The 288358-nt window shown below is 38.8% G+C and overlaps 6 protein-coding genes across 12 annotated transcripts in view; 4 read left to right on the top strand and 2 right to left on the bottom strand.

Annotated features, from left to right (window-relative positions):
* The window catches only part of ido1 (indoleamine 2,3-dioxygenase 1), a 22152-nt gene extending 17447 nt beyond the window's left edge, over positions 1–4705 (bottom strand). For both annotated transcript variants that reach the window (XM_079896220.1, XM_079896219.1), the window contains exons 1-4: positions 4500–4705; positions 3583–3678; positions 2643–2762; positions 2428–2546 (exon numbers count right to left, since the gene is read on the bottom strand). In XM_079896220.1, the coding sequence (XP_079752346.1) occupies positions 2428–2546; positions 2643–2762; positions 3583–3678; positions 4500–4592 (428 nt within the window). In that variant the 5' untranslated portion in view covers positions 4593–4705. The remainder of the gene's footprint in view (positions 1–2427; positions 2547–2642; positions 2763–3582; positions 3679–4499) is intronic.
* A 4157-nt stretch (positions 4706–8862) lies between these two features.
* On the top strand, positions 8863–54790 carry rhobtb2a (Rho related BTB domain containing 2a). Of its 3 annotated transcripts, none has more exons than XM_079896195.1 (10): positions 8866–9265; positions 29096–29297; positions 29486–29589; positions 29961–30146; positions 32390–33342; positions 34571–34689; positions 40130–40280; positions 43387–43475; positions 48822–48927; positions 54337–54790. In XM_079896195.1, exons 1-10 carry the CDS (start codon positions 9201–9203, stop codon positions 54543–54545), a joined length of 2184 nt encoding a protein of 727 aa, XP_079752321.1. In that variant the 5' UTR covers positions 8866–9200; the 3' UTR covers positions 54546–54790. The 3 variants fall into 3 exon arrangements, with proteins under 3 accessions (XP_079752323.1, XP_079752321.1, XP_079752322.1); XM_079896196.1 differs by lacking the exon at positions 8866–9265 and adding an exon at positions 10334–10396; XM_079896197.1 differs by lacking the exon at positions 54337–54790 and having other exon boundaries at positions 8863–9265; positions 43368–43475; positions 48822–48902.
* A 6645-nt stretch (positions 54791–61435) lies between these two features.
* Positions 61436–184464, top strand: pebp4 (phosphatidylethanolamine binding protein 4). 4 transcript variants are annotated; one of them, XM_079896235.1, is made up of 8 exons: positions 61436–61559; positions 61747–61864; positions 63564–63690; positions 112636–112734; positions 165696–165741; positions 167264–167380; positions 181599–181704; positions 184084–184157. In XM_079896235.1, exons 2-7 carry the CDS (start codon positions 61758–61760, stop codon positions 181658–181660), a joined length of 558 nt encoding a protein of 185 aa, XP_079752361.1. In that variant the 5' UTR covers positions 61436–61559; positions 61747–61757; the 3' UTR covers positions 181661–181704; positions 184084–184157. The 4 variants fall into 4 exon arrangements, with proteins under 4 accessions (XP_079752361.1, XP_079752360.1, XP_079752362.1 ...); XM_079896234.1 differs by lacking the exon at positions 181599–181704 and having other exon boundaries at positions 184084–184464; XM_079896236.1 differs by lacking the exon at positions 184084–184157 and having other exon boundaries at positions 181603–181698.
* A 12372-nt stretch (positions 184465–196836) lies between these two features.
* Positions 196837–202703, top strand: egr3 (early growth response 3). Its single transcript, XM_079896222.1, has 2 exons — positions 196837–197273; positions 200378–202703. Exons 1-2 carry the CDS (start codon positions 197120–197122, stop codon positions 201490–201492), a joined length of 1269 nt encoding a protein of 422 aa, XP_079752348.1. The 5' UTR covers positions 196837–197119; the 3' UTR covers positions 201493–202703.
* Positions 202704–206634: 3931 nt separating this feature from the next.
* bin3 (bridging integrator 3) lies at positions 206635–266084 on the top strand. Its single transcript, XM_079896231.1, has 9 exons — positions 206635–206788; positions 221834–221882; positions 224079–224119; positions 227838–227899; positions 230245–230381; positions 238826–238866; positions 253711–253852; positions 257207–257341; positions 264717–266084. The coding sequence occupies exons 1-9, from the start codon at positions 206781–206783 to the stop codon at positions 264861–264863; spliced, it is 762 nt and encodes a 253-aa protein (XP_079752357.1). The 5' UTR covers positions 206635–206780; the 3' UTR covers positions 264864–266084.
* A 723-nt stretch (positions 266085–266807) lies between these two features.
* acsl2 (acyl-CoA synthetase long chain family member 2) overlaps positions 266808–288358 on the bottom strand; it is a 33065-nt gene continuing 11514 nt past the window's right edge. The window contains exons 4-21 of the mRNA XM_079896199.1: positions 287944–288008; positions 287750–287851; positions 285503–285602; positions 285219–285397; positions 284469–284501; positions 281949–282000; positions 281032–281105; positions 280549–280626; positions 279044–279178; positions 278820–278954; positions 278600–278695; positions 276751–276823; positions 272100–272188; positions 271758–271874; positions 270793–270936; positions 270612–270713; positions 269776–269847; positions 266808–266963 (exon numbers count right to left, since the gene is read on the bottom strand). Of these exons, the coding sequence (XP_079752325.1) occupies positions 266823–266963; positions 269776–269847; positions 270612–270713; positions 270793–270936; positions 271758–271874; positions 272100–272188; positions 276751–276823; positions 278600–278695; positions 278820–278954; positions 279044–279178; positions 280549–280626; positions 281032–281105; positions 281949–282000; positions 284469–284501; positions 285219–285397; positions 285503–285602; positions 287750–287851; positions 287944–288008 (1787 nt within the window). The 3' untranslated portion in view covers positions 266808–266822. The remainder of the gene's footprint in view (positions 266964–269775; positions 269848–270611; positions 270714–270792; positions 270937–271757; positions 271875–272099; positions 272189–276750; positions 276824–278599; positions 278696–278819; positions 278955–279043; positions 279179–280548; positions 280627–281031; positions 281106–281948; positions 282001–284468; positions 284502–285218; positions 285398–285502; positions 285603–287749; positions 287852–287943; positions 288009–288358) is intronic.

The raw sequence follows: 288358 nt of genomic DNA, 5'->3' as shown, positions 1-288358 counted from the left end.
TTCTTGGACTACTTTTAATTCTATTTCCCTAGAATCATTAAAAGAAATAGTTTTAAAACTAAAAACCTCTTCAAGTCCCCTTGACATTATGCACCCCCGCTATCTGAAGTTATTAATTGATATTGTAGGACCTGGCCTTGTAACTTTACTTAATAAATGCTTGCAGTCAGGGCTTATCCCTGATAGCTTAAAAAGGGCCACAGTGACTCCAGTGCTAAAGAAACCCACACTTGATACATCTATATTAGCGAATTTTCGCCCCGTGTCTGTCCTTCCTTTTATTTCTAAGGTGATGGAAAAATTGTCTCTCTGCAACTTCAGTCTTCCTTATCCACTAATCGCATTTATGAGATCTTCCAATCAGGTTTCAAATCATTACATAGTACTGAAACGGCCCTTGTAAGAGTCTTAAATGACATCTTAATGATTACTGATTCGGGAGTTTCTGTCATTTTAATCATGCTGGACTTGTCTTCAGCTTTTGATACTGTCGATCACGGAATTCTCATCTCCCGACTGGAGCCTTATGTGGGTCTAGGCGGGGTAGTGTTAAACTGGTTTAAATCTTTCCTAACAAACAGAACTTTTTCTGTTAAAATTGGAAATTTTACTTCATCATTACGCAAGCTATCCTGTGGCGTACCACAGGGATCTGTTCTTGCACCTACTCTTTTTTCTTTACTTACTTCCCTTGGGATCCATTTTCAGGAAACATAATGTAGCCTTCCATTGTTACGCTGATGACATACAAATGTATCTGCCTTTGACCAGCGGTAATGAGAATGCTGTTAGTAATTTATCAGCATGTTTGAATGATGTAAAGGCATGGCTCTCAAAAAACTTTCTTTTTTTAAACTCAGATAAATCGGAAGCTATTGTTTTTGGCCTCTCCGAACATAGAAGACAATATTTACCTATCTTTTAAATCTCACTATTTCAGCAAAAGTTCGTAATTTAGGTGTGGTAATTGATAACAACTTACAATTTGATAGGCAAATTGCCTCGGTAGTGGGCTCTAGTTTCTTTCATCTTCGCTCTTTTTCCAAAATTAAATCTTTCCTATCTAATGCTTCTCTAGAAGTTGCTATTCACGCCTTTATAACATCCAGGCTAGATTACTGCAACTCTCTGTATTATGGGGTTTCTAAGAGTCAAATCTCGAGATTACAAGTTGTTCAGAATGCAGCAGCACGTTTTCTGAAGGGAGGTAAAAAATTTGATCATGTGACACCGCTTCTGAGATCCCTTCACTGGTTACCCGTTCAATATAGAATCGACTATAAAATTGTATTACTAGTCTACAAATCCTTAAATAATCTTGCACCAGCTTATTTATCGGATTTACTTCACCCATACAGTACACTTCAAATTGAGAACTGAGATCAGGAAACAAATCCCTCCTTCGTATTCCTAGAACCCGCTTGAAAAAGAGGGGAAATAGAGCTTTTGAAGTGGTGGGCCCCACTCTATGGAACAATCTTCCTATCCTACTTAAAATGGCTTCCACTCTATCTGAGTTTAAAACAGCGCTAAAAACTCATTTGTTTGGATTAGCTTTTAATGTGTAATCTACCTGAACTTATCTTTTAATGCACCATATTTTGATTGACGATAGTGATGTTGTTGGTTCAATGTGTATTGTGTTGTGATTATTGTACAGCACTTTGGTCAGCCAAAAGCCGGTAGTAAATGTGCTCTAGAAATAAACAAACTTGAACTTGAACTTAAAGCGAGTCTCTTACGCAGCACGTTTGAGCTTCTGCAATACCAATGCTGTTCCTATGGATTCGATTTACGATCTCTTTATGAACTTTCTGAAGCGTCAAAGTGGTAGTTGAGTGGACTGTCAATTGAGAGACAGAAATATCTCAGATTTCATCAAAAAGATCTTCATTTGTGTTCTGAAGATGAACGAAAGTCTTACGGGTTTGTAAATACATGAGGGTGAGAAACTATTGACAGAATTTAAATTTTTTGGTGAACTATCCTTTTAAGTAAATTCTATTAAAACCCCCAATGAGGGTTAGCCCCTGCTGGTAGATGTTTTAACTGCAGTTTCAGCTGCATCACTCGAGATAAGGTCAAAACAATTGTGTCAAGAACTGAGAGCCCTCAATGGCAGCTCTTAAATGGCAACTTACAAACATCTTAAATTGAGATGAATAGGAATTCTAACTATACTGAAAACCCTAATTAAATGATAATTATTTCCACCTAAACTTAAATAAAATGAAAGCGAAAAGTAGCGTGATGTGAAGGCCAAGTATGGCAACCCATACTCGGAATTTGTCCTCTGCATTTAACCCATCCAAGTTAGTGCACATACATTTTAGAAACAGTAGTGAACACACACATACACTGCAATCAAAATATTTGTTAAAACAGTGCAGGGTAACAGTATTTTTACATATGGATCAGTGAGTTTACCCATCTGGGTCTGTTTTCTTCCAGTTGGCAAGGACTGTGTCCGCGTGGATGAGAACTGGGGGCAGACCCAGTCTCCGAGACACCTCACAGAACGGCACCGACAGATTCTTCGGAAGCACCTGGAAGTTCATGACATAAATAGTCAATAGTCAGACAGTCAGACTGTGGTTCAGTCCTATTAGTGGTCTGAACTGCATATAAAATCATTGTTGTACTTTTACTGTTTCTCTCTCTCCCTCCTGCCATACGTAACCCATAGTCATCGTGCTCAAAGCCAGATGGGCCAAACGCAGCTCACGATAGCTCTGCAACAAATGAGTCTCCAAAAGAGGCATCTGAGATAGGATAACGCATAAAAAACAATCACAGAACAATCATTATTGGATTATTAGACCCTGCATCTATTCTCAACATCACCATTCGTTTTTTTTTCCCCTAACTTGATACCTAAATTACAAAAGTTTATAAGATTGGTTGCAAAATACCACACTGTTGTTGTTTAAATGAAGCATGGTGACAAGTGACTGTCACTGTCAGTGACACACGGCAGAAAAATATGGCAGAATTCTTGCTATTAGAGTGATTTATGTTTAAAAAATAATAGTTTGTTTTAAACGGAAGCTGAAAGGTGGCATTAGTAAGTACACATTAGTCTTACACAGTTTAACTTGTTACAGTTATAACCACAGAGCCTTACCTGCTTCATTAATGAAAATCTAATTTCTTGAAAAATTACTATAATTACTTATCTGGATGGTGCAGCAGTTCAGAAACAATTAGAAATATTTTTAGTTAAAATAACAAATAAATGATTGTAAATATAATAAATTAGCCTAAATTTTAATTGTGAACAATTAGGCCTATCATTTATAATAAAAAAAAGGATATCATATAGAGGGTTATTTTTATGTATCTGAAACAATTTGGGCCTGAAAGGGATAAACACTGAAATCCCCATAAAGCCAAGGAAGTTCCTCTAAAGAAAAGAAAATGAAAGACAGGCAGAAAGGAAAATGGAAGTCGATTATATACTTAATATATGGTCCCTGAAGCACAAAATAGTGAATTGAAAAGCAAAATGTTAAATTAATGAATTTTTTTCATTTTTGTAGTTAAGACACTTTCACTATTGTGTACTTATATGAAAGATCATACATCATGAATTCTGAGGCGCAAAGAATGAGAAGAGATTAGTTCTGTCACATTTCTGGCAATGTCCATCCAGGGCTTGTAGTACACTGGCAGGTCTGTCTGAAACACAGTGTAGATGTGTATAGGTTATGTCCATAACACAGCATGTAACATAATATATGTTCATGATTCATTTTCATTAAATTTACTGCAATGCAAATGTGTTTCGATATATAGAAATCCTACTTATATTTCGAGTATACTTCAAATCATGTTATTATGACTTATTATGACATATATCCATAAAATATACCATACATTTATGCTTTTTCTCAGCCAAAAAGAGTTAAATATGGCTGATTGCACAGTCCAAAGGTGTACCTTGAGGTGAATTTTATGTTTTACACCAATCATTGAAAGAGATACATAATCCCAGATTCTAAACATGTCAAAGTAAACGATTCAAAGATACAGCTAAAAAATGATCTGCACTTGAAATAAATTATTGAAGTCAGCTTACTAATTTGATCTACTTCTGTAAGAGCACTGTCTTTGAAATGTGCAAAGTTTTGTATTAACCTATTTACCATTAAAGCAAATAGATAAAGGTCATTCTGAAGGCAAACAGTGTGTCAAAGTCTGATGCTTTTATATGCAAGTAATCACTGTATCTTAATATGAATGCAAATTAATAGTTTGTTAAAAACATTCCCAATACTTGGACTATATCAAGTAATGAAACAAACTGTGACTTTGTACCTGAGAACAATCAATTGTTTCCTTGTCATAAATATACATATTTTTAGCCATTTCATTTCCCTAAATAGCACACAGCATAAAACACAACAATATAGTACATTCTTACTACAATGTTTCAATATCCCAAATAGAAGAAGAAAAAAAAGGATTAGTTACAGCTAATAAAAAGTGTAATGACCTACCAGAGGCTCAGGAAGAATAAACCCACAATCCTCAGAGATGTGAAACTTTCGCAAAGACAGTAGTGTCTCTGTGTTTTTCACTTCAGTGCCCATAATGTTTATTACAATACTAGTGATTGACTCTCTGTTTAGCAAGTGTCAGGCAAATGCCACTTACTGTGCTCTATAGCTCTCTCTCTCTCTCTCTCTCTCTCTCTCTCTTCTCTGTTCTACCGTTAACAATGAACTTTCCCCACTTCCCTTTTCAGAAATCAAATGATAATGCATCATAAAGTAAGCCATAACGTCATCATAACCTGTAATACAAGGGTAATTCTGTAATTGCATTGTGTCATTTCAAGCAAAAAAATAATAATAATTCAAATTCAGAAAGTTATAGGTTGAGAGTATGAGTTATTGAGTGTTATGAGTAGGTACACTTAAAGGGATAGTTCACCCAAAAATGAAAATTAGCCCATGATTTACTCATCCTGAAGCCATCCTAGGTGTACATGACATTCTTCCTTCAGACGAATATAATTGGAGTTATATTAAAAAATGTCCTGGCTCTTCCAAGCTTTATAATGCGAGTGAATGGATGGAGAAAATTTTGAGAGTGAAAGCCATTCACTCTCATTATAAAGATTGGAGGAGACGGCATTTTTTTTATATAACTCTGATTATATTCGTCTGAAAGAAGAATGTCATATATAGGATGTCTTCAGGGTGAGTAAATCATGGGTGGAAAAAATCATGGGCTAATCTTAATTTTTGGGTGAACTATCCCTTTAAGGAAGACAAGCACAGAGAATGTTTAACTGGCTGTATTTGCAGCAGTGACACAACAGGTGTTGTGAAATGATGATAATGCAAGTTTGGTAGGTTGACTGAGTGAAATAACAATGTTCTTTATTTTTGCAGGTGGTGATTGGAGGTTGTGACTGTAATGTCTGTTAATGATGGAGTGCACACACCTCAGTTGCTGACGGTAAGGGGTTTCCAGGTGAGTATGGGAGTGAAGGATGATGAAGACAGGGGACGATTAGGAAGGGCTCTTCAGAGGAGCAGCGGAGAGGATCACGAGGAGTGATAGAGATAAAGTCTGTAGTCCACAAGACCAGACAATGAATGTGACTGAGGTGTGTGCTTGGCATACTGATGAGTGGCAGGTGCTGGTGATTAGTTTTCTGGTGATTGGGATTGTAGTGATGGAGTGACGGTGGACCCTGGTGAATCAGTATCTCCGTTCACAGCGGGCAATCAGTCTCAATACACACGAGTCCACAAACCAGTCTCTCTCTGCAACTTCCCGTTTCCCGGTGGCTTTTATCAGTCCCTCCAGGCCAATTACTGTAACAAGACACCTGTGTTTGTGATTTTGCACTTGACCTACTTACTCACCTCTCCTCTCCCAACTCTTTCTCCCACTGCAGACCTCGCTGAACAACGCCCCCCTCGCCACAATTACTTTTTGATGTAGTGAGTGAAGTAACGCATTAAAGGTAACGTGCGTTACATAATCAGATTACTTTTTTGATGTATCGAGTAAAGCATTACAAGTAACATGCATTATGTAATCAGATTACTTTACTGATGTAACAAGTAATAGATTACAAGTAGTGCTGCACGATTAATAATATCGCAATCGCAATTGCGATGTCAAGCCTATGCGATTAGATGACGCAAAATGTTGCGATTTTATTAAATAAATAAATTTGGGCTGTCAACGTTAACACATGCAATTAATTTTTTAACAGTTTAACGTGTTAAAATATTTAACGCAATTAACGCAGCATCCGTTTATTTTTGTCATCCTTTGGCTAGTGTTACATTATATGATCCCGCTCTTATTCATGCAAATGCTTTTAAACCCTTATGTGCGACAAGACAAAAGATCGCGCTGCCTGTGAATGTCCTGACTGTGACACACTCACACACACAGAAAGACACGCGCCAGTATCGTGCGCACAGACAGCACGCCAGAATACAGTTCTCTTTTGTGCTTGGACTTACAATAACACACACAATTATGCCAAAATGTCCGTTTTGTCGAGTATCTTCATAACATAATGAGCAGTCTTATGATGAACGTGAAGAGTTGTGAGAGAATGAGTCACGTGTGAGATCAGCGTCTGTCAGCAACGGTTGGTCTTAAAGAGACAGCAGCCAATAAAGCTTTCTGTCAGTAAAGTTAATCAAAGAACAAAAGGAACAGAGAAAATTTCTCACTGCTCTTGACTAAAGAACTTTTGTAGCTTTAATAAGGATTAGTCTATATTTAATTTATAATTTATGCAGTGCAGACTGTTTGATAACTTTATTCATAACTTTATGGCCTAGGCCTGTTAGACAGTAAGGGCACAGGTAAATATGATATTTAGAGCAACTTGGCATTTCTGACTATCCGTCGGCTATCTTGGTTTAGAGAAAAAAAAACATATACAACGGCTTGCCACGGAGGACCTGGAGGAGGAGAAGACCCTGGCCAGACCAGCAGAGGAGGGACCATGGCGGAACTGGAAATCCACATGGATCCACAATCCTCTGTGGTCTGCTACTTGTTTAAAGCCCCCCCAACTTATACTTTTGATTATGTCGGCAGAGGAAGAGCCCACTGTGATATGGAGATCCATGGTGTGGTTCACTGGACCGCTGACCATGGCAGAGCTGATGGATTGGGACACTGAGGTGGAGCCAAAGGAGGTGGAGACCAAGGGGAGTCAAAGGCGATGTTGTAGGCACAGAAGACCAAGGCAGAGCTGAGGTGGAGCTGAGGTGGTCTTTGCAAGGCTGAGGGGAAACCTGTGGGAGTGAGAAAAACAGTGGAGCCAGAGGGATGGAGGACCTCGGTAGAGCCAAAGGCGTGGAGGGACCAAGCGCAACAAAAGGCCTGGAGCCAGGCCAAGACAGAGCCAAAGTCTATACTCATGGACGGACTGGGACTCAGACACGATGAACCATACCTCTGGCTGAGGGTCTGCCTGGGCACTGGCTCCTCCTCTTCACTCACTGTAAGAGGGATCCACATAATAGGAGCATCCACTCCACATACAAGGTCCCTCGAGGACCATCCCCTGGGAGGTGGGCTTTCATTTGCCCATTGAGTTCCACATAATAACTCAAGCATCAGGGTAGAGCACAATGTGAGCCAGGTCTAAAAACTCATGTGTGTGGTCTTTGAGTCATTACTCCAGTCTTCAATGTCACATGATCCTCCAGAAATCATTCCAATGTGCTAATTTGTTTTTCAAGAACAATTTCTTATTATTATCAATGTTGAAAACTGCTTCATATTGTTGTGGATAGGGGTGTAACAATATATTGTGTCCCAATATATAGCAATACAAAAATGCATCAATATGTATCGTGGATTGTGACAATATGTATTGTGTATAGTTCACCCAAAATAAAAATAACTGTGTGAGGAAAAAAATCAAGTTTATAGAGTTTTAGTGTCAGTACTACATTAAACTACGATATAATGTTGAATATAATGTATAATAATGCAATGGGGGAATATTTGTGGGCCCTGATAATGCCAAATGTCTTCTGTTGCCAGTAAAAAGTGGCCTACATTATTTTAAATATATCAAGTCAGAGTGAAAGCATGTTCGTCTAAAATAATTCTGTGTTTCCAGTTTCAGAATCATGAATATTTTTATTCTGGTGTCACCATTGTCCTGTGCATTATGTTATCACCAAGTCCAAGTCTATTCATTTACACCCACACTGTAATAAATGTAGCATTTTAATCAAAAGTAAAATTGAAATTGTTAACAAAAAAAATTGTTAACCTTTTACCATATGTCTGGAGTATTGCAATAATATCGAATAGTGAGTTCAGTATCGGGATATGTATCAAATCGTGACATGAGAGTATTGTTACACCCCAAGAAAACAGTGATATATTTTTTTCAGGATACTTGATGAATAGTGCTTATTTTTTATAAATAGTTTTTATCGAAGAACAGCATTTATTTGTAATAGATTTTATTTTTTGTAACATTATAGCTGTTTTTACTATTACTTTTGAGCAATTTAATGCATCCTTGTTGTATAAAAGTATTAATTTATTAATATTATAATTAAAAAAAAAAAAAATCAATCTGATCCCAAACTTGCGTTAGTGGGATGGAAAAATCAAATAAAAAAACATAGTCAAGAACACAGGGACTAAACACAGGTTAAGAAACTAAACTCAAAGAAACACAACACATATTTGTCTGCTATATAGTGATAGGGCCTATATATTTTGCTCAAAATCTCCACACATATCAAATCTGGATTGTTTAAAGGTAGTGCTTACTCTTAAACCCAGATTAGGCCCTTGGACTCTGATCTTAAAAAAATCAAGAGGAGACACAAACATTACCTCTTTATCCAGGGGTCAGATTGCTAAAGGATAGAGAGACTGAATTTAGCCCTTGCTAAAGCAGGTGAACAGGGTCGGTGTGTTTGTGTTACAGTGAATGTGCAGTACTGATGTGTTGTTGTGCCTGTGTTGTACAGTTCGTACGGTAACTGAGGAAACATAAGAGTCTGTCCAGCCCTGCTGCCAGCCACCGAGCCTGAGCTAAAAGTCTGCGTTTCATCTGATGGCGTTTGAGAAGGAGAAGCGTAGAGCAATTTCTCTCGAACGCGTTTTGATCGGCGGCAGCGATTTTAAGCCGTATATTCTAGATCCGAAAATGAAGTTTAGTTCCAGCTTTCCATCCTCATCCGATGCATTTGTTCTTCTGTCGCTTCCCCATATCGGCCGAGCCGATGCAACACTTCCCTGTGATGCGGTAAGAGCAGCCGCAGCATGTGTGTGTGTGTGTGTGTGTGTGTGTGTCAGTCTATTTAGCCTGTACGTGCTGGTGCATGAAGATATTAAGTCGCTGTTATTTATTAAAACGATACTTAAAGTATAATTTCTCAAAATGACATCTGCTGTATAGGCTACATAATAGCCTGTAGAAAGGGGCGGCGAATGAACAGACTATTCATTCAGAAAATGCGGCGGATAATATCGAATCGATGCATCTCGAAATCATTGTTGTGAGAACGTGTTATCAGAAATAATGCAATAAAGCAAACTGGATAGACATCATCCTTCAATATGGCCTATGATTCGAGTGTCCAAAAAAAAAAAAAAAAAAAGTCCATTTATTGTCAGTATTTGTCAAGTTCACTCACACGTAGCCTGCTCTTTAAAAGGAATTGAGCTATTAAGTAAAATACTATTTTAATTTGTAAAAATAAATATTATTATGACTTACATATTTTTTTATTTTATTTTTTTAAGTAGGCCTAGTTTATTTTAATAAGATTATATATTTATTGCCTTATACTAATAGTAAGAATAATAATAGGCCTATAATAAAAAGCTTAAATGAATGAATGAGTTTAACCTTACAATTTGCTTACTCAATCTTAAAGCATTAGGTTACACTGTCTTGAAAGGCGTAACGCTTCAGATGTAGCCTGGTCGAGTTATGAATGAGATGGATAGTTTTGATCGGGCTATTGGACGGCGTTGAGAGGCTCTTTCATTGGTGTATAGGTTGTGTTTATAGCAGTATTAGCAGATCATTGGTGTAGGTTGTGTTTATAGCAGATCATTGGTGTAGGTTGTGTTTATAGCAGATGTCTATAGCAGAAGGAGTCGCGTTACTCGCTCATGCGCTTTGCAAGCTACTTTACGGTTTTTTTTTTAATGCAATATTAGGCTATTGATCTGCTGTCGATGATGCATATAGTTTTTTAGATAGACGTTAGCTGTAAACTAGTCCTTGTTCATTAGATTATAATAAAATTGCATTAAGTAAGAGTGGCTCGTGGTACAGTAATAGAGGAGGAGTACTAGGCTTAATTCCGTTTCCCTGGAAACCAAAGACTGTGCTGCTATACCAGCACCTCCATTTTCAAGACACGAGGTAATAATGTATCTTATATAACTTCTTATTTGTTTTCAGTGGAATACTTCTACATGAATGTAGCATATAAGCTTTATTTCCGAGCGACGTAGAGCTGAGCATGTTTGTGCCTGCTTTAGGCTACATTATGTACGGTTATTGCGATGGTGTAATATGAAGAATAGTGGATTTTTATGCGCTTGTGATCTAATCAATATTTCAGCCATGATTATGTAGGCTATCATTGTAACTTGATAGCCTAACTGTTGACATCAGTTAACACTGAGTTATCGAATGATTAACTGTAATGACATGATAGACTATCCATATTGATATAATCTCCCAAGATGATCATTAACAGGTTATGTGTATTATTGGATCTGATTATTACTGGATCTGATTATTGGAGTACTTTCATGTTTAATTCAATGTGTGTTATGTTTTCTACACTTTTCAGTGTAGGCTACTGATAACCATACTGATTATATATAATAGAATCAGTACAATATAATATGCTGATCTTTGCACTAATCACTGTAAAATAACATATTGGTAGTTTAACTTAAAAAGTAAGGTTACGTGGTAGCCTTAAAATGTTGAGTTCATTGAAATTAAAATGTTGTGTTAATACAATGAAGGAGATTGGTTTAAAAAATAATGTTTATCTGAACCACATTCATTTTCTAAGTTGTTTTGACAAAAGATAAAAAGGTGTGATATATCATGAAAATCATTTTTTACAGTAGCAGTATTTTCAGTGTAATTAGTAGTTATATTTATACTTATAAATAGTGGCAGATACTATTTGCACCTCAGTGTTGTTGTACAGTAAATGGTATGCAATAAATGTATAATATATATTAAAATTATTAAATGGATGCCGCCTTATTGAGACAACAAAGCCCTCCCTAACCCTAACCAAACGTTAGACACTATATTTCCTCTTTGCAAATGTTTTTTTTTAATTTTTATTGAAAATAATACCTTTCCGATCTGATATGTGATGAGAAAAGCGAGTAGAGCGAGTTCGGCAAAAGGCGGATTGATTCAAACATTTGCGTCAAAACTTGGCCTGCACCTACACTATCCCTGCATCCCAATGTCCATACTATCCATCCTAAATATGTGAGATTAGAGTAAGTGTGCCCCAAAGCATAGTATGTTGAAAAGAGTATGTAAAAGTCCCTGAATGGTCTATTTCCGGTGGATTTTCGAAGTGTGAATCCTTGCTCACTATAACAGCTAACATTGCCCACAACCCATTGCTCTTTGGAGGAGGAACTACAAACACGAGTAAAAAGTAAAAAAAAACTACAAAACATGGCGGATATGCGCGACCGACGGTGATAGGTTTAGATAAAGGTTTGAGTGACTAATCAAAGTTTAACCTGATAAAAAAAATATTTATTTAATGTTATCCGTGTTATATTTCATCTGCAATAACAATAGGAATAGGATACGGTAGGAATTTAAATGAAATGTGGTGGAATTTAACTGTGACAAGATGATTGACAGGCCAGTTTACTGTGACAGGAAGCGAAAGAGAGCAACCATTAAAGATGCAATTGTATGACGTGATAGTATGTCCCAAAGCTTATCTACTCTTTTGCTACACACTCAAAAGTTTCTACTATTTCTTCACAAATAGAGTACATACTTTTAGGACGTAGTATAAGTAGGTGAATTAGGACGCAGCATATTGCTACTGTTGACAATCCATTGTCTTCCGTAATTTTGTCTGGCCCAATCAGACGTCAGTGGGCGGAGTTAGTGTAAATAGCCTCTGCCAACAAAGCCCGCCTTAGTGTAAATAGACACTCCGATAAAGATAGGCTATATTAAAACGTTTTCTATCTTTAATCTTAATCTAAATAACTTTTATTATTAATATTATGCAATGTGTCATTTATGCTTGTTGTTCAATCAGAATTAAACAGTGGAAGAAGGTGGTTTTAAATCCCCCAACACCTTCTCAAACTATCGTCTTTCATGTTTGACAGAAGAGAGAAAGGAAATCTCACTCCAGCTGCATTTTATCATTAGCATCTGTTCCTCTGTTTTTATGGTTACCCTGCTGGTAACCCCATCAGCTTTTTTAGAAGTTTTTTACCTCTAGTGACGTTATCTAGCCTCTGTAATGGTGAAGTTGGTAACGAAATTGGAAGTATTTCACTCACTGCACCTTAGAAATAGTCCACTCAAAAGTAAATCTCCTGTCATTATTTTCTCACCTTCATGTCATTCCAAATTGTATGACTTTCTTTAAAACAAAACGTAAATTTTTGAAAAATATAATGAAAACGAATGAGGTCTGGTGCTTTTTAATTAAATTACAGTTTATTTTGATGTTACACACCCTTAACCCCCAAACTCATGTCATGTGATGTTTTTTTGTAGAATTAATGGTTTTTAACACCTACAGGTATACTTATGTGTGTTGCTACAAGTGTTTAATTAATTTGCATGGGAGTTAGGGTTAGGGACTGAAATGAAGCCCAATCAAGGGACCAATAGCTGCCTTTCCACTGTCGGGCCAGTGCGAGCCAGGGCTAACAGCGCCCTAACCCTAACCCTAACTTTGAATATTATATGCTTTGTCTAAATTCTTCAAACAGTCTCAGGTATTTTCAATAATCATATGTGTATGTATATTATGTATGTATGTATACAATGGGTAAGCTTTTTAGCACTGTATAAATATACTCTGCCTCATACTGTCAACAGAATCGCAATCTGAAGTTATTTCACACACTTGCTGGTGTCTGAAAGTGAATTTTAAGCTAAAAAATTGTTTTAAATGTCTTTAATGTTGAGGTTAGCTGTTAGCCTGACATAGACCAACGCTACTTTTGCGTCATCGAAGGGTAACGCCCCTTTTTGGGGGAAGACAAACGGATTCCCCTGAGAACAGAACTCACTCGCTCTAGATCTGCAAAGTTTCTTGATAGCAAAAATGGCACAAACATACACACTCTCGTTGCCACCACACCTCTCTTTCATAAAATGCAGTATTCTACTTACAACAAAATGATTGAAGCCTCTACTTATTGCAATAAATAATGCAATCAATTTTCGTCAGACCATCACTTTTCAGCACGACACCGGCCGAGGACCGTGAGCGGTATTTAAAGAAGCTACTGAATACGGGGTTACAGAGGTGTCCCTTTGAAATGGTCGAAAACTGGATTAATGACCCCACGCAGTGGCCAAATATGGACTATTCAGACATCTACCACTATCTCGTGGAATCACCAAGTAAGTAGCCTATTTTTGTTGTCATTGACACACTCACAGTATGACAAACTAGATGATGAGGCCATGTCAAGAGGAGTCGGTGGTTTACTTGGATCATATTTCACTTGATTTAAGCTATTGACATAGTTTTGTTGTCGACTAGCTATACTAGTTAAAAAGACGAAGCTGCTAGCAGCTATGTGATTAACGTTAGCTCTCACTAGGCACGCTACCTTGGCTGTTAACTGATTTTACTGTTGAAATAGTGGCAGGCTAGGACTAAAGTGGACTTGGCTGGTTTCTGCTTGTGTCTAGAAAGTGCTAGGACTTTGAAAGTTGTAAAAAGGTTTACAGTGTACGGCAAAATATGTATGGGACCAATGTATGTATGGGGCATGTTTTTCATTGTCTCTTCCCCACTTAAGGTAAGGACTATTTATGTTTTTAGCCTCTGACATGATTGTTCTGATTACAGTGTTTGAGGGTTTCTAACTAGTATAGCTAGTCGACAACAAAACTATGTTAATAGCTTAAATCAAGTGAAATATGATCCAAGTAAACCACCGACTCCTCTTGACATGGCCTCATCGTCTAGTTTGTCATACTGTGAGTGTGTTAATGACAACAAAAATAGGCTACTTACTTGGTGATTCCACGAGATAGTGGTAGATGTCTGAATAGTCCATATTTGGCCACTGCGTGGGGTCATTAATCCAGTTTTCGACCATTTCAAAGGGACACCTCTATAACCCCGTATCCAGTAGCTTCTTTAAATACCGCTCACGGTCCTCGGCCGGCAAAGAGAGTGTGTATGTTTGTGTCATTTTTGCTATCAAGAAACTTTGCAGATCTAGAGCGAGTGAGTTCTGTTCTCAGGGGAATCCGTTTGTCTTCCCCCAAAAAGGGGCGTTACCCTTCGATGACGCAAAAGTAGTGTTGGTCTATGAAAACATTTTAAACGACGAGCATTGGTGTTGACTCTCAAACATCGCCTCTTTTCGTGACCACTCCTCAAGCACCTCTTGGCCCACGATCAAGCTCCTGGACGTGACAGTGGAAATGCAACTGACCCTGGCATGCGCTATGAATGCTCGCTTTTGGCCCGACAGTGGAAACACGGCTACTGTACCTCTACCAGGAGCTCTCAGTACCCATGCTTTAAGGTACTCTGAAGCCAAATTAGATGACATTGGCATCGGTACAGAAGAGGATTATGAAGACAGTGTAGGGTAGGGCTTCTCAACTCTGGCCCTCGAGTTCCACTTTCCTGCAGAGTTTAGCTCCAACCCTGATCAAACTCATCTGTCTGTAGCTTTCTATTCTTCCTAAAGATCTTGGCTTTGTCCGAAAGCCTAAAAATGCATTCTAAGGTAGGAAGGCATCAAGGTGTGTCCGAATCCAGTGTTAGCTTTACTTCTCCTGAGTTATATGACTCTTATGAACCAGTTATTTTTGGTGAATCAAAAGCCCCTCCCGGGAAATTGCCGTAGTGATGACGCACGTGCCATCGCCTTTCTACAACCTATGCTGCAGCATATGGGGAACGAGCCTCTCGGCAAACCCAGTGGCACTACTGGGGAGTATGGACTCGTCTTTGTGTAGAAATGATGAAGAGGAGTTATCAGCAGAACTGACATCTGACAGGAGTTATCACATCCTGACGTCACGTGTCTTTACGGGATGTATGTGAACGCACTCACAGATTCTGGAAAATCACTGGCAGTGTGAATGAACCAAAATCAAACGATCCCGGGACAAATCCTGGCACACATTATCCGTGTATTTTCCGGAATCTCTGTGTGAAAGGGGCTAAAACACACTGTTGCTCAATTCAGAAACAAATGGACTGTTTTTCCATTATTTATATAGTATTATTTTCCACAATACTTCTAATCGTTTATTTTGACCTGTGTTGTGTAGGATATTTGTAGCGCGTGGATTCTACGACTTCCGGCTCCACTTTTACATATTTGATCTCATTTATTTGATATATTTGACGATCCCGATCACTGAAAGCAAATAGCAGCTAGCAACTAATAGCAGAGTTAGATAAGGAACCAATTTAAGCCTATTGTTTTTTGCATCTTGTTGAATGGAAAAAATGCATTTAATTAAATTGTATGGTGTGACAGTATAGTTTTATAAAATTAGTGTACATAGAAATCTTTGAAATGTTTACATGTTTATTTCACTTTTATATATCCCCCCAAAAAACATATTTTTCAAGTTGCCAGGTATGATCAGATATATTGCTGTCTATTTAAAACAAAAATAAAGTTGTATTTAAGGTTGTAAGGTAATATACATTATAACATTTCTATAAAGATATGTATTACTATTGTGGTATGAATAATAAAACAAACAAAACTGCAAGCTACACTTATTGTCACGATTCCTGTCTTGTGTTACTCTGTCTTAAGGGCTTTTAAGTTCAAGTGTTCTCTTCACTTGGGCTAGAGCCCTGCATTTCAGCCCGAGCCCGACGGGCCCCGACTTTTTTACGCCCCTAGGGCCGGGCTTCGGGCCAATTTTCACGTCATAGTTAAAATGCGGGCCGGGCCTCGGGCCTTTTTTGGGTTATCCTGCTTTTTATATTTTTAGACATTAATTTAAAAAAAATATGAGAAGTTGATGTTGACGATAGAAAAACAAACATAGAAAGAAATTTCGTAACCTCATAACTTATGGCGTTATTTTCCTGTCAAATGTCGAGAGCGCATTATTGTAGCGTGAAAGTAGGCTACATTAATATAATGCGCGAGCGCGAATCTCTCTGCTCGCACACGGAATATAATGTGCCGAGCGCGAATCTCTCTGCTCGCGCGCGGGAACTGGACGTGCCCTGCACTTAAAACGTGTTTTAAATACTGGCCATTATAGCCATCAGCTAATCTTAAAATTACACTGACATATGACTGACATGACAGTCTGTCTCACGCACGCACACAGAAGGTTTCCCGTCAGCGCGACCCACTATTCACCTCATGTGCAAATAATGGAGAATATTAAGAGAAAAATTGCGTGCGTGAGAAAAATTCGTGATAGAAGAAAGGAGGACTGGGTTAAAACCTTCCACTGTGGATGCTTAGCTATTCTTTTTCTCCACGATGCTCTGTTAGAGACTGTTCTAACTTTTCGTTTGATTGGACTTTATTTTCGTTTAACTGTTGGAAACCTCTGATGTTTTTCGTTTGATTGGACTTTGTTTTCGTTTAACTGTTGGAAACCACTGGAAAAAAAGAATGGCCATGTTCTGTGGTGCATTTTTGAGGTAAGATAATCTGCAAGTTTGTTTTTAATTTATTTAATTTAATTTGTTTATAGGCTATTGCTCATTTCGTTTGCAAGCGCTGTTGCGAGCAGCCTGAGCCTGCCTCAGTATTTAAAAAAAAAAAAAAAAAATTGACTCACTGTGGTTTAATAAATAAACATTTATTAAACTAACTGTCTGTGTGATATGCTTGAAGTTTTTTTATATCTATTGATTTTATTGTAGACAAGTAAAGTATTATAGCATTGATTTGAGAGGCTCAATTGATCAAACATGTTTTACTCGCTGTCGGCTCGGTTTGCTTGGTCGTCATTTAAAAAAAAAATGCTCCAAACATTTGTCTAAATTAACCTAATAAAGAAATGAAAAGAAACATTAATTTACATAACTAACAAAGAAACATAACTAACAAAACTGAGCTATTTTAATGGCTGCAAATAGGGCAGGCTGCCGCTGTGTAATGAAAAGAAAAAAAAAAAAAGAAAAAAAAACCGGGCTCGGGTCGGACTCGGGCTGATAATTCTGATGAGCTGTCGGACACGGGTCGGGCTAGGGCTTGAGCGTCTCGGGCCAGGGCCGGGCTCGGGCCTAAATTTGAGGCCCGTGCAGGGCTCTAACTTGGGCCATTGGTGCTTGGACCCTGACGATTACACTTGCAGCAATATTTCACTATAGATGATATATACTAAAGATACTATATACCGTATTTTCTGGACTATAAGTCGCACTTTTTTTCATAGTTTGGCTGGTCCTGCGACTTATAGTCAGGTGCGACTTATATATCAAAATTAATTCAGACTGAGATGAACCAAGAGAAAACATTACCGTCTACAGCCGCGAGGGGGCGCTCTAGTTGGCGGAGTTGTTCAGAAGCGACACGGATGATGAAGAAAATGATGAGGAATGAGATCGCGGGAGCTTGGTGAACTTGTTTACTGGTAACTTGCTTGTTGGACTCGCTGGCTTATGTTAATTTAGCTTATTCAGCCTCCCAGATATTTGTTCTTTATGCTATTGTGTAGCTGAATAACGTGTGCAGTGCGTGTGCGGTGCATATGCTGTGCAGGAGCAGCACGCGCTAAAGTGCTTTCACATAAGCTGCGTTTGCAGTGCGTAACTGACCCGCGGCTGTAACCCCAAACACATTGTATTTCAAATCCAGAAGTTATCAGCAAATTTTATTTAAAAAAAAAGAAAAAGTTTTTTGTCAGCATTGCGATTCTCTTTATACGTATACTCTTTAATAGACGTATTCACGTTTAAACACAATTTAAACAAACTATTATTCAATGCATTACTTTTATATAATTATATATTAAGTTGCTCAAGCAAGTGGTAAAATATTTAACCATGCACTTATATTAAAATCGCATACATTTTAAATTAAAACTCAAAATTGACAAAAACAGCAGACTCATACCCTTTCTTTTGCATAATTTAAATCTTTATACAATAAATCTTGCATGTCACAAATAACTTGTTTTTCCACCTCCACGAATGAGACGAGTGTTGTTCATTATGTCGCCTTGTTGAAGTAAATTGTAGTTTTCCTTGATTTACCAACGCTTTAAGTAAAAAGATGACTGTGAAAAATAGTAGGCTAGTATTTAATTAAATGCATTTATGATGAAATTACTACATTTTCATGTCAATCTGGTCAATCTGTATTCATTTTGACCACAAACCGTGTGCTGTCACTTTAATTCAGCGCGTGCAGCACAGCAAAAATAGACTCGGTGCGGAAACGATCGCTGCACTGCTGTATACGCACCGCACCTGGAACGGATCGACGGACTGCAACCGCGTGCATTGTGAAAGCTCTGACCTGTTAACAAGGGTACGGAAAAATATACGCACTACAAACGGAGTATGTGTGAAACGGGCGTTAATGTGTTACGTTAACATACTGGACACCTATTCAGTCTGTTGTTCTGTGTGCTACTGTGTAGTTGAATAACTTGCCTTTCCTGATTAAATGTCTGTTCTTGGTCTTGGATTTTGTGAAATAAATTTCTAAATAAATGCGACTTATAGTCCAGTGCGACTTATATATGTTTTTTTTCACTTCATGAGGCATTTTTTGACTGATGCGACTTATACTCCGGAGCGACTTATAGTCCGAAAAATACGGTATAGATGATAGTATCATATGATTGAATGTTTGTTTGCTTTGGTGTTGCCACCTCTCACAGTCCTCATGCTACCCCCTTGCCACCCCATACATATAATTTTTGTAGATCCTTTTTGTAGATCCGCCCCTGGGTTGGAGCTAAACTCTGCAGGAAAGTGGAACTCGAGGGCCAGAGTTGAGAACCCCTGCCGTAGTTGTTCCTTTATTGATTTTATGTGTTGGCAGTGGCACTCTCTGATTGCTCAACATGATGAATCAGGTCTGTTTGGAACACAATGATTTCAGAGAGATCACTTTCAGAGGGCCGACTGGAGGAAGTCGAGATGTGTGAATGACTAAGAATTTGCTGATGACAGTCATGGGATTGGAATACTTTCATTTATACGTAAATGAAAGTATTCCAATCCCATGACTGTCAACTGCTGGGTTGTTTCAACCCAACTTTGGGTCAAATATGGACAAACCCAGCCGTTGGGTTAAATTTTGTAATTACATTTTTAACCCAACGTTTGGGTTTGTCCATATTTGACCCAAATTGGGTTAAAACAACCCAGCATTTTTTAGAGTGTACTATTTGCTATTTGTGATCATTTTTTAAGAAATGACATTTGTTAGATTTAATTACAGTATGCTGTAAGTCGTCTGAATATTTGAGTCAATCACATTTAAGAGTAAAAATCTATTTTATAATTTTACAATCGCTGGGACAAATATCTCAATACTAGGTTTACTTTTTCAAAACTCTTCACACAGTTATTCTGAACAACTTTGCACAGCAGTTAATTTCACATTCAAAATGCACTAAAATTACCAAAAAAAATTAAAACATAAATAAAGAACACTTAATAAATGTCTCAAATCAAATCATTCTTCCATAACACAAGCAAAGGTTGTCACCCAACAAACTTAATCACTCATAAAACCAATACCTAAAAAATACTAACAACAGGTAGCATTATACGTGTTTGCTTTTGAAAAAATTCTTTACAAAACAAGAATGACACACTCTACTGTTCATAATTCACTGGAGTATATGTTACATGATCCATGTTTACATTACACTACAAAATTAAGTTGGTCCAAGTGATTGTAAAAAAAACGAAGGGGCGGTTTACACGACACTGTTTTCAACTAAAAACAGAAAAGTTTTATGTATTTTTGCCATTCAATTACACGACTACGGCGTCTTGGGGGCCTGAAAATGCACATTTTTGAAAACGATTCTGTTATTGTCTCTGTGTAAACAACTACATAAACGTGAATTTGTGAAAACGGTGATGTGTTGCGCATGCGTATTATATGTTCAGTCTATAGCAAGTAGTGTTTCTTTACAAAGTGACATCGCCAACTACTGGCCTGGCAGAATAATACAGTGTTTTTATTGATTTTTGCAGATCTGTGTGAATGGGGCAGCCTGACTTCATCATACTCATATTCTAGTTAGAATGTGAGTCTGATACTGCTCCATAGAGATTTGATTATGGGGCGTGTCTCAACCGAACCAGGAAAAAAAAAAAACTCTGCATTCAATTGGATAGACCTACAACCAATCAGAGCAACGGAGTAAATGACGCATGTTCTTCATTCATATTTTCAACCAACAAAATGTCGCGGCTCTCTGTTCCTCTTTTAAAATGAATGCACTGTGGATATCTTCTATAACAGACGCGATGGCGGAATCTACACATGATGTTTCATAAACAAAGTTTACCTTGCGAGGAGCACGTACAAATAATCAATCCAATATCAACTTGTCATCAAACAATACCATGTCTAACGTTACCCTATATCAGTATGAGGAAGCATATTCACTCTGTCAACTTACCTAACACTCCCTGACAGTTTTTCAGCATCCCTCCACCACCCCGAGGGGGGGGGGGGGGGGGGGGTATGGCTACCGAGCCCACAGCCCTCTCCTCGGACAGCACGTCATATACGCATTTATTCTATCTGACTTATTTGTAAGTGTGAACTCGTGAAATCTCAATTCTCCAGCTGCAGTCGTCTTTGTTGTAAACTAATTCAAATCAAGCGCTCTTTGGTGACGTGGGTGATTACGTAACCGCAGATCATCTGTCCATCATCGATTAAAGGGACACTATGCAAGTCTGAGTGTTTTTTCTCTACGAGCTCCCCCTAGTGTCTGGTAGTATAATGCTTTCAAACACTCTGTCGTAAAAACGTACTCGGTTACCTAACGTAACCTCTGTTCTCTCTAGAGAGGGAACGAGTATTGCGTAAGAAGCTTACGCTACGGGTAAAGTCATCTTTTCTCGAGATATGAAGCCAAAAAATTATCCTTAATTTAATATCTTGTCAACGCAGTGCGGCAGCAAGCAGACCTAGAGCAAGCGAAGTCGCGTGCTCATTGGCTGCTCTGCGGCAACTGCAGCAGCCTATCGCTGAAACCTTAGCGTGACGTCACGCCCAATGAGCGCGCTGGGCGCGCTCACGCGTCACAGCCCATGTGAGGAGGCGTGGCTTTAGCTTATAAAAGAAGGTTCAGAGGCTGCTATTCTCTGGTTTTTGTCGCTGAAGCGAGTGAGCTCGTGGCGCGAGCACGGCGGTTTACGCAATACTCGTTCCCTCTCTAGAGAGAACAGAGGTTACGTTAGGTAACCGAGTACGTTCTCTTACGAGAGGTTCTCTCGTATTGCGTAAGAAGCTTACGCTACGGGAACTTCCCTTGTCAACGCCGTGCGCGCCCCGCATCCACTGAATGAGTCCCAGGGAGAAACCCGGGGAACACTATAACAGGGAACCGGGCGGCCAAGAATGGCTAGCGCAGTACATAAGCACACACATAAGGGCTCAGAGCGGCGTGGCCGGTCTGACTAACAACCCCAGAATTGAGCTCAACCAGGAGAGCTAAATCACACAGCAGTAGTCTGCACACAGAGTGGGCTGGCTACGCGGGACTTAGACAGATAAGAGTTTAGCCTGCAGGGCAGGAACTTCCAGATTGTAAAATCTCACAAATGTAGAGGGGGAGGCCCAGCCTGCCGCTGTACAAATGTCATGAATGGAAATTCCACTAGACCAAGCCCATGAAGAGGCCATGCCTCTGGTGGAGTGGGCTCTGATACCCAGCGGGCACTGCAGATTTTTAGACGCATAAGCGGCTGCAATCGCGTCCACTATCCACCTGGACAGGCTGTGTTTCGAGGCGGCGAGACCTTTGGTGCGCCCACCAAACGAAACGAAAAGCTGCTCCGAGCGCCTGACAGCGGCGGAGCGTGTAGTATAATTCCTAAGCGCTCTGACAGGGCAAAGGAGTTTACCATCGATCTCGCTGCCGGATGACGGCAAAGCGGAGAGAGAAATGACCTGCGCTCTGAACGGTGTGCCCAGACTTTTGGGGACATAACCGTGTCTCGGTTTGAGGATGACTTTAGAGTCATTAGGTCCAAACTCGAGGCATGCAGCGTTAACTGACAGCGCGTGAAGGTCACCCACGCGTTTAACTGACGACAGTGCTATCAGAAAAACGGTTTTTAGCGTGAGATATTTCATATCCACTGTTTCCATGGGTTCAAAGGGATGCGCTTTCATGGCCTCTAAGACCAGGGACAGATCCCAAATAGGAACCGACGGGGGTCGCGGCGGGTTCAATCTCCTCGCTCCCCTGAGGAAGCGGATGATGAACTCGTTCCTCCCTAATGCGCGGCCCAGCGCCGAGTCGGCAAAAGCTGAGATGGCCGCAACATAAACTTTGAGCGTGGAGGGGGACCTGCCCGCGTCCAACAGCTCTTGGAGGAAGCCCAGCACCTGCGATACCCCACATGTTAGTGGATCCAGCCCTTTGGCGGTGCACCATTTACTAAACACAGACCATTTTGAAGCATAGAGCCGCCTCGTAGAGGGGGCTCTAGACTGTGTGATCGTGTTCACAACCCCTGTTGGCAAGTCAACGGGTAACCGTTGATGACCCACGCATGCAGAGACCAGCGCTCTGGATGGGGGTGCAAAATCGAGCCGTGGGCTTGAGAGAGAAGGTCTCTCCTCACCGGTAACGGCCAGGGGGCTGTGTCCGCCAGCCGTATTAGATCTGGGAACCATGTTTGATTCTCCCAATACGGGGCTATGAGGAGCACCGTGTGGCGCGCTTCCCTGAATCTCTCGATAACCTGCGGCAGCAGGGAGACCGGGGGAAAAGCGTAAAGCGGGCCGCTGGGCCAGTTCTGGGCCAGCGCGTCCTCGTTCTTTGAAAAGAACTTTGGGCATTGCGCGTTGTCTTGTGACGCAAAGAGGTCGACTTTCGCTCTGCCGAAACGGCGCCACAGTAACTGGACTGTTTGGGGATGCAAGGACCACTCTCCCGGGGGAACATTGTCCCTGGACAGTCTGTCTGGACCATCGTTCAGGCGACCCGGCACGTGCGCGGCTCTCAGTGAGCGCAGTGAGTGCTGAGCCCACACTAGGAGGCGTTCCGCCAGGGTGCAGAGCATTTTGGATCTGAGACCGCCCTGGCGGTTCACATAGGCTACCACTGACATGTTGTCTGTGCGGACCAGTACATGGTGGCCTTGCAGGTATGGGAGGAAGTGCTTGAGCGCATTCTCGACCGCCAGCATCTCTAGACAGTTTATATGAAGGCGACACTCCTGGTCTGACCAGCGGCCATAGACCGGTCTGCCCTCGAAAAGCGCTCCCCAACCTCCGTTGGACGCGTCTGTCGAGATAACTTTCCGGCGTGAGACAACTCCCATCGTCACCCCAGTGCGATACCATTCGGCTGCCAGCCAGGGTCGAAGGGCTGAGACACAGCCCTGACTCACTCTGACTCGTAAGCTGCCGGCCGTCCAGGCTCGGTGAGGCACTCGCGCTCTTAGCCAGCGTTGAAGCGGGCGCATGCGCAGTAAGCCCAGCTGAAGCACTGCAGCCGCTGAGGCCATGTGCCCCAAAACTCGCTGGAATGTTCTCAGCGGAGTCTGGTTGCCCGTCTGGAAAGATGCGGCTAGGTGTCGAATGCGGCGCGCGCGCTGCTCTGACAGTCTGGCCGTCATAGCCACCGAATCCAGTTCTATTCCGAGGAACGAGATAAACTGGCGGGGCAGTAATGAGCTCTTGGCCCAATTGACCGAGAGACCCAAATTTTCCAGATGGCCGAGAAGCGCTGTCCTGTGAGACAAAAGCTCTGACTCTGAATGCGCTAGAATTAGCCAGTCGTCCAGATAGTTCAGTACCCGTATCCCCTGAGTTCTCAGGGGAACGAGAGCCGCGTCCATGCACTTCGTGAATGTACGGGGTGCCAAAGATAGACCGAACGGCAGGACGGTGTACTGATATACCCGGCCGTCGAAGGCGAATCTCAAGAATGGCCTGTGACGGGGAATTATCTGGATCTGGAAGTATGCATCCTTCAGATCGAGAGAGATAAACCAGTCTCCCTGGCGAATTTGCGCGAGGATTTGTCTGGTTGTAATCATTTTGAACGGCCGTCTCATGAGGGCTCTGTTCAAGTGTCTCAGATCTAAAATGGGTCTCAGCGTCCCGTCCTTCTTGGGTACGAGGAAATAACGGCTGTAGAAGCCCGACTCGCTCAGAGAAGGATGCACTTGTTCTATAGCCCCCTTGTGCAACAGCTTTGCTATTTCTGCCCGAAGCAGATGAGCCACTTCTGTGTTCACACTCGTCTCGGTTCGCGCTAGAAAGCGAGGCGGACGGCGAGCGAATTGAAGCGAATAGCCGTGCTTTATGGTATTCAGCACCCATTCTGACACGCCCTGGATAGCTTGCCATGCGCTGGCACATCTCGCTAGGGGTCGAATGGTCTCTGGGTTCAGATCGCCGCGCTGTGCGGGATGGGGAACCTGTATCAGAGAAGATAGGGGGACGCGCGCATTGCGCGCGTCGCCGGTGCTCGAATACGGGGGCTCGCAGACAGCGGGGACTGGCTGTGCAGCATTCAATGGCTCGATCACTGTGGACGGGGCACATTTTGAAGCTGGGAGCCCGTGGCGCGAGAGCGGCATGGGGGTAAACGTGTCTGATTGTAAGTGCGCGCGCTCGTGAGCGGGCGCGGGGCTTACATACACAACACGGCCAGTGCTGGGGAGCTTTAGAAGATCTGCATCCCGGGATAACTGAGTGACAGAGCGTGCAGCGTGTAGGTGTGGGCACAGATTCGTGGGCACATTTTCTACACTTAGCACTCGAGCGGCGCTTGCCCGCTTTATGAGAGTGCGCTCTGTGAGCGTTACCGGGGAAACTGTGTTTGTGTGTAGTGGTGAGCACGTGGGTGTGGGCACATTTTCTACACTCATGACACCTTCGGCGTGAGCCGGAAAACCCGAAACCAAACTCTTTATGAGATATCTCTGGGTCGCCGTAAAAACGGCGTTTGTGTGCAGGCGAGCGAGTTGTGTTACTGGCTCGTTGGCTGCGATGTGAACCACTGCAGTAGCCTTTTTTAAGGGGACTGACAGGGCTGGGCGCTTTGATGGCAGTCCGGCCGCAGCGGGACTCAGCCATCTTTTCCTCCCTGCGGCTGCTAGGAGGACTTCGCGGGCTCAGGTTTCAGCGCTATCCTAGGCCGGGGTCCCCGGGGGGGAGGCGGTCTGCGACGGCTGACTGAGCGCTGTCTAGGGCGGCCGCCCTGGCGTCGCGAAGATGGAGGCTGAGCAGAGCGCTGTGTCGAGCTGCGTGCAGGAGGCTGATCCTGAGAGCGGCCTGCAGCGGAGCTCGAGCGGCGGGGCAGAAAGAGGTTCATAGCCTGTGAGGCTTTCTGCACCTCTGAGAAGCGATCCACAATCCCACTGACCGCTGGGCCGAACAGGCCGGTGGGGGAAAGCGGGGCGTTGAGGAAAACTGCGCGCTCCCTTTCGCTCATATCCGCCAGCGTCAACCAAAGGTGCCTTTCGGTGACGGTGAGCGAAGCCATGGACCTTCCGATGGCTTGTGCCGCTGACTTGGTGGCGCGAAGCGAGAGGTCCGTCGCGCTGCGCAGGTCAGTCAGAGTGTCCTGATCCGGGCCTCTCTCGTCCAGATCACGGAGGAGATCGGCTTGGAGGATCTGGAGCACAGCCATGGAGTGCAGGGCGGAAGCGGCCTGGCCGGCGGCAGCGAAAGCGCGGCCGACGAGGGCTGAGGTGGTCCTGCAGGCTTTTGACGGCAGGGCAGACTTTGAGCGCCATCTAGCGGATGGCGGGCAAAGGTGCGTTGCCACGGCTTCTTCGACCGGAGGGATCTGTGTATATCCCTTCTCGGCGGCCCCGTCCACTTGGGAGAGGGTCGCGGAGGCCGGTGAGCGGAGTCTCGCGGAGAATGGGGCGTTCCACGATTTAGCGAGCTCAGAGTGGAGCTCAGGCAGGAAGGGTGCTGACCTAGAGGCGGGCGCTTGGCGGCGGCTAGGCAGAAAACACCCGTCGAGCCTGTTAGGCGCGGGGGCCTTGGGTGGGGACCAGTCCAGTCCCATCTGGTCGACCGCTTTGGTGAGGAGGCGGAGGAGTTCCGCGTCGACACTGGCGCGGGACTTGCTAGACTCCTGTGTCGAGGAGGCGGAGCGGTGAGACCCCGACCATGCCTCGCTGTCCGAAGCCATGAGAGAACAGCTGTCTGATAAAGCGGCGTCGTCCGCTTCATCCCCTAGGGCGACGGCAGTGCGGGCGAAGGCCGGCCGCTGCGCGTCGGGAAGGGGAGAGGGAGATAGCGAGGCTCGAGGGAGGGGCTCCGGCGAGCACTCAGCAGCTGCCGCGGGTTCCGGTGGCCTCTGAGAGCGGCGCTTCTTCTTGCGCGGCCCGGTGGAGGCAGACGGTGAGACAGCGAGAGCGTCGAACGAGGCGAGTCGAGCCCGCAGGGTCGACATCGGCAGTTCTTCGCATAATTCACAGCCGCCCGCGGAGAGAGCGAGGGCTGCGTGGTCACGACCCAGGCAGAGAACGCAGATCACATGGCGGTCTCTTTCGCTGAGCGGAGCTTTGCAGGAAATGCAGTTAGGCATGATGCAATGTAAAAGGATATAATCGCCGGATAGCGAAGCAGGCAGGGATAGCTGAAGGCGGCGAAGACGACCGGCTTCCTCAGGTAATCCTCGGCTTGCAAGGCGCTTGTTTCAACGGCGGCTTCCTCAGAGTCCAGCGATGCGTAGTGCGTCGCTGAAGAGACAAAAATCAGAGAATAGCAGCCTCTGAACCTTCTTTTATAAGCTAAAGCCACGCCTCCTCACATGGGCTGTGACGCGTGAGCGCGCCCAGCGCGCTCATTGGGCGTGACGTCACGCTAAGGTTTCAGCGATAGGCTGCTGCAGTTGCCGCAGAGCAGCCAATGAGCACGCGACTTCGCTTGCTCTAGGTCTGCTTGCTGCCGCACTGCGTTGACAAGATATTAAATTAAGGATAATTTTTTGGCTTCATATCTCGAGAAAAGATGACTTTACCCGTAGCGTAAGCTTCTTACGCAATACGAGAGAACCTCTCGTAAGAGAACGAACTGTTGTCCCTCCCCCCTTGCCACGAGCAACCCAGCTGATCAGCTGTCAACCCAGCTGATCAGCTGTCAACCCAGCTGAGCAGAGGAACCGGCTATTTCAAAACCAGTTATGTCTACCGAGGCAAGTAAAGCAATACTTTCTTTCCAACTGATGGCGATTTTTTTATTTATTGTGTTGTCATGCATACTAGTATTTTTACCGGGAACGAACGATATGAACGAGGCGAACTACTGCTTTCGTGTTTGTTTGTTTGTTTTTGGGAGAATGGGCATGGGCATAAAAAATATATATATATCGGAGGCTAATATTTGTCTAAAGTTATATTAGCAAGGTCTATAAGTTCATCTGGTAGAATGATGGTTTACCTTTGCTTGTCTAAGAAAACATCAGAACGTTTTTTCTAGCTCGATCATGATATGTGCAACATTTTGCGCGTCTGATATTGCCTACTATCAGACGCGTTGACTTAGTGACATAAAATAAAAGTGTAAGTTACACAAATAAAACCGACAGAGGAACGGCCAAACAACTACAGAAATCAAACGTGTTTGCTATGACAATGCTAACATCAAATTTATAGTATCTAGCATACTAGTAAGCCCCTAACAGACAGCGATCATAATAAAAACCTTTACAGACAATAGCAAACATCCTGAGGTCGCAATTACTTGAAATTTAAATATTAAACACAGTTTATTCCAAAGATACTTAACTTACAAGTGCAACAGCAGGATCAGCATCCGTTTTGCAGGCTTCTGTTTCTCTCAGTTCTCACCATTCTGAAAAAGCCGGTCCGATATATTTACTCGAGTCTGACTTCTTGCTCGGTCAGTCTCCCGTTTCCTTTTTCGTTGGTCCTCCGACAAAGATTTCCTAGCTTTCTGCTTCTTTTTTACAGGCTCAGCCTCAGCCATAACTCAATCTATCGTTGCCCTTTGCTTATAGCTAGCCCGCCGGTGCTTGAATAGGGGCGTGTACGTGTGCAGTGCCGTCAAGCAATTCGTTACATCGCGAGACCTGATATCACGCGATACTTCCTGACACCGACCCGCGTCCCAAAGTTGCAAGTGAGTTTTTTCCGCTCTCGGGCACCAGGGGGGTGCGAAACCACCACCATTCAACCCGAAATAAGTAATATAACCATTCCACTGACTCCGAAGCTGTTCAGTTAAGGTTAAAAAGTTACCTAGAGCACCTTTAAAGCCCGCCCTGGCAATTTGATTGGCTCGGCCTTTTGGGAGCCGAGCATAATTACTCCTCAACAGATCGAGTCCAGACCATAGGTCCAGACCGAACTTCCCGACCAAAAAATGTTGTGGGCGGGGTTCGGGCTGGCACCCAGGCTATGAACGGGGATCATTTTGACAACATTGTCATCTGTACACGAAAATGTTTTGAGTACACTGTTGTTGTGTAAACATACCCTAAAATGTATACCAAGTTCTTAGAAATGTAATCTTTGTATTCCTGTTTTGGTTGGTTTTGGAAAAAATGCATGCCTTTTTCATGGAAAGTTAAAATTTATTTACTCTAGTAATTTCATGTGGTTTATCAAGTAAAACATAATAATATATTTTCCTTGCATCTACAATACACACGAGTGTATGTGTTTATGAGTATTATTTCAAAAAAGTTTTTTTTTGTATGTGAAAGGCACCATTTTATGGATTCTGACATGGACTATGAGAGACCAAATGTCGAGACTATCAAGTGTGTGGTGGTTGGGGACAACGCAGTTGGAAAGACCCGGCTAATCTGTGCCCGGGCCTGCAATGCGACTCTTACACAGTACCAGTTACTTGCCACTCATGTGCCCACCGTCTGGGCAATAGATCAGTACAGAGTCTGCCAGGAGGTGAGGAATGCCTAATGTCATATTCTCATTCATTCAAAGACAGGTATTTTGATGGAAAAACATGTGATGGATGCCACTATAATCTATAAATTCCCTGATAAATTATCTAATAATTTCTTTTTAAATGTACTGTACGCAGTTTCTCGGGTAAATCTCCATGCATGTGATAGATGTGTCTTCCCGGCCAGGTTCTAGAAAGGTCCAGGGATGTGGTGGATGATGTCAGCGTGTCCTTGCGTCTCTGGGACACTTTTGGTGACCATCACAAGGACCGCAGATTTGCGTATGGCAGGTGAACTTGGATCATTATCTCTCTACTTCATACTAAATGAAGTATACACTCATTTATAAATTATTAGGGATATTTTTATTGTTGTCATTATTTGGATGTTATACATATTTTGCAAGAATACTGGACAAACAGAATGTGGAATATAAAAAAGAAAATGATAAAAGCTGTTTTCAAGCTCTTTACAACAGTGTTTTACCACAAACATGTGAAATTGTCACATTCTACAGAACTGTATCAGATTAAACTTTGCTCTCACTGATAAGCTTATAGTATACTGTGCAGAGGTCAAAGGTGACCCGAAAAAGGTCACCCAGCTACCTAAACAATTTTAAGCTGTATAAGTTAATGAGTTGTCTCTGGTTTGCTAACAGGTCTGATGTGGTGGTGTTGTGTTTCTCCATTGCAAACCCAAACTCCCTCCACCATGTGAGGACAATGTGGTACCCTGAGATCAAGCATTTCTGTCCCAGAGCTCCTGTTATCCTAGTGGGCTGCCAGCTAGACCTGCGGTATGCTGACTTGGAGGCAGTGAACAGAGCTCGCCGCCCACTGGCCAGGTAACTATTGGTAACCGTCAATGCTGCACCTGCGCAGAGTTTAGCTCCAACACACCTGCCTGAAAGTTTCTTGTGATCCTGAAGACCTTGATTAGCTGGCTCAGGTGTGAAAATATCTATAGATATACAAAAACGGTTCACCCTTGCTACTTATGAATGGGAGAAACTGCAACACGCAATATGGCAGAATACGTCCCGACCTTCTAAATAAAAGAGCCTTCCCATAGAAACCTGAGACTTGCGCTTAGGACTGCACATTGGCTTGTGTAGTCCGAAAAATAGGCTTTTTTAGTGCTATTTGAGCATTAGAAACTACATTCAGGTACGATTTTTGTTGCTGATTTGAAATGTTGTTTAATTGTGAGTTCGGCAAGCAGTTTTTGAGATTTCAGGATTCACCCATTCCAATAGATAGGTCTTGGATGGCCAAAATAGTTGCCCAGAGGCGTTCAAATATGGCCGCCGGCGCCGAGTGAAAAGACTTTCCTTGAAAGGGACTTTGGGTGTGTTTAATTAGGGCTGGAGCAAACCCTGTAGGACTGTGGCCTTCCAGGAGAAGGACTGCACCCCCCCCCCCCCCCCCTAGCTGTAAACCTATGTCCCTATCAATTCTACTGACTACCATTTCTGTAAAAATATTTTAAATAAGTTGGTCACTACAAACAGTACAATTCTGTCATCGTATACTCTCTCATTTTGTTTTGAACTTCTGTTCTGAGTGATGCGTCTTGACTCTTTGCTGTATATTTAAATGAACTTGAAATTTTGAGAGCAGTGGTTAAGGGGAAGTTTTCAGTGAATAATGACTTAAATTGCAATCTGTTCCTAATGCAACACTATTGAATAACTTCATAATATTGTGTATGAGATGTATGGACTAATTTGAAGGTACTTTAATGGTGCTACCTTGTAATATTTGAAGCTCGGCTGCCAGGGGTGTCCAATACTGCTCCTGAAGGGGCCACTTTCCTGCAGTGTTCAGTTCCAACTCTGATTAAACACACCTGCACCAGCTAATCAAGATCTTCAGACTCACTGGCTGTGCCCGAAAGCTGAAAAATGCTGCCTCCGTGGGCAGGATACAAAGGTAGGAAGGCAACCAGGCATGTCCGAATCCAGTGATCGCGCCACGTCCTGTACCTTCACCTGTTTGATTTTTGAAGACAGCATTGATGTATCATTCACTGCGTTTGATATCCCACAATCATGTGTGTTCCATTCCGTGGCAGTTGAGCAAAAAATAAATATGACGTCTGAAAGTTGCAGTTGGTGGTCAGTTTCTGTGTAAATGTTATTTTTTCACCAACTTTTACCAATTTTGATGTCATTTCTAGCAAGAAATGTTGTATTGTAGTAATTATTTGCTTAGTTATCACTATTGCTCTCTCTATTTATCTCTATCTGCTGTAGATCATTAAAGTATTATGCTGCCTCAGAAGTCTGTCTGAAATCAGTTTCTTGAGATACCTTCATACGCCAATGCCGCTGCCTGCAAAGTCATTGCTTGATAGGGCAGTGAGAAAACAAGTCAGCTGCCTAAGCTGGCTACGTCTAAAAGCTTATAGGAGATGACGTATAGCCTCACTGCCCTATCTGGCAATGACTTTGCAGGCAGCGGCATTGACGCATGAAGGTACCTCAGAAACTGATTTTTAATGACCACAGAGAGTCAGGACCTCGGTTTAACGTCTCAGTCGAAGGACGGTGCTTGTTACAGTATAGTGTCCCCGTCACTATACTGGGCCGTTAGGACCCACACAGACCACTGGGTGAGCATCGCCTGCTGTCCTCACTAACACCTCTTCCAGCAGCAACCTGGTTTTCCCAGGTGGTCTCCCATCCAGGTACTGACCAGGCTCAACCCCTGCTTAGCTTTTGTGGGCAACCGGGGGATATGGCTGTATACAGGATGTGACATGATCATTGCATTCTGATGTGCCTAGTTGCCTTCTTACCTATGTATGCTGCATGCGGAGGCCGCATTTTTGAGCTTTTGGACAAAGCCACTAGAAACTTTCATGCAGGTATGTTGGAGCTAAAATCTGCTGGACGTTGACCCTCCTGGAGCATTTCTTGAACACCCCTGACCTATGCCCATTCACTTTCATTGTACAGTAAATAGTAAGTCTTTTGGTTTTCTCACAGGTTTGGAATGACATGAGAGTGGTAAATGGTGACAGAATTTTCATTTTGGAGAGTGCTAGTCCTTTAGTATGATGACACAATGCTATTTTTTGTTTCAGACCCATCAAATCCAATGAGATATTGGCGCCAGAGAAAGGCCGTGAGGTGGCTAAAGAACTAGGCGTCCCGTATTATGAGACCAGCATAGTTGCTCAGTTCGGGGTTAAGGACGTTTTCGACAACGCCATCCGTGCAGCCCTCATTTCCCGCCGCCATCTGCAGTTCTGGAAGTCTCATTTACGAAACGTTCAAAGGCCACTCCTCCAAGCTCCCTTCCTTCCCCCTAAACCTCCCCCACCCATTATCACCGTTCCCGCCCCTCCCAGTAACATAGAAGAGCACCCTAGCCGCCTGCTGGAGGACCCGCTGTGCGCTGACGTCATCTTAGTCCTCCAGGAACGGCAGAGGATCTTCGCCCATCGCATTTACCTTGCCACATCCTCGTCCAAGTTCTACGATCTCTTCTTGACCGAACCACGTGGTTCTGAGGGGACCGAACGGGAGCGAGAACGACCCAGAGGACCACCACTTTCTGGCCGCGATTTGCTGATGCGTGCAGCTAGTTTTGACGTTTGTGAAAGTAGCGACGACGGAGATAGAGCAAACTTGCGTTCTTGCACCAGTGATGGAACTCTAAAAGGCGACGGAGATCGCCGTGGTCGTCTGTTCCCTGCCTTGAGTCGTGCTTTCATTAGCATCCAAGAAGAATTGGTGGATGACCCCGTCACCTTCAACCCTAGAAAAATGACTGTTGTGCACATGGACCCTTCAATGCAACCCGGTCCCTTCCGATCCGTGTTGCGGTACCTGTACACAGGCAAACTAGATGAACGGGAGAAAGAGCTAATGCAGGTGGCTCACATTGCGGAGCTGCTGGAAGTGTTTGACCTGCGTATGATGGTGGCTAACATCCTGAACGATGAGGCCTTCATGAATCAGGAGATCACCAAGGCCTTTCACGTGAGACGCACAAATCGAGTGAAAGAATGTCTGGCCAAAGGGACCTTCTCTGGTGAGAGGCATGTGAACTGTATGTATGCTTGGCAGTTATTAGGGATGGGCCAGAAAAATTGTCTAGTCATCCAAAAAGCAAAGATTTTTTTAATAAGATGGACTAGGGTGCTTATTTAGCTTGTCGTTCTTTTTTTTATTCTTTTTTTTATTTTAATTTGAATTTTTTGCATGAAATTAAAAGTACATTTCAAGGCAGTTACACAATTACAAATGTAATTGCTCTAAAATTGCCACATGAATTCACCCATTTTTTTGAGAGATTTTTAGTAACACAATCAAATAGTTGATTCAGGGTTTCAAATTAAGTTATTAAACAGACATTTTGAACTGATTCACAAATAATACTTTAGGAAACCTAATGGTGCATTAAAATTATCGCATTTATTAAGTGCTTGATTTTTATATCACCAGCTAAATTATCACAATTATGTAATGAATATTCAATATATCACCCAGTCTTAAAAATCTGTAGGTGTTTGTGAGGATTGCGATTAACATTCTTATATTTGTCAGTTACACTAACTGTGCATAGTATTTAGACTAGTTTTGCTATTCCTTCTCCTGTTTCATGCAAATGTCCCTATTTGTCACCCCAACCTTCTTGTGTCATGTAGAATAAAACTGTCAGCTGTATATTAAAAAGCAAACTTGTGCGTTTTTGGTATCTGCACACATTGGGTGTACAGTGTCCATCCTAGCGGAAGGTCGAACAGCATTTTTTCATATAACCAAAGCAAATTTGTCAGATGGGCTCAAGCAGAATATCCCTTCAAGCTATTTTCCCCTCTACTTCAGCTTAATTTTTCACCCCCATAGAGAAAAACAAGACCCCATATTTTGTCAGCTGGCTTTCGGTTTCATAATCAGTGCTCTTCTGGTAGTGAGAACCGGTGTGGACATATTGTGTTTTTCAGCACTCTCAGGGTTTGGAGGACATCAAGCTGTCTTGTAATGCTGACCGAGCTTTTATCATAAACACTGAGAAACACTTCAATTTATTTATACTTGACTCTAGCACTATGATTGAGCTTTAGAGGAATGTAATATTGAGCCACTGTTACGTTATCAAGATGATATGGTCAAAAAGCCTATTGGTCGAATTTGAGATTGAACAGTTTTTTTTTTTTTCGACCAGAGAATGAAGCATGTTTATATGATATAGAAATGATATGCCATTATAATGGTGATTTGAAAAGCTACAGAAGGTCTTCTGTCCTGTGCTACAGATGTGGTGTTCAGATTGGATGATGGCACCATTATGGCCCATAAACCACTGCTCATCTCAAGCTGTGATTGGATGTCAGCCATGTTTGGTGGACCATTTGTGGAGAGTTGTACAAAAGAGGTAATGTGCATTAGCATATATCCAGTACCAGTGGTAAAACTGAACTACTGTTTGTGGTCTGTATTTTAATCATGTAAAACTTCATAATTTGTCTAACGTGACCCAGTGTAGTTTTTGATAGGAATCTGATGAACGGAAAGATCAGATGGATATACTTTTGAATAAACATTTTTTGATGGACAAACAGATTATTTCTCAACATTTGGATGGATCTACAGGTGCTGGTCATAAAATTAGAATATCATCAAAAAGCTGATTTATTTCAAGAATTCAACTTAACAGGTGAAACTAATATATTATATAGACTCATTACATGTAAAGTGAGATATTTCAAGCCTTTATTTGTTATAATTTTGATGATTATGGCTTACAGCTTATGAAACCTACGAAATCAAAATCCCAGAAAATTAGAATATTACATGAAATTACACAGTAATTACACAGTGATACCATGGTCATTAAACCAGGTTTTGGTTATTTTGGCAGTGTGGGCAGGTGCAAATCCTGCTGGAAAATGAAGTCAGCATCTCCATAAAGCTTGTCTGCTGAAGGAAGCATGAAGTGCTCTGGAAATGTCCTGGTAGACGGCTGCGTTGAGTGGACAGCACAGTGGACCAACACCAGCCGATGACATGGCTCCCCAAACCAACACAGACTGTGGAAACTTCACACTGGACTTCAAGCATCTTGGATTGTGTGCCTCTCCATTCTTCCTCTAGACTCTGGGACCTTGGTTTCCAAATGAGATGCAAAATTTGCTCTCATCCAAAAAGAGGACTTTGGTCCACTGTGCTTTATTAAATCCAGAGTCAACGCAGCCGTCGACCAGGACATTTTCAGAGCACTTCATGCTTCCTTCATTTCCCAGCAGGATTTGCACCTGCCCACACTGCCAAAAGAACCAAAACCTGGTTCAATGACCATGGTATCACTGTGTAATTACTGTGTGATTTCATGTAATATTCTAATTTTCTGGGATTTTGATTTCGTGGGTTTCATAAGCTGTAAGCCATAATCATCAAAATTATAACAAATAAAGGCTTGAAATATCTCACTTTGCATGTAATGAGTCTATATAATATATTAGTTTCACCTGTTAAGTTGAATTCTTGAAATAAATCAACTTTTTGATGATATTCTAATTTTATGACCAGCACCTGTAGTTTTAACCCTATGAAGCCTACTGAATCATATTTGATACAAAAATCTCCAAGGCCTCTAAGTGATCAACATTATCAGAATATTGCTGAAAAATCTGTTGTACACAGTTTACTACATTGTCATTGTCAGATTGGTTGACTTTTTTAGCAAGTAAGGCCTTTTAGTATAATAATAGTATAAAAAACTTCACGTGTCTTTTTGCTGTAAGATCTCTAATGATTTGTATAAAGTAAACTTAGGAATAACTTATATTGTTAGTAATATTTTAAGATGAATACTTACTGGACTGAATCAACTTAAGTTTACTTGATTATCCATACATTATTTTTTAGAAAAATCATGTTAAAATATATCAAATATGATACAAAATGGCTTTTGAGGAATGTTTATATGTTCCCTTTCAGTCAGTCACGTTCGATGTTACATCAGAACTGAACTGACGAATTGGGATCTCGCCTGAAAGCCCAATCACCTTAGAGTGTAAACTAAACAAGCCAATGGACATTGGCACAATTTATATTGTGCACTCCGCCCCGCAAGGCGGGTATGAATGAAAGCGCGATTGCATCGCACATTCAAGCTTTGCAATTTGCAAGATTCTGCTCTCCAATCACCATTCGAGTGTGCGTGTCACGGCAACCCAGCACATCATTCCTGCGGTCGAGACTCGAGTACCTCAAACGAGGTGGAGTCCCCTCTGGTATGCCCTGATCTAGTTCCTCCTCCCAGGGGAGGACTACTTCGGCGAATAGCCAAGGTGACCTGAGGATTACAGTGAGGGCTTCCCCGCCGAGTACATCTCCGCGGGCCCCACACTCTTCTAGTGCATCACAAGCTGTGAAGCTTCCGGATGGGATTGCTGGCCCTTCAAATGGGGGACCTAGCGTTTGGTCCCTCCTGTCGATATGAAGTCAGGGTTCAACAGCCCCTAGTTCATTGTACCCAAGAAAGGCAGTGGGTGACGGCCAATCTTGGATCTGCGAGTTTTGAATCGTGTCCTTCACAAGCTCCCGTTCAAAACACTAATGCAGAATCGCATTTTCAAATTCATCTGTCCCCGAGATTGGCTTGCAGCTATCGACCTGAAGTATGCGTATATTCATGTTTTGATTATCCCTCGACACAAACCATTCCTACGCTTTGTGTTCGAGGGTCAGCATATCAATACAAAGTCCTCCCCTTCGGGCTGTCCCTGCCCCCTCACATCTTCACGAAGGTCATGGAGGAGGCACTAGTCTCTCTGAGGGAGAACGGCGTTCGCATTCTCAACTGCCTCGACGACTGGCTCATACTGGCCCACTCACGAGAGCAGTTGTGCAAACAAAGGGACATGGTGCTCAGGCACCTCAGCCATCTGCTCAAGGGCAGGACTACGGCCCCACTAAAACTTTTTCAGAGGCTCCTGGGGTATATGGGATCCGCAGCCACAGTAACACTGATTGCATTGCTTCATATGAGGCCGCTTAAGCACTGGCTTCACGGCTGAGTTCTGAGATGGGCATTGCAATGTGGCACTCACCGGGTGACAATCAACCCGGCCTGTTGCCAAACCTTCAGCCTGTGGTCAGACCTTGTGTTTCTACGGGCAGGAGTTCCCCTAGAACAACTGTCCATGCATGCTGTTGTCTCCACGGATACCTCCACCACCAGCTGGGATGCAGTCTCAGGCGTTTGGATGAGACCCCAACTGCATTGGCACATAAACTGCCTTGAGTTGCTAGCAGTACAGCTTGCAATTTATTCCCTGACTGAGGAAACCTTCGGCACGGATGTGCTGGCACACAGCTGGTCCCGGGGCCTACACAATTATGTGTTTCCCCCAGTGAGCCTACTTGCACAGACACTGTGCAAAGTCAGGGAGGACGAAGGGCAGGCCCTACTGGCCCAAATGGACCTCTAAGGAAGGACCTGCTTTCTCAGAGACGGGGAAACCAATGGCACCTGCGTCCAGACCTCTGGAACCTCTTCGTGTGGTCTCTGGACCGGACGCGGAGGACTTCGGTGATCTATCCCAGGTGGTGGTAGACACCATCACTTCTGCGAGAGCAACCTCTATGAGGCACGCCTACGCCTTGAAGTGGAACGTGTTCGTCGAGTGGTGCTCTTCTCAATGAGAAGACCCCCGGAGATGCCCGATCGGAGCTGTGCTTTACTTCCAGCAGGAAGGGCTGGATCAAGTACAATGGAGCGAAGGCTGTCTTTCTCCACCCTGAAAGTTTATGTTGCCGCTATATACATCACGATAGTCAATGGTAGTAGATGGTAAATCTGTGGGAAGGCATGACCTGATCATCAGGTACCTAAGGGGCGCGAGAAGGTTAAATCCTCTCCTGGGTGCTAACAGCCTTACAGAGAGTGCCCTTAGAACCACTGCAGTCAGCAGAGCTGGCTTCTTTAAGAGGGTTGGGGACCTGCTGGCATTTTTGGTCAATGAATTGTGCCTGGGATTCAGATCAGTCCATTCTCGCATTATTCTGAGACCCTGGCCCGGATACGTGCCCAAGGTTCCCACCAATCCTTTCAGGGACCAGGTGGTGAACCTGCAAGTGCTTCCCCTGGAGGAGGCAGACCCAGCCCTTGCTTTGCTCTGTCCCATCCACACCGCGCCTGTACATGGACCTAACGCAGAGCTTCAGGTCCTCAGACCAGCTCTTTGTCTTTTATAGAGGCCAGCAGAAGGGAAAGGCTGTTTCTAAGCAGAGGTTGGCCCACTGGATAGTGGATGTCATCGTCTTGACGTACCAGACCCAAGATGAGCCGACCCCCTGTGCTAGCCTAAGTGACCATATGTTGTGATTCCTACAGCAATCCCATGTGTATTTTTCCACGGTACAGCTTCCCTGTCGGCGAGTCTGTCTTTCCCTTGGCAGAGCCCACCCTGCCGTCTCTGCCGGTAATGACACTAACTAGGCCGGAGCTACCCCAGAGACCTACCATATGTTGCCCTACCCTATCGGCCAATCCATATGTGTAATCTCCACATGATTCCTCCCTACTGGCAGGATGTGGCTTCCGTATCGTTCCTTTCCGCTTGGAAAAGGCATGCTTTCCCAGTGTTATTATCCAATAGTCTCACGGTATGAGTCAGAAGGAACAGCAGTGATTGACCTTCTCTGTGTAAAGCCCTGTCCTATCTTCTGCCCCAGTAGGTGCAGGGGGATCCAGGTGGCTGACACAAAGCACTGGAAAGGGCAGCAATAGCTTTGGTAGGGATCCCAATTCGTCAGTTCAGTTCTGACGTAACGTGACTGATTGAAAGGGAACATCTCGGTTACGTATTTAACCCTCATTCCCTGAAGGAGGTAACGGGGACGTTATGTCCCGTCGACACAATTGCGGTGGGCTGAACAGCAGGACACACTGTCTTAGCTCCTTAGTGGAAAACTTGAATGTGCGCTGCAAGTGTGCTTCCATTCACACCCTCTTTTTGGGGCGGGGTGCATGATGCAAATATTGCACGCCAATGTCCATTGGCTCGTTTAGTTTACACTCAAAGGTGATTGGTCTGACGATTGTCCTCCTTCGTAACCAAGCACAAACTACAGAGATTTAAAACTAAGCATTTAAGTATAAGACATATTATTAGGAGATATAGTGTTACAATTTATTTTATTTTATTTTATGTAAGTAGTTTGTTAGGAATAATTGACGACAGGCCATGAAAGGATTAGAAAAAGTAATGCACACCCGGGGTGGTAATGCAGTCACGACACGAAGCTGGTGTGCATCGTATTCCAAACATCATTTTAGAACTGTAATGCGGTAAAGAACTGGCCTGGAACTACTTTAGTTTTGTGTTTTACTTTAGTTGTGTCTACTTAAGAGAGTTAAAAAATCCAACAAAGAAAAATATACAGTAAAATATTATATATTGTATGGAAATATTTCAGATTTTCAGAATATCTAGAGCACTAATCAAATAAGAAGTTTTGTGACATTGATCATGTATCTCTTGTACAGACAAATGTTTTTGCTTCTACTGAAGCTAAAGATGCTCTTTGGATCATGCCGAAGGACTTGAAACTTGATGATTTCATGCAGCTTGATTGCTGCTGTCTATTAAGCAAAAGTAGGACAAAACAAATACTTAGACATTGAAAAGATGGAGTGCTCATGTGATACTCTCAGACTTTTGGACCCCACTGTATGTCAGAATGTTAGCAAACATAAATTATCTACAGAATGCTTATAGTTGGACTTTACTGATGAACACAGCTGAATCCTATCAACCCCCCCCCCACCCCACCCCCTCTTTGAGATTGTTGCTGTGTTTTGCCAGGTGCTGTTTCCTAACACTACACGGAGCTGCATGCGTGCTGTGCTGGAGTATCTCTATACGGGCCGCTTCTGCTCTCGCCCAGATCTGGATGCCATGGAACTCATTGTACTTGCGAACCGTCTCTGTCTGCCTCACCTGGTTGCGCTGACAGGTACATAAATAAAGCTACATACAAACTGTTTTTGGTGATACTGCACCATTTGTTAAAAGTATTTTTTAAATCTTTGTTAACAGTAGTTTTAAGGTGTCCTTGTTACAGATTAATTATATATTTAAGTGCTGAGTATTAGTAATGGTAACACTTTATTTCGATGGTCCACTTAGAAATTCTACTAACTATAAGTAATGTTGCAACTATATATCAACTAACTCTCATTAGACTATTAGTAGACTGTCTGCTTAATATCTGCTAACACTTTATTTTGATGCTCCGCAACAGACATTCTACTGACTATAAATAACTTTGCAACTACATGTCAACTTACTCTAGTAACCCTAACCTAACAGGCTACTAAAAGTCTGCTACAGTCTACCAATGGGCTACTTTATTGGAATTTAGTTCAAATATAGTTGCAAAGTTACTTATAAGCTGCGTTTCCACTGCATGAACTTTCCCCAGGAACTAGGAACTTTGGGATGGTACTCGGTGTGTTTCGACCGCAGGATCTAAATGAAGTTCCAGGTAAAAATGTCCCCCTCAGAAAGTCCCTGCTTGCGAGGTAGTACTTTTTCAAAGTTCAGGAACTTTCACGGGTGGGACTTGGTCGCTGAACTTGCAGCCAGCAGCCATATCACCCTGTAGCCCAAAACTGATTGCCCACTGAAGCTAAGCAGGGTTGAGCCTGATCAGTACCTGGATGGGAGACCTCCTGGGAAAACTAGGTTGCTGCTGGAAGAGGTGTTAGTGTGGCCAGCAGGGGATGCTCACCCTGTGGTTTGTGTGGGTCCTAACGCCCCAGTAAAGTGATGGGGACACTATACTGTCAAAGAGCACCATCCTTCGGATGAGACGCTAAACCGCGGTCCTGAATCTCTGTGGTCATTAAAAATCCCATTTGCCTCTGTCCATCATGGCCTCCTAATCATCCCCATAAATATACTGATTGGCTCTATTACTCTGTCTCCTCTCCACCAATAAGCTGGTGTGTGGTGGGCGTTCTGGCGCAATATGGCTGCTGTCCAGTGTTGTGCCTGAACGCGTTCATTGAACGATAGTTCATGAACTCGTTCATATTTTGGGTGAACGTGAACTGAACGTACTGTATTACTGCCTGGTGAACGTTACTGTGAACTCGTTCATTCTGGTGTCTGTGAACGGCACGCTCTCTCAGTTTAACTTCGTTCAATAGAGTGCCAGATTTCTATAGAGACTTCCAGACGAAAACCCGGCTAAAACACACCGTAAACCGGCCTTAATATGTAGCGGAAAAAAACACCCAATCTGGCAACACCAGCCACCAGTGTCCACTGACTCTCTTGTTCGATCTCATTCATCAAAATGAACAAATCTTTTTTTGAGTCATTTCGTTCTTTTAAGGGGCTTTAAATGTTATACTATTAACTGGCAAATTCCCAGAACACATCCACCTAAGCAATCTTGATCATATTCTGAATTAAGAAATCATTATAATGCAGTCAAAAATCGTTTACAGGGAACATAAATAATTACTTTACCTTCCGAGTCTTTCGTTCATTTGTCACGTGACAGACGCAATGAATGAGGATCGTTCATGAATGACTCATCACGTTACAAATCAAAACAAAAAGCAGCAAGGAGGTGTCGTATGATTATTTAAACGAGTTTTATGACAAGGTTGGTGAGGATGGGAAAAATCTGACGCATATCTTCAGTGTTAAAACTGATGAAATAATTGTCTGTGGTTCTATATGGGCTTTGGCAATCATTTTGAAAAATAATATCTCGCAGCAACATGGAAAAAAAGAACTATGAACTAGTTCATTTTTGAAACTGTGAACTTAGTTCAAAATTTTGAAGTATGAACTATGAACTGAACTAGTTCATTTTAAAATTTGTGAACTGAACTTTGAACTAGTACATGTAGAAAGTGAACTTTCCCAACACTGCTGCTGTCGCATCATCCAGATAGATGCTGCACATTGGTGGTAGTTGAGGAGATTCCCCCTTATTATGTAAAAGCACTTTGAGTACCTAGAAAAGCGCTATATAAATGTAACACATTATTATTATTATTATTATTATGAACAGAGCTAACTGGTTGAGTTCATGGTGCATTTTGATTGGTTGACCCCACGCAGCATTTCATTTCAACCACAATTTAAAAAAATCTGTTGCTGTGCGTGCAGTCCTACGTCACCCGACTAATTTTCCTAATCTTAATGGTACTTTAAACCGCGGTGTAAACGCAGAAAGCATCAGGTCTTGGGGAAAAAGTTCCTGGGTCAAATTGTTCTAGGTAATTTCGGTGGCTATAGTTAGCATAATAAGTAAGTGGACCATCGAAATAAAGTGTAACCATATTCATTAACAACATGTACAGCACTTACTAATGGGTTAAGGTTAGGATTAGGTATTGGTTTAGGATTAGTTGCATGTAATTATTATTCCTAATTTACCTGGTATATTACTATAGTAAGTACATGTAATGTGTAACAAGGATGCTGTTACCAATATTATACAACTTTTGATTTTAATAATGTGATAGTAAATGCTGAAATTAACATTAACTGTGAATGCTTTAAAGATGGCATATTATGGCTCCTTTCACAAGAAGTAATATAAATCTATGGTGTCCCCAGAATGTGTCTGTGTAATTTCAGCTCAAAATATCCCTGAGATGATTTATTATAGCTTGACCCTTTTTCGGTGTGAGCAAAAACGCACCATTTTTGTGTGTCCCTTTAAATGCAAATGAGCTGCTACTCCCCGCCCCCGTTCAGAACACGGCCAATCCTTTACACAAACTGGTTTGTCAGTTTTTTTTAATGTTTTCTGGGTTGGTAGATGCACCGAGGACCCGAGTATAGCACTTACACATGGAAAAAGTCAGATTTTCATGATACATGAAACTGTATGTCCCCTTTAATGCTCTAGGGTTATTTTTTCATTTTTAGTTAATGTTAACTAATGTAATTAATTAATGTTAGCAAATGGAACATTAACTATTGTTAACAAATGGTAGGGTGCCATTTATTAACTGAGCAAATAAAAAAATACAAACCAAAAAATAATTTTGACATATTCTGTTGTTTTTATGAGTGTTGTGTGTCTGTCATAGAGCTGTACACTGTGACAGTACTGACAGAGGCTGCTATGATGGGAGCTGATATAGATGGAGATGTCCTGCTCTACCTGGACATGGCCCAAGTAAGTGTACATCTGACTGAGAGAATGAAAATGGATCACTGTCAAGTGAAATTCTATCCTATTTGCTGATTGTAAAGTCTGGGGCCGGTTTCACAAAGCTATTTTAGACCGGTCTATAGTGTTAGACAAGTCTAAAATTTGCTCATCGACTAGTCTAATGCAAGTTAGACTGTTTCACAAAAATAAAGACTGACTTAATTTAGACCAAAAAAATTAGAAACCTTACCTCCAGGCTAACTTAGGTCTAAGACTCTGTTACCTTGGCAACCAGCAGTAACAATCAGTTACAAACAGCCAAAAGAAAAGGGGAAATGGCTCATAATTTAAACATTTCTTCTTGTTACTACATTCTCTGCTAAATTTCCAATGTAAAATGTCCTTGTAACTGTTATACTCCAACAAACACATATTTTCCACTGGGGGTAAACTGCACTGAGCGGTTGAATGCGCTTACTCGATCCGCCATGTTTTTTGTTTTGAAAAGTGTCTTATTTTACCCAGAATGCATTGCAGTGTAGTCCTACTTAAGATAGTCAGAGTCTGAAGTGCTTTGTGCAACGCTCTGATTTAGATGTCTATCTGAAGTCTGACTATCTACTATATCTAAGCCATAGTCAAAGTCTATCTTTGTGAAACCGGCCCCTGATAGAAGCTTTTTGTATTGTGTTTTTGAAATATATTTAAGAATTAATCTGGATATTTTAACTTGGCATTAAACCTATATTCTAAGAAACTGAACACTGCTACACCATTACACTAACACTGAGAGCACACAACTCTACACGGATTGCTATGATTCTGTGCAACTTGCATGTTAGGCTAAATAGTTAACTAGCTTGCTTGGCATAAGCTAAATGGAAACACACACACACATTCACACACAAAAAAACTGTAATTTGACCATCTGCTGCTGGTCGTCACGTTTTGTTTTTTTGATCTGTTTCTTCTGTTCTGCTCATTCTTGAGTTTCTTTGTTAATCTTCAAGTCTGTTAGTTCAGTTCTTCTTCGTTCTGTCCTTGTTTGTTTCTATGGTTACATATTGATTAGGTTCTTCAGTTCAGTTCTAGTTGGTTTCTCCCTTTGTCTGCTGTGCATACAAGCCCTCGGTTTGAGTTCATCTTTGTTCTGGTATTAGTCGTGTTTAGTTGTTGTGTAGTGCTTTTTTCTACGTATTCCTGTATTTTGGTTGGCGTATTAAAATAAACTTTCTTTGGATCTTGACTCCTGCTTCCTGCTTGTGTCTGAACTACACACCGTGGTAGAATACCAGAACCTTAACCGAGACTCAGTCATGAAAATGGTTGAGGAACATCTCCTCTCCCTCCGACAGAATGGATGCCCCCTGGAGCGGTTTGTGGAGGAAATTTTAGACTATTCCCATCTGGTGAGCTGGAACAATTCTACGCTCAAGGCCTACGTTTGGATGGGAGTGGATAATGAGTTATATCAGTTCCTGTCTCCTGGTCATTATAATTTACCCTTAGTCGATTTCATTAATTACGTCCTCTGGCTATATTGTTCTAATTTTGTGGTTGAAGTCAAAGAGGACAATACAAACCCTCGTCCAGTCCCATTCATAAAACATTTGGGTGCGCCAGCTCACCCTGAGCCTCCTACCAAACCCTTCACATCCTTTCACATCGGGACCATCTTATCTGCTCCAGAGTCTGCACCAGGCCTTGAGTCCACTCCAGAGTCCACTCCAAAGTCCGTTCCAGTGAGTGATATCTCTAGGTTCCTGAGAGTGGAATTCCAGAGTCCGTTCCAGTGAGTAATGTTCCGGAGTCTGCTCCAGAGAGTGAAATCCCCGAATCTGATTCAGAGAGTGAAATCCCAAAATCTGCTCCAGAGAGTGAAATCCCCGAATCCGCTCCCGAGAGTGAAACCCCCGAATCTGCTCCAGAGATTGAAACCTCCCAATCCGCTCAAGTGAGAGAAATTCATGAGTCTGCTCCAGTGAGAGAAATTCGTGAGTCTGCTCCAGTGAGAGAAATTCCCCAGTCTGCTTCAGTGAGTAATGTTCTGGAGTCTGCTCCAGAGTGAAATCCCCGAATCTGCTCCAGAGAGTGACATCCCTGAATCCGCTACAGAGAGTGGAACCCCCGAATCCGCTCCAGAGAGTGAAATCCCCAAATCCGCTCTAGAGAGTGAAACCCCCGAATCCGCTCCAGTGAGAGAAATTCCAGAGTCCGCTCCAGTGAGAGAAATTCCAGAGTCCGCTCCAGTGAGAGAAATTCCCGAGTCTGCTCCAGTGAGAGAAATTCCAGAGTCCGCTCCAGTAAGAAAATTTCCAGAGTCCACTCCAGTGAGAGAAATTCCACAGTCCGCTCCAGTGACTGAAATTCCAGAGCCTGCCCTTCCTGTCTGCCCTGGTGGGATCGAAGAGATGGTCCTTAACATTTATATTGCTGGTGTTATGTTTGTTTCGGCCTCACACATCCACTCACAGGCCGTCCCAGAGCTGCCTGCACCTCCCTGGCTTCCTGTATTGCCGGCACCACCTGGGAGGGGTACCACCTATCCCCTTCTCCAGCCCTTCGTCAGTCTCCCGGGCACCCTCCTAACTCTTTTTACGGCGCGAGGACGTGCCTTACAGGAGGGGGATGTACTGTCACCTTTTAAGTTTTGTTTTTTGATCTGTTTCTTCTGCTCTGTTCATGTTTGAGATTCTTTAATCGTTAATCTTCTAGTCTGTTAATTAGTTCAGTTCTCCTCCGTTTTCTCACTGTTTGTTTCTATGGTTACATATTGATTAAGTTCCTCAGTTCAGGTGTGTCTTGTTAGTTTCTCCCTTTGTCTGCTGTGTATATAAGCCCTCAGTTTGAGTAAGTCTTTGTTCCGGTATTAGTCGTGTTAAGTTGTTGTGTAGTGATTTCTCATATGTATCCCTGTATTTTGGTTGGCGTATTAAAATAGGTTTTCTTTGGATCTTGACTCCTGCTTCTTGCAAGTGTCTGAACTACAAAACGTGACACTGGGCAGCATTTTCAGGCCAGTAGCCACAGGCAGGAAGTGGGAGCAGAGCTTATAGTCTTAATAGACTTGTGCCACCTGTACGCATAATGTATTTTTATGTATTTTTATGTATTTGACATGTAGTTGCAAAGTCACTTACATTCAACAGAATGTTTAAAAGGGACCATCATTACAGAATAAATGTCTAACGTGTGAAAATAATATCTATTATGTAAAGTGTAGCAAAATAGCTCTAAAGAAATATTAATAATCAATCATAACTTGTTATAATTGATTATGAATATTTGGATCAGTTCATAATATTTACAATCAATCCACCTGGTCGTCCCGTGAACACTCAGTGTTAATTGTTTATTCATTCTAAGTGTCCGGGGGACATTAGTAAAGGATTTTGACATTAGTCTCAATCGATTTCTTCGGCGTTGAATGAAGAAAAGTTGGTGAACTTGAGTTTTTTGTTTGACTCTGTTCTGGTTGAAGGTTTTCTCTCTCTCCATGAGCACATGTCTGAGCACATGCAGAATGTGGCCTGCCAGCCCTGGGCCGGAGAGGCCACGCAGGCAACCAAGGAGTGAGGAAGTCGGAAGAGTTGATGGTTGCCCATTCAGTGATGGTAAAGTTGCAGTTTTCTTCTGAGTTGGATTGAAGAAAATACAATCTGACTCTGTTGGGGGAGTGAAGGCATAGCAGTCCCCCACAGACATCAACCCGAAGAAGCCGCAGTAGAGGCCAGAAGAAGAGAGAGTGGGTCACTGTGAATTTGTCTCTAATAAAGCCTGAGAAAAGCCCCACCTCTCTGGGTTTGCTTGACCAATGAGAAGGGTGGAATTTCCAAGCGGGAAAATTCCTCTGTTGTTGATGGATCTTTGTTTTAAGCGTGCTCATTTGCATGTGCAGCTGGATTGGTTGCTGATGAAGAAACTATGAAAGATTATTGTAATACTAATATGTTGCACAGTTATCGACATACAGTATCATGTACAATCATTTCGATCTGCAAAGTAACAATTTATAGAGACCGAACATGGTATAGGTGAGGTTACATTGACCGTTGGTTCTATCATAAAATACACAGTATCAAAAAAATTATAGAATTAAAAGACACTACACAAGACAGTAAACCATTCACACAATGTTCTGGGATGCATGCTCATTTATAGATCAGTTTGTCTATAAATTAATGCAGGAAAGTTTGTTTTAAGGTCTGTTTCTGTCTTCCCTATGGTCATTTTTAACAGCAATAAAACCATCTTATCTGATGGTAGTCATGGTTCTTGCCCTTGCTGGGGGGAAGGGACCATAGATCCCAGAGTGAGTTTTAAAGATAATTTGTTAAATATAACAAATTGTGTCTGATTTGTCTCAGTCGTTACAAAAGTGTTTCCCATTTTACTATGTGATATAATTTCCTTAATCCTTACTTTCCTTCCTGTTGTTACAAATAGCTGTTCAAGACTTAAATATACTGTATTTAATCATATGCAATTCAAAACAAACATTTAATACAAAGCCTTAAACAAGTGAAACATGCATTTCTCTATGTGAAAACCAAGAGATTTTAATAATTATTGCTAAAATAATTTTTAATTTAAAACAAAACAAAACTTATAAACAGCTTATAATTGAAAAAAAGAAAGAAAAAAAAATCCCACAAACTCTATACAACAAATAATCAACTTAAAACTTAGCACAAAAAGGGTTGACTTTTAAGAACATTTTATCATGGCATTCCTGCAGAAATACCTCCATGTTATCCCTGAAAACGAAATGAATAGGAGTCACATGAATAATATCTCTACTGTGATAAATGCAAAAGTAATTTATATTCATAAATAATAAATACAAAACCTACAGTGATTTCACCACAAAGGATATTTACACCTCCCAATCTGAAAAGTAATCAAACTGACCACAGAAAAAATATTGTATACAATTAAGTATGACAATAAATTCAAGCTTCGATAATAAAAAGCAAAAGATGTGCACAGTATTATTTTATAATTTTTTGCAGCTAAACACTTAATATATAAATTAGTTCACACCATGACAGAAATATTATAGACAACTACCGTTATACCCCATCATGCTTGTCATGCTTGATGCGGGTCTGCAGCTGGATAGAGTATATCTCGGCTTACTGGCTTTTATTGCATGGCTTTTTACCAAATCAATATATAAACATGCAATGTTGCTTAAAATTAGAATCAAGTATTCCAGAGAGATTGTATAAAAATGTGATATTTGATCATTTTTAATTGATTTTTAATTGATTTCATTTATAAAGAATCTATGTTTTAGGAGTGGTTTTCAAATTTCAAAATCTATGATTTTCTCTCTAGTGTTTTCATCTATGTGATTGTTCCCATTAGTTCCACTGTTCTCATCAGATGACTGATTGGTGTCTCCACCACATCTGCACCAACTACAACAGAGTCTGTCGCAAATTCCCTCGTGACATGAAGGCCAAATCTACAGGTAATTCAACTGCCTTCAAATCGTTATAACTGCCACATCTTTAAATATTACATTTATTCAAAATGAATATTGAGACATGACATTAAATAAGTAATGGAATAATGGATTTTTGTAAATAATGATTTACAAATGATTGTAAATAATAATAATACCTTATTTCAAGGTATAATGGAATATATTCTTAATATTGTAAAAAATTAATGAATACATGAATTTATACTGTATACACTAAGGGGTCAGTTTTAAAAAAAATTGGACAAAAATTGTTCTTTTATTAAAATAGGATGCATTAAATTGATCAAAATTGACAGTAAAGATTTTTACATTGTTAAATTGTTAGATTTCTGCCTGTATTGTAAATGCTGTTCTTTTGAACTTTCCATTCATCAGAGAATCCTGAAAAAATGTTTCACGGTTTCCAAAAAATATTAAAAAGCACAACTATCTGTCAGTCACGTCGACGTGGTGTTGATGACTTAGCCTATTTTCTTTTTTTCAGATCTGTTTTTCTCATGACAGTGTGAACAGCACAAACCACATGGAATCTATTCAATTTCATTTTGTGCCACTTCCAAATGTGGTACTAAATCAGATAGAGGTCAGACGTTTTGCAATGCGACCGCAGTCTGAACAGTCATAACAGAATTTATGCGACTTTTACATCACTCTAGAGCAACATTCGTCACAATTCTGCACTCATGGGAGTCACTTCAAAGTTTCAGTTCATCTTTATTCATTTCCTGAGGGCAATTTGATTGCAGCATACAAGCATAAGACAATCACCATACAAACAATACAAACGCATAAAATCTTCAGACAAAAGATTACCTAACATTTAAAAACTTAACAGCTGAGGGGATAAATTAATGTCTAAACTTTGTTTTACCAACAGGAGTTCTAAAACGAATACCAGAGGGGAGGAAGTGAAACTCATGGTGCAGGTTTAATTCCATAAACATGAAAATAAAAATAGGGAAGTTGAATAATTGGGAAGAAGCAGATGAGAATGGCACAGTTTTATCAAAGGCAGGTGTAGGGAAAAGCACAGAGTGTATTGTTGTACAGAGTGAGTCCCACCAACAATATACTCTGTGCTTTTCCTAACATCTGCCTTTTATACAATAACATCATCTGGTTATTCCCAATTATTTTACTTCCCTATTTTTTATTTTTCATGTTTATGGAATTAAACCAGGACAGCAATAAAAAAAGGATAAAAACAACTCAATATAGGATCTGTAAAACATACACTTCAATGTTTTATTCACATTAAAATACCTTAGTTTCCTCAAGCTTTAGTATTTGGAGAAAAAGAATGTTGCTAAAATGTTAATGTTGCCCAAATACTGCTCAACACTCTCAACACCCATACCATTGATAGTTGTTTGTTTATACTGAATACATTAGATACATCCTCGAGCCAAAGTCAATAATCATCTCTTGAGATTTAAGAACATTTATTTGTCCTTTATTTAACCAACTTTTCAACTTCAACTTTTATTTATTTATATAGCACATTTAATAGCAACGTTGTTGCCCAAAGTTAACTAAAAACAGTAAGACAGTATAAAGGCATATATGAAGGTAAGACCACACACTCTTAGACATACCCCCTCACATAACAGTATAGTGAGGTCAGTGTAGAAAGAATTAAAATAGTGAAAACGAAAAGAGAGTAAATGATATCTACAATGTACAATGCACTTAACTAAAAGCTAGGTTAAAAAAAAGTTTTTAATTGAGACTTAAAAAATTCTATTGTCTGAGCTAGCCGGATATGAGAGGGAAGACTGTTCCACAGCTTGGGAGCCACAACTGAGAAAGCTCGGTCACCCTTTGACTTCTTTTTGGAATAAGGGACTGTCAGCAGAAGTTGGTTCGTTGATCTTAATGTCCTGCCTGATTTGTACGATCCTAAAAGGTCAACAATGTAGTCTGTAACCAGGTAAAACTTTCTGCAATTAAAAATCTCTTTTACAGAAGTGATCTGGCCAAGATGAGCAGCACAACATTATAAAACAAAACAAAAACAAAAAAAAAGAAGAAGAAGAAACAGAAAATCAACATAACATTCAAACCTATCATCAAAACTATTTTTTTTTTTTTTTTTTAATTCCTTTAACAGCTCACTAAGCAAAGATCTAAAAATGTTCATTGACACTAGGGTCTGCAATTTCAGGTCATTTTGTAAAAAGTTCCAATCACTGGGTTAGTCATACCGAAAAGCTTGTTTTCCAAATTCAGTTCGGGCGAGTGGAACTGAGAGGGTATACATTTAGTGTTAAAAAAGCATCCTGAAACCAGGTAACAAAATCATCAACCACAGGACCATGCATTGAGTCCCACCTCATTCAATAAATTAATAATTACGGAGTCATCTGCAAATTTTATAATATGTCTATTTCCAAAATTACTCTTACAATCATTCGTATACAAAATAAATAATAAAGGAGAGAGGACACATCCTTGAGGTGACCCGGTAGATGACACCAACCATTCAGAAAGACTATCATTTAACACTCTGTGTTCTCAGCACAAGGAAATCTAAAATCCATCCCACAATACTAAAATCCAAACTAAATTCATAAAAATGTTCTGTTGTGAACAGGTAGTCAATGAAGGACAGTGCCTTTTTGAGAGCCTCCACTCATTCATATTTGTTCTTCGGAGCCAAGCGAAGTGTATATCTATACCTCATTCCATTCACCTCGTTTGAGCAGGATTACTGGTGTAACGGCACCAGTCTCTCTCCACGCCTCACGCAGATAGGTGCAGAGAGAGCTTCCCCTGGGCGTTTCAGGGATCTAAAAGAGCAAGCTTCCTCAAAAGAGCAAGCATAGACGGAGAGCATATTTTTAAAGATGTCTTTCCACCATTGTGTTTCTTGGTGCGGTCGATATCTCTCGTCCTCGGATGGCAACAATCTTTTTCTCACATGTTTGGGTCGCACCCACGCTGAGACAGCACTCGTGGATGGTTCATGTCTTCACCATGAGAACATGACCATGGCAATGCTGCGATCACGACACTCTTTTCTAGTAAAAGGATTCACCCCAGCTGCTCCTCGTCCCGGTCCTTCTGCAATGCACAAGGCTGTGCCGGGTAGCGCTCAGGGCAATCTGAGGGCAACAATTGGAGCAGGCTGCCACCTGGCAGAATTGTCCTATACTCCCATCCAGGGCCTGTAAATTTACATTGTCTCTAACGGAGAAGGCTTACAGTACCACTGGACAGGCTGTTTCAGCCTTGCATTCCATGGCCATCAGGCCAAGGCACTTAAAGATCTCTACGAGGGTAGTCCTGAGCTGAGATTGATGCAGGAACTGCGTTTGGCAACCGTTCTTTGCTCTGCAAGTTACAAAGGTCATAGCACGGGCTCTCGGCCAGACTATGTCCACTATGGTGGTCCAGGAGTGCCATCTCTGGCTGGACCTTGCTGAGATGCGGGATGCTGAAAAAAATTCGCTATCTCAACGCCCCCATCTCACAGGATGGCCCCTTCGGCGACACTGTCAAGGACTTTGCCTAGCAGTTCTCGGCAGTAAAGAAGCAGACGGAGACCATTAAACACATCTTGCCTCGGCCCGATTCCTCTGCCACCTTCAGGACGCTGCGGCCCTGTACCCCATCTGCTCTTTGCTGAGGGCATCCACCTGCAGCTGCCACCCCAGCTCCACTGCAGAACGAGCCTACAGCCCTGCCATAGCGTCGAGCTGCCTGCAGGAAGGCGACGCAGCCCATTTATCAGGTGAGCACCAAGAACCCGAAGAAGGATTTGAAGCATCCCTGAGACAGGCGACCCAGAGATGAGGGGAGCTGCTCTTTCCCAGGAGGTAGTGAATGCACCGCTCCTTCCCTCGGTGGCCAGGGCCAAGGTGTGCTATGCCCTTCAGGAGTGTCCTGCAAACCCTGGATGTATCTTACTTTTCAGCAGCCTGCGGCAGTCAACTTCGGCGGAGTTCAATTGCCAGGTACAGTACTCGTGATGCATGCCCCTTAGGGTCAGCCCGCGTACTGGAGCTAAGTGTTCCTTATGTAGTAATTCCCTGATGGTAATTCCATATGAGGTATCCTCCATGATATGGTTTCCCTGACGGTAAACCTGTGTCTTCCCTTCTAGTAGAAGTTCCTCCCTCTTCAGGTAGGACCTACCGCAGAGACTTCTTTCCATCTTTGGAACTTCCCAGTGGGTAAGTCCATGTGATGTTTTCTCCACATGTTAACATCTCTTCAGGCAGGATGGTGTCTTCGTAGTGTTCTTTTCGTAATGAAAAAGGAAAACTGCCCTAGAGTCTGCACAGCTGTGAATTTTCAAAAAAGAAATGAAAAGAAAAAATAGAAAAGGTCAAAAGACCGGCTGCGACCTATTCCCAGCTGAAGCTACCCATTCCCTCTCTGTTCCTGTGTGGTACGAAGGACTACACGCCTTACGTGGGGCGTTGGGTAGGTTACGATGTTGCGAGTGCGCTTCTTATGGCACACGGTGGCTTGCCGACATCTACACCGCCAAACATTGTAACAGGATTAAGCTGCTGTGCCGTTTTCCCCGGGGGACTCCTAGTGTCAGTCATTGGCACCACGTTGCAGTGACTCACAGATAGGGAATGGAGGTTACTGTTGTAAACTCCATTCCCTGATGGAGGAAACAAGACATGGTGTTCCTCCTGCCACAATGCTGAACTGCTCACTGAAATGGCCAGGACACTGTTTCGGCTCCTCAGCACAAACCTGAATGAGTAGATGTACATCGGGCTCCTTTTATTCCCGTATGGCCGGAGGAGTGGCGCAAATTCCCTGCGCCAATTTTCATTAGACTATTCCCAAATTATCAGAGGTGATTGGGGCTCGCAAGTATGACCCCTAGTGTCATTCATCGACACTGCGTCTCTTTCTCTCCACGGTTACAACAGAAACCGAAACGTTTTTAACATGATAGTAATCAGAAATATTTATTGAGCAGCAAATCAGCATATTAGAATGATTTCTAGGATCATGTGACACTGAAGAATTGAGTAATGATGCTGAAATTTCAGCTTTGCCAGCACAGGAATAAATTACATTTTAAAGTATATTAAAATAGAAAACAGTTACTTTAAATTGTAATAATATTTCACTATATTACTGTTTTTTACTGTCAAATAAATGCAGTCTTGGTAAGCATAAGAGCTTATTTTTAGATTTTTTCAATGTTTTTGAACGAAGTGTTCAAAAACATTGAAAAAATCTGACCAAAAATATTCAATGGTAGTTTATAGTTTACAATCATCTTGTTTTAGAGATGTCTGGTTACCTTTTTCTAAAAAGCAAAGCATTTTTTCTTTTTTTTTTTGCAGTGTCAGGCATCCCTTATCTCAGTATTATAATTTGTTCTGCATTAAGCAAGTGTGGCGGTCTCATTCTGTTTTGCAGAAAACCAGGAGCACTTTGAGAAACATCGCTGGCCTCCAGTGTGGTATCTAAAGGAAGAAGATCACTATCAGCGGGCTCGTAAGGAGCGTGAGAAAGAAGATTACTTGTACCAGAAGCGTCAGTGTAAACGCAGGTGGCTCTTTTGGCATCTTCCGTCTTCAACTTCTTCTAGTTCTCCGTCTTCTGCTGGTTCCTCTGCAGTCATCTGATTGGCTCTCAGGGTGCACAATCCACCTAACAGCCCTAAATGTGGGATATAAACACATAACAAGGAATGATAGCCTTTTTCAACTCTACAAGATTACCTGTTTTCTGTTGAGCAAAATGCCCAAGCCCTGCTTTTAGCTGCTGAAGAACAAGCAAAAATGATATAGGATGGAGAACGTACGGAAGTCAAAGCAACACACGGCTTTGACTAAAAGTATCTCTACTTTACTTGTTGGATTTTCATCAAATTATCTTTGATGTCCTCTTGTGGCATCATATCCTGCGGTGGTAGAATGCTGCTCAATTACCTGTGTAAAGACAATCTACACTCTTCATCTGTATAGAAAAATACATGGCAGGACTGTACATATTCATAACTTGAACTGTTAATAAGTGCTTTTCTGCTCCAAATGAGAAGAACACACAGGAACATTTTAGAGCAACCAGCAAACATGAAAAACATGAATTTCTCAGTGTTTTGGCAATCTACTTTCAAACCACTTCAGCAGACCGACGTTCTCAAGATTAAAATGGTGTCCACTGTTTAACATCTAAAGGTATTATTAATGTGGCATTTAAAGATTTATGGTTCGTGGAGGGCCACGTGGGACTAAAGTCCACAGACATTATTTATGGCATAATGTCAATTACCACTGAAAATAATTGTGGATAATTTAAGGCATTTACCAATGGCCTAAAGGATAGTTTAGGCCTAAAGGCCATTGTAGGCCTAAAAGGATAGTTCACCCAAAAATGAAAAATGTGTCATCATTTACTCTTTCTGTGAGTAAGTTGTTCCAAACCTTTCTTTCTTCTGCTGAGCACAAAAGATATTTTGAATAATTTTGGTAACCAAACAGTTGATGGGCCCTATAGTATTTTGTTTTCATACTATGGTAGTCAATGGCTACCCTTCAACTGTTTGGTTACCAATATTCTTCAAAATATCTTCTGTTGTGCTCAGTGTACAGTTTGTGTACAAGTTTGGAACAACTTGAGGGTAAGTAAATGATGACAGAATTTAATTTTTAAGTGATCTATACCTTTAAGGTTGCGATGAAACGGAAGTAGAGACAGATATTTTCTTTCCGTATTGTGATATACATCCGAGTGAAATTATTATGCAGAGCGGGGACTTGGTTCTATCCATCGTTTGTTGATTGGATGGAGGCAGATCTGAATGCGAACTTATGAATGCCACTGTAAGAAAGGAGCGGGTTTTAGTGCACTAAAAATTTGAAAGAAATTAATACTTTTATTCGGCAAGGATGCATTAAACTGATCAAAAGTGACAGTAAAATACATTTATAATGTTACAAAAGATTTCTATTTCAAATAAATGCTGTTAATTTGAACATTTTATTCATAAAAAGTATGGTATCCACAAAAATATTAAGCAGCACAACTGTTTTCATAATTGATAATAAATCATTTTTCTTAAGCAACAAATCAGCATATTAGAATGTTCATATTAGGATCATGTGACACTAAAGACTGGAGTAATGATGCTGAAAATTCAGCTTTGATCACAAGAATAAATTACATTTCAAAATATATTAATATGAAAACAGTTATTTTAAATTGTAACGATATTGCACAATTTCCACTGTATTTTTTGATCAAATAAGTGCAGCCTTGGTGAGCATAAGAGACTTCTTTCAAAAACATAAAAAAAAAACGAACAGATGGTTGTGTATTTTCTGTGGTTATAAACATTATGCCTGTTGATTAGGCTTAACATGCTTTGAACCCATTTTACCACTTTATGTGCTTTTACTCCGGCTCTTCAAGAATGTTCAAGCTGAATGTTACTGGTGCACAACAGACAAATGCTTTAAGACTATTTGTTTTTCCTGCACACTATGATGTATATTATTCTCTGTTTCCTCTTAATAATTGTAACCTCACATGTTATAAGCTGACAAAAGTGCAAATCGAAACAGGCATTCAAATGATTACGGGCTTACACAAAATCAGCATTTACTGACGTAATGTCATGTATTTGTGCTATCACAAGATGAAGTTCAGGTTTACATCAAGATTGCCTCCTGAAAGCTGCATTTTTGTCTCGATAACAATATTCTGGAAAACAGCAACAACCTGTAATATTATATATAACCAGACACTTCAAAACAGGATCCCAGGTGAACAGTCACGCTGGGTTTCTCTACAGGGAATCTAAAGAGTGCCTCAACACTAATATTCAAAGTGTGGGCACTAGCTGCTGTCTTTACCAAAGTAAGCTCACATTTGCTTCATAAGGTGGATGGTATCAATCCACACACAGAAACACAGTTTTAAATGTTTCCAAATAGCTTTTGGATGAGTTTCACGGGCAGGCCCGTGACCATCCCATGATGCATCACAGCATGTTACATTAAAGTAGTTGCAGAGTGTTTCCTACATCTGCTTTATTTCAGCATCCCATTCTAGGGGACACTTTAGGGTCTTTAAATATTAATAAAATTAGTAGTGACTTAGGAAAAAAAGGTATTTATACAACTATTCTAATACTATAATATACTAAGGAAAAAATGACAGAAAAGTTCCAATTGAATAATGCAATGCAAGGCAGTTTTACAATTCACATAACTATGGTGCATTACCTCCCGATAGGAGAGGAAATTCACAAGCATGGTTCATATAGACTTAAACCCTTTGCGATTTGAATGTTTCTGATCTAGCACATGCCATAGTTATAGAAGCGAAAAGCACCTTACATATAGAATGACTTATAATAAGGAAATGCAGTAGTTTTTATAGCACCAGATGACTTCTACAGTGAAAAAAGGGATAATTAATCACCCTACGGAGAGTAAAAGGCAATCTGCTATGCACTTTCTGCAGTTGTAAACAAATTAATATTAGAGAATGTTTTTCTGCTTTAATAAGAGCTGACCTGCACGTGCAAGGCTGTTGTAGCTGGCATCAAGGGAATGTTGAGGAATATTGTTTTAATTTAGACACCCAAAAATATGTATATGCTGTGCTTTGAATGTAGGTCTAGAATGATAATGATTGAGTTCCTTCCATTATAATACACATGATGAACTGTTAATTCCTCTGGTGGGGGCAAGCGGAGACTTTACAGCATCTTACTAAGTATTTGTAATAGCACTCAGGAACATTTGCTGACTCTTGTCATTAACATAGATCAAGTGTGAAGAGGTTTGATCTGAAAGTGATTCAAGGAATTTGAAAGTGATTTTGGAAATGGATGAATTTAAGGATGGACAATTTATACATGCATCAGTCTGAAGTCTACCAATCATCCTATAAAAGTCAAGTGAGTGTGGTGTACATTTCTACGATTCACAGACAATCACAACAGCCTGTTGTTAGCGTATGATACTGAGTTTATTTGATTTGAGTTATAACTATAGAGCCTATACAGTTATGTAACACTATTATATAAATCAAAGTGAGAGCGATGATTTGAATGTACTGAGATATGACACACTGAAAAAAATGATTCGTTGAAAATCAAAAAAAATGTTTTATCGTAAGTGGTTGCATTCAATTGATTTTATCTACATTTAAACAAATGCATTAAGTTTAACTTAATTTTAGTTCAGCTTAATGCATTTGTTTAAATGTAGATAAAATCAATTGAATGCAAGCACTTACGATAATTTTTTTTGATTAATTTCAACAAATAATTTTTTTTCAGTGCAGGTATCATGTGCTATAAGCTACATTTTCATCTTCCCAGAATTTATTGCTCAGAGTTTGCTCTTTCAGGCATTATGGAGTTATGACCATAGTTTTGATGGTCTAGGGGTATGATTCTCACTTTGGGTGCGAGAGGACGCGGGTTCATATCCCGGACGAGCCCCCATTGCTACATCTTCCCCTTCAGCCTAGGGGTAAATAGGGAATGACAAACAATAAATGTGTTGAGAAACCTTGAGGATCTTCAACTCTCCAGCCCTAGACGCATTTAAATATCAACTCAAATATCTCAGATGTTTCTCCCAGGATTTCTCAGCAGAAATGATATCAGATGAAAATACAGAAGAAAAATCAGAGAAGCCAGAACCTTAAAAGAGAACTCCGGTCAATTTTAACATTGAGCTCATTTTTTTGTACATTTGGAGTGCTGTCAATACAGAGAACAACGACAAAAATCGGTGTTGCCTACACCGAGTTATTCCATTTTTAAAATTTGCACCCTGTTGACTTCAATAGGGCAAGTAGTAAGCCTGCTTTTTAGCCTCTTAACATCCTTTAAGTGTCATTACAAGTGCACAGAAAATGTGAGTGATTCCTTCCGAGTGAACACGGGTGGATCTGACTGCAGTAGATGTTAGAGATATTAATAAAAACGAAGTTAATTCAGCCAGCGCTCATACCTTTGTTTACATCCTGTTTCGGTGGAACGCCATAGTAATCGGTTGTCGAGTTCACGCGCATAGGTTTAGTTACCAATTATCACGCGCGTGAACTCGACAATCGATTACTATGGCGTTCCACCGAAAACAGGATGTAAACAAAGGTATGAGCGCTGGCTGAATTAACTTCGTTTTTATTAATATCTCTAACATCTACTGCAGTCAGATCCACCCGTGTTCACTCGGAAGGAATCACTCACATTTTCTGTGCACTTGTAATGACACTTAAAGGATGTTAAGAGGCTAAAAAGCAGGCTTACTACTTGCCCTATTGAAGTCAACAGGGTGCAAATTTTAAAAATAGAATAACTCGGTGTAGGCAACACCGTTTTTTGTCGTTGTTCTCTGTATTGACAGCACTCCAAATGTACAAAAAAATGAGCTCAATGTTAAAATTGACCGGAGTTCTCCTTTAAGCAAAAGCCTGCATTCAATCTTACTAAGTCTAAGAGAATCAACTGAGATCCTTCTGTTGATTTTTCTTACTTATGGGTTTTTAACCATCCCAGATTCATTCAATTCAGATTGTAGACACTCTCTGCGAGCAACATAAGGTTGTAAGGACATCAGGTAAGAAGTAAGAAACTCTGAACATTGTGTTCTGTTGCTGCAGAGAAGATACCCCATATGCCTTAATGTAAAGTACACAAGGAGAGACGTATTTGAAATGTAATGCTATCCTTTATGTATTATATGTGTTGTACACCAAATAGGTGCATAATGTGTCAAATCTGTCACGTTGTTTGTTTGAAGATGGTTTATTCGTCTTCTTTACTAGCCCATTATTACCTTGTGATTTCTCTGTATTGTCTTGGTGTTATGTGATCGTGTTATCATACATGTGAACGTGTTATCAAACTGCTTCCATTTACAGACGAAGAATGATGAATACAATGATACAATGTGTGTGCTGAAATGAAAAATGATTGGTGTGGTTGACATTTTTAAAACTTGGCTAACTTGTCATGCTCCGTGCAACGTTTTAGTCCGCTATATGAACAGTAAAAAAAGACTGTTTTTCTTTTCTTTTCTTGGGGACAACTGTGCACTATGCAGCATAATATACTGTGTACTGTATAGTGCCCTTTAAATTAATCTTGCACTTCCAATCAGCGTTTGCCACTGATGCATGTATTTTTTATTTTAATCTTGGATAAGATACATGATCATGGGTTAAAGCAGAAAAAAAGGCTATACTGTGCTTAATTTAAGATGAAATCATTAAAAATAATTGCTTTAAATCCTATTTTAATGAGCTCTAGTGCCACCATTGCAAAGAAGCACAAACCAGAGTGTCAGCAGCACCAGATGTTGTTTTTGCTGCACAGTTACAACAATGTAGGGCCAGTGCAGCAAAGAAGCCACGAAAGCCTTGAAATCAAATGACTGAACGAAAAACTTGAATGTTATCAGTATTTGTATGGGAAACATGCATAATTTCCACTAGTTGGTATTGGGGAGGGGGGGGGGGGGGGGGAGTTTGTATTTTCAGGAAACCTGCAGCATGTGTTCATGAAATGTGTAAATAGTGTTTAATAAACACAATCTAGCAGTTTGCATTTTGTATTTATTTATTTGTTTGTTTTGTCCCCATGAGTTTGGATAAATTTTCACTACCTGGTAAATTAGTATGGAAATTCTTCCACTAAACCTATAAGGTCCATAAAATGAAAGTTAATTTATATAATGAAATACAGCCTACAATAAATGAATCATTAATTCATTTACGCCAACATGCTTCCTCATAGTCCACGTTCCTTGCAGGCACATATTGCTCAATCATCGGCTCATTATGAATCGGACGTTTTCAAAAGAGATGCTTGACTCGAGAACCATTCTGATCGATTCAGTCCGACACGTGAACAATGTCACTGAAAAAATTAAATGAAATAAAAAATGCTTTTCTTACTTAGTGTTTTTGTCTTGTTTCCAGTCCAAATATCTAACAATTCTTAAATCAAGAAGCATTTACTAGATAAGGCATTAGATATTAGGCCTATATTGTTTTCAGAAAAAAAAAAAAAAAAATCGAAATCTAAATTAGGTGGGTTTTTGCTTAAAACAATCAAAATGATCTGCCAGTCGGGTAAGAAAAAAAATTAAAAACTCACTTAATTTAGATTTTTCCCCTGAAAACAAGATATACTATCTTATGTCATTTAATTGTCTAGTAGTAAATGCATCTTGATTTAAGAATCTTTAGATATTTGGACTGGAAACAAGACAAAAACAAAAAGACAAAGACAAAAAGTAGGAAAAGCATTTTTTGCAGTGTTCGGCTTTCAGATTTTCACTAAACAGAATGGCAGATGTTGTTAGAGGAACAAACACCTGTTACCATGTGGCACTAATACCTACCTGTTGTCTAAAAAAATATATAAGTAAGCACTGCCACCCCAAAAACAAATAAAACAAAAAAAAATGACTGACGCATCTATAGACCAATAAGGTGTCAGCTAATAACAGTGGAAACCAATGGTAGTGAAGAGTGGGCGGTTCTAATGTGTTTCTCAATTTAACTTTGTAACGTAATATTACCATACTATTTTAGTCGACGACTAGACTTGTTTGAAGGTCTAGTTAAACCTCAGCTGCGAACATCTCAAAGTTTGTCGAGAATTACAGGTAAATGATACAGAAATGATGAACGTTATCAAAGAATTAATGTTTTTTTTTTGTCAAAAAACCAAAACATATGATATAGACTACGTATATTAGGCTATAGATTTCCTCTCACATAATGTATTAACATTGCACTTAAAGTATGTTTTACATGCATGAAATAAGTTATTAACTCTCACCCACGTTTCAGGCTCGGTGGAAATGCATTTATTTTGCACGTCGCTTGTTTTGTGCGTCCTCTCAGCGTGTCACATGACCACATCCACCTGTGACGAGCTCTTGACTTCAGAAGATGCTGAATTCTGCAAGTAAGACTTCACAATGCTGTCATTCTGTCCAGATATTCTCTGATCATTTTAATGTGTCCAATATTTGGTTTGCTTAGTCAGAAGTGAATGTCAGTTCCACTGTATAACAACTTGCTAGATTTTCTACTCTAAAACATTCCTTGTTTTCAGCAATATAAATAAATAAATGTTTGTCAAGTCTTTTTTATCAAGCTGTATTCTATCAGAATTATATTTCTCTTAATACCAAAATATAGTAGTGACTAAATCTGATAATAATTATAGTCTAATAATATTAATTAGGCTTACTACTTTGGAGACAAATTTGCCTTCAGAAGTTAGCTAAATCTGTCAAAACAATGCTAACTAGCGCTTTGGGCTTGAGAAAAGCACAATATAAACAAAATGCTTTATTATTAGTATTATTAGTAGGTATTAAGTAAATGTGTGTGTACATCGTTGCTCCAAGAGGACTGTTACTATAATAATTATTTTGTAAATTGTTATAGATAAAAGCATCTGGGTAAAGACAGTTGCTGTTTACTGAATATATATATATATATATATATATATATATATATATATATATATATATATATATATATATATATATATATATATATATATATATATATAACTAGGAATCATTATGTTTATATTTAACATTAATTATATTTAACATGGTCTCTATGGACATATGTACTGTGTATGCACTATTATATAGATAACAGATGGAAAAACATACATTTTGACCCATATGTACTGTAAACTATGGGTTTATACAAACTTCTTTTTGATATAGCAACTATTTGTACTAAGTAGAAATACAGATAATATTTGTACCTCAGTGTTTTTGTACATTACACGGTATGCAATAATAACAATAGAGTGTTATTAAATTATTAAATTGATGCTGCCTTGTTGAGACAATAAAGCCCTCCCTAACCCTAACCAATAAACACTTTATTATTAAACACACGTTAGACACTTTATTTCCACTTTTCGAAAATTTTCTTCGTTTTTGTTGAAATTAAATGCCTTTCCGATCTGATAAGTGAAGGGAAAAGGGAGTAGAGCGAGTTCAGCAAAGGGTGGATTCGAACTCGGGTCGATTTGCGTCAAAACTTTCTGCCACGCGCTGTAATTTTGTCTGGCCCAATCACACTTCAGTGGGCGGAGTTAGTGTAAATAGCCTCTGCCAACAAAGCAGATTATTTGCACTTAGTGTAAATAGACACTCGAAATATCCTGAATGTTTGATTCAAATACTGTGGAAAAAATAGCAAAAAGGAAAACGTATATGTATGTAAATTCCTTCTGATGTCTTTTATCCTGCTGGGATTGGTTCATTAAAATTCCAATAGGAATCCTTAACAAACGTCTTCCTTTAGGAGTTTTGGACTAGGGTTAATTTCCAAACCGCATTTCCTTAGATGAACTGATTTGAGAAGTCTGGCTTGTAGGCCGGTGTGGGATGTGTAGGACTCCCTCAGAGCTCTGAGTCATGGATGCTTAAGCAGCCGGTCCCACTCGAAACCCACACACCGAGCCTTACAAACCTAACAACTTACTCACTAGTTCAACTTTTACTGACATTATGGGCTATTCACAGCTTATGTTAGGGTTTTATGACCTATGGGAAACCATAAACTGTTCATTGAATAATGATGGAGTGTTATAGACAGGTTACATTATTCATTCCTGTATTTTTACTCTTTAGGGGAGAGTTAAAGCTGATTTACCCAGATCTGGTTATTGACAAGTGCTGGATCATCCCTCAGAGGATCAGGGAGAAGATCAGCAAGGAGTGGGGATCACCTCAAGTACAGCTGCCATGTGCTGATGAGGTAAGAGAAATTCACTCCATACCCTTATGCTTTTACTCACCCAGTCAGTTAGTGTTCATTGGTTTAGCCTTTAACCAGTGATTAGTAATGGCTAAAGTGCAAGTCCTCTGCCAGGCTAGAATGTGTGTAGTATTTTTGGATGTTACAACACTTTCTCCTATCCTGGTTTTAAGTTTGAATCTCTTCTGCTAATCAAATGGTTCTGCTCCACTCTATCTGCTATTTTAATATTTAGGGAGTTTCTTTTAAAATGCTTGTTGTGTCCTACATGTCCTACTGGTATGTTGTTGTTATGTTATGTCTCCAGAAGATGGCGCAAGTGTTCCATAACTGAGGCATATCTGTGCTGAAATGAATTCATGTTACTGAGACAAAACTGTTATCGAAAGCACATGGGCAAATTTACTGACCTCATGTGATCACTTTTGATGCCTTAAAGTTTGTCTTCAGGCATTTATGTTGTTCATATAAATGTTGTTTGTTTGAATGAAGGTTTTCAGAGATCTGTTTATTAATTAAAGTCCGTAAATGTATCAATGCTGCAGTGCTACACACACACACACACACACACAGACACACACACACACATATATATATATATACTAAAACATATATACATACACACATATATTATATAAACAAACTTTTCGTTCAGATCGATTTTATATATATATATATAAATAAAATTTACATTTTGAATGATCATTACTTTTAGTTTTTAAACAAACTCATAATCAGTTGTAGTGTATGTATTCAGGCTATATGAATACATTTTTAACAGCCCTCCTGATCGTATTACTTTAAAAAAAAAATTATATATATATATTTGCATCAGCATAATTAGATTGTAATTACTTAATATTAAGTAATATTTGCATTTGGATCTTTTGGTTTTTCCCAATATCCTTCTCCACAATTAAACTTTAGAATAGCTTTCCTATAAAATCAAGCAAGCTCATTTTTAATCAAACTACTCCAATATTAATAATTATAATAGTATTAATAATATGGATCTTTAGCTTTAGAAGTTTACATTTACAGCTATTTTATGCAAATACATTCTGTTAAACAATAATGAATAAACTTTATTTTAAAATGAATAAATATTATTTAATCAGAAATGTTTTAATGTTCCTCCTTTTACGATTTAAATATACTCAAGGGCGTCTTTTAAACGCCACTGTTTCAGATATAGTAAGAGACAAAGAGTACGATGAAAGAGCCGTTTGACAGCTGCTATGTCAGGCAAACTTTGTCTGCCTCACAGCGAATCGTTCTGGTAAACTTGAAATAGAATCAACTGTTGTGGAGAAAAGCAGTAAAGTACCACGGCGCATCTGTAAATTGGAAAGCCGCTTCAATTTTAGGAGCTAGTTTATAAATTCCATAGCTAAGCAGTCTGGCTGGAAGATGATCTATCGCCCTCACGTCTCCCAAACCCCAATTGATGTATGGTCGTATTATCTATTATGCTGTCCTACATGATTCTCTTTTATTGCTGGACTTGGTGTCAGACAGCAAAACGGATTACACATGAGATCAAATCAATACCAACTTTATTTACCGGCCTTTCAAACGTAATTCCCCCTTTTGTGGTTCGGTCTCTGATAAAAACATATGGTAGCTGGAGGTCTGTGCCGCGAATATGAGAGGGCTTCAGAGACAGTACGTGTCAGTCCTCGTTCGGCAGTCTCTCTCTCTCTCTCTCTCTCTCTCTCTCTCTCTCTCTCTCTCTCTCTCTCTCTCTCTCCCGCCCCCTTGACCCTGCCAATCGACACTTCATCACCACGGAAATGAGAGGCCAAGTGGCGACGCAGCGGTCACTGGTTGTCGCTTTACCCCCGCGGTGACACCCACCTCATTACCCTGCTGAAGGCATGCTGGGTAATTGAAACAGAGCGAAATGGGCAGCGGTCCAGCATGTCCGCCTCTCAATGGGCTTTCATTACCCAAAACAAAAGCAAAGGGTCACACTAAACAACAGATTTCCCTCCGTCAGTCCTCAAGTAATGACTCAACCCTCAGCTTGACTTGAACTTGATTTTCACCCGAACAACCATAATGCTTTTGTGCTATTGCAGTCGAAATGTCTTCAAAAGTCATAACGGCTTCATCAAAGTAAAGCGTTTGAGTGAACGCTTTAGCATTTGCATACGGTGCAGTCTGGAGGGATAACGGCCTTTGAAATCTCATCGTTTGTTGCTGAGATTGCACTATTGTTTACTTCACTTACTAAGAAATTTTTACATCTAGCTCTGTTGCTATCAGGAACGTTGTTGACAGTCACTTGAACACTGTCTAAAGTGCTCATAAATTCTAATTATTTTAATCTCAGGCCATTATGGAGATAATTGGATCTTTGTCTGGCACTTGCAGCGTCAAAAATAGTTTGTTTACGGTAATGGTTGATGAACTTGGACTGTTTTAGCACATCTTGTTTTTACGCTAAATTTGGCAACACATTTTATAATGATCTAGCATAGCTGTTACAAAAGCAGCCATAAATCTGATATTAAAATACCTTTAGGCTGCAAACAAATGAAATATTGCATTAATTGCATCAAAATGTTGACGCTTCAAGGAGTTCATAAAGAGATTGTCAAAGAAAAGAGAGGTAACGCATTATTAAGTGTCCTTGTTACACATGTTACATGTAGGTACTGTAGTAATAATAATAAATTATGCATCATTTCATGCAACTGACCCTAAACTACACCCTAACCCTGTAGTAAGTACATAAAGTCCTGGTTTCACAGACAGGGCTTAGATTAAGCCAGGATTAGGATTGAGTTCAATTAGGATATTTAAGTATATAAACATATTTTATAAACATGCCTTAGTAAAAAAACATTACTGGTGTGCATCTTGAGACAAAACAATGGCACTTGCAAGAGTGCAAGTTGCTTTCAGTTAAAACAACTCAATCATGCATTTTAGTCTGGGACTAACTTAAGCCTTGTCTGTGAAGCCGGGGGAAGTTAATTATTACTCAGTACTTAAATGTAGAATTACACTGTAACACGGACACCTTAATAAAGTATAAGCGAAAGTGATGATCACTTTGCATGTGAACTATCCCTTTAAACCTGACCTTATTGGGACTAGTTTAGCAGGCAATAACGCTAGAGCAAAAAAATGCAACAGATTTCCCCTTTAAAACGTGAAGTAATCTTCAATCGTCAATGTGCTTTCATTTCAATTCATTCTTTTAGCTGCCAGTATAGCCTGTTAAACTGTTAGAACTGTTACACGGCCCTATTTGAATGATTATTGTTATTAGATTTTTATCTCACACATGCACAAAGGAACGTTCAATTGTATTTCATAAATGGTCTTTTATAAATGGGATTTGTCATGTATGGAATATTCTTTGGTTTCTCTTGTGATGATACCACATGTTCTCAGTTTGGAGAACAGACCATTGGCAGCAGTCTATGTACCAACACTTGTGTTGTAACGCTTGTGCCATTTTCCAAGACCCACAAATATCCTCGATTCATGTACATCATCAAAATGATATCTTATCTTTCGTTCCTTTCCACAATTTATATGTATGATATGATTTGAGATCTTGGCTTTGTGTACTTTATAAGATCCTTTAACTTATTCTGCATGATCATGTTCTACAACTCTTAATCCTACCAATACCTAAACTTAACAACTACCTTACTAACTATTAATAAGCAGTAATTAGGAGTTTACTGAGGCAAAAGTCGTAGGTAATATTAAGTTGATAGTGAGAATTGGAGCCTTAACTAAAGTGTGACCAAATTTGCTATAGTGATAGTTAATTTATGGGATGGTTAGTACTATACTGTATATTTATACAGCTTTGACCTTGTTTGTAAAGAGATATCAAATCAGGTTCTGAAGAAAAGTTGCTTAACGCCTTAAGTTTCCAATTGATCTGTTTTCACTCAGCACTTGATGAAATCACAGCCAGTCAGAACAAATCTGATGTTTAACGTAAAGGTATGAAGAGCAGATTTTTGACCAAAAAGCCTCAGAAATAGAAACCGAATGATTATAAATTGTCCAGTTTCTCATCGCTGTATTGAAAAAAATAGTTAACAATTTATTTTGGGAAATAATCCCTGATGCTATTCCAATATCTATTAATTTAGACAGTATAATCATTTAATAAATGCTAACATTGGCCTATACAAATATGGTCACGGATATATCGCATATTCTTAGCTTAAAAGCATCTGCAAGGATACGTTTGGCACCTGCAACGTGCTCTTAAAGATATCTGGAGTGTAGATGTTTATTTGAAGATGTGCATAATCTTGTATTCTGGATGAACGTGCGATCTGGCACACGTTGTTTGCTGATCGAGAAGCATTTCGCGTCACATCGGCGTACAAGGATATTTCAGAACTTCTCAACTCCATCCATTTCCTCAAGGTCTGATCGGGTGGTATTCTAGGACGTGACCCCCCCCCCCCCCCCCCCCCCCCAAAAAAAAAAGAAATCACGTTAACTTTTTAGGCTGTCGCTCCCCGCAGCTGTCGAAAGTCTCTTTGGCATAGGAAAGCAGCGCCTGTGGTTCATATGGGGACTTCTACTGTTTTATTCGGTGCTTAAGAAAGATGAGCATGAGGTTTCTAAACCATTACAGTGATTAGAAAGCGCCTGGATGTGATCTCCTGAGCTAGCTTACTGCGCCGCTAATATCTCTTTTTCTCTCGCTCTCTCTGTGAGAGTGATTTTGTACGCTGTGCTTAAAACCGTGCGTGGGGGCGTCAAGAGAGGATTTCAATGTGAACCATCCCTCCCTACTTCCTGCTTTTTTTGGCTTATTTCGGCGAAGCTCTCTGTTCTTTTCTGTGAGCTGCCTGTAATGACGACAGGGGCGGCATCTTCATCGCTAAGCCTGGCAGTGCCCACGGCTGCTAGTCGTCTCAGTGCAGCGCTGCCCACTCACCCACGCTAGCCTTGGCACCAGCGCGCCGTAGCAGCGTGCTATCCGACATCCGAAGGTGGGGTTCCTTTCCGGAAGACCCTGAGTGTCTTTCCCAGGGAAAACCCACTCGTCCACCCATGCAGGATTCCTGAAAGGTCTTTCGCTGTTGGGCCTCTTGAAATATGGAGGAAGAGAGGGGGTTTTGAGTTTGCTTTTTATACTCGCGGTGGGCGAACCACTTTAATATGTCTGTCTTTAAGAGGAAGGGCTGGAGATAATTCATAGATATTCATAGAATCGCAGTAAGTGTAGTTTGTATTAATACGTTGTGTCTTAGTATGAATTACACTTAAAAAGGTTGTCATTAGAGCTGTTAATTCAATTTAAAAAAATTGAATTAATACAATAAATAATATTGATTTAATAATGGCATTTATTAATGATGGCTGTGAAAAGCACCCAAACATAATTTAAGAATTGTTTTTCTCACAGATGAATAGACAGTACAAAAACAGCTTTAGAGCTCTCTATAGTTTGTTTTATTTCCATGTAATTGAACATAAGTTTTGCACTGGCCTACAGCTCTAGTTATCATACACACTAAATAAGAAAATTATGATAATGATAAATGTTCAAAATGCACATTATAGAAATGTGTAATGGGCATACATTTAAATTTAATTTGATGCACTATGAACACTTTGCTTAATTTCATATAATGTTCCAAATCCTTAAAAAAAAAAAGCAGGCATACAAGATTTAAACCTTAAATGGAAAACCTAAGAAATTGTAAATTATATATTGAACACTAAAGTGTTACCATATAATTCTCACTATTAACTAGTTGCTTATTAGCATGCATATTACTAGGATATTGTCTGTTTATTAACTTAAAGCACATATTAATGCCTTATTCTGCATGATCATATTCTATCCCTTAATCCACCCAATATATTATGTGTGTCCGTGTGTAAAACAAATATATTAATTAAAATAATAAATAAATAATAAAAATACTTTTTAAATAAATAATATTTGTTTTAATGAACTAAGCACAATTGCAAATACATTTGACCACACAGAGCAGCTTTGCCATTTAGATTGACTTATTGTTCTATGATCATCATATTATTTTGGAGTGACGGGGTGAATAACAGATTTTTCATTTTAAAGTAAATTATCTGCTGGAGGTGCAACTCATTTGGACAGAAAACATTTAGAGCTGTGAAAGTTTGATTTCTGCCACAGTTTTTTACTCGAACATGGCGCTCCTGGGTGTGGCCAGTTCTCTGAAACTGAATTGCCATGGATTGAAATGGAGCCAGTTCTTAAATTCTAAATTTTGCCAAACCCTGCCACTAGATGAGATCGACTCCATGAAAGAAAGAAGGTCACGCTGTTGCCGGTTTAATAGTAAATCTGCCATAACCAGGTGGGCGTCTCGGGCATGTAGGATTACAGGCTCTCATTCAGGATAGACACCAGGTTTCTCTCTTTCTCCCCTGTGGATCTGTTTGTCATGATAACAAGCATATTGCTTTGACACTGGACCTCATTTATACAGTCATCATCAGGCGCTCTTACACAATGCCTATGAATCACACCGGGGATCTGGCACTGCTAACATCTGCTGCTACTCTTTACTAGAGGCGAAGGATTGATATGAATATTCAGTTGAACGGTGAGAGAGGCTGTAAGCCACATAATCCTCGTTTCCACACACTCAGATGATTTACATGTTGTATAAGGACTCTCAGACTGGAGTACATCATGAATGTAAAGATTCCATAGTGAGGTTCAGGAATCGGAGCCCGCGGGTAGAGTCAGCAATGAACCGCTGTGAGGCCCCAGGAGTCTGTGAACTTTGACCTCATAGACAAATGATCTCAATTTATTTTTCCTTATGGTCTTTTCCATATTTCTTGCTTAATTTTTACTCGATTTTGCTTATGGGGGGACCTTTTACGCAAAATTCCCTGTCACATGGACATAAATGTGTGTCGGCAGTGTGTGTACACAACCACCATATAATGGTAAAAATCCACCCACTCCTTTTTTTTTTTATATTCCACTTAAATCATAAACCGTGTCTTAAAATGAGCTGTTTGCGTTTTCTATGCATTGTGACGTCACAGTGTAACAGGCCCCGCCCACGACTGGTGACAGAATCTGGCCTATCAGCTTAGCTCCTCCCCTGAGTGAGCTGAACACAGTCCGCCATGTTTATCTCCTCGCTAGAGCAGCTAGCGGAAACACAAGAATGTTTATCACGTAGCTGAGACAATCTAAACGTTCTGTTGTTGACTGTCTCAATGAACACAGAACGTGTTTTTACGTTCCACTGTGGCGTTATTTTACCATTGCTTTTCCATGCAAACGCGCTAGACAGATGTGTTTGATCATTTCGCTTGCATCTTTTACAGCATCTCACACAGAAAACTAAAAGTGCAGTGCTCAAGTTAAAAGCAGTTTAACTATTAAAAAACTCGTCTTGCATTTTCCACTGCCCGCGTCTCGTTTTTAAATGCAAAGACGTTTCGTATGTGAATGACCCCAAATAGAAAAAAAAAAAAAAAAAAAAAAAAAACCCGCAAGGTCCGTCTTGTGCGTTTACATGGAAAATAATGAAAAAGCAGCGCAGTGGAATGCAAAATGCATTATTTGGAAACGGCCCCATACTGTTTCCTTTAGAATGAGCTGTAAAGGCACAGCCCTCTTCTGGAAATAGTGCCGGGAGCTGCAGCTCATTTGCCTTTAAAATGACTCATAAGAAAATGGCGTGTTTTTGCTTCCACTCAAAAAGGGGCATTATCTGTGGGGGGGGGGGGGGGGTGGGTTTAAGCTGAAACTTCACAGACACATTCTGAGGACGCCTTAGTGCTCGTTCACACAGAATGCGTTTTTTTTGTTTTAAAAAATATGAGACGCGGGCAGTGGAATGGGGGGGGGGGGATGCAAGGTCTCGAGGTGCATTTATTAAAAGTTGAACTGATTTTAACTTAAACGCCACGTTTTGAGAATGCCGTGTCATGCGTGAGACGCTTCAAAAGACGCAAGACGCGAGTGCAACGGTCATACATGTCCGTCTAGCATGTGTTTACATAGAGAAACAATGGAAAAGTAGCATTCATTGGAATGGAAAAACTCGTTCTGTGTGATCGGCCCTTAAGACTTATATTACATCTTGTAAAGAGGGGCATAGGTCCAGTTTAAAAGTCTGAGACCACTTTAAAATCTGTACTTTTATCTGTAATTGATTAATTAAAAACCTGGATAAAAGCTGAATTTAATATTCTGCACTATTTCTAGGTCACTTTAGCAATTTTGTGTCATTGATCATGTGACAGATGGTCAGATTTTCTTGTTTCCATTGAAGCACAAGATGCACTTTGGATCATTCTCAAATCATGCTGGAGAACAAGTTCATCAACTTGTGGAGTTCAAGCGACTGCTGCTGTCATTAAAGCAAGAGACAAATGGCAAGATATTCTGCAGTTCATTTTTCACTTAAATTGTAATTCTGCTGAGATAGAAAAGGTGATAATCAGTTTGAATGTTTTTCACAGATTATTTTTTTTTTTTTACACTTTTCAAATAAACTCATAAGGTTATGTCGCTTGCATGACTTTCTAGACTTTTTATTATTATTCAGTGTAATATTAGTCTCTTATAGTTAGCTGGTTACCTTCAGAAGTTTTAAAAATTAGTTATGAATATTGGTTATTAAACACTTAAATATAAAAATATCATTAACCTGAAATAAAATCAATGGAAGTCCTCACTAATATAGTGAAGCAAACATAGAGTTGCATATGCACTAACTATTTGAGGCCACACCTCCAGCTAAATTTTAAATACCAACTATTATCTCACTAGTTATTTATCTTTCAGTTTTTCCATCAGCTTTCAAATTGCTACCGCACTCTTCTAATTTAAACAATGCATCTTTATTAAGATTCTTCATAATGGCATGCCACTTCACCTTCATTTAAATTTCCGCTTTACATCAAACCTAGAGAAAAAAAAAAAAATGAGCCAAAGACAAACAGAGAAAAGTCAGACGAAAAGGTATGGGAGACACATTTGGAAAGATGGAATTACATCGACTTACACCATTAATCTCTCGTTTGTCACTTACAAATCTCATTAAAGTCGAGATTCTACTTTGTGCCTTTTCCCTACATTGACAGATATTTTAAAGTTCAAAGATGCAATAATCCATCAGGCTCGGGAATATGCCTTTGCCGCAGAGGATGCCAGGATAAACATACAGAAATTAAATTTCTATTTATACGAAGCCTGGAAACCGCCAAGCGTTTGCCGGTGAATTGATGCTGCACGGAGCATCGGAGGCCAGGCTCAAGCAGCTAAAGTAATTAGCCTAACACTTGCGTTAACTAGATGGTGGATCATATCTGGCAGAACCGTTGCTGAAATGGGGACAAAATGTCACTCGGCTGCAAGCTGTTTAGAGGGATCTGCCCAATCCCATTTGAGGAGTTCTGCGTGTAAAGGCAAGCCTGTCAGAAATATGTAATGCCACCTCTAATGTGAATTGTGAGCTGATACAGGCTGATGTTGCCGGGTGTCTGTTTGAGTGGGTGTCTCCTTCACTTAGGTGCAAAGACTGTGACATTCGGTTACAGTGCATTTGATGCCCTGCATGCTGTGCCGGTACAAAAGGTTTGAAGTAATGTTGCCTTTTCGGATTTGGGGCCTTCTCGTCACTTTCGTTTAGAGAGGACAGGAAATGATGCAGGGAAGATGGATCGGGAGATGACGTGAGCTGGATTTGCACTCGCATTAGCGTCGGACTGCGCGTGCTACCCGCTGGGCCGCGGCTTCGACACGTTACCTTGTTTAATGATCATCGGAGACCAAATTTAGAACTTTTCGAGCTGTTCATAAACTTCCTTTCCCTCGGTTCACTAAAGAGTTTAAGTTTTAAAAAAGTTTCGGATTTGCATTCATTTTACAGGAATTAAACGCATGCGTTTCTGAAGATTCGCCATAATTCTTCCCTGCCACCCCCTCCATGCTCATCTGTCCCAGCCCACTGATTCACCTGGTCCTGAAAGAGCCCTCGGGCCTTTACAAACTTTCACTGTCTTCCCGCCGTCATCTTTTCTCTTGGCAAAGATATTGTTTCCACAGATAAACACAAGAGAACAAGAGAGGCTTGGCAGATCCATAGTTCTGTGGGAACTGTGAGAAAAAAGGGACAGTATGTATTTAATGAGCCATGTGTAATCTTCTTTGCTGTGAGACTGCATTCATATCAAAGTCGCTTGAAAGTATCATTTGCAACTTCTGAAACTTGATTTAACAAACATTTGCCTTTATTTTACTATGTGTGCCCATTTTACTCAGTAAAACTAGAATGAAGAGAAGTGGGAAAAAAAGGGGGATGAAGCGGACCAAACTTGAAACTGCATTTTTGGCATGGACACCACAGCTCAATGTGTCTGTCACATGAATGCTAACCGTTAAGCTTTACTATTTGAATCAGGGAGTGTTCCCGTCAGTAATGAGACCAGAGTGTGGACCTTGTTTTTTAAAGTGTTTAGGAAATGTTAACTTTAAAATTAATGAATTTAATTCATTGAAATGAATGAAACTTAAAATCTAAGTATTATAAAATCTTATTTAATGCACCAAAAAAGTCTCAGTGGAGCTTGTTCCTTAGTTTCCACTTTCTTTCTTTCTTTCTTTCTTTCTTTCTTTCTTTCTTTCTTTCTTTCTTTCTTTCTTTCTTTCCTTTCCACTTCCTTAAAAAAAGCGAGGAAACCCATTGCCTGAAAATTATTAAGTAATAAACTTCATGCATAATTGAAAAAAAACAAGTTATGTGGAATTGTCAAGTTTATTACTTTTATTATAAGTTTCCTCACTTTTTTAAGTTGTCAGCTGATCACTTTTTACAGTATTCTTTCCTTTTCATTTCATTCCTTCCTTTTTGCTTACTTCATTCCTTCCTTCTTTTCCTCTTAATTTCTACTTTGTTCCTTCCTCCCATTTCACTTCCATTCCACTTAATTTATTCCCTCCTTTTAACTTCCTTTTTTCTTTCTTTCTTTCTTTCTTTCTTTCTTTCTTTCTTTCTTTCTTTCTTTCTTTCTTTCTTTTCTTTCTTTCCTTTCTTTCTTTCTTTCTTTCTTTCTTTCTTTCTTTCTTTCTTTCTTTCTTTCTTTCTTTCTTTCTTTCTTTCATTTCTGCTGCTTCCTTCCTTCCTTCCTTCCTTCCTTCCTTCCTTCCTTCCTTCCTTCCTTCCTTCCTTCCTTCCTTCCTTCCTTCCTTCCTTCCTTCCTTCCTTCAGTCTTATCATATTCTCTTTTTCGTTTCCTGCATATTTCTTTTGTTCTCTAGTTGTACCTACTGGGCATGTTGTTGTTGTTGTTGTTAAAAAGTTATGTGGAATTGTCAAGTTTATTACTTAATAATTTTAAGGCAGCGGGTTTCCTCACTTTTTTAAGTTGTCAACTGATCACTTTTTTACAGTATTCTTTCCTTTTCATTTCATTCCTTCCTTTTTGCTTACTTCATCCCTTCCTTCTTTTCCCCTTCCTTTCTACTTTGTTCCTTCCTCCCATTTCACTTCCATTCCACTTAGTTTATTCCCTCCTTTCTTTCTTTCTTTCTTTCTTTCTTTCTTTCTTTCTTTCTTTCTTTCTTTCTTTCTTTCTTTCTTTCTTTCTTTCCACTTAGTGCATTCCTTCCTTTTATCTTCCTTTCTACTTTCTTCCTTTCCACTTACTTCATTCATTTCTGCTGTTTCCTTCCTTCCTTCCTTCCTTCCTTCCTTCCTTCCTTCCTTCCTTCCTTCCTTCAGTCTTATCATTTTCTCTTTTTCTTTTCCTGCATATTTCTTTTGTTCTCTAGTTGTACCTACTGGGCATGTTGTTGTTGTTGATGTTGTTTTGTGGTCATTACGAGCTGAATCTGATTTTCATTGGCAGCAGCCCAGCTGGTTAGATATTGTCTTTTTGATCAGAGCAAATAAGCATAGTAGTAAGTGCATGACACATATCACACTTGAACATAACTCGCTTATGTTTCAGATTACCGTGATATCATCTCTTGTTCATTTTACCGGCTGGCTGGGACAGCAATAATTCTCAGTATCATGAGGAAAAGTGAAGGGAATGTGAATGAAACAAACATGGTCATATTCTTCAGATTTTGGCTCCCAGAAGCAAGCTGAAGAGATTCTCTTGATGGTTATATCTTTAATTGTGAAATTAACTGTGATTGATCTTGACTAGCTTTGTGCCTTGAAGAGAATGTGGTTGACGATAAGACTCAGCAGTCATCACGTCCCTGTCATGTCTCTGATCCTGCGCTTTGGAAGTAACGGAAATGTTATGCAAATCATTTCTTAATCCTTTTATGTTATTTTGTTCCATTTCTCTTTCATTTTTCACACTCGCATATTTTTGCTATGGCATCTGTACGTTTTAGGCAGTGTTTTACCGCCACAAAAAAATCGGCCAGTTGCTGCAGTCGGTTGTCATTTCGTGATGCGATTTCTTTCTTAAGAAATAAGTTTTGTTGATTGCATCACCAAGAAAGCTCATCTACAAAAACTTGATTTGCTAACTATAGCATGATGTAAAAACAGATACACTAGTATAGATAATGCTTTATTCTACAGGCTGCATGTGTACTTACTTTCACAGGAGGACCGAAAAAGTAGTTCAGAGCTCATCATCTTTAAGAGCACTTTGACAAAAGCTGAAGAAGACAACCAAGCCTAATTCAGGAGAGAGCGTGGAGATAGCAGATTGTGACCTATGTCTGCCGGTAGCTTTTTGTTGTCCTAAGGGTTGGTGTTTAAAAATAATAAGAAAGAAGTGGGACGGTCTTACATCCAAGAAGCTTAAAATGCAAAATCTCGAATAAGCCCAATTTTCCTCAGCCAATGGCGTCTCATTTCGGCAGGGTTTTTGTGTTGATCATCCCGAACTGACTCACGTATATCCACCCCTCCCCTCGCCAAATAAAAACACTAGAGGTTTATGTGGCTTTTCAAAAAAATGTATCTAGACATTTATCCACTTTAATCTTCTTAACATATTAAAGTCATTTGCATTACCCTGAAGTGACTGAGGTTTTTCACCGCTTCTCACCCCCACAATACACAAGGACTTGGAACACCATGTGGACATTTTGTCTGTGAAAAGAACACAAGTGGGCATAAGTCAACTTACTTCCATGTGCATTTGCCTGCATCCTGCTGGGTGAATTTCTTTTTTTTTTTATGTATTGTCTTCTAAAAACATTCTCCAACTGTTGCTCCATTTTTTTTTCTTTTGATCTCTCCTTCTCTTTTGCTAATGTTCATCATGCATCAGGAAAAAAACAAAGAAACATTAGCACTGGCCTTTAGCTTTGACCGTATTCACAAATCAACCCAGCCTCAAGCAGTTTTATAACATCCTTACTACACAATACAAATATTAAAAAAGAACAATTGCTATGAAACCAAAATAATTAACTGCAATGGGAGCTGCACAGTGATTAACTGATGTTTCATGTTTTATCACTTGGAATACTGTATTGACCAATCAGAAGTCAGGAATGGAACTGTCATTAATGCATGTTAATTATCCATTAATTAAAATCCTTGCAACCTACCATTTTAAGTATGTTTCTTGCATGTTGAAATTAATCATATTTAGACTCTGATTATATTTTGACAAACACATTTGTGGTCATTTTTTAAATTGTTGGATCCAGTGTCGTTTCACATGATAGAGATGGTGTTAACCTTTTCTATTCATTGAGGGAATCTTTAGTGACAGTAATAATATGTTCGTGAGGGATCAGCCCTTTCGTGCTGACAGCTAAAAGGCCAAAGTCAATCTCAGTAACCGTTCCAATGTCTGCTTTGCTCAAACTGTTGCTTCAACTTAGTAACTGTCGCTTAACTGACTACTATAATATGCTGAGATTGTTGCACTTGTGTGTGTGTTTGGAGGAATTGGCTTGGTTGCAGAATACCCATAATTCTCCAAAGATTAGCATATTTAGAGAATACAGTTCATGATGTGTGTGAATCACTGTTTAATTGTAATCTTAATGACTGCATCTTGGAACTTAATAAAAGATCCCTGACACTCTCGTTCTCTCACTCGCTCCGCTGTTGCATGAATCAGTGAGCTAAATTAGATCAGTTTTCTTTAATGATCTTACTTTTACTTTTTGTTTTTTAAGGATGGCAGACAGCATTTAGGCACACATGTTGTCTGATGCTCAGCACTATTCTTTAATAATAACAGCCTGATGTTTATGTCATTAAATAAAAGTGAAGAATGTAGAGGATTGTGTAGGAATCAGTTTCACTGTTTTACTGATTAGTTTGGTGTGTTAATGATGACGATTGAAAAAGTATAATAGGATATTTTTTAGACAATATAAAATGGAATTTGCAATGCATTTAGGTCATTCCTGCAATATATTTTGATGTCCCTGCATCATATATTATAATAATCTTAATATGCAAAAAAAAATAAAATAATAATAATTTGGTATTGTCATTATTGATGTGTCACCGGGTTCTCTGCAACTTCTAACTTGAAAAACTGGCAGTTTAATAGGAATTTATTGCAAGTGTTTCTCCATTTTTCCCCACTTTCTCTAATCAAAATGATTTATGCAAAACCTGTTTTCTTACAAATGATGTTTTAATTAATAATCCTTTTATTGCTTTTTGCCTGTGTCTGCATTATCACCCTTTTATATGAATACTTATTTATATTACTCAAGAATATTTCTATTTACAATAGAATCTTTCTATTAATCAAAGAATTCTAAAAAACATGTATAACAAAAATGTTAAGAACGACAACAGTTTTAAACTGTGATAATAAGAAATGTTACTTATTAGAATGATTTCTGATTTCTAAAATGTTTTTTTCTTAATTATTCCAAACTTTCCAAACTAGTGTGAATACATGTTTAATGTATATACTGTATATATATATATATTTCTTTTGAGTTCACTGCTGAATCAGGCTCAATAAAACCATTTATTTAAAATAATATATTATTAATTTTGATTTAAGTAATTAACACTGACCGGACTTTTGTAAAGATGAAGTCTTATCCTTGAAGCATAGATTAAGCAGCATTCATTTAGCTCTCTACCTAAAAGTGTTTAAAAAGCCCCTAAACCAAGAACATCTTCCTAGAATACTATAGTTTTGTGTTCGCTTTCCTCGCCTTCAGCGCAAGTCTATAAAATGGCTCTGTATTGTTAGAAATGGTGCACTATAACACAACTATGACATGAAAAAAATCGATTGCGACTGAACGTATACAAACTATCTTTGCTTTTCTCGATAACCCTCAGACACTCTCTCCCTGCCAAAAAAGGAGCTCTTAATTTGATTTCCAAGACTTTGTCTGTTTCGCGCAAATTCCCAAGTAGGAAAGAAGAAGGCAGAGGAAAGATTCACGAGCGTGCGAAAAGGAAAGAGAGAAAACGAGAGAGTAACTGGATGGTGTTAAGAAGGATGGTGTTCTATGTGTGCAGGAATGTGGATTTCTCTCTTCCGTAAAATCCTAATTGTGCCTGGAAGGGCTGGTAGTATGTAGGGTATCTCAGCTCAGCTTGGCTCAACAGGATTTGTTCTTCTCCGTGTGTATGTTGAGCGTTTTTCTTTCAGCGCGAGATGCGGATGTAACCCTTTCACAGTGCGAGAAGCCGAGCGCTTGTGTTTGCCGCTAGGCTGATTCCTGGCTCTCTGCTGTTTTGTGCCGAATGTATTCAAACTCTGCTTTTAAAAACACATTTTTACCCTGAGAAATGTGGCTGAGGTTATTGTCCCGTAACTTGCCTTGACAGAGAAGCAGATCCCAGATGCTTCAGAGAATGCAGAGAGTTTATGGACCTCAGGCATCTGTTGAGACCTTTCGAGAAGGATGAGAGAGAGCCGAGAAACATGAGATGAGGGAAAGCGGTAGCTCTGTTGATGGAGCGGCTTTCTGGCTGCACCTATGTGTTCAGACAGCTACATAATTGACTTCGGGCTTTTATTGAAAGTGTTTTAAGAATCTCAACATGAGACCCAAACAACAAATTCAAGGACTAAATGCAGAAAACGCATCTGTTTGGAGTCGTATACGTCAGGTTCACGTTGCCTATCGATCCTCTCAAAGACCTGCAAAGTAATGGCCCATTTTTGTCTATGTAAATCCCACTTAATCCGTTATCTGGCTGTGGTCGCAAAAAGCGACACGTATGTCATGTTTATTTCACTCAGGTGGTTTAATTGTGTCTAAAATGGGATTGTGGCTCTGAGCTGTTGTGCCATGATGGATGGGCTTATACATGCAGGATATTGTGTACAGACATACAGCATAAAACAAAACAAACGTCAACAAACAGCGTGTTTAAATACCAGCCGTTCTCCAGATCAGTGTGATAAATCCAGAAATGTTACATTAAGATGTTAACCTAATGCGCCACAGTGGGACCTTTAACTGGCAGGCCAAGCATGCTTTTGAGCCAGCGTCTTTTCCAGTCAGTTCAATATTAAGATTTGGATGTGTTTTGGATCACATGGACCAGTAATGTTTTACATGTATGCCCTTTTGAAAATAAACTGTGGAGCTCTTTGACTCTTAACTTCAACGTTATGCCATTTTACCAGTCTCGAGTCTTTGCATTCAAGTCCCAAGTCAAGTCCCGAGTCAAGACAGGCAAGTCCAAGTCAAGTTGCAAGTCCTTGAGTTTAAGCTTCAAGTCTTAAACAAGTTATTAGTGCTTTTTTGCACAAATTAGTGTCTCAGTGTTAATTACTATAATAAATGAAATGTATACTAATTTATCTCAGGAAGGCATGTTAAGATGTTAAGATGTTTATCTTAAACATGTCTGGCACTGGTACCACACCGGTCACCGTATTTAGCTGGATTCATCAATGAGGCATGCAAAATAGATAAAAACTGTAGTTGATGTCCATTGTCTACTAGCTAGCTTACATAAGTTAAATACTGAACCATCAACAACGTGTAATAGGTAACAATGTCAACTTACTGCTGTCTGTGGGTTTTCAGATGCCTCACAAAATTGGACGTTGTTGACAAAGCATCTGTAATTTTTGAACCACAGGTTCTACATATCGCAGTCCTCTTGTTGCTCGTTAGCCTATATGATATTCTTTATATCCAAATAAAATTACCTTGGGTATCATTTTGGCAGAATCATCCATGAATGCGCGATTTTCAAACTTAGTGGACGTTGATTGTTTGGTTGTCTGATTGGTTGAATGTGAAGAGTGGCAATGCAGATTTAAAAATAAAAGTAACTGTTCATTGGGAAAATTAATCGTGATTTGCTGCTCATTAAGTTTAAAATATTGAGTCTCTGGTTAAATTATTTTGTTAACGTGACCGTAATTGTAGAACATTCCTATTCCCATGGCGGCGTATCAAGCGTCACGTGACACTTTTCGAGGCTACGTGCCTGTCATATTTACAAAACGTAAATCCATCCATTTCTACCGAAAGACATGAAAGTGAGTGGCTGGTGAATTTTATTTTATTTTTATTTTATTTATTTATTATAAATGGTTCGCTAGTACTTCTGTATTTAAATGCCTGAAAAAAAAAAGTTTTTTTTTTTATTTGGTTGAAAACTTTCTGAACGTGTGATAAATGACAACTGACAAGCGTTTCTGAACGCACTCTATCAAGCGCTCTCTGGCTCAGTACCAAAAGTACGAAAGCAGCGCTAATCAGCGCTGTGATCATGCGTCAATGATACAGTGCTATACTACAATGATTACAACTCTGATCTGTGGTTTTATAAGGTAGGTCAAGTCACAGGGCTCAAGTCCGAGTCAAGTCGCGAGTCATTGTTGTCAAAGTCTAAGTCGAGTCGCAAGTCATCTTTGATAATGTCAAGTCGAGTCGCAAGTCATCAAATTTGGGACTCGAGTCCAAGTCAAGACCAAGTCATGCGACTCGAGTCCACAACCCTGCATTTTATTCTCAATAGTTTAACTGATAGATTGTGTAAAACAGGTGACAGGCTCATAGGAATTTAGGAAGACTATTTCTGCAGTATAAAAAAAGTTTACCTAACTTAAAAAAATAAGACAACCTATTACATTCAATCTGCTAAGGATAAGTCAACTGACAGCTTAAAGGTGCTGTATGTAAAGTCGTTGCTGAACATTGTCGATATTTGAAATCAACCCAAACAAACACACCCCTCTCTTCATTGCTCCGCCTTCCAAGCTCACCCTCCAATCCTAACCGCTCTGCTCCGAGTCGGTCTTGAACCACGGTCGCCGGCATGCAAGGCCGATGCACAAACAAGGACGCTAAACAGTAAACATTGCATTTTCTAGCACTCACCAGCCTGCACAACTCTCACTAGCTGGCCTCCGTTACACACACAATGCAAGAGTGGATGTCTATTTATCGTAGCAGAAGCGCATCAAAATAATGCTTTTCACAAAATAAAGCGAAGATGATGAACAAACGACAAGGAAGCACTAAAAAATGAACATACATACACAAGAGTAATTACAAGCAAGAGTTGGTTGTTAGTCTGCAGCAGCAGCACACACTCAAAGCCAGTGTTACTCACGTGTGGAGCGAATCAAAGCAACGTTTTCAGGCCTTCCCGCTTCACTCTCTCCAGCGCTGGCTTTTCTAATATTAACGCAGGTCCTAAAGCTCTTCCCTGATCATAACCCTTCATTTTCCAGTGATATTCTTATGAGCTTTTCGATTTTGTAATGTCTCTCAGCCATCTCTCTTTCTGCAGTCTTTCTTCAAATCTCCCTCTTGCCCGTTCTCTCTCCTCCACCGTCATAAGTCCCCTAATGCTGATTGGCTACATGTTTGTTGTTGTGTCTGGTTGTGTCGGTCCGACCAACTTTCAAACAGTGTTATAGAGCCATAAAGGGACATGTGATGCTGTCTATGGGCCTTTTTTGATTACTGAAAGTTTAAGTGCCTGTGATGCAGTGTTGACAGATATTGCTAAAAAAAAAAAAAAAAAAAAAAAAAGGTTCAAAATCTTGTGTTTTGGATATGAGATAAAGATAAAGATATCGGCTAACCCTAACCGGCACCTTCTCACTTTATTAACTGCCTAAAGTGTCAGATTTAGTAGGGGAAAAAGTCCAAAGATGCTTATAATAACTGTGGCAACAAGTTATTAAGTTATAACAAAAACAGGAAATTGTAAGGGTTTGGAAAACACTTGCATAAACTATAACCGTTTACTCCGGCTCTTAAATCTGATTAAATTAGTCTCTTTTGAAGCCATTGTAAAATAGTCAACACATACACACTGTGATCGCAAATCAGTTCAATTCTATATTAAAGCACAAATTGCTGCAAACTGTTAACAGCCTACAATTAGGTTAGTAAATGGTATTACATAGTGAATAAAATGTTTATTGTGATAAAATATTTAGAGTCAGCAGACTGGACATGAACTTATGATCCAAATTAGATCCCTTCTACTTAAATATCTTTAAGAGGAGTAAGTGGTATAAATAAGTGGTAAGAGGAGAGAGCGACAGTAAAGATAACAGAAAGGTCAAGACGGATGCGTTATCTGTCCAGCGGGCTTGAAACCATGGGTGTGGTCACATGTGTCAGCATTATTTGTGGCTTTTTATCAGCGTACAGCACTGAAAAGGACAAACCCTGTGACTAAAGAACCTGCACAAGCGCTGATAACACACACTATTGTGACATCATTACCGCCAGACCACATGATGATATTTATAACCTCTTACATACTACTCTTCCTTTCTCTCTCCTCCAATCATTCGTTTCTTTCTCCATGCCTTAGAAACCCCCCCCCCCCCCCCCCCTGCTTCTCCCTCTTAATTATTATGATTTTTCTTTTTCTCGCTTCCTTGCTTCCATTATTCCTTCTTTTTTGGATCTGTGCAATCTAAACCCGCAAATCTTGAGGTTAATTAAAGTAGTGTCCTTTCAGATTTTTGATTTTCACTCTATTCAAATATACTCCATCACATATATAGAGAGTTGATTATTTATTAAGAGAGTTAAAATAATTTGATTTGATTGCTCAAACGTTGCTCTTTTTTCATACTGTAGCTCATCTGGGATCAATTATATCGTAGAGTTGTAATCTACTTTAAAATGTGTTTTTATTTTGATTTCATATGGTTTTGAAAAACTTTTCAAGTTTCAGTTGATTGTATCTAAAAATGTCATGCGGTTTAACCATCAAATAAAAAGTAAGAACATTTTCTTACAAATATTCATATTATCACAGAAAAACTGGGATAAAAGTTATACTGTAGTTCAGATATAAACACTGATGTCTACGGTAGTGATCAAAGTAGAGTTAAGGCCCTGATATACTCACTACGAATTTCTTTTTTGTCCCACACTGATGAGAGCGATGTTTAGATGAATATGTAAATATGTGGTGCGTGCGTTCCTCTCAATAACAAAATAAACACAACAAAATGGAGAAAACAGCAATCATTTTAATAAAGCCTAAGGCCCTGTGTCCACCAAAGCGTTTTTTTTTTTCACGTGGCTGACATATTTTTCCAATTGTTTTCAATGGGAGCGCCGTGTTTTTTAAATGCCATGAGCGTAACGAGGCGCTGAGTGTTTTTTTTTTTCACGCTGAAGCGCTGAGCGCCCGGCGTTTTTTACAGGTCGCCGAGAGTTAAAGAATGTTCAACTTTGGGTAAAACGCAGCGCTCATCACTGTCACTTTTTACCCAACCGTCCAATCACAGTGGAGGAGGGGCGGGGCTAATACCACACTGACCAACCGCCACATTCTGCTTGTACAACGTCAACAGACGACAACAACAAGCATAATAACGGAACAAAATAATTCAAAACAAGAGCCAGAGAAATTACGTTACATTGTATCGACATTTTAACATAGAATCAACACAGAAACAAAATATGTGTGAAATTAGATAGTAACACTATTCCGTATTATAACAAGCAAAGCGTCTCAACTGAAAAAAAATGCTGTGCTGCCAAAACGCTCTCAAGTGCCCACAGCTAGGCGTTTTCAGCAGAGCCCCTAGAGTTTTCAGCTGGCTAAAAACGCTTTAGTGGACACACGGCCTAAGAAAAGCATCTGATCATAGCAACGTGGGTAGTATGTTTGCACAAGCTCTGCAATTCGGTACTCCAGTAAAGTCATGTCACTTTTATTTAAATAGCACTTTATATAATAAATTGCATTAAAATCAAGCAGCTTTACCATATTAAACTAGCCTGGCTAACGTCAGACCTCTTCTCATTGAGACGTGGTCTGGGAACCACATGTTCATTTTCTCGTATTTGAGGCGTGGTTTACGAATGCCCAGAGCTGTTTATTGGGCGCTACGAATGTCTATCAAATGCGCCTGTACGTAGCTCATAGCCAATCGTTTCAATTGACGTAGAGATGACGTATGTAGAGCATAGACCAGTGATCTCAAACTCAATTCCTGGAGGGCCACAGCTCTGCACAGTTTTGCTCCAACCCTAATCAAACACACCTGATCCAGCTAATCAAGGTCTTCAGGATTATTAGAAACTTCCTTGCAGGTGTGAGTTGGAGCTGGTTGGAGCTAAACTGTGCAGAGCTGTGGCCCTCCAGGAATTGAGTTTGAGACCACTGGTATAGACAGTAGATGTAGAGCGACAGAAATTCGTCGAGGAAGAAGACAAAATAAACTTGCGTTCTAAACTACTTAGAACACTATCTAAGGCTGCATCGAAAGGTAACTTCGCGTCTGATGCCATGTTGGATCCATAGATATAAACAAACTGCTACGGTGTGTCGCATAGACGTCGTCATCGTCTTGCTGCTCCCTCCCCGTTCTGTGATTGGTTCCCTTTTTGAGGGGAAAATCTGGTCCATGGTGTCCAGGCTGCCTAGCAGCGTGAATAAAATCGCCCTGCGTGCAAGGCAGCATGGGGAAACCCGGGCTAGTATTAAACATGAAAAATGTGCAGTGTAGCGCAGTGTCTCGTTTCATCAGAAATACAACTTCATTTTCTATTATAAAGCAGCTCTCCAGTGTGTTCTCACGGATGTCTGACCTGGATGGAATCAACAGAAGAAATGAACTAGAAAAGGTTTCCACTTGAAAGAAGGCGGAGCCTCCAAACACCTACCGATTATGTAATCGCCACGGACCAACTTTTCCGGAAAGTTCACTTTGGCAAGCTGTTTCAACTTACTCCAAACAAACTTCGTTTTGGCCTGATTTTGTTCGAAATGACGTAATCAGTTTGTTCTTTAATTTCGCTTGAAGTACATTGTGGCCATACGGGTGCTTTCACACATGGTTTGATTGCCTGGTCCGAACCTGAGTTCTGTTGCTCCCCGCTCCCCCTGCTCCCGCTGGATTGTGTTCACATTATATTATTTGGGTCCGAACCACGGTGTGTTTGCGTCATCAAAGCAGCAGCTGATTACCCCTATTTATTGGTAATGATGACGCAGGAAAAGACTAATAACTTTTATGTTTTGGTGTTTGAACCTTTGGTTTATTCAAAGCATCAACAATTTAACAACATTAACAATTGTATCGATTATATTGCCAAGTGTTACCATAGTTTTCTTTTCAGAATCTTGGGAGAATCCTGATCTGTTTGAAACAAAAGAATTTGTGATTCTCAATTTATCCATCATAATCATTATTTTAATGTTGCAGGTTTTTTTTTTTTATTAAAAAGTGCAAATATAATGAATTATTAATTCCTAAATTGAGAAGTTTTACGATCACATTCAGAACTAACCTTTCCTTGTCATTAAAATTCAATTTATCTCATATTGTAAGAGACTTATACCTTGACACTGTCATGAGGGTTTGCAACATGTTTTTTCTACATGTTGGTTGTATCAAGATTTAGCTGCACAGTTTAGTGGACAAAAGTTTTTTTTTGAACATGCAGTAATGCTGTTTTATAATTTTTTTCTATGAAATACATTTTAAAAGATAATTAATAGATTAACATGCTCATAAGGGGTAAAGTTAATGTATGAATGTATAAATAGCATTTTATGTGTATTTTTTAGTTAATTAATATTAAATCAATATCATATTATTAATAATAATGATATTAATATTTAAAAACATTGTCGTCACATCACTGAGCTGTAGACTTCTCAAAATTAAAATCTGAGAAGCAGGAGGTATCATTAAAAGTCTACATTTCCTCTCTGTTTAATTTCATTTCTTTATAGGAAAAGCAATTCAGACTCTAATGAGCTCTAATTTGAGATTTTTCTTTCTTATATGCGAAGCGCGTTTCGGTTACAGCATGTTTCCCAGGCGGGTACAATGTATGCATTCTATGTTCTGTGAACCTCCATCTGTTCCGTTTGAGTCTGGGCTGAGTTGGCTGTGAAGGATGGTGATGGTGATGGTGTTTCTGACGTCTTGACTAGGGCCCGAGTCTTAGCGAGTCGCGAGGGCTCCCTGACGCTAGCTCTCGCGGATCAGCGAGGTGCCGTTTGTCAGACGGGTGGGCTGGTGAGAGGAGCACACAGACGGCCCTCATCTGCTGTAGATACGTCAATGAGAGAATTGAAAGCTTGTAACCTTGCATGTGTTTAGACCCTCAAATGCTGCCATACTAGCACCTTGTGGCTAGAAGGTGACTGTAAGTTTGTGGGTGTAGTGTAGCAGTAAAAGGCTTACTTTGTTGTAAACACTTTCTAGATCTTCCACAACAGTTGAACCATACGTCCCACCTGCTCTTTTAGTGAGTTTGAATTAAAGGTGTCAATGTAAATGAAAAATCCAAAAAAATTGTCAGAACCTCTAGTAAATTGCATGTAATTTTGTTTAGTTGTCTGAACTCTATTTCAAAAATAAATGAAAATGGATTCTCAATTTAACCAGAATCCTGCAGCTCTAGCACAGTGTAAATGTAGATATTGGATATGGGTCACAAAATAGAAGATGCAAAATAGAAGATTGAAGATAAATAGAAGAAAAAATCAGATATAGTCAATAAATCGGAATGGGGCATCAAGGCCTGCAGTGTAAATGCGGCCAAAGTGTGTCCAATGTCTAAAACACACAGTATGTGTCCATCTTTCCTTACTAGATCTATATATTTTTGTTATGCAATGTTTATTGCATTTACATTCTTAGTTGAATTTTTTAAATGATTAGCTACTTTTTTTTAGTTCAAATTCAAATAAAGAAAAAACACTGCTTGTGTTTTTGTTGTGACAGTAACAATTGAGCCCTCTGAGCACATTTCCTGACACTTTGTTGTTTGCGAACGCATTAACGTTTATTATCACCAGGGTTGTGCAAAAATATCGATACAGCTAACTATCGGGATAGTTTTTTCACGATAGTGTATCGATATTCCAACTTCTACTATCGATACTTTTAAAAAAAAAAGTTTTAAATGGGTTTAAAATGACGATAACATTTAGCTAACAGTTGTACGTCATACATTCATACGACCAAGCATGGCGGAATATATGAGCGCCTATCATATCGTGACATGTATCGCGATATGTATTGAATCGTGAAGCCCTTGCCGATACCCAGCCCTAATTAACACAAACATTAACATAAGTTTTCTTCAGACTAGCATTATCTCTTTTGGCAGATGAGAGCGGTAAAAGACACAGGTCAGCTTAAGGGTTTCATGCTAAGTCTGCTTCAGCCAGATCATTTTCATCTGTCATGTTGCACTGGCAAACCAAATCAGAAATCTCAAGCTCGGCCCTTGCCAGTGGGAGAGCCATTTTGGTGGGTGTCCATGAATCGCGTCAATGTCATCATCCCACACAGAGGAGTGGAAAGAGGACATGACTATGAGTGGCAGTAAAATGTCCCTTTTATGACAGTCATTCTCACACACAGCCAACATTAGTAGCCATAATTAATCCTGATAGCAAAGAAATTCATGGAAGTGATGTTCGCTGGTGATACATGCAGTGCCTGTGAATGCTTGTGTTAGCGTTAGCAGCGCTGATGGGCTAACAGGAGAGGTGTCAGAATCAGTTTGAGAGATTTTCTGTGCGTTCTGAGGACAGTCCTGCAATCTGGTACTTAAGATTCAACCCATTTCAATGAGTTTTCTTCCTTCCCACATGAAAACAGAATGTATTAGTCCTCTACAAAGGTTGTGTGAAATATTTTTTATTATTGAGGCATCAAATTTTACTTGATCTTTTGAGATAAATGAGTTAATTTTGCTATGAATGGAGGTAAAATTTCAGAAGTCTTAGTTTCTTCCAAATCCGAAAAGATTTAATGAAACTAATATTATTATTATTATTATTTTATATTTCAGTTTAGTATGTTTTTTTAGTAACATTTCTAATTTTTGGTTAAAGGCACTGTATGTAAGTTTCGCCACTAGAGGTCACTGAGTAGTTAGTTTAATGACGCCGTGAAGGAGTGTGGAATCATGGGAGTTGTCGTCATCTTCACCTCCACAGACAATAGAAAGTAATCCAACGGGACACAGGCAGAAATCATGTTCATGGATGAGCTAATGTCTTAGAGTTTGATTAACGTTACTGTGGTATGAAGCGATACAGGGCCGAGAGCCTGGGACATTTTACGTTGCCGCAGTCGGATGCTGCCGCTCCTTTCGCTTTATTGTTTATGTTTATTTTACGATTAAAGTTACGTTTGCCGGTTCCGCCTCCTTTTTCCCTGAACTGGAACTTTGTCACAGTTACGTTTGATCAGTTGAATAAACTTTTTTTTTTTTTTCTAATTAAAAAAGTGCTAAATTACAACTCATACAGGTCACTTTATTTGACAAATTAAAATTGTGGGGTAATGCAGCGCTGTTTTACTTGGTCAAAACAATCATAGTAAAATACATTTGAGGATTGTTTTATGAGACTCATTGTTGCATTTGTTTCTATGGCAGTAAAAGTGGAAACTGAGGATAACGTGGACATGACGCCATTAACAGGCAGAGAGGAGGGGCATTACATTGGTTAAAATTGCTAATTTCTCTGGATTGATAACACTGAATATACAAAACACGGTGCTAGTGGTTTTTGGATATTTTAATGCAAAAAAATCTTACATATTGTGCCTTCAACTTTAATTTTTTTCATCTAATATTTATATTTTATTTTCAGTTTATGAAAAAAAAAATAATAATTTTTTTTAGTACTGGCCAGATACAAACCCACGTTACGTGCATGAGCACCTCAGCATATATGCACAAACCACTAGGCCACAGCTCCAACATCTTCATCTAGACCTCATCTAGACCATCGGTTCCCAATTAGCTAATTTTAGCTGACCAAAAAATGGACAAATTTGTAATTCGTCCTCCACAAAAACGACAGATTCCCACTGATTCGCCTACAGCTGCTGATAGTAATGACCCAGGTGAGGAAGCTCCCACCACGTCTGGTCGCGGTGCTAGCAGTGCTGGCAATACGGGAAACACGAAATGCAGGAAATACCAAGATAGTTACCTGGACTATGGTTTTATTTCATTTTCTCGTAGCAAAGAGTCCCTGCCCCAGCCACAGTGCATTTTCTGGGCCAAAGTCCTTGCTAACGAGTGCATGAGGCCGTCCAAACTAATAAGACATTTTCAGACAACTCATCCCCAATACCGCGACAAGCCCAGGGCATTTTTTTAACACAAAGCAAAAGAATTGACACTCTCACAAAATCAGATGAGGGAAGTCACAGCTACTGACAAGAAACTTAAAAATATCGTATACAGTTGCTGAAAAAATCGCCAAAGCAAAGAAAGGGCATACAATTGCAGAAACTTTGATTTTGCCATGCGCAACAGAGATTGTCAAGGAATTATTTGGAGAGGATAAATTAAAACAATCAAACAGTCAAACGTCGCAACGTAACAATGTCAGAAGACGTGAGGGATCAGCTTTCTGCGCGACTTCGTGGTAATAAATTCGCACTTCAAGTAGACGAGTCTACTGATGTGTCAAAAATGGCACAGCTCCTCGCATACGTTCGTTATGAATGGGAAAACGAAATAAAAGAAGATTTTTTGTTTTGTAAAGAGCTGCGTACCATGACGACGGCAAACGATATTTTTGAAACTGGATAATTTCATGAGATCAAATGAGATAAACTGGAGCGACTGTTTTGGTGTCTGTACTGATGGAGCTGCTGCGATGACTGGCAGACAGTCCGGGGTAGTTCAGCGTATCAAAGGTGTTGCACCCCTTGCGATTTCAACGAGAGGCGCGAGAGGCGAGAGGCGCTTGCTACAAAAGAAATGGAACCCAGTCTCCATGGAGTTTCAGATGTGGCCGTAAATTTCGTGAACTTTGTGAAAGCCAGAGCCACCAACTCCCGGTTATTCACTGCGCTCTGCGAAGAGGTAGGCGCTGATAACCATACCCTGCTGATGCACACACTGACGTGAGGTGGCTGTCCAGAGCGCGGGTGCTGATGCGTCTGTTCAGCCTGAGGGAGGAGTTACGTGATTTTCTTGCGGACAAGAGACCAGACCTTGCTGAGTTCTTGGGCGATGACAAATGGCTCGCTCAACTCAGCTACCTTTCAGACATATTCGGTGAAATGAACAAGCTTAACAGAGCAATGCAATGTGCAAACATAAACACTGTGGTGCAGCATGAGCGAGTTCAGGCTTTCAAAAGAAAACTACACGTGGAAAACCCGTGTCTCCTCCGGAATCAGTGACATGTTCGAGCACACCCATGCATTTATTGCAGACAGACATTTGAATTTTAAAGGGATACTTCACCGTTTTTTCATATTAAACTATGTTATTCCCTTAACTAAGACGAGTTGATACATACCTCTCTCGTCTCAGTGCGTGCCCTCAATCGCTCTGGCGCACTTTGATAGCACTTAGCTTAGCCCAGTTCATTCATTAGGATACAAACAGAGATGAAGCTAGAAGCAACCAAACACCTCCACGTTTTCCCTATTTAAATACAGTTACACGAGTAGTTACACGACCAAGTATGGTGACACAAAATACAAAGTGGCACTTTTCTAAGCAGGTAAAAAGGATAACTATAATGTATGGCGGAATAGCACTTGGGAGCACTTCGACTCGGCGCAGTAAAAAGTCACGTTGGTTCTAATGACAGAAGTGAGAGGGAGAGGATTTTTTAAGCGTGACTTTTTACTGTGGCGAGTCGAAGTGCTTCCAACTTCAAGTGCTATTCCGCCATACATTATAGTTATCCTTTTTACCCGCTTAGAAAAGCGCCACGTTTTATTATCACGTTTTATAAATAGGGCTAATTTATAGGCTACTTGGGAGTAAATAGATAATTACAAATGGCCTACTGATGTTTTTGTTATTGTATTTTCAATATAGGCTATTATTTTTGCATAAATATATCTGTTTATAGTAATAAACATACCGTTTGTTTGAAAACTAATTTTTTTGTCATCCTTGCTGCAAGCTTACAAGAGTGATAATATCATTAAATGTGAAGGGGGGCCCTGAAATATTTTCTTGGGAAAAAGGGAGTCTCAGACCACCGATCTAGACGGTGATTCCTATATTGCTTTCCTTGGTAAAGTGAATTTTCCAATTGTATGTTCTTCTTGATTAAGATGAGCAAGATGTTAATCTAATTACCTATAAAGAAAAGTAGATTAATGAGGAATGTTCACTGCTTGAGACTACTGTAGCGTTAGTTTAATTTACAACGTAATGCAGAGTGACAGCAATTATGCAAATATGTAGTGCAATTATACACAGATCTTATGGAAAACTAAGATGTGAGATTGAAATGCTTAATCACTTCCTTTAGCATTGAAGTATCAAATTAAGGAAGCAGAGACACGGCACATATGGAGTCTAACACATGTAGCATTGGACTTTTGCGTGGAAATACGTTTCTGCCTCCAAGCCAGAAGATGAGAGCTGACCAGATTGGAGAGGTGGGTTACAATGAACTGAAAAGAACCTCACTATTAATTATCTGACTAGAAGTTCTGCCCGTGTTGCACTTACAGTGTAAATGTGCGTGTTCTGTTTTAGACCGTATCCCTCCCATTAAGCACAAACAAAAAAGTGTTGCCTTGGAAACCGCATATAGCTGCCTGAAGTCAGACTAAAATTCCATTTCCAATATGTGTTTATATTTAGAATATTCCTCTCAAAGGGGGCTGTGTATCAGATGCCTCTTAGAGACCTCGCTTAATTGTCTTCAGGCGTTTTTCACTTTGAAATCGCACCGTTCTTTGTAAATGTACAACTTTCGGAGAGTGGCGGAGAAATGGGCAGCCTTTTGAATGCATCTTTTTACCAGTGATGTGTGTGAGCGAGTGTTTCTGATGGTTTTTGCTCGTATGTCAGTCTGAGTGTTCCATGTGTGTTTGGGTGTAAGCGTATGCGTGATTTGTGTCTATGAGTGTGTGTGTGTGTGTGTGTGTGAGAGAGAGAGAGAGAGTGTTTCTCTGCAGATACTTGGCACTGTCAGTATGCTGAATGTTTGGCAGTGTTCAGGATTAGCATGATTATCGAGTAGTCTCTGTTCTCTTACATATATTATCTGCCTGTGCCGATCGCTCATCTTACCCAACCAGCCGTGTCTCCATCTAGCAGAAAAAACAGTCCATCTGTGCCTTTTGCTTTTTTGTTACACACTTTATAATGCCAGATTTATTGCGACATGCTATTCATACAGTTTTATCTCAAGCAAACCACAGCTACTTTTACATTTGCTTTGATCATAAGACCTTAGAAATTTGTTTTGTTATGCATTTTAATACAATATATAGATTTATATTTCTATGTATATGTAGTATTATTGTTGTTAGTTATTTGTTGTTGTTGTTAGCATTATTATTATTATTATTATTACTATTATTACTATTATTATTGTATTTAGATGCAAGAAGCCACTAGAAAATTTTTAGTCAGAGTTCTACATTTTTTGTACATTTTTTTATTATTATTATTATTATATTTAGATGCAACAAGACATCAGAAAATGTGTCTGATTTTTGTCTTTTTACAATATATTTAATAATTTAAATTATTATTATAATAATAAAACGCCAGTGACCTGCAAGCATTGCTGAGATGTGACATTTTTGTCAGATTGAATTAATTGATGACAATTTTAGTTTTTGCTTCAAACTAATTTGCTGTATTTTCATTCAATTAACTCTGTCAGGAATCTAAAAAATCATTTTATTTCGATATCATTTTATCACTGCTATTTCTGTTTCTTGAAGAGTTTCAGAGATATTTCATGAGTATTAGAGAACTCATACCACTGAGTTAATGCTCCATTTGCATTTTTCTTGTACTTACAGTTATCTGCAGTCTTCTTTTTAAATAATTAATTCTGTAAATCTTGTAATTGCGCATGCAGTAACCCTCGAACTGTTAAAACAAATTAACTCTTTTCAAAGCCTAAAATTAACGTTTTGGGATACTAAACAACAGAATGCCTGGACCAAAAATCTCATCCGGACCAAAATCTAATTAAGGTTCTACTAGAGCATACTTAATTGAAGCAAGATTAAACGTGACTTATTAAAAGTTAAAAAAATATAAACTTTCTAAGCTATATCCCTGCATATTGCAAATATTCATAATGAGGTTTAATAGTTATAATTTATACTGTTAGGATGATTGTAAATTAAGTTTCTTTTAAGTAAGGTGCAGAAATAGACAAGATTTAAGATGGCTTGAAAGTTAATTTGTGATAAATTGTGATGCACACACAAGGGTTGGACAATGAAACTGAAACACCTGGTTTTAGACAACTATGATTTTATTAGTATGGTTTAGGGCCTCGTTTTGCGGCTTATGCAGCATCAGTTCGTCTTGGGAATGACAGACACAAGTCCTTCACAGTGGCCAGAGGGATTTTGGCCTGGTCACTATGTGATGCTGCTGGAGGAGAACGTTTTCTGACTTGCTTCTCCAAAATACCCTAAAGTGGCTCAACAATATTCAGACCTGGGGACTCTGCAGGCCATGGGAGACGTTCAACTTTTCTTTCATGTTCATCAAACCATTCTGTCACGAGTCTTGCTGTGTGTATTATCATGCTGATACACGACACCCCCTTCAGGGTACAATGTTTGAGCCATTAGGTGCTCATGGTCCTTCAGAATGGTTCGGTAGTCCATGGCAGTGAGGCGCTCATCAAGCACATTTGGGAATGCCATGATATTGCAGCCCAAAGCATCACTGATCCTCCGCCGTGCTTCATTCTGGACAGCAACAGTCCCAGTGTTGAGCTTCTTTGGGGCGTCTCTAACTCCCACGGATGAGGAAAAGACTGTGAAGGTGGACTCATCAGAGAACAATACATGTTTCATATTGTCGACAGCCCAAGATTTGCACTGTTGGCACCAATGAAACCAACATTTGGCATTGGCACGAGGGACCAAAGGTTTGGCTATAGCAGCCCGACCATCAATACTGATCCTGTGAATCTCCCGACTAACAGTTTTGGTGGAAACAACAGAGTCAATGTGCTAATTTAATTACTGAACATCCCTTTTAATGTACCCGGACATCCCTTTCAGACAGCTTCCTCTTGCTTTGACATCCAGTTGGATGTGGTTCATTTGGATGACATTACCCTGCATCCCATAGCTCTCGATACACCTCAAAGACTTGCTGTCCTGGTCACAGATGACCCAGCGAGACACGCCAACAACAATTTGCCTTCTTTTGAATTTTGATATGTCTGTCATGTGGATTGCAGTATTTTAAGTTGTCGTGTAAATTCTCAATATGAATACAACCTACTATAATCTGACTTATTCAATACTTCTTCATGGACAATTCAAACAACTTCCAGTTGTTAATATAATGAAATAAAATACTAAAGGGTATTTACTCAAGGTAATTTCCCTTCCTGAATACTTACAATACAATACTTTACTTCCCTGAAGTATGGTGACGGCGTCCCGTCAAGAAGCTTATATCACTTCCTCAATCACACACGAGCACACAGGTCTTTAGCATCTATACACTCTCACCGTCCTTCTCAGGTGTACGCTGGTCCGAAAACAAGATCATTAATACTAACTGAGAGTATTACAGCCTCACTCCGAGGGCGTCTCTGTACTCTTCCAACACTATCACTGTCTCTGCGGATTCTCTAGAATCTTTAGTACTTCTATTCCTCAGCTGCGCAGCTTATACCTGACACGACTTCCAAGTTGCTCTTTGCAGAGATAAAGTTGTATTCACTGCCGGGAGATCACTGGTCACAACAACCAAGTGAGTCTCACTGAACAGAAAGATACATGTACATTTAAATCTTACATTTGAGTAAAAATCAATGTCACTCAAGTCTTGTGATTTGTTCTGGTGATTAGTTTCCTAAGGTAATCACATGACTATTAAGTGTTAAGCACTATTTGGGTAAGTTTAAATGGTCTTTGACCCGAGCATCCTTAGTCTGCATTTTTCTGTACATTTTATGTTGAAATTTTATATTCCTTTTTGACCACTTCTGAGGCCATTACATAAAACATTTATATCACAATGTACAGCTGTGCTATTGCTCTGCCAATCATCCTTCACACTCTGCTCTTTCTGAAGGAATGTAAAATCAGTGAAGATTGGCCACACTCTAAAAAACACTGGGTTAAAAATTTGGGTTGTTTTCAACCCAAGGGCTGGGTAAATATAGGACAGAACATATTTTGGGTTAATTTTACCCAGCAAATTGGTTTGTTTATTCATAATGGGTTGATTTAACTCAGCATACTGGGTTGATTCATTCTTACTAGTATTTACTAGTAGTTAGTAGTACTTGCTCTTTTTTTTTCATACATGAATTAATGTTTACAGATTAACCTAAATCCTTGCCTTAATCCTCTGGTTAAAAAAAACAAAAAACTTTTTATATACTTTTATATACTATTTAAATACAAATTTTTTTTATCATATTTTACAGTATAGTTACTATAGTATACATTATATAGTTTTGAATGCACATTGCATACATTTAAGCTCGTTCAGCAAATATTAGAAGTAAAAATGTAACATTTAGAAGTAATTCAAGTGTAATCGGCCAGCTCTGTTGTCCCGTTCAGTGGGGAAACTTTTAACTTTAGACCGCCACCCTGCATTTCACTCGTAGCCGAAATGTGCTGCCTGTGACTGACTCCATAACCTGTCCATAAACAAACAGTGTACAGTTCTGAGAATATATTTTAACTTTCTAGGTATTTATGTTCTGTATCTTTTTTTAATCAAATCTAAAAAATTTATGCAAGGCTTCAGGCATTTCCATGACGTGACACTTGTTTAGGCGACTCACATCGCGCCCCTGTATGCTGCATACAATTAAATGATATACAGCACAATAACGAATTTATAGATACAAAAAATTTACACAAACCTGTATTTTACCGAAGACACGCACCAATTTGACGAAACTGCACTGCTCTTACTGCTCTGAGCGATAAATTACTCAACCCCTGGGTTGTTATATCTGACCGAGGATCTGGGTAACACATAAACTACCCAAACACTGAAAAAATAACCCAAAAAAATTTACCCTAAAGGCTCAACCCAGGATTTGGGTAGAAAAAGTAACCCAAGGTTTTTGGAGCATATATAGGTGTGAAACCTCCAACACTATATTGGCCAGTGTTTCAGTTTCATTGTCCAAACCCCTGTAGTAAAGGCTTTTCTAAACTTAAAAAAATCGATATTATGTTTATAAATATATTTGAAAAGTATTTAAATGTCTGAATATCATTCCAGTATATAAAAAATATCAAAGCAAATATCAAAGTTGCATATGCAAACAAATGCTTTTATAAGCTTTTCTCTGAGCCATTCTGCGATGACTTTTGATCAGCATGTGATTTCTAGTGGATGTACAGTATAAGTCAGTTCTCCTCAAGTTCACACAGTTCATCACAGTAACTACGAACATGATCCACTAACATGTTTTATTATTATTTGAAAGTGTGCTATCTTTCTTTGAAATGCCACTTGTTTTTTTTTTGTTTTTGTTTTTGTTTTTGTTAATATGCAATGACAGCCACACGATTTGTGACTTAAGTGTCCAAATAATTTGTAGGTGATCTGTGCTTTGCTAATTCATCATCTTGCATAATCATTTAAAGCTGCAAAGTGGTTTTAATAAAATAGTGAACAGCAGTCTTTTTTATCCACTGATTAAAACAAACAAACAAACAAAAAAAAAAGTCCACTTGACATGGTTCAGGTTTTCTTTTGTGGACCCAACCCCCTTGGTTTAGAAACACTGGTGTTGGATCACCAATAGTGTAAACAAGCTTGCGAGAATTTTGTATAGAGGCCACATTCGAGCTCCCGTGGCCTCTGCCAAGCACTGGGACTATGATCAGATCACATGGGCACATGGAGACAATCAACATAAAGGTGTTAATGTACTTTTTTAACAAAAGAACAATATTTCACATTGCTCTGTGATTTTTATCGCTCTTGAATCTGTTATTTCATTTTTCTTATCATAGTCCAGATGGTGTCTTCTCTACTGGATCCGTTTGAGAACTGTGTGTTAATAATAAATTGGCTTTGATTTTCTTGAAGTATCTCAGTTTTGTGTCCTTAACAATATCCACTATTCATCCCCCCAGAAAGTGTATGCATGTGTGTGAGGGTGTGTGGGCTACAGAATGGGATAAATTTAGTTGTCTTAGGGCTGGAGGGTGAGGTTAGCCCTTGGGAGAGGCAGATAATCTTAAATAAAGCAGTCAGAGTGAAGAAAAGACAAAGAGAGAGTTTGCATATAAGATACACATGAATTTCTTTGAGGCGCGATGTTAATATCACCATGTGTTTTGCAAAGAACATGCTACTTGCACCATAAGATGCCCATAATAAAGAGATTTATTAGCTCAATGTAAAAAGAGGATGTTCAAAATATTGATTGAATATTGAAAGTTAACATTATATAAGATAGGCGAAGACATAGGATATACACTCACCTAAAGGATTATTACGAACACCATACTAATACTGTGTTTGACCCCCTTTCGCCTTCAGAACTGCCTTAATTCTACGTGGCATTGATTCAACAAGGTGCTGAAAGCATTCTTTAGAAATGTTGGCCCATATTGATAGGATAGTATCTTGCAGTTGATGGAGATTTGTGGGATGCACATCCAGGGCACGAAGCTCCCGTTCCACCACATCCCAAAGATGCTCTATTGGGTTGAGATCTGGTGACTGTGGGGCCATTTTAGTACAGTGAACTCATTGTCATGCTCAATAAACCAATTTGAAATGATTCGAGCTTTGTGACATGGTGCATTATCCTGCTGGAAGTAGCCATCAGAGGATGGGTACATGGTGGTCATAAAGGGATGGACATGGTCAGAAACAATGCTCAGGTAGACCGTGGCATTTAAACGATGCCCAATTGGCACTAAGGGGCCTAAAGTGTGCCAAGAAAACATCCCCCACACCATTACACCACCACCACCAGCCTGCACAGTGGTAACAAGGCATGATGGATCCATGTTCTCATTCTGTTTACGCCAAATTCTGACTCTAACATCTGAATGTCTCAACAGATATCGAGACTCATCAGACCAGGCAACATTTTTCCAGTCTTCAACTGTCCAATTTGGGTGAGCTCGTGCAAATTGTAGCCTCTTTTTCCTATTTGTAGTGGAGATGAGTGGTACCCGGTGGGGTCTTCTGCTGTTGTAGCCCATCCGCCTCAAGGTTGTGCGTGTTGTGGCTTCACAAATGCTTTGCTGCATACCTCGGTTGTAACGAGTGGTTATTTCAGTCAAAGTTGCTCTTCTATCAGCTGGAATCAGTCGGCCCCTTCTCCTCTGACCTCTAGCATCAACAAGGCATTTTCGCCCACAGGACTGCCGCATACTGGATGTTTTTCCCTTTTCACACCATTCTTTGTAAACCCTAGAAATGGTTGTGCGTGAAAATCCCAGTAACTGAGCAGATTGTGAAATACTCAGAGCGGCCCGTCTGGCACCAACAACCATGCCACGCTCAAAATTGCTTAAATCACCTTTCTTTCCCATTCTGACATTCAGTTTGGAGTTCAGGAGATTGTCTTGACCAGGACCACACCCCTAAATGCATTGAAGCAACTGCCATGTGATTGGTTGATTAGATAATTGCATTAAAGGGTCATGAAACCCCCCTCTTTCAGCTCAAGTCTAGCACACAATCTTTTTGAAAAATGCAACTTAAATGGGCGTGGTGGCTGTGAGAAGAAGGGAGGGGAGTGGGTGTGGTGTGGCACGGCAGGGGAGAGGGGAGGGGGGGAAACTGTCATCGCCAGTGGCCCATGCATATCGACTGTCACTAAAATCAGTGGTAAAACGTGAGGAAATGCTAGATTTTTTTTTATAGCTGGCAAAGTTAATGAAATACACTGACACCTTATTTTTGTCCTTTCAAAAGTAACTGAATGCCCTGCTACATATTAGTCTACTACAGTAATCATAATTGTATTTAAAACATATAAATGTACATGTATAATTATGTCATTCTAAAATATATTTGTTTATATACACACTATAAATGCATATACAGTATTTGAAAGTAATACATTTTCCGCTTAACAAAAAAAAAACAAAAAAACGTTCCGTACATAGCCTCGATCTACGCGCCCCCTGAACCCACATAATAAAGATGGACAGTGACAGAAATTTGCACAAATTAAGCATACGTTCCATACAATTGAGGTATTATCGAAATATCTACATTTTAATAATGAGTGATTATTTAACAAAAGGCATGTAAAACGGTCAGGGTTACATTTTAGACACACACACACACACACACCTCTGAAGCGATATAAAAGTCCTCGGGACTGCATCACTCGCAAGACGAAACCTGCATTGGTGTACAAGGTCGAAGTCCACCATTCTCCAGTTGAATGGTTGCTACACACACATAGTTTAGATGTGTCCGTTGTTGATGGCCAACCAACTGGAACTTTTGCACCACGAAAACAAACGCGCGTCCCATTATTGTTTCTCTCATCTACTACGCGATGATATCACAGTGAGTTTGACATGTCTGCCACTGGAAAGTTCCACGTGGTGTCATGAATAATTAAGAGAAAGTGTCTTCTCATTGGATAAGAAAACTTAGTACATGAATAATTATGAGACACTGATGAGTCATCAACGTACTATAGTGCTCTGCCACGTCACTGCCTGTGACGTGAACACGATGAAGATTTTAAACCCAGAAGACGAAAATAGCGGAAAAAAACTCAAATTTAACCATTTTCCCCCTACTATTAAATCTAACAGATGCTAACATTGTTTTCAATGGTGTTCAACACACATGCCTCTGTTAAAATCTCAGAAAATTTGGTTTAGGGTTTCATGACCCTTTAATGAGAAATTGAACAGGTGTTCTTAATAATCCTTTAGGTGAGTGTATACTATCAGTCCAAAATTTGGAGTCTCTTCTGCTCACCAAGGTTGCATTTATTTGATCAAAAATACAGTAAAACAGTAATATTGTGAAATATTAATTTTAAATATATTGAATATATATTATAAAATGCAGTTTATTCCTGTGATCAAAGCTGAATTTTCAGCATCATTACTCCAGTCTTCCGTGTCACATGATCCTTCACAAATCATTCTAATATGCGGATTTGCTGCTTAAGAAACATTTCTGATTATTATCAATGTTGAAAACAGTTTTTGCTGCTTAAAATATTTGTGGAGACCGTGATACACTACTTTAAAAAGTTTGAGTTTAAAGAAATGAATACTTTAATTCAACAATGACACATTTTTATTCACATTGAATTGCTCAAAAGTGTCAGTAAAGCTTTACATTGTTATAAAATCTTTCTATTTCAACTAAATGCTGTTCTTCAAAGAATCCTGATTTTTTTATCACGATTTATTAAGCAGCAAAAACAGTTTTAAACATTGATAATAATTAAAAAAAAAACATTATTAATAATTGATTAATAATAATTAGTTACAACCGAGCACCAAATCATCATATTAGAATGATTTCTGAAGGATCATGTGACACAGAAGACTGGAGTAATGATGCTGAAAACTCAGCTTTGATCACAGGAATGAATCATTTAAAAAAAAAAAACATTCTAAAAGAAAACAGATTTCAAAATGTAATAAGATTTTATGATATTACATTTTTTTACTGTATTTTGATCAAATAAATGCAGCCTTGATGAGCATTAGAGACTTATTTAAAAAACATTAAAACATCTAAATTATTCCAAACGTTTGACCAGTTGTGCCCAAAATGAAAACTCATTTTTTTTAAATCAAGAATTGCATTGCAAACTTTTCTTTCTTTCTTTATCCTCATTCCTCACCTTTCCACTCTGACTTTATATTGTCCATTCTCTGCTTCCAGGCTAAAAACACTTTTGTTTCTGCATTACTAACCCTTCACTGTGGCATCTCTAATGTTGATTGCTCTGTGCGTCCAGTCCTGCCCCTGCGATGCCATATTAGTGTTAGTAAGAGACGAATAGCTGGAAGCCTATGTCTGTTAATAGCAGGAACCAAACACTTAGCAGCGCAGAGCTTTAACGAACCGCACGCATGTCACCCACAGCCATTCAGTAATAACTGTAATCACTTTTCCACGTGCTGCGTTTGCATCTCTAGAGCCTTTTTGCGCAAGATGATATGAAGTTCAGGTTACAGCGGTGGGTGGTGGCACAGTATGAGCTCTGGTTATGAGAGCCCATGACCATTCACTCTCTCCCACATACACACACTCAAGCATACATGCTGCGTACACTCTGCAACTGTCTTTGTTAATGTGTTTCTCGTAAGTGGACAGTATTTCTGACTGGTGTACAGGCGACCAGGTTATTTGTTTCGCAATGGGGAGATTTAGATTTTTGGGAGTGGACTGCATAGTAGTTACAGGCCAAAGTATGGATGAAAGGATGAAAACTTTCTAATGTGCATGTGTGAGCGCTTGTCTTCACACAGGATATCAAATGGATTATACTTTTAAAGGCTGTGTGTTCAGCTGTACACATGCTAAGCGTTTGCATCAAAACTTAAGTACACTTAAGGCTCAAGGCTTGTTATGAGAAGGTTGCTGGTTCTATCCCCACAAGAAGCAATCCATGAACATTTGCCTTTGAGCAAGACTTTAAAAAAAAAAAAAAAAATCTGTCAATATTTACTCACCATCATGTTGTTCAAAACCTGTAGATTTTTATTTTCTTTGTGGAAGAATTTGTTATCTTAGAATACTGATAATCTTTTCTGCCGTAGCTCTCAAATTTTAGTCTTAGCCTCAGACGTCACGCCCACGGACCGTTGGCTAAACGTCTGATGCATAAGACACACAAGTTTTGAAACACTTCAGGAGTTTCGAAGTCTTCATCTGATTGGTTAAATTCTACAGTATTTCCGGGAGACGTGTGTGATGTGTTTTTTTAACGGTCCATCTAGAAACACAGATGCCGTGACACCAAACCCCCTTATGGAAGAAGCAAGCCGGCATAGACTCTTTAAAATATCCAAATCGACTCTTTAAAATATCCAAGAGTTTTACACACCGGTCTGTTACTGTAGGGACATTGACGTCAGTCAGACGGCCTCTGGGCAATCCTTGGACAATGAAAGCTGCTATACAATCTGAAGGACAGACTATGCGAGACTAAAATGTAATTGTGTTTTGCACAGAATAAGTTCAAGTATGTGAATTTGTCAATAGCGTTTTGCATCATTGATGTAAAACCTGGCACAGTGTGTTTTGATGTGACATTTTTAAATAGTTACATTTACACTATTCATTTCCAAAGCGACTTACATTGCATTCCGGGTATCCATTTTATCAGTTCATGTTCGAACGCATGACCTTGGCATTGTCAATGCTATGCTCTACTGTTTGTGCAAATGAGATTTGACAGCTTCGGCAAATGCAAGATTGTCAGTAAATACTGATTCAGGGTGTGTTTCATGCATTTCAGGGTTTTTTTTATTATTTTTTTATCCTGCTTGTATGGGGAAAAGAAAATGTGTAAAGATTCTTAAAATCTTCTAATTCTAGTAATAAATTATTCTAATAGATTCTAGTTTTTATTCTTTAGCCACACAGTAGGCAAAGGAACCTAAGGGACAGACCAGCATTGACAATAAGGGACATCTTTCCTAACCCTAAATGTTCTCTTTTAAGATAGTGACCTATATATGTGTGTGGGAAATGAGCAGAGAACAAGTGTGTGTTTTTAAGTGTGTGTGTTTCCTGTCCCAGTTTAATCTCTGCATTTCCACTGTCCCTTTTTCCACCACAGACTGGATTCAATTACTGCCCCTGCTCTGACCTTAAACCCCTTTGACCCATGAGAACGGCCCCATCCCCTGCCTTGATAGCAGCCCATACCAGCCTTCCTCTCCAAACCTCCCCTCTACACTACTCTCCTCTTCTTTTGTCCTTTCTTGTTGTGCCCTTTTGCGTCTTTTTGTTTTTTTCCCCCATACTGTTCTTCCTTTTCTCCTTTTTCTGTCTGTCTTTCAGACTCAGTCTTCGTCCTCTTGTTCCTCATCTCCTACCACGTCTAAACTCTCACCTATCTACAAGTCACCCCAGGTGGTCTCCGTATTGATCCCTTATTTTCAACCCTGCGTGAACGTTAAGCCAAGACACAGTGGGTGTTGTGTCAGGCATCAGGGAGGAAAATCTTATTTTAAATGAACATAAAATAGATAAAAACCTTCAAGAGAAATATTGTGACATAAATGTAAGAGGCCTGAGTATGTCCAAGTCTAATTGGTTCAGGTGGCCCAGGTTGTTCACTAAACTACACTGAAGCATTTTCTACCTAGAAATTCCCAGAATGCACTGTAAAAAATTATTGATCACCATCTGTTAAGTACACACTCTAAAAAAAATCAAGGTTAAAAACAATACAATTTGGGTCATTTTGGCAACCAAGCACTGGATTTGTTATTGCCGGATAAACATGTTTAAAATGAAGCCATAATGGTTTGTAAATCACTCTAAAGGACACAGAATGACTACAGTAACACCACAGTAAACAGTAATCAAAGGGTGAAATTTATTAAAGGGATAGTTCACCCAAAAATTCGGTCATTAATGACTCACTCAAGACTTTCTTTCATTTTCGGAACACATATGAAGATCTATTTGATGAAATCTAAGAGCTTTCTGTCCCTCCGTTGACTGCGATGCAACTACCATTTTGACACTTCAGAAAGTTCATAAAAAGATTGTAAAACTAATCCATATGAATTGAGTGGTTTAGTCCAACATTTTCTGAAGAGACTCAAATCAACAGTTATACAGCTAATACAGTTCAAGTTGATGAAACAACTCAATGTCTAACCCCATTAAGTCATAAGTGTTCTAATGTTTAGTGCATCAAGGCCCTTGTGTTCACAATATACTGATTCATGCAATTGGGAACTACTTAGTGGAATGACACAGTATAGTATGACAGTATAGTATCTGCCTACCTAGACAGCTCTTTTGGAAATCATTGGCGCACTTGAATGATCGATTTTGAAATAAATATGCTGTTTAGATTTGCTAGGTTTTGAGATCATGGAATAATTTGCATGGATAAGCACTACTGCGTTTGTAAGTTAGTAATAAATTGTGAATTTCAGGGATAATTGTTCTCCCGTTTTGAGATCAGTATTCATCTGATACTCTTTTTAATGGGCCGATTTCCCCTGTATTTACTCATTGATCGGCTAACCTTGCACTAAGCTACAGTCGATGATCCTTAAGCCGTCTCTGTATCTTAATCACAACACAGATACCTGTTAATTACCCAACCAGTTCAAGTGTTTTCATTGCATAAAGAGGGATTTGGGATTGATTGCGTTGTGTAAGCTGCGGGTCCCGAGTGTGTGTTTGTGTGTGTGCGAGTTTATCATCGTCTGTGTGTCTATGGAGAGAGGGAAGGATAAAGCAGGATGGATATTTATAGGCTTTTGAATGGACAACACGGCTTGGTATCGGGTCAGGGATAAACCATGAACTTATAAACTCACATCGGGGCCTCGTTTTCTCTGTACTTCTTTTCTCTCTCCATTTTAGCTACTTTTTCTTTTTGTGTTTGTTTTCCCATTTCTTGGTTATCTACTAATTTCTTGCAGTTTCTTACGATAATAATAATCCTATTTCCATAATTTATTGGTTCAAATTGGTGCCCATGCGCAAAGATGGCAAATTCACATTATTAAACTATATTAAATTCTTGGTATGGTGTTTATTTTCATTTTCACAATTGTATAAGTGAGCGATTAATCATTGATTTGAGATTGTAACAGCACATTCACGTTTTACAGCCATGAATGAGGTCAAACAGGGTCAGACTACATGTCTCACCCTGGGAGACTTAATGTCAAGTTTGTTCAAGACAGACCTTTGTTGCACGTTCTATGTTCCATCATGTTCCATATCCTCTGTTTCTCACTATAACACATGTACACATCAAACGGCTCTCATCGTACTGCAGTCTTCAAAAGACCTCCAGGCAGGAATCAGAACCCCTGATGTGAGCTTTCATTGGTGTTCTGGTGTGATGCCAAAATCTGAAACCATAAATAGTCAGGATAGTCTATAGTACTGTAAAGATCACTTGATTGTTGGTAAATCTTTAAGGCCCGTTCACACTATGGACAATAACTATAAAGAGAACGATAAAGATATAGTTCTAAAAATCATTCTCCATATTAAAGAATTGCAGAGTTCACACCACAACTTTAATGATAAAGATATGAGGAACATTATCGTTGGGATCATTTTCAGAATGATTTTTTTCAAGCTGTCGAACGATAAAACACTGACAGCCAATCAGAATTCACTTGGATTTAAAGGGCTTGCGCATTTAAAATGGCAGACAACATTGTGGAGAAGTTAATCGCTGAGGTACAGAAAAATCCAACACTTTTTGACAAGTTAAACCCCCTTTAAGGATATGTTTAAAAAAAATGGATATATGGAAAGCAATCGGTCCTACCCTTGGAATAAATGGTGAGAAGCATTAACGATGAGATCATTATGCAGGCTAGCAAATAGTGTAACAAAATTACTTCAGGTATCCAGCGCTAGTTTCAACAACATTGTATTGCTTCCTTTTATTTGAAGTTGCAGTGAAAAACGCGTTGTATATATATATATATATATATACTAAAGGTGTTGACTAGGCGTTATTTTTATTCCACTATTGACTTTGTTAAATTCACTGTTAAATTAGATCGATTACACTAGACTAGCTAGATTCACTGTTTAGATGCACTCGACACGTTACATGCTGAGGACATCTTTTGGTAAAAGACGTGTAAATGCAACAAACTGATATTGATACATTCGAAAGTATGAAAAAAATTTGTCTTCAAAAGACGTCAACACTCTAATCAGTGTGACGGATTCTCCCTGTGACGGACGCTTTTGAAGACAAATTTTATTCATACTTTCGAATGACTCAATATCAGTTTGTTGCATTTACACGTCTTTTACCAGCTGTTCTTTTGATGTTTTTGTGTAACGCAAAGCAGCAGCAGGTCATCAATTTTCGCTACACAGGCGCGCGCAGGCTTAGAATAAAAAGACCATTATCGTTCGTTGGTGTGGACGCGAATATAGTTATCGTTCTTAGTGTGAAACAGGCCTTTAGTTTATGTGCTAGTTAGTCCACTAGTAGTTCAAACAAATGTTTACCTCATGATGTTTATTCAAATTGACATAACTGGACCTTGCAGTAAAATGACAGACTTTCCTCTGGTGACATATGCAGAATCATTTAGTCAGCTTAAACTCACCCCTTCAAGTTTGCGTTCATCTCTCTGCATTTTTGAGTGCATGCAACACTGACATCTCAAATCCACATTTAAAGAACATCCATAGAATCAAGTCCCCATCCTACATTTTCTCTTTTTCAATAATCTGTTATACTCAGATGCACTTCACAATACTATACAATACACCAGCCCCAGTGGGATAGTGGTGAAATGTGTCTTGAGGTCAAGTAATATTGAATTTTGTTGATTGTTTTGAAAAGCAATATACTGAATGTGTTAAAAATGTTCTTAATGTGCCTGTCCCTTGCAAAGAGGCTACAGCAATCCAAAATGTGTGAAATCTCAAGTGCATATTATTTTGCAACCAAAAATACCAATAATAACCAGAAGAAAAACCCCAAGACACAAGCCAAAGGCTGAAACACCAGGAACTTATTTTCATTGTTGGTAAACCGTTAAACCTTAATTATGTTATAAAAAAAAATTCTAGGGACACTGTCAATCCTTAAAATCTAAAGCATGTTAACAGCTAGACCATGGAATAATTTAAAATATTTGCATTATAGTTTAAGATACAGTGGAAATATAGAACATCTTCTTGTGAAAATATTGTTAAAAAATACTGAAATGAGTTTGACCCTTGGTCTTTAGGACCCTTTCTTCAGAAGGTTTATGCAAAATATGGCACTGTGGGGTTTGTTTTACCATGTTCAGGGTGCTTTCTAGGGCGTTTCCGGGTGGTTGCTTACAAGCCAAGTCAATCGAGCCCCAGGCTCTCTGCATTCTGGTCCCTACATATGACTTGAGTTAAAGCGTGATGTCTACCAACAATCAGAACTTGTTCATAAAATACAAATGAAAATGACTTAAATCAACAAATATTAAGATATGTTGTTTTTTACTACACCTAAAGCATACCCTATCCCAGCTGGTGGGGGGAAGACTGCATCTCTTCACACCTTCCCTCCCTGTCCTCTCTTTCCACTGCATTTGCTTCCTCCATCTGTCTAAATGCACATTAATTATACACATACACACATATATTCTCTACCCCAGCAACACACACCCACATAATGCATGTACTTTCTCCACATTTATCAGGGGAAACACTGAAAATAGGTCCTAATGTCAGTAGTGTACTGATGTTACAATAATATGATTGTTGAGACTGGAATAACGAACAAAAGTTTGGACCTGTTCATTGACATAAAAGTTTTGAAACTGCACACAAACACATATAATGTATAATATATTTAAATACTCTTCTCAAATTATTAAATTATTACATATTTTTGCATTTAAATACATCATTAGCTCTATTAGCAGCATCTGTGGCATGCTGTCAGTTACCATAGAATATAATTACAACTTGTCAGTCAGTTTGTAAAAAGCAATGAAAGGCACATTTATAGTAATACACTTGCAATGAAAATCTAGCAGGCAAGTGTACAGTACTGTAAATGAAAGATACTTATAAAATATGCAAGTATCACACTGTTTTAAAATAAACATTACATGTGTTGGCAAAATACTGTTGTGGAAGAATATTTTGCCAAACTTGTATGTCAACTCTTTATCCAACATTTCAAGTGATGCCATGACTGCCTAAATAAGTAAATATGGTTACTTTCACTTAATATCTGCACAAGGATACCAGGAATGGACATGGAAAGGATGTGACAGAACAATCTGTAAAGCATTGTTTACAGGAGCAGAGTTCTGCAAATTCCATATCCCGGACGAGCCCCCAACAATGTTACAATTAAGTTTTTCTGTAAGTTAAATTAATTTGTATAGCTCTTTTCAAAATACATGTTCCAAAGCAGCTTCACAGAAATTCATGAGGTGGATCCTAATTTGCGTACCAAAAAGAAAAAGTGCACTTTAACCCTAGCGTGACGTCGTCATACTCAGATTCTAGTCAGAATATGAGTCTGATACTGCTCCATTGGACTGTGATTATGGGGCGTGTTTCAACCGAACCAGGAGAGAAAATGCCTCTGCACTCAATTGGATAGACCTACAACCAATCAGAGCAACGGAGTAAGTGACATATGTTGAGCGACGCATAGACAAATGCCTTGATCGCGGTTCTCTATTCCTCTTTTAAAATGAATGCGCTGTCGATATCTTCTATAACAGACGCGATGACCGAATCTACACATCTCAATTCTCCAGCGGCAGCCATCTTTGTTGTAACCGAATTCAACCCAAGCGCTCTTTGGGGACGTGGATGATTACGTTACTGTTGATCATCTGTCCATCATCGTATAAAGCCCGCCCTGACAATTTGATTTGAGTTCACGCAGCATTTTATTTCAACCACCATTTTTAAAAGTATTTTGGGGTACGTGCAGTAAGAGTTGTTTTCTATTCGAATCAACATTGGAGTTGAAAAAATACGACCGATGGATGGACTACGAGGTTCAGGCTTTATTAAGATTATATGCAGAGGACGAAATCCAGCAGGAACTGGAAAGTCGTGCGCAGTCCTACATCACCGGACTAAGTTGCCAAATCTTCATGGTACTTCATGGAAACTCATACAGCAACAGGTCTGGAGGAAAAAAAGTTCCTGGGACAAATTGTTCCGGGTAATTTCGGTGGAAACGCGGCTTATATCTCTTTAAGGGAATGCATTTTGCCAATTAAGTCATGTTTTCCTGGATCACCACATTTTGTTGATCCTGGAACAACACTCCTGTTCGAAAATTTTGTCCCATCTCTACCCCTAAACCTAACCCTACCCATATCTAAATAAAATCAGAAGGAAATTATAAGTGAATAAACCTGATCTAGAAGACCCTAACCCTGTTTGTAAACCAAAACTTGACAAACTGTAAACTTGTCCCTCAAATCTGATTGGTTGATTCAATTGTTGTTTCAGGATCAACAAAGATGGTGATCCAGGAACATGTTGTATTGGTGAAATCATGTTCGCTGTTTGCAGAGAGAGTATACAGTATATCCAGTTTATATTTTGCAACAATATAAACAATCACTGAGATTTTCTTTATATGATGTAATATATCCAACTTTTTGTAACTTTATGTAAGCATTAAAATCTGGACATTAAAATCATGAGTTTATTTAAGTGCTGGATTAACAAGTACTAATCATTAATTCACCTCCAAAGGTATGTTTGTTTAATCTGCTCTTCATGGTCGATGAGAACTGAATCACGTTTTCGGCAACAGGTCTGTGGAGGGTGTTTAATCTGTCCACAGGGGGGTCAGATCAGCGAGATCCAGTCAGGGTTTAGCGTGACAGCCCGTGGAGGAGGCAGCATTGTTCTCGCTGTTTGAATATCGCCTGGAGCTGCTATCACTTAAACTTAAACATCATCCTATTATTAGGCTTATGGTTGTTTGAGCTTATTGCTTTGTGTCAGGTGAGCAAAGGATTTAGGCTCTAGAGACCTTAGAATATCAGGGATTTTTAATTCCATACTGCATTTGCTTAAACATAGGCTTGTCTGATTAGAAATGATTATAAATAGTCTTGAGGCTGCAGATGAAATGAGAAAACACTTTTCTTGGATTGGTAAATAAATAATAATATTTTTTAAAACAGTTTTTTTTTTTTTTTTTACATATGGCCTCTGTTTAATATAAAACTTATTTAATTTGATGTACAATAATTGATGTATGCTGTATAATTTAATAATAATACAAATTATGTTAACAAATTTAATGAACTTTTCATAACTGATGAACTTTGCAACATTGATACGGTTGTTGAACTGAATTGAAACAACCCTGAACTAAATTGAGCTAAATAATGACACTATTATTAATTGAACTAGTTTCATAATGAATGAATTTTACATTGACTATTTTTTTCTCTTCTATGGAAGTCAGTGGCGGTCCCATTAACTGTTTGGTTACCAATATTCTTCAAAATATCTGCTTTTGTGTTCAGCAGAAGAAAATAATTCATACAGGTTTGGAACAGTTTACTCACAGGGTGAGTAAATGTCAGAATTTCAATTTTTGGGTGAACTATCCTTTTGTTTTCCATTTTCTGGAAATACCATACTGGATTGTTTAATTTATACGGTGTTTTACTTTTGTCTGCATCTTTGTCTTGATGTTGTGGGGAGGGGCTATTGTTGCATGGCAACAATCGTGATTGACAGTACTGTTTTCTTGAGAGAGGCGTATAATAATAACGCTATCATATGGTCTGGCAGATTTTGGGCTCGGCACCAGGGATGACAAATGTGCTCACGCAATAATTCAATCTGCTCTCCCAGTTCTTCAACTTTAGGGGACTTGCGAAGATGAGTAGTTGGAGCAATTAAGTTGGTCAGTCATTGTTAATGTGTAGCACCCAAAATATGTGCCAGGTTGTTTATGGAGAAGTGTTTTTTTATGAGAGAGAGTGAAAGAGAGAAAGTAAAGAAAACTTTGCAGACAGATTGTGATTTGGTGAATGTGTGAGAATGGAAGGTTGCCTGAGAATATCAGTAACTAATTAAAGTTTTCTTCCATACGTCACTTGCTAAAGACGCTGGGTTCTCAGAGATAGTTAAAGATGTTTCTAAAGGAAATCGCTGAAGGAAAGTAAAGCTCAGATCCATGTTGAGGAGAACAAAAAGAAAAAAAAAAAAAAAGTATTAATTTTAATACATAGTTATAATTATATTACTATCAAGGATGTAACCAAATTTTAAGAATCAGTTTGTGAAAAAACGAATTGATCAGCTGTTAAAATGAATATTGTCTTTTTGTGGTAGTTATAGCCCTGAGTATTATGAGATATGATATGATAACAATAATATCATATCTCTCATGTATCATCTCATATATCTCATATATCATATTATGTATTATATCATGTAACATATTATGTATCATATCTCATCATATATTTCTCAAGTGTCATATCATATATTATTTCTCATATCCTATATTATATAATATATCTCATCTCATATATATTATTTCTCATATCATATATCTCATCTCGTATATATTATATCTCATATATATCTCATATACCATACTGCAAAAGAAAAACTCCTTTTGAACTTAACTATATGATTTACTGCTGTTCTTGATAACCACTATTCTACACTGTACTAGTTTCATGCCTTTTATACTCTTTTCAGTATTTATTTATTTTCCATCTACACATTTTTTATTTTTTACATAACATTACTTTTAACTTATTTTACATTTATTTATTTGATTTGTTTGATGATTAGCTGTGTGATAGTCACAAAATAAACTTCTTTCTTTCTTTCTTTCTTTCTTTCTTTCTTTCTTTCTTTCTTTCTTTCTTTCTTTCTTTCTTTCTTTCTTTCTTTCTTTCTTTCTTTCTTTCTTTCTTTCTTTCTTTCTTTCTTTCTTTTAGGAGAAGAAATACACTCTATTAATGGTGGACCCAGATGCTCCTAGTCGTAAGAAACCCTCTCGCGCTTACTGGAGACATTGGTTACTGGTTGACATTAAGGTACGTCACATCTCCCAAAAACCACTTTGAAATGCAGATGCTGTCTTACCCTAATTTCGCAGTTGCACAAACTTGAGTGTTATAACGTCTGTGCGTCCATGAATGTTCTTCTGTGATATAATGATTCTTCAAGCCATTTAATGTAAGTCAATATATATTAATCTGAATATTACCAAGAACAAAGCCTTAAAATAAAGGTTGCTTAAAGCAGAGCTTGGCACGGACAATCCTGGACATAATGTGCAAAGCAAAAGGTGTCAGAAACACTTTGGTGGGCAAACAATTCCTGGATCGCGTGGACCGTATCTGCACCTTCCATGTGCTTCACACTTGTGCTGCGTTTCCGATGAGTTACATAATTACTGAGTAAAAATATCATGTTAGTCATCAGCGCTCGGCTCCGACGGGCTCTAGAGGCAGATTCATCAGGCTGTGCATGGGGACGCCGTGTTTAAACAACCGGGGATGAGACACACTTTAATTGCTCAATATTAAGTCAATATTCTTTCATCCTTTCTTCATTTTACAGGCTTTTTCTTTTTTTTTTATAGGTACTTTCTTTCTCAGATTTTCTTGCTGTGGTCCTGTTGGTTCACAGGGCAGCATATTGATTCCAATAAAGTTTGTTACTAGAAACTAGAAAGAAAAAAAATAGAAAAATGACTGACGTGTCTTACATACACAAGGTTCCAAAAATTAAGTTTTGATGAATGATATTCCTGACTGTTTCTGTTTGGATATGTTTGTGGCAATCATGTGGGCGAATGGCTCTCCTGTGTAACGGGAATGATTGCACGTCAGTTCTGCTTCAGACAGACAGGAAAAGAGGCGTGTTAAAATAAAAAATACATTTCCTCTTTGTTTCTTTTTTTACACCTGGTTGTACTGGAAGAGTTCACCCTCATGTCGTTCCAAACCCGTAAGACTTTCGTTCATCTTCTGAACATGAACTGACGATCTTTTTTGAAACCTGAGAGATTTCTATTCCTCCATTGACAACTATGCGACTGACACTTTAATGCTTCAAAAAGTTCATAAAGATATCGTAAAACTAATCCATATGAATTGAGCGGTTTAGTCCAAATTTTTAAGTCTTACGGGTTTGGAAAGACATGTTGGTGAGTAAATAATGACAGAATTTTTATTTTTGAATAAACATTTAAAGCTCCTTCCATTCACATTTTAAGAAACAGCTCAAGTCTTTTTCTTCTTTGGAACACAAAAGGAGACATAAAGCAGAATGTCCATGCGTTCATGCTGCTGTTTCATTCACATGACGGGCTGTCAAGCTACAAAATGACAAAAAAAACAACAACAACTCTGTGATAGTTTCAACAGTTGAATGCTATTTCCAAGTCTTTTGAAGTCATATGATCATTTTATTTGATGAAAAAGCAGAAATTTAAATTATTTACTGATTGTTTTTTGTGTAGATTGTTCATGTTTCCACATATCCAAATATGAAACTAAATGATAATTCATACCAGGTTTGACGTCAGTGTCATTGGTTTTGTGCAGTGTTATTTTAATATTATTTAAATACTATTATTGACTATTTTTGAGTCACATAGCTTTATTTTTAAAGTTTTAATTTTAGTTTGTTTTTGTAATTGTTATGCTTTTTAATTTTTTATATTTCTGTTTAGCTTTAATACACTTTCTTCAACTTGGTACAACTTAACCAATTTAACTTCAAAGTTTAAAGTGTTCAACTAATATTTATATTTAATTTCAATTAACAGAAGCTATTGTAGTAATTTTAGTTAACAATAACAATGATTTTGTGTGCCAAATGCGATATGAAAATCACAAAAATCAGATGTATTTTAGCTCTAACAGCTATTATTTTATTCTTTTTTTTTTTGTCATTATTGAAGCTTGAATGAGCCCCATTCCTCATTCATGCTCATTGTATGGAAAAGAGCAGGTTGCACATTCTGCCTTTTGCTGCAAAGAAGAAAAAAGCCATACAAGATTAAAAAGACATAACGGTGTGCAAATGATGACAGAATTCTCATTTTTGGGTGAACCATCCTTTTAATTCTATCATTTCATTGTGGTTTCGTGACAGGACATCTATAAAATAGCACTAAGGACAATCCTGCGACTACAAAAAGCATCACCCTGTTTGCAGGCGTTTTACTCGTAAATCTCGATACAAATACATTTGCTAAAAGCAGCTCATGATCATAGTCCCTGAAAGCGAGGCCGTGTTCTCCGCTAGCTCAGCCCTGCCCTCCTCTCCTGCTATTCTCTCTCTCAGAGACGAGCCTCCTCCCCGTCTGGCCAGGCGACACATTGTGAATAAACAAATGTATTTCAGGTGCTCAGACAGACAACCTCTCAATATCCTGTCACTGTGTGGGCGGCGGCATGCCGCCTGTCTGCTCCCTGATTGGCTGTCTCGTTGTGCTGTGTGTGTGATGAGGAGCCGTGGTTGGTCAGAGGTTTAATGAGGCTGGTGGGAGGTGAGTAATTGCCGCGGTGACTTCCTCTAACCTCGCTGAAGTTATAATAACATCCCGTGTGAATGTGTGGAATTATCTGTCCTGGAATACTCCTGGGCTTCAGACTGAAGCAGGTGCCACACAAATGAACAATTCCCCTCTCATTCCAACACCTTATTTAGAAATATACCCTGTAATTCCTTTTTTTAGAAATTAAATTACAACCCTGATTTGGCTTGTTACTCCCCCATACAAGCAAACGTAATGTCTTTTGTGTATTGCATGCAAACACGATAGGAGAGCAAAAATTGTTTTTCATTTTCACTCTTCTATCCCAACTCATATCGGAGAACACATTTTATCTCAGTTTCAGTTCCCATGCTAACCTGGCTTTGACTCATGGGATGTCTAAACATCACAGCTCTCTTAGTTTTTATGAGAAACTAAAAATGAAGGCGCATTAAAAGCAAAAAAAATCATTCTCACCTAATGAACTTCAGCGTGTAATTTAACTATATATGTATAATAAAACTTTTTCTGTTTACATAAACATAGCACAGTTTTATTAGCTACTAAAAATGAGCTCAGTTAACAGTTTTGCTTATCAAGTACTGAAAAGCATCAAATTAAACTTTATTGCAACATGAGTAGACAATCACATTTCTTGGAATACGCTTCACATTCAGATCCTTAATTCAGCGCTTCCTGGTTTTAAGTGTCCACTTCCTGAATCCCAGATTAATCAGATGATTAAACCAAACATGGCGCGATAAGATTCCAGCGGCATGCATATTTACCAGACACAACAACATCAACTGTTAACACTCTATTTTATGTCATTATTACACATTACATACTTACTGTAGTATTAACAGTAAATTATGTGCATAATTACATGCAACTAACCCTAAACCAAACCATGTTGTTAATTACCGTAATACTCAATGTATAATAACACTGTCGCAAAGGAAACCCCATCAATCCAAATCCCAGCAAATACATTTCAAAGTTTTAAAAATGAATCAATTTGAACATTTTTCAACTGGGTCATCCACATCATAACGGACATGACTTGAATGATATCTCAAATTTTGCAGTCGCATTTATCGCTGCTCAGCAAAGTTTCACAGTCAAAATCCAGTCTTTTTACTAGGAGTTTTGTGTGAGGGCAAAACAGTTCCCCAGGCAGATTTTGCTTTTGTGTTCAAATTGGTAACGTGAATTCGCTGTACTGACTGACAGAAAGCTGCTTGGCTTTAAAGTGCATTTCATGAATTGCTACACTATTGACAATAGGCAATGGAGCTTTTTTGCCCACGAAATTTAGCCAAATGTTCTGCTAATGTCATCGCACCTTCATTTCCGCCTGTCGGACGATAAAATGGGCAAAAAAATCCTTTGCATTGAAAGAGCAATGCAATGTATTCAAAATCTCTCAGAAGATCTTATCAACCACATAGAAATGCCCTAACACTTTTGCATGGACAAGCATCATCTCATTCAAAATCTCGCTCATTCATCGATTCATTCACCTCCTCTGCCTAACATAAAATGATCTATGCATTCTCTTGAATGTAATGTCTTGTACAGTCCCGTGTTAATCAGTGATTTTGTCATCAACGCTCGTTCAAGTTTTGCCTCGACCTTTGTCTGTCTGAAGGAGGTATTTCTAACACTTTATTGGAACCATATTTAGTTTGTCATTTCCTCTGTTTGGCAGCATGTGTGCAGATGGACCCTTCCTCTCGTACCGCTGCCAACTCGCCACTCGCAGTCAGTCGAGATTTCTGGCACTCGTCGCAAACCAGAGAGCTCACTCCACACATTTGTGTCATTGTGCTGAACATATCTCCCTCAGTAACACATCATCTTATGCTCTTCGGCTCTTCAGCCAACAGTTACCATGCAACTGTTCTCCGCTCGGACACTTGAACTGTTCCTGGCTCAGTCCTGACCAGTCCTGCTTTTCTCCAACCAACCAGTCATGCCTCTCAAGATCCTGTTACCCGTTCTCTGGGACTTTCATGAGAGCTCTTGCCTGGCGTGATTAACTCAAGGCTTGGATTGTCACTTTGTGTACTAGATCATGATTATATTTCTTGTACTGTAGCTTTTGACTTTATCATGCATTTTGTTAATTTTGATCATTTTGGTCTTTAAGTCACGTCTCTCATTGTGCACAATTATTAGCTTGTTACAGAAAGCTTCTCTGATGCTATAGCTCTAGTATTGGTATGAATGATAGCTCGAATCATGCAGAGACATGACTATTACTTTTCTGAACAGTCAGACTTGCAAAAAGTCCTAACCAGATGCAACATAAAAAGTCTTCTCCGAGTTAACCAGAGGTTTTATCCTGACCAGCCGTGACAGCTGTATGCTTGTGAGTGCAAGAGAGCAGTGCACTTGCACAGAGCTCCGCCCACACACTCTTCTGATTGGCTGTGATTTGTGATTGATTTTGTCTCGTCTTGTGTGGACAGACAAATTGCTTGTCACTGGAACTTATCGCGTTGCAAACGGTTGGGACAAGGTGTTACGATTTTATCCTGGCAGACAATACAGTGGGCAAACACGTTATAAGAGGAACCTGAGTCATATCTAAACTGAAAAAAGTTAATTTTCTGCTAAACAACCAGCAGCTGTGGTTGCCAGAACATTTTTAGTTTTACAGATTGAAATATACTGGACCATATTACTGAAATCGCCTTTTTATCTTTATGATATACACTGACAACCACCTTAAACACAGGAGGTAGAGAGAAAGCCACATAGTTAATCATCACAGTTGAGGTAAATATCAATATAAAGAATGTGCAACACAAGGTGTAACATAAAACCCTAATTACATATCTGATTAGAAAAAAAAAAACAAAAAAAAAACAAGAAACAGTTATTTCAATGAAAAACCATCAAAAGTGAGCTGTCACAGATAATTCTGGAAATGTTTTTCACTGTAAATTATAAGATGCTCAAAAACTGTACATTTAAAGTATTTAATGTAAAATGATATGTAATATATCCCATTAGATTTGTTATAGTTTGTCACTGTATAGAGTAAGGGAAACTTACCGAATTAACAAGTCTTTACCTAGCAAGTCTTAATAGCATTTTTATAGTCTTCCACTGTCAAAATTTCTACAGTAGAGTTTTTTGGGTTTTTTTTGGTTAAGCAACCACTCAGCAAACAACACTAATATGGCTGAACTATGATAACCATAGTATCATTGTAAGAGTGAAAAGAACTTCCAGATCTACTATAGGCTATTTCCACAGTGGACGCCTGTTGATTTCACGTTTAAGGAAGCTGATGCAGATTGAATTGGTAATGAAGTTATTAATTCTGTTGGAGCAGATGGTGATGGAAGAGGGGAATGAGGATCTGAATTGCCCCTGTAGCTCAGCACTCAGCCCGCCTGACCCATTCTGTCTCTCAATTCCCTCCTGCTCATGGAATACTACCAAAAAACAATCCCCGAACAGCTTGTTCTGCCTCAAACGGACTTTTCCTCCAGATCACAACGCTCCTATGTCTTGCTCTGTCTGATTTCAGTATCTCTTTCTCTCGCTCTCTCTTCTCTGCACATAAATAAATGTTTTTGTTTGCTCTGCTGACAGAAACAAAAGGTAGAGTTATTAGCGATAGAGAGTAGTTTGCTTATGTAAATAAAGTGCTAGGTGAAAAATCCTTATTTACTTTTCACCCTAATAGTCCACCCCCACAGATTGCAGTATCGCATCACCCAAGAACTCCTGGTGAATCAAATAATTATTAACTGTAATCTTGCACAGGAGTTGAAAAATGCTTGAATTGATTTCATGGCTCAAGTTCTCTTCCATTGCATTTTATTAAAGGGCCCCTATTATGGATTTTTTTTAATTACCTTTCATGTAGTGTGTAACATAGTGAATTAAAACATACTGCAAAGTTTTAAATCTGAAAGTGCACCGTATATAAAGTTATTGTCTTTCAAAAGTAAGAGTCGACTCTGAGTCAATGAAATGAATCGTTTTTCAAACGAGTCATAAGCCGTTTCGTTGTGACGTCAAGACGGAACATTAGCATATTGCCCGCCCACTTATTGCGCACGCAGACACCAGGGAAAACTTGAACCTCAAACTTGCAGCTGATTCCTGTGGATACTGGACAGCATCATGTCGAGAAGACGCTGTGCTCTATAATGTGAAGGTAAAGCCAGTTTTTTTTCACTGCCCAATGGCGAGCATGTGAAGAATCAGTGGTTAAAATTCATCTTTACCACGATACCACAGCAGTATAATCCTAAACTTTTGCTGTGTTCCCTTTATTTTACAGTTCAATGCAGGATTCGTAAACCGCTTGCTCTTGAAAGATGGTGTTCAAAATACTTAGTTTTGAGTTTTATATTGTGTAGGTCTCCTGCTAACTAGCTAACTCACGTTATCACTGTCTTACTGAAATACTTCTGCTAATCAGTTTGTGGGACACCATTACCTAAAACTGTCTATTAATGCAGATCGTCTGTCGTTCTCACTACTTTGAGGAAAGATTAAGCATGGAGCAAGATTTGTTTTACCAACGTTTATGTTACATCAGTCATTCACTCTAGAGCTCAGCTAATGTATGCACTGTTATTGATAGATTCCACGTGTTCACCGCAATAAATTAGAAAAATACTCAGTAAATAAATAAGTACACGTAAAATAATCGGTTTGTTGATGGACATGCACTTGTTAATGCTGATGGTGATGAATTACAGTTGCAACATCTCATAATGTACCTCAAACTGAGTAGTGTATCACTGAGAAACGTCCTGCTCGAGTCGTCCTTGCGATGGAGGTTCGGGTTGAAGAATTCTTCCAATGTTTCATCATTGGACTCGCGCTCGTATTGATATGGTGAACTCGACGTCATTGTTCGTTACTGTGTTTAAAACAGTTTTTTTGACCTTTGATGCATGTGAACCTGTTGTAGGAGACTCCAAAACAACATTAGGAAACTTTAAAATAGCATAATAGGGACACTTTAATCAATCTTGATTCCCAGTAAAAATATTTAAACAAACAAGATAAATTTACTATTTACTACTTAAGACGGTAAGACGGAAATTTTTCAAATATTAACATGATGATCATTTTAATTACATATAAATATACAGCAAATATTATATATATATATATATATATATATTTATTTGCAGATGCCACTTGCTTTGTTTTTTTAGTTTTTTAAATCTAATGCAAAGGCATATGAATTGAGCTGTTTAGTCCAAATTGTCTGAAGAGACTCGAACACTTACTGTAATATGATGAACAGATTTAATTTAGGCTTTTATTCACATATAAACATTCAGCAACTCATACGGAAAACGGAAACTAAACGAAAGCTCAAGCATTTTCGTTTGATGTGCGAGAACCAATGAGATTTCAACAAAAAGTTCTGAAGATGAACGAAAGTCTTACGGGTTTGGAACATACATGAGGGTGAGAAATTAATCACATAATTTTCATTTTTGGGTGAACTAACCCTTTAAGTGTCCAGATATATACTTTTGGCGACCAGTGTATCTGTGTGGGCCTGACTGCATGACATTGCCAGTGTTTTTCCCCTCATAATGTCCAAACTGACCCTGACACACCCTCATATGCTCATCTCTCTCTCACACACACACCTCACATCCGACACAAGTGTATGTGAGTCTCAGTCACAATGGATCGTTTTGAGAATTCATGCTAATCGCTAATCGCTAACAGACAGATATTAAAGGGATGATGTGGGTTCAATACAAGTTTAGCTCAGTCAACAGCATTTGTGTTATTTACTGTATCCATTTTATCATAAGTATTTTTGACTTCGCTCTTATTTTTTATTTATTTATTATTTTTTTAGTAAAATTTGTGCTGAGGCAAGATGTAGCAGAACTGAAGCAGCAAACATTAAAACATACACTGTTTGTAGTCACAAGATGTAGGATTGTAGTAACACAAGTCACTTTCTAATCACACAGCTTTCTTTTGGTCAACGTGGTGAATTCACATGACCAACTTGAACCTGAAATCTGCATGGGGAAATCTTTCCTATTGTCTATAATCTAGATTTCTATTGAAATTACTGGATAGTGTCATGAAAATTCACTGAACAATGGTAAATGTGACAGCACCTTTAGCTAGTTTAAGCCCGTTCACACAGAGAACAATAACTATAAAACTTTATTAGCGTCCACACCAACTACACACCAACTCCTTGTTCTGAATGTGCCTTTAGGGCTATGCTAAGCTCATATGCTAACCTTTCTAACTGAAAATACTCTCCATAAATTGCTGTCCAATGCGTGTCATTTAGGCACTCCAGATACCCCTCTTAGAACTTGGCACATATTACCATAGTCTAATGACGGGTAATTGACTTATAGGGCCCTATTTTAATGATCTAAGTGCATTGGTCTAAAGTGTAGGGCACAAGTTCACTTAAGGCGTATCTGAATCCTCTTTTGCTAGTTTAACGATGGGAAAAATGGTCGGCGTGCCAGGCGCATGGTCTAAAAGGGTTGTCCCTATTCTCTTAATGAGTAATGGGTGTGTTTTGGGATTTACGTGCGTTAAACCAATCAGAGTCTCATCTCCCATTCCCTTTAAATGCCAGTTGCGCTCGCGCCATGGCGGATTCGCTATTTACATGACGGAAATTGATAGTGGAAAGAACGCAAACGGATCTGCTCGTGAGCAGGTTACTTGAGGTAAAAGTGTGCAAGCAGACCATCTAGTGGACAAGCCGGATTCCACCATATCTTTATGTACACAATAATAATCTTTTACATTGTAATCTTTTTATTTTAAATATTTGCCATGTTTGTGTGCTGCTGTACGTGCGTCCCTGTGTGTTTAATAAGCAGAGTGTACATGCGTTGTAGACCCGCCTATTGGCGCACATTAATAACGCGCTCTTTAAATAACAAAAAAATATATTGCGCCATTGACTTTAGACCAGGTTTTAGTTGGTCAATGGCACAGTCTATTTCTGTTGCCTCAAAATAGCAATGCACCAACAATGCGCCAGAACACACCTCGTTTTCAGACCAGCAGCCCATGGGCACACAAATGGGCGCAAATGCATTTGCTATATAAACAACGTGGCACAGGACGTGAAAATGATAAGTGCGTCGGACTGAAACTAGCAAAAAACACTTGCATCGCGCTTGGCGCTGCATTGCGCCGGGTGTAAGATAGGGCCCAGTTGCAAAGTTACTTATAGTTAGTAGTATAGCTGCATGATTCTGGATAAATTAAGAATTACAATATTTTTTTTAAATAGAGATCACGATTCTCCCACAATTCTGAATAGACAACTAAACAAAATAGCATGTAATTTATTAGAGACCAAAGGTTAATTGCTGCAGTCTAATTAAAAATAATGAATTAATTTGAATTAGTGTTATTATTATTATTATTTTTAAATGTTTTGAATGAATGATTCATTTACTAACTCATAATACTTGTTTCATTACTGGATGAATCAGTGTTTTTGAATGAATCTCTTGAATGAATTATTCAATTTCAAATCAAGGTACTTTTTAAGAGGCGATTTACTCTTTATCACGTACACATCAGTGTTTTAATCTTAACTACAAACTTTTATCACAGTACTTTTGTGATCATCTGAATTATTGTAATACAGTTCTGATACTGTGTGGTTAAAAAGACTGTTTGTGAAGCTGTGTCATACCTATACATGACAACTGCTCTCTCTGACTCAACGGCAGCGCAAATGCAGATTTGAATGTTCGCTGTGATCGAACTTGTCAAAGGTTTAATAGACAGAGATGAATCGTTGTCATTTAGGAATAGGAGATTGCGATCTTTTAAAGATTAATCGGGCAGCTGTAGTTAGTGGAATGCCTAAAGCAGACTATCGAAAAAAGTTACCACAATTTCTCTCATTATAGACCAAATTATGCATTAAAAGTTTAACATTTTGGCCTTTAAAAGCCTCTGTATATTTTTTTCATCTTATTTGAGGATGGATGTGTGTGTGTGTGTTTGTGTGTGTGTGTGTGTGTACGTGTGTACCTGGAATTCCTTACATTATGTGTGTGTGTGTGTGTGTGTGTGTGTGTGTGTGTGTGTGTGTGTGTGTGTGTGTGTGTGTGTGTGTACTTGTTTAACCTACATTGTGAGGACCACATTTCACCTCAAGGATAGTAAAACCTGAGATCACCTGCATTGTGGAGACCAGTCAGTGGTCATATCATACAAAATGATAATGGTCATAAACATACTAAATGATGCTTATTTGAAAATGTAAAAATGCAAAAAGGTCTCTGTGATGGGAACCTCAAAAATATTTAGGGGTAGGGTTAGTGTTAGGGGAGAGAATATACAGTGTGTACAGTATTAAAATCATTATGTCGGAGAGTCCCCACAAAGATACAGAAACCTAATGTGTGTGTGTGTGTGTGTGTGATGGAGGTATGGTATACTGGTGGGAAATACCTCAGCATCCAGCCACTTTAAAGCAGCATGACTCTCAGGAGAGAACACACTTGTACAGACAGAGAAACTATTGTAATGCTCTCAGAACAGCTGTGTGTGTTTGTGCTGCTCAGTTTTGCGCAGTCTTTCGAGTGCCTGTTGGGACGCTCGGCTCTGCCTGTACTGCATGTCCTTTGACTGCTGATTGGATTATATTTCTTTCCCTCAGAGGACTGTGCTTTTCTAGAAGTCAGTGTGTCAAGCGCATGTGTTTTCTTCTCTCCCTGTGTTTATGTGCGCATACACGCTTAGCTGAAGAAGCTGTTAAGCTCTGAAAGTGACTCCCGGCATCTTTAGGGTCAATAAGACAGCAAATCTGTAGGAGTTTGTTATGCCAAGGCAGAGCAGAAACTGTTTTATTATTGTTTATCAGAAAACAGTTTAAGGTCCCAGGAGCCGGCAGTGTATTATTGTCTTGAGAGATGCTTGTCCAATTGCATGTGTTTGTGTCAGATTTGACTTTCTATTTTTAGATTTTAAAGTCAACATGGAATGACATTCCTAAACCATCTTACTTCTGTAATTTGACGTATTGATACAATCTGTATAGCATTTCCAGCAAAAGTTTGATTTTAAATATATTTTTTCAAATGAAGATGTTTTCAACGACGCAAATATCATTAATTGTAATTCATAAACATCTTTTTAAATAGTTTTCGGAGTTAAACACCACGTTGTACAAAGCTTGTCTTGTCAGGATTCAGGATTCCCCTCTGTGATATCATTTCCTCTTTTCCCTTGTTGGTTGCACCACATGACTTTTTGGGGCACACCACAACTTTGATTTGACATATAATCAAGAGGCTTTTTTTCTCCATTATGATATCAGGACAGTTGTACTACTCAGACATCTTTTACTTTATGCCCACAAAATGAATTTTAATCAAGATAATTATTTTTATCGTAGACAATGTTTTGACGTATAATTCAGTGTACACTGTTCAACAGTTCGGGGGTCAGTGAAATTGTTCATGTTTTTGAAAGAAGAGTCTAATATTTGCTAAGGCAGTATTTATTTGATAAAAGTTTGTCAAAAAAATTTAATTTTATGACATATTCCTCCGGTTTCACGGACAAGGCTTAAGCCTATATTAATAAATGCATAAGACTAAAATGCATGTTTGAGCTGTTTTAACTGAAAGCAACTCGCACTGACATTTCTTAAAATATGTCAGTGCCATTGTTTTGTCTCAAGATGCACACCAGTAATTAACTAGGGCCTAATCCTGGCTTAATCTAAGTCCTGTCTGTGAAACCAGGCCATTATTACAATTTCATTTGTAATATATTTTAAAATGTCATTTATCCCTGTGATCAAAGCTGAATTTTCAGCATCATTACTCCAGTCTTCAGTGTCACATGATCCTTCAGAAATCATTCTAATATGATGATTTGCTGCTCAAGAAAAAAAAAATCTTAAAATTATTAGTTGAAAATGATGGAATGTGTGTTGTTTTTTAAGGATTCTTTGAATTTTGAACAGCGTTTATTAAAGATCTGCCTGCATTGACACCTTTATGACCTTTAGAACTGAACTGATCTGGACGATGACATCACTGTTTTCTCCAGAACGGCTATAAATGAACTAAACTTTTTTACAAAAAAAATGAACCATCACTGAATTTACTTAAGCTGGACTGTGACACTGTTTTCTTCTAGATCTGCTGTACAGCAGAAACAAACTTTGTTGCATTATTTTCCTGTTATCTCTGTAAAGCTGCTTTGAAACAATCTGCATTGTAAAAAGCGCTATATAAATAAAGGTGACTTGACTTGACTTAAACTAGCGATCTTTTGTAACATTATAAATGTCTTTTACCATAATTTTGATCAATTTAATGCATCTTTGCTGAAATTTAATTTGTCAATTTCTTTCAAAAACAGAAAATGTATGACCCCAAATGTTTGAATGGTAGTGTACAATATGTATGACCTGCATTTTATTAATGAAATATGAAAAAATATCAAGTGGGGGGGCTGTTTTTTGTGCTATCAATTTTTCTTTGTTGTGTGAATGTATTTTTGGGGAGCGGAAATAGGGGTCGGATTCCTGCATGTCCCCCGTAATGAAATTTTCCAGGTCACAGCAATGCCTAAAAGTTATGATTATTTAATGAATAAATTATAAATACTTTTTTTCACCGTGGAGTAACTGTTCCACTGTTCAGTAAGTTAAGTGAGTAAATGGGGTCAATCTACTTTTTGTCGCTCCATTTGACGTGGTATTGTGTCCAGGGAGCTTGGGTGTTCCTTATGATTTTCCCACAATCCAGCTCTGTTTGACAGACACTTCTCCTCAGGTAGTTCTCAATCATGACTATTTACTCTCTAAGGACCCGTTTCACACACACACACACACACACACACACACAAAAACATAACAACAACAACAACTGTTATTTAGAATTACTCCTCTATTGTACACTTCTTAGACAACTGTTCTTTTTCGCCTGCCGCACTTTTCTCTCTCTTTCCCATGTCTGTGAGCCTCACACCTTGCCGGGGAAACATCTGTGCGGGAAGCGTGCCGGCTGGGGGGGCATATGGGGCGCAGGTACCGGAGTGCATCTCATCCCCGTTAATGATGAGTGTCTCTGCCCTTTCTCTCAGCTCCCCGAGACACCGCTCGCCGCCACTGGTCCGCTCACTTCTCCGCGAACGCACAACCCGACAGATTTACCGACATATGCAGGGCTTGTTGTTTTCCAAGTAGTTCATTTGCAGACGTGTGCCGCTAACCTTACAAGCCACCTGTATCTTTCCGAGAGACGGTGGGCGCCGCGCAGGAGCGTGGCGAAGTCTGTTTTTCTTCCTTTTTTGTCTAATGTGATTTTAATTCCATATTTAGCGGATATGCAGATGTGTGAGGTCATGATGTGTTTTTCCAGAGCTGTGAAAATGAAATGCTCGTCAACATGTCGACATCCATCACTCTCTCTGCAATCTCTCGGTTGTGTGTTAATTAAGATTCGTCAGCCTCGGTGTGTCCCAGTGAGCTCCTGGTGAATTGCATCACATTTAGCCCCCGTCAGAGGTTCTTGAATGATTAATTTGACATCTTATTCAACAAATATTTATTTTCCTCTTCCTTTACAGATATACTATATAGGTTTCACTGTGTTTTACAGTCTATGGTTTTAGCATTACCTTTTTTTTTTTTTTTTTTAGGAGTAAATCATTAAACTGTAATGTTGCTCTAGATTTCAGAGATTGTCTTATTATTGGGAGATGAGAGGCTCTGTATCGCTTAGCATTGGAAAAAGCGTAACGGCTACCTGGGATCACATGATGCACCTCATCCTATCATATAATGGCAGTGTGACGTCAGTGGAAAGCCTTCAGAGTTACAGTTTACGTTACACAGTTTCTAGCGCATTCGTCTTGTGAATAATATTCTATATTTGGTGTTATATCGCTAGTAAACGTACAGCAGGACTGCAATGTTTGTGAAATGTGCTTTTCTGAGCGGTAAAAATAGCATGATTTGCTGTTAGCTGCAAATTACTGGTCATAAAACCACATTTAAGATTAGATTTCAATCTGTTCATTAAAAACAGCTTTATAGAGCATACATAGCCGTGATACTAGTCATCACTAAAATGTATTTGTAATTTAATTTTTTAAATCTGGAAGCCATAGAAAGGCCACATTTATTTATTAAAATCTTTATATTTTGTTTAGATTCATTCATTAAAAAGCGTTATCATTCTTAGGCATACACAGCAGTCATAAATTATTACATTTCAAGTCTAATTTATTTGTTGAAACCTCATCATTATTTTATTTATTTTTTCATTAAACAACAATATAATACAATATTTATAATTGAATTATTCATTTTCTCTTTATTCATTAAAATGCATTATATCAGCATTATAGTGCATGGCAGTCTTAGTCATTCAAGTCTGATTATAATTGGTAAAACCCGAAAGCCAAAGAAAGTGAACATCAATATTTTTTTTTATTTTTTTTTTATTTATACAAAATACAATATCACTCAATATTACACAATGCCTGTTATTAAATACTGCTACATATTTGCTGGTGGTGGTAAAGTCGTAAATGAGTCCTACCTGTCACGACATTGTCTACTCTGCCTACTCTTAAAAGGTAAAATCTACATATAGTTCCCTACAAAAGTATTGTTTAGTGTAAAACATGTATATTTCTAAATGTATAGTTCTAAATTTGAAAAATGAGCTCAAGACTCAGAAAACACAGGAGGAATATTTTCAAATCAAATTTCACAAGATAAACCTCACTTTTTTTCCTCATTGAAAATGTCCCGTTTAATAAATTTAGTCTACAGTAACTGTGATAAAAGCAACCACTAAAATAAAATAAAAGTAAATAATGAATAAATTATTAAATCTTTAATTCAGAGCTCAAATATTTTTTTTTATTTATATACTCTTTCTTACATAAATTACAATATACCACAAAGTATTAAATAAATAAATAAAAACTCAAGCTTTAATTCAGAGCTTAAACTATTTAATCATTTTCCTTTTCTACAAAAATTACGGTATAACACAACAATACAATAAATAAAAAAACAAAAAATCAATATTTAATTTAGAGCTCAAACATTTTAACCTTTTTCCTTTCTTGCATAAATTAATATAAAACACAATAAATAAATAAAACTCAAGCTTTAACGCAGAGCTCAAACTTTTTAACCTTTTTCCATTCTTAAATAAATTACAATATAACAAGAAAATAAATATAAATAAATAAAATGTAATCTTTAATTCAGAGCTCAAACTTTTTAACCTTTATTTTTCTTTCTTACATAAATTACACTCTATCGCAAATCTAGGAATTGCCATTTGTTATGAGTAATGAGAATAGTGCTGGATTGTTTTCGCTCAGATATGTCTATTTATGCTCTGTCCCTATTGGATAGGAGAGCAGAGCTGACAATAGGTCTTTAACATGTGAGGCCATCTGGAGCGGCTGGTGGAGGGGGGTCAGTCAGGAGAACGCTGCTGAATAGAGGTCAAGAACCCGCCACTCCTTCCATATGCACACCTACTCACTCGCACGCACTGGGGTCAAGTGTGCACAGGCCTTAACCAGCAATTAGAGACACCAGAACCATTCTCTGTCTGTCTGTCTGTCTGTCTGTCTGTCAGTGCTAGAGAAGCATTTCAAATATCTTACGTAACAAAATAGCATTTATTTTAAAGGTGGCAGCCTTTCAAGAAAAAGATGTTTCACAAAAACTCAAATGTTATTGTGCTGAACTACATCTGTGTGAACTTGAGGAGAATCTGACTTCAAAGGGTCCCTACCCAGTGTTCACTGCTGCCTACACACTGAGCAGGTGATGTCGGTAGAAGTTCACTTCACTTGAGGAAATGTATTGATTTGAAATGCTCTACAACATCATCATCATCATCATCATCATCATCACACATGCAACACTCACAGATCAATGATACCGCTGATTAATTAATTAATTAATTCGTTAATTTTACTAATAATAATTGTGTAAATGGTAATAAATACAATAACCACACTCATGTGAATTTATAGAATGTAAATATTATTATATATTTAAATCAATATAATTTGTCATAGCGGAGACCTTTACGTTTAGTGCTTAGTGACTGTTTAATATAAAAATGTGTGATTTAATTTAATTAATCTGTTTTCTCAACCATGGTCATGCTAATGGCACAATTGCATAGAAACCACACAACCACAACTTTATTTTTAGTTTGTCATTCCAATTCAGTTCAGTTTTTAGTCTATGATAGTTAAAGTTTTTTCCAGTTTCCATTTAGTCATAGTTCTTCCAGTATATGGTCTTTTTTAAAGACTTTTAACACTTTGTGAGGCCATTTCATATGTATGTTTCTATGTGCATAAATGAGAGGACACTTTAAATGCCTGTTTTGTGGTTGTGTATTTATTTGTGTGGAAGTGTAAGGCGTATGGGGAGGCTGTGATCTTGTCATTGTTAGCACACGTTGCTTGCCCTTGTTGTCATGTGGGCTGCTTTGGTTTCTATGATATCGCTTGCTGACTCTCTGTTTCTGTCTTATGTAACAATCCTCCTCTCCATCTTCCATCCACGCTCACCATTCACTCGCCTCGCTTACCCTTCCAACCTTCTGTTATTGCTATAACAACCACTTTCCTCTCAACCAAAAGCCTGTGTTGCGACTGTGTGGTAACCGAGGTGCCACACAGGAAAGGACGACTACCCTCGCTCTCCCCCTCATTAGTCAGACTTACGGAGATGTAGATGTAGCTTTAGCTGTGATCATCCTGCCTGATGTCTTTTCACTCATACTTACAGCATGTTTGCAAAAAAAAAAAAATGAGTATGCAAATATCTTTTAGGATGGGTACAGAAATCACCTTTCTGTGGGAGTTTTTAAATCGGTATTCTCTCCAAAACTGCTTTGGAACGATATTTATTGTAATATCGTTTAGTATTTGATGTCTTGTCTTTCACTCATACCTGATGTCTTTTCACTCATACTTACAGCATGTTTGCAAAAAAAAAAAAAAAAATGAGTATGCAAATATCTTTTAGGATGGGTACAGAAATCACCTTTCTGTGGGAGTTTTTAAATCTAAAACTGCTTTGTAATGATATTTATTGTAAAAATATTAAAGGTCCGTTATTACATTTTGAAAATAGCATTAAATCATGCATGTTTTTATACATTAAAATATATGCCTGCCTTTATGTTGTTGGAAGGAGGTCTGTCACCATATCATCATATTGAGGGTCCTTGGTGTGAGTTTTTCAGCCAGTAAAAACTGGACTGGAACATACACATAAATAATTAAATGGATTGACAAACTAACTGCCAATCATTGTCTGAGTACAAATATGCACAATTCCCTACTTCATATAGCATGCATATGCATTTACTCCTGACTATAACATGTAGTAGTATAATATGGTATACGATTTTTAGCATGGTAATGGATATGACAATGTTAATGTATTTGGTCTTAGAAGAATAGATCTACTACGCTGATAATGATTATTGCTATTGTTGTAGGTTATTGCTGCTGCAGAGCAAATACAAGTTTATTTTAATTTAGTTTATTTGCACGAATATAAAATATATACAATAAAAAACAAGAGCGACTAATCCATATACTGTGCAGTGAGAGGCAGAAAACCCAAAAAGGCTTATTTAAATTACAATAACAAATACATAAATGTATATGACAGCATTGAGTTAATTACAACAAATATCAGGAACTTGCTACTGCCAAATTATATGATATGCAGCTGTGAGCATGTAAGACATACTGCTTCCGTACATATATCATATAAAGTTACCTGTAGCAGATATATACAGGTGGAGCTAGGGCAGGTGGAGGGTTTCAGAGGAACTCTGAAAACACACTGCAAACTGCTATAGTGAATGCGAACCGGCTATTTATATGTTGAGCAGCAAGCCCATTGGCTGCATGTGTGATATGAACCAATCAGCTTGTTCCATGTAGTTAATAATGTAAATATCATCAGGTTGCAGTAAGGATCTATCAGCCAGCGCCATCTAGAGTTTCATGACAGAACTAGGAATTAAAGGGGACCTATTATGCCCTTTTAAAGGGATAGTTCGGCCAAAAATGATATTTAACCCATGATTTACTCACCCTCAAGCCGTTCGAGATGCATATGTCAATCATTTTTCAGACGAACACATTTTCAGTTATTTTAGAAAATGTCTTAGATCTTTCAGTGGTTATAATGTGAAGCTATGGGGTCCACCTCCTTCAAGTCCCAAAAATGTGCATGCATCCTTCACAAAAGTAATCCATCCGGCTCCAGGGGGATAAACGAAGGCCTTCTGAGGGTAATCCGTGCGGTTTTGTCGTAAAAATATACATATTTAAAACTTTATAAATGAAAATATCTTGCTTCCGGCAACGGTCGACTCGCGTTCACGGCAGATGGATGCTGGTGTATGACGTAGGACGTACCTACTTCATACACCAAGTCCAACCATTTTGGGACTTGAAGGAGGTGGACACCATAGCTTCACATTATAACCACTGAAAGATCTAAGACATTTTCTAAAATAACTGAAAATGTGTTCGTCTGAAAAAAGATTGACATATGCATCTCGAACGGCTTGAGGGTGAGTAAATCATGGGTTAAATATCATTTTTGGCCGAACTATCCCTTTAAGGGGACCTTTTGTAAGATGTAAAATAAGTCTCAGGTGTCCCCAGAATGTGTCTGTGATGATCCAGCTTAAAATACCCCACAGATAATTTATTGCACCATGCCTAAAATGCCCCTTTTTGGGCAGAGCAAAAGTATGTTTTTGTTTTGTGTGTGTATCTTTAAATGCAAATGAGCTGCTGCTCCCCGGGCCTCTCCAAAACAGGAGGAACAGTATGGGGCTGTTTCCACACTAAATTTCTAGCGTATCTAAATTTCTTTAGAATGTGGTTTCCTGCACGAGACGCTATAAATGATGTAATGTTACATTTGTAATGTTACAAAAGATTTATATTTTAAATAAATGTTGTTGCAATGTCCCCATTTAGATAGTGTACACGTGTGTGTGAATGTGTTCGTGTTTGGTCCAGGTAAACCCTATGTTCTGGGGATCAAATGTCCCTACAAAGATAGTAATACCAGTATTTTTTTTTATTGAGGAAAACAGCTTCTAAATCACACTAAATTGTTATTTTTAGGGTTAGGGTTCAGGGATGGAATATACAGACAGTATAAAAATCTGTCTATTGAAATGTCTATGGAAAGTCCCCATAAAACATGGAGTGTGTGTGCGTTATAAGTCACATTTTTTATTTATCATTTATTATGTTAGTTAACATTAGTAGTAGTAGTATGACTTAAGTTCCAAAATACTCTCAGTACACAAATATACTGTGTTTAATTGTAAAAAATCCAATATTTTTTTAAATGTGTTAGAAAAAAAATCATACAGGCCTACATGAAGAGCACACACTTATGAAAACATGTTGCAATGTTTATCAGGCTTATCAGTCTTTGTAAAAACACCTTTAGTGTTGTAGTTTAGTAGAGCTTTCAGTTATTAAGGTTGAGAGAATTTGTTTAGCATTTAGAGGTGTTTATATGATGCGATTGAACTTTCAAAATGGCTTTTTAAGTCATCCATAACAAGAGCCGATAGGAAGTGCCATTCTGTTTAAATGCCTAATGCTTATTATCTCCCCAGCGTTTGAGTGTCCTCTTCCCTTGATCACTGCATTATCCGCAGTGAACATCCTCTCCATGAGAACAGCGAGAGATAGGGAAAAACCTCTCAGCAATCCAGACAGCGCAGACAAGCCGACTGAAGCTCATCCACGCCAGGGCTGAAGCTTCACACATTAAGACACCTCGTCTTTGTAAGACGTGCCCTCTTTCTTTACACCCACAACCATTGAGCTCCAAATCCTGTTCTACCCTTGAGTAGATTTCCGAGACGTCGCTGCAGACAATGTAACCCCCTCACAAGCTGTCCTTTTTGTCTCTCTCTCTCTCTCTCTCTCTCTCTCTCTCTCTCTCTCTCTCTCTCTCATTCACACACACAAACTGTAGTAGGGGAAAGAAAATATAAGGGACAAAAACAGAGAAGTATATGGTCATTAGTGAGAGGTAGATGTTGAGAAAGATTTATATTGGGTGTAACAGCTTCATTGAAGGTCATGCGTGAATTAAAATGTTTGAGAAAGAGGGTTTTTTTTTGTTTTGCTTTTTTACCAGTTGCTTTTTAGAGCACTTAAAAGAGAGTTCAGTAAAGTATTAACATAAACTGTTTCACACCGTACAAGTAATATAGTGTAAATGCAACAGCAGGCTTGTGTTGTGCTTTCATACTGACAGCATTTCCACTTAGCATATTTTGAGAAATTGTTTCCTACTGAAACTTTAGAAAAAAAAAACAACTTCATTTAACTCTCTATTTGCAGTCTTAAAGACAAAGAACATTTAAAGAAAACTTAACTTAATTAACTCCTAAAAATAAAGATTCTTTTTTGGCATCTATTTAAAATCCATGAAATCTTTCCATTCCACAAAAGGTTCTTTATAGTGGGGAAAAAAATATTTTAAATGTTCTTCATACTAAAGGCCAAGTCACACCACACAAACAAACTCCAACAAACACTAACAAACAAGTTGGATTTAAAATTGTATGAAAAATAACTCATTTTTACACTGCCACAAAAGACACTGACAAACACTGATTGAACATGTTCAGCTGGGTGAAAACAAACCCCGACCAACGCCGACAGGGGTAACACCCTGATCCGACAAAACCCAACAAACGTGTTTGTTGGCGTCTATCTGTGTGTTGTGAATTGGCCTTAAGAAAAAAAAAAAAAGGTTAACGTAAAGGTAAAAAGGTAAGAACTGTTCACTGAAAGGTTCTAGGAGGGACCAAAAATGCCTCTTCTGTGGCAGGGTTCCTCAGATCTGGTCCTCGAGGGCCTCAAACCCTGATCAAACCCTTCTAGTTACTCTGAAGACATTGAATAGCTTGCTCATGTGTCTTTGATTTGGGTTGGAGTTAAACTGACAGTGGCCCTCCAGGGTCGGATTTGAGGAAACCTGTTCTATGGAAATGTTGTGAAAACCCCTTTTGTAACCTAAGCACTCCAGAGGGAGTTATTCTCTATATCAGTGCACACTATTTATGAACTCCCTGAAACGCCTCGATTGTAGTCTTTAGTTTTCTTCTGGGAACACGTCACAGTATTCCTAATTTAAATAATTCCCGCTCAAGGCATACACTAAAATAAAGGGGTGGGGCCTGGTTGAGTTAGTAGTGTGTTGAAACTCACGGTTATGTTAAGGGGAGTGACATAACACGCTCGAAGCGGTTGACCAATTAAAACACACCGATCCAGCCGACAAGTCAGAGCACATCGCGCTTTTTGGAAGGAGGGGCTTCATAGAGACAGGCTGGGAAGAGAGATGCTGCAACAATGTCAAGTATAGGTGAAAAAAACTTTTTTTTTTTACATTCAAGGCAAGCATGAATACCCATTATAGTAGACCCCGAAAACAAAATGAAGACTTTGTGAAAGGGCATAATATGACCTCTTTAAAAGTGCAGAGGGTTCAATGTGTCAGTGTTTCCTGCACCAAATCTTCAGCACCATGGAAAATAAATCATATTTTATTTGAATTGTGAATGTGAATTTGCCATCTATATTGAATGTGGTCCAATAAAAAGACTGTATACCGTGGATAATGGCAAAAAACATCTATCTATTGGGGTGTCCTTGTGGGTTGCATGCACAAATAAACACAAAGACCAGTGAAGTTTGATTCACAAACAAAAGACTCTTATAGACAGTTAAAGTTAAGGCAAAAAAGGCAGTTATTGGCAAAAAAAGTTTCCAGTTTGAATCAGTCTGAAACACTGCCCTCTGTTGCAAAATGGACATTGTAACTGAAATATACCCAATTTAATTAAAATTAATCCAGAATCTAATTGAAACTTGTGAATTGAAATCACAGTGAATGAGAAAATCTGATATCCAACCCTATTTCCTGTTATAAGTATGGATCAGGTGTGGTTTGAAGCTTGCCTACCTTGCAAAGGAAGTACACTTGAACTATGGCATGAAAGAAGAGATTCTTTTGTTTGCTGATTCAGATTTCTTTGTTTCAGAACTATACTTCTTTAAAATTCTGCCAACTTGTATGGTACTGTAAGTTTGCTTTTTCTACACAAATAAGAAACACTCAACACTTTTTGGGCAGATGAAACCTCAACTCAGATCTGAACTGCAAGCGGTTCATTTCAGAGTTCATTGCTCTTGTTTACGCTGACGGCAAGAAATATGAAAAGTCAGACAGTAAAAAATGTAAGCATTTTAAGTGAGTTGAGAGGGTAAGATGTGTTATGTTTCAAAGAAATCAGAGGAATTCTCATGTTTGGACAAAGCACATTGAATTCAGACATAACATGCCCTAATGGCTTACAGCATTCTTGAACCAAAATACTAAACACTCGCTTTTTATTGTGGATAAATTTGTAAATTTGTGAATGTAGCTACCATGCATCGTCTCATAGAGATTTGCAAACTCTTGCATTCACAAAAAAAAAAAAAAAAAAAAAGGTTTAAAAGCAATTTCCGGTTACACTTTATTCTAAGGTGTCATTACAGAGTTTACATGGCTTTTTTTTAAAAAAATGGCGTGCTCTCTTTCGTATGGCATGCATTCGACCAATCAACATACAGTTACGTCACTGGTAGTTCCTATTGTGCTAGGTTAGACCTTACTTTGAAGTAAGAGCTAGGGCTGGGCGATATATCGCATGACATTGTTAGGCGCATCTCGTCAGTAAAGCCGGTTCCTTGATTAGTAGTAAATCGCCATCACCTGCCTTCAGATGGAGCGGCATTCGCTACAAAGAGCAGGCTTTACTGACGAGATGCGCCTAACAATGTCATGCGATATATCGCCCAGCCCTAGTAAGAGCTAATTTAGGTTCCCCCAAAAGGTGATCCTACAGTATAACTAAAATTGTTTCCAGTTCCTGTTGTATGAACACGCCAAAAAGTGGGTACTTCCACCATCAGTTCTAGCAACTATAAAAAGGTTCCTTTGGTGTGAACGCCCCTAAAGAAATGCCAAGTAATACTTTGAAATAAACGTAAAATTTGGTAACACTTTATTTTAGTGCCCTTGTTACTCGTTACATGTAGTTATACATATCAGGAGTCTGAGGAGGCATTAAAAAGTCACTCGTTTTATAAAGTAAAACTGTCCAACAGTGACACCCACAGATGAAGTTGCAGCGGGAGGCTTTCCTCCCCTGAGCCCATTGAGTTTTAACAGACCCCCTTAAGCGTGCTCTGGGTTTAGTGGGGTAATTGAGGATGAATGGAGGAAAGTCACTTTAGGGGAGGCAATTTAGCGCATCCATCACGCTATGATTGGATATGATTGGTTTGTGCAATAAATCCCCCCTCTTGTTTTGGTCCGCGTTCTCGAATCGGCCTGAATGAAGACAATGATGGCGTTTATGGGAATTACTAATTAAAAAGTAAGTAAACAACTCAGCGACTTAGATATCACTTCTTTATGTCACGTCAAAATCAAACTTGAAATGGCCTGAAAACATGATGACTGTGGGGGTTTTAGTGAGCAACATCTACATTTTTCAGTTGGCCTACTTTAATTTCTGTAAATTGAATTTTAACAATTGTGCCAACAGTCTGTTAACATGGGCTCAATCAGAAATAATATGTTGAGACAATGGAAAAACAGAAGTTACTTTGTTATATGATGAGGATGAGACTTGTGTCAGTCGATGTAGATTTTGCTTTATCATTTATTTTGTGGTATCGAGTTTATAATGTTGCTTATGTCTATGTGGTGTTTTTAATATGCTTTAAGACAAACCATGTGCAAATTTATAAGTCAACACCATTGCTGAGTATTTTCTCTTTAAAACTGCAGTGAACAGTCTCCAAAACGCAGTTTGAAATCGCTGGTGTTTCTGACGTCACAAACTACCTTGTAACCAATCAGGTCAACGTGTGATCGTCAGCGAGTGGATCTCTGAACTGGTGTGAGTGAGTGGAGGCAGGGCTAATTTGCATATTCATAGAACCGCGTATACTAAATGAGGCAAGGGTGTCGAGTTACAGTCAAGCTATTTTAAGACATGGAGAATTTTTTTTCAAGGAAAAAACTTACAATATGTAATTTAAAGAAAATGATTGACTACAGGGGGACTTTAAAGTTACTGACACGAGTGATGAAAAAATAAGAATGGTGAATAAGAAAATCAAGACCTGAAGTGTTTGATTTAAGGCAATAAAACTGCAATCTTACGACACTGTGTTCAGCGGTCGAATGATGCACATCAAACAAATTGCATCTCAGAAGTCGATCAAACAGTATTTTAGACATATATGAAATGAAGAAAATAAAACAATTGGCTACCATCAGATAATTATATGGTAACCTGGAAAACACGATAATGAAACCAATGAATGCATGCTCGTGATATTTTATACTTCATACCTAAAGCAAAACTTTGGAGAATTATTTCAGTGCTCAATACTCACCATGACGTCTTGAAACTTGTGACAATGAATATCTGTATTCTCTTGGGAATGTTTGTTTCATCTTCAGCTGGTTTGCTCTCCTGCACATTCTCCACGGTTTTCCCCAGGCACATTTTGCGCATGTGTAAACAGTTTTTGGGATGTAGGACTTGTTCAGCCAACACAGGTTTTTCACTCCGATTTGATAGATTGACTGAGCAGAACAATTAAATGTTAGGTGAATATACATTTTTTTATTTTAAGTTATTTTAAGTTTTATTTTTTGTTTTATCTTAAGCTCTGATTAGTAGGCTACAATGCAACTTTTTGCATGGGGATAATTATTAGGAGATCAGGATTTAATGAGCCAATAGGCTAATTGTCAGTATCCACTATTTTTCAAAAAAAAAAAAAAAATTCAGCATATGTCAATATTTTTTTCATTTGTGTTAATCTCTAGGAACTTTAGAGGAAACACCTCAGACAAAGTTGGTACTTAAATTAAACCAAACCTCTCAAGCTATGAAAGAGCACAAGTTTGAATGATGCTATATAAAGTGTTTTCTACATAATTGCAGACCACTGACCATCACCACCACAGCTTAGAGACGTTATTCCCACTGTGTCGTTCTGAACTGCAACAATTAGTCAAGGCATTTATTTTCGCCTGTTGCATTGTTGTTGTTTTATCTCCGTCTGTCTCTCTCTCGCGCGCCTTCTCTCTCGTCCTCTATCTCGCCGCTTCGGTATAGATTTCTCACAGCTGATGAAATTAAAAAGACAGCACATTGTGTGTGGTGTTGCCCATGGCGACGAGTTTTGCCTGCGAGTTCACGATACGGGGTTCAGAGGGGAGTTCCTTTGGGGGGGATTAAATCGCTCCCCTCTTTCTCTTCCCCCTCCTCTTCTCTTTGCTTCCTTCCCTCCAGCCCCTGCCTCTCTCTCTCTCTCTCTCTCTCTCTCTCTCTCTCTCTCTCTCTCTCTCTCTCTCTCTCCTCTGCTCCCCTGCCTGTCCGACAGTCAAGAAACATAAACAGCTCGCAGCTCTAAATGATGAGGATGTTACTCGTTTAAAAAAACTGTTATTCGTTAGCTACAGACGCAGCAGCGCTCTCAGGTAAGAATAACAGAGGAAGTCAAAGGTTAAGAGAGGCGTTATGCAGCTCGGAACGGTAGCGCTGCACGTCCCTGGGAGATTCACTTCATGTAGAGAGAAAAAGACTGTTTTTACAGGCTTAACAGAAAGAAAGCAGCCATCGTGGTGTGATTGTTACATATTGGTGGATGGTTTATTGTTTGATTGTTGAAAATACGATTAATTTACACAAATCTTAAACAACTACAAAGTTATATTTTGGCGCATTTTTTGTGCTGCTGAAATGAATGATGCCTCAGTTTGTTTATAGATAGATGTTCTAGATCTTTTCTTAGTGATTAGATTTTATTTTTTTACATGAACTCATAACCTCATAGCCACAAGAACACCCTAACAACCACATAGTAACACGTTAAAACCACTCATTATACCTTAGGAACCACACAGCAACTACCCACAACACCACAGCATTATGTTTTGCATGGCCAAGCACTTTTAGAAAATGTAAAAAAAAAATTTTTTTTAGATTTATAGTTGACCTTTCTCCACATTTTCTCTGTACATTTGAAATTTTCACTAGGCCTACTGTACCTTTAAGATTTTCTCTACGAAAAAAAAAAACATTATTGTAAATAAAAATATCCTATTGCATTAATATAACAATTATTATTAATATATATATATATATATATATATATATATATATATATATATATATATATATATATATATATATATATATATACATACATACATTATTAAACTTTATATAATATAATTCTATAATATTGCATTAATATAATACACTACTGGTCAAAAATTGCAATAATTAAAACATTTTGGTTTTGACAGAAGTTTATTTTTCTTACCAAGGCCAAAGACAGTAAAAACATTAATATTGTGAAATAATAGTACAAATTAAAAGAACTGTTTTATATTTTAACAATTTTTCAACATATAAATTATTTCTGTGATCAATGAGTGGATCACTGAGCTGGTGTAAGTGAGTGGAGGCGGGGCTAATTTGCATATTCATGGAAACGTGTATACTAAATGAGGTCTCCAGTGTCATATTATACCTCATACATACATATATCAGAGGTCGCATGAACCGAAAATTTTGAAAGAAAAATCTGAAAGCCATCCGTGAAAAAGTAATTGCCCCTAAACCTAATAACTGGTTGTGCCTCCCTTGGTGGCAACAACTGCAATCAGGTGTTTGCTATAACTGGCAATGTGTCTTTCACATCGCTGTTGAGGAATTTTGACCCACTCTTCTTTGCAGAATTGTTTTAATTCAGCCTCGATTAATTCAGGAGGAGGGGGTGGGCATATTTTTTCACATAGGGCCAGGTAGGTTTGGACAGCTTTTTTCCCCTTAATAAGTGATATATATATATATATTTTTTTTTTTTAAATTGTATTTACTTGGGTTATCTTTGTGTAATATTCAAATTAGTTTGATGAGCTGAATCATCTAAGTGTGACAAATATGTTAATCAGGTAGGGGGCAAATAATTTTTCACAGCACTGTATATATATATATATATATATATATATATATATATATACATACACACACACACACAAAAAGCAATGAGTTTTTTGATTTGATAGTCTGTCAAACTTCTCACTTCCCTTCGAAGCCCTCGTGATGGAACTGTGTAGACCCCCTCAATATAATATTCAGGTAACTTTCTCATTCATTGCATAAAACATGTAATACAGTGCTGCACACACACTTCTGTATGTTTTCATTGTACTATTTCCATGAAAAAAAGGGGAATTAATGAAGAAACATTTTGCCCCTGTAATTACCGTCAAAACAATTATGTACTTAGTTTTCTTCCAACAAATGCATTCAGCGGCATTGTTTTCCGCAGTGAGCCGAGCGGCTGCAAGACTAAAAACCTTTCATTCCCGCAAAGGCCGTTTTCTGGTCACCGTCAATAAAAGCATAAAAGCATTCATTTCCCACGTTCGTCAAATTAACAGCATACTCCATCTCCCAGAGGGCTGTGGGGTTCGTTAACCTCTCCGTGAAGTGCTCCTGGTTCCCCAGCAGTTTCTATAACCTCTGAGCTGCTTCTATCTCAATTATAATGCAAGAATTAAACAGCCACTGCAGTGATTCACTGAGTAGTGCCTCTTTACAGAGAGAGACATTGCGTGTAAAACCCAGAGTCGATCCAATTTAGTCCCTAGATTGGTGTATTTTAAAAGATTGTGTGCTGTTATACAGTAGGAGTCTTGTTGAAGTGTGATTATCGTAATGTCATTTGAAGTTCTGCATGTACTGTATTGCACCTAACTGCTCTTGAAATCACATAGTAGTGTTAGAAATGCTAATTTTGCTGTAACTTTCTGCTACAGTTTACCTAAATCCTTAGAGTTAATTTAATATCTAATTAATGTATTTATTGTCTCTAATCCTAAATTTCATGAATAAAGAGAGGTTATGGCCATATTTCCAAGAAGTCATATGAACACAACCCCTAAAAGCTCCCACAAAGTTTGTTCTTAATGTCCTTTGAAGCTCCTCAAGACATCAAGTGACCTTGAGCTAATTAATGATTATTACATGCCTGTTGAGCTAATAGCTTTTAATAGTAATTTAATTGCTATTCATTTTTAATTGGCTGGACCTGACCACCAAATAGCCATTTTTTTTCTCTCTTTTCAACCTCATCCTCCCCCTCACAAAGAAGGCTCAAGCAATTGCATTTCCCGAACTTTGCTATGTCGGTATAGCACATATATTTTATGCTATATTTTAGGCAGTTATGGACAGAGGATCAAACTTTTAAAAATGTGTGTGATCATCTCCATAACTGCCTAAAAATATGGTCACCGTGATTTTGCCAAGACAGACATGTTCCTGGATCAACACATTTTTTTATCCTGGAACAACATTCCTGTCCAAAAAATTAATCCTAACTCTATACCTACCTCTAAACCTAACCCTACCCATAACTTATCCCTAAAATCAGAGGGAAATGATAGGTGAATAAGAATGGTGTACAACCCATGTTGTAAGCCTAAACTTGACATAAACTAATAACTTGTCCCTCAAATCTGATTGAAATGTTGTTTCAGGATCAACAAAGAATTGATCCAGGAACATGTTGTATTTGGTAAAAATCACGTTCAACATATTGGGTACACCAGTTCAACTGCTTGTTAACACTAATATCTAATCAGCCAATCACATTGCAGCAACTAGTAGACATGGTCAAGATGATCTGATGAAGTTCAAAATAAGCATCAGAATGGGAAAGAAAAGTGATTTAATTGATTTTGAACGTGCCAGATGAGCTGTTCAGAAGTATTTCAGAAACTGCTGATCTATTGGGATTTTCACGCACAGCCATAAGGGTTCTCAGAGAATGGTCTGAAAAAGAGAAAATATCCAGTGAGTGGCAGTTCTGTGGGTGAAAATGCTTTGTTGATGCCAGAGGTCAGAGGAGAATGGCCAGACTGGTTTCAGCTGATAGAAAGGCTACGGAAAACTCAAATAACCACTCGTTACAACTGAACCGACAGAATCTCTGAACGTTAAATACGTCCAACCTTGAAGCAGAAGAGCTCTAGCAGCAGAAGACACACCCCTGTGACACTCCTGTCAGCTGAGAACAGAAACTGAGGCTTCACACAGACTCAACGAAACTGGACAAGAGAAGATTGGAAAAACGTTGCCTGATCTGATGAGTCTGGATTTCTGCTGCAACATTCAGATGGTCTTGTCAGAATTTGGCGTACACAACATGAAAGCATGGATAATCCTGCCTTGTATCAGTGGTTCAGGCTGCTGGTGTAATTGTGTTGGGGATTTTTCTTGGCTTATTATGGGATCCTTTGTTCCAATTGAGCATCGCTTAAATGCCACAGTCTACCTGAGTATTGTTGCTAACCATGTCCATCACCTTGAATCTAAGCAATGAAGAATTAAGGCAGTGGTGAAAGCAAAAGGGGTTCAACCCGGTACGGTGTACCTAATAAAGTAGCCATAGAGTATATAATACAAGATATAACAGAAGTAGCGACAGATATTTTCTTCCGTAATTTGTGACATACATGTAAATGAATTTAATACCACATCGAAGCGGTATTGCACATTTTATTGGTGCAGAAATATTTATATTTCATACATATTATATTGAATTAATAGGAAATCACCTGATTTTAATGAGAAAACATAACCTAATGAGTGATATATTTTTTTATATCTGAAGTCTCCCTGTACGTTCTTGTAACGCAGACATCCTAAATATTGAAATGCTTATTTGTTTAAAAGTCAAGAATTTCCCCTGCTTATTAAAAAGTTACGTTCACCTTCATTACAATAGCGAATATCAGATTAGCTGATGGATGAGACACCTCAGAATTTGTATTACAAATGTCAAAATGATTCTTCTGAAATCTGAATACAGATTTATGCTTTGTAAAACCTTATTCGTCACGTACAGTTATTCACTGCAATTATGTAGTTATATAATATTGGTTTTATTCATACAGTAACTGTTAATGATTCAAGTGTTTTCACTAACAGCATGTTTTTTGCTGTTAGTACAGCAAAACGTTGGTTAAATGAATAATTAGTTCAACAATATATACAACTGACACTCAATTCATATGCAAACTCTCATGCTAGTAATAAAGAATTTGAGCTGACCTGTGACTTTTTAACGGTTTCCAAGAGTCTGAGGTGGATGTTGGTCAAGAAAAAAAACACCAGAAAATAATATACACGCTTCACAACTTATTCAGAGAAATAACACTAATGTAATGATATAGAGTACACAGAGAAGTATATAGACTCAAATGCGGGAGTTTATTCATTAAATGTGAAACACGTATTCAGAATTCACACGTCACGTGTTTCATCACATATAAATCAGAAACATGAATAAATTGGAAGCGCACAAAGTTCTGTATATCTAACAGAAAACACAAAGTGATAAACAGAAGAACTGAAACACGGCTTCCGAGAGGCTCAAAATGAAAACACAAAAACTCAACTCGCAATGAGCAGGAATACGCAGGTAAAAGTCTCTGTTAAGTCCTTGGAAATAGTTAAACTAACGGAATATCCACAAATACAGGAAACAAACGTCAAGGAAAGCAAGCGCTAAGGCGTTATCCAGGAAAAGCAGGTCTATAATCCAATAAGGTTGTCAGACAACGCTAACTGAACAGCCACTGCTTTTATAACGGGTTCTGAGTGTCACTGGAATTAGTTACCGGTGCATGCAATCAGTACTCAGGTGATTGCGAAGGGGGAAGAGAGAGCGCGTTTGAGTGCGGTGGTGAGAGAGCCCGGTGCATCCGTGACAGTACCCTCCCCTCCACGGACTGCTCCTGCGGGCCAACGATCCTGTCGTCGGGGTCTCCCTCTCGGACGAGGTGCTGGGCAATTGGGCTTACTCTCGTGAAAACGGGTAAGTGGTGATGGGTCAAGAATGTCATATCTTGTCTCCCAAGATCGTTCCTCCGGTCCATATCCCTCCCAGTCAATAAAGTATTCAAGTCTACCACCACAACGACGGGAATCCAAGATCTCATTCACAATGTATGCTGGCCCGTTCTTCAAGAGAAGCGGCAGTGGAGGACAATCTGTGGCACTTCCTCTGTGGAGGAACTAGATGGAGAAGGGTGGTGAGGTTTTAACAGTGATACATGGAAACTGGGATGAATTCTGTAACTTTGAGGCAACTGGAGCTAATAAGTGACGGGTTGAGAGCCAGACCTTTTGTCCTAGGTGGTACTGAGGTCGATCGGATCTTCTGGTGTCGGCCTTCTGACGCCGAACTACCCTGCTGAGCTGAATATGTGTTGTGGTCCAGACCCTCTCGCTCTCTTTGAACCAGTTGTCCACAGCCGGAACTTGTGATGGTTCCCCTGACCAGGGAAACAGGGGAGGCTGGTAGATGAGCATGAACTGAAACGATGTTAACCCCGTAGAAGCTTGTTTCAGGGAGTTTTGGGCATACTCGGCCCATGGAAGGAACCGGCTCCAGCTGTGTTGATTGGTGTGACAATATGTCCTCAGGAAGTGACTAATCTCCTGTATTTTCCTCTCCGACTGCCCGTTCGACTGAGGGTGGTATCCTGAAGAAAGACTGACAGTCAAACCAAGAAATTTCATAAAATTCCACCATACCTGGGAAATTAATTGTGGTCCCTGATCTAAGACTATGTCTTCAGGGATGCCATAATTTCGGAAGACATGGTGAAACAGTTTCTCTGCAGGGCTGTTGGTAGCTGTTTTAACGGAATCAGTTTACAGGCTTTTGAAAAGCGATCAACTACTACAAGGATGCAGGTATGGTTCTCTGATGCAGGTAAGTCTGTGAGGAAATCCACTCCGAGGTGGGACCATGGACGTTTGGGAACGGCAGTGGGAGGAGCTTGCCTGCTGGAAGATGATGAGGAGATTTAGCGATGGCACACTCGGGACATCCTTTCACAAAGTGTCACACTTCCTGAGACATACAAGGCCACCAGTATTTATTCTGGAGGAGCGAGATGGTCTGCTGAAAGCCGGTGCCAGTGCCAAGTGAAGAGTGTGCTGCTTCAAGGAGGGTGGCTCGAAGGGCGGATGGAACGAATTGTCTCTCCCCAGGACAATCAGGCGGAGCGGGTTCTGTGGTGACTGCTTGCGTTATCTGGGCATCGATGTCCCATTGGACATGAGCGTCGAACACAGGAGGTAGGATGGGTTCTGGTGTAAAGGATGACTGGTCAAGAGAAGATATCCGAGACAGAGCGTAGGCCTTGATATTCTTAGATCCTGGGCGGTAAGAGATGATGAATTGGAATTGTGTGAAGAACAGTGCCCAGCATGCCTGTCAAGGATTTAGTCTCTTTGAGGACTGCAGATATTCAAAATTTTTGTGATTAGTGATCACCTGAAATGGGTGCCTTGCTCCCTCAAGCCAATGTCGCCACTCCTCCAATGCCAGTTTAACCGCAAGCAGTTCTCAATTTCCAATGTCATAATTGCGCTCCACTTGCGATAGTTTCCGAGAAAAGAAGGCACATGGATGGAGTTTCTCTGGGGTCCCTTGCCACTGAGAAAGAACAGCTCCTACTCCTGTGATTGAGGCATCCACCTCAACAACAAAAGGAATTTCTGGATTTGGATGGACCAATATAGGTGCTGAAGTGAAAGCAGTCTTTAAACGCTCAATTGCTGCAGCCGCGTCAGCATTCCACTGAAGTGTCTTGGGACCCTTCTTTAAGAGCGAGGTAAGTGGTGAGGCAATAGAACTGTAATCTCTGATGAACCTCCGGTAGAAATTTGCGAATCCAAGAAAGCACTGAATTTCCTTTATTGTCTTTGGTGTGGGCCATGCCCGAACTGCGTCCACCTTCCCCTCGTCCATCTGAATGCCATGTTGATCAATATTATAGCTGAGAAACTGGATACTGGTCTGATGAAAGCTGCACTTCTCTGCTTTCATGTATAGCTTCTGCCTCCGCAGACGCTCTAACGCAAGGGCAACATGTTGGTGGTGTTCAGCCAGGTTCCGGGAGTAAATGAGAATATCATCGCTGTAAATCAGGACAAACTGGTGGAGGTACTCCTGGAACACCTCGTTCATAAAGCCCTGGAACACTGAGGGGGCATTGACCAGCCCATATGGCATCACAAGATAATCATAGTGCCCTGTGGGTGTGACAAAAGCGGTCTTCCATTCATCCCCCCTCCGTATCCGAACGATGTTGTAGGTGCTATGGCGGTCGAGCTTGGAGAATACAGTTGCCTCTCTCAGCATCTGTAGCGCAGCTGGAACGAGAGGAAGGGGATACTGGAACTTGTTAGTGACAGAATTCAAAGCTGGATAATCAATGCAGCATGGCTTCCGAGAGGCTCAGAATGAAAACACAAAAACTCAACTTGCAATGAGCAGGAAAGGAAAATGCAGGTTAAATGATAATTCCGGTATTTAACACTTTGAGTCTATTTTGTAGTTTGTTTTGGATGAACAAGAGTGGTGGGCAAAGACATTTTGACAATGGTTCCTGTCTCGACTTTTTGACTATTTTAGAATTGCCCATGACCGCTTTAGAATGGGAGTCTATGGGCATGCACGAACATGTCCTTAAAACAACCCTTAACGTTCGTTTTCAAAACTGTGTAACTCACCGAGTGGTTAGTGGTGTTCGTTGATGTTCCAAAACAAGTAGAGTAGCGAAATACAGTTTCTGTCGTGTTTTATTTGGCATTTTGTACAATCCCATTGATTTCTGTTGGAGGACTCATTGCTCGTTGATATTACTGCGCTACCGAGAATGGAAAAGACGCTTCAGACTCAAATATCAAGCGGAAGTTTATACGCGGTTGTGAAGTATCTGAAAAAATAGTTCCACTATAGAAAAATAAACGGATTGAAATCATACATTGCGCCGATATATTTGTTTTTAATCATCAACGAACACCACTAACCACTCGGTGAGTTGAACAGTTTTGAAAACGAATGTTAAGGGTTGTTTTAAGGACATGTTTGTGCATGGCCATAGACTCCCGTTCTAAAGCGGTCATGGGCAATTCTAAAATAGTCAAAAAGTCGAGACAGGAACCATTGTCAAAATTTCTTTGTCCACCACTTGTTCATCCAAAACAAACTACAAAATAGACTCAAAGTGTTAAATACCGGAATTATCCTTTAAGTCTCTGGTAAGTCCTTGGAAATAATTAAACTAACAGGATATCCACAAATACAGGAAACAAACGTCCAGGAAAGCAACCGCTAAGGCGTTATCCAGGAAAAGCAGGTCTATAATCCAATGCATTTGTCAAACAACGTTAAACTGAAAAGCCACTGCTTTTATAATGAGTTCTGAGTGTCACTGGAATTAGTTACAGGTGCATGTAATCAGTATTCAGGTGATTGCGAACGGGGAAGAGAGATCGGGACCACCGTTTGATCGGGACCATCGTTTGAGTACGGTGGTGAGAGAGCCCGTGACAGCTAAAGGTATGAAGCATTTATACTGTCGCTTTGAGCAAAATTGTGCATAGTAAACCTTGGATTTTAATACAATATGGTGCAATATAATAATATTTATTGTATATTCAAATACATTTCTGCTGATAATCCCAGATATATGTTCATGTTTAATATTTCATTCATAATCACATACATAAAGAAATCTATTTAGTGTTAGTTCAGTTCCCTGTGTCGGCATTGTGCAGTAGACACACCCATCTTAAAGATTTCTATTACTTATATATATCCTATCTGAAAAGTACAGAAACATTACAGATAACATCCGAAGTAACAATTGATGTACATATATCATAAAAACTAATCCTGTCCTACTGAGACGCCACAAAATGTTGAAAATCAAAATGTGTAAATAAAGCAAAAGTAAAACCTTTATGTTATTTACTACTTTGAGGCAGTCAAAAGTTCTACACACATTTGCAGTCAGGTGCAAAGACTGCAAGGCCCAATGTTGGCCGAAGTCTTAAGCATGAAACATGCATGGATAATTTGTTCAGATCATGACCAACAACATGCGTTTAGAAAAAAAATATTTTCATTTCATGCTAATTTCACAATAAGACCAAGAATGTGTATTTAAATTTTTTTTTTTTTTTTAAATGCTAATTTTTTTATTTCAAATTGACTAGTATAACTGGAAATGTTTAAGATCATGATGATTTGGCAGCGTATCCCAATTTCAATGCGGCCTCCACCAATCAGAGCTCATCTGCCTCACTCTCTTCCTGTTAGTCAGCAAATGCTTATTGGTGTCACTCTTCTCCACTCTCAGCTTTACTGTATCTCTCTTATCATCTGTGCAGGTATGACTCACACACACACACACACACACACACACACACACACAGGGTTTCCCCTGCTGCCTAGGGGATGAAATGCCAGCGTTCTTGTCTGCGAAGGACAGTGTGGGTTCAGTATGTGTGTTTGTTTGCTGATGAATCCGGGGGTGTACTGGAGTGGGCAGTCGCCGTGTTCCAGGATTCCCTCCAAATGAGTCAGGCAGGCAGTCGGCCCCCCGCTCGGCCCACTCTCTGAAGGGTTACCTAGGGAACTCGGACCGGGGGCTTCCCTCATCAGCACCACTCTGTTCCACAATCATCTCTCTCTCTCTCCTAGAGCAATAAAACAATTCACAGATAAGAGAGAAGGACAAGAACTACAAGACAGAGCGAGAAGGGGCGGCTTAGAAGATGATTACATAAGTGTGGATATATATTTCGCAATATAAGATAACTAGTAGAGCGCTAGAGATGATCACAGGCTGGTGAAGCTCCTAATGAGCATTTATTGAATTTTCACAGTTATAATCCTCCCCCACCTCATTGGCTTTCTTTACCGGTAACTCATTTTCTGTGTTCTCATTGCCCAGGATCCCGTAAAGAGTCCAAGCATATCCTGCCGCCTTCAGTTAGTCAATGTTTTGGCATTTAGATTAAACTTAATCCTGCTCAAATGGGTCATGGGTGATTGTTTCTTTAGCTTGTGGTGTGAAGTATCTTTTCAGTTAATAACGAGACTCATTCAAGCCTAGCTTACAAGAAATGTGTGTGGGTTTTAAGAAGTGTCAAGCGGTCCAGTGCTTGGTGTTTTCTCTTAAATAGCTCACGTCATGAAATGAACTGTTTGTATTACCAAACTCATCTTATTACCCACACTAATTGATTTTTTTTCTGGCCATTATTAACCCTCATGACTTGTGTGGTGAGTTAATTTAGCTGAGGAGTCAGTGGAGCAGAGAATCCCCTAAGTAGTCACCGTCCGAACACGACTGTCTAGGAGTCAGTCTGTTAGGATCCGCCTACTCGTCACTGGTCCACTTGTACAGCACATTGGCTTATGTGGTTTGTTTTGTGTTATTTTTCTCATTCTTATTTATTGAGTTTAAAGGTAGGGTAGGCAATTTCGGAGCAGCTAGCAATAGCAATCTAGCTTTGAAAGCATGCGATCCCACCCTCCCTTCAGAGCGTCTCCAAAGCCACGCCTCCTTCAAAACACATGAACGCATACAGCAGATTCAGCAAAGCATCTCGAGAGAGATGGCGTTAAACTACCTCATGTCTCAAAGCAAATAACATTACAATAATAATGAACGTAAACAACTTACAGAGCACACCACCTGACAGATGCAGATTCATTTCGGTTCTGATATTGTTGACATAGAAACGCTTAAATTTGAGTCTGAGGATGTGAGCAGCTCTGGGTAGAATGTCACGGATTGCCATCTCGTTATTACGGTTACGACGTGGCGAGAACACAGCATAAGCTTGTTGTTTTGGTTCAGGAGGAACTGTAAAAGGCGACTCTTGTTCTTTTGCGGTGCTCTGTGATCGTCTGTGATGATGTGTGATGTCTGCACGAACAGGTGCGTGGAGGTATGGAAATGCTGTACACATGTTGACATTTGGACCGAATGCAATGATTGGATGAACATTTTCTGGTCCTGAGACTTCCACAGAAGATATATGTATCAGGATGTGAAGAACAAAAAAAGTGTTTATGAAAAAAATTGCCCACCCTACCTTTAACTTCAACATGTTTTTAATATAAACTGTTACCTTTTTTCTTCATATTTTACTCTATACTTAACAATTGGAGCAGACTCAAATTATTATAATTTTTTTAATTAACAATAAATTTCATTTATCCATTTGTATTATTAATTTTATTTTCAGATAATATTTATTTATTTTAGTTTATTTGTACAAAAAATAATAAGTCGTCAAGCCATGGTGATTATGCAATGATCACTTTTCTGAGCCATATTCCCTTTTTTCAATCATCATATTCTATATCTTCTCTACTATTAGTATTAATAATATGTCTCTAAGGTCATATATCATATATATCTAAGGTCAATAAGACTTTGGACACTTTTAAATGTGTATGGAAGTTATAATTTATTGTAACGAAACAAATACTCTCACGGGCCACTTTATTAGGTATAACTTGCTAGTGCCGATTTGGACCCTCTTTTTTAATCCATACTTTCATGTTGTTTACGCCCAATTCTGACCCGACCATCTGAATGTTGCAGCAGAAATCAAAACTCATCAGTCCAGGCAATGTTTTTCCAATCTTCTACTGTCCAGTTTCGTTGAGCCTGTGTGAATTGTAGCCTCAGTTTCTGTTCTCAGCTGACAGGAGTCTCACCGGTGTGTGTCTTCTGCTGCTGTAGCTCTTCTGCTTCAAGGCTTGACGTGTTGTGCGTTCAGAGATTCTGTCGGTTCGGTTGTAACAAGTGTTTATTTGAGTCAATGTTGCCTTTCTATCAGCTGAATCAGTCTGGCTATTCTCCTCTGACCTCTGGCATCAACAAAGCATTTTCACCTACGGAACTGCCACTCACTGGATATTTTCTCTTTTCAGACCATTCTCTGTGAACCCTAAAGATGGTTGTGCGTGAAATTAATACCTATATTCAGCAAGGGCACGTTTAATTGATCAAAATTGACAGTAAAGACTTAAAAAAAAAAAAATCTATTTCAACTTAACTTTTGAACTTTGTATTCATCAAAGAATCCTGGAAAAATGTATAATGGTTTCCACAAAAATATGAGGCAGCACAACTGTTTCCAAAATTGATAATAATCAGAAATGTTTCTTGAGCAGCATATTAGAATGATTTCTGGAGGATCATGTGACACTAAAGACTGGAGTAATGACGCTGAAAATTCAGCTTTGATCACAGGAATACATTTCATTTGAAAATATATTACAATAGAAAACAGTTATTTTAAATTGTAATAATACTTCACAATATTACCGTTTTGACTTCATGATTGTGCTTGAGGTATGAATGTGATAGGACATAACTCTGATAGCACACCTGTGGGAGAACTGGGGGGAACTGACATCCACTAAAAATCATCAAACCAAAGTTGATTAAAAAAAATTACAGAAAAGTAAGAAAAGATCACACAGCATTTGATTCCAGATTTGCTTTGATATATTCTTCAGCAACAACATTCCAACATTTTAAGTGTTGACTTAAATATTTTAATACTTTTTGCGGCCAGTATATTGGACATGTGAAGAAAACGTCTAGGTTACATATGGTAACCCTCGTTCCCTGAAGGAGGGAACAGAGACGCCACATCGAGAATGATGAATAGGAATCTCGCTAGAGAGGCCAATCTATTTAGAGTGAAACTAAACGAGCCAATGCACATTGGTGTGCAATCATTTGCATCAGCTGTTCAGCCACGCAGCACGGGTATATAATGAGCAGAAGGTGCGATTGCACTTCAGTTTTTTGCTGAGGAGCCGAGCTGATAAGCTGGCTACCCCAGCGGGCCTCAGCAGATGTGGCGAAGGGACATGGCATCTCCGTTCCCTCCTTCAGGGAACGAGGGTTACCATATGTAATGTAGACGTTCCTCTTCAGTCGGTCAGTTGACGCCACGTCGAGACCGACGAATAGGAATCCCTACCAAAGGGCCACAGCTGCTGACCCCATCCAGCGCCCTGTGCAAGCCTCTTGCCCCTTCTTGCCTGGAAGGACAATAGGAGATGGCTTACACATAGTATATCTGTCACTGTTGTTCCGTGATAACCCATACATTGAGATTATTGAATAACACTGGAAAGCGTGTCCTTCTGTTAGGAAAGAGAACGCTGCAGATCCCACATTCTTCCCCGAAGGAGTTATGTGGAGACATACATATGGACTAACCTGAAGGTTGTACTGCATATGAATACTGGGTGACTTAGCCCAAGGGAAAGACACCGGCTTTAGAGAAATACACATATGGGATACCCGCAGGGTCACACATATGGGACCCAGCCTAGACCCTGTTCTCAAGGATTCAATGGATAAAGGCCTGGCGCCAGACGCTCCGCCACGTTCCTCTGTGAGGTGCGCTGTCTGTGCTACTGAATACAACTCCATACCGAGAAAAGAGATCCTCTGCATGGGGGAGAGTTTGCTCTTTTCCCAGTTGACCTGAAGACCCAACTGGCTGAGGTGCCTGAGCACGAGGTCCCTGTGTTCGCATAACTGATCTCGAGAGTGTGCTAGTATGAGCCAGTTGTCGAGATAGTTGAGAATGCGAACCTCCTGTTCTCTCATGGGAACAAGGGCCCCCTCCGTGACTTTCGTGAAGACACGGGGAGACAGGGACAGCCCGAAGGGCAGGACCTTGTACTGATATGCTCGACCCTCGAACGCAAAGCTCAGAAACGGCATGTGTCGAGGGAGAATCGAGACATGAAATTACACGTCCTTCAGGTCGATCGCTGCAAACCAATCTCGGGGACGAATGCATTCGAAAATGCGTCTCTGCGTGAGCGTTTTGAATGGTAGCTTGTGGAGACTCCGATTCAAAACACCGCCTTTCTTGGGTACAATGAAGTAGGGACTGTAGTGCCCTGACCTCATATCGGCTGGAGGGACCGACTCTATCGCGTCCTTCGCCAGTAGGTCTGTGATCTCCGCTCATGGGCATCGGCGGCTCTCACTGTAGTGGAGTGGATGGCCCGAAACTTGGGGGGACGCCGGGCGAACTGAATCACATAGCCAAACCTGATGGTCCGAATAAGCTAGCGAGACGGACTGGGGAGCACTAACTAGGCTCGCAGAGACCGTACAAGCAGGACCATAGGCGTACCCACAGTAGGGCAGTGAGGTTAACGCAGGGTGAGTGTGCTGTGTAACACTCATCTGGTTCCACAGGGCAGGAGGCGCAGGAGGAGGCTTGATTGCTTTCTCGAGCTGCACGCTGCTGCCTGCTGGCGATAGAAGAGGCGGATGAGAGTGGTGTGGATTTTCTCCCCCCACATGGAAGAAACTGCTCTTTTATTGAAAATTTTACTGGTCATGACGCCAGCGGCGGAACAAAAACAAAAAGAAACACAGGATTTACCACCCAGCCCTCTTCCGGGGGAGGTAGTGGTGCGGTCACCATCTCCCAAAGACCAGTCCCATCCATCTCTGGGTCGCCCGTCCTAGGGCTGCTTACACCTGGCTTTGCCGCCCCTCTTGGCGGGGGTCTGGACGCCACTTGGAAGGAGGCTGCTGCAGCAGCGCGGGAACGATGGCAGACGCAGGAGGATGCCCCCGGCGACGAGCAGACTGAGGGGTTGAAAGCAATGGGGTGGAGGCAGCAGCTGACCGCCGCTGCATGATGTGCTTAATCGCCTCAGTCTGCTTTTGTACAGCCAAGAACTGCTGGGCGAAGTTCTCGACCGCGTCACCGAAGAGGCCGGTCTGGGACACGGGGGAGTTAAGGAACCTGACTTTGTCGGTTTCCCTCATGTCAGCCAGACACAGTCAGAGATGGCGTTCCTGGACCACCATAGTGGACATCGCGCGAGGTCTGTTGTGGCACGAAGTTCCTGAAGAACTTGGGGATCATGACCACCCTCGTGCAGGTCCTTCAGTTCCTTGGCCTGATGGACTTGCAACAACGCCATAGCATGTATAGCAGAGGTGGCTTCCCCACAGGCCTTGTAAGCCTTGCCGGTTAACTCTGACGAGTACTTACAGGCCCGGGAAGGGAGACATGGCTCTCCGCGCCAAGTGGAGTTAGGGCACAGCTGCATTGCAACGGCGGTGAAAGGTGCCGTCCACGCCCCAGTGAGCTCCTCATGCACTTCCGGGAAAAAAGTCACCGGGATGGGCTGCTGAGAACTACTGCGCGCCACCCCGAGAAACCAATCTTCCAGCCTCGAGGGCTCGGGACACAGTGGAGGGTTACACGCGAGCCCGATCCTTTGGCGGCCCGGGAAAGCATGGCCATGGGTCCGACTCAGGCACCGCTGCCACACCCAAAGGGGGCAGTAGCGCCGAATCATCATCCGCAGAGATGTCTGACCCACCCCCGATGCAGCGATCGACATCTGTTCATTGTGGGGTGCGCCGAAGGAAACGACTGGTACACATTGTGGATGGTCCAGCATGTTCCATCGGCGGGTCTACTGGCTGCGCAGCGTGAGAGGGATGTTGGTTCCCCGAAGGAAGCACGCCCACCGTGATCCTCAGGTCACCCGTACCACTGCCTGAAGTAACCCTCGGAGGAGGGTTAGATCACAGCAGAGGCGCAGGGAACAAGAGTCTAATTGAAAATGTAGCTCCGAGATGGTCATCCTCCCACAATGGGTACATGACTCATCTACGAACGCTGCCTCCGCGTGTTCAATGCCCAGACATGCGATACGCTTGTGACCATCCCGCGATCCCAGGTTACGACCGCATCCAGAAAAACACAGGTAGAGCGACATCTTTAAAAAGACGCACTCCACCCGTGTAAGCTCTTTTAGGGGACCACTTCCGACGTGGCGTTGACTGACCGACTGAAGAGGAACCGTAAGTCTTGTTTAATGTTTGCAAAAAATAAATAAATCTGGATATAAAATTAGATTGAATTGCTCGCCTGTTCTTTTTTTGTTTGTTTTTTTCCACAGTGAATTCTTTGTCTGCATCTTAAAATATAACTGAATGAAATCTAAGAAATAAATGTGCTCTAATGGATTCAGGAGTTGTAATTTATTAGGCCAGTGAGGTGATAATGAGGTAATGGTGGTAATGAATATCGCTATGGTAACTGTTGCAGTCTGGGTCCAGGAGGTCACAGGGTCTGGTTGCGAGTGTATTAAGACACTGGGTGAGTTAATTTGTAGATATGGAGAGTTAGTGGAGCATAGGATCACAGTCAACTGTTTCACAGTGCTCACTTGGGCCTGAAACGGCACTCGTTTCAATTACTGCTGGGAAGATTGCTCTGGGTTCAGCCTTGGTTTAATACAACCGTTTGAAAATATAATGATTTAAAGCATGCAGACTTTTGGAAGGCGTCATATTGGAACGGTTTTGAACTGTTGCCTTGCCAAGATAACATCTTTTGACAAAAGCCAGATAATCCCCTAATAAACCCAACAAAAAGGAAATGTAAGCTATTTACCAGCACAACACTGTGATGCCTCTAACCTTTTTAAGAATAGAATTAAATACATGCCAAAAAGCATATTCTAACAGCATGTGCTGGGATTATGTAATTTAATCACATGGCCTACATCTAAGAGTGACTCTACAACAAAAACGAAATGTTAAATCCGGATGAATGGGAGAATGGCGGCTCTTTGGAAATAGATTAAATATTGAGACACGACGACAAGAAAACAAGAGTCAAAAGAAGAAAATGTCAGAGGGTTTGTAGGCACGAGTGAGGGAGTTTAGGAAGAGGATGGGCTGGATTTGGAGAGAACGAGAGAGAGAGAGGAGGGACCAGGCTCATGGTGAAGGTCCAGTATCAGAAATAGAGCTGTGAACACCATCTGCCACTCTCTCTCTCTCTCTCTCTCTCTCTCTCTCTCTCTCTCTCTCTCTCTCTCTCTCTCTCTCTCTCTCTCTCTCTCTCTCTCTCTCTGTCTCTCTCTCCCGTCTGTTACGCTGTTGCCCCAGCAGGACCTCTTCTCTCTCGTTGCTCAAGAACTGAACAGGAGACTCGCTGTTCTCGGGTGAATCTCAGAAAACCTGTCAAGAACATGTCCGGGTCATATTTCACCCAAAAATCAAAACGAAATAAGAAATTATGTTTTGCTTAATGAAAACAAGGCCTATTTTATGACCATGAAAATTAAGCATATTAAATGTCAATTATAGGGGGTTGGTGGGATCTAATCCCCAAACTAAATAACCAAAAGGTTTGGGGGACTATTCTAAACGTACATATTCAAAACCAGTGTTTTAGGAACCACATAAGTTAATAGTTAAATGTATGTCATGTTTTGAGGTTTTTTTTATCTGTTTCTCTGTTCATTTTTGAGTTTCTTTTTTAATCTTCTAGGATGATTAATTGTTCAGTTCTCCTCCGTTCTCTCCCTGTTTGTTTCTATGGTTTCTAATTGATTGTGTTAGTTCAGTTCAGATGTGTTTCATTAATTATCTAGTTAGTTTCTCCCTTTGTCTGACGTGTATAAGCCCTGAGTTTGAGTCTTTTTTCAGTATTAGTCGCGTGTAGTTGTTGTGTAGTGCTTTCCCCTGTGAATTCCTTTATTTTGGTTGGCATATTAAAATAAACTTTCTTTGGATCTTGATTCCTGCTTCATGCAAGTGTCCGAACTACACAGCATTACAGAATACCGGAACCATACACTGAAACGACAACCATGGGCATTCTCCTCACTCCTATTGACCCTGCGGATTTGCTTATCTCCCTGGCACAAGATGGCCGCCCTTTAGAGTAGTATGTAGAAGAATTCCTTGAGCTCGTCCATCTGGTGCCCTGGAAATATGGTACCCTGAAGTCCGTTTTCTGGGCTGGACTGGACAATCATCTATTTTGTAAGGTACCTGCAGCAGCTACCACTTGTTCCCTAGTCCAATATATTGAGTATGTACTGTGGCTGAGGGGTTCTTCCCTTACTGTTGGTGAGGTGGATGAAGACGCCCTCACCACTCAGCCACAGTCCACTCCAGTCCTCCTGTCAACAGTGGTCTTCGCTGAACCACCATCATCCCTCATGTCTGTCCTAGAGTCCGTTCCAGTGAGTAACATTCCTAAACCCGTTCCAGTTAGTAATGTTCCTGAGTCTGTTCCTGAGTATGAAATTCCCAAGTCCGTTCCAGAGAGAAAATTCTCAAGTTAGTTCCAGTGAGAGAAATTCCAGAGTCCGTTCCAGTGAGATAATTCCAGAGTCTGTTCCAGTGAGAGATATTCCAGAGTCTTTTCCAATGAGAGAAATTCCCAAGTCTGTTCCAGTGAGAGAAATTCCTGAGTCCATTCCAGTGAGAGAAATTCCTGAGTCTATTCCAGTGAGTGAAATTCCCCAGTCCGTTCCAGTGAGTGAAATTCCAGAGCCTGCCCATCCTGTCTGCCCTAGTGGGATCGAAGAGGTGGTCCTTGCCAATTATATTGCTGCTTTTATGTGTGTTTGGCCTGAACACACATCCACTTCAGCCCCTGAGCACATCGGCTCCAACCCCTGAGTTACTCCAGTGTCGGCTCCAGCCCCTGACCAGAGTCCAGTGATGGCCCAGGCCCTGACCAGATTTCAGTGAGGGCTCCAGCCCCTGACCAGAGTCCAGTGATGGCTACAGCCCCTGGCCAGAGTCCAGTGATGGCTACAGCCCCTGACCAGAGTCCAGTGATGGCTCCAGCCCTTGGCCAGAGTCCAGTGATGGCTACAGCCCCTGACCAGAGTCCAGTGAGGGCTCCAGCCCCTGACCAGAGTCAGTGATGGCTACAGCCCCTGACCAGAGTCCAGTGATTGCTCCAGCCCCTGACCAGAGTCAAGTGATGGCTACAGCCCCTGACCAGAGTCCAGTGAGGGCTCCATCCCCTGACTAGAGTCCAGTGATGGCCCAGTCCCTGACCAGAGTCCAGTGATGGCTACAGCCCCTGACCAGAGTCCAGTGAGGGCTTCAGCCCCAGACCAGAGTCCAGTGAGGGCTCCACCCCCAGACTAGAGTCCAGTGATTGCTCCAGCCCCTGACCAGAGTCAAGTGATGGCTACAGCCCCTGACCAGAGTCCAGTAAGGGCTCCATCCCCTGACTAGAGTCCAGTGATGGCCCAGTCCCTGACCAGAGTCCAGTGATGGCTACAGCCCCTGACCAGAGTCCAGTGAGGGCTACAGCACCTGACCAGAGTCCAGTGAGGGCTCCACCCCCAGACCAGAGTCCAGTGATGGCTACAGCCCCCTGACAAGAGTCTAGTGATGGCTACAGCACCTGACCAGAGTCAGTGATGCTACAGTACCTGATCAGAGTCTAGTGATGCTACAGCACCTGACCAGAGTCTAGTGATGGCTACAGCACCTGACCAGAGTCCAGTGACCATTAATATAGAGACCTGGCGGCTGTCTGCACTTCCCTGGCTCCCTGAACTGCCGGCGCCGCCCTGGAGGCCGCCTGTTCTCCTAAGCCGCCCCTCGTCAGCCTCCAGGGTGCCCACCTTCCCACTCTGGTGGATTTATTACGCCGCGGGGACGCTCCTTCTGGGAGGGGGATGTACTGTCACATTTTGAGTTCGTTTTTTTTTTTTTATCTTTTTCTCTGTTCTGTTCATGTTTGAGTTTCTTTGTTAATATTCTAGGCTGTTAATTAGTTCACTTCTCCTCAGTTCTCTCCCTGTTTGTTTCTATGGTTTCTAATTTATTGTTTTAGTTCAGTTCGGTTGTGTTCCTTAAAAGAGACAAATCAGGGAAAGTATTTATACAATTAGCAGACACTTTTATTCAAAGCCAAATGTACACCTAAACAGCTGCTATCTCCTGTGCAGCTGTCTGTCTGCTGGAGTCTAACACCTGTATTATTAAGTAATTAGTCAATTAGTCTAGCATTCATTAAGCTATATTTGTCAAGACATGGATAGTAAAATATGTGCAGAAATGGTTAGCTAGCTAGTTTCAACAGGTGTGCTTTTTGAGCTAAAACAGGCTGAGACTGAGAACACCAGCAGATTTTGGGTGACTGAAACTCAAGCCACATAAGACTGAAACACTTAGTATATTTCAAGACTGAAGATTTATTTTCTTTTTTTTGTGTGTGTGTGTTAACACTCTACCGCCATTGACATAATCTTCCATCAATCCATGTTTTTACTTTTATAAGGTAGGGGGCGCTATTACGCATCTTCTAAAAGAGTACAGAATCTAAACACAGGTAAAAAAAGAAGCAGAAATAAGCAATAGAAGCATTGTTTACACACATGACGTGATCATCAAACATTAAACAGCATAAAAACTGCCTAACGTGACCGAATGAAATATCGACCCATGAAGAGGTATAGGACTGTGAAGCTTTGGGGGTGTTGATGGACTTGATCTACTCCATCTATATTTGATCATCGTTCTGAATCCGATCTGAATGTAGTCTTTGACAAAAACGCAATTTTCTCAGCTTTTTGTTCAAAATGTTGCTTTTTTTGATGAAACTTACCCACATTCAAGTGTTGCTAAAAAGAATGAAAGAAGCTAGAATTAAATTATGTTGTTGTTGTTGTTGTTGTTGTTGTTTAAAAGCAGAGGCTCTGTTCTTTCTTTTGATATAGTAAAATAAATCAGATATTCATATATTCATACAACTCAATATTCCTAGGGCCATGAATTTTTGTGAAAATTATCAAAAATGCTGATGCTGGCTGACAACTTTAAAAAAAATGCTGGTGGGGAAAGAGTTAATATGCACTTTTCACAACTAATCAGCATTGATTAGAATATCATTCTCCTCCCTGACTGTAGCTACAACCTCAAAAGTCATTCTCACACAACCTCCAGCACACAGTTCACTGGAGAACAACACTTAATGGAGCCCATAAGTTCCTGGAAGAACTCTAAAGATTGTGAACTGTTCCTCCAGTAACCTGTCATGAGAAAATGATTTGAGGAACTTGGTGTGCAATAGGATAGTTGAGGCACCTTTTATAGTGTATGACATCCATCCCCTGATAAAGGATGAAGAGATATGCTGGGCAAGTTTACTTTTATTGGAAGTTTGTTACAGATCCAAGAAAAATGTCCATTTCGAGGCTCCAGCTTGCTGAGGCTGGAGTGTAATGAATCTCCAAACCCCCTTGAGATCTGCTGGTTGCCTTGAGTTTTAGAGCACCATCTTGTGAATTTGAATTTGAAGACCTGATAGATCTCAGTGCCAAAAATGTTGAATGGCTGTTGTGTTAGCTAACTCAAGCTTTGCCTTTAGTAATAATTAATAGCAATTCATATATTACTTAATCTATTAATGATATAGAGTCTTTATTAGTTGCTGATGCAGTTATCATTAATAAATGGTTTAGTTCTTTACGAGTCATTCATTAACACATGATTATCTGTGCATTAGTTAAGCACGAATTAATGCATATTAGTGGACCTGTATTGTAAAGAGTTACCAACAAGAACACCTTAAAGTGTAACCTTAAGTCATTTATTAATGAATTAATTAGTTATATAAGGATCATTATATAATAAATAATAAATGTATTGTGCATCAGGGATTTGTGTATCAATGAGCCAATCTTAACCTGAAAATTAGCCAATAAGCTGCACAAAGCTGCTTTCATTCTCACTGCAGTAAAACCAACAGTAGTTTTTATTCACATTATCTTTAAAAGGCATTGAAGGCATTTTTAACTTTAGATGTGAGATGGAGGGTGAAGAAAAGATGAGGCAGAGATCTGATCAGATGCAGAATCAATCCAGTTGTTTACATCATTTCAGTGCTTTTGCGAGATGTTGTCTCAACTCATTTTGAGAAAGAGTAAATATTTCCTTTGTTTAACTGGAAGTATAACTGAAGCCAGTGATATTGAAAGAACACGTTTGCCACTGAACTGCACCAGCAGGAACGAATAGAGGCCAACTGTGGAAATATCAGACTTTCAGAACATGTATTTAATGCCACTGACTGTTGCCCTCACAGTCTGAATAAAAACCCTCTTCTCAACCGGGTTTACAACCTGTGAACCACATGCTGCCCACAATGAAAGCAGAACAGAGGATCTGCCTAACCATACGGGAGTAAGACGGCTGCCCCATTGCCCTGCTGCTGGTTGAATATGTGTGTATAACCCTTTTTGTTCACAAACTGGTGATTCTCTTTTGTGTTGCTCCACTGTGGAGAATTTTAAGAGCCCTCAAAGATGGACACGTGACTCTGAAAAAACACTTACTGAGCGGAATGACTGAAGTAGATCTGCTGTTTACTGATTTGTTAAGTCATCGACTTTATTCATGATGAGAATGGCTGCCCAAAGCTATTATTTTGATTCAGAATAACTATTGTTCTGAGAATGCATTACGCTCATGTTTGTGTTGGGGTGTTGTCTTGTGTTCTCTGTGTCAACTGTTCTGTGCATGTATGGATCTTATTTGAAACGTTCTCATACTACCATCGGAGTCGCACTCTTGTTCTGATTAAATGAGTGTGTAAAGTGATCCCATTAATCAAATCTTGCTATACAGTATGTATCAAAGGAAAAAAAGTCATACTTCCCTCATCTGCATGTTACAAACCTGTATGACTTTGGAACACAAAAGAAGAGTTTTTGAAGAATATCCTGGCCACTGGTTTCCATCTAATGAAACTGAATGGAGAATTGAGCTGTCAAAGTCTGAAGTGAGGAAAAAAGAAAGAAATTGGTTCAAATTGTGCCCTTGTGATTTCAGTACACTAGAAATATAGTGCACTTGTCAAGTGGACCCCTTTTTTGATACATACTACATACTCAAGCATACATACTATTTGATACATATTACATATTCAAGCATACATACCACATACTATTTGATACATACTCAAGCATTCATGGTACATACTATTTGATACATACTACATACTCAAGTATGTATCAAATAGTTTTGTGCCCTTGTGATTTCTGAACACTAGAAATTTAGTGCACAAGTCAAGTGGACCCCTTTTTTGATACATACTACATACTCAAGCATACATACTATTTGATACATATTACATATTCAAGCATACATACCACATACTATTTGATACATACTCAAGCATTCATGGTACATACTATTTGATACATACTACATACTCAAGTATGTATCAAATAGTTTTGTGCCCTTGTGATTTCTGAACACTAGAAATTTAGTGCACGAGTCAAGTGGACCCCTTTTTTGATACATACTACATACTCAAGCATACATACTATTTGATACATATTACATATTTAAGCATACATACCACATACTATTTGATACATACTCAAGCATTCATGGTACATACTATTTGATACATACCACATACTCAAGTATGTATCAAATAGTTTTGTGCCCTTAGAACACTAGAAATTTAGTGCACGAGTCAAGTGGACCCCTTTTTTGATACATACTACATACTATTTGATATATATTATATACTCAAGCATACATACTACTGGATACATACTACAATCTCACGAATTCATACTACATACTATTTAATATCTGATACATACTACATACTTAAGCATTCATACTATACTATTTTATACATACTACATACTAAATCACAAAATCTATCATCATATCATAAACACAGAAACTATAGAAATTGTGACAGAATACAATTGAACAGTACAACGTACTTTGTATTTATTTTATATTATTTATTTATAACTTTATTTTTTATGGAATAACAAACAATTTCTCTGCCATATTTTTTATTTTAATGTTTTTGTTTTTTATTATGTTTTTGTAAACATCTGTTGTGCAGCAATTTGTTTGCCAAAAATTAATGGTTCTTAAAATTGTTACATTTTAAAAGATTAATTAAATTGTTTGTTTAATGCCTTTGTTCGATTACCACCACACTTTGAATAATACATTAAATCAAAAATCCAATAAAATTAAAACAGACAACAGAGTATTTCCGACAAAATTAAACATTTCATAGGGCCGTATTATTGTTAAAAAATAATAAACGTAGTGTTATGAATTTAATTGATTAGACATGCATTTTGATTATCAAAATTTAATTAAACAATTAGAATCGAATTCAAAAATAATGAAATGGGAAAAATAATACTGAATAAAAAAAAAAACAGATTTCATATAGCGCTACAAATTTGTTAAAATTCAGAGAAAACGTGATTTCATTTTATTTCATTTAACCATTAAAACAGAATGTAAAAAAAATAACAAATAAAAAAATATTCAAATTACCCTATACATTTTTTTTTTTTAAGCTTATTTGCCCGAGCCCCCTTCGACTTTTAATAAATGGAAAGAGCCACCAGGATATTCATCAAATATTCTCCTTTTCTGTTTCTCTTAAGAAAAAGGTTTCATACATGTTTTTTAATGGCATGTGGGTGATTAAATGACAGAACATTCACCCTCTCAAGTCCTCGGAGCATCCATGTTTGTCATACTTCGCTGAACAAAAGGGCCCATCTAAGCTGTCAACAGTTGATGAAATTTGACAGTAGAGCTGATCTGAATTCCTCTAACAATAAACCCCAATACATTCACTCAAATTGTAAGCATTTGCAGTTACGCCTACATCGCCTCTCACAAGGAACGCTGGTCCTCAGGTGTAAATGTCATGAAAAATAGGTGTGACTCTTTCCCAGAGATCCCTCCACTCCACTGCCTAGAGGCTAAAGGGGGTCAGACACATTCTGGCTGCACAAAATCTCCAATTTCAGTCTCAAACATCCCCAGGGATCTCTCTTAGGTTGTAATGCTCTAAAATGCAACAGGTTTTTAATGATGATCGGCATCCTAAAATGGCTCTACGCGCTAGTATGCTGCCATCTGTGCGCAATATGCCCATCAGTTCACTGATGTTGAATATTTCTTTGCTTGTTGCAAAGTGTGAATATCACTCTCCCCAAAATACATCAGCACAAAGGAGCGTTGATTTTCTGCAATGGGGCGAGTGCGAATATCTCAACCAGACCAAGTGGGAAACCAAAAAAGAGCGTTTCACCCTCCCAGCACTGTTGACGGCCTGTTGCCATGACGACGGGGCTCTAGAACACGCAACTCTTCGGAATGTCTAAATAAAGCCGTCTCTTACTTTAAATGTAATTGTTGCAAATGAAGCAAAGCGGCTTCGTGAAACTAATTGTCTTTGACTGTCTCCGCACCGTGTCTCATTTCCAGAAGTTCACTGTGCAACATGTGTAAGGTGACATACAATTCATATTTGTGTGCAGATGTAGTTAGACCATAGCTCTGTCATCTTTATGTTTTCATGTTTGGCACTTTTTTTATGTTTGCATGATTAATCAGTGCATTTTATTCCAATGGGAAAAGAAGTATTCAAAAATATATTAACTTGCTCTGCTTATGAAAAGACCAAATTGTTTTAGTTTTAATTTACCCCTCCCCTCGAGTCGATTATAGATATAACTTAGTCCATCCTACATTTCGTCTAATTTTTCACTTGTAAAATGTAAAATGGAATGCTTTTCACGGTGACATGAAATCTTAATGAGTTTTGAATAAATAAGTATAACTTTAGGAATACATTTTTACACGGTTTTGACTCTTGAAGCACTTCAATTTTGTTTTTCTTTTGGTTGTTTTTGTACAAATGCAGAAAATAATATTGAATATTCCTACATTAATTACCATGTGTTTAGTGCTATACCCTATTTATTGGATCCTTAACCCACCTAAAGGTGATCAGGACAGTACCTCTATGGTCCTGTAGGGGGTGATGGAGAGTAGTGTGTTTCAATGGCAGGGTCTGCTTGATTGACAATAGCAGAGTGCTGACACTCTGACAAACCATGAAAGGCATTTATAAGTGGGGACTTCCCATTATAAATAGGTTTTGAGCACAAACTTTTTTTTTTTTTTTTTTCCACTACCGTATGTTTCTTCATCTTTTTTAAGTGCTTTATCTCACAGGGCTACTGTACGAAGCAAAGCACTCAAAACTACTGTAATCCACAGCTTCAGCACAGAGGAATCAGATCTATCAGCTAAATATTCCAGTGGGCTATTTACAGTGAAACTGTGCAGCATTAAATCTGCTTAAGGATATGGGTTTAAAACAGCAAATATAGGAGTGCCCTTTGGGGGAGGGAGAAAAAAAAAACCTCAACTCATAGAAAGCTCAGCGTGAATCTCTGTTCCTAGGCAACGAAAACTTAATATACAATTAATAATATGGGAATTTGCTATTCTGAAATCCAGTCACTCACTTAATTTGCCTGGGAATTGGCTTTGTCTCAGGATATTAAATATGGCAGGTCCCGCGCGGGGCCGACATCGACACATCTAAGCCTGGTTAGGTCAGGGTCCTGGAGGCTCCGAGCTGCAGTTAAGCTGTGGTTCTGTGGCCCTCGGGTGATGAATGAAGGAGGAAATCGCAACACGTCCCCAGGCTCGCATTGTTTTAATTCAGAAGCATAGAACACGAGACAATGGCGCATGTACAACAGTGTCTTTGTGCTTTAAGCACCCTCTTTCTCTCATGTGTCTTTCTGCAGGGGGAAGCGTTCAAGACGGGAGATGTCAGAGGCATCGAACTATCCGGTGAGAGTCGTCTACAAAAAAATCAAATAAAAATTGTTTTGAATATTACAATTGCACATTTGGAGTTAAACTAGCCTCTAATCCTAAATATTAAACTTGGGACCTTTTAGTCTTGAGTAGCCAGACCTTTGAATAAATGGCAAAATGTCAAGTCCACATTGCAGCTTATTCTGGCCAAGAACCGCCCACTCAGAAAAGAAGAGATCCTCTGACTGACATGCAAAGTGACAAAACAGAGTTTTTGTTTTTACAAACCAGTGAGGGGTGGGTTTAGCAAAATTAAATCATTTAACAATGATAGACTGACTAAATAAACATTTAGTTATAATTAAAACAATAGCTATTTTTTTCTAAGGCCTTGTTTACACCTGGTATTAAGATGCGTTTTGGTCGATCGGATAACAAGAGGATGAGGGAAACACATTCCCGTTACACCTGGTGTTTTAATCCGTCTCTTCTGTCCACTTTCAAACACTTCTGTCCTGATTTCTTCGAGGGGAGGGTCTATGGGTGCGTAAATGTATGCGTTTTCAGAACTTTCGATCTAATGGACAAAATAAGCTTGCGCAATTTGCATAATAACGCGACTGGAGACAATGGAAAAACACACAGAGAGCATCAGCTTTCATTTCTGCTCTGCAGCCGTAAGATCACGCCGAACACTGTGAGTGTGTGTTAGAAATCAGGAATGATGAGAGAACATTGTGCTTGGTTGCTGAACAAAAGTATTGATTTCTTAAAAAAAAAAAAACCTTTTGGACAGAAAGAAATTCTGATCACTAAACACATTTTACATTATTTTTCCAGTGTTTCTGCGCAACCTTTACACCTGGTATTAAGATGCGTTTTGGTCGATCGGATCACAAGTGGACGAGCCTAAATGCAGGAGTAAACGGGTCTAAAATACCACTTCCAGAGGTAGTTGAAAACTCATTCGACCGGATTGCTTTCCTAGTGTAAACGCTCATGTGGTCAAATGTGTTCGAACAGCCACAAAAGACCTCCTACTCTCCGCCTACTGACCTAATGCGTAAACATGGGAAGAGCTCTAGCCAGACGGTATTTAAACTTTGACGTCTGCTGACCCAAGTTTAGTTTGAAGACAGAAAACTTACCAAGCACAATGTTCTCTCACCAATCCTGATTTCTAACACACACTCACAGGGTTCGGCTGGTCTTGAGCAGAAACTAAAGCTGCTGCTCTGTATGTTAATTAAGTTAATGTTAACTAAGAGACGGATTAAAACACCAGTTGTAATGGGAATGTGTCTCCCTCGTCTACTTGTGATCCGATCGACCAAAACACTTCTGAATACCAGGTGTAAACAAGGCCTTAGGCTGGACGTACCCTAGTATCCACTCTAGCATGCTAGTGTCGAGTTTTGCATGGACAAGCACCGCTCTCATGTTCTTCAGAAAACGTTAAAGTCTAGTTTTCTGTTCTGAGCTGTAACATAAACCATTTGAAAACAGATTCTAGCTGGAGCTCTAAAACAGATGTGTGCTTGTTTTTCCTCATTAGCATACACCCGCCCCACTCCACCTCAAGGCACTGGGCTCCACCGCTACCAGTTCCTTGTGTTTGAGCAGCCTGAAGACCAGACCTTGTCCCTCAGCTCACAGGAGAAGAGCTCACTGGGTAATCACACAGACGCTGGAATGGGTTTAGCTTCAACACACTGTGTGTATGGGTTTTAAAGTGATAGTTCACCCAGAAATGAGGAGTATGGGATCATTTACTCACCCTCAAGTCAATCCAAACCTTCCTTTATATAATGCATGACGTTTATGGGTGATTTTTATGGTGTTTCTGTGGAGCTTGACAGCCCTAGGTCACCTTATGATTTAATTTCATGGAAACTAGCAGCATGAACATTGCGATACATTTCTGCTTTTGTGCTCCACTGAAGAAAAAAGGGTCATACTTTATATTAGGTGTCTTTAACTACTGTGTACATAGAAATAAAAAGGTACAGTGTATTTATTGTGTTCATGTGTTGCAAAACACTTTGCAAAAACCACTGCTGTTGAGGTGGGATATGGGTAAGGTTAGGACCGGTTTGGTGGTATAGGTTTAAGGGTGGGTTAAGGGGTAAGTCAAGGGTCAACAGTGTGAAATTACAGATGTCAATACAGACATGTACAATGCATGTACACAATAAGTGCATTATAAGTGCATGTAAACTAAAGTGGGACTGAAAAAAGTTAATATGGGTTTAGATTTTTGGGTGAACTATCCTTTCAATACACATAAGTTTAAATACACATCTAAAGCATACACACAAACACTTGCATACTGTGCGGCCACCTATTTTTGATTTTCCTGAAAATATCGGTCTTGCCATTCAGCATAACTTGTAATTAAAATCTCGACATGAAATGACAAATACCACAGAGCAAGACATTGACATTTCCCTCTAATTTATATTTTATGTAATTGCTCTGTAATTTAACATTTATATCTGAATGATTGATCGCATAAAAGAGGTGAATTGAAAAGTGCCAATAACACTGAAGACTAAATACACACACACTAATATATTCCTACTTGTTACATTTCTGCACATGACATGCTATTATTATTATATTGCTTTTCAAAATAAAAAATGCAATTCACACAATTACAGAGACTATGAACTGCTCCCATTACCGACATGATCCAATTATTCTTCTCTTGTTATATGGCTTATGATGACCACGGCTGTCCTGATAGCAGCAAACATCTTGGTACAAAAACAGCAAATTGCATTAAGTCGCATTTGTCATATTACACCATTCGTCACATTCAGCACTTGTACCAGTCACTACTTGAACTAGTTCTCTTTATTACTAATTATGTTTTTCCATTGGTCTCTGTACCTATTGAAAGGTTCTGTTGGTTTCAGCTGCATATGTGGCTTCCTGTACAGATGGCCTTATGAATTATAGGAAGTGTTTGATCTTTGAGAGCCAAGACAAGACAGTTTCCAAAGCTTATCAGACTTAAGTGAGCCAATTTAATAGCGGAAATGGAAATGCATTTGGTGTGTCTGCTTTGGGAACTGTGTATCAGTGTGTATCCAGCATCATACACCTGCCCTTCCACCGCTATAGGGCAGAACTATTTATTGGTGCATAAGCTACTATAGACCATATGCGCCAGAGAAACAAGTCTTCCGAATTTTGTCTTTGAACTTCCTTTTTTGCGGTAGCTCTGTGGCATCACTGTCGAAGAGTAATTAGCTGGTGAAGTGGTTTTACTTATTTTTGAGTAAGCGAACGTTATCATGAGCATTGTATTGTTTGAAGCGGATACATAACAAATGGCATAACAAATGGCAATAGACCGGGAAGGTTTTAAAACGAGGGGATCATTCATAAATTCGTAAGATCTTTCCTTCACGCTGTGGAAATACAAACCGGAAGACAGGACACAACGAGCGCGGCGCTGAAAAAGGGTGGAGCTACAAAAGGTCTATAATCTCAGTCAAAACATAACGTAATAAGTCTACCTGTGGATCTCTGACGTCACGTAACCAGATGTACTGCACCAAGTTTCAAGTGTCATTTGTCTATCTACACTGAAAGTGAAATTGCTGCACGGCATTACAATCAACCAATCATAAGATTTGCATTAAATATATATTTAATGGATAATTATGTGGAGTCGATTTTTAAACCAATGAGATTTGACAATGGGCGGGACTACCCAGCACAAAAAAATATAAGTAGAAACTAAACTATTGACAAAAATTCTGTTGCTTATAAAATATAAAACTTGAAAATTATACTGAATTAACGTTTACTGAATTAAGTCCAAGTATCTAGACAAAAACATACTTGAGTGAAAGTAAAAAAAAGTTGTACTTAAGTATTAAAAAGAGTAAAAGTAACCTAGCAAAAATAAAAGCAGTCTTTGTTTCTATGCAAAGTGAATGAACTAAAGTGTTTGGTCGCACTTTATATTAGGTGGTCTTAATTACTATGTACTTAACCATGTGATACATACATGCAGACTCAGTAGTAAAATTTTACATTTTCCAGAACAACATGTATTTAAACAGTAAATTCATAGATATTTAATGTTAGTATGTGGAGGGATTTTGACTGATTCAGAAGGTTTTATTCATGTTTTCAGTAAAAAGTGCTATATTTTTCTTTAAAAATACAATTAAGTAAAAGAACAAATATTCAGTTGAATTTTGCCTTTGAGTAAAGTACAAAATTCACCAAAATAATACTTAAGTATAGTAATCAAATAAAATGAGTATTTTACACCCTTAATGACTTATCGATTGTTCTTATCGAGTCACTTATGGTTAAGATATGGTGTAATGGTTATAGGTTTTTTTTTTTTTTTTTGTCCAACTTTTACTTTCACTGCACAGAGAAAAGTCTGTTCCCCCGTGATTGGTTCTGTTAGAGGGAACAATTCGCTAATTAAGTTAAGGTGATTGTGAAGAAAACCAAAACAAAACAATGAAGACAAAGGCTTTTTTTCCCCTTCATTTTTCTTGGCTTGATTTATTGGAAGGAAAGTAGAAAGAACAGAAAATAATTTGTAAATTGAAATGGGCTTTGGAAATGTTGAGTTGAATTTGAACATGCTTTGCTCACATGAGCACCACAGCTACATGCTAACTGCCAGGCCATTTAGTTTGATGGCCGTTTGCCTTTATTAAACATAGTATCTCTAACGGGATCAGGACATGAGGCAGACTGGAACTCGTGCTAACATGACATTGATTTACATGGATTAAAAGCAGTGGCCTCTTTAAAATGTTGTTTTAATAAAATAAGAGTCAAATGAAGCATCACACTATTTGAAACTAAAACAGGAAAACAAATAATTAATGATTTTTGTCCAGCCCATGTTCTAATCCCGTCTGATTTGGCCAAAATATATATTGTTATCTTGATGCCTAATTTGATTTCCTAATCATTTTCTCATTAGTATTTTTCATTGGCTCTGATCAGGCCAAAATGATGTCATCAGCGGACCCCTCGAGTCATTTCCTGTATGTGTATTGTATTCTGATCAAATTGTTGCAACAGTCTCTTTATATCAGCCCTAAAAAGTGGAATTAGAAGATATTACAATCACTCTCCATGCATAATGCATACTAGCCATAATACTCCTCAGTTTTCCTGCTCAGCGGTCTTTGTTTTCATCTGCAATCTACCAGAGATAATTGATCCTTTTGTCTCATTGACTAGAAGGACATGATGTCAGATCTTTGCAGAAAATATGGGTCGTTCTAGTCCTGTGTGTGGTTGCTAGTGTGTTTTGGAAGGTTTTTTTTTTACTGGCTCAAGTCAAAAACGTAATTAAGTGAGAGATATTTTTGTATGTTTTCTGTCAATGTTTTATCATTTATCAGCTGGAAAATAATCGCTCTGAAAATGATTCCAGCGGTGTTGTGAAATCTGCTACTCTGTTAGATGTAGAACGATATATATTATAGCTATCATCCTTGGTGTGAACGGGCCTTAATTCTGATTGCTTAGAACAGAAATAGCACACCTCAACAAACAAACCGCACAATTTGAGGTATGTTCATGTTTCTAGCACAAATAATGCAGTACTAGTTTTGTGCCAACGTAACTGAAGTTATTATTAATAATATGCATGACCAATAGTAAACGAATATTCAGTTATGTTATTGATTTAAATGTTCTGTTATGTGGACTCTTATTTTGACATTCTGTTGTGTTTCCTTTAGTTCCTGTTTCCTGCTCTGTTTAGTTTTGGTTTTCTTTGGGTACTAATTATGCCCTTGTTTGTTTCTACGCATTAGGTGTGGTATGCGTTAGGTATCTCCAGCGTTCTCCTGTGTTTTGCTGTGTTTTGTTTACTGAAATAAAGACTATTTTTGACTCAGTTGGGTTATTTGACTTAGTAGAGAAAGTACACAGATACTTTTTTGTGATTTATAGGCATTTTATTTCATGTCATGTATTTATTAGTCTTGATTTCTCACAACTTGTGTGCTTTTTCTGGGTGAGTCAAAGTGAGCTGCGGCACTAATAGAGTCTGCACTTCGTGTAGTGCACAGAAGACCAACGGCCAAGGTCAAGAATTTCATTAAATAATACGTAAAATTTTGGTTTGTTTTTCACGAAATCCTTGGAATATATGACATGTGTTGCATGGGATCATTCTGTGATACTTTACCATCTTTTTTAAAAAAGCTTGATGCTTGATGCTATTCACTGCCATTATATGGACAAGCAAATTTTTTACAAAATTCTCCTTTTGTTGTCCATAAAAGGAATAAGGACATACTACATTAGAACAACACCAGGGTGAGTAAATTATGACTTAAAGGGTTAGTTAACCCATAATTTACTCACCCTCAAGCCATCCTAGGTGTATATGACTTTCTTCTATCAGCCACACAATCAGAGTTATATTAAAAAAAATATCCTGGCTCTTCCCAGTTTTATAATGGGAGTGAATGGTAACTTGGATTTTGAAGCCCAAAAAGTGTATCTATCCATCCATCATAAAAGTAATCCAGGGGTTAATAAAGGCCTTCTGAAGTGAAGTGATGTGTTTTTGTAAGAAAAATATCCATATTTAAAACTTTATAAACTATAATCCCTAACCCTTTAATTTTCATTTTAGGGTAAAGCATTTCTTTAATACAGAGCGTTTCTGCGCCCATGTAGCGGTCTCTCAACTACAAACGTGCGTTTCATTTGCGTGTGGCCTGTAACCGGTACCCATCTTTCATGTTCTGCTGACATTGATTGACTAATTGATCTAATTGGAGGGCTTGGAGCATTTGACTGTGGGTGTGGAGACATCTAATGATCATTTTCCACTTCCCCGACTCTTCTCTCGACACACAGCGCTCTAATGGTGATACTCCATTTCCCCTGATGCTGAGCTCAACTCAATTTCAGTCTCAGCTTTGATCTTCAAGCGTACAGGGAGAGGTGCCGTACAGACTTCAGGGCCGGGCTTGTGTGTGTGTGTGTGTGTGTGTGTGTGTGTGTGTGTGTGTGTGTGTGGGTGGGTAGAAAGAAAAATGTGGGTCACGGAAAGGACAGTGACAGCTGGTTGTTACACAATTGGCATTGGATGGCATGCGGGCGGCAGTGGGCATGAGAAAAGTGTGTTGGTGGGGAATCCCCACGCCTCCTCTGTGTCCCGTATTCTTCTCAATGGCCGTTTCGGTGCCAGGGGTTTCACAGGCCACGGGTCAAGCCAAGCGGAGGTGGCAAATGGGCACGTAGTGCCCGGCGTCCTCGAGCTGCCAGCTGGCACGACGGCGTCTGTTCACACGCTGGCCTTCAGACTCAAACACAGGGCGTACAACCCACTACTTTGTACTCTCCCTAAACACCCTCCCACCCACACTCACGCTGCCCACACACACACACACACGCTGCCGGTGGAGTTGTCTCAGAGAGAGGGATATTTTTACTGTCTCTCTCATCGTTGAGTGTGTGGGAGCCCTTCTTTCATTTAGATGCTTTACCTGTGTGACATGAGTTGTGAATTGAAAGATCATGAACTTGTGAACTTTTTATTAAAGTATGTGATGCTGTTTTAGAATGGCACACAGCTATTCATGGCATTATACATTTACTAACTGTACATAACAAAACAACTACAAAAAACGAATAGAAAAACAACCAAAAACAATTGATGTGCCATGATTGTAAACTGACATTGATACAAAATAATGTCATGTATATATTTTCATATCTATCATATTTCAACTTCCCTTGTTCAAAACTCAGAGTGCTGCTAAACTAAAAGTTATGACTGCTGCATATTTACACTTAAATCGATACTGGTCTGCGCTTCGCTACAACATAAAATCATCTGCTCCGTGCTGTCAAGTGGGTCACACAGCTTTGACACACAGATTGTGATAGTTACAGCTAAATAAAATCAGTGGTGTGCCAAAGAAGTAGGCTGATGGGTAATGTGGGTGCAGATGTGAGATAACCTACATCAATATTTCTGAAAAAAATCAGCTAATATTTCTCTGGCGAACCCATGTCTATAGAGAAGAAAGCCCTTTAGGCCCTTCCCAGTGCGATTTGTGTCAAAGCATTCCTTAAGGTCCTTGCACATTTTCATATGCGTCTTTTCGTATTCGCCATCCTAAAAAATTCGTCACGCACAGAAACCTTGCACACTGAGTCTGATGCATATTAAACAATCCGTTGCGGGAAAAAAATCACAAAACAATACAAAACGGAGTCTTCAAGCAGTGAGGATGATTTTGTTGTCCTCTCTCTCTTCTTAAAAAGAGAAAAAGAAAGAGGAAATATTGGGTCTGTCCAATCCTTAGATTGCATAGAGAGGAAGTAGAGTTCCACTTTATCAAGGAGCTGCGGGATTATCCCGAACGATTCAAAGTTTACTTCAGGATTACAGTGGCTCAGTTTGATGCTTTGTTAGCCACATATTAAAAAGAAGACCTCCAATTTCCATTAACCAATTGATCCTAATCAGTTCTGGATTTTGGCGTTTGCTTGTTGACTCTGAATTGTCAAAACACGTCTCAAAATGCTTGCTACGGATGCGAAAAACACAGAAAATTGAACCCGATCCGAATTTTTTATGACGAATGAAAGTTTTGGAGGCAGTGTGTACTACAGACACAACGTGAGATCGTATTTATTTTTTAATGTGCGAAAATGTCGGATTCAGTGTGCAAGGACCTTTGGTCCGGGTGTTGGATGAGAGAGATTATTTATAATAAACACTTTAAGAATCCGTCCAGCAGCGGAGGATTATTATGCTGTTGCACGAAACTGTGGAAGATCACATGTTGATCTTTGGTTGACCAATCAGCAGAAAGGTGCGTTTCATGCCCGCCCACGTGTGAAAATCGAATATTAAAGCCGTTTATCCATTTTCTACCCCTCAACCTAAAAATGTCAAATCAAGCCGAATTCTTTTTATGTAATTTTTTTGAATAAATGAGCTGTTTTCTAATTTTTCAAGCGCGAAACGCAAGTAACTTTGTGGGCGGATCTCGCAAATCTAAAATGGGTTGGTCTGAAGTAGCTTCATTACTCATAGGTGTGGTTTGGGCGTAACGTGAAATAAACCAATCAGAGCGTCATCTCACATTCCCTTTAAGAGCAGGCGCGCTTGTTCCATGGTGGAAAACCACCAGGAGCGGTTCACAGTCGAGGAGACCGACGTTTTCATCAGGGCCGTAAAACACAGAAAAGTGACACTGTATGGGGATGGAGAAACCCACCCAAATTAGCTTCGGTTAAACAGGCGTATAAAAATTTGGGTAAATGTGTAAGCTAGATTTATGCCTATTTTTTCACATCTTCATTGACACAACAATGATTTCCCTCGTGTGGTAATATTGTTCCTTGTAATTATGTATGGTTTGCAAAAATGGGAACTACTGCGTCTGTGTAGATGAGAGAAGCAAAGTGTATGCGCGTTCTGCACACGCTTCATAACATCATGCGCCCTTAAAATAGCATCTGAATAACGCACCACTGACTTTAGACTAGGTTTTTCCTGGTCAGTGGCGGAATTGTTTTCTGAAACTGCAAAATAGCACCAGGGAGCGTTTGCGCCAGAACACGCCTCCTCTTTATGTTGAACCGTCCCCGGGGATCGCAAGTTCATTCCCTAATTTACCGACGTGCGTCTGTGGAGGGAAAAGTCCGCTGTGCGTCGGGTGCAAAATAGGAACGATACATGCGTCGGTGTACAAAGTCAATTGCGCTGGGTGCAAGATAGGACCCTAAATGTGTTTATACTTTATGAACTCTGTATCTTTGCACTCCATCAGTGAGGTTATACTGCCAACCACAGCTACAGCTGAGCCGTCATCGCATAAGACAATGAGAGTGGAATGAAAGTCAAGAGCGGCAACAGTGCTGGTGTTTGAAGTGTGAGTACTTCAAAAGAATGAAATCAGTCCAGCATCTCAGAGTCAGCACTTCTCTGCTCGACACTGTTAGTTCAGAGATCATGGCCTACTCACACTGACTCATATTTGTTGAGAAAGGAGGACTGGGAGAGTGATAACATAGCTGTGGAAGGGGAAAAGTGAAAAGACATTCATATTTCACCATCTGTGTTAAAGTAACTTTGTGTCTTACTCATTAGTTGACACAAAATCATGCAGCGTGGGCGAGAATGTTACTATTAAAAGTAATGTGTTACATTCCGTTACTGCAGAACGCCTAATATGTACTGTACACTACCGTTTGGGGTTTCGGGATCAATATTATTTTATTCAACAAGCATGCATTAAATTGCTCAAACATGACAGTAAAGACATTTATAATATTAAAAATCAATTTCAAATAAATGCTGTTCTTTTGAACTTTCTAATCAAAGAATCCTGAAAATAGAAATGCATCATGGTTTTGGAACATTGCTAATAATAAAGAAATGTTTTTTGAGCATCAAATAATCATATTAGATTTCTGAAGGATCATGTGACACTGAAGACTGGAGTAATAATGCTGAAAATTCAGCTTTGATCACAGGAATAAATTACATTTTACTATATATTCACATAGAAAAGAGTTATTTTAAATTGTAATAATATTTCACAATATTACTGCTTTTACTGTATTTTTGATACAATAAATGCAGCCTTGGATTTAAAAAAATACTTATTGTCGCCAAACCTTTGAACAATATTGTATTACATTTACGTATTATATTAATATTATATTTTATAATTTCACTCAGCTTGTAGAATGAACATAATTTGGTTTGTTACCGTTACATACATTTTATTTAATCAGAATGCACAATTACTTTTAAATGGCATTCGGTGGATAAACAGGCCACATGAAGGAAGCCGAGGAATACTTTCTTCTCCGCTCCACCTCCAGTTAAGTGCAGATGGATGTGTTTGATGTGTGCGCACTACCTAGTGAACCATCAAGTTTTGATGTATAAAAGTGCAATTCTTTCCTAGAAATCCCCTGGAAATGAGGCATGTGACTGTAAAAGGTCTGGGCTAATTAAGTATCGTTTTCCTCCAAGACATTGTTCAGTTCTGCATGATGACACATGCACTTTCACCGAGACTCCTGCCATGCGCTCGAAGTCCACTTCAGCAGAAATGTGTGAGCTCAGCACTGGTTACTGGGATGTAATTGAAACCATTAGCAGCACTGCTGTGTAGTAATGGACCCACACAAGTCTTCCTCCCACTAACTGATTCAGTCATTAATCAAACACTCCTTGACCGGCTTCACCGTACAGTCCAATAGCACCTGCAACGGCACACTGGACCCCTGCTGTGGGTTTCCCGCTCTCGATTCGCATTCATTTGGTGAAAATAAAGCAAGATGTTGGAAAGTTGCATTAGCCCCTGCTGGTGGATGCTGTAACTGCACCGGAAAGCATCTTTCGCCTTGGACACGCCTTGGACAGGTGTCCTGATTTTGCAGAGTTAGATGCGTTCCCGGGTCAACATATTTTGTTAGTCCTGGAAAAACATTCCGAAAATGTAGGCCCTACCCCAAAACCTAACCATACCCATACGTTATCCCTAAAATCATAGGGAAATGATAGGTGAATAACACTGATGTTGAAGCACCTAACACTGGTTGTAAGCTTAAACCTGACATAAACTGTAAGCTTGTCCCTCAAATCTGATTGGTTAATTGGAATTAACATGCAGGAACATGTTGGTCTTGATGAAATCTGGTTCTTGGACAGCCATTCAAAAATGGCTCCTCCAGAGTCACAAATACCTATTTAAATGTATTATTAAACTGTTAGTGTTACAAAGGTTTTAGGTTCTAGAAGCCTTGACTAATATTATAATTGGTCTCATTAATAAAATGCTACAAGTTTATAGCCCCTTTCATTTGACAGCCTTTCTTCTATTGAGACTGATGAAAACTGAGAATGAGAGTCAGCAATGCTGGAGTGAATTCATTTTTAACAAATCTCTGTATACATTAGCATTAGCTCTGTATACATTAGCAAGAACTCCTGAATATTTTCTCACAAACACACACACACACAGAGACAGACAGACACCTCCTGCAAGCATGTCAGTATTACAGGCTTCAGGCAGGGTGATGCCCACATCACATATAGCAGAATATACCAGTCTTTACCAGTCACACACACACACACACACACACACACACACACACACACACAATATTAAGCAATAATGTTAAAGGAGTCTTGCTAAATTGTCACAGCTAAAGGACGTTTTAGATCCGACACTACCGTTCATATGTTTGGGGTCAGTATGATTTATTACTTTTTAAATTGATCAAAGGTGACAATAAATCCATCCATGGGAATAAATTACATTTTGAAATATGTTAATATTAATGTGACGTCTTTCAAAAATATATTACTATAAATTTTCAACACTATGTACCGTTCAATAAACTTTTGAACAGTAGTGTATTGAGTGTCTTGTTTCTTAAAAAAAAAAAAAAAAAAAAAAATATATATATATATATATATATATATATATATATATATATATATATATATATATATATATATATATATAAGATATAAGAATATTGTGAATATTGTGATATAGTCCCTGAACTCAACTTAAAATCTGGTCTCAAGGTTTCTGAGCAGTGATAACAGCAGAGTAAGTGATTTGCATTATCAGCTGATATTATATTGTTTATTTTAGCACTTCTGAAATCCTATTCAATCAGAATTCAGGACTAAATAATTTACATTATTGCACACTATTCAGCCACTAAATGTTAAAAAGCCTGGCCAATGTAAGAGCCGTGGCCTGGTGAGCAGTTCGGTTTACGTCACCAACTACAACATCTTTATTGATCCTGGAACCAACAACCAAGTTCACAGTTTATGTCAAGTTTAGGCTTTCAGTTAGGGTTAGGTGCTCCTACATCAGTGTTATTCACCTGTCATTTCATTTTGATTTGAGGGATAAATTATGGCTAGGGTTAGGGATAGGGACTATGTTTTCAGACAGGAATGTTGTTCCAGGATCAGCAAAATATATTGTCTTACTTCGACCTTCCATCAGCCCATTAGCTCTCTATTCATTTTCTCCATTGTTTGCCAATAAAAAGTGACTTTAATTTGTTACATTAATATATTAATTCTCACCAGTTCCATTGTCAAGCGCGTACTGCATGTACGCCTCACGAAAAGTGCTCTTTCAAGCAACAAAGCCATCTTACCGCATAAAGACTTGGTTTCCTGTATTGCACAAATCAAAAGACAGACAAGAAAGGGTGGAGTCGAGCAGAGGAAGAAAGTGCCGCATCACTCCCCACTTCCTATCTCCGTTTTCCATGAGTCGACAGACTGAGGAGTGGAAAGAGACCGAATTAACCCAAACACACAGAGACGCACTATTTTTAGAGGCGTTTGTAAATCACTCCGCCCCCTTGACTCCATGATGACATCGCATCGAGAGCTGTTACCAGTACCAGCGGAGGATCAAACTGATGGGCTATTTCCCTAGTTAACCACAGCTTACATCGGGGCTTCCCCGCCGGCCTATTTCTGAGTCCTGAATAAACTGTGAGCTGGATACACTGAAGGATGCCTGGGCTTTTATAAACAGATCAAGAAAACACTTGCCTCCTCGCTGGATTGAACTGATGTCACGTTGTCGTAATGCAGACATAGTTGAGTTGTGACTCATTGCTTTTGTGATTCAGTTCGGTTGCGGGAGATCCGTGCTCCTCATCAAGATGTCTGTATTAGTGCCGTTTGCCGGCACACTATTGCTCATACTTAGGGATAGTATAAACTCATCCCACATATTTTTGTCCTGCAGACATCAATGTTACATTAAAGCAGCTGTCTTGCTGTCGAGCTATTTCTATTCTAACCGATCAGACCATAAAACAGGTCTTTGGGTTAGTGGCACGTCACGTGCAGCATCGACTGACCTGAGAAACCTTCTCCTGGTTCCGTCCATGCCAGTCATACGTGAGTGAATCATTCTTTTGAGGCCGGTTCTATATTTTCAATGAATCTGCAAAGATGTCTGAATCGATTCGTATTTGTTCTTGCCGCTCTCTCACTGAATCTTCTGAAGCGGTTTCTCAGTCAGTGGAACAGACACCATTTCATTGCTTTGTGTCATGTTTTAAAGCATGTAAAGCGTGTCTAGAGACACCTTTATTCTTCTCTCATCGATGGTTTGGTGTGAAGAGTCTCAAATGTGTAATAGTTACATGAATGCAAAATGGTGGTTACACTTTAGTTTAGGGTCAAATTCTCACTATTAACTAGTTGCTTATTAGCATGCATATTACTAGGATATTGGCGGTTTATTAATACTCATAAAACACATATTAATGTCTTATTCTGCATGATCATATTCTACATCCCTTAATCCACCTAAACTTAAAAACTACCTGACTAACTATTAATAAACAGTAATTAGGAGTTTACTGAGGCTGAATATGTGTTCCCCAAACTAAAGTGTGTCCAAAAAATCTATTTTACCATAGAAAATACAGTAGTAACATTTTAGATTTTATGGATTGAATTTAAATTTACAATAAAAAGCGTATTTAATGAACTGATATTATGTTAATATACCAGCCTTTTTTGTATCTTTACAATACACTGACAACCACCAAAACACACAGGAAGTGAAGAGAAAGTGATAAAAGTTCATCACAAGTGGTTTTTCCACACGCTGAGGGAAATATTAATATCAGGTGCACAGTGTCATACACACAAATACAAAACACCAAAAGAATGCAATCTAGCAACATAAGATGTAACATAAAACCCTAATGTACATAACTGATAAGAACAATCTAATAAGAAACATAAGTGAAAAAACATCAAATTTGAAGCATCACACAGGTGACAGGGAGATCTGAGAATGTCAATTTCAAAAACTGTAAATTTAACAGTATTTTACTGTAGAATGACATGACATTTCCCATTCGATTTGTTACAGTTTTTCACTGTATAGAGTAAAGGGCACTTACCATTAACTAATTAACTGTTTGTTATTGTAGCATTTTACAGTAGTTTACTGTTAAAATTGTGATCATTTTATAGTGAAAATTTAAACTCCTCTCAGAGTTGAAATGTGAACATGAAAACAACATTTGTGCAAACCCTCAGATTAAAAAATCCTGCAGGTGCTCCTCACATGAGGTGTGTGTGTGTGTGATAGATGCCCTGACTGTAGTGGGGTCAGACAGGGATCATGATCTGCAGAGGCGGAACATTATCTCCTCATGTTCTCAGGTTCAGAGGCCTAAAAGGTCACATGGCCTCATAATGCTGGGTCACTTTACTCCATTTCTAACACTCAATTAGAGAGAACCTAACATCTTCACACACACCACACAACGAGTCATATGCACACTTGATTTTCACTCACACACACACACACACACACACACACACACCTCTATCTCACAATCAGCACTTTATATCACTTTCACCTAGTTATGCAAAAATCTTCACTGAACAAAATCTTAACTTTTGGATATCTCACCCAAAAAAATGTAATTCTCTCATTCCAAACGTATGACTTTTCTTTGTTGAGTAGAACACAAAAGAAGATATTTTGAAGAATGATTCAACTGTTTTTGTCCATATAATGAAAGTCAGTGGGGTCCAAAAAATATGACATGATTTGATATGATTTTCAATATATCTTCTTTTGTGTTCTGCAGAAACAGGACGGTTATACAGGTTTGGAACTACATGAAGGCGAAATATGAATAAAGTACACACTGTTGCGGAAATGATATACTTAAGCACAACTATTTTCTTTGGTTAAAGATGGTTTAATATGGTTAAAGTGTACTGTCAGGTATTTATGATAAACTCAAATATACTTTAATGTCATTTTTATTGAAACATGTGTCTGAAGGCTCACTAAAATGAAAACTTTAAATTTGCCATTGGTCAGCAAGGTGCAGGCAGATGATGAAGAAGCAGAAGATGATGATTCAAGACAACAGACACAACTAACACAGATGCTAACATGAACGAGACCGGACACACACTGAGTGAAGGTGACGAACTTAAACACACGTGCTGATGAACTTAATGACAAACTACCGTGATGAATGAAAGAACAAGGGAAACGTGACTGAAGAGAAACAAACTAAAAGTCCATGAAAGTGAAACTAACTGAACATAAACGTGACACCATTATTACAAAGTACACTTAAGTGGCCTATTTCATTCATATTAGACTTTTAACCCTGGGGTGCTGGTCATGTTTCAGTCATGTTTTACTGAAAATGATTTAAGGTATTTTTTTTTATTTTTTTTTACTTCATCAGAATGCCTGGTGTGAAACTCGGTAAAGGTTTTGGCACTTGCAGTGTGAACACACACACACATTTATGCGAAAAGGTAAAAACAATTGTCTAGGAAAAGAATAGTCGCACTTTTATTAGGAAATGAATGGGAGACTAATTTCATCTAGTGGAAGCGTTTGGTACTCCGCCCAAACATATTCTTACTGTTGTTTAGATTTATGGTAAATTTAGAGTAAATTTCATATAATATTTTAAAATAGTATTTTTGTGCATTTTTCATTTTTCATTTTTTAGTTTCACTTTTGTAACTTTTTTCAGCAACAATCTGTCTCTACAAAGAACCGAAACTGAAGTCTGTGCGCTAAAGCATTCAAGATTTAGGTCACTTTTTGAAATTAACTAGATTCGGTACAATCAAGTGCACTTCTTTTTCACAAGGGTAAATGGGGATCATTTTGGGTGAACTCTCCCTTTAAGTGTGTAGTATCCAATTTTGTGGGTCTCAAGTTTAATTCCTAGGGTACTTGCTGAAGTCTACATACCTTGAAATTGCTTTGGATTCAAGCATGTGGAAAAATGCATGTCGACTGGTACACCGGTTGTTCATAGACAGTGTCTGGTGAGCCATAAAGTGGCCACAACCAGCGGGGGAAGCGACTATGACATTTTCCTTTAAAATCACACTTGCATACTCTCACACCCACTTGCATTCAAACATACAAACAAGTGTACACACACTCACATTGATGTTTCCAGGATGTGGTGCTCTGCTGTGTGCATGGACGGGGTTTCCCTTCTCACCACGACTGCATTTCCGCCAGTGCACGCTGATAGAGGAAGAAATGTAGATATTAAACGGTATTGTGGCTGATCTGCTTTTGTTCTACAATTGACTTTTAATTGGCTGGAGGCTCAAAGTACATTATTTATTGAATAAATCTCATAGACTTCATCTAGTTTTACAAAGATATCACCCGTTGCAATTCGCTTGATATTAACCAAACAGCAATTAAAGATCCTCCAAATTCAGAACTTTACATTTGTCAGTCTTGGACGCAGTTTGTTGGCGCTTTATTCCAAATTGTGATTTCACATTTGCTTTTAGGAATGTGATTATTGCCGGATTTGGAGAAGTGATATTGTCATAGCAGCCGGAGTTACGTCTGGTATTTATCTGGTTGTCCTGCCAAAACGCTCTCTCTCATGTTGCCACCTCCAGCACTGTGACAGGCTGTGTGTTTTATTTCGAGATGAGACGCTCGCAGTGATTCACAGCCCACCAAGGCCCTGAGACACGTGCGCCATTACAAGATTCTCCATTAAACACGTTCATTTACCATTTGTAACAACTACATTGAAATGTTTAGCCCGAGTGGCTCAGTCGCTGAGAACCTGTGATAAGTGCAGACAGGAATCAACTGACATTGTGTGGAATTTGGATTATTGTGACAAAAGGTCAGGCATCAGTATAAAGGCCATTATAGTGCCAAACACTTTTCTCTATGATGGTTCTTTATTTATAAATATGTATTTATTTATTTATATATAGGAAATATGAAACAAATAAAAAGTAATAACAAAAAATAACAATAATAATGTCTTGATTGATTGATTTATGTACAGCAAAAAGGAAACTGATAAAAAACAATAGCAATAACAACAAAAAATGTATTGATTTATTTATGTGCAGCAAAAAAGAAACAAAAAACAATAATAATAATAATTGTATTGATTTATGTACAGTAAAGAAAATAATGACAATAATAATAATAATGTGTTATTGATTTATGTACAGCAATAAAGACTTAAAAACAGTAGTGATAATAATAGTACAATAAATGTTTTATTGATTTATGTACAGCAGCAATAATAACAAACATTTTATTTTTATTTTATTTACATAAACTAATTATGAAATACATTTTAGGAAACTTTTTTTTTTTTTTTTTTTTTTATCATGTGGCACATTTATGTGAAAGAAAGACATGAAATAATTTGCATCTTTCTATTCCTGTGTTCATTTTCTTATTGAAACAGGATGTTGGAGTGGGTCGTGTAGAAACGTTTGTCATGCAGACTTTACAGTCATGATCAAGAGCAATGAGAGGTTTCCCTGCTGTTTTCTAGGTAACTGGGATCCGCAGGCATTCGTTCAGAGGTTTGGTCTGGCTGGCCCAGTGGCTTCACTTCAGTTCCTCACCCAAAACCACAAGGACTAAAGAAACCCTCCAACCTGCAACTGAACTTTGACCTCTGGACTACACTCTATGCCTAGTTCTGATATTATATCCCATAATACCACATTGCACATCAGTGTTTAGGATAATATTTAACTGATAAAAGACAACACTGTGTTGTTTCCTCATGTTTGAATTGAAACTTGTAGAAATGTGTTTTGAAGTGATATCACAGAACTTTGAATAAAAGCCATATTTATATTTCAAGATTCTGAATGTGAGCAGCATGTCTATGAAATGTTGTGCATATTAATGGAAATGAAATCGACTATCCCACAAAGTGTGTTTTGAGAACGTCTCTCACTCTCTAGTTCGGTTCCAAAACCTAGTGTGCTGCCTCGCTGCCAGCCGACTGCTTAGGGAACCGCCTTCTAAGACATCGTAACAACGGAAGTTGTCTAAACTGGCTCCACATAGCAGAAAATATGCAGGCATTGTATCCTTAGGGGTGAAACAGCTTGTCACTGGGGCAATACCCTTAAAGGGATAGTTCACTTTGAAATTAAATTTTGGTATGTTTTAGCTTACCTCAAGGGCATCCAAGTTGTAGGTGTCTTTGTTTCCGCAGTAGTTTCAATTTTGATATTTTTAAGTCAAACCGTTCTTGTCTGTCAGTCATATAATGCAGGTCTGTGGTCACTGTCTCAAAGAGCATGCACAGAGAAGTCCAAATTAAACAATTCCCCATCGTAAGTACACATTGATGGCCTAAGACACGAAACAAGCGGTTTGTGTGAAAAAAAACGAACAGTATTTATATCGTTTTTACCTCTACACAACCACGTCCAAATGATCTGAGGGCGCGCGCGCTTCCTGGTGTGTGACGTGTTCTGGCTTAGTCTGCGCTAGCGCCGGAAAGTGTACAAGAGGTAAAAATGATATAAATACTGTTTGTTTTCTCACACAAACCGCTCGTTTCGTGTCTTAGGCCATCAGTGTGTACTTACGATGAGGAATTGTTTAATTTGGACTCTGTGCATGCTCTTTCAGATAGTGACCATAGACCTGCATTATACGACTGACAGACAAGAACGGTTTGACCTAAAAATATCAAAATTGAAACTACTGCGGAAACAAAGACACCTACATCTTGGATGCCCTTCAGGTAAGCTAAAACATACCAAAATTTAATTTCAAAGTGAACTATCCCTTTAAAGAGAAAACTGTGTACCTTATTTACACCTAAAAGTTGCATAGTAGAACATTAAAGCCATTGTGCTTTAAGCCAAAGTATGACATAGCCTTTCAAAGTCGACTCAAATTGCTAACGTGCAGGAAAACAAGTGCTTGACACATGCGCACTGGAAAGATTCATCCTTGTCCAGTGTCTGCATTATTTCTCTCCCAAAACTTATGAGTTATTAAAATGTATTTGTACTTGTTTAAATATTATACATAATCTGCATTGTTCTTCACTCATCCACAATCTTGGATGAGTTTTTCAGTACACTGATTCTGTCATTGGCTTCTCCTCAAAAGGACATGTGATGCCAGCTTAGAGTTTGGGTAAAACAAGGTAGAAATATGATGCCTTCAGGAAAAAAAAGGTACCTTTTAGGGGAATACAACAACTTGTCACTGGTACAGTACATTAGAAGGACAAATGTGCCTTATCTACCCTTTCAAAAGGAACATCTGTGTACTTTATTTACCCCTAAAAGCAGTGGCGAATCTGAGAGCACCCAACACCCATCCATCAAAGTTAGTGTTTTATTCACATTTAAACTTTGATCAGCGAACATAAACAGAAGCTCAACCGAACCTGTTTGATGCACGAGAACAAACCAATTGCTGAAGCTCAAACGTGATGCGTAACACGAGAATGAACCTCATTGGTTCTTGCAGAAGCTCAAACGTGATGCGTAAAACGAGAATGAACCTCATTGGTTCTTGCAGAAGCTCAAACGTGATGCGTAAAACGAGAATGAACATCATTGGTTCTTGCAGAAGCTCAAACGTGATGCGTAACACGAGAATGAACCTCATTGGTTCTTGCAGAAGCTCAAACGTGATGCGTAAAACGAGAATGAACATCATTGGTTCTTGCAGAAGCTCAAATGTGATGCGTAACACGAGAATGAACCTCATTGGTTCTTGCAGAAGCTCAAACGTGATGCGTAACACGAGAATGAACCTCATTGGTTCTTGCAGAAGCTCAAACGTGATGCGTAAAACGAGAATGAACATCATTGGTTCTTGCAGAAGCTCAAACGTGATGCGTAACATGAGAATGAACCTCATTGGTTCTTGCAGAAGCTCAAACGTGATGCGTAACACGAGAATGAACCTCATTGGTTCTCGCACGTTAAGCGAACTTCCTTGAGCTTCCATTTACCACATCTGATGTGTGAGTTGATGAATGTTTATATGTGAATAAAAGCTTAAATTAATGATGTTCATCATATAAAGCGATCGAGTCTCTTCAGAAAATTTTTACCAAACCGCTCAATTCTCTTTATGAACTTTTTGAAGTGTCAAAGTGGTAGTTGCATAGACTGCCAATGGAATACATATGAAAAACACTGTCACATTGTATGTCTTACATGCATATTGTTGAACTGTAACATCAACCCTTAAACATCACAAAGACAAGATAAAATCCAACCACGTGTCCTATACACACACACACATACCATCACAGCCTGCCTGTTTCTCCCTGAAACGGACAGTCTATTTCTCTGACTTTCTTACATAATCCACCCTCAGTTACAAACCGCCGTAGTTTAGCATTCCTGTTTTCTTGGCAGTGAGAGCAGGCCTGGACTCTTCCAGACAGCTCAACACCACACACACACCAACAGTAATGCTGTTTGAGCTCTGAGGTCAGACGTGCAGTGGAGGTTTAGGCACATGATGACTTCATGCCAATGTGAAGTATATGTGTACATAGAGGATCGAGAAAAGATGGACAGAAACAGAGGTGTGAAAGTGTCTTCAGTGCTGTCACACATTAGAAAGAGTGTGTGGAAAGAGTGAAACTGGAGGCAGGAAGTACGTCAGGGGCAATAGAGGAACTGAAGGGGGGTGGGGGGTGGGGGTGGGGGGGGTGACGGGGTGTTGAGCCACAGCTCAGCCGGAAGCCACAGTGGAACTACCACCAAAATACTCTCCGCATGTTACTTCAGGCCAGACTCAAGGGGCACAGGTTCACGACAAGCCTGTGTGTGTGTGTGTGTGTGTGTGCTGTGGTTGTACGTATGCACACGTTCACGGTTAAAGGACCTGACTTTTTATAAATGCACCTCTCAGTGTGTTTTCGGTGCAGCAGGTTTAGTCTCGCCTGAGTAACTTTTCGTTTATATTGGGCAAAGCATTTTCATAGAGCGCTATTTCTGAGCAGGCTTATGTAATAATTATAGACATGCAAAACAAAGGCAGACAATTTCACAAACAACTAGTTTAAATTTACACCAGACATATATTTTTATTATAACGGCATTTGCATATATATATATATATTGCAATAACGTGCAAAGATAACATCCTTTTCACTTTAGGCCACTACTATACATATATATATATACAGTATATGTACATACACATATATAGTAGTGGCCTAAAGTGAAAAGGATGTTATCTTTGCACGTTATTGAAACTTTTTATTAAATATTAATTCAATATTTTGTGTGCATGTCGTTAAGTTGTCCCTGGAGTGTACTAATGGATGGATGGATACTAATGTATTCATTCCATGTTTCAGTTGTATCTTTTGTCATGATGCCAAACTGTGTGGATGTTATTTTTGGCAAAGTGGTCATGGTAATCTTGAACTCATTATTCTCAGCCTATAATTTAATAAATCACTATGTGGCAGGTATTATATATTATTATTTGTTTTTTAGTGAAAATGGCCAGATGGTAGAAGGAGCCGTCCTCTGCAACCATGCAAGGAGGATATTGTTAAAATGGCTAAATCTGGTCAATCGGTTTTGGATATTGCTCATATGCAGGATGTAAATGTCTACAGAGTTATTTCAGAGCGCAGTGAGAGCACTACTGTGCAGAATGTAAAGTAAAAAATCACCCAAATGTTGGACCACCTCAAAACAGCTCATGAAGACCTGGATGAGAGATTCATATTGAACTGTAAGCTAACAGCGACATGTTGTGTACCAGTAAAGAAAAGAAAAGAAAAAAACTCCTTGCATTTCCCAAAGAACATAATTAGCATCATTTTGATTTTGAGTATGGAAGATTTGAGGGGTTTTTAGTTGTTGTTTTTTTTTTAGATTTGATTTAACAACCTATCATTGGATGGTGTCAGGTTTGTAGGAGACGACTGGAGTGTTTTAATACCGATTAAATACCTGTTTGAAGAGCAAATGTGTGTTTTACAACATGATAACAATCCCAAAAACTCTGTGAACGATCATGTTCAAGCTCAGCATTTTGAAGTCTTCAAGTGACTTCAAGTCCTCCAGTCCCCTGACCTTAAAGCCATTAAAAACAATTATAAACCTAAATTTAATACATTAAATTTCTGTTTGTTTTTCAGCAAACCCTAACACTCGTAATTTACGACACGTGTCGCACGGGATCATTCTGTGATACTTTAGCGTCTTTAACAAAAAAAAGCTTGATCTGATCGCTATTCTCTGCCATTATATGGATGAGCGCAAGAGGGACATTTATTTTTAAAATTTCCTTTTGTGGTCCATAAAAGAAAGAAGGAAATAGTAAAGGATGAGTGAGGTGAGTAAAGGATGACTTAATTTTCATTTTAGAGTGACCTATCCCTTTAAATGTTGTATTGTGCATCATTACAGTGCATTGTCGAGCTGTATTGTGTGAAGTCCCTAACAGCTTCAAGATGTCTATAGCATGTTATCCCTCTTCGCCTCACTCCTGGGTGTGTGAGGTTGGGTCACAAAAGCTCCTCTCTGGAAAAAAAAAAAAAAAAAAACTATTGGCTTCAGTCGAGCAGTTCTGTCTCAGAGGACAGTTTGATATCAATACACCAGATGTCTGGAAAAAAGGGCCCGGATTTAAGGAAGGTACTTTGATGTGGATATGATCAATGTAAGATAGTGGTTTAATTGACCAGGCAATAGTGTCTCATCTGACACACGCACCCACACACACACGCTGTGGCACACTCTCACATGCATTCGTACTTTCACAGACAGGCAGATCATTTATCTCACATACCCCGAATGCGAGCACCACAACACATGCACACACACACACACAGGGCTCCTGCAGGTCTTTGTGCCGGTTAAGCCAGTCTTTGGTGAGTCTCACATGTCCCCTGCATGAACTCAGCAGAGCATTGATCAGTTTGTCCTGTTTGCATTTGTTTATTTTCTCAGACTTCAGTGGTCTCTCCTCCACACACACACACACACACACACACACACACACACACACACAACAAAAACACACTCAATTCCTCAATCTTCTAAAGGATCGGTAGCAGTGAAAGGTCATAGATGCCGCACTAGTCAAATAAGCAAATATTTTCAGATTAATTAATATTTTTAAAGGTCAACAGGTAGTGAAAGTAGATCAGCCATGAGACATCTCTTATTGTAGAGGTTAAAGGTCAGATCATAAAGGTTAAAGGTTCTGGAAGTGATTCTTTTTTATTAATTTAGTATTTGAATACTACACATACAATGTCCCTACTTTTTGACAGGTATCATAGGTAGGGGTTAAATCGGAGGGACAGTTAGGGCACTTAAAATCAAAAAAATGAATATTTAATGGAATATTGCTGTATTTATTATTAATTATTATTATTTTACATGCCCTCGTATTCATTAAAAAAAATCGCTTCTCTTCTCTGATGATGTGTTTACTGGCGTGAGGGCGGGACAACCTGTCACTCACATGAGATCCACCAATAGCAAACCACAACCATCCAATCAATTCCCCATGAACAAAATCAAGTCCAGCCTTAAAAAATGTTCTTGTTCGAGAAGCCGTTTCACTCGGATATACGTCACAATAAGGAAACTACAATAATTCCCGTTTCATACCGACTTTAATTCTCAGAAAAGCACAATTACCAAGTAACCCTTTCATTAATAATATTGTGTAATTTATGTATTCTACAGTATACATATATTTGCAAAAAAAAAAAAAAAAAAATTAAAGTACATGAAGAATATGATTAATATGCTACATACAAATATCATTTGGCACCAGTGAATATATTTTAACGTTAAATAAACCAAGTTAAAATAAATCAAATATATATGTTAAAAATTCCATACTACAAACTGTCACACTCTCACGCCACATGGACTCTTGTTTTCAGTCAGTACTGTTCTTCCTTCATTAGTTTGTTGTCACTAATCAATCATCTCATTATCCTCTCAGTATTTAAGTTCAGTTCTGTTTCTGTGTCCTTGTCTGGTCTCGTCTATACTGTGGTTGTGTTGGATCGTGTAACTCTATGTTGGATTTAACTTGTGTGGATTATTAAAGATGGCCTATTTACTCTCATCTTCATCTTCATCTTCGTGTGTGTTTACACAACCTGATCGTGACACACACTATATAGAATAAATTTGATTAAAATATATATTTGGTTGCATATTGGTGCAGTTTTTCTGGGATGCAGAGCAAGTTGAGGAACATGTAATATGTTGAAATTAAAGGTGTGAGTGAGCGTTTACACTCGCTAAATCAGGAGTGTTTAATCCTGATCCAGGAGGGCCAACATCCTGTAGAGTTTAGCTCCAACCTGACCAAACACACATGCCTGGAAGTATTTAGGCTGAATCCGAAATCGCCCCCTAAACCATTCACTAATCCCTACGTTAGTCCACTAATACTGTTCACTTGAAGGAGTGAGCGAATTCGGACAGCTGTTAAGCGTATACATCGGTTGTACACTCGTTATTGCAGTGCAATATGGGATTGAAATGCACTCAGTAACGTCCACTATGGTTTCGTACACCACTACAAATAGCTGTCCCCTATTCGGGTTGCGGATTCAGCCCTAGTGATCCTGAAGAGCTTGATTGGCTAGCTCAGATTTGTTTGACTGGGGTTAGAGCTAAACTCCAGGATCAGGATTAAACAAAACCTGGACTGGAGCAGACTTGGGTGAATTGGATTGACAGACAACTTTTTTTCCCCCATCAAAGTGTTTTTGGATGGCAGGGTTTTGAAACTTGAGTTAAACTGGTAAAAAAGTTATTATATGCACCTATGTCCAGATAAAACATTTGCTAAATATACTGACGGCACATAGATAAGATGAGATGCTGTTTTAGACTAATCTGAACTGCAGACATTACCACAAAAAAAACATTCCCAACTGAACTCATTCTTTATTTACAAGGCTCAAATGGTTTTGAATGAATAGAAACTCCCTCTCCCCCCCCCCTCTCTCTCTCTCTCTCTCTCTCTCTCTCTCTCTCTCTGTGTGTGTATGTGTGTGCAATTTTCCAACATTCTGACATATTACTTGCACAAGAACACATACTCAATAAGCATCAGCATCACGCGTTTATCCATAATTAACAATTATTAAAGATAATGTTGATGTACATATAGTCTTTTTCCTCCACATTCATTGTTTTTTAAGTCTATCTTGTATTTTACACATGCTTGAACCATTGCTTTGAATGCTGTCCCATAAGCACTGTAAGCTAACAGTACTCAACCATCTGACAGTCCCTAAATAAGTGTTCCAGAATTTATATGAATAATCTTCCTATCAGCCCGTAGGAATAAGCCTCGGCTCTGGGACATAATAGCAGCGAGGAACAGCAACTGGAAATGCCCTTCGCTCAGCCTGGAAAGACACACAACTAATTTGATTATACACCCGTTGCTGCCTTGTGTTTTTCCGCCGCATATTGAAATTAGCGAGATGAAGATCTAGGATAAGCGAACGCTTCCCCGGAATCCCTACATGCAAAATGCACGAGGGTAGTCCTTTTCAGCCTGTAACCGTTCCATGGTCAGACTCATGTCAATCATTCATTGTACGGTGTGTTCGCTCACAATAGTTGTGGAAATAAAAACAAGAGGAGCTCGACAGGTGTTGAGCAGTTTTTCCAGTCTGGACTCCAAGGCTTCCCTTAGGAAAGTGCCCTGACAGACCAAGCTTTTCCTATGCAAAGGGAATTCCCTTGTCCGTTTTGCATCCCTGAAAGAACAGTTGGGATCAGGCGCTGAGGAGATAAGTGTGGGCAATGAATGATTTTCCACCAAAGCGGCCATAAGGATGTGACGGTTGGGAACATTTAGAAAGGTCAGAATTTATTTATAGTGTATTTATTAGGGGTTTTTTTTGTTGTTTTTTGTCGATTTGTCACCTGACTTTAGGGTCTTTCCAGATTCATTTCAGGAGGATGAACAAAATGTTTCTGTAAGTACAGAGTGATTTATGTTGCTTATCAGTTAAGATATTATATTTGGATATTGTTGAGGTACGGCAGCAATCGCTCCTTATCAGTTATAATGAACTAATATCGATCTAATAATGAAATCCCATCAAAAATAAAATTCTCTTTGGGAATTATTGTTAAAAAAGTTCAATTTGTGATTTCTACACCAAATGTTAAAGCATTTTTAAATACAAAATTCTAGTTATGCCAAGTTCTACAATATTTTAGCATGTAGAAATTGTGAGCAAAAATATATATATATAAAAAAAACCTTTCCTTAATATTTCTCCTGTGAATTAGCTAGATTATGTGTTAAAATAACCTTCAAATAATGCTGTAGACAATGGGGGGCCTCAACACGGTTGATAAACGGCTGTGTTATGGTTATGTTTCCAAGTTTTAGCCGTATGAAAATCATTGTTTGTTTTGTATATTTTTGTTCTGCACTGCTGAATGAACACTGCCAGTCTCCGCATTGGTGCTGGTACACGTCATGGGTCCAGTCAGTGGAAATAGACTGTTTACTTCCTCTATTTTAGTCTATAAAAAGTGATATTCAAATTACTAAGTCTCCATTCTCTTTTTCAGTACTTGCTGCCACCAGGCCACTTGAAGTATGTGTGTATTTCCTCATTTGGTATGAATGACAGAGTTCTCATTTACAAAATGAAACTTACATAAACAGATGCTGCAAAAATCAGATTGTTCTAACTTTATCTTTTCAAATGAAAACAGTAATATGGTGATAGACACAGTGCTCATGAATAGAGACTTAATTTTAGTAGCCCACAGAAAACATCTTTCAAGAATATCAATTCATAGCCATTTGATTTAATGTGACAACACCAGATTTTTAAGCGTGTCTTAGGCCCTGTTTACACCTGGTATTAGATGTGTTTTGGTTGATCGGATCAAGATCTTAAAAAGCCCATACATTTACCCATAGACCCTCCCCTCGAAGAAATCAGGACAGAAGCGTTTGAAAGTGGACAGAAGAGACGGATTATAACACCAGGTGTAACGGGAATGTGTCTCCCTCGTCTACTTGTGATCCGATCGACCGAAACACTTCTTAATTCCAAGGCCTAAGAGACGGCCTGTAGCATTGCCAACATTCTTGGCTCATTCTTAACACATTCCCATTCTGATTGGATCAGATCATATTCATATCTAGGATATAAAGTAGGAGTTGAAGGGAGATCCCCTTAGAATCCCCTAATGACAGATCCACAGCGTCATTTTAGCAGCTCACCTACACACACGTAGCATCTCACCAATTGAGTAGAGCTTAGCCTTTGGAGTCCCCCTCGAGTGTGTGTCAGTCTCTGTTTATTTACTGTGGCCCCCAGAACACACAGCATGATTCAGACCCCCCTCCCACACACTCCATTTCTACTTCATTAGGCCATATCTGTCAGCTAATACTACTACACTGTTTATGTATCCAAAGCCAAGATGGATAATTCCAGAGTTCAGAATGGAGTGTTGTTGATTTGGCAGCCGTGTGGTTGTTGGGGATTACTGGGGATGCGATGAGGTTAATTGAGGGAGTTGTTCATTGGATGAATGCGCCCAATGAATTGTCTTTATGTGGATATGTGCATATGCCTCGAAAAGTATATAGGCAATTAAAGGGATAGTCATCATTTACTCGCCCTCAAGTTGTTTCAAACCTGTGTGAGTTTCTTTCTTCTGCTGAACACAAAGGAAGGTATTTTGAAGAATGTCGGTAACCAGACAGTTGACCGACCCCATTGACTTCCATAGTATTTTTTCCCCATGGAAGTCAATGGGGTCCAACAACAGTCTGGTTACCGACATTCTTCAAAATATCTTCTTTTGTGTTCAACAGAAGAAACTCAAACTTTAGGGTGAGTAAATGATGACAGAACTATCCCTTTACGTCATGCTTAAAAAGGTATAAATGTCTTCCATAACAAAATATCAAATTGCATTTATTTGAAATAAAATTACACAAACAAACTTTGGTTTTAAATGGTAAAACTATGGATATACTGTTTGAAATGTATGTGTATAACTGCGATGTAACTGTACATAAGTTTGTATCAGGTCTGGCACCTGGAGTGGGGGGTATGAAGTTATTATTTTGAACATATTTTTGGTACATAATTTATCAGGGATCGAGGCCAACACACACACATGTCAACCGGGTCTCGGGTACAAATTGTTACCTCATCACTCTGTCTATTGCATCAGCATCTTCTGAGCATTTCAGCGCATGCATGGCAGCCTGGATTTCTACTCTCGGTGGGTAATAGGAGCGCTGTGCCTGTGACTGGCTTGGATGAGGAGCGAGGAATTTTAGTTGGACACGTGGGAAATCTCATGGGCCACCCTGGCTTCCTAATTGGATTACACACAGACAAGTATGTCATCTTATTTTGTTCTATGTATAGCAAAGTTGTTGTTTTTCAGTGATATTTGTAAATATTAATATTATTATACATTTTAATCATGACATGTCTATCAAACTGCTTGTTTAATTGAAAGTTTACTTATGTCAAATAATATTTGATTCGTTTATATGAAAAAAAATTCTGTTTCAGGGGTCGTATAAATCTTGTGTGAACCACCGGCTGTGAGATCTGTGTTTCCCCTTCACTGTTATTCTCCCTAAACAAAGTCAACAATTTGCAACAAGGGACAGTTTTGTATTACTTCTAAAAGTCGCAGATAAGATATATTCTCCCAGGTTTCTAATTTGGTGAAACACGACCCATGACGTTTTGCCCTCTGCGGTTCCTTTAATGGCTGCGGGTTCCGATCGCTTTTCCACTTTGCAGCTCTTAACCGGAAACTTGCGAACCATATACAGGCAGCGAGGGGCGTGGCCGGATCAAGCCCTTATTTGGAGTTTCCACTTCAGTGGCGAACTTGGCGCTCGAGGCCAAAGCCAAGCCTACAGATTTGCCGCGCGCCTGCAGTATTTACACGCGATTAACTCTCTGGCAGTTACAGTCTTTGTAGAACCCAGACTCAGTCACTGTTGCTTCTTTCTGGTCTTGAGCATCTGTTGCAGTCAGTTGCTTAAACCACTTTAGTTGACGTTTACAAATGATTCATTTAGGCTTTGATTTTTATTTAAGTCGCAACAGAAACTATTGAGCACAAGCAACAGTCTCCATTGATCACTCAATGATAATCTATTCTCACGGATTTATGACCTTTACATGGACAGTCTGACAGCCCACTCTGACCATATATATATATGCTATAGTAAACTGCATTAGAATAGCCTATCATTTGTAATAATAAAATAATAATTTGTAATCAAGACACAAGGCTATATTGTGCAATCTTACATGCTATGAGTTAAAAAAAAAAAAATCTTTCTTTTGACAGAGGCAAAGATGAGAAAAGAAAATCACATGCAAAATGACAAGTCATTGTGTATACTTCTAATGTCTTGCAATCTTAATCTGGAAGAGTTTATCCATCCATATTGCAAAAGTGGATATGTTGGTGTAACCTTTAAATAATATATTATTATAATTAAGCTATGTTATTTAAGACCCTTATACAGGATACTTTTAATAAAATGCTCTTACGGCATCTAAACACAGTTGAGTTGCTAAGTTATTAAAATGTAAAAAATTAAATTATCAATAAGTTATGACATGTGCTTTAACTCGTCAAGACATTTTCAACTTTTTTTCAGTTTAATGTCAATTAAGTTGAAATGACTTAAACAGTCAAGTTTATTGTAGCCTACTTAAAATTTAAAGCAGCAACTTTTTATTTACAGTGTTCGGCACTGATGCTGCTATGTGCTTTTGTGCAAATGGTGCGGCATCGTTGCAGACTTAAAACTTTTCTAGTCAAGACAGCAGCCTATATTTAATTTTTTTTTTTTAAATCATCGCCGTTTTATCATTTTATATTTAAATGATTCATCTCATAACATCATTTGTAAATGCATTTATTCGGCTTTTGCATGAAACCATGCGTAAATGCACTTTTCCGTGGTATAAATGCAGCTTCAGGTGCGTCCTCTGCAGTGTAGATTAAAAGTTTCCCGGTTTATGCAGTCACGCGCTCATCCATGCTCAAAATATGTCTTTAAACCAGTTTTACTCTTCGTCGGGTCCAATTGTCACCTAACCCGATGAAAATGTCCCTTCACTGCTCCACCGAACACTTATCTCCTGCTACCGACTGTAATGTTCCACTATGAGGAGCTTCCATGTGACGTGGAGCGGCCGTCTAGCTTTGTGTGTCCATATATGGTCACCTACGTCACGCGGTTGTTCCGTCCCCCTGTTGAACAAGAAAGCGTTGGAGTTCCCTGTGCTCGCAATAGAGTGAGCAGCTCTACACTTGTGCAATCACCACAACCAACAGCATCTCAACATCTACTGCTCCTGAGACAATAACACTTCACAGAAACCATTTACAAAACCTCGTGAAGAGACATCTGCGCGGTGCTCGTCGCGCGCTTGGATACAATTTCAAAGGGATTGAGATCTCTTTCTGACGCTTTTCGAGAGATTTCAGAAGACTGGAGATTGATCGGGACGGAACACCTGTGCGTGCTCATTAATGACAGACTGAAGAACTGCTATGACAGGTAAACTAGCGGACAAGATCCCTATTACCATGAGCAGTTTAATCAACACCATACCTGACAGTCTCTATCCAGAAGAAGACATTCCCACTTCTATGAACATTTTCACAAACCCGGACTCCATTTCGCACTACTCGCAGATGAATACAGGTAAGGGCAAAAAGTTTTGAATCACTTCTCCTCAGTGAGCTGTTCTTGGAGTGCGTAACCTGTTGTGTTGGCTGGTTCGAGTTCATCCAAGCGGCATCAGTTGTGTTGAAGCCCGCTGAACGCGCGCTGCGCGGCCCCGCAGCACCTGTTAACGCGCGCCTGGTATACGAGTTACAGTAGTTTGGTAGCAGAACTCCTGATACTGCAACAGTTGCTATTTGAGACTATATATTTTGAAGAAAAAAAGAAAAAAAAAATGTGTTCAGAATTAGGTTATACTCCTCTCATACAGATTTTCAAATGTTCGGATTGATCAGGCTTTATTTTTGTAGTGCATTTGACTACCGAAATAGCCTACTGAGCAATAATAATAAACGGCATGTGTATGTAGGTTAATTATTTTATGAGATGGCTATTACATATTGATATTGTTATTATAATCAAATGTAGGCTATTTATGCCATAACATTAGAATGAGCACTGTAGCCTAATTTATAGACAGCCATAGACGCGCATTTTCTCAATGGAATTCTGCGATACAATTTCGTTTAATTTGTCGCCAAATTGTATTCTATAAAGAAGGTGTGTGAAAGTAGCCTAGATAAAATGTTTCAGTCACGTGATATGAGTGTGGACAGGTAATATCAGGTAATAGGTAACATTTCTAGCCCACGCGTCACGGGACACGCGGAAACCCTTCGTTATTCACTGCCAATACATGCACAGTCGTGAAATGTATATTTCATATATTTTAATCATATCAAATAATGTCAAAAGCCGTGTCGTTTTTCACTGTGCGCTTTATTCCGTAAAAAAACTCTTAATGTCGGTTTGTCCCCGTAGTATTGCACCAGTCTTATAATCTATTCTGTTCTAAATATTATATTTAGTTATTCTATTATTTAAAGGTTTTTGATTAGTCAGTGCTTTATACAGTATTGACCCTGTTTCTGACCCTCCGCACGCGCAGGTGGGCGTTTAGAAGCGCGCTCTTGGTCTTAAAAAAGCTCGGGCCACAACACGTGAAATATAAAATCTCTAAATTAAAATATATTCAAGCACTGAAGGGTTTATTGCCTGAAATTCAAATGCACACTTGTTCTTTGTGTTCTTTTCACTTTATTCGCGCACCCTTTGAAATGTGTGTTCTTTTTAAAAATCATTTCTCCGCACAGTAAAAAAAAAAAAAAAAAAAAAAAGGTCTTTAGACATTTTTCTGGAACAGTATTTTTGACAAGAATCCAGTGAACAATACAAATATAAATTAAAGCGGGCTATTGATTAAGATTCAGAATATGAGGAATTCCTTCCAGTCAGCTCATCGAATTGTTAGAATTTTTCTATATAGCCGTATTGGTTTTCTTATTGTCGCTGATATTGCCTTTTGAACTATCAAAAATATTTAAGCTAAAAGCTTTAATAGTTACTGCAAAAAAATACAGGAAAAAAAATCTAAATACGTGGGAATTTTTAGCTCAGTTTTTTCTATCGGAGTAGCCTAACGCCATTAGCCTTCTTATACCTTAATAATTTGCTAAATTAAATCTTCTGGCGAGGAGCTGTGAAATATCGTAGTTATTATTGAGAGTGAAAGCATAAGATCATTCGTCTTCTGATGGAGTTTCATAGAGCTCTTGATGTGGTTTTCACTCTGCAGGTCAAAAGAGGCGATGCTTCCCACACTTGCGGGAGAGTATTGACCTCGTTTCGTTTATTAAAATATCAAAATGAATTCGAAACATGAATGTTCACTTCCGGCTGAAAACTAGTCCTCAACAAATGCGTGAGTTCTTGGGGGGGGGAAAAAACAAACAAAAAAAGATTATTTTGAGAATAATTTCTCAAACCATGTAGATCTTGCATTTCTTGAGTAGAGTTTATTTTTAAAATCACTAGTTCATCTCACTCAAAATGTAAAATGAAATATACAATTCAGAATATAGATCTATAAATAGAATATAGAAAATAAAAAGTTATGTGCTTACCCAGTATTGTGATGTAGCCTATAAATGATTCTTTTTTGTGTAGATTTTATATAGATTTTGAGACTCCATGACAACTTTTTGTAAGCACACTTCATTGATATCTCTGTTTATCACAATGTGTCAAGGTGACAAACCCTTCATGTTCTTACAAAGTGTCCCATCAAACGCCCCTGTAAAAGATCCCCAACAAGTGTGTGAAATGCATCCCCACACACAGTTTTTGCTGTTTTTTTTTTTTACTTATCGCTTCTCCCTTTCTCTCTGATTTTTGCCCGAATGACTCTTTTCCGTCAGACACAGCACAGCATCTCTTCACACATGTACCCTATGTGTGTTGAACAGATGCGAGGACCATCTGTAATTTCCATTCTGTTTGTTTCTACCGTAAGCCACAATTTGGTGTACACACTGCGATTGCTGTAAGTGCACGTACAAGACTAAACTTAGTGAGCCATCATAAAAAAATATTTCCTTTTCAGACATGCGTTGTGATCAGCACTGTATTGTGTTTAACACCATACTTTTGTCAGACATATTAGAAGTGATTGAAGTGACTACAATACATTTTAGAGCAGCCGTCAAGTGTCAAGAGACATCTCTCTGAAAAGGTGTGGGATAGAGAGAGAGAGAGAGAGAGAGAGAGAGAGAGAGTATAAGAGTAACAGTGATGTCAGTCGTGACATCTTGCTGTATACAGAGAAGCCAAGTAAGTTCCAGTCCTACAATTGATACGCAGCCATTTAGATTTCGTGATAGAAAGACAATAAGTTGGCGAGGGAGGTGAGAGATATTCACTGGAGTCTCGAATCGCTTTGCACTTCTGATTTTGTCAAAGATCAATATCCACGCCTTCATTTGGACTGATGTGCTTCACTTTCTTCTCTTTTTGTTTGGAACAGGCGATTAACAGAGGCATGCCAAGATGTTGTTTTTGAGACCAACTTAAGAATAAAGTTATAAAACGAGCAGGAGAAAGTTAAGTCAGTAGTTAGACTATTAGTATATATATATTCTCCTAGAGACTCCTAGAACTTTTCCACTAGTCACTTTCCCATGCATGAGTCCTTTGAGCGCTCTTTGGTGTGCAGTCTGAATTGACGTGTCCATTCTGACCCACAGATAATATCATGGACTTGGGGATGGGCGGCGAGAAGGGCAGCGGAGAAATTCAGTACGGCTCCGGGAGTTTCCAGTCTGGCCGAAGTGGACAAACCGTCACCTACCTGGGCAAGTTCGCGTTCGACACCCCTCCATCAGGCAGCATCGGAGGCTCGGGTTGGTGTCCAGACAACAACATCATCAGTCTGGTGAGTGCGGGAATCCTGGGGGTGTCACCGTCACCTGGGAACATCACCACCCAGACGTCTTCGTCGGGCGGCAGCATGGGCGGCCAGTCGTCAGACATGGATCAGGTTTACGCGCCACCCCTCCCTGCCTACTCCACCTGTGGAGAGATATACCCAGAACAGGTGTCGTTCCACCACAGCCCCGCCACGTCCTCGTCTTTACCCTACCCGAGCTCCGACTACCACACCACCTCCAAACCGGGCATGGACGGAAGTCTCTTTTCCATGATCCCAGACTACAACCTCTTCCATCACCAGGGAGACGTAGGGGTGATGGAGCATAAACCCTTCCAAACCATGGACCCTATACGAGTGAACCCACCTCCCATAACTCCCCTCGAGACCATTCGAGCCTTTAAGGATAAGCAACAGATCCATCCCAGCTTTCTCGGTGGGCAACAGCACATTTCCCAACACCACCAACCCTCTCAGACTCTTGCTCTCAAGCCAATCCGACCAAGAAAGTACCCCAACCGGCCGAGCAAAACGCCCGTCCACGAGCGCCCGCACGCCTGTCCGGCGGAGAACTGCGACCGGCGCTTTTCCAGATCCGACGAGTTGACGCGCCACCTGCGCATCCACACGGGACACAAACCCTTCCAGTGCCGCATCTGCATGCGATCCTTCAGTCGCAGCGACCATCTGACGACGCACATCCGCACGCACACCGGCGAGAAGCCCTTCTCCTGCGAGTTCTGCGGACGCAAGTTTGCACGGAGCGACGAGCGGAAGAGGCACGCCAAGGTGCACCTGAAACAGAAGGACAAGAAACCCACGGACAAGGGGAGTAGCGCTGGGGCCGGGGGGAGCCACACTTCTCCTCCCAGTTCCTGTGGGAGCGCGGGACCCAGCAGTGCCAATATCATGACCGTCACCACTTGTGCATGAGATGGACTCGCCAAGTAAGACTGCGAGGAGAAAAGAAAAGTGACGGTTTCTTTCTCCTCTTAAACACACTTGACTCTTGAACTCTCTCCCTCACACATTACCCATCCATTTGCTACGGTTTTCATTGATCACAGTGGCATGTTTCTGTAGCCACTATTGTTTTAGGTCAAACGAGTGGGGAATGAGTGGACTAGTGTTGCATGGATGGGAAGGAGAAGGCGGTGAAGATGATGGTTGAAGCAGTTAGGTCACTCGACAGAAAGAGCACTTCATAAGGGTTCGACTCTCAGCTCCGGGGACCAGAGCAATCTCTTGAGATGTTAGGCTTTTCAGTTCTTTTTTTTATTTTCAGTTAGTTTTCTTGTATATCGGTTTGTCAGTGAGTTGTCAGATAAAAGTGCACTTTCATTTGCTTAATGTTTTGCAGTCTTTTTTTTTTTTTTCTTTTTTTTTTCAATGATTGTTAATTATTTAATGTTTCTGCGTTATTGTTGTTGTTTTTCAACAGAATGTGCCAAATGTATTTAAATACAGCAGACAAATATTGTTTGTATTAATCTAATGACTTCATTTCAGATGTTGATTTGGGGAAAGCCTATATGAGCTCTGAAGGCTCAGGTGAACTTTAAAAGTCTGCTGCATTATATTAATATTTCGAAATCCCGTCTGTACGATAAAGGGATGCGAATGGCGTTTGTTATCAGCAATGGACTTTCAGTGCAATAAAAAAGAAAAACAACAACAACAACAATAACAAAACAGTCTGGCTCACTTCCACAAGTTTACTTTCTAGGGATGAAATTAAGACACAGCTGTGGCCTTTACCTGTTTCGCTTCGTTTAGTGCGCAAAGAGCCAAACCTGCAGTTCTAGTAGAACGATCCGATCCAAACATTTCGCCTTTCTGTTCTTGCTACCTGTATCCCTGCATGCATCTAACATCATGTTTTTGCCAGTACTGAAAAGATTGCATCAGTCATGATTGAAGACCCACAGCAATATGCATCCAATTCAAACCATGAAGACTGCCAATGGGAGCTACTTTATTTTTATGTGAAAATCGTCCTTTTGTTGTCCTTATTGTCATTGTTTTACCGGACAGTTGTGTTTCCTGCTTTCATCCTCCAATATTCTTCATCGGGTCCCTTTTTATGCACATTATATATTCAGCACGCATTTTAACACACATGTACAAAAAAAAAAAAAACGAAATCAGCCAAAATGATGGTAATGCTTGCCTGTGAGCATCACCACTGGGCAGGATTGATCTTAGGAGTCATTGTTTTGCATTTTTGCCGGCTGAGGCCTGCCTGCTATATGCATGCCATTCAAGATGTTTTTGGATGGGAACAGTTTCGACATTTATACTGCTCTCAGGGGCAGAACCGTAATGTGGTATCTCCACGGTTACTCATATCTGGATCATGCCTAGAGATTCTGAATATTAACGACGAGAACGAGAGGGGGTTTTGTACAGATAATTATACAAACATATTACTACATGTTTTCTACTTGGAATGTACAAAGCAATGTCTTTCAGTATTACAATGTTTGTCCGTGCTCGCGTGTGTGTGTGTGTGTGCGCGTGTGCGTGTGTGTACATGTGCGTGTGTGTACGTGTGTGTGTGTGCTAATGCATACACAAACACCCGCATACTTAGATTTTACATTGACTGAATGTTGAAACAAAAGATGTGTTTACATTTTTGTTTTCTTTCTTTCTTTCGTTTTTGAGATTGTTACTGTACATAGTGCAGAATGTTTTTTTAAGTGTGTGTGTGTGTGTGTGTGTGTGTGTGTGTGTGTGTGTGTGTGTGTGTGTGTGTTTGTGTGTGTGCAGGAAAAATCGAGTATTGACTGTGTCAAATGTGATGCATTCTTCAGCATTTCTTTAAAGTCTCAAATATTAACTGTTATTAATGCAACATTGCAAATGATGACTTGCGGACACACTGAATGATGTGTTTAATAAATGAATAAACAGTAAGATTATTTGGTGAAAAAAAGCAAAGCAAAATCTGTGTATCTCATTACCTTATAAGCAAACTATGCATACAAAACAAATCATTTAGCATATCATAAATATATAGCACTACCATTTAGTTTACTACAGTTATGTTTAACAAATTTAATTGAGTTTTCAATAAAAAATCCACACTTCACTTGGCTTACATTCCCACAAAAAAAATGAAAATCTTCCACGTCATACTCTTGGTAGGCTCTCGCCATCTTAGGCAAACAACTTCCGCAACGTATCGTCTGGCAGAATTATCTTTTTTTGGAATAATTATTAGAACAGTGGTATTTAAGGATTATTTTGGATTCTGAATAATTAAACATTATGTGACAGTCCTTAATTAAAAATGCAGCTCCTTATAGGCAATATAGAAAATGTTCATCAGGTTATAGCTCTTGCATCCGAGATAAAAAAAAAAATAAATGCAGTGTTTATCTGGGGTGCAAAACGGTAATGATACAAACCAAATATTGATCCATAAAACTCATCTACATACCGCTGAAATTTGCCGAAAGCTAAACAAGCATTCTGAATGTATACATTGTCTTGAATAATGCATCGAAATGGCAGAATGTCAGAGTCGTGTACACAAGTTAGTTTGTACCTCTTAACCTCTCTCAATGTAACTGAAGAATATTGCAGTGCTGATGGGTTAGATTTCTGATTGGAGAGTGTAAATGTTGAGTTATATCAGGTTCTGTAATATCGGGTTCTGTTCAAGGTCCCTCCTCAGCCTTTTTTAGAGAGATATCCTCATTTCTGAAGCACACATGCTATGAGAACTATTGTTTTTAAGAAATAATACATACAAAAACAGCTTCTGGCTTTTTTTTTTTTTTTTTCTGTGCCAAGACACATCAGAATGCAGGGCCAAACTGCAGCGGTAAAAATAGCGAAGCAGTTCTTACAGATCAGATACGATACCCGGTGGAGTTGTGTGCATGCATGTAGGTTTCTCCAGTTTGAGGAGAGCATTTTTCATTAGGAGCTGAAAACTTCTAGAGATTCATAGAGAAATTACGCAAGTAATTCTAATGTAAAACTCAATGTCCATCATAACTCTGATTTTATTATATGCTACTACAAGTAAAAGTCTTCCTCATAAAGTTCTGTGAAGCAACAAGCAATCGTGACCTCCGGAAAACTTGTGTGTGTGTGTGTGTGTGTGTGTATGTGTGTTTTGAGCATGCGTGCATGCTTCTGTATATCTGTGCTGAGTGCTTCCATGTCCATATTTTCCTTTGTTTTTTAATATGTGAGTCAATGTCATTAGAATGAATTGCAGTGTCACAACATCATTTGCATTTAATCTAGGACTTTGTGAACGTTCACTAAGGAGTCGATCTGTTTTTTGGGGTAAATAGATATCGTGACGAGTCTCACAACAACACCCCCCCTCCTCGTCATGGTCTCAGCATGACTGTTCACCGTCCGGCTTTGGATCAGAGCCAGGATGAACAGCCTTGTTTGTCCCAAACTTGCAGGCTTGGCTGCTCTGGAACAATATGCACAGAGGAGCGAACAGAGATGTAAATGTGGCCCTAGTCAGCTCTGAAGCAGGCCCTGTTTCACACACTGATTCACTGTTGTTTACCTGATTATTTTGCTCCCTGTAACCCTCTCATTATGGCCGGTCATTAAAGACATTCACCATGACGCTGTCCACTGCGCTGTACATGATCAGAGACATCTTCTCTACAAAAAACAAAAAGAAAAGAAAAAAAAACAGAAGGGAAAGAAGAAAGTCATCTTTATTGATGCTCATCCGTTCTCATAATTTTTGCGGTTTATAGTGTGCAAATAAATAATTTGTTGTGTGGCTGATATTTTGGTATCCGTATTCTTTTTTTTTCCTGGACTGTATCTCTTTCTGCATGTCTTGCATGTCTCTTTTCAGATGGAGGCACTTAGAGTTGTTCGTGGTCACTTTTATGAGTGTGAGAGACACAACCATGGGATTTAGCTCAGTAGAAGAAAGGATCTTTTGATACGTTTTTACCTCCTGTTACTTCCATTGCCTTATAATAAGGCCCAGTGGTAAAGTCTTTTAATTGTTCACGAAATTAATTGATGTTATCCTTTTGTGGAGAGGAAATGTTCACTTGGCTTCTGATTTTGTTGTAAATTAAATGTTTTCCAGTTGATGCGTACTTGAATACACACCTGAATAAAATACAACTGAATCCATTTTTGATTGTCTTTTTTGTGTTGCACATGTAAAAAACAATCTATGCAAACTGGAAACATTAAGAATAAATGACCACAATGGGTTGTCTGAATGCATAAATTGTACAAAATAATAATAAATAATAATAATATTTAATATATTTAATGCTATATATTATATATATATATATATATATATATATATATATATATATATATATATATATATATATAGCAATTCTATAGAACAATAACTATAACGTTTTCAGAAAGTGATTCCAACTATATTGTTCCTACGTGTTGTTGTAGTGTGGACTTATTCTCATAGAACTTATAGAACTATAATTACAGTTATCGTTACCATTATTGGTGTGACAGACCATTATCGTAGTTATGTGAACGGGCATTGAAATATTTCATAAATAGAACCCATTACACGAGATGGTCTTTAATTGCTCAACACAAATCTTATATTTCAATATTTCAACCTGAACTCCAACATTTCTCATCAGATTTAACCATTTTACGCACTCACGTAAGGTTCCCTGAGCTTCATTGTGTCACAATGTGTTTACTTCTACTTACTAGGCTACTAAATATTTTTAGGAGAAACATTTGAGACAAAGTTCATAGGCCAACTTTAACTAACATACCTGAGAACTCAAACTTCCCAGAGCTTTGAAAAGCAACTTCCGACTCCGAGTAATAACACTTTTACACTGATTTTAGAAAACCTTATGAATGTTTTCTCGATCAGTCGACAATCGTTCTAGGCTACGCTTTCTTTAAAGAATGCACGAAAATAACGCTGAAAATAAATCACTAAGCGAAATTAAGATTATACGTATCATTACAATAATTTGCTTATTTTACAATCATTATAAACGCATTCTAATCTCAGTATGTGTGAATGGCTCGCGCGATACCTGTTGCGCGTTTGTAGTTTGACCTCTTCGCTTTCCGTAGTTTAAATCCTCTCGACCTCTGACTTGCAGTAAACTTCTCTACTTCCTGCTCGCTGTCCGACTCTCAAAAGCCTGAAAAGGCGATGTTTTTAACAGAAAGGGATTACATTTCGATTGATTTGGACTGAATTTGAGCACAAGATGAGCTGGTATGTATCACAACGCTTATGTGGATTAATAAATACTAATAAATCGGTTGTTTACGAGCGACGTGAAGTGCCGCTGGTGTGTTTCAATACACAGTGAACTTCCTACCTAGGCTGCACTTCGAGCGTTCGAACATAACTAAAATGCTGTCTGGTTAGGCAGCGCGCGTGCTTTTGACACACAGCCGTTGACTGTGGCTAGCGAGCTAATTTAACCGTGTTTGTGGTTACGAATGAGTTTAAACAACCCATTTAAACTCCGAAAAGCGATGTTTGGTTGTTGATCATTCAGATTTGTTTGAAATGTTCAGTATTTCACGTTTTCATTTTATCTCTATTGTGGGCACATAGTGTCTTTCCCTAGTTACTGTAGCTAAGTTGGCTCACAAGTCCTCAGAGACACAATGTTTACAGTTTGGTTTATCAATGTTCCACTTCTTGTATAACGTTAGCAGCTAACGTTACTTTATGAGTATAAGTTATTTGATTCTTATTTTGAGCTCATTTAATTATAAAAGAGTATCAAATGTAGACACCCTGTGATATGTGTAACTTACGTCTAAATGTATGAATTATTTACAATGGGTTTTGCAGTCTGGAACAGGAGCATTTAATGTATTCTGTATTTAGAAAACCATAAGAACTCATGATAAACCATTATTCTTCACTGATCTGAAGAGCCTATAATGTAACATCACAAACTATAAATCCAAAGAACTATACACCACACATGAATCTAGATCCCAAGGATGTTCTTTGCTAAGGTGTCTTCAAAAGAACCACCGAAGAACCTATTTTTAAGTGTAGTTCCCTTCATCAGTCTCTGAGTCGGTGTTTCACTAGATTCCAGTAAACTAGAGACTTTTAAGCATTTGTTTTAGGTTGAACACAATGGACCACTGTCGACTTGTGTAGTTTTGCCTTGTCAGTTTGTTTTGCTTTCATCAAGATGTAAGAGAACTTAGGAAAGACATTGCCATTAGGCTAAACTACAAAGGTTTGCCGGATTTGTGTTTAGATAACATAATAATTTGCAGTGCTGCTCCAACAAATACACAGTGATTTTGTGATGATTATGTTTTTCAGTTCAGTGGCGCTTATATGTTCATCATGCCATTTGTAATGCTGTATTGTAATGGTTATGTCCACTACAGTGACACTTGACAGCTGGCATTTAAAATTTCATGTGCATCCTTTAATAAATGTCTGTTTCTGTAAATGCCTGTAAATGTAAGGAAAGTAGCAACAGATTTTGTTGTTGTTGTTGTTGCATATTGTGACGGACATCCGAGTCGAACGAATTTTCCAAAAGAAAAAAAAAAGGTTACACTTTATTTTAAGGTGTCACTGTCATTATATATTTAAGTACAGAGTAATGTTAATTAACCACATGTACTTACTATAGGGTTAGGGTATGATTAGTGTTTGATTGAGGGTTACTTGCATGTAATTATGACTTAATTTACTGTTATTACTATATTAAGTGCACGTAACACATGTAACGGCACTGTAAAATAAAGTGTTACCGAAAAAAAATGTACGGGACTTGGGTCTGTGCATCTGTTGTTGATTGGGTGAAGGCAGATCTGAATGTGAGCTTGAAGTCCATTGTGAGCTGAAGATTGAGTTCTGACATTTTGACAAAACAAAATGACATGCATGGTTGAATAGTTCAGAATAAAATCAAAAATAGAAAACAGGTTTGGTGATTTTCCGATTCATGCCGACTATAATATCATGTAATTGTCCGATAATAACTTGATCAGACTGCATGCAGCAAAGCTGACTTGGCTCTTTAAGGTCACAGTTCTCAGTCTGAACGATTGGCATGATGTGAATGAACTTGGGATGCTGAGATGAACAGGCATGTATTTGTTTTGGCTCATGGCTTTGTGACCACACTAGAGCGATCCAGTACAGGCAGAAATGAGTTTAGTCATAATTCATAAAGTCCACTCTGGCTGAAACGATTGAGCATTTTAACGTCACAGAACATCATAACGTCATTCTTTAAAGAGTCCAGTCCAAAGCAGAGACCAGATCGCTTTTCTGGCCTTTCCTTTTGACGTATTTAACATTCTGCCATTTGCATTGTCAGAGGTTGGACTTTGGAAACTGAATCGGCGTCACAGGGCTCTACTGAAAGGTCAGTGGCCAGCAGAGGATGCTTCCTTCCCAGTGTGCTTAGTGTTGGGGTGAGGGCCCTGGTGAAAGAATCCTTTATGAACCAGGCTGACCCACTTCATTCATTCAGGGCCTCTTGCTAGATAGAGTGACGTGGTCGTTCTGACACTGGGGTCGCCCTGAAAACAATTACCGCTCCCTAGTCGTCAACCAAGCCTCTGTACTCCTCGGAGATAAGATCCCGCCGTAAAACTGCAGTCCCAACAGATAGAGCTTCCATTAGCTGGCTTCTCCGCTCGGGCTGATGTGTAGCGTGAGTCAAGTTTGCCTGTTCTCCGCGTACTTTTTGCTGCAAGTCTGAACTAGGCTTTTGTTCGTGCTTCTGTCACTCGCACGTCTGGGATCGTGCTGATAGCGTAAAGCCTTCGATTCCAGAACAGGGCACCTTTCATGATTCTGTCAGTGTGAATGGAGAGGATTTTTGTTTAGGTCGACTTGAAAGTGTCATTTAGTATCTCTGCAGAATTACCAGAAGTCATGTAACGCTTTGTTTTAATTGTAAAGATCACATGAGTTGGCCAAAAGGCCTTGAGCATGAATTTGTAGGATTTGGGGCATAAGCTATAACAAAAACCATCCATCCATCCATCCATCCATCCATCCATCCATCCATCCATCCATCCATCCATCCATCCATCCATCCATCCATCCATCCATCCATCCATCCATCCATCCATCCATCCATCCATCCATCCATCCATCCATCCATCCATCCATCCATCCATCCATCCATCCTTCCTTCCTTCCTTCCTTCCTTCCTTCCTTCCTTCCTTCCTTCCTTCCTTCCTTCCTTCCTTCCTTCCTTCCTTCCTTCCTTCCTTCCTTCCTTCCTTCCTTCCTTCCTTCCTTCCTTCCTTCCTTCCTTCCTTCCTTCCTTCCTTCCTTCCTTCCTTCCTTCCTTCCTTCCTTCCTTCCTTCCTTCCTTCCTTCCCTCCCTCCCTCCCTCCCTCCCTCCCTCCCTCCCTCCCTCCCTCCCTCCTGGATCTTATGGTCTGGACCTAAAAAGACAATGATAGCTACACCTTTAGGTTCGTTGTTAAAAATGACTGTTAATGCTAAGCGACCCAGGACTAAATGTATCATTTTCCTTTTTTTGGTCCGGAGCAAGAGAACCTAACTACAAGTGTGAACTACGTCTCCAAACTCATTTATAGCAGACCTCTAAAGTTTTAGCTAGAAATGGGTCTTGCATTATAACCAGACATGATGCCACAAATTGCGTCACTCTTCCGCGTTAATCTCGAGTTTCCTGACCAGCCACAACTGTTTTTGCTCTGTCGGGTTGGGAAATCCCGCCCACAGTAAAATCTCACTGGTCCATAATTCTGCTCCACGTATTGAGCATCAAATATGTTCTGTTTGGCTGTCATTTCTTTCACCTCAGTAAAGACAGTGTTAGAGAGTTTGTCTTAACTGTATACTATAAACATGCATTAAGTTGCGCAGCACAAGTTTTAATTACAGTTTCTAAATTTTCTAAACTGAAACCAAAAATACTCTGAGAGTGGCCATCATGTGACCATTATTTCTTCAGACACCACCTGATGTCCACAGTTTCTACACTGAGTTTGTAATTAACGGATTAAAATGGACGGTTAATTACCACTCATTACCGTCTTGTTTTGATGTCCAAAAGACGCCATTGGTTGACATAACAAACTCAGTATTTAGCAGCAGCAGCAGCAGCATCCCTGTAATGATATCATGCACAAATTTGCAAACCAAAATGACGTGATGCCACACAGGATACTGTTGTGAACGATATCTCCATAAATAATATTTCATATTCTGTCTCAGTCACTATACCGCAGACAGGAAGTTCCTGTAATAAACCCCTGGTATTTTCCCATAATCCTTTAAATATCTCTGATATCAGATTTGCTTAAGAGAAAGTTACATGATAAAAGCATGTATTGAAAGACATATTTGACAACCTTTTAAATTAAATAAACATTTAAATGTTGATTGATTGCTTTTTACGAGGTTTGACAAGTAATGCACCTAAATCCATCAAAATTCACTTGCTTTACTCCTTCAGCAGTGATAATGATCCTAACGTGTGTTAATATTGCATCTTGTTTTAATTTTTTTTCCTTCCTTCATTTTATGCGACCTCTTTAAGAGCATGGGATCGGATTGTACGGTCTAACCGCTTACTTAAATAAGGCTGTATGTAAAAATGGCCTTGTATGCGAAGAACCTTCGCTGCAGATTCCCACAGTACAGAATCATCCCACTGAATTTCTTCCTTCCTGTCAGAACCTTGACATTCTGACTTCCAGCAGCCTGGTTAAACTATCCCACAGCTCGGGTGTTAATATGGTAATCTTTATTAGTAGATTCTGAAGGAATAGTTCATCACCAACTGAACAATCTGTCATCAGCTCATAAGACAGACTTCCATGAAACACAAAATTAGTTTTCTTAGATACACTTCTCTTTTTCCATTTAACGAAAGTAAACGGTGACAGATGCTGTCAAGCTCCAAAAAAAGTAAAAGAATGCACGGTAAAAACCCCATAAGACTGGCCCACATGACTCATGTGCTATATTCTAAATATTCGTAGAATGGTTTTCTGTGTTAAACAGGGCCGAAAGTCATTATTAACTAAAAATATTGTTGAAATAACCAGTGATCCTCTGACGCCTGAGCTGTGACGCTGGAAGGAGGCGTTGATGTGAAACTTGGCAAAGTAGCCTAATGAAGGAATTTTCCATGCAGTGTTTCAATAACATTGCAACATTATACGAATTAGCCTTTTCACACAAATTAGAAGTTAATATTTTTTTCATAAATGTGTGTATATGTAACACAGTTCGTTGTTATGGGAAGAAGGAGGCGGGAACCGGCGAACATTCAAGACATTCAGTACTCAAAAAACAAATACAAAATGAAAGTCCCTCACGGACGACTGCTGCCACATATAATAAAACATAAAACACAATGTAAAATCCAGGCCTGGTCTTCTCTCAGTCTTCACTGTCGTCGCTCCTCCTTTATGCTTCCGCTCCTCCGTGAGAGATACGAGACGGGTGCGTCGCATCAGCAATCATGCCACCGGCCTCGCACCGTTGTCTCACGGTCCTCAGCCTCGTCCTGCTTGCCACAATATACATATATATTTATTTATTTATTTTTAATGGGTGCCATGCATTAATTAGCAACATGCAAAATGTTTTGAATTCAAAAACACATTGGGTCTAATTCACTTATAATTATGTGGATTATTTATATTTATTGTGCTGGAGAAGTTCTCATGAAATTTTTTTGCTTAATTCACAGCATGTACATTCACGCCAAAATTTGTTATCTTCATTCTATATTATTGTTATTTTATTTTGAGAGTATTCTGTATGAGCGAGTGTCCAATGTTAGTAATTCACATTAAAACATGCCCAAACCATCTCCATATAAGAGGTTTCTGCATATTGAAATACATTTAAAGAGGACCTATTATGCAAAATTCAGTTTTTTCAAAATTCAACAAAATTATGTGTCCGCAGTGTGTGTACACACAACCACCCTATTGTGGTAAAAATCTGTCCACTCCGTTTGTTATTATCCCCATAAATATAAAAGCGTCTCCAAAGTGATGTCACAGTCACAGTGTGACAGGCCCCGCCCTCGACTGGCGATTGAATCTTCCTTATTAGCATAGCTCCGCCCCTCAGTGAGCTGTACACAGTCTGCCATGTTTATGTCCTTGCCACAGCATTTAACAGCAGCATTCAAATAAGAAATGTGTTCTTATTAAAGCTACTAAAGTTATTCAGTCAGTCAGTGATTGATTTTCTGTTTTTCTTTTGTTGTTTGATTCATATTAACAGCACATAAACAGCAGTGGGTTCTGTAGCCTATATTACGCTGCTTTTTCTTTAATACACAGATCTAATATACACATGCAATCTCTTTCCCTGCTGTTTACATTCACAGTCATAACTGGCTGTGTTTATGAGAACTTTGTGTGTTTTTGACATAACCTTGTGTGTATTTGACAGTTTAAGCGTAATAAGACGTGAAAGAGAAGTTTATTTTTTTTATACTCCCGGGATGTGCCGTCTGACAGCCAGCTTTCCTTCAGCTTAAAAACGCATGCAAATAATAACTTTCATGACGACGATGAACTGCGATCTCACACATGAGCGCGACTGCGATAGAGATGATAATCATAACCAAACAGATGTTTAGTTTTTGTCTCAGTATCCGAGGCACAGGCCCCGCCCCCTAGCAGCAGCTCATTTACATTTAAAGAGACATGAAAGAGAAAGAACTCAAAAATGGGCATTTACAACATGGTGTAATATCTGTGGGGTATTTTGAGCTGGATCTTCACAGACACATTCTGGGGACATTTGAGACTTTTATTAGGCTATATCTTGTAAAAAAAGGGGCATAAAAGGTCCCCTTTAAGATAAAATTTTACATATTGTAAGCCCACACAGATTGTGATTTGTGTGTATGTGTGGTATCAGTTCTCAGTGTGGTATCAGTGTGGTAACGCAGTTCCTACGTTTTTCAAGTTAGAAAACATTTTAGTATGAGAAAGTTATTGATAAATCATGATTTATTCATAAAGTTTGTACCAGTTTTATTTTAGTATCTGATATACTGTTTTTGTTAATATTTTGGATTAGATTTTTTTTGTGTGTTTTTGTCATTTTTGTTTTGTTTTTTAAATGTCTATTTAGTAGGCTATATATATCATTTTTTCTTAATAGTTTTTGGTTGTAGTTATTTTAATACATCAACTTATACTATTATTATTCTGTTATTATTTTATTAATTAGCTTTATTATTTTTACTGTATAATAACCCTGGTTTGTACGTAGTTCACAAATTTGTGCGTACGCACGGTTACTGAATGAGACCCAATGAGCGTCCATGAATGAAAATCCATTTTTTTTCAATGTTGAATGGATTCCGTCTGGCAAAACATCTAGAAGATCTAGTTGAGCAATTCTTACTGACGCGTGACTTGCTTACGAAGATGAACTCACCTTTCTGACGACAGAAGGAAATAGGCTACAGGTCACTTGATGTTGCAACTCACTACGTCATCACACAGATGAAACAATTGACTTCATTCTGGCTTCTTACTTTCTCTTCTTTTGCTTGCCGAGCTTGAGTGATGGCTGTTTATGTAATTTTGGCAGTAGTAAACTGTTTTTGGGGTGAGTCAGCGGTAGGACTTCAGGAAGTTCTGTGGGTGATGACTTGTAGTTTTCCATGATGATTTAGGCATAACAGCAGCATTACAAAAGGTGAACTTTATTTTCCTCGGAACAGGGCTGTATCTTATCTTATCTATCTTGTATATCTATATATCTATATTGTATATCTTGTATTTTATAAAAAAAAAAAAAAAAAAAAAAAAAAAAAAAAATTATATATATATTTAATATATAATATTTAATATATAATATATATATATATATATATATATATATATATATATATATATATATATATATATATATATATATATAATATATATAATATAATATATATATATATATATATATATACAGTGCCCTCCACAATTATTGAACCCCCTGGTAAATATGATCAAAATTGGCTGTAAAAAATAAATCTGCATCGATTATCCTTGTGATCTTTCATTCAAAAAATGTGCAAAATTCTAACCTTTCATTGAAGTAAAAGAATTGAAAGTGGGGGGAAATCACATTATGAAATAAATGTTTTTCTCCAAAACATGTTGGCCACAATTATTGAAACCCCTAGAATTTTTTACGAGTAAAATATCTCTGAAGTATATTCCCATTAATATTTACCTTTTTTAGTACACCAGGGTGACTAGGAACATGAAACTGTCCAGCTATGACTTCGTGTTTCACAGGAGTTTAAATATGAGGAAACACAAAGGCCAAATCCCCTTAATCATCCATCACAATGAGTAAAACCACAGAATACAGTTCTGATGCGTAGCAAAAGATTGTTGAGCATCACAAACTAGAAAGTGGCTGTAAGACAATAGCTAAAGAATTGAAAATCCCCATTTTGACCATCAGGGCAATAATTAAGAAGTTATAACCAACTAAAGATGTTATGAATCTGCCAGGAAAAGGACGTGTGTCTATACTGTCTTAATGCACGGCGAGTATGAAAGTTTGAGTGGCCAAAGACTCTCCAAGGATCACAGATGGAGAATTGCAGAGATTAGTTGAGTCTTGGGGTCAGAAAGCCTAAAAAAAAAATTATCAAACAACCCCTACATCCCCACATGTTGTTTGGGAGGGTTTAAAAAAAAAAACTCCTCGCTCATCCAAAAACAAATTCCAGCAAATTTAATTGTCAGACACGACTGGATCTTCAAACAACACAGGGTTCTGTGGTCAGATGAGACTAAAACAGAGCTTTTTGGCAGCAAACACACTAGATGGGTTTGGTGAACACAAGGATAAAAAGTACCCCATGTGTACAATTTAATATACCATTGGATCTTTAATGTTGTGGGCATATTTTTCTGCTGGAGGTCCTGGACTTCTTGTTCAGATACATGGCATTGTGGATTCTATCAAATATCAACAGATAAAAAATCAAAACCTGACGCCTTCTGCTAGAAATCTTATAATGGGCCGTGGTTGGATCTTCCATCAGGACAACGATCCAAAACAAACATCAAAATCAAAACAAAAATTTGTTGTGGAGCACAAAATGAAGCTTCTGCCATGACCGTCCCAGTCCCCTGACCTGATGAGTGGGCTGAACTGAAGAGGAGAAGCACCAACATGGATCTGGGAATCTGAAGGATCTGGAGAGATTCTGTGTGGAGGAATGGTCTCTGATCTCTTGTCAGTTATTCTCCAAACTCATCAGGCATTATAGGAGAAGACTCAGAGCTGGCATCTTGGCAAAAGGAGATTGCAAAAAGTATTTAATGAAAGGGTTTCAATAATTGTGGCCAACGTGTTTTGGAGAAAAACATTTATTTCATAATGTGATTTCCCCCCACTTTCAATTCTTTTACTTCAATGAAAGGTTAGAATTTTGCACATTTTTTGAATGAAAGATCACAAGGATAATCGATGCAGATTTATTTTTTACAGCCAATTTTGATCATATTTACCAGGGGGTTCAATAATTGTGGAGGGCACTGTATATATATATATATATATATATATATATATATTATTTTTTTATTTTTTTTTATAAAATAGTTTATTCAATTATTATTTCAATTCTTGGTGAAGAATTTATTTGGTGTATATATATATATTATTATTATTTTTATTTATTTATTTTTTTTTTTTAAGGCTAAATCTTTTATTTTAATTAATCTATGATCAGAGGGAACACACACACACACACACATATATACATATATATACATCCAACTGTGCCATGACTGTGCTATATCATTTCTCTTCTACACACACACACACACCTCTCTTTCCATCTCATTAGCTCACACACCTTAGCTTTGACGCAGCCGGCATCGCAGCGTTCCTGTCATCCCCAGCTGTCCATCAATCTTCTGCAGCCATACCTCTGTCACATCAATAATAGTTAGTGTATATGTGTGTGCGTGAGAGAGGCTCTGCTCTGGCAGCACTGGAAAACATGTTTTCTCTCTCTCTCTCTCTAGGTCTAACCCAGGTGTAATTACTAAACAACGCATGAGACAGAGAAGAGGGGGGGGGCGAACGGTTAATTGCTGCTTTTCACTTAAGGAAAGTTTTGCGAACAGGGGATGGGAATGTGATGCCATTGTGCCACGTCGTCAGTACGTTAACATGTTTGACAGGTTCAATGTAGCATCAATTTAAACCCACACAGTTAGGAATGCACACTATATGTGATCATAACGGCGTTGATCAATATTATATATATTTTTTAATCAACATAATGGTTTAGGGCTGAGTGATGTATTGAATACTCTTAGTATATTCAGATTGTTTTGCTGACAATGTAAAATGTTGTGGTTATTTTAATGCCTTTTATTTTTCAATTAATTAAAAAAAATCATGTCATTAGACTAACTTTTAAGTTAACTGATTGAAAACTGACACCATTCATTTGTGTCATCTCTCAGAAATCATCACAAAAATCCTTCTTGACTTTTCTCATGTTAAAATGTTTTCGTGATAATATATGTAGGTAAATATTGCTGTTTATTTGGTGAATATAAATGAAAATGTTAAAATATTCTACATTGTGCTCATTTAGTGAAAACCCTTGATTAATACTTTAATCATTATTGTAAAATAATAATTAACTTTTTGAGTTCAACAGTTTGAATCTAATTTACTTCTATGGCTAAAAAAAAGTTTAAATATTGACTATAGACAAAAGGCTAGAAATATATAAAAATATGTATTTACATTCACAACCGTACTGTTCAGAAGTTTGGGGTCGCTAAGAATATTTTTTAAAGAAGTGCTCACCAAGGCTTTATCTGATCAAATACAGTACAAATTCTGAAATATTACAATTCAAAATAACTATTCTATTTTAATATATTTTAAAATTGTAGTTAATCCCTGTGATGGCAAAGTTATTTTTTTCCCCACTTGATTCTTCAGAAAATATTCTAATATGCTGATTTTCTGCTCAAGAAACATTTCCTATTATTATTTTTTCTTATTTTTTTGTGGTAAACATAAATTAATATATAGTTAATGGATCTTTGTTGAAAGTACTCTTTGTTTTTGTAGTATTAAATATTATTAATTTTTCAAAAATAATCGTAATGTCCCCAAACTTTGGAATGGTCATCAAATACAATACGCACTTATCTTGAACATATCATTGTAACTGATCTGGTGAAAGAGTTTAAATGTGTAGTGTGAAAGCTGAACACACAGCATCAGGCGTGAGATGTTGTGTAGGTTGGCAGTGGCTGGTCACGGTAAAAGCTGAAACTGTTGAATCTTCACATCGGTTTGCTGCATTAACGCTCTTATTTCAGCAGAAACCTTATCCTCATGTCTTTGTGAAGTGGCATCAGTGCTGCAAGCTAAAGAGATTCTTACTCATTATTAGTCATAGTCAATTATATAGGTCAGGATGATATTTTAGCTATTGGACCTGGCCAGGTTTCATTACACTGTCATTGATTGTAAAGCTCTAAATGCCATTTTTGTCTATTTATTAGAACAGTAGTAACGATTACACCGTAAATATTACTGGAATAAGATAGGAATTGGGTCATGTTGCAATCCAGACTGGACTTGATTGTCCAAGTGAAAATTATGACATGTTTCATTGATTGATTCAGAATGACTCAACACATTTCATATTTGAAACAGGATTAGCTTTAGGCCTTTGATTTGAAATGAAAGAATTCCATTCGAACTTTTGAAGTGACCTGATTTTCAGAGATTGTTTGCCATTTTACTTTGGAAAAACTGTTGACAACTTGCTCCGTTTAAGCTTGACAACATAAAACAAATAGCTGGGAAAAAGTGAGAGAAAATGGCATAAAGTATCAAATTAAACAAGTTGATCTGAATGAGATTTTATCTGGAGACAAAACCAACCGCTGTGACCTAACCGAAGGACGACCTGTAGGCGTATCAGTATTATTATTATTATTATGTTATTTTTTTTGGCTGTTGTTGCATTTGTTGAATTGTAAGAAAACTAGAACGAAGTTAACATAGCTTCACACTTCACACAGGGCTGGGGTGTCAAGGTTAGGATCTGTTCAGGTCTGCTAAAGAGTGAAAATTGATTTTCAGACTTCCTGAAAAGTCAACACTGAACAACAGTACGTGATCACACTTTAAACTTTATATTTTAAAGAATATTTAAAGGCAGGGGAGGCGATTTGTTCCAGAAAGAGTTTTTGCTATGCTGGTTGAAAGTCTCTTCACATCCTGATAGCAATCACAAAGTTAAGTGGTCTAAATGTATTTATATGTACTGTATATATCATCTGTGGAAGCCGTAGGACCATAAATCGTTCATCCAATCATAGTTGACCTGGCTAACACACCCTGCTCACGCAGACGTCACACGTCATCAGTGTGTTTGCCACCAAAATTGTTTGCCACCACAATACTATGCAAAGTTGCTTCCAAATTACAGTAGTTATATATAATTACATATAGACCACTTAACTTAGTGATTGCTATCAGGATGTGAAGAGACTTTCATCCAGCATAACAAAAAATGTTTTTTTTTTCTCTTTCTTGCCTTTAACAATAAAAACACAGACCGCAGGAATATTAGGCCGCTGTTACTTTAAAGGGATAGTTCGGCCAAAAATGATATTAAACCCATGATTTACTCACCCTCAAGCCGTTCGAGATGCATATGTCAATCATTTTTCAGACGAACACATTTTCAGTTATTTTAGAAAATGTCTTAGATCTTTCAGTGGTTATAATGTGAAGCTATGGGGTCCACCTCCTTCAAGTCCCAAAATGTGCATGCATCCTTCACAAAAGTAATCCATCCGGCTCCAGGGGGATAAACGAATCCATCTCCCGTGAACGCGCGTCGACCGTTGCCGGAAGCCAGTTATTTTCATTTATAAAGTTTTAAATATGTATATTTTTACGGCAAAACCGCACGGATTACCCTCAGAAGGCCTTCGTTTATCCCCCTGGAGCCGGATGGATTACTTTTGTGAAGGATGCATGCACATTTTTGGGACTTGAAGGAGTGGACCCCATAACTTGACATTATAACCACTGAAAGATCTAAGACATTTTCTAAAATAACTGAAAATGTGTTCGTCTGAAAAATGATTGACATATGCATCTCGAACGGCTTGAGGGTGAGTAAATCATGGGTTTAATATCATTTTTGGCCGAACTATCCCTTTAAGAGATGATGCACGGATCCAGTACACTGATCCTGATACACGTGTTGTCTTTCTCGACTGTTTAGGTTCACTTAAGTCATAACCTACTATGTTTGCTAGGATACTCGCAATTTTGGTGTGAATTTGTCCGTTCAAGCGCAAGTCTTTGCAGTATTCGTGTGCTGACTCTGAGACGCGGCTTTCCACACACAGCCTAAATCTTCTCACTGCGCACGCACGGTTTCTTTCACGTCATCTTGCGCTTGAATGTTTAAATTGGCAATGCCAATGGCAACCCTATCAAAGCCGAAATGAATCTGCAGCAGTCAGGTGGTACAGGTCAGTGCTCTTTAAGTCGTTTATGTTCATTATTATTGCTTTGAGACATGAGGTAGTTTAACGCCGTCTCTCGTGTTTTCTGTACGCGTTCAGGTGTTTTGTAGGAGTCGTGACTTTGGAGACGCTCTGAAGGGATGGTGGGATATTATGCTTTCAAAGCTAGTTCACTATTGCTAGCCTCTCCTTTAATAAATTTAAATTATTTTTTAAATTAGTCTGAATGAATGATTCAATGACTCACTCATAAAGACTCCCCTTGTTTAATTACTGGATGAATCAGAATGAATTATTCATTGACATATTTTTAACAGTCACTTGTTGCCATCTACTGGTGTAATAATGTAATTGATACAATCTTTATTTGAAGCATCAAGTTCATTTCAAAAGGTGAATTCGATTTGAATGTTCTGCTGTGATCTTACTTGTCAAAGATTAAATAGACATAGCCGAATTGTCATTTAGGAATAAGATTGCATGAGTGTTTGAATTGAGATTGTGACCTTTTAATCATTAATCATGCAGCTCTACTGTACGCAAAATATTTTTATGAGATTCATGGTCAGAAAGCGTTCATGAAAATCTGATTTATTCCCCTAATGTGGACTAAATGTTAAAATCTGCATTACCACGGCAAAATCAATTTGTCTGGCCAGGTTGTTCTTGCAGAATTTAAATTGATGGACACCCCAAAATAATAGAGATGATATTTCTTGCAAATGCTTTGTTCTCCCTATAGTTGCAGAGAAAAACAAATATGAAGCCCAACCAGAGTAGTCTAAGATTGTTATGAGCTGATGCTTTTAAATGAGTCAAGAAATCTTGAACTCACATGTTTGAATCGGTGTAATGACTGACTGAATTGGTTGTGGTTCTCAACAAATCTTTAGCTTTCATCAGCCCAAAATCAAAAGAGAACTGTTATCATGTTTTGTGTTATTCTGAAGGCTTATGAAACTTAAATTAAATTTAAAGTTTCTGAAAGAAATTCAGAACATTTGGGCGTTATAAATAGTAGAGTCACAATGGAACTGACAAACAAACTCTCTTGCGATCCATGAAGAACTGTGAACTCATTATTAGGGTTCATGTTTGAAGGTGTCCTGTGGTTGCTAGTCATTTGCTGTCATGTGTGTGGCATATGTGTGTGTTTGCCAATGATTTCACCATGGATTCCACCATGTGTGTGTGTGTGTGTGCGTGTGTGTGCGTGTGTGTGCGTGTGTGTGCGTGTGTGTGTGTGCGTGTGTGTGCGTGTGTGTGTGTGTGTGTGTGTGTGTGTGTGTGTGTGTGTGTGTGTGTGTGTGTGTGAGACTGCATCCTGTGAACACCTGAGTCTGCACTGGCTCGGAGTGAATGTCCCGTCTGCAGTAGCAGAAATCAGGAAAGTGCATGTGTGTGAGATGTGCACATGTAGTAATAAGGCAGACCACAGGAAGACTTGTGGCAGCGGCGACAGCCACTTCTAATTATGCACATCCGCCTTTGATGGATTTATGTGGCCCATATGAGAAGATTTGATTTGCCTTTGGGGATTTCATAGTGAACCTAAACATTGTCTATGAAATACTATGACCTTATGACCTTATGGGTTTTGTTTTTAGTCAGCCTCCTTTGAAATGTAAAAATGAGTATAACTATGATGGAATTGAATATTATAAATGTTAAATAAAATTAAAAAATGAAATGTATTCTTTATTCTTAAGGTGAGTTTAACTGTAATCCACCTTATAATTATGCGTTTCTGTTTTCCTAGGATTCCATTCAAAATCGGACAACCAAGGAAACAGATTGTTTCAAAAACGGTAAGAAATCCACAGGATTGTCCTGTTCTTTTTCCCATGTTTGCTGTTTTCTGTGATCTCTGTGCCACAGAATGGAATTGCAAAAATAATGACTGTTTTCAAACACAATAATATTAGGCTAATATTTATTTTACACTATATTTACCTCCTAGAATTTGCTATTCATTTATATTAAAATTTTAAAACAATTCAAAAACAAAATGGAATAGTGTCTAAGGTTACTCTTTGTTTTGATGGTCCACTTTAGTCATTCAACTAACTAGAAGTAACTTTGCAGCTACATGTCAACTAACTCATCAAGTATTAGTAGACTGTTAGGGTTAGTAGAATAAATTGACACGTTTAGTCATTATAGTCTGTAGAATGTATTTTGGAGGACCTTTTTTAATATTTAACACAACAGCAGACATTTAGTAACTTGAATGTGCAGCGTTTCCGGTGTCAACTGCTTGCAGTAAATTATTAGCTCTACAAAAGAGCTTTTTAGATGTAAACTGGTATTCCTATCATATTATTTTAATTTATTGTTTTAATAATTAAAAATAGATTTGTAGCTCGAATAGTTTTACCGTTTACTGCACTGTGTTCTGCATTCACAGCTAAATAAGGTGGATATAATGCAACTGTGCTTTGATCTATTTATTTTTTTAACTTTCCTTATTCATTCCTTTTTCCTTTTAGGGCTGCACGATATATGGTTTTAGCCATATGGTTTCGTCTTTTTGTGCTTGAATGCCCATCTCGGATAGTATCCTCATAAACGCACTCGCTTATGGCTCACGTGAACATAAACAGTTGAGAAAGAAAGTGGATGTGTATCATTGGATCCGTGCATCAGCTCTTAAAGTGACAGCAGCCTAAAATTCCCACTGCTGTCTGTCCTTTATTTTAATAATACAACAAAACTTAACAAAGATTAAATACAGTGAAGACTATGCAATGTTATTTTACATTTGATTATTCAATTTCTGTATCTGAATACTGTCATTAATTACTTATGGTACCTGAAAAACATAAATCACTGTTTATTTTATTTGTATTTTGTTCTATTGTATTTATCTCTGCTTGTAATTTATCATTTTTATGCAGATTAACTCACTTCAAAATCACCCCAATCATTCTAGAATGACTAATTCTTTCCAGAATAGAGCTATTCAATTCATCTGGTGAAATTATTTTCATATCGCAATATAAATATCGCAGAAAAACAAAATATTGCAATGTCAGTTTTTCCCAATATCGTGCAGCCCTATGGGGTGTGATCTTTTGACTGGGGCCAGTATGCAAACACCCTGCAACACTGTAGCATCGCGTCGACCAGTTTTCTCAGGCACGTGCCACTCACATTTTCTTCCGCAAATGTAGAGGTCTAGTTTTCTAGTCCATTTGACTCCAGTGCTGTGGTTAGAGTTTGAGTCATTGTTTGAATAGATCAACTGTGAGTTCATAAGTGCTTCTCTGTTGTGGACACCGTACACTTGTGTGTCCTTAAGTGGGCGTCCTGATCTCTTCCTCATTTTTGAGAGGTCAATCAACATCTTTTTTTTTTTTTCTTTTTTTCTTATTTTCCCCTCATCACCTCATTCCCTAACTCGCCTCCTTTCCTGTTACACCACACTTCCATGGTCACCCATGAGTGGGCAGGCCACAGGCCGGACACGCGGCTCTAAACGGGGTACCGACTGCCTGCCTTCCCAAATATTGTTTATTTACAGACTTTGCCCACCGAACCACAGGACAGGAACCCCTACTGCTGCAATTATGGCATCATTAACCCCCTACACACAGCGGTAGGGTGGCATGGACACAAACTAATGTGGCAACAGAAGGGCACTGCAATAATTACAGGACCTCCTGAAACTGCTGATTTCCAAATGAAAGATTTAGCTTGTTCTGTTTTCTTAATCTTTTTTTATTTATTTGATCTCGTTGGCGTTCTTCAGACATCTCGCCTAATAGCTAAAAGGTCCCAAACTGATATCCAACTCACTTTTTTCTTCTTGCATACATCTATTGGCTTTATTCTCTTGTCTTACTTTAAGGTTCTGCAGCCATGCAGATCCTGTTTTTGTGATTACACACCCAAGAGAGCTTGTATAAAACTAGAGCACTAGTTTGCCCACACACTTCTTTAAAGAGATCTTTCTATCCATTCTTCTCGTTCCACTCTCATATCTCTCTACATGTTCTCCACAGGTTGAAAGGGACTTTGAGCGGGAATATGAGAAGCTCCAAAAGTAAGTTGACATGTCCGATGTTGTTTTTGTTTTTATTTTTATTCGATGTGTTCTGTTGCCCACAGAGCTTTGAATGTTTCAGAGTATCATTAGCTAGAGTGCAGCAAGCACTCATATATATGTTTTCCCAACAAGAACGAACAAAAAGCAGTACGCCGATTTTAAAAATAGATCGACATTGGATCTGAAACCTTTTGATTTGATCAAAACCATGGCGCCAGTCTAGGTTTTCCAAAGGATTGCTACATTGGTGACGAGACCCTGAAGCATTATTTGTTTCTCCCCAATCATGACAGAAGATAAGTGATTCTTGTATATGACACAATGAAAGTATGCTTACAGCGTTCTCAGTGCTCTAAATGAGAGGCTGACGAAAATGCCTCCAGCCTTAATCCATATGTATGTTCATGCATAGACCTGTATCTACAGTGACTTTCCTGGCCAGACTGTATAGACCATGTAATCCATAAATTCTGATTAATGTGAAGGGGTAAATCTCACAAAACCTCTCAATTTTTCCTCCCAAAATTAAAAAAGACAAATATTTTTAGTAAAGAAATTGAAGCTTATTTTAAGACAAAAAAAAACATAAGAAAAAAAGATGTACAAAGAAAAGTCTAAAGCATTTATTAAATAAACATTGTATTACAATTTTTTCATTATTTTTTAAATTAACATTAATATCCATAAAAAACGACAATAAAGAATTGAAGCTTTCTTTGAAAACTTGAAAATGTATGAAACATTATATATATAATCTGAATTTGAATGTCATATGAATCAAATAATGTCTATGTATCTATAATTAATTATATAAATTTGTGGGGATTCAATGAGATCTGGACATATTTTTGTGATATTCACCCCAGTATGGAGCAATTTAAGGAGCAAACTTTTTTTCACAGCTTTGTTTTGCATGCTTATCATATCCCTTTTCTTGTTGAATCAGGTTGGAGGTCGTCTGCAGAGATGTATGTGCTTACTAGCGCCTCACCTAACCATGTCGCCTTAGTTTCGTTTGTGTAGGTGGAGTCTCAGTCAGTACAAAGAGTTATAAACCATATATCACTTATACACAAGCACTTGTGGTGTGGGCACGGACATGTAGGGGCCTGAACTCTTGTCTGAGAGGGCCGCTCCTTTGGTTTGATTGCTATCAGAATACCTCGCATTACGCAACAAAACACACCCAGAGAACGTGATGCCTGTTGTCTTCATGAAACTCTTTTGTGGTCCTCTTTTTGGGGGGTGCACTTCCCAGAGCACTACATGCGTTTCGTCATCAGATTTAGTTTTAAAAATGAATATTCTTTCTGTCATCATGTACTAATAACCCTCATGTCTTTCCAAACCTGTATCACCTTTATTCTATGGCACACAAAAGGAGCAATTTCGTAGATTGTGCTGGTTGCTGTTTTCCATGCAATTACAATAAACGAAGACCAAAGATTACAGTTACGCCTCCTGCAGAGAAACAAGTGTGGATCTTTTCAAGTACATTTATTTTATGTTTGATGTATGAAATGTTTGTAAGGCTAAGTTATATTGCTTTCGAATCTCATGAAGTATACAGCTATTAGTGAAACATAAAATAAATTAGCCTATACAATCAAATACAGACCTATGGTAATTATAGCTAAAACCTTACCACAACCCTAAACCTTACCCTACCCATACAATACAATAAAATAAAATAAAATAAAAAACAAAAACTGTGAAACGGGCCTCTGAATTTCATAAAAGCCATATTATGTGTTCTTTGTGTTCATTCATTGATTCATATGGATTAATTTTACGGTGTGTTTATTCGCTTTTTGGAGCATTACAATTTTGGGTAGATGGACTTTCAATTGATGGGCAAAAAACTCAGGGTTCATTAAAAATATGTTCATTTGTCTTTCGAAAATGATCGAAAGTCTTATGGGTTTTGAACGACATGATGCTGAGTAAACAATGACAGAGTTTTTATTTTTAGGTTAAAAACCTAATGGTTTGAGCCGAATAATATCCTTTACTATAGTAAAATGAGGGGCTCACCTTCTTTATTAACTTGTCGCCGCACATTTTGGCATGAAAATTCACACTTTGTGCCAGTAGGACTTGCATGTAGTCGTTGCGTTATCTTTTCTTCTCCGTCTACCCCCCGTATTCATTCGTCAGAATGTGGGGGTTTGGTGCTAATGTGTTGGCTTGTAACCTGCGCTAACTCTAAATGCCATTCACATGTTAGAAGGAGGCGTGCTGCTAGCGTGTTCGCATGACAGCCGTCTGGAGCAGCTGGGCCAATGCTACTCTATTAGCACCTACCGTAATGGCCCCTTTATCTCGTCTTGTTAAGAGTCTTTCTTTTCATTTCTTGCCAGTTAACCATGATTCCCACCTCCTCCTCCTCTTTATCTCTTCAATTGTTTTTTTTTTTCTTCATTTTTTTCAGCATCCTGTTATAAAGGTGATATATTTTCCCACAATTTTTTTGTCCACCTTCATTTTCTTTGTAGAGCCAAAAAAAAAAAAAAAAAAAAAAAATTAGCAATTTCAGAAACGTTTCCCCCGTTCTCCGGTTTGCTTAATTGCTGTAATAAGTGCAGTGTGAGGTGCCTCAGGGGAGTCCCCCAGTCCGTGTCTAATTTTCCATCTAATTGATTATAATGAACAGCTCCCCCATCACCGCCGCAAACACACACTCATGCGAGCGCGAGTCGGATGCTATAGTGCGGTAATTGCAGTTGTTAACACCCCCAGCGGGTGTGAATGGATCAACACTGTGAAAGACCCTGTGAATGATCTCTTCTGCCTCTCAGGAAATGTTACTGTTGTACAGAAACATGAATGGATACTCACAGAGGAGCGGATTTAAAATAGATCCGGTTGTTTTATCTCTGATTTAAGTATGATATGAGCATTTACTACTGTATTACTGTATGTTTTCAGCAGATAGTGGTGATCATTTCTGCTGCAGATACATCTAAATGATTCCTAAAATACCTTTGTTTGTGCTTTTTGTCAAGGAGAGATGTGCTGCTTATGTGCTTTATAAAGCCCCTTAGGCTTATGTTGAAGTAGGGATGTGTACATCTTAAACTAGAATATCACTGCGACTTGACTGTTACACCTTAGTTTTGTACAGGCAAGCACTCGTAATAAATAAATATACTTTTGAATGGTTGTGTGTGTGTGTGTATGTATGTATGCATGCATGTATGTATGTATAATTGTGTGTGTGTGTACATATATGTACGTACGTATATAATGTGTTTGTATATATCTATGTATATGTATGTAAATATAAATATCTACACACACACACACGTTGTGTTTTCATGTTTTATGGGGACTTTCCATGAACATTAATGATTTGTATTCTGTACAAACTGTATATTCTCTTCCCTTACACTAAACCTACCCATCACAGAGAACTTTCTGCATTTTTACATTTTCAAAAAACATAATTTAGTATGATCTATGAGCTGTTTTCCTCATGGGGACCAAAAAATGTCCCCACAAGGACAAGCATTTTGGATTTTGCCATCTTTGTGGGGACATTTTGTCCCTATAATGTAGTGTTCACCAAGCACACACACGCGCGCACACACACACACGTACACACACTTTTGACCAATGTATTCTTGCTGAATTTTCTTAAAAATGGAAGAAAAAAACTTGAAAAAAAATATTCATGTTCTTAATTTTATTGAACCCCTCTCCTCCCTTTTTTTAGGTTGGAAGAACAGACAAAGAAACTGCATAAAGACATGAAGAAAAGCACAGAGGCTGATTTAGGTTTGTGATTGTGATGATTCCCTGTTTGCTAATGTTGACTTATCTAAATATAACTCCTCTCCACTCTGATATAATTGCTTTTACTGGTCATAAAGAAAGGAAATCTTACTATTGTGTTCAATTTTAAAGTCAATATAAGCTTGCACCAACTCTAGACTTGCACTGAACCGTCATCTATTTCACTTTTGTATTTTCTGCTCTGATATTGACAGATATTTGTAGAATTCAGTGAACATTAATTAAAAAATTGAAAAGATGTATTACAGAGCTGAGTATTACACTTTGGGTCGCTGATAGCATTATTAAAGGGATGTCTTGGATTCTGTAAACCCAGATTGAAATTGTATGGGTTTGACTGTGGAGACATATGGTAGTATTTTTATTTGTGCAGGTCTTAAACAGTCTTCAGTTTGATATTAAACACTCTGCAGATACCCTGTGTAAAAAGAAAACCCATATTTTTTTATGTAGATTAGCGTCTGGAGAAACTGGACATCATACACTTAACAACTGAGGATCACAAACTTCTAGACTTTCAAGTCATTTCAAACACAAGAAACTCAAATGAAATGTGCACATTGTTGCTAGGAGATTAATGACAAATTATATCAATATGTGTTCTATAATCAGCTCAAAATATCAGACATGATTAATATCCTCTGACTGGATGGAGTCATCGTCTAAAGCTAAATAATCAGACTCTGTTCCCATCACACACTATGAATTTCTGATAGTCAGAGCCAGCCTGTAGATTTTCGCTAACTAATGTCCAGACTGCAAATCGGGGCAAACGTTTTGCAGTGTATTCCAGCCTTTAATTCCATGTGTGTGTGTGAGGAGTAAACGGTGCTTTCCAGTATCACTGCATATTGTGTGAAAGTTACCAGGTTTACCGGTTTTATCATTTATGTTGTCATGACAATGAAACTTTACATAATCAAGGCCTTGTCTCATACAGACTTGTGTAATGTTTAAACCCGAGGCTATACTTTGGAAACAATTTGAGTGTTTCTGAATGAATCAGGCAGGTATAATGCCGCAAATGCCTGTTTTGAACCTCAAACATTCCTTGGAACGTGTCGACATGTTTAATAATGAACATATAAAGGTCAAGAGGTGAATGCCGATTTCCACAGATATCTAATAGAACTTAAAGTTTTCTGTTGATTTCCAACTCTGTGCAGGCCTAGCTATGACAAGGAACCGCATTTTGCTGAATGTCAATCAGATGGAAATAAAGCATGAGGATAATTTTCTCTCTTTTCATTTTTGTGCTATAAAGGAAACTCATTTGTCAGGTTACAGTGTGTGCCACATAATGTGTGCCACACAGCTCAGTTGCACTTGCTTCATCAGTCCTTCACCACATGGAGGCACATCAGCGGTGTATGTGCATGTTACGTATCAACAGACATGGACCTTTTGTCTATTAGTTAACATAAGTATATTGAAATGCTTCCCATGCGTATCGGCAGGTCAGAGATTTTTCAAATCTGTAAGATGCCAGGCAAAACAGAACAAAAAGAACAAAGATTTCCAGCGCCGCTCCACAACTTTGTTCCATGCAGGTTGGAAGGGGTCGTTAGAGAGTTGACAGATGATGAATATTCACTAAAGAGCTCTGATCGTGTAGTGATGCCTCAATAGTGCCAACGCCAATTACAGTCCGTCGCCTTCTTTGCCAGAGCTGCTTAAAATCAGAATGCTGATCAGATGAGCACGTCAGCGTCAATCCAGATCAGACGCACACGAGGCAGGAAGCCAGATAAAACATCCAGCCCTCAACACCCCACAGCCCAAACACAGGAAAGACTTGATTTACTTCAGATAATTGGGGCAAAGTCAAGAAAGAAGGGGAAAGTTTCTTCATTTCGGTCCCTGTATGATGAATATGGATGTCTTCCATTTTAAATTTGAGAACTATGATACACGTTCATTTTGTAAACATAAAAATAATCATTATAATAATAATAATAATTATATTATTATGATATATTAATATAATAATACTAATAGGCTATAGTATTTCTGCAACCCCACGACAATAATAGTATCATCATTATATTATATTATGTTATTCATGGTTTAGTGTGCAAATAAACAAGAGTCCCATTTTGCCATATGTTTGAATGTTTAAAACCACTTAGCACTCTTAAGTACTTGCCACCTTTGCAGATGGTGACTGCTGATCTTTTTAAACCAGTCATCATTATTCTGTTTGTAGATGACATTAAGTCCCGCCGATGGGGGGGGGGGGGAATGGACCGTCCAGACATTTTTTCTGCTGTTGTGGCCATTCCTTTTGTTTTTAGGATAAATGCTAACTGGTTTTGTTTGTTTTCCAGCAATGTCTAAAGCAGGAGTGAAGATCTCAGGGGACTTGTTGGGTAATCCGTTGTGTGAGCAGGATCAGGCTTTCCTTGAGTCCATGAACGCTCTGGATACAGCCATGAAGAGAATGGATGCGTTCAATCAGGAGAAGGTGAGATTTCGTTGAAAAAGAACTGTTTCCCGATCAAGATTTGTGTGTCCCCGATCCGAGTCATTTAATATTGAGTATCTGCCAATACCAAGTCCTGATCCGATACTTGTATTTTCCTAGTGCTTGGTGCACACTTCAAGTACATTAAAATTATTAAAATCAATCCAATGTATATAGGGGTAGAGGCTCAGATGAAAAAAGGGGGGGCATCTATCAGTACAGAGTAAATTCAACATAACAATTAGTAATTATATTTATAGGCCTGCATTATTTATAAGACAGTGGTAGATGCAAACATCTGCTACAATGGTAGAGCTTTTAAATAGACTGTGTGGTCAATTATGAATATGGGACTACTGATGTAAACTTGCATTTTATATGTACAATAAGCAGAGAAATTGAAAAAATATATGGATATGATTAGAAAGCATTTGAAGCTTGCGGTGCCAGAATGCCAGTCTGTCAGTCCGAAGCAAGACGCAACCCATAGCAACATGTTTTGGCAAAAACGGTTCAGACAGTCTGATTGGAGATAAAAATAAACCGTAAATAAATTACTTTTGAGTGATACAAAAGTACCCTAGACTGGGTAAACCCAGATCTGCCGGCGATTTGATTTCGCCCTGCAGATCAGGCTGGAAACCTGTACATTCTTCTATCCTGCTTGCGTTACAAATTTGCGGGGACCAATCACAAACTGGCTTATCCACCTGGTGCGCTATTGGCGGGTTTAATCCAATCCAATTCCTTTTAACCTCTCAGCGATGCTCAATGGCTTCTTTAGTTTAGCAAACAAATCGCTCGAGTGGGTGTAAATACCACTCAAGTTCATGTTTTTTTTTTGCACAACCTGCAAAAATCGCTGGATGCCATTGGTGCTTCTGCAAACCGCTGATCAATGCTCCAAACCAACACTTTTGTTCCTGCCTGGAGTTTTCGCTGCAAAAGTACGTCACCTGGATCGTTGGTCTGATTGGTTGAAGGACTATCCAATTGCGTACAGAGTCATTTGAACTATGCCCGTTGATCACGCCTCTTGTGCAGTAGAAAATACAGAGCAGACTCCCCAGACTAATGTTCAATCTTAAAAGATTGAGCTTGGTCTGGTGATAGCCAGACTAAAAGTACCCATCAAACATGCTTAACATAGAAGCTCGAGTGTGCGTGTGTGGCACGCTACAACAGACATCACTGGTTCTAACGAGTCACGCACATTTGAGCTTCTTCTTTTCCTTTTAATGGTGGTTTTGCAATCCAGGGTTGCCAGGTCTGTGCAACAAAAGTAGCCCAAAAATAGCCCAATGCGATTTTCTCCATCGGGTGGCTGAATTTGTTCATCTGGGGGGTGTTTTGGGAGGGGTAGGAATCGCTGGAAGCGCTGGAATCGTACATGCGGGGGTGGAAATCAACCCGCGGAAAAAAGATTACTAAAAAAACAACTTAAAAGTAGCCCAATTCTGCGGGAAAACCGCGGACTTGGCAACACTGTGGCCAAACCACTTGAAGGTGCATACCGTCACCTTCTACACGACACCTGTGTGACTGTTGACGGAAAATGAAGGATCGTGCTTAAGATAGCTGATACAATCAGTTAAAAAATGCTTAATCTGAATTATGAATCTTATGAAAAGAATTATGTTAAATTATAAATTATTAGTATATGTTGTCATTCCCATTTATCTCAGAATGTATTTTGAAATCTGCCATTTTGATGGCTAATAAGTGCTTGGTTCAGCTGACAGTTTACTTTTATTTTAGTCGCAGGTTTGTGGCGTTTTTCCATTGTTTTAGTTTTTTTGGGACAGGCTAGTGCTGATCTGGCTCTCAGCACAAAGTCTGACCATCCAATAATCACAGCTGTGAAATATCCTCAAATACCATTCAAGCCTCATTCTATATCAGACCTTTTGAACTATGATCCTGGAGGGCCGTTTTCCAGCAGAGTTTAACACCTTAATCAAACACCTTAATCGGATACATCCAATGACCGCTTTGGTGCGCTCATTATTATTTTTGTTCACATTGTGTTGGCCAATAGGTATTAGGCTTATACTGACACCTAGTTATGTGAATGCAGCATCACACACACATATTTTCGATACGATACGGTTGTCTCAGTATTTGCAGTCAGCTATGATGTTTATTTCATTAACGAAAGTGTCCAGTACCGATTAATATTCAACTGATCTCAAAATGCATGCTCCCATGAGGCGACCCGCTCCATGTAAAATATATGATAGGACTGTAATCTCATGTAAGTTAACTTTTTCCTTAAGTACTATTCATTCATTGAGGCTAAAACTTTTTAATGAGGAAAAAGTTACTTTTTACCATCTTTAAATATCATATGCTCCGCCCCCACTTCGACCAGAAGTATTTGGGCTTTGTAAGCTGCTTCTTATTAGGCAGTGATACTTATTTGCATAATAAGCAAGTGAATGTGAGACATGTTTATGTTTTAAGCGTATATTGCCGCCACTAGATCTGGCTCACTCACCTCTAGGCCCACACAGAATCTGTACGCTTTTTATCTTTCCATATTTCTGTACTAATTGTGGGGGGGGAAATCAGTGGAATTCTGCAGATTGGATTTCATTATGGTAAAATATGTTTGTGTGTACTGCACTTGTATTGGTAACTAAAGCATGATCAAATTAGACAAAACATTTAAAAAATGTCCACACACATCCCCAAAAGCTCACATTTACACTCACTCAACTAGGGATGTGCCCGAAGCCTAAATCCTAATTCGGAAATGCACGGGAAATTCATAACGCATTCTAAGGAGCCTTTAAAGGGACATAGTTAGGCTTGCTGCAGTAGTCGGTTACATTACAGTACTCTTTGTATAACCATAGTTTTCCGACAAATATTATGATTAAATGGTGTAGAACGTCGCATCTAAAATGTACAAGAAAATAATAAATAAATAAAAAACATAGCACTCTGAAGCGTCCTGTGAAATCCATGCTTGCAAAATCCGTACGTTAAATCCGTTCTGGACGATCCTCTTGTTTGTTAACATTCTTAATTCTGAAGCAGGCTTGAATTAGTTACACATCCTTAATATTTGCATCTGAGTAGAGCTCGCGGTTATGGTAAGGGGCGGGACATTTCCGGAACACACGCTGCCAATCACAGCACACTGGGCCAGCTAACCAATCACAGCACAGTGGGCCAGCTAACCAATCACACTGGGATTCTAGTACATCCCAAAAACAAAGTCAAGACCTCGTAAAAGAGCGTAATAGGACCCCTTTAAGAACATCCAGGGTTAAGCGTCAAGCGTCATGTTTAAGGGGACAGTGGTGATGACTCAAGCATTTTATGGGTTTAAACCTACAAACTTTGGTTATCCATCCAAATGATTACAGACTATTTGAAACCACCCTCAGAGATTGTTCTTAACTTGACCCAGAATTTACCGCAGCGCTCATGGCGTGAGAAGCTTAAAAACAGCAAGACTAGAACAATGAGTCACATTTACTGTTGTTTGCAAATTTTCACAGCGAAATAATCAATGTAATTTTGCATGAGGGTTAGGCCGAATGATTTCCCCAGCCAGATTTTGCAATGGGTTCAAGTTGTACACACGAATTTGCCACGTTGACTAATAGAAATCTGCTTTGTTAGAAAATGACTTTGGTGTGAGCTGTGCTTCATACATTGAACCTTGAACCTTTTTTGCCTACAAAATTTCACCAACATTTCGCTAATGTGACTGTATATATTTAAAATACCTGTGCAACCCCCCCCCCCCCCCCCCCCCTCAAATAACTAATTTTGTTTGTCTTCCCAATTGCCATCCATATGACCATATGAAGCAAAGTTGGTTAATGTTTATGTATAACTTCATCTCTGTTTTGTACATCTCAAAAATGAACCATAGACCAACTTCATTTCTGCCTTGCAACACCTTCTAACCCGTGTTTATTTTCTACTTTTGGCCGAGAAAAATAGTTGCGTTTCTGACTTTGGCAGAAGTACGTTCTGTCTTCCCTCCAGCAGATTGGGTATGAGTAAGTTTTTCTCACAGCAGACCCCACGCCCTTCCACACTCAGCGTGCACATGCATCTTCAAATGAGTCCCATCTCTGCGTTGCTATCTTCTGTTTCCTGCTGACACTGATCGTTGTCTTTCTCCCCTCTCATTTCCCCACATTGGAGTCAGTCCTTTCTTTTGAAAGTGGTTAAGAGCCCTTAAGCGATACGCTCAGCACTGACTGCATGTCAGAAGAGTAGCGCTCGTCTTCTCTGGTCTATCGCCTACAACCTCCGCCCTGGAAACTGGATCCATCACGTGACTCGTGCCAACACTCCCAATGCATTGAGCTCTATGGGGTGAAACGCCAAGCCTCGGCACTGCTCCCAGCGTGAAGAGGTATAACATGATGCTCAAAGCAAGCATTATAACATGATGCATGATTTCTACTTTGACACATTCTGCTTGACCATTCAAAGCTCAGCTATTTACTATTTTCAGACTTTTACTGTAGAACATTGGAGGCTAATTATGACTTTTAGGGGAAATACACTGGGTTTTTTTTTTGTATGCATCACACCTTTTATCTGTTCTAAGATCGGATATGTTACCCAATGCATTAGCATGTCTTGTCAATCATTCAGATGTCTTGGTGTTTTCTTTATGAGAATCTTGAGAGGGTTAGTATGCCTAAAAAGGAAAATGCTGTTGTCATTGACTTTTATCCTTCATGCAAATCCAAACCCACACAACTTTCTTCTGTGCCAAAAATTAAATAAATTCCTGGTTCATAGTGACCAATAATTGACAAAAAAAATGCAGCATCATCACCATAAATCACCATAAAAGTAGTCAATCTGATTTTTTTTCTCTGTTTTCCAAGTCCAGTCAAATTATATTGCAGCTTTGTGTGAGAAACAGACCGAAATTTAAGTTGTTATTCACTGATAATCTTTCTCCCAGTCAGCTGTTTATTCCACAACCAATGCAACCAGGTCATTATAATAAACTGGCTGATCGATACTCAAAAATTAGACTGGTTTGCTTTCTAGTTTTATTCACGGATTCAGCGTTCTCGTGTTAACAGCTCACTAGAAAGGAAGATTACCTGTGAATAATGACATCAATTTCAGACTCGGCTATCAAACAACTTCAGATTTGCAACACAAAGATTTTATGATTTTTTTTTTTTTTTTTTTTTGAGTACCTTTTGTGTTCCTCAAACCTTATTTTGTTTATCTATCTATCTACATGATCCCCCATTTACATAATACAAATCTATTCTTTTGTTGTCCTGATGAGATTTACAGTAATTTACTGCCGTCAGCTGATAATCAAAGCCAACTATAGTTGATCAGTCAAACACGTCGTGGATGCAGTGTGAGATACACCACGAGTGCCTCTAGCTGTAATGCAATCCGCAGCTCGGCAGATCTCAGAAATAGCAGATTGAAGCCTGATGCAAATATCCTTGCTCTCCGCTGACCCCTCTGTCAGATTCACCAAAGCCAAATGCTTTCTGCAGCGCTCTCCTCTTCGCCTGAGCACCGTTTTCTCATACTCTACTGTATGGGCACTTGGCAGGCGAACGGCGCTCTATCCGTGGGCGACTGGAGATGTTAGCACAGCTGATTTTTCAGCTCTGCATTTTGCAGTGTGCTGGTGTGAATTTCCCTCCTTAGGATGCTTGAATGGTTAATAAGACTTCATGAATCACATAGCAAACCTGCAAAAACTCCCCCTGTTCTTCAGATTGAGAGGTTTTGTCACGGTAGCCAAGCAAATCATATTTTTGTTATATAAAGATAACTAAGCTGTTGTCTTAGCTCTCAGTCGAGGGTAAGATGGATTGCCCCGGGGTGGATACAAATAGGCAGGAAAATGTTATGATAATAAGTGAAGCTTCATTTTAGGCCTTCACCGGGTATTTTTAAGTCATGTTTTAGCAGCTTTAAGGCTCTAGAGACTTTAATGTTTAATAACTAGCAGCCATGATGGTGAGGAGGAATATCGATTTTTCCAGGGTTTGTATGCATTGTATGTATTTTTGGGTGTTATGTATTGTGTGTGCGGTTGATCTCTGGCCCCTGATTCACACACACACACACTCTCACTGGAGTGTTTTCCTCAGGCTGTTCTCTCATCATATGGATATACTTCCCCATCATTCCCACCATCTGCTGTATCTCTCCGTTCCATTTCGATGTACTATCGCCTTTGTCAACTGAGAAATAAATCCACTTGAATGTAATGTTTTATCTATATTTGGTTGTTTCTTCATGTATGGGGCAACTCATGACAGAGGTCGATCTTTATTAAAACGAACTGATGTCAACGTTTATTTATTTAGGTTTTATTAATACGACGATTACAGTAAAAAGAGATGCTTTCATTTACTTTTCAAATGCCTGAAAATATATAAAATATATTTTTTAAACTATGATGTTGTTTAAATATTTATTGCATTAAAATAATTTATCGGATTTTACACCCATTCCACCGTACCAAGCAATTTTGGTCTTAATAAAGTTAGTACACTTTCCTACCTAGAATACAACAGTGTCAATGAAAAGCATATTTGAGGTGAAGTATTCACTGAGGATTTATTTATGATTGTTTTTTTGTTTGTTTTTTGTTCAGATTTACAGTAAAGTTTATGGTCTACAATAATACATTAAGAAGTAAATTGTATTGATTTATTTTAGGGTTAACCCTAACCCTTTAGGGTTAATGTACAACTATAGCTAATCCTAAGTTTACAATAATTTATTTTAAGACCAGAAAAATGTATTTATTTGTTTGTTTGTTTGGTTTAGGGTTGATTTACAACTAAGTGTACAACCTGAAATATTTATTAAGAATGTAAATTGGGTCAATTAATAATTATTTATTTATAGTTAGGGTTAGTTGTAATTGTACATTAACCCTAAACCTATCTATAAATAAATAATTATTAATTTACTATTTTCTTTCTTAATAAATGTATTCATTTACTTTCTTAATAAATGTTTCTGGTCTTATTAAATTACTGTAAACTTAGGTTAGGGGTTAATGTCCAACTATAACTTAACCCTAAGTTTACAATAATATGTTTAGACCAGAAATATTTATAAAGAAAGTAAATTGGGTCAATTAATAATTATTTATTTATAGTTAGGTTTAGTTGTAATTGTACATTAAACCTAAACCTATTTATAAATGAATAATTATTAATTTACTATTTTATTTCTTAATAAATGTATTAATTTACTTTCTTAATAAATGTTTCTGGTCTTATTAAATTACTGTAAACTTAGGTTAGGGGTTAATGTCCAACTATAACTTAACCCTAAGTTTACAATAATATGTTAAGACCAGAAATATTTATAAAGAAAGTAAATTGGGTCTATTTATTTATGTATTTATTAAGAAGGCATTTTTGTCTCGCCACCATTCTGAATTCTTATATTTTAGTTTTGTTTAATCTTTTTGTTTGTTCAGGCTATTTTTGACTTTGTGTATTAAAGTAGTCATTTGAAAGAAGGCTAGCTCGTCTTTAATGGATCGTTGTGTTCTGGGGTCGAGTTTTATTTGCTCTCAGTGACTGACTCTGCTCTCAATAGTGAGTGAGTTGTTGATTAGCTCCATAAGCTACAACCCTCTGATGGGCCTGTCAGCTTGTGCTCGGGTTTAACGTTCCCTGTTTGCTCTCCTCTTGCATTGTTTGCCAGGTTAGGTTAGCATTCTGTCAGCCAACCACATCCTATTGACATCTCAGATCTGCAATGTAAATGATGTTTTGCAAGTTTAAGATTTTAATTGTGTGGCAACTTTTAAGACTTTGTTGGTTTGGGGCTTGAGGCGGCAATGCGACGTTCGTTTACACCCATTTAACTCAAACACCCCCCTTCGCTCCTCTCCTCTTCCTCCCCCTCCTCTTCTCTTCTCCTCTCCAGCCCTGACACCACATGGAGGAACGAGGGGAATATATAAACTGTTATTGTTAAAAATGTTTGTTTGCAAAGAACTTTCATCTTGTACGGCGGCCCACCCTCTTCAGCGTTTTCAACTCCAGTCGGGGCTGTGCTTTCATGTGCCGTCCCTCGACGATTCCAGCCTTTTGTATTCACTGCTCGATTAATATGCACGTCTTTTTCGCTGCTTTCCTCAGGCCAGGAGCACAATAAAGAAACAACGTCACAAACTTTTCCTCCATACTTCTCTGAACGCCAAACGCGCTCCGCATTGATAGGGAAGGGGCGTCAGCTGTTGATCTTCTAAATGTGGGGGTCATGTCATATCCTGTTGCCAATTAGCTTCACTGAGAAGTTTTTTGGATGTCAGTTTTTTATTTATTTTGATTTTGTTGTGTTCGACCGTAATGATCAATGTAATTTATTTTGATGGTTGTCATTCAGCTATTAGCGATTCATCTTTTTCAGCTAATGTGTTTGTTTTTTGTTTTGTTTTTCTGTCTATGCAGGTCAATCAGATTCAGAAGACTGTCATCGACCCTTTGAAAAAGTGAGTGCTCTTTTTATCGAAAAATTCTCAAGCAGGTTCTGTTCTGAAAACTAGTACACTGGCTATTTAGACTGCAGATTAAAGCGATGCTCCTCCATTTTTTTTTTTATTCTCTCATCATTTACTCTTTTACCCTAATGCCATCCAAGATATATGAAACTTTCTTCTTCTGATTAACACAAACAGATTTTTAGAAAAATAATCCATCTCTGTGAGCCCATATAATGCAAGTGAATCGATGAGCTGAATGTTGAAACTCCAAAAATCACATACAGCCATCATGATGGTAATCCATAAGACTCCAGTGGACGAATCAATGTCTTCTGAAGCGGAGCCGTGTGTCAAAACAATACAAAACATCAACAACAATAACAAAAAAATCATATTTTACACTTATTTAACTATAAACCATTGCCGGATACACATTCACAAGAGGGTCGAGTGTACACTTGACATAAATAGTGGGCGACCTGTATAGTTTTTGTGGTGGCCGATGGCACGACTTTTATCAAACAAACAGCAAACCTTATCAACGATGGTGATAATTAAAAAAAAGCCAATATATTGGCCTTGGCGTCACTTCTCACATGAGCTTCAAGATGCGTTTGTCACGCTTCACAACGCACTTATTTTTGTATTATTTGTTTTTGTTTTTTAGAGCATGGCATCGTTAGCTTAGTGACATGATGAGAACATCAAACTAGGCTCTATTCTGAGTTACACTGAGTCTTAACCAGACGCGATGCAATAAGATTCCAGAAACAAGCAATTTGTCTGTCCACACTGGATGCGACATGCCTATGAGACCCGAAAATATCAATCAAAAATCATAACCAATCAGAAGAGTGTATGGGCGAATCTCTCTGCAAACGCACTACACTCGCTAGCGAATGGATAAGTACACAATCAAATTCAGAAATATTACATTATTAATAAATACAGAGTGACTGATACAATCTTTGTCATAGAATACCTTTGAGTTCACAGTTTGAACTTTCTGGTTTCCTTTCATTTATTTGAGATCTGAGGTAAATTTTCCATTGTTTTTTTTCAGTATGGTTATAAAGTGCACATAAAATGATATACAAACATTTTTCCAACATTAAAAAAGCCCATAATCAGTACCTGAGATTATTATTGTCATAGTTTGTTGTTGTTACAGCCGTGACAAACGGAAACTGTTTCTAAGGGTGTGTTCACATTTGGCAGGTTTGTTTCGATTAAAACGAACTCTGGTGTGATTTCTCTGTTAGTGTGATTCATTTTAATTTGTGTGAACGCTGTGATCCGAACCCTGGTGCGCACTAAACAAGCGGACCGAGAACCACCTTTTCAGGTGTGGTTCGATGCAACATGGACCAACTACATCTTAATGAACCAAAAACAGGACCTGATGTCACAAGATGCGACCCTAAAAAGGACAGAAAGCTCAAGAATATCTGGTGGTTCTTGTCACAGTTTTGATGTCGCCCAGTACAGGTAAATGCAGGCCTCTGTCTCATTTAGCCCAGCACACAGCATTGAGGTCACACAGCATAGTGTGGTCTGGACAAAAAGAACCAAGAGAACTGAATTGCAAGTGTGAACACACCCTAAAATAGAGAATCCCTTGTCACTCGTGGACAGAAACTCTGATTAACATGGAAAAGATCGCTTTTATCGCATGTTGCAGCATCACCTCGCGTCTGGTGGACATTGTGTTAAGTCTAATGAATAAAGTGTCAGGTGTGAAATTGCTGCCACGTGTGCTTTCGTTTGGGCAAGTGTGCTGCCTATGTAGGGAGTAGACAGTGAGGCAGCTCAGGATTTAGAGCAGAGCTGTTTTGTCTGTCATTGTTTCAATCTTTTTTTTATTCCATTGGAATGTCGAACATCAAATATTTTCCAAATGAGACATTATCTTCCACTGAACATCTGTCCTGGAATAGATTATGCCGTTTGAATCACAGTTGCATTGACTGTCCATATATGCGTGATCTTAAGTTAGTTATGAATGCTGGCTGGGATTATGTTATTGTCTTTAAACACCTGGAATCAATTTGCGTGTCCTCGGTGGAAAAAATCTGCGGTTGTTCTATTTCAGTCGGAACTGATATGTTTATTGCATAAAACAACTACAGCCAGGTTGACGCAATTAATAAATATGTCGAAGGTGTGTTAATGACTCTCGTTCAGGTCGCCAGACTTCCTCTCAGCTGCGCGCATTAAAAGAGCAGAGCGTTATACGAGACGTGGTCTGACGGCTGCAGGTCTGTCCTGAATGAAAGAGTGTGTCTGGAGAAAAGTTTATTTGGCTGTCCGCCCCTCCACTCCTCTCTCGCCCCCATGAGTGCTATTCCATGCCTCGTTCTCTCGTGGGAGGAGCCGGAACAGGAAGCAGGCCTTAACGAGAGACTAGGAAGAGGAGACACTCCTAACAAACGCCTCTGTGTGTGTGTGTGTGTGTGTGTGAGGATTCTTGGAGGAAGTTCTTGCTCTACTTTCGTTCCTAAAGGATGTGCGGATTTGTGTTCAATTATGTAAGAAATAATTATATTTGTTTTTTATTACTTAACCATTCACCGCAAAGAGGGTTTGGTCTCTATCCACTCTGGTGAAAGCCGTACAGCTGTCGTGTGTGTGTGTGTGTGTGTGTGTGTGTGTGTGTGTGTGTGTGTGTGTGTGTGTGTGTGTGTGTGTGTGTGTGTGTGTGTGTGTGTGTGTGTGTGTGTGTGTGTGTGTCAAAAACAGTGAGACGAGTCATAGGAAGATGGATAGAAAGTACATTCTGGTGGGGTGTGTGTTGTAAAGTGTACATGCAGTTGTGTGTGTGTGTGTGTTTGGTGGCAGGATGGAATGGTTCTCATTTCCGCTGGATGGTGGGTGTGTGGCGGACGTGTGTGTAGGCTCTTACCGTGGCCTCAAGCCCAGAAACACACACTCATGTACACACAAATACTATGAGCACAGAAGAGGCTTTAAACAGCAGAGCAGCATACACACTCTCACACATACACATGCAAACTTACAGCTGACCACTTCTAAATATGACTGCTTGGAAATGACAGTGGGCATAGTCTTCTTGAGTGAATCTCACAATTGTTGAAAAATATCTAGATCATATTTCTCCTCAAAACCAAAAGAATCACGTTTACTTTATAAAAATCAGTAAAGATTTCACAGCAGAAAGACACACAAAACTTGTCCCTTCAGGTCGTGGTTCACAATTACAAAAAAAAAGTATGAACTTTCAATCAGATGACAGAAGGCATGGTGTAGATTGTGTGCAACAGGTTTTTCAGCAAAGTTTTGATCATGTTGATACAGTAATGATAAATATGATACAGTAGGCCTAATAGGGTTACGATGCAGATCATGAAAATTATATTTTTCTGTAAAGAAAGAAATAGTTTTTTAGGACCATCAGTATGTTATTATTAATATTTTGTAGCATTGTGACGCTTTACATTTGATTTGATTGTTTTTATTTAAATAGGTTTAAGTTATTTAATTATGTAGTTCATCTTAGTGTTGTTGTCGTCAGTTATGTACATTGGGGTTTTGTTACATCTTGTGCTGTTAGGTTTAGTGTTGTGTGTGTGTTATAATGATGGTGTTTTGCATTTGTGTGTATGACACTGTGCACCTGCATATGTTAATATTTCTCTCAGCTTGTGGAAAAGCTACTTGTGATGAACTTGTATTCATCATGTGGCTTTCTCTTTCCCACCTGTGTGTTTTGGTGGTTGTCAGTGTGTCATAAAGGTAGAAAACAGAGATTTTACTTTCAAACTTAATATGCATCCATATCAAGTGTGCTAGAAATCTCATGTTTAGCTTTTAACAAACCGCATTCTTTTAGCCATCGCTACGTCTCGGTCTCGCCTCCAGTGGAATCCTTAAAACACACTGTCTTTGTTTCCTGCTGAGCCGTAACACATTTAATCAGATACCATGAAAGACGAGATTCCATTAGTGCATGAATAGATCAGCGTTTCTTGTTTCTTTCTCGTTGTTCTCCCAGTGTTCATGGGAGGAAAGTATTTATAATGTGATCCTTCTGAAAAGCTGTTGAAACTCTAATGGCTTCAGACAGATGTCGGATCTCTTAATGTGATAACTCATTTCTAAACCAGGTGAGTGCGTGCCTCTCGCTGCGAGTGTGTGTTTTGTCTGCGCTAACAGAAGTCAGCAGTAGTTTTGAATTGCGCGAGTAGCTCTCCATTATATCTGCTGGGCGATATGCATTAGGGGGAGGTTGTTTTGACTTGGTTCATTGAAGTCTTTGTTGACAAAAGACAAGATGGATTTGTTTCTTCTTCTGATATGTCTCATGGAGAGATATCTTGGTAATAGTGACGCTTGTCTTAAGCAAACACCACTAACTTTTGCTCATATATAAGGGTTTATTCAAATCAAAAACATTAAGTATCCTGCTTGGTTGCTTAACTTGTCCTGTAATGTCTGTGCTACAGCCATGGACGATACAGTTCCTCAAATCATACTTGCTGAGGAGAGACTTCTCGAAGTGATCAGACTTAAAAGGATTAAATCACCCCCAAATTTTAATTGTCATTTTTTTTTTTTCAGCAGATCAAAAAAAGATGGTATTTTGTTTCATCTGTTTTGTCCATACAATGAAAGTCAATGTGGTCCAAAACAACGCAGTATTGGAAACCATTGATTTTCATTGCGTAGACAACACAAAACGCACAACATGACAGGACACTCAAAAAAACACACAAAACAAAAACACAACACATTTTTGCAGACTTACAAATTAGGAGAACAATAGAAGCAATCAGACCAACAAGAGGGCAACAGTATACAAGTGCTGTAACAAGTCTCTGTCTAGCACAGTACACATAGCAAGGTTTTTTTAAACAGAAAAACTAAACGAATAGTATACAATAGAAAAGGTAAGTGTTAGTATTAATTGGTCAAGTGCTGACGAAAAAGATGTGTCTTTAGACATTTTTTGAAAATGGCTCGAATTGAGATAGGGAACAGTCCAACACAACACAACACAACAACACACAACACACAACACAAATTTGTTATGACATCCACTTCAAAAAATACAATGCTCATGATAACTTTCGTTAACTCTATACAAAGTTAATCCAAATCACCTGATAATTACTCTTCGACAGCGATGTTATAGAAATATCCAGAGCTACAGCAAAAACAGAAGTTCAAACACACAATTCTAAAGTTCGTTTCTCTGGCACATGAGGTCTATATGATGACAAAATATTCATTTTTGTCCGCTCTATCCCTTTATGTTTTTTACCTTCCAAATAAGAAAAATGGGTGGAACAATACAATAAACTTACATTTGAAGGAGGGACCCGAGCCATAGCTAGATACCAGAATGCCATAGAGACTCGTGGGTGGGCTCTTTTGACTCGGGCCAGTAAGTAACCACCCTAGCAAACACCCTAAACACCCTTGCATTGTTAAATGCCAGCAGAGAGATGAGCAGAGAGATGGGCAGAGAGCATACGGTCTGTTTACAGTCTCCTGTGATGCTTAAAAGAGACACAGGGCTGGTCAAAGATGTGGACCAGCTTCCAATTCTGATTTATAGAAATAGAAAATCTATAATAAAGGCATTCTCCGGCATGACACAGCAGCACCCAGCATTCAGATTACACCCTACAGCACAGTGAACTTGTTAAACTCCTGCGCAGACGTACTGTCCCGCTGACCGGAGCACTGTCATCCCGTCCAGACTCTGGTTTGGCTCTTGTGTGTGTGTGTGTGTGTGTGTGTGTGCGACTGTGACTTCGTCCAACTGTTATTTCTGCCATTCTCTGTCAAGCGGCCACCACACCCGCAGCCAGACTAGACGGGTGTTAAATTATACAGCCGACCGGCGAGGTGGAGCGCAAGTGTGTGTGCAGTCACGCGGATTTTCATTGAAACATCAAGAGAGCTTTTAGACAGGACGGGCGCGTGACCTTGTGTTTAGCTTGTGCCGAGTCAGACGGGGCCGTCCTCTAGCCAGTCTGAACCGTTAGTCTAGATTACAGCGAGTGTTTTTAGATTGCTTACTTCCAAGAACACCACCCGTAAACTGTCATTATAGACAGAGCAGGCCTGCTCTAAACCTGCGCTCAGGGGACAAAAGATGCTAATTCCACGTAACATGAGCAAGTTGTTATTTTACTAATATTGTGTGTGTAGACATGCTTAAATAGATGTTTATGTGTATTTGAAGGTTTTAAAATGGAAGGAATCATTCCCCCAAAATTGGAAATTTGTCAAGATTTTTGGTGATTACAGACTTAAAGGGTTAGCTGTCCCAAAAAATGAAAATTCTTCAATTAACTCTTTCCCCGCCAGCACTTGTTGCCAGCCACCGCCAGCGTTTTTGATAATTTGCACAAAGTTTTCATGGCCCCCAGAATATCTGGTTTTATTCTAGCTTCATGTATTCTTATTTTATCAACACTTGAATGTGGGTAAGTTTAATTAAAAAAGCAACATGTTAAACAAAAAGCTGAGAAAATTGCGTTTTTGTCAAAGACGTCATCCAGATGGGATTCAGATCGATGATCAAAACACAGATGGAGTAGATCGAGTTCATCAATACCCTTAAAGCTTCACAGTCCTAAAGCTCGTCCTGGGTCGACATTTCATTCAGTAACATTAAGCAGTTTTGATTTATATGCTGTTTAATGTTGATGATCACATTATTTTATATTTGCATATGATTACAAATGCTATCGCTTTTTTCTGCTTGTTCTTTGCCTGTGTTTTGATCAGGAGATTCCTCTTTCAGAAGATGCGTAATAGCTCTTGAACAAACCTCTTGCAGAAGCTCAAACATGCTTCGTAACATGAGAATGAACCTCATTGGTTCTTGCAGAAGCTCAAACGTGCTGCCAGGGTTTCCATTGTCCGGTAATTGCCAATTTTTTCAAAAAAAATGAAATGTCCGACAAAATTAAATCTCTCCGGTCAAATTGTCCGATTAAAATTGCCTAACACCGTGTCCTAACTAACTACATGAGACGCGACGCCGCGACACGCGATAAAAGGTATCTTGCATGTTAATCAGAGTTTTTGTCCTAACCAGACGCGACGGCGACATGCGACATTTCTAATTTAGAAACGGTTTCTATTTTCCTGCGACGTCGCGCTGGACCATCAAACACAAAGTGTGGCAAACTGGCAATGATAATCTCTGGTACTTTATGTGCTTTATTTAATGTTAAAAGCGTGAAATGTTTGAATATCATTTAGTGCTCCAGCTTTGTAGCTGTAAAAGCAACAATGGATAATTCACCTCAGATCTTGAAATTAAACAAATGGAAACAAACGTTAAAACTGTGAACAAACAGGTGTGTTATTTGACAAAGAATGTTTTAGTAACTCAGTAGCCTATGTATTTTTTAAATGGTGTAATATTTGTGAATGTTATTATGTAGCTACTTATCCATTTTCTTGCGAGTGCCGTCAAGTTTACTCTCTAGTCGGTAGTCGGTAAAGAAAAAAAAAAGTGATCTCTAAATTAGGCTATTATAAGCAGTGGACTAAACACTACTACAGTTAGCCATCTCATTCCAAGATCTTTTTGTGTGAAGTGAACAAATCCCTCACACTCAATTTTTCATAACTGTCACAAAGAACCAGCAAAAGTAATGATTATGAATATGTAAAATATTGCACTGAGACATTTTAATTGTCTATTAATAAACAAGTGTTTTCTGTGTCGGCTGCAAAGATGAAGTCTGACTCGCGATCTTCGCAGTAGTGAACGCGCCGGAGAGAGATACACATTTCATACGGATTACATCGTTTTATTTTGTTTTGAAGGGTTCTGTTTAAAAGTAGAGATTTCTGTAGATAATAGATGTAGATAATTCTGTAGATAATTTTTTTTAGGTGTGTGAGGCGAGTAGGCTACCTTATACGTTAAATTTCGGTTCATGGATGATAGCTTAACGTTAGCTCCAGTTCAGGCGCTGGCGCCTCCATGACGTGATTAGGCCTATTTATTGTCTGCTATATTTAATTTTTATTTATTAAATCGAGAAAATTTGATAATGAAACACTGATTAAAATTAAGATACAATTAATACAAAACGAAATTCGTTTTAAAGAAAGGCTTTGTGCTTTCTGTTTGAGGTCTCTGTGAAAGTTTTAAAGCAGTCTTTTAGTGCCGCTTTGAACGGTCGCGACGCGTCCGTAATGGAGAACTGTCACGTAAGATGGTAATATTATTATTATAAATAATAAATCGTGTAATAATCCCGCTCCCCTAATTAAGAGGCGATATTTGACCGGCATATCATCAAAATGTCCGGAAAACGAAACCTCTGCCGGTCACTTTGACCGGCACCATTTTTTTCTAGCGGAAACTCTGCGTGCTGCGTAACACGAGAATGAACCTCATTGGTTCTTGCAGAAGCTCAAACGTGATGCGTAACACGAGAATGAACCTCATTGGTTCTTTCAGAAGCTCAAACGTGATGCGTAACATGAGAATGAACCTCATTGGTTCTTGCAGAAGCTCAAACGTGCTGCGTAACACGAGAATGAACCTCATTGGTTCTTCCAGAAGCTCAAATGTGCTGCGTAACATGAGAATGAACCTCATTGGTTCTTGCAGAAGCTCAAATGTGCTGCGTAACATGAGAATGAACCTCATTGGTTCTTGCAGAAGCTCAAACGTGATGCGTAACACGGGAATGAACCTCATTGGTTCTTGCTTAAGCTCAAACGTGATGCGTAACACGAGAATGAACCTCATTGGTTCTTGCAGAAGCTCAAACGTGATGCGTAACACGAGAATTAACCTCATTGGTTCTTGCAGAAGCTCAAAAGTGATGCGTAACACGAGAATGAACCTCATTGGTTCTTGCAGAAGCTCAAAAGTGATGCGTAACACGAGAATGAACCTCATTGGTTCTCGCACGTCAAGGGAACATGCTTGAGCTTCTGTTTACCGCAACTGATGTTCAAAGCGATCAAGTCTCTTCAGAAAATTTGGAATATACTGCTCGATTCCTATGGATTAGTTTTACAATCTCTTTAGAGAAAGCTCTCAGATTTTGTTCATTTGTGTTCCAAAGATAAACGAGTCTTATGGGTTTGAAAACATACGAGGGTGAGAAATTAATGACAGAATTTTCATGGGTGAACTAATCCTTTAAATTTTAGTCATATAAATTATTCCTTAATAATTTTTTTTTTATTTTTTTTTTACCACACCTACCAATGACGTCAATTAAAGGTGCTCTAGGTAACTTTTTAACCTTAACTGAACAGCTTCGGAGTCAGTGGAATGGTTATATTACTTATTTCGGGTTGAATGGTGGTGGTTTCGCACCCCCCTGGTGCCCGAGAGCGGAAAAAACTCACTTGCAACTTTGGGACGCGGGTCGGTGTCAGGAAGTATCGCGTGATATCAGGTCTCGCGATGTAACGAATTGCTTGACGGCACTGCACACGTACACGCCCCTATTCAAGCACCGGCGGGCTAGCTATAAGCAAAGGGCAACGATAGATTGAGTTATGGCTGAGGCTGAGCCTGTAAAAAAGAAGCAGAAAGCTAGGAAATCTTTGTTGGAGGACCAACGAAAGAGGAAACGGGAGACTGACCGAGCAAGAAGTCAGACTCGAGTAAATATATCGGACCGGCTTTTTCAGAATGGTGAGAACTGAGAGAAACAGAAGCCTGCAAAACGGATGCTGATCCTGCTGTTGCACTTGTAAGTTAAGTATCTTTGGAATAAACTGTGTTTAATATTTAAATTTCAAGTAATTGCGACCTCAGGATGTTTGCTATTGTCTGTAAAGGTTTTTATTATGATCGCTGTCTGTTAGGGGCTTACTAGTACGCTAGATACTATAACTTTGATGTTAGCATTGTCATAGCAAACACGTTTGATTTCTGTAGTTGTTTGGCCGTTCCTCTGTCGGTTTTATTTGTGTAACTTACACTTTTATTTTATGTCACTAAGTCAACGCGTCTGATAGTAGGCAATATCAGACGCGCAAAATGTTGCACATATCATGATCGAGCTAGAAAAAACGTTCTGATGTTTTCTTAGACAAGCAAAGGTAAACCATCATTCTACCAGATGAACTTATAGACCTTGCTAATATAACTTTAGACAAATATTAGCCTCCGATATATATATATTTTTTTATGCTCATGCCCATTCTCCCAAAAACAAACAAACAAACAAACACGAAAGCAGTAGTTCGCCTCGTTCATACCGTTCGTTCCCGGTAAAAATACTAGTATGCATGACAACACAATAAATAAAAAAATCGCCATCAGTTGGAAAGAAAGTATTGCTTTACTTGCCTCGGTAGACATAACTGGTTTTGAAATAGCCGGTTCCTCTGCTCAGCTAGGTTGACAGATGATCAGCTGGGTTGCTCGTGGCAAGGGGGGAGGGACAACAGTTCGTTTTTACGACAGAGTGTTTGAAAGCATTATACTACCAGACACTAGGGGGAGCTCGTAGAGAAAAAACACTCAGACTTGCATAGTGTCCCTTTAAGGAAATTCTGCAATACTTGCAATACTGACATTATGTAAAGATGATCGATCCTCATGTAAAAATATTGATACCAAATGTTTTAACTTGTAATTTTCTTACTTGTGAAAATTAATGTGCAAAAAAAAAAAAACTTAGTGTTGAAAAAATTAGCTAACATTTCAAAGAGAGAGAGAGAGCTGATATTGACAGAGACAGAAACATCACTATATTGCTATATACACTATATGCAATTATATATAAAAGGAACAGCTAGTGTATTTAAAGCACAGCTAAATGTGGTTTATTTTAATGGGTTTATGTGAAGATTGATTTAAGTTTGCTTAAATTAAAAGTTAGAATATTATTGAGCCTATTAAAAATCATGGCTTTTAAGTATACTGTAATGTTAAATAATAACTCATTTCATACCCAGAAATTTAGAAAAAAATTAAATCCATTTAATAGAGAGATCAGTATTGGCATTGGTGATGCTGGCCTTCATTCATAATAATAACAAAAAATAACATTAAAAATATTTAAAATATACCGTCTTTGTTTATTATACATTTATTTGGAGATTTAGTGTGAAAATATACATTTATAAAATAAAATAGAAAGAATTATGAAAAGTTGTTTAATGGCAGGACTTTTATTCATCTTTAAATCTAATTTTTTTTTACACGTTTTTATTTATTTATTTATTTTATTTTTTTGGTGCTGTCTCACCACCAGTGGGTGTTTATATTTATATATATATACGAAAATGGTCATAATCACTATGAATCTATTTTAGATCGATTTTGCCATTTTAAGTTAGTATTATGTTTCATGATGTATAATCCAGTTGTCACACTTCACCTTCGTGTCAAGAAGAGAGATAGAAGAGAGTGATTGGGCCAAGGTGGTGTTTTATAAATAGAGAGTGAGCGTGGGTTGCGGGGCTGGGTCCTATGACGTTTCCACAGTGATATTGTGCCGCTCCCTTCTTTACTTCCTGTGGGAAACAATTTAGGGCTTGTCTTAACAGAGCTCTGCATGGTGAAGCCCGTTCTCTCTCTCTCTCTCTCTCTCTCTCTCTCTCTCTCTCTCTCTCTCTCTCTCTCTCTCTCTCTCTCTCTCTCTCTCTCTCTCTCTCTCTCCCCCTCTCTCTCTCTCTCTCCCTCTCTCTCTCTCTCTCTCTCTCTCTCTCTCTCTCTCTCTCTCTCTCTCTCTCTCTCTCTCTCTCTCTCTCTCTCTTCACTTTCACCGTCTGTAGCTCATCACTTCCTTTTACTAATTTGGCTGATTCTTCATCTGACCCTAAGGTAGAGATTTTGGCATCACCACTCGCAGATGTTGAATTTGTAAAGTTCCAGATCTTAATCCACTAAATCAGTGGATTATAAAAGTTTTGATACCAAGGACCACAAAATACCATGATCCCCTTACAAGGGAACCCCTTCCTAAAACAAAAGACGGCTTTATTTTTTCAAAGACCCATTTATATTGTGTGACAAAAAGACAAAATATTGTTTTCAAAATGAAATAACTGGCGTTTATACTGTCATTTAAAAAAAATAAAAATGTCTTTCTATTAGCTTAACTGTCTTTTTCTATGCACTAATAATGTATATAAGTAATTTGTATAATGCTCAAATAATACGCTTAAATATTGTTACTAAGCAGCATTACAATGAATATTGCAGAGAATAAAAACCCCAGTGAGCAGCTGAAGATGATAAACTATATTATGATGATACAATAAAACACTTTTCACACACTATATTCAGATTTGGTACATGTTTTTACTGTTAAAGCCTATTTCTGTCAATAGAATAAAGTAATCACCAGACTTTAGAAAGCAAAGTGAAAACATTATAATATTAAAAGGGTGTTTAATTTGACATCCTTATTTAATAACTTGTCAGTTTAACTAGTTCTGTATCAATTAATGAACGGCTTTTAGAAAACTACATTAAATAACTATTGATTTGCTTTCATAATATCTGTTCTTGTTTTTATGAATCATTAGTGCACGTCATACTAAAAAAGGTTTAAGCATGAATCATTTATTCAGCCTTCAGTTTTTCTGAAATCTCTATGTATAAAAAGCCCTTACATTATGTCCTGTATATTGTTTCATTAAACACAAATGCTGCTTTATTCCATCTATGCATTGTTTATTGTTATTTATTATTTAGAAAATTTCTTTTCAGATTTATTCAAGTAGGCTTCACACCAAGAGCGATAAATATTAAGATAACTATATTAGCATCCACACCACAATATCGTTCTGTTTATTTATTCTAAGCGAACGCTGCATTTTTGTCGTCTGCCGCTTCAAATGCTCGAGCTCTTTAAAGCAGGATGGGTTCTGATTGGCTGAAGGTGATTCCAACGGTGTAGTTTCTCTGTGCCGTGTGAACAGGCCTTCAGTAATTAATGAACATCCTCCGTAAAAGTCACCAATTCAATTTGCAATGTTTGCCATTTGAGTTTAATCAGAAGCCACTTTACTCATCGCATCTTCTCCCACTTATTGCCAGTAGCATCTTTCCTCCAGAAGACCTTACAGAGTTTCTTCACCTAAATCCCCCAAATAATGCACAGAAGAACATACATTTATAGCTCCTTGACCTTAAAACTGTCCTCCTCCTGCGAAGCTCGTAGCTTTTTCAGTAGTTACAAAGAACAAAACGGTGTGGGTCATGCGTTTGTACTGTTCCTCGGTGCTCCCAGGCGATGCAAAGTCGAAACGCAGTCAGGCCTCAAACCAAAGCGGCCGACTCTGTTGCTAAGTTACAGTTTAGAGTTTTCCTATTTTTAGTTTCCAGAGACCAGGCTTCTCACCCAGAGATTATATTTTCATTTGGAATAGAAACAATATAAGAATCCAAGTGAGATGCCTTTTGTGTGGCTGTAATTAAGTGATCCTGTTAAAATGGGCTAATGCTACAACAACCTCATCACATTATTACACGATTGTCCGAACAAAAACACTGTGGGTTCTTAAAGACAAATGTTATGTTTGCTGTTCAACACACTCTATTGATTTTTTCTTTTCTCCATGTGCACTATGAAGCACGATGTAGTCTTCCGTTTAACGTAAGTTTAACACCTCAAGGAATGCATAGATATTTTTGACAAATATTTTAGGAGGATGTGAACTCATAGGATGAAGACTCCAGTCAAATCAGTGGCCTAGAACAGGGGTTTTCTAACTTTTTGGAGTCACAGACCCCTTATAGGGTAGAATATTTCCAAGGTCCCCCCTCATAATTATAATAGTGATTAAACCCAAAGTTAATGTGGGTGAGAGTAATGAACATAATATGCTTGATTTACTGGTGCAAAAACGGTCCCCATTGTAAATGTACTTTTTAATAATAGGCTACAGCTGTGCGAGGCGCTGGCGTGATCGCTCATATTAGCAGAAACAACTTAAAATGTATAAATAAATAAAAATTGGCAAAAATGGCTAATTTTTTTTTTTTATATTTATAAATCAGATAAGAGTAAGGCATCATTCAAAATGGTAAAGGGTCTATTAATACTTGTGTACCTTCAAAATAACAGCAAAACGTCGTTCTTTTGTGAAATAAAGAAAACAAACAAAGTGTGCTTGCCGTTTCGGTCTCCGTGAACAAAAACTCAGCAGAGATGAAATACTTGTCGCACAGACATGAAAAATATAGAAACCTTGAAGTGTCTACTTTTAAGTGTCTATGTTTTGCTTGTTTGACATCACATGCATTATAGTATAAGTCACTTTGGAATATAAATCTTAGCACGTTTCACATGAAAAAAAAAAAATGAAAGAAAGTCTGGAAATATGGTATAGCAAATTATTTTGTGGACCCCCTGGCAATGGGTCACAGACCCCACTTTAAAAAACCCTGGCCTAGAAAAGTCTTATTTGTATTATATATGGCTGGTTGCTCCCTCATAATGGCTGCCATGTTGAGACCAACCAAGTTAATAAACGCCAACCATGCCTCAAACTATATGTTGTTGTTTCCTCCAGTGGGGGAAGCAGAGAGGTTGTCGTATCGGTTGTTCAGAAAAACTCAATTTACACTTTTAAAATTATGAAGCAAAATGCGAAGTTGTAAATCGTTGAACTATCTTTTGGGGACATTTCTCTAGAGGTTGACAGCTATAATTGTTCTCGTCATTGAAACAAGACATTTGGCATAATGCAAACATTGCAAATATCTGTGTAAATCTTTTCTAACTGAATTGAATGTGACAATCTACAAATGGTTTTAAGTGCGATTTACACCAGTTTGTAGCCTTTTGTAATTCATCTTAATGATTTGTCTAGGATTGTTTTTCTGTTATGTGAAGATTTTCTCTTCTGTCTGTGTTGTGTGTGTGCGCTCAGGTACAGCAGTGTGTTTCCCAGTCTGAACATGGCAGTAAAACGCAGGGAACAGGCTCTTCAAGATTATAAGAGACTCCAGTCTAAAGTGGAGAAGTATGAAGAAAAAGAGAAGACGGGGCCCATCATGGTCAAACTCCATCAGGTACAACCCAACTTCCTTTCTGACTGCGTTGCAATTTCAGGCGTTCATTTTTCAATGAGTGACTGATCTCCTAATAATACCAAAAATCCTTTAATGTGAGTTCACTCAGCGGTCATCTTGGTAACGCCCCAGGTTGCTGTTTTCTATGTAGATCAAGCAAACAGCTCCTGTCCGTTTGAATGGGGAAACATAAAACTCTCCAAAGCTGATTGTCAAGATCAAATCAGGAGTAAAATCTGATCGCAATAGTACCATCATTTTGTTTCTTTAGCTCAAATCAGTAACACTTTGCATGTTATATGTATTTATATGCATGTTCGGTTGCATGTTGTATGTATTTACTATAGTAATTTCAGTTAATTGTGCGCAATTACAACTAGGGCTGAGTTGAAAATCTAGATTTTAATCAATTCTTATTTTGAGGAACTGATATCAATTCTTGAACCCCATTTTGTCACTCTTTAATGTGATGTGACGGATCGCTGTTCAAGTGGTTCACATGAACCGATAATCTCTTTTGCTTTACTGTTAGTTACAGCATGAAATAAACATGAAGGTATGTTGAAAGATACAGTACAACATACCGAAATGTATCCCGTCTCATAATCACTCAGTTAGGGTTTCAACCGCAGAAAGACGAAAAAAAACAGCTTTTAAATATCACATTTACCTCATGAAAGCCATTCAATGGTCATAAACTCGATAGTTAGCTACAAAAATGAACTTTAGAGAGGAGCATTTTGCTAAATATATAAATATATTACATTATCTTTTACCTGTTATTCAATATTTATATAAATCCATCCTGAAAGCCACAATTTCAAACAACTAATTACAGTAGAAACCTAATTATGTCATTAAAGTTCTTATAAAAACTGCCTTATGTGCAATTTAAATATTTGCATAACAAAAAAGTTAAGTTTGACCTTTAATATAGTAATGAGGGCTCCCTAAATATTTTACAGCATTAGTTAAGAGATATTGTTTTCCTTGAGATAAATTGACATTCACTGTACCTGATCAATCCAAAATGAATCAATATTGAATCAAATTAAATAAGTGCCATTGACAAGCCCAATTACAAGCAACTAATACTAAACCAAACACTAACCTTATAGTATGTACATGTTGTTTATTAAAATCAGTGCTTATTTGTTTAGTTAATTATACTGTAACAAAGACACATTCAATCAAATCTGACCTGCAAATCAATTTGTGTTTTGCAGATTTATCCAGCTAATGCTTATGCATGTTCAGGAGTAAATAAGCTTAATGTAAAACACTTTTATTTCGATGGTCCACCATAGACATTCTGCTAACTATAAGTCTCTTTGCAACTACGTCAACAGTCAGTCATTAGAGTATTAGTAGACTGTCTGCTTAATATCTGCTAACACTTTGTTTTGATGCTCCCAAACAGACATTCTACTGACTATAAGTAACTTTTCAACTACATATCAACTTCAACTTACTCTCATTAAAGTTAATTATAGTTAGTAGAATGACTAATGTTGACCATTGAAATAGTGTAACTGATGATTGGAACTGGGGTGTCCTTCTTTCCACTATAATGAGTGTTTCATATGTGACCATGCAGTTAATTTCACATTGTATTCTACCTTAATAGGCCAGAGACTCTTGCTTATTTTCACAAGGGTTATTCTGACGGCTTGTATATGGATAAATTGCACATCTTAAGGCTTGTTTGCTCAGAGTGTGAATTTACAGCACAAATGTTCAATGGGACAAGATTTTAAATTCTTAACATTGGGACACACTTAAAATTCATAGTGCAATATATGTAGCCTATTATTTCTGGAGCGGTGGTCCCTGGGTACAAGAAGCTATATATGTTAAAGTCATGTCCACCACAAACATGTAGCGAAAAGGTGTATACATATGGCAAATAATGATTGAAAATACAAAAATATTTTGAATACATACTACATATTGAGCTAACACTATTTTTGTTGTAGTAGACTATTATTATTGCCATTTTAAGGTTATATACAGTAATATATAGTTTGAGTTATCGGTTGTATTTAGTATTTAAGTACATAAATGACCAGAGAGCACTTCATCCTTTTTTTTTTTTTTTTTTTTTTTTTTAAGTAGAGAATGGTGATATCAGACCTTTAAACTCATTTTACTTCTGTGGCATGGCATATTTATGAGATATTGTTCCCAGTAAGACCAGAAATGTTTTTTAAGAAAGTGAATGGGGTAACAATTTAGTTTATGGTCCAATTCTTACTATTAACTAGTTCTTTATTAGCATGCATATTACTAGGATATTGGATGTTTATTAGTACATATAAAGCACATATTAATTCCTTATTCTACATCCCTTCATCCACCCAATACCTCAACTTAACAACTACCTTACTAACTATTAACAAACAGTAATTAGGAGTTTACTGAGGCAAAAGTCATAGTTAATCGTGAGAATCGGACCCTAAACTAAAATGTGACCGTGAATGGGGTCAATTTTGATTTCATGCCGACTTCAGCAGGGACTCAAAGGTCATCAGAATTACAAAAATCATAATGAGTTTTGATCTGGTCTTTATAGATTTTATGGATGCTTGTGCTCGAGTGTGCCGGACCTTGAGAGTCATCAGATTTATTATAATCTGTCCACTCTCGTACTCTTCTGGCGGGATTTTTTTAGCACGCAGCAACAAGTGAAGGAAGCCGGGCTGGATGGGTGCAGAAGTATTCCGAGCACAAGTATACATGCGAGCGAACTCACCCACGCAAGAGAAACAGCCTCTCAACTCAGCTGCACTTTTTCAAGAGGCTGCGCTCAACACACGCTGCGGGATAATTGGGTTTCGCGCACACACACACACACACACACATTCGCACACGGTAACACGATCCAGTGAACACAGGCAAGCAATAATTGTTTGTTCTTTTTGTTGCACACTTCTGGGTCATTGTGCATGTGTATGTTGACATGTGAAGGACAGTATGTGCACAAACAGATACAGACGGATGCCTGGAAAACTTCAACATACATGTACATCCCATCGCCCACACACACACTGAAGGACTTCAGCAGAGCCGTAGAGGATAGACGCACTGATAAAGTGCATACATCTACACACGTCATGTATCATATATAGAAAGAAGGTCAAGTCCTAGCAAAGATCAGCACTTATAGGCCGCTCTCCCCTCCCTTCACTGTGCTGATTGGTGATCGCATCATGAATATCACTCTTCCCCACCTCCACACCCTTGAACGTGTGTGTGTGTGTATTTGTTGTTGTTATTCTAATGACACACATGCTTGAATAATTGGCAAGTCCTGGTTTTATTCATTGCTGCATTACGTGTGTGTTCTGCTTTTAGGCCAGGGAAGAACTGAAGCCTGTCAGGGAAGACTTTGAAGCCAAGAACAAGCAGCTATTGGACGAGATGCCCAAGTTCTACAACAGCCGCATCGACTACTTTCAGCCCAGCTTTGAGGCTCTGATACGAGCTCAGGTGAGCGTCAAATGTTCCCAGCTCAGTCACGAAACTAAAATACATCCAATCAGTTATGTGGATCACATCATAGAAAGCATGGTTTTCTTTGTACATACATCTCTAATATTCACAACTCGAAAACTCATTCCCCAGTCCTCCCAGACTTCATCCATCCCTCCGCTCTTCCTTCTGCAACTCATCGTTTCCCTTCTAAAATGCAAAAATATATGGTCAATAAATGAATTTCGAAGACTTTCAGGCACAGTAGCAAAATCAACCAGCAAGGATGGAAAATAATCACATAAAACTAAGTCATTATGTGTTTAACCATTATAATTGGACTTAAAATTGAATGTAAGTGTGATAGTAGAAGATCAATAACAATGTCTCAATGCTTATTATGTGACAATATATGTCATAAAATGACCTGTGCAAATTTAGCATTTGTACATAAATATGTATTTTTAGGAAATAATACACAATGCTGTATCATGGCTATAATAAAATAGTTAAGGCTAGTAAATGTTCTTAGTTCATCTGCCATTGGGCGAAACAAAGTTGGGTTTAAACCCTGTATAAATGTGTATAAATAAGACCCTTTGTCTTGCTAAGGCTATTTTCATAGCTAGCTTTTTCTATATCTTAAATGCACACAATTACATATTTTGATGACCCTTTTCAGACTGACAAAATTACAAGTCTGAACCTGGGACAAAGGTTAAGCCAAATTTATACATAAAAGACATGAAGAGTAGTAAAAAATGTAATTATCAAGTCATGGTAAACAGTTTTATGATATTCATTTAATAAAAAGTTAAATACAACTGTTTTTTAAAACTAAATAAAACTGTTGCCTTTAATAAAAATCAAAAGCCAAAAATCTAAATCAATCAAAATCAAGTTAAAGAAACACCCTCACACACGCACAGACACACACACAGTAGTACATTTTAAAGCTGACGCTCCCTCCACCCAGATCTAATGTGATTAACCCTGAGTTACACACACACACAGCAGAAACACTCCTTTATGCTGCACTCACACTCTCTCACTCTACACACTTCCCCTTCACTCTAATGTGATTAACCCCCACAATCCTGCCTCCTTATGTCCACAGCTCAGACTGTGTGTGTTATTTTAAGGGAAGTGTGTAAGAGAGCTAAACACTAGAATCTAATGAATGTAGTAAAAGAGGTAAAGCCAAGTCAGACACACACACACACACACACACACACACACACACACACACACACACACACACACACACACAGTCATGTCTTCAGGATCTTCATATCACTCCCAATTTGTTATTTTGTGTGTTTGTTTTGTGTGCTTGTTTTGTTGAACAGTCCCTCTATTGCTGGCATAGTGGATAATGAATAATGAATGAATGAACTATGACATTTAAAGTGCATGTACCAAAGATACAATTATATTTTCTTCCAGTTGTACAGTTATATTAATTAACTTATAATAATAATAATAATATATAAGGAAATCTAATGCAATGCCATTCATACAAGTGTCCAAATGCTTTTTGGGACATCTGTGTGTGTGTGTGTATTAGAGGAGATATCAGTAGTAGCATTAAGAAACACAAACAATAGGAAAGTTTTAACCTAGAGGATCATCTATGCTGTCTTCTGCCTGCTGAGTTAAGAGAATCCTCCAAGTACGGTGGATATAACCTATTTTCACTCAGTGTTTTACAACAATAACTTAACTGTGACCTGCTGTTAAAGCTGAATAGTCCAAGCAGCCTTTTCTTGGTGGGTTAATCACATATTTAAAAGCCCTAATCTTCACGGCTCAGGGCTGAGCGGGCAGTGGAGATCGGTCAGGACCTGATCCAGTGCCCTATGATCCCCAAAAATGCCATCTTGATAGCCTTGAGAAATAGCCTCTCCCAGCTGTCTACATGCACTATTTAGGTCTGCGATATCAAACAGATAAATTGCATTGTAACATTTTCATCAAAATGATGCCCTTTCTCATGTCTCTGTACTGTAATGAGAAAAATATTATTATTGTCATTATTTAAATGTTACTGTAATTGAAAGATTTGTGTTGCTATATTGCAGTAATAAGTATGAGATTATTTCACATTTGTAAAATGTTCTTGGCTGGTTTTGTGAGATTTACCCATACAGGGCCAGATTTACTAACAGCTTGCCGTTAGTAAATCTGCCGTTTAAAAAAAACTACTGTCAGGATTTACTGAAGACACGCAGTGAACAATTAGCTCTGAAAAGGCATGGACACAGCAACTTTTGCATAAGCATTTGTTGGAGTTTCCCTTTCAGATGCAGAGTTTATGGGAGGAGAATATTTTAATTACTCACGCAACGCGATTTACTGAGGTTTGCGGACTTTGCACTAGTCAATTTACTGGTATTTGCACCAGTAATGTTTATACATTTCCTTAATATAGGAGATGATTCTTAATGTGTGTCAAGTAATAAGATGTCTGATTGTGTGTTATCTGATCAAAACAGGAAACAATCAATTCTGTCCCTATGATAATGTTGTACCTTTTATCGGTTCTAAAAAAAGTGGTTGATCAGTTAAGTTTACTCTGATGACCGGCTGACTGTACATTATCACTTGAGAGCGTTGTATTGACCAATCAGCATCCAGAAGTGCCACTATCCATTTGATAACAGGTTTATCATGTTTATGACTAGTCATCTAGAAGCTGATTTTGTCTTCTGGTCTACTTGTATAGACTAGTAAACAACAATTGCATCAGCTTGTAAATGTCATGGATGGAACAACATCAGACTTCCTTTAAGCTAAAACCATTCCCAACTTTATGGAGACGGCAGTCTTTTGTGATTGTTTTTGTGCAGCCACACTTTGTGGCGTTACGCTTTTGTCATTTGCTCTATTGAAAACCTGACGTGGGTGCTTTGGAAAAAATAAAGGTTATAAATAAATGAACACATGAATGTAGTATTAAGCTGATCTTAGGTCAGGCCTGAAATGCAGTCTTTCCCCAAGCTTTTTGCTAACAGATGGGCAGCAGAGAGACCTAACAAATGACCGAGTCTCATTCATCAAGTGCTTTCTGTAACCCAGAGTGCCATACCTCCAACACCCACACACTCCGAGACACCGTCACCGACAGCAGCTCTCTGTGACGAGGAAGAGGAGGGTGTCTCTGTCAGACACACGGTGTAGGTGGACTTCTGAGACTGCTGACTGTATTATTATAGGTGCAGTGAGAGACGCTACTTCCCTTCATATCTGATGGACGTCAGATTAGACAGTGTGTGTGTTTGTGTTTCCAGGAATCCTGGAGTGGACACAGTTTGACTCACCAAACATCCAGTCATTCTGAGAGTCCCTCATCCTGCTGAGTCATTCACACACATACATCAGGGGAAGAGGATTCATAGAAATTTGGCCTGAAGAGAGATACATGCACGCATGTGCATCCAAGATGGCCACGGGATGAGCTGAATTTGCACATTTTCTAGAAGCCACTGCTTTGAGTTCTGAGTCTTGACCACTTGTACAAGTGGGAACTCTTTAGATATATGATAGGAAAAAATATGATATTCACAAATCTTATCTTCCCCACCTATTTAACAGTACGTATACTGTGTCTTCATTAAGCAAAAGCTTGCTCCCCGCGGAGCATCACATTTTCACCCGAGTGTGTGCGTTAGACCAGGAATAGGAGAGCCACCATCCTGTGGAGTTTAGCTCAACCCCAATCCAACACACCTGAAGAAGCTAATCAAGGTATTCAGGAACACTTGACAAATACAGGTAAGTGTGTTGGAGCAGAGATGGAACTGAAGTCTGTAGGAAGGTGTATCTCCAGGAGCAGGGTTGAGGAGCTAGACACAGTGTGGTGGAATGAAAGAAGATGCAAGGATCTCAAGAAAGCTTTTAAAAGTTGAGCTTGACATCTTTAGAACATAATGCTTGTAGCGAGATGCTAAAGAAGCTTGAGACCCAATCCATTGGCCAAAGTTGGCCAAATTTGTATTGCTGTAATAGAATGATAACTATCATACATCTAAAGCATGTGATATTTGTCACCTGTAATTTCTGTGATACTAACTGCATGGGTAAAATTATAGTATCAGCAGTTTTACAAACTAAGGGGGCAGCAATGTTTCCTCACAGCAAGAGGGTCCCAGGTTCAAGTCCCGACTCAGTCCTAGTTGAGTCCCAGAAACTCTGGTTTCCCACAAAATCCATAGAGATGGAGGTCAGGTGAATTTTAAACACTAAATTGTGTGTGTGTGTGTGTGTGTGTGTTAAGGCCGGACTACTTTATTTTCTGTGATCCGCTCCATCTGTTGCACAATCAAGTGCTTCGGAGTATACTTTATTGACCGTGAGCGCAGATGTATCCATCCAGCACATGTGCGCTACCTAGTGGACTTTTTGGCTTCAGCCATGCAATGGACTGGTCATGAATCCAATGGGTTTTTTTTTTTCAGGCCTTGACCCAAGACGCAGGTATAGGCTCTTGCATCCCTCCAACCTAGGAAAAGTGGGCTGGAGATGGATGGATTATTGTACAGAGGCAGTAATTATTCCAAATGGACTTCTATTCCAAAGCAGTTTTCCTTCTCATCTTATTATCACTCAATACTGTAGGCAACCTCGAGCTGATTGGTCCATGGCTAGTGAGTATTCTGAGATAATGTTTAGCCGGACTCAATTTGGGACATCGGTGGCTTACAGTGTTATTACAGTGTGTGTGTTTAATTAGTTAATTAGATGCGTGTTTAGAATATATTAATCTGTGTGACAGAAGTATAAATACTAATCCCCTTTGAAGCTTGTTCTGGTCAAGAATCACCCGCTTCAACAGGAAGGGCCCGTCTGGATGATATGTTCATCGACCAACCACAATTAGATTTTTTTTTATGTGTTTTTTTTAAAGGGCGGTAAATCTTAAATCGACGAAACCACAATAATAGATTGGTGTGGTATCTTGTTCAAATCATGGCACAGCTGTCTCCACAAATAGTTCAACAATACAGCAGCAAAGGGATGATCGGAAACGTGTGTTGACTTTGCGGTCAGAATATCCTTCCATCTGCAAGTAATAAGTACCGATTGTTTAATGGATATATCTCTGAATCAAAGCAGCCAAGTTATTGGGGATGTCACGTTTTCTTGCTACTAACTGCTGCAAACCGAGTCTTGCGAAGGCAAAATCCGCGCAAACTAAAATCCTTGAAACCTAGTTCTCACAAACTGGCGCCTGCGCCTTGACTGCCAAAAGCTGCGCAACCGCAACCAATCAGATTGGAGCTTGTCGTTTTGGGAAAGCTGTCGTTTGCAGCATGTATCTTACAGCTCATGAACGGTCCGTGGGAGTGCTGTCTGAAGCCGAGACATAAATACGCTGCCGTACCTGCGCTTTAGCTTGTGTGTGGCGGCATCATTCATTGGCCATTTTGATTGATCTCTGACAGGTCCAAGGCGGATTTTCCTCTGAACTAGTTTTCCTTCCAGCCCCACGTGCTGCACGGCAAACAGATCCCCTCTCCGCTCTTCATGTGGTGAGACCACCATAAACAGGACAGACCAGTATCCGCTTCCATTCAGCACTGGGCAGGAACTGGCCTCTCATAGATCACAGAGCGCCACTGACGGCCAGTCTTTGATTAGAGTCTGAAGTCATTTCGAGCAATCCCAGAGGCAGTTTACACAATCTATTCAAAAGAGATGTGCTTCATCACAGTGTTTGGGGCCGCATTTATACATCTGCCCTACAAAAGCCCTCAAAAGTGTCTTTGCAATCCGTGGGTGTCTGAACTCAATGGCTCCTGTGTGAACAGTGGAGTTGAGTTACACTCATCAATCGAAATTCCGCCGCGTATCACTAGCAAACAAGACCGTTTCCCGCTTTTATGGCCTCTGCATTTCAGTGACATTCACAGTGGTATTGCTGAATGAAGTATCGCTATTATTGTTGCTCATCAGATTTAGGGTCAATAATTGGAACAAACTCTTAAAGGGAAAAAAATGGCCAAAATGTGTATAATTGACTTTCTACTGTGGAACTCAAAAGAAGTTATTTAAAAAAGATATATCTTTGTGTATTTGTTTTCTTTTGTAATTTGTACAGAAAAAGAACAAAACAAAAATGACAAAACAATAAAAGTCAATGGGGTCCAATGTTATGCTCTTTTGGACCCCATTGACTTGCATTCATTTTTTTAAATTTTTTTTTTTTTATTTTTTTCCCAAAAAATGTAAGACTTAGAAGTGGGCCAGTAAGACACCTATCAAGCATTCAGATAGCAACACCCTAGCATCCTGATGGCGAGTTTTGCGCTGGCAAACACCACTCGTATTGTCTTGAGAATTTGTTTTCTCACTGGGTTTTAAGGCTATTGTAGACGTGGATTGGTTTTTAAACGCTCATACAGTAAGCAGCTTGAATAAATGTGCTGTGTGTAGGTTTGAGAGCCGAGCAGCTGTATTTCCCAGCGCTTTCAATGGCGGCCCACTCCTCCTGGAGTCTTGTAATGTGATTAAAGGCTATTAATCATCAAAGCGTCTCTCGCGGGACCCCTGACTCACGGGCCGGGGGAAGAGCAGGGGCGGGACGTGTCAAGAAAGCTTTCAGCCGACACTCGCTCGCTCACACACCGATCAGAGAAGATCAGGGTCACCTGCTACCCACAGACCCATGAGCGTAATCTCTGGATGATTTTTGGTTGTCTTGTATGAGCGGGAGTGAAGAATATCCCTTGTTTGAAAAAGCCAAGTTCTTTATTTAGATTTGCACAAAGTTGCAAACACAAATTAAGCCTAGAAATGGCCTCAGAAATGCAGTGATTCTGTAGTGTAGTTTGGACAGGGCTTGTGTCTCTAGCATCACTATGTCGTAATTATCCGTGGAAAACGTGGGGGTTTTATTGAGTCTGATTTTCCGACTCAAAGGGGGAGTCAATCCGAAGGGGCGTGGCTTTGACTTTTAGGGGCGTGTCATCGTGAATCAGGTCAGATTCTAGGTGGTATTGATCACACATTTTGTGTACTGTTGTTGAAGAATCGTTACAAAGACAATTGATAATTGGCTTATTTATGAGATGACGGGCTTGTACGACAAAACTACTTTTCCCATCATTCCCTTAGCAACTAAGAATAATAAAATACATCAAAATGACCAATTATATGCACATCATTATGTGTTGTGGCATTAAGTGTTAAGCAACAGGTTCATAGAGAATCACTTTGTTCCAAATTAGCATTTGTTACTGTGATTTCTGAACACTCAAATCAGAAATTGGCAGGTAAAAACAAACAAACAAACTCCTGTTTGACACGAGTGGGGAAAAAAAAAAAAGTAATACTGGGAATGTGTGTATTGTTGTATTGTACTTGAGCTCTCTTTCTCGTTGTTTTCTCCCAGGTGGCCTATTTTACGGAGATGCACAAGATCTTCACTGAACTGACGGATCAGATTGACCAGGGCGGGCTGACAGATGACCAGAGAAAACTAGAGAACGAGGCCAAGCTCAATGAGTTGCGAGCGCTGTCCATCGTGGCCGATGACTGAGACTGAAAACTGTGTGATTTTAAAGTCGTCACGGCAACATTTATTTATTTCTTTTTCTGTTTGTTACTTTTTATTGATAATGAAGTCTTATTCTGAGTATTTTGTTGACAGATGAAGCCATCAGCAAACTTCCTAAATGTTTTGTTTTTTTTGTCTTAGTTCATTTTTGCCTTTAGTCTCTACAACTGACCAACGATTGATCATTGAAGTTCTAACAGGTCATTTGCATGTTTATCTTTCAGATTTTCCATCCACCAGAGGCCAAATGAATATTTAAATGCTAATAAGCTAAAGCCTAGTTTTCTATACGATAAGAGTTATAGAGTCACACACTACTTATGCATTTTTTAAAGCATCTTTACAATATAGTGCAACACTGGAATCGTGCAGAGAATCAACATTTATATTAAACTGTTGATGACTGATATGCCGGTGGTTATCCTGGATAAATATAGGAACTTTAACATGATGCTGTTCACATGCATTTAAACGATACTCTGCCTCCCTCTACTGACGCTTCTGAAACATCTTTTCTTTTTGTGACTGACCTGTGTTTGTGCCCATTGTATTCGCTAATGAAGGAAAGACCGTTTTGTTAATGTTATTTTTTGTTGCATTTCCCAATAGTCTTACAGCCATAATTCATAATGCACTGTTTGGAAAAGTTGCCAATAGTTTCAGGGCCAATTAATTAATTCACACATTTTAATCACATACTGACAATCAATATATAATGAAGTGTTTTTTAAACTGTAAGAGCTTTGATTATATAAATAGAAAATTATTGGTTCGTTTTGACGTTGATATTTTGAATACTATTGCAAATGATATACAGATAATTGGATTATTAAATGTGCCTTCACAGAGGTGATGTTGCTCACCATTGTCATGGGTTCCAATCCCAGGGTTAAAATGTAATAGAAAATGTTCATTTTGGATAAAACATCTAACAAATAAATGAAAACTTAGAGCATGTTATTACAGTCCTGCTTTGCTTTTGAAATAACCGAAAACATTTTCTCTAAAACTCTGGACCATAGCCTTATTTTCAAAATGTGCATATTTCTTCTTTTCATTTCTCAAATTGAAGTGTTATGTGTTTGCTGTCGTTTAGTTGTCATGCACCCTTACAGTAAACTGGTTTTGGACGTCCACTGTTTGTCTGATGTGTTTATATAGCTTTACCAGGTCAAGGGGAAGACTTTAAAAAGACTTTAGTCTTTTTCATCCAAAGGGATGTCAGTACACATTGGAGGGATCTGGGTTTGGACACAGTGAGGGGTAAAACTGTGATCCAGGGATTGGGATTGGGATTGAACCAGTTTGTAAACAACAGATGAACATCAACGGCTCAAACATCATTCTCAATCAGCCAGTCTTCATACACACTGTCAGGAAGAGCCGTGATCGTTACTCCACAGGAATTTAGAAGAAAATTGTCATAATTCATTGTCTTTATTCTTCTGTCAATAAAAGAAAGTAAAATACAGTACAGCTCTATCAGCTGCAATTAGTCAAACATTTACAGTTGAAAATCCTCATTTACAGACATCTCATCTGTCAACACAACAAATGAAGCGCAGCATCAAAATTCACACAGATTGTTCTCCAGAGGTGCTCATAATTACAAAACTGTCAAATATCTATAAAACTGACTGAACAGCTATTCTTTCCAGTAAGTTCATCTGGTCGCAAATCTTGTAAAATGCATCCCAACATTCCCTGATCTATGTATTAGGATGAAGTGTCTCAGTTTACAGGCTGTCTAAAAGGACAGACTAAAACTCAATCTAGATTACTAAATGAGAAAAATGTGAAGTCTTTATCATAAATTATTGAGAACGGTTTCCTGTCAGTAGCATCACACTTATTTAGCAGGTTAGTTGAAATGTTTTAGCGGGAACGGCTTGATAAGTGCGACGCTGAGAGTGTGTGCCGGACTGTATTAGCATGAGTGCTCTATATGGAGGATTTACTGTACATCTGTGCGATCTGCTCACTGAAGAGTCGTCGTAGATCCACACGCTTGCTCTTCAGGGTCGGCGTCAGGAGGCCGTTCGACACGCTAAACATTTCAGGGTGCAAATATAAGTCCTTCACCTGAGAAAGAGAAAGAGAGGGAAAACAGCTCAAACACAATCTCTCCTCATGTTCATGAACAGCTGTATAGAAAAAGCTGGAGTGTTTTACTGATTTTGCTGATAAAACGGCGGTTCTCAAACCTTCTGGACGTCAAGGTCCTCTACCCCCGGTTTCACAGACAAGGTTTAAGCCTAGTCTCAGACTAAAATGCATGTTTGAGTAGTTTCAACCGAAAGCAACTCGCACTGATATATCTTAAAATATGTCAATGCCATTGCTTTGTCTCAAGATGCACACCAGTAATGTTTTTTTCAAAGGCAAGTTTATAAAAGCTACTTAAATGCCCTAATTGAACTAAGGCCTAATCCTGGCTTAATCTAAACCCTGTCTGTGAAACCGGGCCCTACTGTCCCTGAGACTATTCCTTAATCGTTTTAATCCGTATTCAGTTTAATTACTGGATAAGGATTAAAGGGAAAGTTCAACCAAAAATGAAAATTCTACTAAACTCTACTTGCTTAATACACAAGAACAAACCTATTTTTGTTCTTACAGCATCAAATGTGGTAAGCGGAAGCTCAACTTGCCTATGTTTGTGCGCTGATCAGTGATTTTATGTCTGTTTTCTAAAAAGAGTATAGGGTCTCTAGTGACCTGAAGTATTCTGTGCAACAGTTGAATCTCTGATGACTCAATAAGTGCAGTTCACCTTTATTCTGTCTGATACACAATATCACTCATAATTACCACAAACATCATCAGCAAAACCTGAAATGGTTCAGTGATTTACTGCTGAACACAATCATATATAAGTCTCACTGTCACTTGATGGTGGATCTGGTGAAGAAGCTGTCAGCGATCAAAATACTGATTTCACAGATCTTGAAAACTAGTTTTGAGAATATGTTTGAGATGACGAATATGAGCCAGATGCTGAACGAACTGGGAAATGAGTTATGACGATGATGATGGTAAAAAAAACATCTGCTCAAATTGAACCCTTCTAATTTCCAAAAGGTAATGAAATATGCTTTTTTTATTATTCTTTTGTCATTGTCATTACAATATCAGGACAGTTTTACAGTAAGATAATCCATTAGACCCAAATGTGTAATAATGATTGACGTCACTTTTGTATATTGAAAGGTTAAATCTAAATTAAATCTGTTCAGCATATAAAGTGATTGTGTCTCTTCAGAAAACTTGGGTTAAACTGCTCAATAGGCCTTATGCCCAGCTCCACTACTTCCTGAACTTCAGCCAGCTCCTTTGTTTCCTGTCTGCCATTATTGGACAAACTGATTAATCCAGGTGTGTCTGATTATTGTTACTGAGGTCAGGCACACCTGGATTAATCAGTTTGTCCAATAATTGCAGACAGGAAACAAAGGAGCTGGCTGAAGTTCAGGAAGTAGTGGAGCTGGGCATAAAGCCTATTCAAATGGATTCTTATGAACGTTTTGAAGCATTCAAGTTTTGGTGAGATTTTGGATGGAAATCTTCATTTGTGTTCTGAAGATGAATGAAAGTCTTGTGTGTTTGGAACAATGAGGGTGAATATCTGATGACAGAATTTTCTTTTTTACTCAATTTCTACCCAATAAAATATTTTAGAGCTTGGCATAACAAACATTTATATAAATTAGAAAAAGATTTTTAGCATTTTCTTAATCTACATGACTTTTGCAGGTCTAGAAATCACACTTTCAAAACTAGTCTACATCACATATCCAGGTTTCCCAAGGGTTTATTTAAAGGGACAAAAAATGAATTAAAATAAGAAATATATTGATTCTTAGTTATTTTAATGCTTGTTTTGTCTTATTTAAATCATTCTTGAATTGAATCATTCAAAAATTGTTTCATTTGATTTTCATTTCTTCCACAAATGACTGAGATCCAGCAGTGATTGTCAGAGCCCTCCACCAACAGAAATCACTGGCAGTGCATAACTGAAATTCAGTCCGACCTTGACATCTTTACAACGGCAGTAACAAGTATTTTAATATTTTTTGTAAGTGCTGTAACCAAAACACGAGCTGCACGTTTTTGCTGTCAGTCCTTTGTAAATGTGTTTCCAAACTGAAGGATGAATCATATTTCTATTGACATCATCTGACACGTGTTAAGCAAAATTATTAACAAAAATCACAGCGGTGTTAATGTGGATGTGTTTGCACAAGCTCTGCAATTCGGCACTCCAATCAAGTTATAACATTTATTTATAAAAAAACACTAGATTGCTATGAAGCAGCAGCTTTACAGTATTAAATACAATAAAAATCACATCAGTGTCTCTTCATTTCCAACTATAAGGTCACCTGATGGAGTTTAGGTCACCATTAGGTCACTTGATGGAGTTTTTTGGTTCCTTGCCACTGTTGCCTTTGGCTTGCTCAGTTGGGGATATTTAATTGAATTTAATCAATCTATTAATACTATTGATCAGCCTTACCCAACGTGGACGTTTTTTTCCACTAGAACCAAACCTTGTTGTGTTATTTTGATTTAATACTGTGAAGCTGCTTTGATACAATCTGTATTGTGAAAAGCGCTATACAAATATACTTGACTTGACTTGACTATAAAGCAGCTCTCCAGTGTGCTCGTGTTTTTACTCGCGTCTGAAGGACTGAACAGAGCCACACCTACCTATTACATCATCAACACCGACTAGCGATAGTTTGACGGCGTTTACCAGCCGGAGTGAACTTTTCTAGAAAGTTCACTTTGGCAAGTTGTTTCGAACTCTTTTTTGGCCTGATTTTGTTGAAAATGACCTCACACCAGTTGGTTCTTCGATTTCTATAAATAACCCAGAATGGGTTACCTGCTCAAACGACTTGAGTCCAGCCTCCTTCCCCACTGCCGTCATGTCCTCCAGCACGGCTTTCTTCACATCCTACCATTCAAACGGGATGAAGAGAGCACATTTCACTGACCGCATGAGCATGTTTATCAGTTTAAAACTATTGAAATCTCATGTTAAGTGGAGAAACTGCAGTGTGCGCACAAGTGTTAGGTGTTATGGTATGTTTAACTCTCTCCCCGACAGCATTTTTTTGATCATTTTCACAAAAATCATGTTCACCAGAATATGTTGTTGTATGAATATTTGAATATACAATATTTTACAAGATAGAACAGAGCCTCTGCTTTAAAAAACAAAAACATTTTATTCTAGATTCATACAAACTTTTTTATCAACACTTAAATGTGGGTTAGTTTAATAAAAAAGCAACATTTTAAACAAAAAGCTGAGAAAAATGTGTTTTTGTCACAGACTACATCCAGATGGGATTTAGATCAATGATCAAAACACAGATGGAGTAGATCGAGTTCATCAACACCCCTAAAGCTTCACAGTCCTAAAGCTCGTCCTGGGTCGACATTTCATTCAGTAACATCAGGAGTTTTGATTTATATGCTGTTTAATGTTCGATGCTTTAATTGCTTATTTCAGATTATTCTTCGCCTGTGTTTTGATCCAGAGATTCAGTTCTCTTTCAGAAGTGTAATAGCGCCCCCTACCGTATAACAGTGAAACCGTGGATTACCGGAAATTTCCATCAGTGCCGGGGAAAGAGTTAGTATAGTTGGGCGACAAATTGGTCCCCAGAAATGAGTTAAATTTGCATGTGTACTGTATATGGCATTAAAGCTCACAGGATTTTGACAAAGCTCTTCGTATGATCCGACTATCCCTCTTTCTTTGGCCCAGTCGACAAACACCTCCGGGTCTGGAACTACAACTCCTAAAAGATAAGACTGAAAACAGAGAAGGACGAGGACGCTGTCAGTTTCTCTGCACTAAAACACTGTTGTACTTAAATGCCTGTATGCTTACTTGTAGACTATCTCCGTGCACGAAGACCTGCAGAACAGGAACACAGCGAGTGTAGACGTTCTCGATCTTCTCGGGAGCGATGTACTCGCCCTGGGACAGCTTAAAGATGTTCTTCTTCCTGTCCACAATGCGCAAAGTGCCATTCTGAAAGATCCAATGTTCACACAGGATTTCATTCAGAAACTAGAAACAATTCATAACTCTTACAAGGAAAATATATACTTAATATAGACTTAATGACTGGAGGGACTTTTTTTCTTTTTCTTTTTTTACAGCCTAAAATGACTGAATTTGCTGCATATATTTGTGGTATTTTTTTAGTTTTGTACTGAAAAGCCACAATAATCATGATTTACTTATATAATTAGTGTTAGTGATAGTAAGGGTACAATTATCTCTAAATACGTTTGTGCATAATTAATTACTAAAATAGTGGTTATGGTTCCCCATGCCCAAAGCAACGGTGACACCAGAACTCTACTGAAATTACAGAATTGATTTAGACACAATAGCTTGCACACTGTCACGATGACATTTTAAAATATTAAGTCATGTTTTTACAAATGTAACAATTATATCATTGTCTATTGTTGTTTAATCAGTGTATTATCCTCAGTGATTGCACTCACTAGCAATATTTCAGTGTCCATATCCACTAAAATAATGTCATTATTTAAATCTACTGGTGAAACAAGGTATTATGGGGACTAGCAAATATTTGCCCCAATATACAGTATATACAGTATTACATATAGTAGTTGAAAGGTAGGGTAGGCAATTTGTTTAATAGACACGTTTTGTTATATTGGTTGAATAATAATGGCCGATAATGGGGAGATTGCTTGATTTTGCACTAAATTCTGTGATCGCATTAATTGCTAAATCCTGGATGGGCTGTAAAGTAATCTGAAATAGCAATAAATCCAATCTAAAGTGTGCAATCCTTCTGGAGGAAGACGTCTCACCGGCAGCCACTGTCCCACGTCTCCGGTGTGAAGCCAGCCGTCAGCGTCCAGAGTCTCTCCTGTCCGCTCTTCATCCTTCAGATACCCTCGGAAGACACTGGGCCCCCGGATACAGATCTGACACGTGCATGTATAACACAGTATTCAACAGATAATACATTTGTTTCAATTAACATTTGAGTCAAAAGTGTTCCCAGAAGACCTCACACAGTGTTGTTGTTACTAAGCAACAGCATTGTCAAAGGCCTGTGTTACAAGTCACTTGCCAAATTACCCACAACTGCAGAAAGAGTATCCACATTGGTCGGTGGTTAATTTCTCACCGTGATCAAAGATACTGACCTCTCCTTCTCCGTTCTTGGCATAGTAGTTCATGTCGGGGATGTCGGTCAGCTTCACCATAGCGCAGGGTAAAGGAGCGCCGACGTGACCTGAAACACACCACACTGCTGTAAGGCCAGGCCAAATACACTGGATACTCGCAGTTAAAAAACAAAGCAATACAATACAGTTCAAAGGTTTGGATCAAACTGATCATGTGAAAAAACTAAAGGCATCTTTAATGTTACAAAAGATTTCGATTTCAAATAAATGCTGTTCTTTTGAACTTTGGAATCATGTGACACTGAAGACTGGAGTAATGATGCTAAAAATTCAGCTTTGCCAGGACAGGAATAAATGATAAAATATATGAAATTAGAGAACATCCATCCATCCATCCATTCTCCTCCGCTTCTCCGGGTGGCAGCAGTAGGATCACACACACGTCCTTTTCCCCAGCTACTTTCTCCCAGGCCAGCCGGGGGATAAAATCCCTCCAGCGTGTCCTATTTCTGCCTGAGGACTCTTCCCAGATGGACAAGCTCAGAACATCTCCACCAGGAGTTGACCGGGAAGCATCCTGAAAAAGATGCCCGAATCACCTCATCCGACTCCTTTTGATGCAAGCGTCTCTACTCCAAGTCCTTCCCGGATGTCAGGGCATCGCACCCCCGTCTCTCATGGTTAGCCTAGGCACTCGTACCCGCAATATCGTTCTTTCGGTCACTACCCAGAGTTCATTACCATAGTCATAGTCCATGGAACATAGATTAACTGGTAAATTGAAGCATCACCTTCATGCTAAGTTCCTGCTTCACAACAACAGACTTGTACAATGACCTTGCACAATGACTTCTCCAAAGGGCTGCAGCAGTAATATGCTCATTGTACAAGTCTGTTGTTATCAACCACCCGCTCCGACCTGCCCTCGTTCGAGACCTCGAGGTACTTGAACTCCTCCACTTGGTGAAGCAACTCGCCCCTTCCCAGAGTGAGCAATCCACCTTTTCCAGCTGAGAACCATGGCCTCAGATTTGGAGGTGATGACTCTCATCCCCACCGCTTCACTCTCTGTCGCAAACCACAAACAGAATCAGAGACCAGATATAGCGGGCGGAGTTCAATGCTCACTGGGAACAAGCTTGACTTACTACCACGAATAAGGACACGGCTCTCGCACCGCCTGTACAGGGACTGAATGAAGGCCTCATCGACACGACAGCCACCGGCACTGATCCTCAACAAACCCGTCTCCATACCGGCGTGACTCCGATCTTCAACCAGATAGAACTGGATAATATTCTGATTGTTCCAAACCAATCTGACTTCTGACCTATAATGCTGCCTGAATCATAATCATACACTGTTCATTCATTGGCCAGAGGAGAACTGCCCCCCCGACTGAGCCTGGGTTCTCACAAGGTTTTTTTTCTCCATTGTGTCACTGATGGAGTTTTGGTTCCTTGCCACTGTCGCCTTTTTCCACCTTTGTTGCCATTGGCTTGGCTTGCTTAGTTGGGGACATTAAATTTAACATTTTATTTAATATTCAACAATAATGCTGATCTACCTGCATTGACACCACTTACTTAAGCTGGACGGTGATGCTATTTTCTTCTGGAAACAAACTTTGTTGCATTATTTTCCTGTTATCTCTGTAAAGCTGCTTTGAAACAATCTGTATTGTAAAAAGCGCTATATATATATAAATAAATGTGACTTGACCGAATGGCACACATGAGTGTCCCTGGTACCCCATTCTCCTGTAATGCCCCCCACAAGACATATCAGGGAACACGGTCGTAAGCCTTCTCCAAGTCCACAAAACACATGTAGACTGGATAGGGAAACTCCCATGTCTCCTCCAGGGTCCTTGCCAGGGTAAAAACCTGGTCCACTGTTCCAAGCCTGGGTCGGAAATCTCACTGTTCCTCCTCCTCTAGTTTGACAGTTGGGTGGATTCTGAGGGCGCTCTGATTGATCAGGCGCCGATATTTATCGGCCGATGATAGCTCTATATAGTTTGATCAGTGGTCTCTATAGACCCTTTTACAGGTGGTAAACATGGTGACGTATTTGTGTGGGCGGGGCTTCGCTGGAGGCAGAAAGATCCCTCTGGCCGCTTCACTAACGCTAGTTTGCCAGTTTGTTAGCTTGTTTTTTAACAATGACTGGAGAAAATCCAATTTTATCTTAATGTGCAAAGTCACTCACTGTCCAGGACCGCGATTGTTATTTGCAAAAGTTCATTTTAACGGACAGAACCAGATTGTCTGACCCGTACACGATCACTTAATGGACGATCTGACAGGATTAACGTTAACGCTACCTCCGGTTGAGTGGCCTGACTTCTACACCTACCTGATAGAGAAACCGAGGGTAAAGAGAAACTGAGGGCATATATATTTAGATGCCTATAACTATGTGCTGAATGGTCATGTAAAGACTTGTGTGTACGATCCGCAGTTCTGCCTAGCCAGCGCCAAGAAGACGATAATGTAAAGAGTGACACTACGGTGCAATTTTAAAGATGTGGATATTTTCTAGAAATAAAAATTCCAGATACAGCATACTCATTTTTCATCGATTCTTGCACCCAACAACACAACAAGATGACATTTAATAATAAAAATAATAATTTAAGCTCCTTATTATGTAGCCGAATCTGTGCTGGTTTGTATTGGCCGCCTCCAGTTTTCCGTTTGTTTTGCCTCCAGCTAAAAGGGGTCTATAAAAGCCGATCAGAATCAAAACTCGTGACACTAGACTTGCTTCATTACATTCACCAGTCTTCCAGCTCTATCAGGTGTCTGAAGAGGACAATACATTTGCAATGTCTGCATAGAGCCTACTTAAAAGCCAAACTTGACGTCCAAATCAGCTAGATCAGGGATTGTCGTAAAAAACAGTCTGCTGTTTGCTTAACTGCAGGATGTTCTCCATAATAAAAAGAGTTATTAAACCTGCATTAAGCCACGAAAGAGAACACGGACAAGCAGAGTGAACTTTGAGCTTCTAAACGGTTAAAGACACAGAAATATGTCAAAATGACCAGCTTGGTGAGTATTCGCTCAAACACAGGCAGTTATGTCTTGAGTGAACACAAACAGTTGAGAAAGAAAACACACTTGTAACAGTATATTGGATCTGTGCATTCGGTCTTAAAGTGACAGCAGCCTAATAAACCTGCTGCCGTCTATGCCATTAATGTTAATCAAACAAGATAAGACAAAGAGAAAATCATTCATTGCTCTTTAGTAGATTTACTAGGATTAATCTGTATTTATGAAACATCACTGAACTTACTTAAGCTGGACTGTGACGCTATTTTCTTCTGGAAACAAACTTGGTTTCATTATTTTCTGTTACCTCTGTAAAGCTGCTTTGAAACAATCTGTATTGTAAAAAGCGCTATATAAATAAATGTGACTTGACTTGACTATAATTTATACAGAGAAGACTATGCAGTGATGTTTTACATTTGATTACTTTCTGTTGATAAAGACTGTTTTGTTTCATAGGAATGCTGTATTTGTTAGGCTCTAGTTGTTCCTAATCACCTCTAAGACAGGGAAAAGAATATGTTGCACATGTTGCTTGTCAACAAATAAAGAGTTCATGATACTTTCTCATCTCTTCATTTTTTTATACTTAAAATACATTGTTGTTAAGAATAGTATTATTTATTTCGGTGATGAGATCACTAAATTCGAGGCTTTTGGTCATACCTAGGATATCCAGATCCACCAAAGGAGGGAGAGCATTTTCACATTTAGCTCCAAAACTCTGGAATAGCCTTCCTGATACTGTTCGTTGCTCAGACTCGCTCTCCCAGTTTAAAACTAGATTAAAGACGCATCTCTTCAGCCAGGCATTCATATAATATTTTTAATCTTACAGTTAAATCCGGCCTCTAGTTCATAAACGCCAGAGGAGAACTGGCCCCCGACTGAGCCTGGGTTCTCCCAAGGTTTTGTTTTTTCTCCATTAGGTCACCTGATGGAGTTTTTCGGTTCCTTGCCACTGTTGCCTTTGGCTTGCTCAGTTGGGGATATTTTGTGAATATTTAATTTAATTTTATCAATCAATAAATTTCACTAGAAACAAACCTTGTTGTGTTATTTTGATTTAATACTTTGAAGCTGCTTTGATACAATCTGTATTGTGAAAAGCGCTATATAAATATACTTGACTTGACTTGACTTGATGAGTATCAGTGCTCGTATCAGCCATTACTGCTTCCAGTTGGTAATCGGTGACTGGCCCCAAAATTCCTGATCGGAGCATCCTTAGCGGATTCTCCTTTCCAGCACTCTGGCCTAGGCTTTCCCAGGTAGGCTGAGAAACATGATCCAACAAAATGGGAACCACCACACCCGTCAGCCAACGGCCAGGTGCTGTCCCTGATTCCCATGTGATGTGGAACAGGTGCGTCAACCAGGACATCCCGACCACATCCAGGGCCGTAAGTATCTCAGGGCAAATCTCACCTTGCCACCTCAGACCTTTTAAACTACCTCAGTGACTTCCGCTAAGAAAATCACTGAATGGAAAACAGTTATATTAAATTGTAATAATATTTGAAGGGTAGTGTGTGTGAAACAGAGCACAGTATGCAACATCACGTGACCTCACTCTGCTGCATGTGTCATTAAGGAATTCCAGCACAAACCTGCACTCCAGTCGCCCGGCATGGAGAAGGTGCATCCGGCTGTGCACTCCGTCTGCCCATAACCCTCAAAAATCTGGAATTATATTAAACAAACCCTGTCAATATCATGAACAATACTGGTGAAAATATCCCCTGTACACATAATCAAAACACGTTTATTTTAGTATTATTCATATACACTATTAAAGTATCTATTATTATTTATTCATTTTATCTTTATATTTTCAGTTTTCATTTTAATTTTAGATAAGGTTTAGGCATTTTGTTATGTGCTTTTGTCATTTTTATTAGTTTTTCATTTATTTATTTCAGTAACACTTTCCAATAAGGTTCCATTAGTTAACTACATTTTCTAACATTAACAATGAAAAATACATCTATTTCTTTGTTTATATTAATTTCAGCATTTACTAATAAATTATTCAAATTAAAAGTTGAACCTGAGGTAACATGAACTAACAATAAACAGTTGTATTTTATGAACTAACCTTAACAAAAATGTATTGCAACAAATATATTGCTCATTGTTAATGTAAATGAATGCATTAACTAATGGGACCTTTTTGTAAAGTGTTAACAATGTTTCTATTTAGCTTTATATTATTTCAGTTTCAGTTATTTTAATATTCAACTTTATTTTAGTCATTAGCCAAGGCAACAATTATAATTTTAGTTTACATTTTTAATCTAATATTAATATTTTCGTTCATTTGCGATGTATTTAAATGACCAGAAATGTTTTTAAATATTTTTAGTTAACAATAACCAGTGTTGGGGAACATTACTTTTAAAACTAATGTGTTACAATATTGGGTTACTCTCTAAAAAAGTAACTAATTGCATTAATTATTTACATTTTATGTAAAGTAATATGATTCGCTACTTTTGTGTAGCTTTTTCTTACCTGGGATGGGCTTGCTTGTGTTTTTGTTTTTTTTAACAAACAAGCAAAAAAGTTAGATAAGCCTCAGGCTGAAGGAAATGCAAATTCACGCCCGTGCAACTCAAACAAACCATTTAGATGTGCTGCCTTTCTGGATTGCAGAAGAATAGGATGCAGGAGAAGAAAGTTCAACATTCTTCAACAATAAAAAAAAAAAGAAACAAATTTGATGTTTATCAAAATTATTTTTGCTTTTTGGTATGGTTGAATTGGATCATCGAAGGTCAGCAGCAAAAGACTGGTTAATAAAGTGAGATTAAAGGTGAATTGTGTAATATTTAGGCGTTTCAGTGGTGTATAAAGATCTTACATAATGAACCGTTATGTTTTTATTATGAACGAGTAAAATAAACCTCATTGCTTCTACTGCTGTAACTTCTGATGCTGATTGAAATTCGCAACCTCACCACTAGATGCCGCTAAAAATGACACACTGCACCTTCACACTGAGTTTGCATTTCACTTTTTAATTTATTTGAAGGAATACTTCATCAGTTTTGTGCAAGTGAGATGAGTAAATGCCTGCTCTAATTTAGTCTAGATCTACAATAAGCATCATGTTCACACAACGCCTCTGCACTTACTGACGGTTTCTCTCAACATGAGGACAGGACAACTGTCAGTCAACACATGGGAAAAGTACACAGTAACTTGCGTTACGTATTTGAAAAAGGAACTCTTTTGTTGTACATTGTAAAGCATTTATAGTTACTTGGAAAAAAATAATCTGATTACGCAATTTGCCTCAATGCGTTTCCCCCAACACTGAATGCACTGTTGTTATTGTCAAAGAGGAAGGGAAGCTTTGCTTAACCTTCATGAAAACACATTTGTGTGTGTATAAGTTTTTTAATCTATAGATGAACATACTTTAAATTGTACTGTATTTTAAGTGAGGACTCTCACCAGACAGCCGAGGGTGGCCCTGAGGAAGGAGAGGACGGTTGGAGAGATCGGTGCAGATGCAGTGAGGATGAACCGCAGGTTTCCACCCAGACTGGCCTACGAGAAGAGAGAGAGAGAGAGGTCACACATATAAACACATTATATATCCACAAAGGGGCGCTCCAATCTCTTTTCATCAAATCTTTCCATAGCTGGAGCGTTGGGTTATTGTGGAGCGTACCTGAATCTTATTGAAGATCAGTCGGTCCCACAGGCTGTTGTTCCTCACGACTCCACTACTCAGTTCTGCCTGTTTCCTCCTCACGGCGTAGTGAAGAATCACTCTCCTCAACGGAGACGTGACTGAGCCCAGAATCTACACACACACACGACATTCATCAGTTTAAAGTGAGTGATTATTCTCCATTTGTGTCCAAGAACTCCACACTGCTGTGCAGAACACACTTTATCATAGATGCGGTTGAGTAATCGAGGGACCACGGGGAAGAAGGTGGGCTTCAGGGTCTTTATGTCATCCATCAGCAGAGCGATGTCACCCTGGTAAAAACCAACCCGTGCTCCGTGACAAAACATTGACACCTGACGAACAGAGAATTTTTTTTTGTATTAAATTCAAGTCAATATGAAATCATAGGTAAGATTTAATAATAAAGTTCCATTCATTAACATAAATGTATACAATATGTTTTATAAAATAAAACAAAGAGCATCTATAAATCTGGGTTAATGTTCATTTATACACTACTGATCAAAAGTTTGGAATAATTCAGATTTTTCTTTTAAATGTTTTTGAAAGTAGTCACTTGCTCACCGAGGCTGCATTTATTTGACCACAGATACAGTAAAAACAGTAATATAGTAAAACATTATTACAATTTTAAATAAATGATGCAAAACTGAATTTTCAGCATCATTAATCCAGTCTTCAGTGTCACATGATCCTTCAGAAATCATTCTAATATGAAACATTTCTGATTATTATCAATGTTGAAAACTGTTGTGCTCCTTCATATTGTGATGGAAACCGTCATACACCACCATCCAAAACGTAAGATTTAAACAAATGAAAAGATAGAAATTGAATACTTGCGATTCAGCAGGGATGCTCTAAATTGATCAAAAGTGACAGTAAATATTTATACTGTTAAAATAGATTTCTATTTAAAACAAATGCTTTTCTTTTGAATTTTCTGATCATCAAATAATCCTGATTTTCCACTAATTTATTAAGCAGAAAAACTGTTTCAGCATTGATAATATTAAGAACTGTAATTAATAATTGATCGTCAATAATAATTGATAACTGAGCAGCAGATCATCATATTATACTGATTTCTGAAGGATCATGTGACACTGAAGACTGGAGTAATGATGCTGAAAATTCAGCTTTGATCACAGGAATAAATTACAATTTAAAATATTACAATAGAAAACAGTTATTTTAAATTGTTATAAAATTTACAGTTTTTACTGTATTTTGCATTAAATATAGTTGTTTAATATTTTTGAAAGAAGTCTCAATATAACTAGTAGTGTATATATACTATTCATATTAATTCATACTACATTAATGTTGCTTAATAAATTTGAATTTACACTATATTTAGAACTAATAAACACTCTAAAACGTCAATGACCTTATGTACACTTAATTAATGTCCATAACCTTATTATACACCATCAAAGCATTTTATTCTAAAGACAAAAGTCACGTTTCATCGAAATCTATTTCCCCCATGACTTTTCAGATTAAACCAAGGAAAACCTTTTCAGATGACAATAATAATAATATAAAACAATTCTATATTATCCTTGTATATTTAATCCAATCAAAACCAGAAAATCTCAAAAGTCATGTTCTACGTGATTCCTCTTTTATTATTATGATTATTATTATGATTATTTTGCTCCATTTAGAAACAGTGGCATTAAATTAGTGAGGAGTTTACCTGGATCATTCGTTCAAACATGTGGGCGAGTGGCAGATACGAGATGGACACGTCCTCTTGACGAATCACAAAGAAGCCCTGGTGTGTGTGTGCGCATAAAATGAAATGAATAAGGTAAAATGGAAAATAAATGTGGTGATTAAACAAGCTGATGAGATTTAACTGGCTATCAATTCTGCACTTTCACTGGCGCTTTCCCATGCAGAGTATCAGAAGAATTTCAATAATGAGAGAACAATATGAAGTCCATTTCACCATTAGAGGAACAAAGAGCTTTATAAACAGGACTTGAAAGAGAGAGAGGTCTCATGGGAAACTCAAGGTCTCTATTAAAGGAACAGAAAACACAGAAGGAAGAAGAACAGGACAGAAGATAAGATGAAAGCTACAGAGAGAGGATGTTAAGGAGGGGAAATGTCCAGAGTTGAAGGATAAGAAAGCAAAGAAAGCAGACACGGGAAGCTCAGATCTCTCTGAACTGACCTCGAGGATCTTGATGACAGAGGAGGTGTTGGAGGCGATGTTGCCGTGAGTTATCATGGCTCCTTTAGGCTTTCCTACATCCAAAAACAGAAACACTTCTAAACCTGATATACATAGACATCATGGCTAGAGCTGCATGATTAAATTGAGTATCATGATTTTCATTTTTATTTTCAAATAGAGATTTTGAACAGATTCTGAACAGACAACTAAACAAAATAACATCTAATTTACTAGAGGTTCTGACAAAAAATGTTTAAATTTAAAATGTTAAATTAATCTGAATGATTCAATGACTCACTCATAAGACTTCACTTGTTTCATTACTGGATGAATCAGCGTTTTTGAACGAATCTCTTGAATGAATGATTCAATGACACATTTTAAAGACACTTGTCGCCACCTACTGGTGTAATGTAATCGATGCAATCTTTATTTGAAGTTACTTTCAAAAGGTGATTTGCTCCATTTTGATTGCTTCTGTAAACATCAGTGTTTTTATCTGAACTACAAACTTTTATCGCAGTACTTCTGTGATAATATAAATATTTGTAACACAGAAATAACGAAACTGTGTGGTTGAAAAGCCTTTGTGAAGCGGTTTCATACGTATACATGACAACTGCTCTCTCTGGATCAGCGGCAGCGTGAACGCAGATATGAATGTTCCGGAGTGGTTTTGTCAAATGTTTAATAGATGAAAAGCAAATCGTTGTCAATTAGGAATGAGATCGCACAGGGGTTCGAATCGAGATTGCAATCTTTTAACAATTAATCATGCAGCTCTAATCATGGTCATTATGGTATTAAAGGGTTTCAATGTCACAGGTGAAACATGTGAAATTTGGTTATATATTACAACAGATCACAGAACGGCCCATAAAATGAATCCGAGTAGGGTGTGTGTTGGTCGGTACCTGTGGTCCCACTGGTGAAACACACAACAGCCAGATCTTCAGGTTTAGGAGGCTGAAGCAATACAAAAGCAAAGAGACATCAGAAATTGTTGTGTTCTGTGTGAATGTCCTTCACAAGCTTACAGCAGCATGTGTCTGTATGTCTCTGAATGTCTCTGAATGTCTCTGAATGTCTCTGTATGTCTCTGTATGTCTCTGAATGTCTCTGAATGTCTCTGAATGTCTCTGTATGTCTCTGTATGTCTCTGAATGTCTCTGTATGTCTCTGTATGTCTCTGAATGTCTCTGTATGTCTCTGAATGGCTCTGAATGTCTCTGTATGTCTCTGTATGTCTCTGTATGTCTCTGTATGTCTCTGTATGTCTCTGAATGTCTCTGTAATGTCTCTGTAATGTCTCTGTATGTCTCTGAATGTCTCTGAATGTCTCTGTATGTCTCTGAATGTCTCTGTATGTCTCTGAATGTCTCTGAATGTCTCTGTATGTCTCTGAATGTCTCTGTATGTCTCTGTATGTCTCTGAATGTCTCTGTATGTCTCTGTATGTCTCTGAATGTCTCTGAATGTCTCTGTATGTCTCTGAATGTCTCTGAATGTCTCTGTATGTCTCTGTAATGTCTCTGAATGTCTCTGTATGTCTCTGTATGTCTCTGAATGTCTCTGAATGTCTCTGTATGTCTCTGTATGTCTCTGAATGTCTCTGAATGTCTCTGAATGTCTCTGTATGTCTCTGAATGTCTCTGAATGTCTCTGTATGTCTCTGTATGTCTCTGTATGTCTCTGTATGTCTCTGAATGTCTCTGAATGTCTCTGAATATCTCTGAATGGCTCTGAATGGCTCTGAATGGCTCTGAATGGCTCTGTATGTCTCTGTATGTCTCTGTATGTCTCTGAATGTCTCTGTATGTCTCTGAATGTCTCTGTATGTCTCTGTAATGTCTCTGTATGTCTCTGAATGTCTCTGAATGTCTCTGTATGTCTCTGAATGTCTCTGTATGTCTCTGAATGTCTCTGAATGTCTCTGTATGTCTCTGAATGTCTCTGTATGTCTCTGTATGTCTCTGTATGTCTCTGAATGTCTCTGAATGTCTCTGTATGTCTCTGAATGTCTCTGAATGTCTCTGTATGTCTCTGAATGTCTCTGAATGTCTCTGTATGTCTCTGAATGTCTCTGTATGTCTCTGTATGTCTCTGTATGTCTCTGTATGTCTCTGAATGTCTCTGAATGTCTCTGTATGTCTCTGAATGTCTCTGTATGTCTCTGAATGTCTCTGAATGTCTCTGTATGTCTCTGTATGTCTCTGAATGTCTCTGTATGTCTCTGTATGTCTCTGAATGTCTCTGTAATGTCTCTGTATGTCTCTGAATGTCTCTGTATGTCTCTGTATGTCTCTGTAATGTCTCTGAATGTCTCTGTATGTCTCTGTATGTCTCTGTATGTCTCTGAATGTCTCTGAATGTCTCTGTATGTCTCTGAATGTCTCTGAATGTCTCTGAATGTCTCTGAATGTCTCTGTATGTCTCTGTATGTCTCTGAATGTCTCTGTATGTCTCTGAATGTCTCTGTATGTCTCTGAATGTCTCTGTATGTCTCTGTATGTCTCTGTATGTCTCTGTATGGCTCTGAATGGCTCTGAATGTCTCTGTATGTCTCTGTATGTCTCTGTATGTCTCTGTATGTCTCTGAATGTCTCTGTATGTCTCTGAATGTCTCTGTATGTCTCTGAATGGCTCTGTATGGCTCTGTATGGCTCTGTATGTCTCTGAATGTCTCTGCATGTCTCTGCATGTCTCTGCATGTCTCTGCATGTCTTTGAATGGCTCTGAATGGCTCTGTATGGCTCTGAATGGCTCTGAATGGCTCTGAATGTCTCTGTATGTCTCTGTATGTCTCTGAATGTCTCTGTATGTCTCTGAATGTCTCTGTAATGTCTCTGAATGTCTCTGAATGTCTCTGAATGTCTCTGTATGTCTCTGTATGTCTCTGAATGTCTCTGTATGTCTCTGAATGTCTCTGAATGTCTCTGTATGTCTCTGAATGTCTCTGTATGTCTCTGAATGTCTCTGAATGTCTCTGTATGGCTCTGTATGGCTCTGAATGGCTCTGAATGGCTCTGTATGTCTCTGTATGTCTCTGTATGTCTCTGAATGTCTCTGTATGTCTCTGAATGTCTCTGTAATGTCTCTGAATGTCTCTGCATGTCTCTGCATGTCTCTGCATGTCTCTGAATGTCTCTGTATGTCTCTGAATGTCTCTGTATGTCTCTGAATGGCTCTGTAATGGCTCTGTATGGCTCTGTATGGCTCTGAATGGCTCTGTATGTCTCTGTATGTCTCTGTATGTCTCTGAATGTCTCTGTAATGTCTCTGTAATGTCTCTGAAGCAACAGAATGCATAGCAAATCTAGTCAGCCAAGACCAAATACATTAATACGGTCACATCCATCAACACGCTAAAACTACTCCAGAGTTATCAGAACTGAACTAGCAAAAAGGAGAAAAACAAATCAAGGAGCTCTTACCACAGGTGGCTTTAAGTTTTCTCTTCCCAGATCCTGCAATGCACACACACACACACACACACACACACACACACACACACACACACACACACACACACACACACACACACACAGCTTTTGTCAAAGTTGAAAATAAAACAAAGATTATTTGAGTATGCTTTACAAGAAAATACTATTTCAGTCTTTCAACTTCAAAATGTCATGTTTAAATCAATGTTACTTAGCGTTTCTTTGTAATTATTTGTGGAATTTACTAGCAACTTCTGAGTGAAATTGTTTTAAAGTAATCCCTAAATCTTTTTTTTTCAGTGCCTTAATCATAATGACCAGCAAATAGATTGTACATTTGAAATATGAGGTTGATATGACATGTAGACTTAATGTTCTCAACTCAAAGCTCACAAGCCAATGAACGACAGCAGTCATTTCAATAACCACCCGTCATCCATGTTTACCGCCCAATTACTTCATCTTATCCATGTTACTGTAATTCAGCAACTTGTTCCAGCCTGATTAATGCCAGTGTGAACTACACCAGTACACAGAGGATAGTCAATCACATTCATTTACATATTAAGATTAATTGTTAGTGTCAGAGAGAGGGTGGAAATTGGTAACTTTTTATTAACTTAACTTTTTCAAAAATTAACTTTTTCATGGCCAAGAAAAAACAAAAATGTTTTAAAATGTAAAAAAAAAAACCTGCTCATATATTGTGTCATGTCAGTTGCATTAAATACTATTCCTGACCATAATCTGTGAGAGCTGAAGTATCTCCACACCGCACTTCCTTCCTCTCTCCAGCAGGGCGGCGCTGAAGGGGTTAAAGAGCACCAGGCAGGACAGCATGGGGGTCACACACTTCTCCTTGTTCTTTAATAGAGATTCTGCTTTATCCTCCTTATCACAGATCACCATAGAGATCTCCGCTGGAGAGAGAGATAAGACAGAGATGAAGCTCTGATGTAAATTTGAGCACTTCAGCATTGTTTTGAGCCATTATAAGAACGAGGTCATGTGCCTGTCTTACTCACCCAGGTTAAGGATGTGAACCATGGCTTCTAACCCAAGTGTATCGTAGAGAGGCACGAGAGCCATGGAGAACGTGTAGCAGGCCAGCTCTGTAATGACCCACTGCAGCCAGCAGGGGGAGACAAGCAAAGCAGGAACATTAGAAACAGTTCTGATCCACCCGGAGAAACATCTCTGTTAGCATTCCCACTCTCCTCAGTGGCAGTGTGACTATAGGAAGTATGCGACTTGACTCACAGCCGTTCAGTGATTTAACCGATTAGTCAAAATGCATCTATTTCGCTTTTTATTTAATGAAAACAGATATACAAATTACATTATCAACATAACAATTTGAGAGAAAAGTTTAGCTGAAAAAATGTACATGAAAATCAATGGTTTAGCATTTGGTGTATTCCCATTTTGCATTTTGCAAAACCAGATGACAATGTTATCCAGCATGAATTTCGAATGATCCAAAGATCTTTGTTTCAATGGAAGCAAGAAAATATTACCTTTTGCATTTTGTTTTTTAACCCTCCATCAGCTTCTTTGGAGATTTTTACAAAATTTGGATAAATTTAAAACCCTTTTCAAGTGTTATTAGAGGAGTAGAAATATTACATTGCAAAAGATGTTTTGCCAGCCAAAGACCTCCATCATGTGCTTTGACCACAGGAGGCTTTTCTGGCCATTTGTACAAAGGATCATGATTAACGTCACAAATTTGTGACCTAGAAACTGTGCAGAATTTAAATTACTTCTTTTTTTCCAGGTTTATAATAATTATTATTATTATTTTTTTTTTATGAATCCAAGGTTTTCAATTCAAACATATTTGGACTGAATTTATTATTTCTCTTACATAAGCAGTTACATTCATACATTTGTTTCAGAGGCAGAAAAACTTTTTGATAATAAAAATAAACTCTGTCTGAAAAATAAAATAAAAATGCACATAACTGTCTGGAATCACGGTGAATTTTAAATGCTTTACATTGAATTAAAACAATATTAAAGGGGACCTATTATGCAAAACTTACTTTTACATGGTGTTTGAACATAAATGTGTGTCAGCAGTGTGTACACAACCACCATATAATGGTAAAAATCCACCCACTCTTTTTTTTTTAATGGCCATAAATCATAAGCAGTGTCTCAGAATAAGCTGTATGCAGTTTCTATTGAACGTGATGTCACATCGTTCAGGCCCCGCCCACGACTGCTAACAGACTCTGCCCTATTAGCATAGCTCCGCCCCTCAGTGAGCTGTAGAACTTTGTTAGTTTTTGGCACAGTCTCCGAGGCACGAGCTGTAAAGGGGGGCGGGGAGAAGCAGCTCATTTACATTTAAAGATACATGCATGAAAACGGTGTGTTTTATCTTCCACTCAAAAATGCGCATGGTATAATGATCAGTGGGGTATTTTGAGCTGAAACTTCACAGACACACCTGAGACTTATATTACATCTGGTTAAAAGGGTCCCCTTCAGCGGCGGCTGGTCAGCTGGGGCGCTTTTTAACATGTTTAAAATAAGTTACATATATATTAGAAAATAATTACAAAATAAAATTATTTAGTCATACTATTCGACTGGTACTCATGTTAGCACCTATTAAAAATAAAAAAATCTAAACTATTTCAACTATACTATAAGTCAATTTATTAAACACTTTTCACAGTCTTTAAACTGAGATCTTAAAGGATTTGCTATCATGTGGCTCCCTCTAGAGGGCAACAATAGTAGTATGGCCTTCATCTCTGAATTGCATTGAAAATCATTCGTTTGTTTTTTAAACTTTATTACTGATAATAATACACCCACATTAAACTCAAATTCACTGATTTGTGGTACCTTAAGTTATTTTATGCTTTAATAGTTTCATTTTTTAATAGTTTTAATAGAATTTCCAACTTCCATTTTTTAGCTAAGCAGTAATGATACATTATTATATCACTTTTTAAATGGTTATTTAACAATTGCATTCAGTCCTGCATTAAAGTGTGATTCAATTTATTTGCGCCACTTTGTGCCATTTTTTTTAGCACCACTAGTCCCCTTTAAAATAGAAAACTTATTTTAAATTGTGATAATACTTCACAATATTAATGTCTTTACAATATTTCTGATCAAATAAATGCAGTTTAAGTGAGCAAAAACAAAAACATAAAAAAATAATAATAATAAAAATTGCAATGACACCAAACTTTTGCCCAGTTGGCGTATATCTTTTGAATAACGTGCACTGATGAATTGTTCACAATTACCTCTGGTCTGTTTTGGGCAAAGATGCCCACAAACTGCTGAGGGTTTGGTTTGCAACCTTTCGCCAGCAAACCTGATCCCAACACCTGTGCCCGTTCTGCGACCTGTAACAAACGCATTGTCATGATAACCGTTTTTAGGTTATTACACGCTTATTACACAGTAATAAATGCGTTATAACATGCATTGCTCTCACCTCAGTGTAAGAGATCCACTGATAGGGTTCTCTGGGTTTCCTGAAGCCAAGACATGGCCCGTCACCTGCACAGCTCAAAGAATACCGTTAGTCATTATATGACTCCCTTGAATACATCGGTTCTGACTATGAAACTCTGTGGTCATAAATATATATTTTATAATGATAACTAGCTACTGAACTGTATAACTGGCTGATTTTCTATGTTTCTCTATGTGCATTGTGTCCTGGTCACATTATACATCACACCTAACTTAACGTTTGTCTGCGGTTCTAAAATTATTAGGCTTTTAGCTTCAATCCAGATGCTTTCGAATCCAAGCACAAAAACACTTCAAATGACTACGAATCTATTTCTCAATCCCTTCACTGAAGCAAGCTACATGTGATGAAAGCATTATCGATCCAAGAGAGC

Source organism: Squalius cephalus (assembly GCF_949319135.1).
Source record: "Squalius cephalus genome assembly, chromosome: 16".
Taxonomy (NCBI): Eukaryota; Metazoa; Chordata; class Actinopteri; order Cypriniformes; family Leuciscidae; genus Squalius; species Squalius cephalus.
The sequence above is the reverse complement of the archived record's forward strand: the minus strand, read 5'-3'. Positions and strand labels throughout refer to the sequence as shown.

Coding starts and splice junctions, on each gene's coding strand:
- rhobtb2a (XM_079896195.1), top strand. CDS start 9,201: ATGCATTTGTTCTTCTGTCGCTTCCCCATATCGGCCGAGCCGATGCAA. Junction 29,298..29,485: donor AGTACAGAGTCTGCCAGGAG/GTGAGGAATGCC, acceptor CTTCCCGGCCAG/GTTCTAGAAAGGTCCAGGGA. Junction 48,928..54,336: donor CATGAAGGCCAAATCTACAG/GTAATTCAACTG, acceptor TCTGTTTTGCAG/AAAACCAGGAGCACTTTGAG.
- pebp4 (XM_079896234.1), top strand. CDS start 61,758: ATGCATTTATTTTGCACGTCGCTTGTTTTGTGCGTCCTCTCAGCGTGT. Junction 112,735..165,695: donor GGTTACTGGTTGACATTAAG/GTACGTCACATC, acceptor GTCTTTCTGCAG/GGGGAAGCGTTCAAGACGGG. Junction 165,742..167,263: donor CAGAGGCATCGAACTATCCG/GTGAGAGTCGTC, acceptor TTTCCTCATTAG/CATACACCCGCCCCACTCCA.
- egr3 (XM_079896222.1), top strand. CDS start 197,120: ATGACAGGTAAACTAGCGGACAAGATCCCTATTACCATGAGCAGTTTA. Junction 197,274..200,377: donor CTACTCGCAGATGAATACAG/GTAAGGGCAAAA, acceptor TCTGACCCACAG/ATAATATCATGGACTTGGGG.
- bin3 (XM_079896231.1), top strand. Junction 221,883..224,078: donor AACAGATTGTTTCAAAAACG/GTAAGAAATCCA, acceptor TGTTCTCCACAG/GTTGAAAGGGACTTTGAGCG. Junction 224,120..227,837: donor GAATATGAGAAGCTCCAAAA/GTAAGTTGACAT, acceptor CCCTTTTTTTAG/GTTGGAAGAACAGACAAAGA.